The sequence below is a fragment of the Manis javanica genome, chromosome 5 (assembly GCF_040802235.1).
Source record: "Manis javanica isolate MJ-LG chromosome 5, MJ_LKY, whole genome shotgun sequence".
Taxonomy (NCBI): domain Eukaryota; kingdom Metazoa; phylum Chordata; class Mammalia; order Pholidota; family Manidae; genus Manis; species Manis javanica.
In genome coordinates this window covers 5542213-5776064 of record NC_133160.1, presented here as the reverse complement: position 1 = coordinate 5776064, position 233852 = coordinate 5542213, and the positions used below count along the sequence as shown (strand labels likewise).

At 46.4% G+C, this 233852-nt stretch overlaps 8 protein-coding genes and 2 long non-coding RNA genes across 20 annotated transcripts; 7 read left to right on the top strand and 3 right to left on the bottom strand.

Moving 5' to 3' along the window:
• Window positions 1-20004: 20004 nt before the first annotated feature.
• On the top strand, window positions 20005-28901 carry FAM210B (family with sequence similarity 210 member B). The gene is made up of 3 exons (XM_017673412.3): window positions 20005-20370; window positions 26177-26352; window positions 26535-28901. The coding sequence occupies exons 1-3, from the start codon at window positions 20185-20187 to the stop codon at window positions 26749-26751; spliced, it is 579 nt and encodes a 192-aa protein (XP_017528901.2). The 5' UTR covers window positions 20005-20184; the 3' UTR covers window positions 26752-28901.
• A 1988-nt stretch (window positions 28902-30889) lies between these two features.
• AURKA (aurora kinase A) lies at window positions 30890-47524 on the bottom strand. Of its 4 annotated transcripts, XM_017673427.3 has the most exons (10): window positions 47137-47524; window positions 45917-46088; window positions 43456-43502; window positions 41304-41583; window positions 40026-40080; window positions 38857-39048; window positions 37868-38006; window positions 34248-34396; window positions 31677-31851; window positions 30890-31550 (listed from the first exon to the last, which is right to left on the bottom strand). In XM_017673427.3, exons 3-10 carry the CDS (start codon window positions 43495-43497, stop codon window positions 31368-31370), a joined length of 1215 nt encoding a protein of 404 aa, XP_017528916.3. In that variant the 5' UTR covers window positions 43498-43502; window positions 45917-46088; window positions 47137-47524; the 3' UTR covers window positions 30890-31367. The 4 variants fall into 4 exon arrangements, with proteins under 4 accessions (XP_017528916.3, XP_017528914.3, XP_073092515.1 ...); XM_017673425.3 differs by lacking the exon at window positions 45917-46088 and having other exon boundaries at window positions 47137-47523; XM_073236414.1 differs by lacking the exons at window positions 45917-46088; window positions 47137-47524 and adding an exon at window positions 47090-47108.
• Window positions 47525-47587: 63 nt separating this feature from the next.
• Window positions 47588-58489, top strand: CSTF1 (cleavage stimulation factor subunit 1). Of its 2 annotated transcripts, none has more exons than XM_017673421.3 (6): window positions 47588-47689; window positions 49994-50194; window positions 51546-51823; window positions 51980-52177; window positions 52978-53368; window positions 56300-58489. In XM_017673421.3, the coding sequence occupies exons 1-6, from the start codon at window positions 47599-47601 to the stop codon at window positions 56557-56559; spliced, it is 1419 nt and encodes a 472-aa protein (XP_017528910.2). In that variant the 5' UTR covers window positions 47588-47598; the 3' UTR covers window positions 56560-58489. The 2 variants fall into 2 exon arrangements, with proteins under 2 accessions (XP_017528910.2, XP_017528909.1); XM_017673420.3 differs by lacking the exon at window positions 47588-47689 and adding an exon at window positions 49827-49904.
• Window positions 58490-58598: 109 nt separating this feature from the next.
• CASS4 (Cas scaffold protein family member 4) lies at window positions 58599-99326 on the top strand. 5 transcript variants are annotated; one of them, XM_017673415.3, is made up of 9 exons: window positions 58599-58814; window positions 59181-59296; window positions 63136-63289; window positions 81758-82180; window positions 87080-87181; window positions 89111-89191; window positions 90054-91352; window positions 92328-92405; window positions 94928-99325. In XM_017673415.3, the coding sequence occupies exons 3-9, from the start codon at window positions 63254-63256 to the stop codon at window positions 95336-95338; spliced, it is 2430 nt and encodes an 809-aa protein (XP_017528904.3). In that variant the 5' UTR covers window positions 58599-58814; window positions 59181-59296; window positions 63136-63253; the 3' UTR covers window positions 95339-99325. The 5 variants fall into 5 exon arrangements, with proteins under 5 accessions (XP_017528904.3, XP_036862230.2, XP_073092513.1 ...); XM_073236412.1 differs by lacking the exons at window positions 58599-58814; window positions 59181-59296 and having other exon boundaries at window positions 62321-63289; XM_017673416.3 differs by lacking the exons at window positions 58599-58814; window positions 59181-59296; window positions 63136-63289 and adding an exon at window positions 71470-71919.
• Window positions 75818-101571, bottom strand: LOC108405315 (uncharacterized). The gene is made up of 5 exons (XR_001855155.3): window positions 100498-101571; window positions 87759-88737; window positions 80884-80941; window positions 76699-80008; window positions 75818-76609 (listed from the first exon to the last, which is right to left on the bottom strand). It is a non-coding gene; the product is annotated as an uncharacterized lncRNA (long non-coding RNA).
• A 146-nt stretch (window positions 101572-101717) lies between these two features.
• RTF2 (replication termination factor 2) lies at window positions 101718-137786 on the top strand. Of its 2 annotated transcripts, XM_037006337.2 has the most exons (10): window positions 101718-101881; window positions 105425-105519; window positions 106199-106292; window positions 108000-108139; window positions 111431-111509; window positions 133325-133438; window positions 135608-135715; window positions 136194-136248; window positions 136361-136453; window positions 137410-137786. In XM_037006337.2, the coding sequence occupies exons 1-10, from the start codon at window positions 101813-101815 to the stop codon at window positions 137586-137588; spliced, it is 1026 nt and encodes a 341-aa protein (XP_036862232.2). In that variant the 5' UTR covers window positions 101718-101812; the 3' UTR covers window positions 137589-137786. The 2 variants fall into 2 exon arrangements, with proteins under 2 accessions (XP_036862232.2, XP_036862235.2); XM_037006340.2 differs by lacking the exon at window positions 135608-135715 and having other exon boundaries at window positions 101719-101881.
• On the bottom strand, window positions 120227-138308 carry LOC108405316 (beta-1,3-galactosyl-O-glycosyl-glycoprotein beta-1,6-N-acetylglucosaminyltransferase 7). 2 transcript variants are annotated; one of them, XM_073236413.1, is made up of 6 exons: window positions 138172-138308; window positions 135133-135267; window positions 129876-130056; window positions 124310-125338; window positions 123548-123643; window positions 120227-120530 (listed from the first exon to the last, which is right to left on the bottom strand). In XM_073236413.1, exons 4-6 carry the CDS (start codon window positions 125277-125279, stop codon window positions 120304-120306), a joined length of 1293 nt encoding a protein of 430 aa, XP_073092514.1. In that variant the 5' UTR covers window positions 125280-125338; window positions 129876-130056; window positions 135133-135267; window positions 138172-138308; the 3' UTR covers window positions 120227-120303. The 2 variants fall into 2 exon arrangements, with proteins under 2 accessions (XP_073092514.1, XP_017528913.3); XM_017673424.3 differs by lacking the exons at window positions 135133-135267; window positions 138172-138308 and having other exon boundaries at window positions 129825-130056.
• Window positions 138309-139324: 1016 nt separating this feature from the next.
• On the top strand, window positions 139325-142857 carry FAM209A (family with sequence similarity 209 member A). The gene is made up of 2 exons (XM_037006341.2): window positions 139325-139577; window positions 141103-142857. The coding sequence occupies exons 1-2, from the start codon at window positions 139332-139334 to the stop codon at window positions 141352-141354; spliced, it is 498 nt and encodes a 165-aa protein (XP_036862236.2). The 5' UTR covers window positions 139325-139331; the 3' UTR covers window positions 141355-142857.
• Window positions 142858-147948: 5091 nt separating this feature from the next.
• LOC140849745 (uncharacterized) lies at window positions 147949-151138 on the top strand. Its single transcript, XR_012131921.1, has 3 exons — window positions 147949-148197; window positions 148343-148432; window positions 149990-151138. It is a non-coding gene; the product is annotated as an uncharacterized lncRNA (long non-coding RNA).
• Window positions 151139-197545: 46407 nt separating this feature from the next.
• On the top strand, window positions 197546-206380 carry TFAP2C (transcription factor AP-2 gamma). Its single transcript, XM_017648638.3, has 7 exons — window positions 197546-197840; window positions 199418-199903; window positions 200019-200070; window positions 201254-201470; window positions 202015-202133; window positions 203807-203951; window positions 204852-206380. Exons 1-7 carry the CDS (start codon window positions 197793-197795, stop codon window positions 205135-205137), a joined length of 1353 nt encoding a protein of 450 aa, XP_017504127.1. The 5' UTR covers window positions 197546-197792; the 3' UTR covers window positions 205138-206380.
• Window positions 206381-233852: the final 27472 nt, after the last annotated feature.

The following is a 233852-nucleotide window of genomic DNA, read 5'->3' as shown; positions in this document are numbered from 1 at the left end:
CTGAAGGACAAAATCACCTTTCTAACTTGGTGAGAACTGCCGAGTTACATGCAGCAGCGCCTAATCCTTATAGAAACATGGTCTTAAACCCTCAGACTTTCGCTGAAACAAGGAATTAAGCTACCAGAATGATCTGTTTGCCTTCTTTTTCTGGATAAAAACTCCAGGCCTTCCTAATAAAGACTGATAAAGTCTGCTTCAGGAGAAATAAGGGGATGGAGCCAGGCAGAATCTTCAGGCCGCCACAAGGCAGTTCTGACTCCAGACACCTGCTGGGGCTGCTGAGAGGCCTCAGAGCTCAAGTCATGTTGATTCCTGAAGAACGCGTCAAGTTTAATTTTCCAAGTGTGGGACTGTGGTAACATCTGGACTGAATCTGAAATGAAGCTTCACTATATTCTGTCACCTCATAATAAAAAGAAATTTCAGCCTAAATTGACATATTTAACACTTAAAATGAGAGATTGTGGAACAGGATTAAGCCATAGCACAAACCACAAAAAGACACCACATACCACAAAAAAAACTGCACCATCAGAAATGCTGCTGAGCTACTGAAAAATAAAGATCAAGGTTTCTCTTGCTTTGCAGGTGTGATATTCTTAAAGGAAACATGCATAAATCAAAAAATTTTCTAAATGGCACAGAGAAACTTCTTTATACTTAGAATCTCATTCCTTCAAGCGAGTTTCTTATTTACATTTTTAAATACACGTCTCTGGCAGAACTGGTGCCACCTTCCTAAAGAATTACAAGGAACGGCACAGAATTCAGTGAAGGCACTGAGTCCAAAACAACATCTCTTGCCTGCCCTTCCTCCCCTATTTCAAATGTAAAGAGGCATGAACATGTTTTCCTCTAAAATGTCAGGCCTTTTCTATGAAGGATGCCTACTCTGCTCCTTGGCAGGACATCAGAGGAAAGACCAATCACAAGAGAATTTTCCATTACAGGTTGTGAAAGGAAAGTTCAGGTTGAAGGTCACGGAACATTTTGCTTGAACTTAAGCTATTACTAATAGACAAGGGAGTGTGCTGGGGTTAGAGTGCTCTTGAGAGAGTTTTTTTAAAAACAGGCTCCTAATGCCCAGAATACTTTCTTCTGACTAAATTTTCAGGAAAATCTCAATAGAAAGCATATACAAGAGGAGACTTTGTTAGAGAAACAGAAGGTCTGGAAAGCCCTCCGGGTCAACATGCGGCCAGCAGCTGCCACAAAAACTCATCGTGTTCTGCCAAAATAATTTGGAGCTCTCTGTTCTGGGGGGTTTGGTTTTTTTCCTTGGTGTTTGGTTGTTCCATGGCCTTCCAACGGCCTGTGCTTACATCTTGAGCTAGTTACTCTGTCCACCTACTCCCGGTCCCTTCTCGCGTTTCACCCTCTCGGTGCCTAGGAACTGATTCTGGGGACTGGCTTGCCCAAGTTCCCTAGTGTTTGGCCACTGGGAGGCACCAGCAGGAGATCAAAGGGCAGGCAGGAGGAGAGAGGGGGCAGGGCATTTCTGCCCCACAGGCTCCCTGGCTTAGTCAGCTTGGGCTGTGGCTGTATAACTGATTTTCTGAGTCTTTAATTTCACAGAGCCTGATTTGGATAAGGGATTGAGAAATGTGGTCTCTAATATATGTACATACGCATTAAGTTCAAGCCTTCCCTGAAGAACGTTCACATTTTTTTTTACCTGAACGTGCAATCTAGTTTGTTGGTTGCCTGAAAGCAAATGCACTGTTTTGTACCTTTTAGGTGTTAAGAGGGCTTGGAGATTTTCTACAAAAAGCCTATTTGCCCTGCACTGAGTTCCCCAGAGCACACAGTTTCACAGGTTGGAAAGCTACCTTTCATTAGAAAGTTCTCTAGAAAAAAAGGGGGATGGATTTCATCTATTTCAATTTCTTGCTGTGCTTTCTACCAAATTCCAAATTAATTCCATCCCAAGGCTCAACAGATCAAATCCACAAGGTCACCATGACTTTATATTTTATAATAAGCCTGACCACTGTTAACTGAACACCAGCTTTGTGTTTGGCATGCTCTACTCATTGTTTCTAATCTTCCCCAACCCCCAGGGTAAGCAGCATTATTCCCACTGAAGAAACTGAGGCTCAAAAAGAAGTGAAGTCACTTAGGAGAGCTAGAACTTGAACTTAAGTCTTTCGGTCCCAAAGCCTGAACTCTCCACTACAGCATGCAGCCTCCTACATTTTACCTGAACTTTCAATAAGGCAACATCCACGTTTTGAAGTGAGCATCATTTTTCTGCCCCTACAATAGACTATGAGCAAGTTTCATTTCTCCCACTCTGGGTCATCAGAGAAAAATGCCATCGTTTATTTTGCATAAGAACTGCAACTATCATTTAGGGCGGTGGGAACGAGGGGCAAGGGTCCTTCATTTGAGACAAACCAGGCACCTCTCTATCGAGTACAACACATCTCCATGTCTTAGAGCTTACCTCCCCTGGGAAGAAGGCTGTTCTCTGCAGAAAGGTCAGGGTAATTGAAGTTATTGCTTTGTGCCCACTCCAACACCAGCTCCTTTGGGGAACTCATGTAGGAATCTTGGCAACTCAGGAAAATGCAGTATGTTGACAAACAGGGGTCAAAGTAGAAAAGGGAATAAAGGGTACTCCTTTTTTTAATTGGATATAATTCAAATACCATAAATCCATCCTTAGAATATTCACTAATGTGTGCAACCATCAGCACCATCTAATACCAGAACATTCTCATCACCACAAAAAGAAACCCCAGGTCAGTTAGGAGCCACTCCTCACCCTCACCTCCCCCAGCTCCTGGCAGCCAGCACTCTACTTTCTGTTCTGCAGAGCTGCACATTCTGAACATTGCATATAAATGGAAGCATACAATATTTGGCCTTTTGTGTTTGGTTACTTTCAGTTGCCATAGTGTTTTCAAGATCCATCCATGTTATAACATGTATCAATACTTAATTCCTTTCTTATTTTGCCTGAATAATTATATATATAAACCACATTTTTTTATCCATTCATTAATTGATGGACATTTGGGTTGGTTCCATTTTTTTATTTTCCTTATTTTTTACTGCTGTCAAATATTTTACTATTCATGGACAAGTTGTTTGGACATATTTTTCAGTTATCTTGGGTGTATATCTAGAGTGTAACTGTTGGATCATGTGATAATGCGGTGCAACTTTTTGAGGAATTGCTAAACTGTTTCCCACAGTGGCTGTGCCAATTTACATTCCAGCCAGCAATGCCTGAGGTTCCAGTTTCTTCACATCCTCACTAACTCTTGTCATTGTTCATCTTTTTTACTGTAGCCATCCTGGAGGGTGTGAAATAGCAACTAATCGTGGGCTTGATTTGCACTCCCCTAAAAACTTATGATGTTTAAGCATCTTTTCATGTGTTTGTTGGTCATTAGTATATCTTCTTTGGAAAGCCATCTATTTAAATCCTTTCCCACTTTTAAAATTAGGTTACTTGTCTTTTTCTTGTTGAATTAAGAGTACTTTGTAAATATTTTCTACAATTTTGTGGGTTGTCTTTTATTTTCATGATGTTGGAAGTTTTTAGTTTTGATGAACTCTACTCAAGAACTGCATAGAATTTGCCTCAGAATTTTCCTCCTGGGGGCATTACATTCCTGGCACTTCAGGCTCACACTGGAGCTGTCTCCTGGCCTTAGAGAACGACCTGAAGCAGCAAAGCAGAGACACGCAGTGCAAGCCTTCCAGGGCGGTGAGCTGTCCGCCCCCGTGGTGCTGAAATCAGCCGGACTGAGACGTGCGGGGCACCACAGCCCCTGACACAAAGCGCGTCCAGAGGAAGACTGCAGAGGGAGTCTTGAAGGTAAAGGAAGAATCTACCAAGTCGACAACAGGTGAACAGCATTCCAGGCAATACAAACAGCATATGCAAAAATGTAGAAGCGGAGCACAGAATGGCAGGTTTGATGAACTGCAATTAGCAGAATCCAAATGAAAGCTGGTGGCGGCCTGGATCAAGGCCATAGAAGCACTGATGAAAAGAAGTGAGCAGATTGCAGATGTCTGGAGATGGAATCAACAAGACTTGAAAGCGGTGGGATGTCAGGGGTTAGGAAAGGGGAGAAATCAGAGGAACTCCAGTCTTTGACTTGAGAAACCAGGCAGTTAGGTGGTGGTTACAGAGTTAGAGGAAAGCAGAGGGGGAATAAAACTGGAACATAGATCAGAAGGTCTGCACAAAAATTGAGGGGGTAGCAAAATAAAGTGGTTAAATCTTATAAGTTTGTTTTCTTATGAGCTGACTGGTGTTGCTTTTGACCATATTGAATCTCCTCTCCCTGTGGTATATGCAAAAATGTTTTTACTAGTTATCAATAGGTTCTTATTTTGGGGGGAAATAGTAGTGGCTGAGGTCATTGCCTCTAGGGCTAATTTTTTCAATCACAAATTCTATGAAGCCTGACCTCAGTTCCTCCTCAGGAAAAGTTGGATAATTATAGTCATCACCTTAGAGAGTTGTGGTGAATATTAAATGAGTAAGCAATTTGTACATTTAGGGAATGACTGTTAATGGGTATGAGATTTCTTTTTAGGATAAAAATGTTCTGAAAGTAGATAGTGGTGATGCTTGCACAATTTTCTGAATATACTACAATCACTGAATTGCATACTTTTAAAGGATAAATTTTATGGTATATGTATTGTATCTCAAAAAATATTTTCAACAGCACTTAACCATGCTTGGCTAGGTGTTAAGGAAGCGTTAATCAAATAAATCAAAATAAATTGTAAAAACAATAAGTTATTTTAGATTTTAAAGTCTTTGCTTTTCATATACTTCAGCCACTACCAGCAGAGATTTTTCAGTCCTCTTCACTCCTAAAAAGCCTTCATCCTTCCTCCTTTTCTCATATTTTCTCCTGTCCCCTCCCTTCCAATGGCTCCATTCCAACTGCATATTTCCCTCTTTCCGCTACATAAGGAAACACCTCTGCCACAGCACTTTGCTCCAATTTGCTACACTCACTTTTGTGCATCAAAAGCAGGGATGAAAATGCCTTTCATTTAACAAGAGCCCATTTTTATTAAAAGGAAATCATGGTTTACCCAAAGAAAACAAGATCTCAGATTCAAAAAGGCATATTCACCCCTGTGTTTATCGCAGCACCATTTACAATAGCCAAGAAATGGAAGCAACCTAAGTGTCCATCAGTAGATGAATGGATAAAGAAGATGTGGTACATATACACAATGGAATATTATTCAGCCATAAGAAAAAAACAAATCCTACCATTTGCAACAACATGGATGGAGCTAGAGGGTATTATGCTCAGTGAAATAAGCCAGGCGGAGAAAGACAAGTGCCAAATGATTTCTCTCATTTGTGGAGTGTAACAATGAAGCAAAACTGAAGGAACAAAACAGCAGCAGACTCAGAGACTTCAAGAAGGGACTAGCGGTTACCAAAGGGGAGGGGTGGGGGAAGGTGGGTGGGGAGGGAGGGAGAAGGGGATTGAGAGGTATTATGATTGGTGCACATGGTGTGTGGGGGGATCGCGGGGAAGACAGTGTAGCTCAGAGAAGATAAGTAGGGACTCTGTGGCATCTTACTACACTGATGGACAATGACTGCAATGGGGGTATGGGGGGAACTTGATAATGTGGGTGAGCATAGTAACCACAATGTTTTTCATGTGAAACCTTCTTAAGAGTGTATATTAGTGATACCTTAATAAAAAATAATATATTTTTAAAAAGGAAGAGAGCCATAGTGATAGATTCAAGGCTTCCTCGTTCCCAGTTTCATTGTTCTGTCGGGGGCTTTAAAAAAAAAAGGAAATTATGGCTTATTTTCTCCTTTTTCTTACACAAGTTACTGCGATAGAGTCAATATGCCTTTTTTTTTTTCATTGAAATAATTCAGAAGATAAAGTGGAAAAGGAAAACCTGAGCTGGTGAGCCAGAGACTGAAGAAGCATAGATGGGTCTGAAGACTGCTAACTTTTTTCTTCTCATCACCTCTTTTTTTTTTTTCCAACACATTTCAGGCACATTTTGGCCTCAGACCTTTGTATTTACTGTTTCCTCTACACAGCATACTTTTCCTGCAGGAAACCACATGGCTCACTCCCATACTCCACTCAGGACTGATCACTGGTAATCAGACGGCACCCATCCATGACATTCCCCGTGCTAAACTTCACCCTCCTCCCTGACACCCACCCTTCCTGTGCCTGCTTTCTTTTCTCTCCATAGCTTGTATTTATGATCTTCCATCCGATATATTATACTATCTACTTGTCTAGAGTATCTGTCCCCACTAAAATGTCAGCATCCTCGGGCAGTATTTTGTCTTTCTTATTCACTGTGGAATCCGCAGCACCCACAACCATGCCTGGCATATAGAAGAACCCAGTAAATATCTACTGGGTGGTTGAATGAATAAACAAATAAGTGGATGGACAAGAAGCCAATTTTCAGCAGGTGTGCTAGACAAAGGGTACTATTTTGCACAGATGGTTGGTATTACTATAAAATGGGTGGTATTCTAGTTTCTGTATATTATTTCCCTCAGTATCATGTAGATCTCTAAGAAGTCATTGTTCAGAAATAAAATTACAAAAAAAAATCAGTCACTTCAAAAGTAGTCATGCTTCTGTACAATAATTCAATGTGAAAAGAAAAGGCATGGTAAGATATCAGGCCTACTGTCAACACCCTTTTTTCTTTTAAGTTTTTAAAAATTGTATCTTCTTTGTGTTTGTCTTGCCATTTTCTCCATCACGTTGAGAGTCCAGAGGAAGGGGAGACGATGGTAGGGGGCTTCAAGACACGGCTGAGAGTCTGAGAAGGGAGTGGCTGTGTTTCCCTGAGTTCTGTGTGCTGTTCCAGCATATTATCAAACCCAAGGTGGGTGTGACATAGGGAACCCAATTTATAGCCAGTTAGTCACAAGTACAGATGACAACCTGGGACTTATAATTGATTGGCGTCTGACGTGGGGTCAGTCTTATGGGGTTGAGCCCTTAACTTGTGGGATCTGACACTAACTCCAGGTAGATGATGCCAGAGTTTAATTGAATTGTAGGACACTCAGCTGGTGTCAGAGAACTGGTCAAGGTGGAGGGAAAAAACCTACACATCTGGTCATAGAAGTGTTTCATCGAGTAAATAGTACAGGTGAAAGACAAGAGTTTTTTATCTTACACCGCCCAAGGACTACTAAAGCAGAAACTGGGCATGGGGTCCAGCAGTCTGTTCTACAAGCCCAACAGGTGATTCCGGTGCAGGTTCGAGTTTGAGACCATCACTTGCTTTCACCGGGAAGTCTCTGAAGCATCTAACCATCTTCCAGCTAGTCCAACTGTAACGGAGTGAAAAACCTTGTCATCTCTGCCTTTACATTGAATCTGTCTCCTCTGCTAACTTAATCTTTGGGTCAGAAGTTTCTGTTCAGCCCTGCAGCCCTACATGAAAGCTTGCTAGTCATCAAAAGGAATTTAGCTCACAGCTTAAGGCTGATGCAACCAGCCTCTTACCCAAAACTCGCCTCCACTGAGGAGATAAAGAAGTTTGCACAAAAGTGATGACTGGATTGTCAAGGACTTATAGGAACATCATGGCCAGACTCCTGTCAACAAAATGACTGGAGTCAGCTAACCAAGGACAAGGAGTTTCACAACCCTTAAATCCAGATGTCTGAGGCCCATCGTCACCTCCTGACTTCAACCCATTTCTACTCCCCCTCATATAAAAGCTTAAAAGCAACCCTAAATTAACATGATGGTTTAGGACATAAGTTCTCCATCTTCTCGGTCTACTGGCTTTCCAAATCAAGTCACTTCTCTTGCCCCAATACCCTGTTTCTCAACTTACTGGCATGTCATGTGGCGAGTGCATGAGCTTGGACTCAATAACAGTCTCCACGTCTTCCCCCTCAGCAGAATCATTCCATCTGGACCCACAGCACCAAGTTCCAACTAACAAACACTAATGTTCACCTCCATAGCTCTAAATAGTAAGTTTATGCCATTAATCCTGGATTTAGACAACATATATTGCTTCCCCACCAAAGAAGTTATCTCATAACTTACCCCCTCCATCTCAACTTTTGATACTTACAGCTCTTTTTTAGTCCCTCTGTGACTCTTTAGGACTGAAGATGATGTGTTCAAACCTCCAACAATTTTCTTTAGGATCTCTTGCTCATTGGCTCCCATTTCTTTCTCTCCACTTCTCCCTCCCATCTACTTCATATCTGTCAAAAAACCCTTTGTTTTTACATTTCTAAACAATTCTTACTTACAATTCCTGCTGGCCTCTGAATGCATAAGCTAGCCTCTTATGGTTGACTTGGGAATTGATTCTAAATGTTGAAAATCAATAAACAACATTAGCATTATTATGAGAATGTGTGTTTTTATTATAAGGTGCCTGGTATAGCATTTAGGACATAGTAAGCCCCCCATAAATAGCAGTTACTATCATTAGCTCAAAGACAAGGTATATTGCTTGTATGGTGGCCAGCCTCCAAAGCGGTCCCCAGTGATCCCTCACCTCCTGGTAGTCACATTTTTGTGCAATCCCCCTCCCATAACGAATAGGGCTGACCTATTTGAACAGTAGCATATTGCAGAAATGATAGTTTTTGATTTCTAAAGCTAGGTTATAAAGAGCATCACAACTTCAGTTTTGTCCACTTGGGATTGCTTGGTCTGGAGAAAGTTGGCCAACATGCTGTGAGGACCCTCCAGCTGCTCTGTGGAGAGGCCACGTGCAAAGAAACTGCCAGCAGTCAGCGCCAACTGGACTGCCACGTGTGTGAGCCACGATGAAGTGGATCATGTAGCCCCAATCAAACCTGCAGGTGACAGTAGCCCTGGCCCATGTGTTGACTGCAACCTCATGAAAAATCTTGAACCACCCAGTTAAGTTGGTTCTGAATTCTTGACCCACAGAAACTATAAACAATAATAAATATTTATTGTTGTTTTAAGCCACTAACTGTTGGGGTAATTTGTTATACAGCAACATATAATTACTACAGTTCACCATGGGGTCATCCTGTTGAAGGGCCATTTTCGGAGGGGTGACTAGTTCCAAATGGCAGTATTCTAAGTCAGGTAAAAATATGGGTCTCTCTCAACCAGAGGTGGTCCTTTTATCCCATGCTCAGACATGGTCTTAATTATCTGCAAAGTTCTCTCCTGAACCTAGTGGCAAAAATCAAAGCCAATTCTCTGTATATTCTAGGCTACAGGTCAACATCTCACTGAGACCTTTAAGCTTTGACATTTTAGCAAACAGCAAGGCTTTCCAGAGCTCTCCCTTGCACCACATGGCCTGCTCCCTCCCCACCTCTAATGCAATGCAGAAAATCACCTCAGTAGCTCATTAAAATTGTAGGGCCCAGGACCCCATCCACAGGGATTCTGAATCAAAGGCTATAGTCTGGACCAGGAATCTGGTTTTTAAAGAAGCTGTCTACCAAGAAATAATAAACATTGGTGAGGCTATGGAGAAAGGGAATCCTTCTACACTACTGGTGGGAATGTAAATTGCTACAGTCATTATGGAAAATAGTCCGGTGTTTCCTCAAGAAATAAAAAATTGAACTACCATGTGGCCCAGCAATCCCACTGCTGGGTATGTATCTGAAGGAACTGAAATCAGGATCCTGAAGGTGTATTTACACTCCTGTGTTCATTGCAGCATTATTCACAAGAGCTGGAAACAAGCTAAGTATTCATGAATGGATGAATGGATAAAGATGCTGTGGTATTACCCAACAGAATATTATTCAGCCATGAGAAAGAAGGACATCCTGCCATTTGTATCAACATGGATAGACCTTGAAGACATCATACTGAGCAAGATAAATCAGAAGACAAATACTGTATGGCATTACTTATATGCAGAATCTAAAAAAATTGTATTTGTAAAAACAGAATAAAATGATGGTAAACCAGGGGGTGAGGGTATGGAAATTGGGGAGACATTGCTTAAGGGTACAAACTTACAACGAGTAGATAAATAGGTTCTGGGCACCCAATGTACAATAGAGTGACTGCAGCCAACAATGCTGTATCATAAACTTCAAAGCTGTTAAGAGACTATCAACTTCTCAACACAAAAAATAAATGATAAATATGTGAAAGGTTAAAGGTGTTAATTAACTAATGCTACTCTCATCATATGAAAATATATAAACATATCAAACCAACACACTGTACATCTTAAACTTATGCAATGTTATGTCAAATATATCAGTTTAAAAAATATATTATCTCAAAAGATGCTCCACATCGCTAGTTATCAGAGAAACGCAAATTAAAACCACAATGAGATATCACCTCACACCAGTAAGGATGGCCACCATCCAAAAGACAAACAACCACAAATGTTGGCAAGGTTGTGGAGAAAGGGGAACCCTCCTACACTGCTGGTGGGAATGTAAATTAGTTCAACCATTGTGGAAAGCAGTATGGAGGTTCCTCAAAAAGATCAAAATAGAAATACCATTTGACCCAGGAATTCCAGTCCTAGGAATTTACCTTAAGAATGCATCAGCCCAGATTCAAAAAGGCATATTCACCCCTATGTTTATCGCAGCACTATTTACAATAGCCAAAAAGTGGAAGCAACCTAAATGTCCTTCAGTAGATGAATGGATAAAGAAGATGTGGTGCATATACACAATGGAATATTATTCAGCCATAAGGAGAAAACAAATCCTACCATTTGCAACAACACGGATGGAGCTAGAGGGTATTATGCTCAGTGAAATAAGCCAGGTGAAAAAAGACAAGTATCAAATGATTTCACTCATATGTGGCAAAGAAAAACTGAAGGAACAAAACAGCAGCAGAATCACAGAACCCAAGAATGTACTAACAGTTACCAAAGGGAAAGGGACTGGGGAGTATGGGTGGGAAGGGAGGGATAAGGGCAGGGAAAAAGAAAGGGGGCATTACGATTAGCATGTATAATGTGGGGGGAGGGGGCATGGGGAGGGCTGTGCAACACAGAGAAGACAAGTGGTGATTCTACAGCATCTTACTACACTGATGGACAGTGACTGCAATGGGGTTTGTTGGGTGGGGGGGGAATTGGTGATGGGGGGAGTCTAGAAAACATAATGTTCCTCATGTAATTGTAGATTAATGATACCAAAATAAAAATTTTTTTAACTGAAAATATATATATATATTATCTCAGTTTAAAAAAATAAGAAAAGTCATCCCCTTGTGCCCCTTATGTAGGTAGCCCCAGCCACATTCAGACAGAAGCAGCTCTAAAGAACAGCGCCTGCTCTTCCCCAGTCCATTAGCTGAAGTAACCACAGATTGTGAAATGGGACTAACACTGAAAGCATCTGTGAGCACAAAGAAGCTGGGCCTTCTCTCCAAGTCAGAAGTCAAAGGACAGCCAGCTGAGCTCCACCTTGTAAAATACATACAATCACAACCCTTTCTCCACCTCATAAAAGATCCATCCGTGAGTAACTCAGAGAGAAATCCCCCTGAAAGGATCACTGGCCATTTCCACCTCCCTTAGAATTTTTATCTTCTTTGCCAGTTTTGCAAATCTGAGGGAAATACATTTGTTTCACTATGGCAGGTGTTTAGGACCAAGATTGTTTTTAATGGCTCTCTAGTCTCACAGACAATGCAGGGAAAACATCTTGGAAACCTTGAAAATCTCAAGTGTGAAAGAAGAGCCTAGCTCCTTCCTGCTACCTTGCTTAGCTCTTCTCAGGGCCACGATTCAAAACACTCATTTCCTTGACTAGTCAACGCCCTTGATGACTCACCACTGAAGTTATTAAAGAAGACTGTGTGCAGAAGCTCAGCTCTTTGGGTGCCTAGCCTCACTGCAGTAACAAGATTAGGACTTTGTACAGTACTGAAGCATAAAGATTCTATTTTTAAACAGGACTAGAGGGAACCTTGAACAAAGAAACCCACAGATAGAAAATTTGAAACTCCATGTCCTAAAAGGACAGCCCACACAGACAAGTGCCCTCTGAGGGGAGTCACAATAAATCATTCTCTGCACTAACAGTCGGTTAGTACTTATAAATTCACAAAGATTTACATGTGCCAAGATTGCTGCAAGCAGTGAAGCAATATTTCTTTCTATCCCATAGGCTTTATGGCCTTGATTGCAAAATGGTGATTCCGGGGGCCTAATTTGTAACTCAGAGATACTTGGATCATCTTACAGAGGTTTTGGTTTGTTTAATTCATTGCCAACATTTAAAAATCAGGAGCGGTTACATGCTTTAAATGTAGACAGCCAGCTAGGGTTAGTTAGCATTTTCTGTCTAACAATCAATTGTTGCCTTGTGATTCTAAGGCTCAGCAGTTTGGTGGGACTCAGTCAGTTGGCTCTGCTGGTCTGGGGGGTCTTGGCTGATAGCAGCTGGGCTTGTTCACGTGTTGATGGTCACCTGCCAGATCAGATGGAGCTGACTGGTTCTGGAGCCTCAGCTGGGATGACTTGCCCCGTTCAGCTTGGTCTCCTCCTCCAGCAAGCTAGCCCCGGCTTGTTCGCGGGTTCCAAGGGCAAGAGCTGAATGTGCAAGACCCCTTTGAGACCATCCCTTCCACTGCATTCTATTGGCCAAAGCAAGTCACAGGCCAGCCCAGATGCAAGGGGTGGAAACACGAACTCCACCTCTGCTGAGAGGGGAAGAATGTGCAACTTAGCCCGCGGCTTATCTCAAGAATGCAGCAGATACGACGACTGTGGGCGCATCATGTGCCAGGGCCTAGAGGCAGCAGGCCCTTTTAGGGGCCTCACAAGACCAGCCCTTGCTGATTCCATCACACACCGTCTGGCCCTGGGGGTCTGGTAGGGTTTGCCACCCTGATCCCAGAAAGACTTCCCACCCCCCATATCCCAACGACCCTCCCCAGCCATGAGCAGGATAGTACCTGAATCACTATCCACTGCTCAAAAGCATTTTTCTATTTACCCTGTTCCTAGCCACCAATAATCATCCCATTTTTCTGCTGGGAGAATAAAAGTGGGGTGAGGACTCGTGAAGAGGGGGAGGGATGATAATTATTCGATGGTTGGAAGACCTCGAAAAAGAGCACCTTGGGGCAGACTTGGGTCCTGCTGGCTCCACCTCTCCATTTGCTTAACCACCTGGGCCTCATTTCTCATCTGTAAGACTCCCCCTGTTTGCACAGGATATTAGTTAATCCATATGTTTTGCATAAATGTGCACCCACGTTGGTACAACAAAAAATTTCAGCCAAAACACAAAAGCAACAGCAACGCAAAAAAAACCCCAGAGTGAGTGGTGACGGTTACCTCCATGCCCAGCTCTGAACCTAATGGAGATTCCCGTGCAGAAGCGGTTCGCTGAAAGGTCCAGACGCACTGCCCACGAGACTGACAAAGCAGTTGCTTTGCAAACTGAACTCGCCGGAACTGCAGCCGCGGACTGGGGAGGGCCTGCAGCGCCACCTGCTGGGCGAGAGCCCGGAACAGGGTTGTCAGTGCCCAGCGCGGGACTGCTGGGGGCAAACCCACAAAGACCTACTCCCAGGACCCAAACAGGCTTCGTGCAGGAGCGCTCAGTCCTCAACCGCAGAGCGTGCCCGGGATGCTGCACGGCGGCTTCAATGAGGTGGCGTCTCACGGGGACAAACCGGGCTCCTGCCAGGCATGGCTCAGGAAGCCTCTCACGTCAGGAAGGCCCTAGAGACCCACATGTCCCTACCTTTGCCTCCCTTAGCTTCAATTCCCTCATCTGCAAAATGGAAATGACCACAATGCCAATCCCTTGGGGTTGTTAGTGCAAATGTGGCAATGCACAAGTACTCTGAGCCCTAGCGCGGCAGCAGAGTATGCAGTAAGTAGCATCTATTAACAAGGCCTGAGACTCCCCTGCATAAAAGCACTATAATTGCAAGAATAATAAATAGTGGTCCTTCCATCCAGCAAGACTATTAAAGCCAGTACTGAGATTTACTACCTGCCAGGCTCTACTGTAAGAGCCTTGGTGTACCCAACCTCCAGCTTTCCCAGAAAGTAAACATTATTATCCCCATTTCATAGATGAGGAAACTCCAGAGAGATTAAGTAACATGGCCAAGGTCAGCTAGCAGACAAATAGCCAGACTAAAATTCAAATGCCAGAAACCTGTCTCTAAAGTAATTTAAAAAGCTTCTTCCTGGATAGATATTGGCAGGTCAAACCTCTCTCCACCTCCCACCCTTTTCCTTGGGAATCTGAAAAAAAGGGGGAAACTAATCAAATTGAATTTGTTTTCCCCCAAAGAGCCCTCTACAATGCTTTTGCTGCCTCATGGGCATGGTGGCCCTGGGTATTTGTCCCCAACTTACAGAGAGAAAATGGAGAAGCTGTATTAGGCTAATGAGATCAAATCACTAGCTTGTCACTCCCAGAAGCCAGTCACTGGAGGGACCAGGCTAGAACCAAGTATTCTAGGCCACTCTGACCGGGGTCAGGACCCGAGGGACAGTGAATGACAACAGAGGCTGACTGGGGAAGGCTGGTGAGAAAACCATGTCCAAATTTCAGGCAGACAAATGAGAGGCTGGTGTACACACACACACACACACACACACTCACTCACTCACTCACTCACTCACTCACTCACTCACTCACTCACTCCCTGGTCATCCAGGAGTCAACATTACTTTTAAATGTTCCTGGAGGTCAAAATATGAGAATCCACCCATGTGTTGAGAGACTAGAAAGGATGTGGCTTCAGAGATTGATGGAGCTCTGATCTGCCCCTGACATGAAATGAAGACCCTGGAATATAACCTTTCCAAAGGAGAACCCCAATTAGTCCACATGTGGGCTCTTCCCTAGCTTCTCAGCTCTGTAGATGCCCAGCCCGCCACCCTCCGGTGCTCTTGCCTGCAGTATTCCCTGTGAGGTCCTGCAGTTATCCCTGCTGGGCCCAACCATGTGAAATCCTGGTGGAAAATCTGAAAATGGCTGCACTCAGAGGGCAGGGAAGACAGGGAGGGACAGAGGACAAAGGCAGGTCACTGGGACGGGCAGGTGGCAGGTTTGCCCAGCCAGGGAACCTATAAGGCCTCTCTTGGGTGGTGCAGGATGAGATCTCTGCACTTGACAGACCGTAAGAGTTTATGGAGAGGCCTCAACAGGCTCAGCCACTGCACTGTCCAGAGAGCCTCCACACCACGTGGCTCTCTCAGAGCTGTGACTTAAATGGCTGGGCCTGGGCAGGCGGGCAGAGCATATGCTCCAAGGAGAGTGGAGGGGTAAGGGGCCTCCACTACCCTGAGCAGCTCGCAGGTTGTCCAGGGTCATGTCCTCCCCATGACCTTTCACAGCAGTACCCAGGCTCCCTCTCTTTGTCCCACTCCACACTTCCATGTGTCTCTCAACTCCTCCTACATGGCCCCAATGTCACCAGTGGGCCCAAGGCACATCCTTTCTCACTCAGAATTCTGCAAAATCCTCCCAACAGAGCTCCCAGCTTCTCATCTTGCTTCCTCCAAGCCATTCCCACACACACAGCAAGCAGAGGAACCTGTTAATTTGGTCATCAGATTGTCACTGTTGATATTAAACTCTCCCAACACCTACCCACTGCAGCAAGAATAAAATCAGCCAATCTTCCCCTGGCAACCTTTTCCAAGGCCTACTCATGCCCTTCCTTCCTCGCACTCTGCCACTCAGGCCCCCTCTGATTCTCCTGTCCCCAACACACCAGGCTCTCTCCTTCCTTCAGAAATGCACCCATGCCACCTCTCTGCTTGGCAGCTTATTCCCACTGAAAGCTCTGTGTCTGCTCCTCTGCACCCTTCAGATGTCCAAGGCCTCCCTCTCAAGGAGGCCTTTCTGATCGCCCCTCTGCCTGCCACAATTCACGATGCTACTATCCTCACAGGGCTATTTGTTCACTGTCCATTAGCCCCACCTGACTCAAAGCCCCATCAGAGCAAGGACTGTGGCCAAGCCATCCACCAATACAACCCAGTGACTGGCTCTGCAGAACATAGAAGGGCCTCTGGCCAGGATCCTCTCCTGATTCTAAATTACTTGCTGATGTAACTGGCCTACTGCCAAGCTAATACCTCCACACCCATAGGCAATAAGCTATTATTGACCGAGTCACTATATAAAGAGCTCTGCCCAGTGTCTGGGTGGATGCAGAGACGAAGGAGGATTATGAATCTGTGGAGTGTTGGATGTAGACATGATTCTAGTGCTCAACCTACCACCAGGAGAATAAAGTTGGGTATAAGCCCTTTTACCCCAAGAATGTTCCATTGTCATTTCTTGATCTCACTGAATCCAGACTGAACTTCCCCGGAGCTCAAACCCTCAGGCAAGACACTGGCACAGTTCTGGCCAGATCTTAAAATGCTCTAATCCCTTACTACACTTCCAAAGGCACTGACCGCTGCCTGATGTCATAGTGATCATCTCTGTAAGGGTAGAATCAAACTGAAAAGGAAAAAAAATCAGTTTTCCTTGGTGCGAAAAGAGACAAGACCCTCTCCTTTTCTTAGAACATTTCCCTAGAAAACTTGTAAGTTCTTTCTCTGCCCCTTTGAAATGTATGTAAAGCTTTTTAAGGATGAAATAAGCTTTTGCCAGTTTTACAACCCAGGAATGAATTTGAGAGCCATCTCTTTGAAATGTGAACTTGAAGATAGAACCCCCTTCTCCTAGTCTAGGCAAGGCTTCACTTAGGTGACTAGCTCCCTATTATAATTACAAGCTTTTCGTAGAGATATGACAAGTTCACATTTCTTGGATAAAGACAATTAGTAAACACAAACAGCTGCACCTACCAGTGGATTTAGGATGAACTGTGTGTGACATGATGCCATCAAGTCCTCCCACTTGAGAACTAGTTATTTATCCTGAGAACATGGATATAATGGGTTGCATCTGCTTAGCTGCATATAAGGGTGAGATTTCTTTCTGTCTTTGTAATCTCTTTATTGATTCGCCTGTGATACGAATCACATTCTGGCTTAATGTTTATGCAACAATAAAACTGTTTTCTTTCTCTTCTCCTTCAATGGAAAAGTTGCTGGCTTGGCAGGAGATTCTGTTCTGAATTTTATTTCCCCATCCTCTCTTCCCCAGGACAGCATAAACTGTCCAGTCCAATGAGGCCATTCAGGGGGAGGTGCTACCTATCACACCATTGAGAAAAGCAGGAGCTTGTTGGAGGATGGAGGGTCTGGTGGGCCATTATTCCAAGCATCTCCTCTGCTTTTGAGGTAGAAACAGATGCCTTCTCAGTGCTTAGGAAGGATCTAGATTAGAGGGAACTATGATGTCCCAAGGGCTTTTGTGTGATGTCTGAAATGGTTGCTAACGAGAACATCTGATTCGTTACTAATAATGATTTAAAGACCACTGACTCGAAGATTGGAGACTGTTGAGAATTAGGCTTGGGGTTGATTAATGATTGTGCATTGAGTCCCCTATACAGAATTTTATTGTTGTTAACAACCACTTGATCAATAAATATGAGAGATGCCCTCAAAACAAAAAAAAAAAGACCACTGACTCCTGCCTGAGAAGCATGAGGATTAACAGGAAATTCAATCAAAATCTGTAAAGCAAACCAGCTCCTGACCATTCTATTGGCAGTTGTGGAGTTTTTTAAAGCTTGATTGATTTTTTATTATAATAAGTACTACTTGCTTATTGTAAAAAACAAAATTCAAATGACATGGCCAGTAAATTCATTTAGTCATTCAATAAACACGTGTTGATCATCTCCTCAGTGCCAGGCCCTATCCCAGGTGCTGTAGACACAGTCGTGAATGAGGAGGACAAAAAGGAAGCTGGACAGACAAAAAAGAAAGAAATACCAGCCACGGTTCCATTTCTAGAGTCCTGGCTCTGTGCCAGGCCCAGCTCTATAAATACAAGTTATCTCACTGAACCTTCAGAGTAACCTTTTGCGATGGGTATGATTACTCCCACGTGTTACAGGTGAGGAAGCAGAGACCAAGTCACCTACCAAAGGACCAAGGCAGAGCCAGGCTCTAAGCCAGGCCCCTATAGCAGCAGAGCCACGATCCTAACCGCAGTCTTGAACCAACCAGGCCTTCTGTCACTGCACCACCGACTGCCAGCATGCACCTGACACATCGCAGGTGCTCGTGATAATGAATGCAGATTGGAAATGAACAGAGAGGAGGAGGCGAGACGCAATGTATGGGTAGTGGGCTTGCCTTGGGAAAAGGGGCAGACAGAAGCAGAGGAGGCAGGGAATAGTGTGTAGGAAATGAGGTAGGCTGGGACCCTCAGGACACAAAAGGGGGCGTCAGGGTGGGAGGGAGGACTCGAGGTAGGCAAGAAATGTTTGGAACTGTCACTGCAGAATTTGACAAGAGAAAGACAATTGTAATAAAAGTGACTGCTCTCAGAATCAGGTATAGTCAGAGAATATTAGGAGAAAACAGCAATTTGTCCGAAACACTGTCCGCTTTCTATTTTAAGACAGTTCCCCTGCATGTGCTCCAGAACCTCTCTCCACATTCCTATTGAAACAAACCACAATGAGTGATCAGAGGTCTTCAACCCTCGGAGCAGATTGATCACGTGTTCCCTTGGAACCTGGGAATAGATGGTACCTCCTCAGGAAGGGAAAAGCCCTTCCTTCTTCCTTCCGCACTTTGACACCTTCGTTCTCAACCCCTCCCATACACACTCACACAGGCCATTTCCCACATGCATTCATTCACACACTCCCGTGATACTCACATGCACCACCACACATATGCACAGCCCTGTGGCACCACTGTCGTCGTCCTCCCTGCCAACAGAGCCCCAGCTGTGTTCAGAAAGACAAGTGCCTGCTCCTATCTAAGCCAAGTCTGCTTCTGTTTGACGGATTTTCAAACTCAGGGTTCCCCTGAAGCTAAGAACGATCACATGACACAATTCTAGCCAATGAGACATAAAGGGCTTATTTGGGGCAGAGGTGAGAGGATCCTGTAAGGGTTTCCTTTTGCTGAGGTACTGAATTTAGGCACATGGATTCCCACCTCTTTCCAGTGTGCCTTCCTGGCAGAAAGACTAAAATTTCCCTGATGCCCTTGCAGCCAGGCTTCTATCAATTAGTTTCTGCTAATTGGATGCACTTGCACAATATTTTGAAGGCAGAAATGGGTAGAGGCATCTTCCTGCGGTTTGGACGGTTCACTGCTGGTCAACAAGTTTGCAGAGATGCGGGGGTTTTCTGCAGCAGAATTCAGGTGTCCAGTCGCCAGCCCACAGGTGTGGACGGGCAGTTGTGGCAGCCACTGACCCCACTCTCCAGTGTCCAGTGGCCTGTTTTGTGGGAGCTGGAAGGAGCTGCAATGGCTGTCGTTCCTTGATCCCTGAAACACAGCTGTGGCAGTGCGCCCCAGAACTCATGCATTCCACCGGAGGCCTCCTGACACGCACCAGTTGCGGCTGAGGGGCCAGCTCCTCTGGCTGGCCAGTGTTGCTGTGCCCAGGGACTCTTTTCCAGGGGCCCAGCCTAGTTTTCACCCCCTCCAGCTTTCCCAGTGATTTTCTAAACACCAATTCCCTGTGCTAAATTATTTTCTGCCTAAAATAGTAAAGATATAGAAACATTTTTGGGTCGTAGTTCCCACAAGGGGTCAGACGGCATGAGAACTGTACGAGGATAGAAGGTGTCAGCGAAGGCTCCATTTCTTTGACCGTCAGTTTCTTCTGTAGACTGGAGACCAAAGATCATTATTATCGTTATCAGTCAATAGTCACTGAATACTGTACCGGATTGTATTTCCCAACACTTGTTTCTCCATGTGACCCTGCCACTTCCCATCAGGTCAGAGGAGTTCAACTCCCTCCCTCTTGAGCCTGACTGGCCCCTGACTCTTTTGTAACCTGCATAACTTAGAATTCCAAGGCAAGGTCGGAAAAGGCTCGCATCCCTAGCCCCGCCCACTCCACCCGGGGCCCGCCCACTCCGCCCGGGGCCCGCCCACCCCGCCCGGGGCCCGCCCACCCTGCGGCCGGCTCTGCGGGCGGGGCGAGAAGGGCGCACGCAACTGCGGCTCCAGCGGAGCGGGAGCGGAGCCGACGCGAGCTCACAGCCCCGACCCCGCCCCGCAGCGCCGACTCGGGCTCGGGCTCCTCCCGCCCGCCCGCGCTCGCTCCCCTGCTCCCCTCCGGTCGGCTGCGCGGGCCGCAGCGCTTTACCGCTCACCATGGCCAGGCTGTTGGCGCTGCTTGGCCCGGCGGCCAGGGTGGGCGCCCGGGTCCGGCCTTGCGCCCCCCGGCTCCTGGCCGCCACCGCCCCCGGCGCCCCGCCGCCCCTGTCCCTGCTGCTGCGCCGGCCCGGGCCAGACGTCCCGTTGCTGCGCGCGGCCCTCGGGGACAGCCGCGGCCACCAGGTAAGCCACCCCACCCCCCGCCCCGGCCTCCTGACGCCGAAGGAGAGCATTGCACGGGCAACTCCCCAAGATCGAGCACTCCAGGGTGCCCGAGGCCCCAATCCTTCTAAGCCAAGGACACGATCTTCAGCCGGAGGATCCGTTGACAGCCGGAGAAACTGAGACTCGGGGAGATTTGGTGATCTACGCAAGGTCACAGTCGCCAGCGGGGCCCCAAGTTCCCAAAGCGTCGGCCGGTACGACGGTGTAACCTGGAGAATTGTAGGTGGGGCCGGGACTTGGGGTTAACGCCGTCCCCCGGCCTGCGGAATTGTTTCCTTTTGAATTCACGCTCGAGCGGCCTCAGGGGGCCAAGGAGGAGGGCTGGGGTGGTGCTATCTTTACCCCCTGCCAGCACCTGCTGCTGCTCCCTTTTATCTAAACAAACGCGCAGGCCTCCTTGTCACACTTCAGGCAGGACTCTCGCCAGACACATAGTGTCCTTTCATTCTGATTCATTTCGATTGCCTCCTAAGTATGGTTAGTGAAAACTGGTTTCTATTCGGAATAGTAATACAGACTTCCCATTCTTAAAAAACCTATTCGTTTTGCTTTTTTTAAGTGGGGCTCCTTAAAGAAAAGCAGTCATAAGGAGTGGAGTCTGGAGGTACAGGACCAGCAGGTTGAGACACGCAGACCCCAGCTTTCTGCAGGCCTAGTGCCTCAGGCTTTGCGCTCGGCAGTTCCCTTGCCTGGGGAGGATCCCGGCCCCTCACTCCCCAGCAATGCGACCTCACTGAAGGCCTCTGAGCCTGTTTGCTGACCTTTCAGAGAGCTAAACATAGGACCTTCCACAAGAGTTTGGGGGACAATTCCATGAGCTAATAAAAGCCTGAGCACAGTGCCAACACAGCCAGAGCTCCCTGGTCGAATATTCCATGGAGACATAATTCATGCATGTACCATGCCTCCCTCACAGATGGAGAAACTTCCTTCCCTACCTACTGCCTCCGTCTGAGGCCTTAAATCTTGTCTCTAAATCCTGAGCCCAATGCAAACAGCTGGCTGCCTCCTGGTGATTCTCCATGGTCAGCCTAGCTGTCCCTTCTTCCAGGAAGTCTTCCGTGACCACCAGTGGTGCCTTGGCAGTGATGCGTTCCCTGGCCTCCAGCCAGATGTGTGTGGATCCCCTCTGCACTCATCATCTAGAGTGGTCTCCTGCTTCCTTGTCTGTCTTGTCAGCCACGTCAGCCTTGTCCCCTGCCCAGGTCCTGTTGGGGGTGGGGGGTTCATGTGAGAGAGACTGGTGATGAGTGTGGTCTCAGACTCCCTCCCTGTATTCCTGTCTTTATTTACTAGTTCTGTGGATTTGGGCAAATTCCCTCACTTCTCTGTTTCTCAGTTTCCTCATCTGTAAAATGGGATGTTAATAATTCACATTTTATAGAGTGAGTGTAAAGCGAGGTAGGCACGTCCAGGTATCTGCTACATTCTAAATTACTGTTAGCTACTATTATTATCATCACAGTAAATGTATAGAACCACATGAGCTATGAGCTAAAATCCCATGAGCTATACTTGCTTCTCCTGCTTTCTGGTAGATGAGCAGGAGATCAGAATTTAAAGGAAGTTAGTACACCAGATACTCATCTCCCTGAGAAAAATACTTCCCCAGCAGGAGAGCAGATGGAGGGAGGTCTCCCCCTGCCAGCTGCTCCTGGCTACCCGCAGGTACTTCATTGTTGATCACTGGGAGGAAGGAGTGCAGTGCCCAGCCATGGTCTCCAAATATGCCAGGCATTCAATAAAGTGCCTGAGAGACACCCCCACCTCTGCTTCAGCAGAGAGTCTCTGCTCCAACTGAGAAGGAGGTAAAGCCAAAGGAGAAACTGGCCTTTTCATTTACTGTGATTCAATGTCATGTCATGGGCAGGGCAGCCCAGCCTATACCCACTTACCACTTACAGGAGGGAAATCTTAGGCAAATGACTTGCTCTCTCTGAACCCCAGTGTCCTCATCTGCACCAGTCCTTGCTCACACGCTACCTTTGCAGGAGCCCTCTCGCTGATGACCTTTAAAGCTGTAGCATCCCTCCTAGACTTACCTGTTGGACTCCCACCCTGGGTTTCTCCATAGTGCTTGCAGCAGCCCTGAGAGTTTCTTCTTTGTTTACCGTTCCGCCTCGTCTCCTAGACCATAGGCTTCCTGAGGGTGGGTTTGTCTGTTTTGTTCATTACTCTGCACCATACACACTTAGAGCAGTGCCTTGCACAGAGCGGGATAAGTGATGGCACAGCATAGTTGTTAGGAGCAAAAACCTTGGAACCAGACTCGGCAGGTTTGGATTCCAGCTGACAAATAATCCCCAGGTGATCCTCAGAAAGTTACTCAACCTCGCCGGGCTTCTAGCATCCTCTTCTGTTAAGTGGGGATGACCACAGTCCCTTTCTCACAAGATTGTTGTGAGGATTTTATGAATGAATATTTTCAAAGTACTCAGAACAGTGCCTGGTACAAAGTAAATACAATGTAGTGCTTAGTATTAACATTACTTATTGAATGAATGAAAATAGGTGTCACTCCAGACAGTGTAACTTGTGAACAAGATCTATGGCTCATCCTCAAACTTTCCTGCTCCTCCTAATACAGCCTTTTGTACTTTCATAAATACTGGTGGCAGGGAAGGGGGCATCATAAACACATGTGTATGAAAGCAGATACAGGGGATGCACAGGTTACAGGCATTCACCGCAGAGCCTGACATGTCACAGGTGCATCTGATGATATCTATCAAAAAAATGAATGACAAGTTCCATTCCTTGCAAGTCACCCCCTCGTGATATCCTGTATTTCTAGCTGCTTTAGTCTCCCCCAGGGTTAGGAGGGACATGCCTGGCTCACAAAATTCCTTTGATCAAGATAAAAGGAAGAAAACTGTCCAAGTAAAATTCTCATTCTAGAAAGTTAAAAACTAACCATGGTGCTGGCAGACACCACGTGGTCCATTGTGTCTGAATGTTTTGTCCCTCCCATTGTCATGCTGTAGATGCTGGTTATTCTGTAGCTGGAAGTCTGGCTGCCTCTTTATTTTTCTTTTATAGCCAAAAGTCTTTTTTGCCAGAAGAGAGATTGTAAAGAACAGGGCCCTCAACAGACAGCTATGCTCAGTCCTGCTGAATGGAGATGAGGCATAATTAAGTTTGGTTGGGCCCAGTGTCAAGACTGGGAAATGAAAGGGGTTTCCGCCATCATCAGCCTCAGAGTATTGTTTGGACTTGAACTGCAGACTGCAAACTGTTCGGCCCATCAGCACCCGCCATCTGGCAGCGCTTCCTCAGAGCTAAATGGGGTGGGACCTTGTTTATCAAAAAGAAGCTGAACTCCCGGAAGCGGTTCTGGCTGGTGGGTGGCAGAGGCCAAAGGCTGTGAGGAAAGGGAAGGTTACGTGTGCTGACCGGTCTGAAGGAGACTGAATACAGCTGGCCTTCCCTCTAGAGCCTTGAGGTTCTGGAGAAGTGTCTTTAGGAATATTCAGCTCAAAATGAACATGACGGGAATCTGCTGACACTGTGCAGGCCATGTGGCCTGGCAGTGTCCGAGCAGAGATCAGTCCGGACACCGCCATCCAGTTCGTTGTTTGCCCCTGAACCTCAGTCTCTCTTCTGTCAAAGTGAAAGCAACAGAGGGGCCCACATCACAGGGTTGGGGGCTGGCTTTTATGAAATGATGCCTTTAAAGTGCAAAGCCCAGCACCTGGCTCAGTAGAAGGGCCTTTCCTGAGGACATCAGTGGTTTTCCTAAAACCTTTCAAAAATGTTATGCTTTCCTGCCTTTCAGAACTCAAGACTCTGGGGTCTCTGGGCTCTCAGCCCTGACACTGGATCTCAGCAGGCCCTTCCCTTGTTTAAGTCTGTTTTCATAAGCCTGAAATAACACGCAGAATTCAGAACTAAATGCAGCGATGTAATACTGTTCATCCCCACCCCGTGGCCTTAACCCTTAATTCCCAGGGACATGAGCAGCCTCTAATGAAACTGAGGTTAATTCCAGGACTGAAGCTTCCAGGCTGGTGTCCCCGGTCAGCTGCACAGCAGGTGCATCTGAGGACAGCCCTCCTGCAGAACGTGCCAGGGGCAGAAAGAGCAGGGACTTAACCTGGCACCCCTGGGTGATCACCTGGGCAACTGATAACTAATCCCAGTGCCCACGCCTCACCCCAGAGGCCTCTATAAAACCAGAGGCTGGGTGGCTGGACACAGGTACAAACTGACCAGCAGTGCCTGGGCCACCTGGGACTCCGGAGAAAAGCAGCATCTGGGGACTCCCCCAGGATGTGCTCAGTCCGAGCCGGTTGGGGCCAGGCTGTGAGATCCCCCGGGTCATGTGCAGCATGACTCTAGGCCCCTGTATTGTTTCATTTTTATTATGGGGGACCCTGCCCCTACCTCCTGGGTATTCTGGGCTGGCCCGCTCTTCCCTCTTGCCTTTGAAGTGTGACTCAGCTGCAGCATGCTCTAAAATACGAGGAAGAAGCCATCCTGCAGAGTCAATAACTGGAACTGGCTGACCCAGATACAACCTGCCGAAAAGAGCTCTGAGGTCTGTAGATTCAAGAAATCTTTTGATTAAAAAAAAAGCACTCGGATTGAGAAGTTTCCATTTCTAGGGTTTTTTTTAAATCCAGTGTTGTTCAGTTTTTTTGTTTCTCCCAAACATTCCTGGCCCTGTAGGTACTCAATCAATGTTAACAGACGCCACATGCAATGAATTGCTTCCGTACAGATCCCAGCCAGTGTATTCATGGCTCGGGAATCAGCCGGCCCTTCATCTGTTCAGATCTCACGTGAAATTTTGATTCTGGAAGTAAATATACCACTGCCTCTGCTCATTTTATTTTGCATCTCCTTGTCCTTGTTTTAGTCAGGCACTCAGGTTGTGGACTGAGACACCCTGGGTTCTAGAAAGTCTTGGTGACTATGATTGGCCTCCTGAAGCCCATGTTGCTTCTCTGTAAAGTGGGAAGAACAAGAGAACCTAGAGGGTGGTTGTGAGGATGGCAGCAGACAGCAGATGGAGAGAAGCATCCGAACGCTGCCTGGCTCAGAGAGAGTGCTCAGTAAAGTATCGCCGTCCCTGGGACAGGAGCCCTAGGATTTCAGTTACTGTTGCTGCTCTAACAGCTTTCCACAATCCCAGCAGCCCAAAACCACACACAGTTAATATCTTATAGTTCTGGAGGTCAGAAGTCCAAAATGGGTCTCACTGAGCTCAAGTCAAGGTGTCAGCAGGGCTGGCAACTCCTCGAGGGTCTGGGGGAGAATCCACTTCCTCTTTTCCAGCCTCCTGCACTCCTTGGCCTGTGGCCCCTTCCTCTGACTTCCGCAGTGGAGCATCTTCAAATCTCTAATTCTGCTTCTGATTCATACCTTCCTGCCTCCTTCTCTTCACTTATAAGGACCCTTGTGATTGCATTGGTCCCACTCAGAAAACCCAGGGTGATCTGCCTATTGCAAGAGCTTTAACTTAATCACAGCTGCAAAATCTTTTCAACCGTGTAGAAGAATACCTTTTGCCAAGGCAGCATATTCACAGGTGCTGGAGATTAGGACCTGAGCCATCTCTGGGGCCATCGTTCTGTTACCCGTACCCAGTACGCAGCCTTTCATTGTGCTTAGTGGCCCAGTGGGCACTGGCCTCAGCTGAGTAAGAAGGGTGATGATCTCATTGGGTAGGAGTAGAACTCTGCATGAGTATGGAAGTTGGCGATGGCCACGAGTACCCTTGCTTCTGCCCTCGAGTGTCTCCCCTTCTTTGGTTTGTACACAGGACCCCAGCAAAACCTGTGCAGCCACGGGCAGCAGTGTCAGCAGCACAGACGGGAGAAAGCAAAGCAAGTCACAGCAGCTGAAAAAGGTTTTTCAAGAATACGGTGCAATTGGTGTGTCACTGCACATTGGAATCTCACTCATCTCCTTGGGCATATTCTACATGGTTGTTTCAAGGTAAGACTTTTGACTAACAAATAATTGTTTTTGATTGTCACATAAGTTCTTTGTAAGAACTCGTTCCCTAAGACTTTTTATTCATTTAGCTACTTTCATCACATTTTAAAAAATATTGTCATTTTATATTCCCTAATTTCATCCCTTGCTGCAATAATTTTTTTTGCCTCTTTCCCCTCCAGTGGCGTGGACATGTCCGCAGTCCTGCTTAAACTCGGATTTAAAGAGTCACTGGTACAGTCAAAAATGGCAGCGGGCACAAGTACCTTCGTGGTGGCCTATGCCATCCACAAGCTGTTTGCACCTGTGAGGGTCAGCATCACCTTAGTGTCCGTGCCCTTGATTGTCAGATATTTTCGGAAAGTGGGATATTTTAAACCTCCAGCTGCAAAGCCTTAATGAACTCTCCAATCGTGGGCTGGAAACCCTATTTCTTGTAAACTACACATTTTAGACTGGTATTAGGGTTGTAGAGGGGGAGGGGGCTTGGGGCATGGGAGTGGGAGCAAGGGGCTAATAGCGCTGTTCTCGTGGATAATTTTCACCTCTGCCAGCCAAATTCAGGTTTTTGAGTAATTGTAATATTTTGCTTTATGAATTTTGGTAATGCTATTCATCATAGAGCTTGTATACATAATCGAAAATGTCAGCAATACAGCACAAAGGTGTTGTCATCTCAGATAAAACTATTAGCCCACGAAATGTTCCTTCTGGAAGATCATTGGTGAGGGTCTGTCTGCAGAAGCCCCAGGGGTTAGCCTTTGCTCAGGTTCTCACAGGGCAACAATTCATTAAGCCAGTTTTTAGAATTCCCCTTCCTCCAATATTTGTCAGGCTGCCTGTGGTTTAATATGCAATATTCTGCAAAAACAGCTGCCAGCGCTCTAATTAATGAAGCAGAATTTAAGACTTAACAATATGTAATCTGGATCTAAATTAGCATCAATGCTTTGACATTTGTTAACACTTGTCTTGGGGAAAGAAAAATATTTTTGATGTGTTTCATTGATCCCAAACACCTTCCAATCTGGACATGATGGGACCTACCTCAGGTGGTTTTTCTTAAATTTCATTAAAGTAGGTCAGGGTCATTTGTCTCTTTTGGTAAAATTTGGGAACTTTGTCCAATAGTAAAGGCATCACCTGGCTGCTGATGCCCATTATCCAGGGGAATTGATGCTGCACATGGGGAAAGCTAAGACGAGGCTACCTAATCCTCTGCATCTCAACCTTAAGACATTCCAGAACTACTGTCACAACGTTTACATTGTTTGCTATTTGTATTTTTTGATAAAAGTACGCAAAAAAGATTTAGTATCACTCCCTAAGGAAAATTAGTAGCCCTTGTAAAAATGGGAGGCAACTGTGAAATACTATAAGCCCCAGAAGGCAGGCAGGTGTAATTAACATTCTACTAAGCCAGTTGTACTTGATCAAGGATGCCTGAGGCCCTTTCATCGCTGTTAGAGGCATTAGTTAAGAATAGAAATTCAAGTACACAGACCCAAGTGGAGACCTTGTCCTTGAAGAGGTCAGGAGCGGCAGTTCAGAGGAATTCCTTCCCATGATTCAGCGTCTTGCAGTGCTGCCCTTGGGCGGTACAAGTGCCCAGCACTTGCTCCACACTCTGGGAACCCAACTGAACCATTCCTGCCCTGCCCGGGCAGTCAAAGGAGTTGCGTCTATCTTTCTGGGTCTTGGTTTTGGGGATTTTTTATTTCATTTGTGACAATCAGAAAACCAAAGCAACTACAAACTGACTATCCTGGTTTTACCGAGATTCGGCTGTTGACAGTTCTCTGGTTAGCCCAGAGTAACCCACGTCAATCAGTTAGTTCAGTTACAAGAATCTTTGTGGGATAAATTCTCCACTTGCACTATCTTTAAAATGGACCCTTATTTTTTTCCCCCATTTAAATCAATTAGCCCATTGCCAAAAGGTTTTGCCAATATACAGTTGCCTTTCTGGGATCTAATTCCAAGGACATCTATGCAGCCAAGCAACATGATCTAACCAGTGTGACGTAATGCTTCCTGTGGTCTGGTCCTTTATGAAATACTTAGCTTCGGGCTCCTAACCACCTTCTATGCCAGTCTCCCTACCACTCAGATTCCTCGTAATGCCTATGCAAAAAAAGCTGACAGTGGTTCCTACAAGCTTAAGGGCTTACATCTTAAAACTTTGATTCTAGATTTGGGATGATGGGAGTGGACAGAAAGGGCGAGCAATAAACCTAGTTATCATACCAAATAGCCACAGCGTTCTCTTCTAAGCCCCGACTGCACTCCACTCTGTGACCATGGTCAAAACAGAATAGAATAACGAGAGGATGAGGTGGCCAGCAGGTCAGGGAGCTAGAGTGCTATGTGAATTCCCCAGCAAGATGTACAAATTGCTTGTATTTACAGTTTTTATAGAACTAGGGGAATAAAACTAATGATCTATTTTGAAAACGTAAGCCATTGTTCACCTCATTTTTTTATCTGACAAAATGAGCAGCTTAAATTCTGTGAAACACAATAAATATCTTTGTAAAGTCTATGAAGAACTTTTGATTTCTCTTCCATTAAGCCGAAACTGCTGATTATGAAGCAACACTGTGTGACCAGTTTATTAATGTTGTGCTATTATAATGAGCTATTTTCTTTGCTTCTGTGGGATTCTGTTCGGGGAAATGACAATTTAGCTATTATCACTGGAAAAGTCAGTCCCATCATATTAACTATAACTTGAGTGGATGGCACATGAAAATATCACTACCTTGGGGATGTAAAAGTTCAGCTCAACTGTGGGAAGCAAAGCTCCTTTGTCCCAAGGGGCCTAACTGGACAATTTCACTCAGTTGTGTTTTGAAGTCTCCATGACTACTTCATCAACTTTGACACAGAAGCTTTTCTGCTGGCCACCTCCTTATCTTGAGACATTTCTGATATCTAGTTGCTTGCACTGAAAGTCGGCCATGAAAGCCTATTTCTCTACTCTCCTAAGTTCAACACTTCCATTTTTCCCTTCATCATTGTTAAGTTCACATCTGGCTGATGAGCAGATGTGGGCAGCTCCTACGCAGGAGGAGCCCATAGAACAAGAGACCAAGCAAGGGCTAGACCAGCTGCTCTCATGGCACCTGCTCATTTCTAGGCCAATAGAGCACAGGAGGTGAAAGGATTACTCATATACTCGATAGATTTGTGTACATTGCGTTTAAAGTTTATACACATACTGTAACTCCAATGTAAAAAACTTTTAAAGCCACCCAGGTGTCCCATGGGAGCCAGGTGACAACAGGAACAAAGGAAGCCTCTACGTGCCGTATCAAAGGCGGCAGGCTCCCACATTCATAAGCCACAAGGAACACAGGTTCCACCCAAATCCCTCATATGGCTGGAATGAGGGATTCCTGGTGAGCAAACCTTCCCCCAGCAGAGACTCAAGAAAAAGGCCACACTTGGAAAATCAGTTTGCAAAGAACTAGTTCACCCACATGGACGTCTTTGCCATCTTGTGGAGAACATGGTCAGAGCCCACAGGTGGGCAGGTGTGGATGTGGGTGACTGACCCCTTCACCCCATTTCCCATCCTGACCACCTGCAGCTCTAGGGGACTCCTAAAGGGCCCCACTCGGCTCAGCCAGGAGCACCCACTTTGGTGAACTAGTGCTGATTGGTCAGGTGATGGCCCAGATGAGAACCCACCAAGAAGCCCAGCCGAGCTAGGTTATTGTCACACACTGCACAATGCCCCTTGCTGGGTATAGGGATTAACGTTCAGGGGACAGGACACACAGGACAGGCTGTGGGATGAAGGGCACTGGCTGCCCCCACACTCAAACTCTGGTACACCCTCCACCACCCAGCGAACAGGGTGCTGCCCACATCCACGCCATGTTCCCTCCTGTTCCCCTCAGGCTACAGAGACCTATTGCCACACCTGCCTCCCACCTTTAAATCCTCCTTGTCCTTCAAGGCCAGCTCAGATGCCACTTCCTCTGGATGCCCCTCCCACCTCCTAATTACCCCCTACAATTTGCCTGCTGACTTCTGGCCTCCCCCATGGTCAGTGGTCACCGTAAGCTGTGTCCCCAATCACTGTAGGGTGGGTGAGGGAAGGGCTAGGTGTGCTCACAGGCCAGGCTAGTGCCAGAACCTCAGCCCTGGCAGCCCCACACAGGAACCCACCCTCCCACCTAATCCCAGGCTCAGCCCAGCATTTCTCAAAGCGTAGAAGGTGAAATGCATTATAATTCCCAGGTCATTCATATGAAGCTTTAATCATTTTATGTATGTCTTAATGTGTTTTATAAAAATTGTATGAATAAAACATCAAAACCAGGAGAAAAAAAAAGCCCTTAACATTCAGAAACAGCTGAGACGTTCTCATCTGTGTCCCAAGCAAGTTCCAAGATGGGAGTGGAGCTTATGTCCCTATTTTACAAAGCCTCCGACAGGAGATAGGCAGCTGAGGATTAGATGGACCATGCTTAGCAAGTATTGGACACAGAGCAGTCCTAGAGCGACGCCATGGAAGTAAATATACAAGTCTATACAGAATCTTTATTTTAACATTTAAAAGAATCACATGTTCATTCTGACAGCTTTGCCAAGTGCGGCCACCCAATAAGTTACACATACACTCAGGTACTTGGAAGGTTATTGCACAGCTCGTAAAGGATCGAGTCAGGGCAAAGTGACGACTTTGCCCACAATCGGACCATGAGTTCATCTTTCACAAGGTGATCTTACTGGAAACAGGCTGTGGGGTGGCTGAGTTGAACCTAGCCTCTGGATTATAAAACAAATGAAGTCAGCACGGTTCTCGTGGCTATTTTCACTTCAGTGTCATGTTTACTGACGTGGAACTTCTGGAGAGGGAGGTGAGGTAGTGCCTGCTCAGGAAAAACGCATTTTCTGTAGCACTCTCGCCTACAGGCAGGCACGCAGCACTAAGGTAAATGGCAGCAGCCTGTTCCTGACAGATACAGCAGCCATGGCTCCAGGATTCCTCCCCCTGCAAGATTCTAAGATTGTTTGCTAGTTGATTCTTTGTTTTGGCTATTTGATGTTTTTGATGAATTTGCCATAATCCAGGGGTGTTCAAGTACTTCTTTGAGAGTAGGCCTTTGGCTGGGATTATGCTTCAACAGTCTTGAAATGAGGTCCCTGGCTCCCTCTGGTACAAAGTCAGGGAATGTGAATTCAACCTGGAGTACAATAAGTGACAGAGTCACAAAACTTAGAATATAAATATTCAAGTGGGAGCCTATAGAAAAAGCTGATAAGGAAAGAATTCTACGAGAAGTGATGGCTCCTTTCTAGTTATGTCTTACCCGCGATATTCTCTTGTAGGTCTCTTGGTATGTGCTTGTCTCAAAAGGAGGCTTCCCAACTAAAAATTCATAGCAAAGGACCCCAAGGCTCCAGAGGTCTACCTTCTCATCGTGCATCCGGCCCTCGATCATCTCGGGGGGCAAGTAGTCCAGGGTGCCACACAAGGTAGTCCGCCTGAAAACGGAGGCAGGTTCAGGAGGGTGTGCTTCAGGTTTTATCACAACCGCTACTCGGAACCATTGACAATTACGCTAACATTGGGTACTCCTCCTAGGCCAGATCTTCTGTTAGGAAGCAGGTACAATTATAAATCCCCCATTTTAGGCAGGACACAGATTAAGAGAAATGGGCAACATCACAGAGCCAGCAACCTAGTTGAACCCCAACTTTGCCCAACTCAGAACCTCCTTAAGCAACCTAGGAAATTTAAAGTATCACTACTATGTAAAAGCAGCCATCCAAAGTTCTCTATACATACAATTTGGATTCTATTTTTGTTTTATATTACAGATATGCTAAGAAGCTTAACAGTCAGGTAACATTAATGACAAGTAACTAGAAACTGTCCCACTGAGAAAGCCCTAGGTTTGGGGTTATAGGTTCATGCTGCCTTCTCATATATCATTGGTACAAAAGAAATGCTGAAATTTGGGGAGTAGCCTATGAAGTATTCTTGCCAAAAATATTCTTTAGGCCTTTAGGCCCAACTTCCAGTTTTCAGCAAATAGAGGGGATGAAAGACCAAGTAACACCACAATCAGAAAAATGGATTTTAAATTGTGAGGCACCTAGTCTAAATTTAGACCAAAGACACAAATGCAACACGTGGACCTTGGCTGAATTCTGATTTAAAAGAACAGCTAGGAAGTTTTGTGGACAACTGGAGAAATCTGAACATGGACTAAGCATTAGACATTAACAAGGCTGTTAGTTCTCTTAGCAATAATGGCTGTATTGTAAGGACAAAGTCCTTACTCTTAGGAGACGCACACTGCCATGCTCCAAGGACAGCACGAGGTCTGCAACTTTTGAAGGTTCACCAAGGAAACAGACACAGCCAACCTGGCAAAAGGTTAACACCTGCTGAATGTAGGCACTGGAGGGATAGGTGAGTGATCAGCTACCAGTTCAATTCTCCATGTTGGGGTGAGATTTTACAACAAAGGTTGGAAATAAGCTGGGCGTGGCGAACCCTGAACCAGGAGCAAACACCACGTAGGTTTTCCCTGCTGTTCCTCTTTGCCGTCGGAGCTGGCGCTGTGCTAACTGCTGGTGCCCAGAGAGCACAGATGTTCACTCAACCGCATGGTAAGCTATGACCCGGGATTAAGGGGCTACCTCCCCAGGCATCCAGCCCTCATCGCCACTGAGATGAAAGAAATGCACCAGGTTCGGTTCTCAGACAACGGCACCCGGTAACCGGGGAGCTCCTAGTGCTGTGAAGGTTTAGGAGGTGAGGCCAAGTGATGTGCACTGGCATAGCTCACCCTTTTCTGAAACGGACATTTCTCTTTCCAATCATAATGACAACTGGACAGTGAATGGCCGGTTTGGCCCTGCGATACCACAAAGCCTACGATTCTTCACTGTGGTTTGCCCCGCCAGGTGCCAACCACTCCTACCAGTGACAACCAACTTTTTAAGAGCGACTGCATTCAGTGCATCATTGGAAATAGAAGAGGTCTGCAACAAAAAACAGAGTTTCCTCTTTCCGTGTCATCTATTTTAAGCTATACAATTTTTCTTGACTGGCTTAATTTTTCAAAGCAATAAGCCTTTCACCTTTTAAGACCTAACCCAAAGTTGACAAACTCTTATCAGTAGATGTGTACTTTTAAACCCCTACCTCACACAAGGCTTCAAAAGCATACTTGAGCCCAAATTAAAACAGTGAAGAATATTTTAGTTCTTTGAAAAGTTCACATAAAATTTAAACTGTTTTCGTTGCATTGATCTCTCTCTTTTTAGCTTTGAGAACAAAAAAGTACTATTCTGTTGACAAAAGCAGGCCCAAGGAGATCTTTAACCACTACCCTGAAAGCCCCATCCAGCCTAATTTGGGAGGTTCCCCAAAGAACTGCGCTCTCAGCTCTAGATCTCCACACGTGCTGCCCTCTGGAACCTGTCTTAGCCCAGCAAACAGCAAACAGTGCCCAGCAAACCCCACCCTCGCCCCACCCTGCCCTGCCACACACCCACACACCCACAGACTCATCTCCCACAACCATTACATCAGGCATTGCTCTCCCCTACACATCTTGCACTTCACCTGTCATCTATTTGCCATAGCTGTTACTTATTTGTCCCCTAAGGACATTAGCCTCTAAGGACATTAAGTATCTTTAGCCCCAGGACTGGGACACAATATATAAGCCAGAAGGGTTGCAAAATAAAATGTTCTTGAAGACACTTACTTTTCAGACCTAAATGACTCCAAAGCACCAAAGCATGTGTCTCAGTTGCCTGCCCCAATTCAGCACATCCCTGCTTAAAGTATTTTGTTCTTTCCTTCATGATTAGCCCCTGGGCTTTTGCTGAACCAAACACGTTCCACCTCTAAGGTGACGTACCTGGAGGATGGGGCATGTACCGACCACCCAAAATCTGCAATCTTAAGCTCTCCAGATGATCCAAGGAGCAGGTTCTCTGGCTTTATGTCTCTATGAATAACTCTCTTTGAATGACAATAAGACAGGGCATCTGCCAATTCTGTGATATACTATTTAAAAAAAAAAAGGCATTGAAATTCTGTGTTAGATTTTGTGTTTACACAATTTTAGACATCTCTTATGAAAGGAAGCCCACTTCGATTTTAACATGTTTTATAGGTTTTGTTTCAAAATAAAACCTATAAATAAGATTTGTTTATTTGAAGCTAAGAATTTACTCTAAGAACATCAGAGGGAAAATAATCCTGAGCAACAAACAGAAACTAAAAGCTGGCATACTGGCAGGTTAATAAATAGCATGTTAAATTTGGGGTTATACTAACTCATTAATCAGCTTAAAAGCACAAAAGCAAGTCAGCCCTTTTGTTAGTTTTGTTTCCATCTCAACTAAAGAAAGATCTAGTAAGCAAGTCCAGAATTTGCCTTAAATAGAGAAAAGAACTGTTGCTAGTATATCTTTAGCTCTGGCTAAAGTTTGAGAAGGGTTGTTTCTAAAGTAATTGCTAGACAGGACAGAACACTATTTTATACCAAAAGGTTTACTAAACAAATGGGTAGAAAGCAAATGCTATTGTCAGAAAGGACAATTTTCATTTTTCCAGCCAAAAGCCAGAGACCAAAATTTAGGCTATAATAAAATGAAAATGAAGCAAAGAAAGCTCCTCTACCTACACCAAATGTGAGCTGATGATGAAGAACCTGCATTAGAATTCCAGAAGGCAATGGACTTTCCCTGCTCGAACCTAAATAAGAAGATCTTAGTTAAATCAGCTCTCTAGCACCCACCTCTTCTACACCTCCAATATCAGATGCGGATACATGCAAAGTTCCCTAACATTTCTCCACAATTAGCTTTAGTTAATCAGAAAATGAAAATGAGTGTGTATGTGTTTGTGTGTGTGTGTGTGTTTTCAAATTACTAAGAAATCTAGAAAGAAACAATCTTTTATTTTAAATAACTATCTGCTTTCACTGGGTTAAAGAAACTCCATCTGGATTGAAGAAAACTGAGTTGTATAAATATTATTTGCCAATTAAATAAGAAACTAATTTGGTTAGCTAAAATTTTAAAAGAAATAAAATAGATTTCTACTTATCCAAAGGGCAAACATTTAAGTTTAAAATAGCATGTCCTCATTACAGGGACAAGACCAGAGGGCCACATGACAAAAATGCTATGATTTCAGATGGTAAAAGTAAAACCACCTGAACTTAATTCCATTTAAATCAATGCCGAAAGAAAATTAGCGTGCAAACTACGTACTACCCAGAGATCTCCACCAAGAACAACTCACTGTAACCACCACTCAACAGGCCGATCATCTGCCAATTCAACAAAAAACAGACAAATTAAGATTCTTCAACTTCTTTGAACAAATTAATTTCATTCACGTAATAAAGCAGTAGCACAATCCATTGAAAAAACAAAATCTGGTATGTTAGACTTAAGATTGAAAGCTTCTGCCCTGGATAAGAGAATGAAAAGACAAGCCACGGACTGGAACATCTGTAAAACACATGTGTGATGAAGGACTTGTAACCAAAATATATAAGAACTCTTAAAACTCAGTAAGACGACCAAAAAGGCAAAAAGTCGGTAAAAGATCTGCTTAGACACATCAAAAATGATCAACAGATGGCTAAGCACATGAAAAGATGCTCAACATGACATGTCATTAGAGAATTGCAAATTAAAACAATGAGATACCATTATACACCTATTCGAATGATTAGAAATCCGAAAGAATTGACAGCAACAATCGCTGGTGATGAGGAGCAACAGGCACTCACGCAGTGGGAAGAACCTGAAGGGCTGCATCTGCTTTGGAAGACAGTTTAACTGTTTCCTGCAAAGGTAAGGCGATCTTACCATACAAACAGCAATCACACCCCCAGGCATCTACTCAAAAGATTTTCAAGACTTATGTCCCATGAAAACCTGCGTGCACATGTTTATAGCAGCTTCATTTGTGATGAATGGTCAAAAACTGGAAGCAACCAAGATGCCCTTCAGTAGATGAAGGGTAAGCTGAGGCACACCTCCACGCGATGGAATATTACTAAAGGGTAAAATGAGCTATAAAGCCCTGAAAAGACACAGATGGATCTTCAGTGCGTACAGTTGTTCCCCACAGGCATAACTGTTTAACAATTCCGATACTACTATTCCCGCCCACCGCAACTGATGGATTGAGTGGATGGCAGAATCCAGGTGTCTCCGTGTTGGAGTGGGAGGCTACAGATGAGGAAAGACGGTTCGATGATCCATGGGGTTAGGGGCTCCAGTTTTGCTTAATATAGATACAGATGAATAAATACAGGAACATTTAGAGATATGTGTATATACACAGGTCACTAGCGCCTTACTTCCTTGCTCTGTCAGCTGAAAGCCCAGAAGTAATGACATTTCAACAGCAATGAGCAAACCTACCACCCAGATACTGGTTTCTAATAATATTTTCCAATAAAAGAAACCAGGGCTCTTTGGAGGAAAGGCTGATTCTAAGACTGGGATCAGAAATGTACACGATAAGGCGGGAGTATCCTGTAGTACCAGAAAGCAATGAAGTGCTTAAAAAAAAAAAAAAAAACCCATCCACCCACAATGCTGGGGGGTGGGGGTGTCAGAGGGCACAGGGACCAGGAGAAAGAGCTCCCAGTGAGCAAAGCTGGACTACTCTGAGCAAGAAAATATAGTACTGGATTATAACTCAAAGTATGAAATATCCATAAGTCCACATTATTAAACGATTGATTAAATAAATAAGGGAGAAGAGACCATCTCTGGTGCAGATGTCTAAATAATTTATGTAGACATTCTGCCCTACAGGACATGGGATACATCTCCTCCTGAAGTGTGGGCTGTGCATAGTGACTTCCTTTGAAAAAGCACAGTATGGAAAGACAGAAAGAGTCACTTCACAGTGGCGAAACCAGACAGACACTTCTCAGCTAGGTGATGAAGTCCCATACCCACCAGGACACGTCAGGTTAACAGTATGTGCCCTTGATATGTGATGAAAATCGTTTACCTCTGACCTTCCCTGGACCAATCATGAGAAAAACTAAGGAAATCTGAATAAAGTACGGGCTTCGGTTATTAAGTATCAATATTGGTTTATTAGTACAAATGCATCACACTAAGGTAAGATATTAATAGGAAAAATTAGATGTGCATTAATAATAGCAGAAAATAGGTCTATACTACCTTCATAATTATTCTGTAAATCTAAAACTATTATAAATTATTAAAAAGAAAAAAAAAGATGGCAACATTTATACACATTTCCACCAAAAATCAGCTATGGAAACAAACCAGCCACAATATCCCACCTGGTACTTAATTTATCTGTACATATGCTACAACTAAGCTACTTTGATTTTCCCATTTCAAATATTTGACACTATTAAGCCACCTTTCCATTAAGACAAAGCCCACTCTATTATAATGAAAGGTACACTGCTGTATAGGTCAGGTTTAGAGGAAACATAATTAGTCTGGACAATAAATGAAAACTTACGGTAGCAGTTCTCTGCTCATCAAATTTTGACAGTTTCTGAAGTTCCCTATAGACGGCGCCAAGAGGTGCATATTCTAGAATTAGGTAAACTCTGGTGGCATCATGGAAATAACCATACAGTCTGAGAATATTTGGATGCCTGCAACAAAGGACAAACATTCTAATACGTGATTTTGGAGCTGATACAATAAAATATACTAATATAAAAAAAAACAACCCTCATATGAAACCAATAGTGAAAATTGGTTCCACTCCCAGACTTCCACTCCCACCCCACTTGAGAATCTGAAACTGCTTACCTACTCTAAGAAAAATACACACATCCATCTCATCCGTCTATCAGTTTACATGCATTTCAAGGTATCAGTGAACGTCAGGTTTACTTAAGACTATTCAATTTCCTCTTTTATGCCATCTTATGGGGGGAAATTTCAGTTAAACATTAATTCTCTGAGAAGTTAAGAGACATGGCATTCCCACAGTAGTTTGATACCCAAACACTATTAGACAAACAACTTTTAGCCCATGCTCAACAATGGCAAGAAGTGTGCACCGCTGAGGACTCTGGCAGCTGATTGCACAGCCCATCTAAGACAGCAGCCCCTCAACTCCAGCCAGTTGTTGCTGAGCAGGGATACCAGCCTGATGTGCACAGGTTTTGAGGTATAAAAAAATTAATAAAAGGAAAAAAACCCATTGCCAAAGTCGAACTGCAGGCTGCCCATTTATGACCTCTGCTTAGAACTGAGTATAAGAGGTATACCCACAAAAAAAAAAATTTGCTCATATAATAAATTACCCCACTAACATAAACCTTCAAATGATTTTTCAAGACCAGAGCACTTAAGTCTAGATAAATCTTTGAAAAGTGACAACTTTAGTCACTCTTTGCAATACTGTGAAGCAGGCCTTCTTGAAAGTTTATAATTGTTTAACTCTTAATACTAAGTCTGTATACCATTTTTTTGACAACCAATCTGAAAACTTACCTAAGGTGGGATTGTATTTCTACTTCTCTTCTCAGCTGATGTTCAACTCCTGCTTTCTCCAACTGAACTTTAAATAATACTTTAAGAGCCAAGATAAACTTGCTTTGTTTTTCTCTCGCCAAATAAACATTACCAAACTTTCCTTTACCCAGCGGGCGGCCAATTTCAAAGTCTTCCAAAGCCCATTGCCTTCTAGGAAAGAATTTGAACATTTTAAAATGAAGAAAGCAAATATTTCCTAATAGTTTATTAATTAGTAGACATACCCTATAATTTTATAATCAAAGTTGTATTCAGTATACCCACCACAAGAACCGTGCCAATATCCACAATAAATGAACTGCCACAGACATTAACCCCCGTCCCCCACCTGCCACTGGCTGCACAGTGACAAGAAGCAACTGAGCTTTCAGAGCTGAAGCACACTCAGCGGAAGTGTCCCCAGGTGGTACTACGCTCTGGAATACAGACCTTCAAGCACCACCACTGAGGACACGCGCCAGGACTAGTTAAGTCATTGGAGAGGATGAACCCTTCAGAAGCTTCTGCAGGCCTCTTGCAAACTAACTACAGCCTCCTCGTCCATCCTGGAGTTGCTACCACTCTCTGGGGTGGAAAACCACTCTAGTAATGCAAGCAGGGCAGCAGGGGTGAGAACACTTGTACTCAGATTCTCAGCAAGCCTCCACTGGGCAGCAAAGGCAGAGCCCTCTGTGGCTTCATTCCTGGCTCCTCCTAGATTCCAGTCTAGACAGGTCAGAGATTGAGAAAAGCTTGTAGAAGATGTCTGAACATGACTGCATTTTGTTTTTAACAAACTTGCGCTTCTTTATAAGTGTAAGAAAAAAGTATAGAACCACACATAAACCACATGCAATGGTTACTTCTGAGGGTAGAGAGGAACTTTTACTTCATACATACTGTAAGAGATTCATACAAGCTTTTCCTAAATTTGAAAAATAGTAAGAAAAACTTAAGTACTTAGTCGACAACTGCCCCTAAAATTTCTCTTTTTTTTAAAGATTAGGAATTTGGAAACATTTATATTTTCTAAATGAAAATATGAAGACCTGTTTATTTTTTAAAGAGTTCCCATAATTAAATTTGCCATTAAATAGGGTATTCTAATAGATAATAGCACAAAACTTTGTAAATAAGATGAAGCTTACTTTTTGGATTCTTCATTTTTCTGTTTTGACACCAGTTCCTTTTCAGAATTATTTCCTGTATAGAATAAGGTGAAAACCTGTTTTCAGAATAACTATGAAGAATAAGTTAAAAACCTATGAAAAGAGATAAATCAAAGAATGGTCACCAAATATTAATGGTATTTCCAGAATGATCCATCTGGGCTCTTTTTAGTTTTTCTTTATAGATAAAGACTAACACACCCTAACCTAACTTCTACCAGGTGAAGTCTCTATAAATTTCTACAGTGAAGATGACCGCTTATACATACATAGTCAGGCCCTCTGATAACTTAAAAAACTTAAGACTATGCAGATTCTCCCTAAAGCCTCAGTCTCCAAATAAAGAGCTTCTACAGCAAAAATACCAATCTTCCCACCTCTGACAAGCTCCCCCCGCATCACCCTTTCCCCAGCAGGTGGAGCAGCCAACTGTCCATAGTTTACATACAATTATGAACAATGCAACAGACATAAAGTCAGCCACCCTTCTTCTCCACTTTATTAGTTAGCAAAGGAAAATATAAAAACATAAAAGCCAATTTAGCAAAATGTATCCAACAGGGGGCTAATGTCACTATTTCATTAGCCAGAGCTAATGTGAGACATTTCCATTCATCTATGCCCAGCACCTCAAACTCCAACAGCAGCACAGTATGCTCTGCTCAGATAGTCAAACGCAAACCTGAACTAGTTTTTCCCCTTGTGGTTCACTAGCTCGATATATACAACCTCCATCCCTGTGTCTAGTTCATTGCCCACTTCTATCCAGTCCACGTCCTAAGGAGGGACTCGACTTTGTCCGCACCTCTCCAGCCTGGCTATGTCTTCCAACAAGTTCATGCTTCTGTCTCAGCTGCCTCCTCTGGAAACTAAGTTAATAATAACCCTACTGCCTTCATAGAGTGGTTATGAGAACTGGATGAGAACACGGATGAAGAAGGCCTCAGAGCCTGCCGTTAGCCAGGAGTGGCCACCGTGACCCGACCCCAGCCAGCCTCAGTCCATCCGCATGCCGACTTCCCTCCACGCTCCACAACCTTGGAATTTCTCAGTTCCCCAATCGTACCATGTATTCTTAGCACAGGCCTGGCCCACAAGAGACACTGTTACTTCAATCTGATTATCCAATTTCTCATCCTTAATAGAAATGATATAAAAGCTAGGGTTCCAAACAATAAACACAAGTCTACAGACTTGCTTTATTTTGGCATCTAGAATGAATGACTATTCGATTTGAGTCTCAAAAAGCTGATTTACCAGGGGCTGATGGCTGGGGCTGCTCACTCTTCTGGGTATTATTCAGAGGCCTAGAGACAGGACGAGGGACACTGGTTGCCTGCAACTGCTTCTGCTTCAGATTCTGAACCGCTTTGTGGCTGGAGATAAGCTTTTGTGCTTGTGAAGGAACTCGCTGGGAGGAATTCAAAGGACACAAGACCCGCTGGGCCTGGCCACTATTTGCAGATAACGGCTTCTGAGAAGCAAATTGAGGAGTCGCCGGAACCCGTTTTGGACCATCACCTAGTAGAACTGTAGTCTAGGTTGGGAGGGAAAAATAAAAGAGACTTCATGGTCTTCATGAACAAAAGCTGAATTTGAGAACTTCACAAAGTCTGTTTTCTAATAGAACAAACAACGAATGCTGTTAACAGATGGAAGGGGAAAGCGATTTTAGTCGGCCCTTCTGGAGGTATAGTCAGTATCTGGCTGAGAGAAATACCTAGTCGCTCCCTAACACCCCAACCCTAAGAGCCATCTGTCCATAAACAAATAGTCATTACCTAAACTTCCATCTACAGAGGGAGACATTAAACACTACCTAAGAATCTCAATAACTTGGGAATTATTATGTAGCTACAAGTTATAATACAGTAACTTGATACCAAATGCCCAATTCTATTGTAACTCCTTTGGCAATACATGATTAGAAAAAAAAGACTGAAATACATCAAAATGCTCAACAGTGGTTATCTTTGAGTGAAGAAGTTTTAGAAGACAATCTGAATTTTTATATTTGCCAGATTTTCCACACATAGCTTAATTACTATGATTATTCACTGCTTTTTCATTTTCCAAGTACTTATAAAATGGATCTGAGCCAGAAGAACTTTTGCAATTAGGAAACAAACACAGGGTCTTCAAGAAGTTATTACCAAGATATATGATGTACATGTCTGTAAATAGGGTATCACAAGCTTAAAAAATGATCAACTTCATTCTAAAACTGAGAGCTCCTCAAACTGAAACTGGGAGGTGGGGAGGTGGGGAAGCAGTGAGACTTCCCCTAGCTTCATCAGAGGCAATTTCTTCATAAATAAGGAAACTGCGGGAAAGGGAAGATTCAGAGTCTGTCATCAACTCACTGGTATTATTGCATTACAAGGGCGGGCTTCCAGTTTCAAAGTAAAAAGTCAGTAAGCTCTGAAATTAGCAGCATTCACAACACAGTAGGCATTTAGGCAATGACAAACATTTTAAACCAAGAGCAATTTAAAAAATAATCTTTACCTCAGGAGCTGAAAATCAAATACAGTGACTCAAGTTAGCCTTTTTCTAATTCGTCATTTTATATTTTCAGCCAGTTTAAAAAAAAGTATCCATTTATTTGAAGGTAAAGACTTCTAAAAACATACCCACCCCAACCAAAACAAAGAAAATCAAGGCATATTTATATTCTTTTGATTTCCTAGAAGGAAACACTATGCGGATTCCTCATATTAAAGATTTGTTATATGAAAGACTCATTCATCCAGTTGCTCACAACTGTTTGTTAAATACTAACAGCCAGGGGTCTCGCCTGGGTGAAGCCTTCCCAGATTCCAACATATCCCAGTTTGAACTGAGCACCCCTTCTCGGAATTACTCGGGTCCTGTATGTATTATAAGGCATGGTACTGGCTCACACACCTCCCCAAAGGGCTCTAGTTCCTCAGAGTCAAAGTCCATATGCTTTTCACCATTGTAACCCCTGCATCTGACACAGAACCTGGCTCAAAGTGGGTTCCCAGGACATGTTCACTAACATGCAGCTTGACATTCCTCTGAGCTTTCCATTCTCTGAATGGTGATCCCAGAACAAACTTTGGAAAGCAGTTAATTTCTGGCAAGCCAGAAAATACAGGCAAGTTTTGGGCCCATACTGTGTACATGATTGTCCCACATACAGTGACAGAATACAGATACTTAAGCCGCTAACTACAAGACAAAGCAGAACCAAATAAAAGTTACGGTGAGAGAATCAACAGAATATTATTGAATGCTAAGAAAAGTGACTGATTCACACCTAGGAAGGTAGTAGAGGCATCTAAGTTATAATCCAAAGTGAAGGTGGACAGAATTACAGATATGTAAGACCAATCTCCATTTGGGTTTTATGAATGTAATAGAGATTACCGATTATTCAATTTACCTTAACAGGCCCTGAAATGCAGTTGTCTTTAGATCTGTCCATGATGCCTAAAAAGAAAGAAGAACTTTAATATTACAAATCTACCTGCTTCAAAGTGTTATGCTAGATCACAGTTACTGCTGCTGATGAAAAGCTTCAACACACAGAATTTTACACTTTTTTTTTTGTCCAAATGGGACATAATGTTCAGGTGTGGGGCCTTCCCACTACCCTGCATCCCTTTCTCAACACTCAAACTTCACTCTAGAACTCCCTCCATCACCTCTAATGGATCACTTCCATCAGTCACACTTGCTTCAACACCTGCTGCCTTGAGAACAAAAAGGTCCTCTTTACTCCATAACTGACTCAAGCTATGACCACATCTCTCGCCTCCTTTTCAACAACAAAGCTCCAGAACAGTCACCCACACTGCCCATCTCTACTTCTCACCCTCCCTGGAACCCACTCCCATCAGGTTCTGTCCTTACTACTGCTGCCAAATCCAAAGGTCAATTCTCCACCCTCACCTTACACGCGTTCCGGGCAGCATTTGACAGGATCCAGCCTTCTTTTCCACTCTTTCCTTCACTTAGCTTGCAGATGTATTTCCTTCCTCACCAGCAACCTCCTTTGCTGGATCAGCCTCATTTTTACCAACCTCAGTGTCTGGGGTGACCTGGGAGTGAGTCACTGAACACCCCCTTCTCCACCCACACCATTCTAGGGCCATTATCCAACACTGGGGCTCTAAACATCTTTATTAAGGTAACTCATATTTGCATCTTCTGCCATAACCTCTTCTCTGTCAGACTCAGATAGCTAACTACCTGCTCAGGACACCCCAAGAAAGGCCTGAGAAGTCTGGCAGACCCAACACATCCAAACATAATCTCTTCTCTCTTCCACACTTTTCTCCTCTGCTCATGGAAACACCCTGAGTTCAAGCCCAGAAACACACTGTCTTTTTCTAGCTACACTCACTCCCTAAGTAAGCTCATCCAGTCTCCTAGGTTTTCACTATCATTTGAAAGCTGAGGACCCCCAAATTTCCATCTCCAGCCCAGACCACTCCTCTGATCCCCTATAACCTACACATCACCACCTGATAATCTAGGTGGCACCTCAATTTTAAGGTCCCAGACTGAAATCCTGCTCTCTCCCCACGGGGCCATGATCTCAGACCTGTTCTCATAGAAGCCCCCATCTCAGTTGATGGCTAATCCATCCTCAGTTGCTCAAAATCAAAAGTCCTAGTATAATCTTTTACATGGTTCTCCCTCAAACGCCATATCTCATCTGTCAGCCTATCTTGTCAGCTCTACCTTCAGAATCACTGCTTGCCACCCTCAATACCACCACCTGGTCAAACCACAATTTTCTCTCCCCTCAGTTATTTGCAACAGGTTCCCAATGGTCGTGTAGCCTATTACAGTCCCTTCTCAACACTGCACCTAGTGATGCCATTAACAAGTCAGATACATCGGTCCTTGGTTCAGAAGCACCTCATGGATCCACAATTCAAATTCAAAATCCTACTCACGTAGATGGCCTACAGAGTCTCAGAACATGGACTTTGACCACGTTCTGACTTCATCTACCCCTCTCTCTATTACACACCAGCCTTACAGAGCTCCTTTCTTTCCTCAAGAAGTCCCCTGCCACAGGGCCTTTGCACTTCCTGTTCCCTCTACCTATTAGGCTCTTCCCCCAACAAAAGTGTGGCCTGCTCCTTTGTTCCATTCAGGTATCTGCTCTGATGTCAGTTTCAGACCATCTCTCCTTTATTTTTCTTCATAGCCACGAACTAAACATCTTACACAGCATTATTTGTTCTTGTTTACTGTCTATCTACCCAGACTGAGATACCCGCTACCTGCTCAGCATCTCCAAAAAAAGTAAGCTCCATGAGAGCAAGGGCTTAGTCCCACCTTGTTCACTCCTGCCTCCCCAGAACCTGCCTAGCAAATAGCATGTACATCAATGTTTTCAGAATGAATTAACCTTTCACACAGCAAATCAATAATGAAAATAATGTATTAATACTTAATAAACTCATACTGTGAGTCAGGCACACCAACTATCCAGTAAGTGGAATATAAACTCCAAGAAAGCAGACACCTTTCTGTATTCTTCTTACCCAGGTGCTCTTTGAATTCTAGATTCCAATCAGAAACCTCTCCTCCCCCCCTGCTTTCACATCCATTTTACAAACAAGCAAATATTAACTCCACCCTGAAGATGGGAACACAGTTAAAGAGCCTGCAGTCTTTATGTCAAGCAGTGCGTTAGTAGAAATAGACAAAAAGGAAAAGGAAATATACACTTGTGTTATGAAAAAGTTGGTTTCATGGGTGCCCTAATGTTTTCTTCATTTTCCCTAACAATTACAAGTAGCAGGCTGATGAGATCACATAGGCCTAGAGATGTTTATTCAGCCATCTTCACAGAAGCTATAGACATTTGTTCCAATTTAATATACCTTCCTTCTCAGAGAGATGAAATAGTAATAGTAAGCAAAATGGAGTAAGACTCTGATGCAGAAATTCTGGAGAGATTGCCGGGAACACTGCTCAGGTAGTTCTTTCTGGTCCACAGCCAGGATCAGACGCCTTCACAAGATCCCGGCAGCTCAAAGCGGACAGCCTGCCATTCTAAACAGGAAAACTGTTAGATAAATAGCACTGCGGGCTTCGACTTTTCCTTCCTTCGTCAAATCTGCTAATGTCTGCCTTAAGGAGAGTGGAAAGGAAATGAGTATGTTGCCGAGAAGCATTTAAGCCAAAGAACAAGAAAAATTAAGAGGAGACATTAAAAGTCAAGGGCAGTAGCTACATGTACATCAGGAGGGCGCTTGTTAGAAATAGAGACTTTCAGACCCAACCCCAAACCTAACAAATCAGATGCATTTTAACGTCCCCAGATGACTAGTATTTGCTGGTCCGGATCACTAGTCTCAGAAACACATGAAAATCCCTTGGAGAGCTTGAAAAAAATACAAACACTGCAGTCCTATGCCCAAGGGCTTCTGATTCGTTATATTTTTAACAAGAATGGTTCTACCTTTTTAACAAGAAGCCTCAAGTAATCCTAGTAAAGGTAACCCAAGGTCCACGGTTTGAGAAGCACTGGCCCAGGAAGACCTCGAAGTTATTTATTCACCCACTCATTCAGCCAGCCGGGACGAGGGCCCTTTCCTGGCAGTTCTATCCAAAGCAGCCCCCCGTTAACCACCTTACCGCTCTATTTCCTAACAGTCTTCACTCTCGGGAGCCACTAGTTCGTCGGGTCTCCCCACCCCACTAAAAGTGAACTCCAAGACAGCAAAAACCCTCTGTATTTTCTTCTTACCCAGGTGCTCACGGAATACGGGAATTACATCAGAATTCGCGGTATTTAGTAAACATCAGGCGGCAATTAGTAGGGCGCCCGGGTACCGGGGAGCAGACGGGAGGGCGCCGAGGAGGCGCTGAAGGGACGGAGGGAAAAGGACAGGGACAGAAGGGAAGACAAGGGACGGAGGGGACAGAGGAAACCGAGGGGCCGAGGGAGGTCCCCTTGCCCCGACTGGATCCCTCCCGGGCCCCGGGACCCCGCCGCCCGCTTCCCTCCGCCCCGGTCCAGCTGCGCTCAAGGGCCCCCGGGGCCGGCCGACCTTGCCTTGCGCGCCAACCTCACAGAGTTACCCCAGGGTCTACACACCTGCCCGCTCCAGCCGCAGACCCAGGTCACCAACTCCTCCCGAGAACCCAGCCGTTATAATTCAAAGTCTTCATTTTAAATAGGAGTTAAAACCTCTAATTTGGAAGCTGATTGGTCTGGACTGGAAAGGCGCTGCTTTTTGATTGGTTCATAGCCCTGTAGGCGGCCACAGTCGCGTTCCAAGCCGAGACGGCGCGCAGGCGTACTTGCCCCGTAAGTCCCCGGAAGTGGCAGAGCCAACGGCCCGACAGATCCTTGGCGGTTCTACCGCCCGCGGTGCTCTCCGAGATCCAGCGTTTGTCGGTGAAGCAGAGCCCGTCGGCGTCAAGGTTGTCGCGTAGGAGATAGTCTGAGGAGGTAATCGAACCTTTCAAACGCGCCAGTAAGATGGCAAGAAGGGCGGGAGGGAGTGTAGTCAATCGATAGCGCAGCGCTCGGCGCGGCGTCCTGTGCGCTTGCGCAATGAGTGTGCGCTCCGAGCGCTCGATCGAGCAGGATTCGCGCCTCCATTTTTCTAGGAGAGAGCGGGAGACCAGGACAACCGGACTTGCGGGTACTGGGGGCCGGGCCGCGAGGAGCGTGGCTGGTGCGGTCGGCTGGGGCCATTAGGGAGCACGGGAAGGACTGGGACGGGACGGGAAGGTCGATGGCGAGCGGGCGGCGTGCGCCCTGAGTTGCCAGGCAGGGCGTGCCCACCGCCTCTTCCTCAAAGGCCCCGCTCCCACCTTCACTCCGTCGTTAGTTCGCCTCTGCGCCGGGGTGGCAGCCGATCGGACAGGGAGGGGGCTTCTTTGTTCTCTCGCCCTGGTCCAGCCCCGGGTATAACCAGTACTGGGTCGGTTTCCTCCGGTCCTCGGGCCTCAGTGTCCCCACCTGCAAACGTGGTAGTAATTACCTACTAGGCCGGCGAGCGAACGTTCCTTGAGAGTTGAGAATCGGGGCTCGACCTTTCTTTCTTTCACTTTTTTTTTTTTTTACACCCCATGATGCCCTTGGCATGAATGAAGAGACAGGATTGAGTAGTGGTTATGCCCTGGGCTTTGATGTGGACGGTTCGGGCGGCCGCTTTAACCTTAGACGAGTTACTCAGTCAACATTTTATTTTCAGTGGATTTGCTGACCTCCCTGAGCCTCTCTTGTCTTGGTGTTTCTGCACAAGCATAGGTGTATGTACATTTGCTTCTACATGAATAATTTTATTCAACGAACTAATGCTTATACAGTGCCTAGCACGGTGTCTGGCATGTGATCAATAAATGTTAACGGCTGTTAACATCCGTCAGTATATTTGGGGCCAAAGAGCCCAGGTTGGGATCCAGGCTCTGCCGTTTACAAGCTGTTCGATTCTAGGTGAGTTAAGCTCTCTGGTCCTCAGGTTGCCCATCTCTAAAATGATTAGATGAGGATTGAATTGAGGTAATGCAAATTAGTGGCTTACACGGTGTGTGTTATATATTGTACTGAACGTCTTTAAGAAATTTTTTAGCTGGTTTATCATTAAGTTTTCTAAGAGCACTACAAACAGTGGTTAGAAGCGACACAGTCTCTCGAGGCACACCATCTGTGTCCTAGTCCTGGGCCATGCAGGCACTAGTTCTAAGACCTTGGGCAAGTTATTTCCCCTTCTCATCTTTAAACAAGATTATAGAACCTCCTTTGTAGTATGGTGTTGAGCACTAAAGTGCAATAAAACATGGTAAACCCTCAATGTTAGCTATTCTTATGATCAGTAGCCTCAGTAACTCCCCAGAGGGAGCTGTGTAGTTAGAAAACATGGTGTCACACCCCTTTCCTGTAACACACCCTACTTCTAGAGTCACCCCTGCAAAGTGCAGCAATACCAGGAGGTACTGGTGTTACTGCTCAGTCACTCTTATATTCTTCTTATATTCATCTATCTCCTGTGCTCTGCCATAGAATTTTTACTTCTCTGCCACAACTACCAGTCTGCCTATGACATTTATTTATTGCTGTCTCCAAGCTCCTGCAGACTTCTGATACTTCTCCAGACATACACATTCACACATGCATACAGACGTTGGTTTTTAATAATAAAATTATCTAACAGGTCCACTAATTGGAGTTGGGGTTTTGGAGGGGACAGGGGATGGGGATGGTTTTTGCATATACCAGAAACCATCATCTACAGTTCCCTGTTTCACTTTTTAAGACCACGGGAAAACTTAAGTATTTGCACATCAGTCCAACTGCACAGTCCTTCAGATTTCTGCCCTCCATGCCCTCACCCATTTTTTATAAATAATTTTAGCTATATCCTGTTTGCCAATATTGTTGTCTTTGAATATTTCCAAAGCATTCAACCTTAGTTTTCGTACCACAGTAGCTTTTTTGCCCTCATATTCTGATCTCACTGTCTAAATTATAGTAAATTCCATTGTCTTAACATATTTTAAAAATAAATGTAACTGACATTAGTAAACATACAACTCAGCTGGTGGAGACAAACGGTCTACATAGCTCTTATCTGTTAACAAACACCAGTGTTTTATTAGCAGAATAAATGGAAGATTCTGGGAAAGCAATAAATATAAAGCCTAGATGGGTAGTGTGGCAGAGGAAAAAAAGTTGAAAGCAGCTCTGTAAATATTGGCTGACATGATTTAAATAATTTGTTTGCCACTTGGTCAGTGCGTTTCATGCACCATCCTATTTAACCTTCACCAACTTATTTACAGCTGAGGACACTGAGCTCAAAGAAAGGTCGTGATGAAAGATAATGCAGCTAGCAGAGCTGGGATTCAAGCCCTGTAAGCGAATCTGACCAGATTCCTGTGTTGCTTCTGTGCTTTACGAGTGCCTCTGCCCTTCACCATCCACCTGTTTTCTCTTCCTGCAGCTGGCAGGGGAACTGTCTTCCTCTTGTCCAAGATGTACAGAACCAAAGTGGGCTTGAAGGACCGCCAGCAGCTCTACAAGCTGATCATCAGCCAGCTGCTCTATGACGGCTACATCAGCATTGCTAATGGCCTCATCAATGAAATCAAGCCTCAGTCTGTCTGTGCGCCCTCGGAGCAACTCCTGCATCTCATCAAACTAGGTAGCTTACGCCTGCAAATTCACTGATCCCATGGCAAGGTTTCAGATGTTTTCACGTATCAGAATCTTTTAAGAGTATTGCCATTTTGGTTTAGTGACTACTATGTGTCCATGCAGTGGTAGATACTGAAGGAGTAAGCAAAGCCTAGGTTACAAACATTTCATGCTGGTGCTAGCCTCAGGATCTTGATTATCTGGATCTTTGAATTACTGGCTTTCTTCAAGTGTCAGTTCAGATGGCATCTCCAAGTCCTCCTCACCTCTTCTAAAATAACCCACTATCTTCCCTACACCTCCCAGTTATTCTCAACAACAGTCCCGTTTACTTAAAACAAAAGCATTGTCTGAAATTTTCTTTATTACTTTGGGTTGTGTCCTACACAATCTGCATCTCCCCCAAAATGCTGCAAGCTTAGTAAAGATCTGGGCCTCGTCTTGTTCAACAGGATATCCTGGTGCTTGCCCGGGTCATAGAAATCACTCAGTATAGAATTATTAAGCGTTTTCACTCTTTGATTTGGCAATACCAATTATAAAATTTTGTCCTGTTAAATGAATACAACTGAAATGCCCAATAGTGTAGAATTAGTTGTAAGTGTTCTTGTGTCCATAAAATTTGATCCAGCAACATGGTATAAATCAACATTTATTATCCTGGCCAGGTCTTTATTCTATATGATTAAATGAACAAGTCACAACATGTTATGTAATGTGTTTATATTTTTGTTTTTGGAAATAAGACAGCTGTGCATAGAGTAAGGTCCTGGATTCATACCACCATGTTAACAGTAATTATCTTTGGATGATAGGATATGAGGTCACTTTTATATTTTTGTCCACCGGTATTTCTAAATTTTTCCTATACTAGTAAATGTTTTTATATGATATATTTAATTTTTAATTTAAAATGTATATTCTTGATAAACTTGAGTTCAACATTCTTTAAATATGTTTCATTGGTGTTAACACTATGTATCTAACTTACTGAGCTTCAAGAGCTGCTACAAGAAGATCTCACTAAAAATACTAAAATCTGAAATGAATAAATGGACAATTTAACTATAGAATTGCTTTTTTTGATTTTCTGTAGTTATGGTTAAAGTAGAAAATTTTGGAGGCAAAAATCAAGAGAGATGACTTTACCTATTGGAGCCTAACCTTCCACAACCCATATTGCCTTAACCTGTCGCTCTGTGTGCACCCAGGTCAATACACAATTTTGTAAGCTATTAAGTATCGTGCATGTTCAAGAAACTGTAAGCTGGCATCGGCAAACATCTTTCCCAGTTTGGATCCAGTACTTGGTCTTGGCCTTTTACATTTTTTTATGCTTTAATTTTTACTCCTTTCAGGAATGGAAAATGATGATACTGCAGTTCAGTATGCAATTGGTCGTTCAGATACAGTTGCTCCTGGCACAGGAATTGACCTGGAATTTGATGCAGATGTCCAGACTATGTCCCCAGAGGCTTCGGAGTATGAAACATGCTATGTCACATCCCATAAAGGACCATGCCGTGTAGCTACCTACAGTAGAGATGGACAGTTAATAGCTACCGGATCGGCTGACGCTTCCATAAAGATACTGGATACAGAAAGAATGCTGGCCAAGAGCGCCATGCCGATAGAGGTGAAAATCCCTGTACCACACTTGTTATTTGCCTTTTGTTGTTCGTTCATGGGAGGAGGGAATAGTTTAAACCAGCTCTAACTTAGCACAGTTGATGATTGTGTCCTTTGAGTCAGACAGATTTTACACTTTGAGCATCTCTTCTTGTTGATCTAGGTTATGATGAATGAGACTGCACAGCAGAATATGGAAAACCACCCAGTGATCAGAACTCTGTATGACCACGTGGATGAAGTCACATGTCTCGCCTTCCACCCAACAGAACAGATCCTTGCCTCTGGTTCAAGGGATTATACTCTTAAATTATTTGATTATTCCAAACCTTCTGCAAAAAGAGCCTTCAAATACATTCAGGTCAGGAATGTTTGGAAAGGAGCCTTACGTTTTTTTTCTTAAGAACAATGAGCTCTTATATGACTATTCTGTCTTTAAAAGTAGTCTCAGTGATCGTCCTATAAAAACCAATGTACAGCAACAAGGACGCATGTCGCAGATGACACGTGGACCAGATTTCATGGGCACTGAGTTCAAATGCTGCCATGTGCCCACTGCCTCTGGTCGGTCAGGAGTGCTGCTGGTCACAGTTCATGCGACAAGGGTTCAGACTCCCTATCTTTAAAGGTCGCAGGTTCCTGCTTAAAGCACATGGGAATAAGAAAATTACTCAGTTAAAACTATCAGGTGTTTGCTGGAAAAGTGACATTTGGTACCCTATTTTGAATATACAGTTCAGAAATACTGTTTTAGTAATGGCTTCCACCTTTTAATAATTTAACTTAATTTTTTTACTCAATATTCGGAGCCTTCAGGCAAATTGGAGAAGCTGTTTGTATGTACAGGTTGTGTTTATCTGCATCCATTCATTGTGTGTGAATGTATCATAGACTGATCCATTCTTAGTTTACCCAGTGTTCGTTTGCAAATAATGAAGCTCACTTCTTTGGTTTTTGGAATAATCTCACCAGGAAGTAGTTTTGGAAATCTCTGTTCAGTTGATACTTCCATGTATTCCAAAATGTCATTCCTTCTCATACCTGTGAAATACCTGATCATTGTTTTATGGATTCTTTGCATCAGCCAAAAATTTCCGCATTTCCTCTGGCTTTAACTGTTCACCACTTGGTCACTTAATGGTAATGTCTCTGTCCTAACAGGAAGCTGAGATGTTGCGGTCCATCTCTTTTCATCCTTCCGGAGACTTTATACTTGTGGGGACTCAGCATCCTACCCTTCGGCTTTATGATATCAACACGTTTCAATGTTTTGTCTCTTGCAATCCTCAAGATCAACACACCGATGCTATATGTTCCGTTAATTATAATCCTAGTGCCAATATGTATGTAACTGGTAGCAAGGACGGCTGCATCAAATTATGGGATGGTGTTTCAAATCGATGCATCACAACTTTTGAGAAAGCACATGACGGTGCTGAAGTTTGTTCTGCCATTTTTTCCAAAAATTCTAAATACATTCTCTCAAGTGGAAAAGACTCTGTAGCTAAACTTTGGGAGATATCTACGGGACGGACGCTGGTCAGATACACAGGTATGTGAGCAATTGACATTATGTAACGTTTCTGTAGTATATTTACAGAGCTCTCTTAGATTGTTGCAGTAAAGCTGTGCATTGAGCAAGGCAGATGTTATCCTTTTAGTAAGAGGAAACCAAGGCCCAGAGGTTAAGCAGTTTAGCCAGAGCCATGGTAGCAAGAGGCGGGGCTGGAAATAGAACCGGTTTCTTACTTTGTTCATCTCAATACATTACAGCTTAAACTCGATCTGATGCCATGCAGGAAACATTAGAGAACATGGTAGTCTATTTGTAGACCAGTGGCCTGTCCTTTTTCCACAAAAACATGAAAGTCCAGAGAAAAGCCTCAGTTAAGGGATCTCAGTAAGTACATGCCTGAGAGGAGTAAGGACAGAGGAGGCCTGGCCCATTCCTGAGAGCAGAGGCCCCCCAAATGAGACCATGAGTGTTCTGAACCAAGATAAAGAGGGCGCTTTTCAGACAGAAGAACAAAGTTAAGGTCATCTGAGTCATAATTCATGTTGATTTCTAATTGGCAGTCGTGCCTGGGAGCTCTGTTTATTTAAGTTTATCCTGTCTAGTCATCAGTGTTCACATCTGATTATTTTATAATGAATGTTGTTAAAGTACTGTTTCTCATTCTTCCGGTCCCTATAGTACCAAAGGTGGTTTGATAGAAACCTCTAGTTTTCTTCAGCTAGTTTCCTCTGTTTGTGTCATTTGCTAAAATGGCCATGACCATCACTAAAACTCAAAAGAAAATAAGGCTATTGTAAGGGCTCTGCTGTGCTGTTAATTATCTAACATTTTAGAGAAAAGTGGTTCAGTGGCATCTGAACCGCTAGGGTGCAGTGTAACCTGCCTTAAGATTTGTCTTAGTGTAAGCAAAGCGTGCTCCCTGCAATTCTCTGGCTTCTGGTCACAGTACAACTAGCAAATCTTGGGAAGATTCGTTTTTATCATAATTCTTGGTGACTTACTTTTGTATGTAGCTATTTTGAAAATATCTCTAATTCTTACTATTAAAGGACTATGTGCTTTTTATAAAAGAAGATAAGAAAGTGGTCAGAGTAAAATTAAGAAAGCCTCCTCCCTCTTTAGAAGTAACCCCTGTTTGAGTGTGATGTGTCTGGAAGGGTACCCACTGGAGTGTCGTCAGAAATTTTATTGTATTTGTTTTATGAATGTTTGGGATGTTTTATGGTTCTGTGCAGTTGGCTGGTTTATCTTGATGGAAAATTGGGGTTTGATTTTAAAATAAGATTGTACTAAATTTATATGCAAATCTCTTTTTTTCTAATTCATAGGTTAAGACTTCTTCAGGTCAGCACATTTAGGTCTATGTTTCCAGCTGTAATGTTTAGCTAGAATTCAAAGGGTTCTCAAAAAAATAAAGGAAAAGGAAAAACTACCATGTATATGTTAGAAATGTTGATGTTAAAAATTAGAAACAAGATTAAAATGCTGAGCTAGGGAAAAAATATTCATAGCATATATAATAGACATGTTGGACCTTGGTCAGTGTACCCAAGAAAAGATAGATGGCCGACTTCACCATAAAGCTGAGAACTGGAAACAAAAAAATCTTTTTGTGCTAGTCAGATTCCAGGAATTTAAAAGACTGATGCCATCTAATGTTGGTAAACATTTCAGAAAATCACATATTGTTAGGAGTGTCACTTTCTGAACAACAGTTTTGGTGACATGATATCAAATTTTTAAATATTTATCTTTTTGACCTGTTATATTGACTATTTATATATATATTTGACCTGTTATATTTGACTATTAGAAATTTAACCTAGAAAGATTCTTGGGCAAGCATGGAAATGCACACATGAAAAGATGTCCTTCCCAACATCTGAGCAGGAGAAAGAGAAATATAAATGTCCACCAAGAAGCATTGAGTGTCTTGTCATTACGCATCCTTTCACAGCATGCAGCCTTTGACTGTAAATAGTTACAGTAACATTTGGTGAGCACTTACCCTACAGAAGCTAGATGTGCATCATCTCTCATTTTAATCCCCACAGCACAGCAGTCCTGCACGTAGGCACTGTAATTATCTCCATGGAATATCAAAGAAAATCAACACTTAGGGATGTTTAGTAATTGGTCGAAGGTCACATCCTAACAAGTATTGAATCCAGATCTGAAACCAGACCTTGTGTTTTTATCCACTAAGCCATATTCGTTCCCTCTTTATAGATCTCCACTACATGCTATTGAATAAAAACGGCATATGATAATATACTCTGCTCTTCAAGGTTTATAGATATGCATACAACCCATGATGATATTTGGAAAAGACATTCATCAGAATACTCTGGATATAAAATTATTAGACAGTGTTTATTGTTTATACTTTATGTAGTACTTTAAAATACTTATTTTTTTCATAGTCATGAAAAAGCATAAAGCTTCCTTTTGGAGAGAAGACATGCATACCTCCCAGTAATTCTGTTCTTAGGAATTTGTCCTAAGAAAATAATATGTTCTGTACAAGGAATGTGTGTCACTTCACTTATAACTAGATATAAAGTGAATGCCTAGCAAGAAAAGAACTATTAAATAATGGATCCAAACAATGAAATACTTAGCAGCCAGTAAGAAACATGAAAAATGAACCCAGCATAAGTTGCTTTAAACCGTGCTCATTAAGGGATAATACAATGTGGCACCATTTTGTATTTTTTTTAAAAGGTGATTTTATGCCTATAATTACCTGAGAACATTAACTAAGTTGCTTTAGGTAGTAGCAGGCCCAGAGGTGATTTTCATTTTCATATCTTTTTAGAGTTTTGCATAATAAGTTCATGTTACTCCAGTGATTTTAAAATACATCGACAGGATGAATAACAGAAGTAGGACAGTCTTAGGGTCTCCAGTGTGAGCATGGAAGTTAGCGCGGGCACCCAGGCCCTCATGCTCTCCGTCTCTGCGCAGGTGCTGGCTTGAGCGGGCGGCAGGTGCACCGGACGCAGGCCGTCTTCAACCACACCGAGGACTATGTGCTGCTGCCGGACGAAAGGACCATCAGCCTCTGCTGCTGGGACTCAAGGACAGCAGAGCGCCGAAACCTGCTCTCTCTGGGCCACAACAACATCGTGCGCTGTATAGTGCACTCGCCCACCAACCCCGGCTTCATGACGTGCAGTGATGACTTCAGGGCGCGGTTTTGGTACCGGAGATCCACCACAGACTAGAGCCGTCTTCCTTGGGGTTCTCTCCTGAGGACCCTGGCCCCCTCCCCGTGGTCCCATCACCAGCATCAGCAGCAAGTCTGTGCCCTCTTTGGCAGTCGGACTGCCATCTCTACGTCCTTCTTGGATTTGTACAGAAGAACCTTTTTTTACCTTGATGTAGAATCATGGTGGAAAAAGTCGGGAGTCACAGATCTGTGCGGTTCTGCATTCGCTGATTGTTACAGTGTGATTTTCATTGGTTTTGTAGATATAGGACTTGCCATTTCTCTTGAATCTTGATCATTTGAAGAAAGATCGAGCATTAAAGTGCTTTCTAGATCTCACATGGATCTGTCATGAGGAATTTTCATTTGTTTTTTGTCAACTTTTGTGCCCTTTTTGCATCCTGTTTATTTTCTTTCAAAATACATTTTAGTGGGTAAGTAGGCATACAGCTCTGAGAACCAAGAGTTTGTGCCATGTTAAAACTATTTGAGTGAGTCTACCAATTCTATCCTAAAGACCTCATTCTGATGCTAAAGCTCAGATCTGCAACATTAGTGTTAGATATTTTTCACCTCAGTAAAATTAGTAACTAGTTTTTCCTCATGATTTATAGATCCGTCGTCAGACCTCCCACTTCCCTTCATTACCTGCAGTGCTTACCTTCAATGAGTGTATTTCTGATAAGATACCATTTGGGTAAGAATCATGATGGGAAGCATAATTGAAAACATCCAATCTAATCAAAATTAGGTGAGCCCACCACTGCTCTCAGTTAATTGCTTATCTTCAAAATGATTAATATCAATTGACTTCGTTCCTAGGTAAAGTATTTTAAATGTTTTTCATTTCCCCACAACATGAACTGAAACCATTCATCACGACTGCATATGGCAGCTATGTTCTCAGATTTTTGCAGCTAACCAACTAATACAAGTTGGTTTTTTTCTTGAAGTTTTTTAGGTGAGAATATTTCTCTAATTGAGCTCTAGATAGGTCAGAGAACCCTGAGCTCTCCTCACAAAGATAGACTTTGGCTTATATTTATCCCCAAACACAAATACGATCTGGGTAGAAGTACCTAGAAATGTAATAAGATCATTTGAAAAAGTGTTGAACAGATTAAAGTTGTTACATGTTACAGATTGTTATATGTTACAGGAGCCTTTAAGTCTTCTGCAGTTTATTACATAAAGATTCTGCCTTAGTCATAATCCTTAGGGAGTATTTTAACTCTTCGGTCTATGAAACCATTTTAAACATTCTAATGTGTTAAATCAGAGTTTTAATTCAGATTTCCAGAGAGTTATACTTACTAGTCTATAGAGAGTTTAAATTATTTTATTTTGTGGTCTGGTTTGCCAGTTTTTGAGCGTGGCCATCTGCGAGTGGTCCTTTTGCAAGATTAAAAGATACCAACTGAATGGGAACAAGGATAACCAGTTCTACCAAAACAGTTACCAACTGGAACTCCCCACATCTTCTGACTTTTCTTTTGCTTGTAACCTCTGCAACTGTAAAGCAGAGATTTGACATTTTTATATGCTTCCTCTCTGGCACATGCACTGAAATGACCACACTCTACCCTAATATGTTCCACTGTATCTTTTTAACTGTTGATGATTTTTTTTAATCCCATTTTTTCCAGTTATAGAAACAGTGTCATCAATATATCTGTAGTTTAAGGACTTCTGTTTACAAGATCAAGGTACTTTTGTGGGTTTCCAAAACAGACTTTTTGTTTCATTTCTTTTTCTTTTAAAAATCATACCGTTTTGACCTTGGTGGTATGCCAGGAATAGTTCATGGATTTGGTGCCCACACATTAACTGTACCACATAACACTCTGCAATTCAAATGGTGAATTCAAGGTGGAATAAGAACTTATACCTTCTGTGTTATTTTTGTAAGTATGTAATTGCTAAAATAAACTTTTTGTATATAATAATGTAAAGCTAAATTTTTTTTAGAGCTTTGAATATTTCCAGATTTGAACATAAATCCTCAAAGAATTATAACTTTATATTGGCACTTTTCACATTGTTCCTTCAGTGCTTTGTTCTACAAGTCAGATTTTTTGTAGCTTAACCGCCATTAGCTCTGTATCTTTAATATTACTTCTACTCTAGGAGTTTTTTTTAATTATAATTTCATTTCTTTAGATAGCCAGAAAAACCTTCCTTTTACCTTAAGCTTTGGTTTCCCTTAAGAAAGGCAGTGTTATGTGGGGGAAGTCCGGTCTCAGCCGTGCTACTGGCTCAGTGAGTAGTAAGGTAAGTCATTTCCTTTTCCGTGATTAAGAGCTTAATCAAAATACCCCACATGCCTTCAATCAGTGAAGGCCCTTTTTTTTTAATATATCATGATATAAACAGATTTGGGGAAGGGGAAAGGCATTCACTTTTGGGGGGAGAACTGTTTCTGACAATGAAGCAGACTGGATACTCAGAACCCTTTCAGTTCAAACCTAGATAGAATTTATTTTTAATCTCTATGGACAGCTGAGCTAGCAAGAAGCAGAAAGACAAAATTAACCGGAAAACAGATCAGAACCAACAATGACGGAACCCCCAGTTGCACCAAGGACATTTGACAATCCTTGATAGCCTAATGTTTTCTAAGCTCTTCTTTCTTCACAGGGTAAGAACTTAGATCAAGACCCAGAAAGAAAGCCCTAGGACCCAAAAGGTCCCCGCCTCCGTCAAAGGGTGGATGTGACAAAAACCCTCCCTCAGAGAAAGGATACCTGGCTCAGGTTTGTGGGGAGGGGTCTAGGGTGTTGCCATAGGAGGGTCTTCTCAGAATCCCATCTAAAAGCTATTCAAGCAAAGTTGGAACAGTTCACATCATGTGGCTTCGAGGAAAGCAAGCTGAGAGTTCAAAGTAGCTCCAGTTGGTAGTGGCCACGAGGGCCTGGTAATCAGCACAAGTTTCCTGTGGGAGAACAGTCTTCACCCCAGGCCTCAATTCTACGTAAAACTCTAGGAACCATGGGTTTACAGTCAGAGGTGAGCAAACAGCCACCATGATGAGACTCAACAGAAACTAGAAGTGAGCCAGACTTGACCAGACAGTGGAATTAACAGACGGACAATAAGTATGCGGAGTATGTTTGAACTAAAATGGGACCAAGGATAAGGAGACTCCAAAAGTGACCATGCAGTTTTGAATAATGACAAAGAACTTATAGAAAACAGTAAACATTTTTGTAGCTTTCGTACTTCAGGCTTTTGGCCTTTTTGGGCAGCTTTTATCGTTTACCTTCCCACTCCCTTAGTGGGTGTTTTAATCTATGAAGCGTCTTTCCCAGTCACCTTGTGGTAAATTCACTCCACTCACTGCTCACCCCACACTGACTACCTGGGGCATCATTTTCTGACCTGACTTCTCTTCTCTCCCTGTCAACATTCTGCCTTTTCCTCGAGCTTCATGTCACCCCCACCCCACCACCCGCAGCATTTCCTCTGTGTCCTTTTCTTCAGGTTTGGCTCTTAACTCCTTCTCCCTCTCAACCTTGCGATTAGTGATAACTGAGTTATCACTAATCATAGAAGCGGCAGAATCCCAGTCCCTCCACATCATCCCTACATTAGGGTGTTTAGATCAATTTGTTGGCAATTTACAAAACTCTTCTTTAACCAAAAGAGCTGTATTTGAGTTACCTTCATGAGGTGAAAGTCTGCCAGATAATCATGTTTCTAAGGCAGTACAGTCGGAAGTTTCTTGCCAGGCCTCTAATACTTCGGACATTCTGTGGTGTTCGGCTGTACGTAGGTATTGATAGCTAAAAGCCCAGTGAAAACAATAAAAGAACATACCAGAAAGCAGCTAAGTATGCAGAAGCAATCCACCTGCCTGCACATTTATCAGGAGCTCTGAAAGTGATCAGACTCACTAGGTTCTGAGAAAATTGATCCACAACACTTCTCAGTAGCATATTTGTTAAAGAGAAGGGGGGAAAAAATTACCTCACTGGGGTCTCCCCAACTTGATTCTCTTGAACACTGGCTGTTTCAACCTTCAGTCTGTGGGATATTACGAAAGCCACCCAATTTCCTGGTATAATGAACTCTTAGGCTACTTGTGCACATACGAGATGTATTTGCCTTAAGCAGTACATTATGAATGGATCGCAGCAAAATGTCTAAGGCCTTCTATTCAGAAAAATCATGGCAAATACCAGACTGAAAAACCCTTCATTCACAAAATACTTTGGTAGCTGTCTATGTAGGAGTGAGTCTATAATTCCAGGGCCAAATCCTATTACTTTGTGTCTTAGTTATGTTTTTTGGTTTAGGTTGTTTTTTCCTTAGAAATGGACATGCAAATTGTAGCACTCAAATCTGTATGGAGGGTGTCAGGGTCAGCCCTGCGGTACTGGGTTGAATCACTGTCAGGAGTTTGCTGAGGTAATGGGGAACATCCCAACTGGACAGGCTGGAGTCATTTTTCTTTTTCAACAGGCTGATTCACATTCTGTCTCGTGTCACTGTACGACCTTGAGCAAGTTTGTCCATCCTTTTTTGCATTTTTTTCAGATGTATTTTTTTCAGTAATACAACAAACAATTGTTGCAGGGTCAGGGAGGGGAATGAGGAGTGACTGCTAATGGGTGTGAAGCTTTGGTCTGGTGGGAAATGTTCTCAGATAGTGGTGATGGTTGCACAACTCTGTAAATACTCCAAAAAACACATAAGTTGTACTCTTTAAAAGGGTGAATTTTGTGGCATGTGAGTTATATCTTAATAAAGCTGCTCTTTCTATAATTCAGTGTGTCAACAGTACAGGAATCCTCATGTCCCCATCACTCAGAATCCCCAGTTTGCAACTCATGGCCAACCTTGTTTTACCTACACCTGTATCCACTTGCCCCTTTCTTGAATTATTTTGAAGTGAATCTATCTAAATATTTCAGTATACATCTATGGATGCTGAGGACTTTTTGAAACAATCATAACATCATTACATCTAAATATTTATGTGGAAGCATAGATTTGGGTTTAATAGATTACCTCCCTGGAAACATACGTCCCAGACTTAGCTCAGTAATCCTTCGTCGTCTTCCTGTGTTGCTGCGTGGCCACCCATGCGGAGGAGTGAGTAGGGCCAGAAGAAAGTCGGAGCAAGTGGGTACCCAAAAAGGGTGTCCAGGTTTGCACTTGACATTGAAATCTCTTTTGTGGAGACTTCTGCCGAACAAATATCACTAGCTGTAGGCATTGCAGTGGCACCATTTTAATGATTTCTGTATCTGTAAAGACCAATAGGGGACAATAATTCTAATCCATGCTGTCATTCATAGCCTCAGCCTTTATGACTTAACTGCTCTTGCATATGAAACTGCTTGTTTTCCTTAAATGGAACTTGCTGATTCTATCCTTTTTTTCTTTTTTTTTTTTGCATGTTCATGGTGTTGCAGCTAGGAACAAGCCCTGCCTCTATACTGATCTGCCCTTTGCTTACATTTCGCTTTCCTAGTGAAGCCTTCCCTAAGTTGCCCCCAGCTCTCCCACCTCTGTCCTCCTCTCTGTGGGTCCCCACTTTGAACTTGTTGTTAAGTCAGTTTCTGTTGATTCCCTGGGGTCGGTTTTCCCCTCCCTGTTATCTGCTCCCATCTGCAGCATGTCAATTACTTGGCCCCAGAAGTTAACTTCCAAAAATGATAACAATTTAAAACATGAATTGTCTCAGCCAGAAATCAATCAGCTATCTCCTAGTCCCCAGCCTTCATGGGGACTACACATGGGGCGACCACAGATAGGGCAGTGCTGTAACCATAGGAAGGTTCCCACGAGAGTGACAACTTATTCGAGATGGAACCTGAGCCAGGCTCAGGAGACTGGGTTCTGGTTTGTTTAAATGAAATAAAACTGCAAACGTGCCTAGCAAGCAGTCTGCTCCCCGGTAGGTCCTCTCTGGATGTTTGGTCTGAATTTAGGGAAAGCAAAAAGCCTTATCAAGTAGTGCTGGACTGTGTAAGCTAGTGTTGTGGTTTTGGTGAGATTAAGAGAGAATATAACTGTAATGCTATGTGCTCAGCATAGCCCTGGTGCAGAGTCGGCACATAAAAAATGTTCATTGTTAAGTGTAAGCAAGGACCAGGAGATGGGCACACAGGTCAGAGCAGGGAGAAGTGTGCACTGGAGTGAGAAATACACGGGACTAGGTCCTTGCAGGCATCCACTGATTGTTTTCTCCTGGCTGTTCCAGAGCAAGTTTTAGGGAGCAGGAAGGAAAAAGCCCTGACCTCTATTGGAAATTTGCCCTAGTGGCCTCTCATCAGGAAAGTAAGGTTGTTCTTCCCGTGGGAGTTATTCAAGAGATGAGAATGCTGTGTGCTCCTACACTGAGCTTTTCAAACTGGGAACTTCACCCGATAAAGCAGAAGAGTATTTTTTTCTTCTTTTGTGGTTTCACATAGCAAATGTGTGACAGTCTCTACTTACAGATGAAGGGAGGCATCAGGCACTGAGGAGTGAGGGTGGCCTGAATTTCAGGTCTCCCCTCCTGCACCCTTTACACTTTACTCTTACTGTGCTTTCCAGAAAGTTTGCCTGCTTGGATAATCGTTTTGACAATTTTCCATGTTGTCAGCTCCATAGAATCCAGTTTCTGAGAACCAGCCAGTGACGTGCAGTGACATTGCATAATCTGCGTCTGCAGCCGGGGACACTAGCCGTGGAGCTCCAGGGAGCTGCTTCACACCGCCAGCATGAAAGGAGCGAGCGCTGTGGACGGTGGGCCCGCGGTGAGTGACGGGGGCTGTCTGAGCGGGCAGGGGGTCACAGCCTGTCCCGGAGGAGGACAGCGGCTGGTTTTAGTTTGGATTTTCTGAGGAAGTCAAAAGACGTTAAGTCTGAGATGGGAAAGTTAATGTAAGTTTAAGTGTGTAAAGTACATGTGCTGTGAAGCTCCTTACCAGTTCAATTCAGAGATGGATGCCAATTACTTTCTTACAGAAACCAGTTTATGCGGCTGATAGCACAGCCCATCCCTTTGGGTCCATTCACCTAACAAACCTTTTGGGCAGGACGTGAACCTCTGCCTCAGCCCATCCTGACCTCCCCTTTCTCTGGGCCCTGAAGACACTCACTGTCACTCCCTAGTGTTCTGATCGATTCTGAGCTCCATCCTTAGAGCAGAGCCCAGGCCTTGGCTTCAGACTCTGTGTTGAATCCACAGTGGATGTTCCACCTGTGATCTGCATGTCAACTTTTGTATTGATATGTGTGAGCAGAGCTCAACTCTGTGAATTGAGAAAAGATGTGCTATTTAGAAAATTGAAAGAGCTGCTTAAAAAAAAATGCTTGAACCAATCTCTTAATTACCCCTACCTTGATTATTCTTTGGACATTGGCTGCCCTGAGAAGAGTGGACCCTTGGGCAGGAGGCTCCCTGCAGCTGAAGCAGTACCTGCAGGAGCTGACCACTGAAGTCTGTTTGCAAACAGCACTCACAACCCAGCAACAAGTCCTTCCTTAGAGGAGGAATGGATGGAGCATCTCCAAGTTCAGCACACAATTTATCCTCTTTTGTTGTATATTGCTTTTTAAAATTTTTGTTTAGTTAAATTTGGGATTTTTATTTCAGCTGCTCAGGAACAAAATCAGTGGGTTTATATAAGTTCTGCCTTCGTCAATCATAGCCCTGTTATTCATATGGGCTGTACATTTGTTCATAAGTTCTAATAAACTGTTAGTCTTTCTTAGGGCCTGGTATGGAATGAATTCTGTCCCCCTCAAGTTCATATGTTGAAGCCCTAATCCCTAATATGACTGTATTTGAAGATAGTGTCTTTAGGGGGTAATTATGGTTAAATGAGGTCTCAGGGTGGGACCCTAATCCAATAGGACTGGTAGTCTTGTAAGTAAAGAAAGAGTGAAATCTCTCTCTCTCCCTCTCTTACTCTGGGAGCATGCAAAGGAAAGTAAGGGAAGCCCATGTGAGGACAAAAGCAGCCCTCTGCAAACCAGGAAAAAAGCTCTCACCAGAAACCAAATCCCTGTAGAACCTTGGTCTTTGACCTTCCAGCCTACAGAATGATAAGAAAAATAAATTTCCCCTGTTTAAGCCAAAAAAAAAAAAAATGCTTTAACACGGGGAAGTGAAGCTCAGGGATTCCCTTGCTATACCTTTTTAAAAATTTAAGTAGAACAGGAAAAAATGAGCTTGCTTCAAGGAGCTAGGAATTAAATGTATATCATTTATTATTACAGTAATAGGCCTCACTGGTAGAATTTATGGCTGAATAACCCTTGACAAGCTGTCTTATATAGATTGTGTGTAAATAGCTGCCCTAGAATTTTTGTATCCATTGAATTAATATCATTCTGATATTCAGTCCTCATTCACATTCTCCAAAAATATCCTTCCTAGCTTTTTTAGCTATATTATTTGTGTGTATGTTTGTCTTTCCAATCCAGGATTCATTCCAGGATCACACAGTACACTCTTTGTCGTCCTTAATCTAAGACAATCCACTACTTTTTACTTGTTTCATAACACCAACTTTTTTTCTGACTATCCCAGAATTTTTTATGATTTAGACTTTTTATCTATGTGCCACTTATTCTGCCTGACTTCTTTAGCACTTTACAGTGTGTTATTAACATGGATGTGTACATATAACATTCGTTCGATGTTCCCAGCGTCCCATGCAGTCCTCTCATCAATGTCATGCAGATGCTAACAGCCGACTCCTCCTGGCCCAAGGCTGATGCTCTACTTGCATTTTCTCATTGCAGCCTCACAACATCTCCATGAAGAAGTGTCCCTCTTACCCCCTTTTTACATATGGGGAAAGTAGGCTTCATTGGCTTGCCGAGGTCATATGCCAGTAAGCAGAAGCCAGGAGTCACCCCTGAGCAGGCTTCGCCAGAGCCGAGCTCTTACCCAGCTCATTATATTCTGACCCGTAGACCCCAGGTAGGCACACTGTTCACAAAGAGCCCGATGGTGTTTTACCACTCATCTCTGTTGCCTATTCTTTTTTGTTTTTACAACCCTTTGAAAGTATAAAATCACTCTTAACTCTTGGATCAATCATCTCAATTTGATCTGGAGGCCATAGTTTGCCAGCCTGTGTCACAGATGAACAAGTCTCAACTCCTACAGGCCACCCCCACCCAATACTGGCAGTACCAGGGCCAGAACCCATCTTCACCTCCTAGTTCAGAGGCGCCCTCAGTAATGGCTTCTTGGGGATCCCTTCAGAGCTGTCCGTGTGCATACAAGATAGTATTTGTTTAAGGTTTTGGACAAATAGGATCAGCAGCTGGAAAACTATTGAGCTCTTGCCTCTTAAAATCAACAGTACATCCTAGAGTTCCATTTCCTTTAGCACCATTAATGTACCTTATTATTGCTAATGCCTATATTGCTGCATAATTGCTTTGTATTAAATAGTACTCTAAGGAGTCAGACATGTAAGCGGCTCTGAGCTTTAGTGCTGTTTGACTTTGGAACAACCCAACTTTGATGCCGAGGCACCCCAGATCACCTTTCCCACCCAAAGCTGCTTGTGTGTATTGGCTGGTGAACACTGACTGCCTTTTCTATGCTCCGTAGCATTCCAGGTCCTTGTTCTACAACAGGAGAGCTTTCCCCTTTGCACATAGCAGATTTTGTGTAGTTGGCTGACTTCTTTTTAGGTTTTCCTTTATTGTTGTATAAAACAGAGAAAACCGAAAACAAGTATGGCGATATTAGTGATAGGAAACGCTAGTTTCAAACAGTACAATTGCAACAAAGGCAGAGATCATTACGCATGGCAAAAGGAGTACACCTAACATGCCATTCATTGGTTTACTGGGTGGGAGCTGATTGACTTCCATGTTCAACTCCCTTCAAGATATGCTAGAAAATTAGGTCTAAAACACGAGGCAAGGGATTTTATTATATATAAGTCTTTGTTTTGGATTTGTGGTGGTTTCAAAAGCCTTATTTATGAAAATAGGGTCTGCACATACTTTAGTAATTCAGACCTATTGGTTACAAATTGTGCTTACTTGAGTGTGTGTGTATGTGCTGTGCATACACACACATGCACCATTAGAGGTGATAATTCAGTTAGCATCTTTGTGCACAGACATCTTTGTCTCACTGGGGTGAATGTCTAGGAACTGAAGGATTACTGAGTTAAATAAGCATAATATTTGTTTTCCATCACTATCTGAGAATATCCAAAACTTGATTCTATTTTAAGTCTACTTCCCACAATATTTTCTCTGCAGCCCATACTTTCTCTCCTTTGTAAATATGGCTATATGAGGACTTGGTTTTTCTGAAGGAAGTTTTCAAACAAGTGTTTTTATCATGTTACTGAAAAATGGATGGTCCAGAGAGCTGATTAAAGTAATATTTGTTTTAAGAACATTTAAATGTTTCCTAAGTGCTCTGAACATACCAGATTTAGCCTTGATTAAAGAGCAAATATCCATTGGTCCTCTTCTATCCCAACTCTCTCAAGGAGGGTCAAGGTAAAGACTTTGAATTTTAAAAAACAGTCACCAACATTCCCAGGGTTGGTGTAGACCCTGACGGACTGCAGTGCTGTCAGAGGCAGCTGCCACCTGCCGAGACTCACCTGGCCTCGGAGCTTGTAGGCAAGAATGCTTGGTGAGGTATCATTTGTGAATAGGGAACAACTTCAGGCTCTCCTGTACCTTTAGCAGCTCTGAGCAAGACATTTTAACTCCGTCCTTGTTGAAGATGAGCAAATGGGATCGTGGGGACCGTGTGCCGAGAATTTACCATGACCACAAGGTGCTGCCAGCTCCCCACCACATGCCCCTCTTTCCGCTGCTGGTCCTGGCCCTCGGATGCCCCTTTATCACCGTGGCTGGGTCACAGGTTCTCCACTTGAGCATCTCCTCCACCCACAGGCCTCTCTGGACCACCCTATCCAAACGCCTCTCCTTCCACACTCACCTCCGTAGTCTCATCTATCTCGCCTTCTCTTATCAGAATCTGAAACTGTCTTTCCTGGTTGTCTGTTCCCCCTTCTGGAAAATGAGCTCCGTCAAGGGCAGACCTGGGCTTTCTTGCTCAGTACTGCATGTCTAGTGCCTCCACATAGTAGGTAGGTGCCCTGTGTTGGTGAATGAATGGGAGGCTCCAGGAGGGCAGGTGGAGCCCTTGCGAGAGCCACAAGCTTCCCAGTTGTCAGGTATCTGGGAACGGAGGCCACGCTCCCTCTTAGCTCTCCTGCCCCTACCTGGCCCCAGCCTGACCCACGTAGCCTAGACTCTCTCAGGAACTGGCCCCTTCCTTCTCTCGAGGCCACATGTTACCTTAGACCTATGACAAGTTGAAATCAAGGTCACAAGGCCCTGTGGCCTCCCCTGACCTTCTCAGCAACCCCATCCCTTCACCCACTTCACAAGGCAGAACAGCCCACACACAACACCCAGCTTGAAGACACAACTCAGTGTCCATTATTTATCCAGTCACCCAACGCCTAGTTATGGGGCTCTGGGTTTGTAGTTTATGAACTCAGAGCAAACATCCCAGTGGAGTCAGAAAGTCAGTACGTGAGTAAATGGACACAGTACTTTCAGGTGGTGAATAACTGCCATGAGGAAGATAAAACAAGGTAATCTGATAGAGTTGATGGACAGAAAGGGCATCTCTGGAGACCGGAATGCTGGGAAAAGGATCCTCAGCAGAGGGAACAGCAAATGCAAAGGCCCTGCAGTGAGAGGGCATTCAGCATTTAGTAACGGGTCTGAAAAAAGGCCAGTGTTGTTGGGGCAGAGTGAACAGGGAGAGAAAGAGGGCAGAAATGGGGCCTATGGGGTGCGCAGGATCCCGTTCACACAGGGCCGTTGGTCCTGTAAGAGCTTTGAAGTGCATTCTAATTGCAGAGGAAGCCACTGGCCTATTTAAAGCAAGAGATGGCATGATCGGCTTTCTGCCTCTGAGAGATCTCTCAGGCTGCTCCGTAGCGGACGTGCCGTCGCAGGGAAGAGCACGGAGAGGAATCGTGAGACAAGTACAGGTAGCTTCACACTCCATTTTAGGTGGGGCTCTCATTTCTTAGTGGACACGAGAATAGTTTGCCCTATCTTTTGAAAAAAACAAAACCATTGATGTTTGAGGCTGTCAGGGGATGTGAGCAGAAAGAATAGTAAATAAGGGTGTGCATAGCTTTTATCGAACTGCACATGCTGTATTTCCTTTTTTTCTTCTTTTTAAAGAAACCGGTATTTGTCATCCACCAAACTTGTTTCCGTTTCCTGTTGAGACAGTACACCTTTCATTCATTCAACAAATATTGAGTGCCTACTCTGTGCCAGGCACTGTTCCGAATGCCACAGAGGACAAAACGTGTCTCATCCCCTTTCTCAATATTTAATAAATCATCATTATAGTTAATAAAAACTCCATGACATGATATCATACTTCCCCTATTTAATAACCTTTATTCTCTTACCATTTTATTTGCTATAAAGCCTACTTTTAAAAACAAAAAGCTAAGCAGAACACCACCATGACCCCAAAAGTTAAAAAAGTCTGCTACCAGACTATTCAAAGGAAAGTGGCCTACATGATAACGGAATGGGGAAGCAACCAGAGAAACTTAACGTGGTCTTTTTGGAACTGTGATGACTAAGGGAGGAAATGACAAGTGGCTAGAGGGGAAATAACTTCACAGGAGGAAGGTGGGAGGCTGGTAAAAAAGATGCCTCTTCAAATGATATTCGAATACTCCAACATGAGTTGCAAAAAGGGGAAATAAGTATTTTAGGAACCATTTCCAAATGTGCTGCTCATAAACCATTTGTCTCTTGGCATGAAGGGGGCTCCTGTGTTCACAGCCCAGAGTGGAGTTGGCACCAAGAACGCCTCCTGCCCTCCTTCCAGGCACAGCACCTCCCGGCTCTGCCTACAGGCTTTGCAGGCTCTTACAAGGCCAACGCCAGTAGGAAAAGCGTGGGAGCCACTGAGAGGTTATTCAGAGGCAAGTCTGGGCAACTTGTAGGGCCACTCACTCCAGAGGGAATTTCCCCATGAGTTTAAAAGTTAGTGAATGTAAAGTACTGTTCTTTTTCATTAAACTGGCGCTCCTCCACAGATTCAAGAGCACCTTTTGTGTTGAACATCTGTGACAGGCAGTCTGTCCTTTCGGGGGAAGAAAAGAAGTAAGAAAACAGTAGGAGATGTTTGCCATCTGGTTAACAGAAAATGTGGAATGTTCACTGCGGGTGGGTTCAGAATGTCAGCTCACTGGGAGGTTGAAAGGGCACGCCAGCGGCCGGGAACGGTGTACTCCACGTGGCCTCTCCCTGCAGGGATTCCCCGAAGTGAGGAGATCCTTAGCTGTGGTGAAATTCACAGGGTCCTTTACATGCATCCGTCTAACCTTCCTTCGGGCGTCCCAAGTAAGGCTTGTGATGGGGTCATCTGAGCCCGTCGTTGACAACAAAATGAATAACTCCAGTGAACTGGAATAAATTCACACAAACAGAATGGGAGGAAAGCTTAAATAATGGGGCAGCCCCTGCCTCACTAACACCCCTAAAGTGATCCCAGGAAATGGGGAATTCAGTCAACAAGCATGAACTCTCACCATTTCTTTGTGGTCCATTAAACAGCTTGGGCCAACTTCGAATTCCTCCTGATGCATCAAATGGAAAAATGACCTTAGGAGACCTTGACTGCAGACCTAAAAGACGATTTTAAGTGAAGTACACAGATTTAAAAAAAATTTAATGTTAATTACGTATTTTAATGTGCATTAGAAAAAAACTAGGCACAAGTGTTTGAGACTAGTTCATCAAACTTGTCATCTTGTAGGTAATATTGCTTAGAGAGATTTTTTTTTAATTGGCCGAGTTTAATATTTTACTTTAAGTTAAAAAATATACAAATGGCATGTGGACTTGACAGGAGGCATGCAGTTAATAGACACACGAAGTTGAAGAAACACAGGTTTTGACAAAGCTTTCTCCTAATTGGTAAAATTGCTTATGACCAAATAGCACAAAATACCTTCTGTCACCAGTACCGTTCCTGTCCTTTACCCCTCAAAAACACAAGGAAGGAGAGGAAAAGAAGCTACCTGACGTATTTTTAATCCCTCTCATGGTTTTCATGAAGCAAAAGACAAGAGTAAGGAAAAGAAGGCATGCACAGTGTGGGGTGTTACAGCTGCACGGGAGCCCCGCACAGCCGCCTCACCGTTGGATGCAGAGACCGAGGCCCAGGGGCTCTCGGACACTTGTTCTCCTCCCCGCAGGAATTTCTCTCCAGTGAGGGCTGAATCCTCAGCCACACACCTTGGCCCAGCCTTGCTCCCGACTCAGTTATCTTAGTAACTCAGGGATTTGGTGAGCAAGGAGTGAGCTTAGAGGTCAAGGGCAGGGGTGAAGGAGACAGCTATCATAAATATGCTGGGTCTCTAGGGAGCTCTGAGCTATAGAACACAATTTGGTATAACATGGACCCGACCGGGCCACATCTAAAAAAAGCAATTACTTGATCTTATTGTATCATTTCAATCCTGAGCTTAGGTCAAGGGAACCTAGTTTACCTCATTCCCCCCAGCATACAGTGTCAGACATACAGGAGGTGTTTAATAAATAATTTGCTCAATCAGTGAAACACTGAAAGTGCATTACAGCAAGGTTCCCATGAACAGGTCAAGTCAGTTCACACAAGCTGATCTGGTCAAGACCCAGACCTGTTGGAAAACCACAATATTCAGGCGTCAGGAAAGCAAATGTTTCCTTTCCACTGGGTGGCTTTGGAACTTTTTTCTGGCCACGGCCTCTTTCTCAAAGTCTCATTAGTAGGCAGTGCCTTCTGCAGCTACGAAAGTCCCTGTGATGAGTGGCTTTTTCATCTGAACCCTCAAGAAGAATTCAAAGCTGGAGAGATCAGAGTTCAGCGTCATGGAGAAGCCGTTTGTGCACGCCTGGTCACAGACTGTGCCATCATCCAGGGCCATTTTTAGTGGTGTTAGGAAAACAGGGAATCATTCTTCTATTTTTATTTTTCTCTCATTTCCCTCCTCATTTCCAAGTTCACCAGGTTTATTTACTTCTCTGTCCCCACTGCCTCTAGATAGACCCACCACGATGGCTATTTGTATCTAGATGGATAGGAGGGAACCAATGGGAATGTCGCGCGAACTGTTATGTAAGTGGCCCCATCCCTTCCCTGGGCTGTCGGCTGCAGCCCAGAGCTCCTGGCAAGGACAGCTGCAGGGACAGCACTGTTCAGGCCCAAGTGCTTGAGACCCCAGACCTCACACATTCCAGCACGACCTACAACAGGAGAATTTCCCTTCGAAGCGGTTTCTGCCAGTGTTTTCCATTATATGGAATAATCACCTTTAAAAAATAATTTCTTTAAAGGATCAGGATGAAGGTGAATGTAAGTATCTGAGCTTCTCTCTGGGGGGATCCATTTCTTGCAACTGTTGGGTTTCTTGGGACTCTAAGTGTAAGGGGTCCATTGTTATCTCAGAATTTTCCCCCTAGGTTAAGGGAATAGGTAATGGCATTTCCCAAATGACTCACCCAGTGGAAATAATTGAAAGTTGTTTTAAGTCCCAGGTATTGAAACAAAAAAGAGACTTTATATTTTGGTTATAAGCTATATTCTACTCGAGTTTTTTTTCTTAAGCTTAAAGGTTACTTTAAACGTTAAGGTAATTGGAAAAGAGAATTTCAGTATTTCACCTTCAGTTAAGTGACTTCTAATCCCTTTCTCCACATTCTGGAGCCTGTCATTTGAGAATTTGTCAACTTTTTCAAAAGGGGAGCTGAAGCAGAAGCCTAGTCCTTTTCCCAGCCTTTCTGGCAAACCCACCTCCCCACACAAAGACGGCAGCTTTCCCTCGGTCTTTCTCACTTAATTCCTTTGCTGAGTTTTTTTTTTAAAACAGCTCCAGGAGAAACGACATTTCTTTATGTTGTTGAAGGATGCAAGAAATTACTTAGCTGTCCCCTCGTTTTTAAAAAAAGTTTGAATATTTCTGAAACTGAAATGCCGAGGACCGAAGCAGAGCTGTGTCCAGCTCCGTAAGACCTCAGACCCATCCTCTCACCACGTTCGACAGGACAGATTAAAAGGATATACTTTAATATAGTTGCAAATCTCGACAAGTGCTGGTTGTGAAAACCATTTGACTATCTTAAGTGACTCTCAGTTCCCTCCGGTTGGTGGCATTTGACTTAACTGTTGCTGTGAAAAGCTACTGAAATTCAGGAGGGAGAGTAAACACGAAGGCAGCCGCTTCTTTCTTGGACAAGTATTTCAAAGGGAGATTCTTAAAGAGGAGGGAAGCCACAAGAAGGGACACAGGGAAGATAGGAAGATGAGGGACGGAAAGAGAAGAAAATGAATGATAAAGGAGGAGTGAAAAGAAAGAGGTGTTGGTGGTTGTCTGGTGTTCCAGTTCGAACAGCGGGGCTCAAAATGCAACTCCACGTGAAAGGAAAGTAGCAAATGGTTATTCTGGGGGCCTTCGCCCGTGTTCCCTGCATGCAGTACACAACTCTAATTCGGAGAAACAGCCACACAACTTACCACTTGAGTTAAAGTTGTTTTCATCAGCTCACCACCCCCCTCTGCGGAGGCACACTTTGTCATTCACTCATCTGTCCAAATGCACATGTTATCTGGTGATGGAGTCTGTGCTAAGCACCATGATTTGTAGGCTAAAAGGGCAGAACTCGGGGGTAAGAACTACCTGTGTTCCGATCTTGGTTCTGTTCCTTGCTTTCTGAGCAACCTTAGACTATTTGCTCACCCTCTCTGTGCCTCAGCGTTCTTACCTCTTAAGACAGGATATTAGTAAGTACTTGCTGCATGGAATTGGGAATATCAAATGAGGTCATCTACGCTAGTGATCTGTGGCAGTGCCTGTCGGCTCTCCTTGTTAAGGAGGCTAAATAGTAGACAGCAAAATGAACATGTGCCAGACTCGGTATGCACCCAAAAGATTCAAGAGGATGTTTTGTCCCCTTGATTAATTAGGAAATTGGTATTAGCGGACAGTGCGTAAGAAGCAGTCTGCGTTGTTAGGCAGCGTTTGCAAAGCGGGGATCCTTTCCAGATCATCTGGGTTGTGCTCCTCCCATCTTTCAGAGGTGAACTCAAAGAAAGCTGGTACCCACCCAAATCCCTCACAGAAGCATCAAGTAGATATTTTGTCTCTTCCCCAGAGTTGTCCCTTCCTCTGCCTTTCTTCCCTTTTTGCAGAACGTGGATGGGAAAATGGGGGTGGTGAGGGGATTTTTCTTATGCTCTTGGAAACTCCTTTCCTAACATAATGTGCTTTAAAAAAATGATGGAAAATAAACACACACAAGCCAACAGATAAGCACCCTTCTCTCAGCTTTGATCTTTCCAAGCCTATCTGCGCATTTACATAAAATGAAATACTTCCAAGTACAATCAAGGGGGGACAGCTGTCTTTACAGATGATCAAAGAGCTTCCTCCGTTCTTTGTTTACTTCTGATGTTCGGAGTCTGGGCTCCACTGCCTCATAAAGACATATAAGGGGGTCTTTCCCTGATCTCAGAGTACAGGCTCTTACATCCAGGGAACGTGTTCATGACCCTCAGGGATTCACATTTCCCATATATCAAAGGATGTGAAATAGTTTTACAGTGTACACTGTAAAAAAACTGTGGTTTATGTATGAATACTCTCTCATGGCCCTTAGAGGGGAAGTACGAACGACTCCGCCACCTTCTAAAACTAAGAATCCTTGGAAATAGGTCATGGAATCTGTGAGAAGGAAGTTGGAATGCCACACATGGGTGTTCTTCAAAGAAGGGTTGTAGTAGAAGACAAGTGCCCATCTTGTGGGGTTCCCTGACTGCACAGAGCAGGAGCCCCAGTGGTTAGGTTACTTGCCGCTCGGGGTTCCATGTTTACTATCTCTTTCTTTTGTTTGGGGCACTGATTTATTTACTACTTCCTGCTGTGAGCTGGTGACCTCGAGGTATGATTTACCTTCCCAAGGAGATGATAATATTCCAGCTGCTCTGATGGAAACCATCTCAGGATCTCTACTCTCCCATCCCCTGGCCACTTTCTAATTTTCAGAGTACAAGAATCGGGGGGATAGGGAAACATTTGTGAAGGGAGGCGAAAGCAGGATGGGGCTGTGATGCTGAGCTGACCCCTGGGAATGAGAGACAGAGAGAGCCTCAAACTATGAGCAACTTGTACCAGCCTTGGACATAACATAATGGGGGGCTTGGAGCATATTGCCCATTAGAGGGGTCCTGCATTGGGCCAAAATGCTCCAGCCCCCTGCCTATTAAATTTGTTTGCAGAGGAAACAAAGGCGGAGCCTTTCAGACCAGACCTCCGCAGTGGGCTGGACTCAGCAGCAGATACTTCACTGGGCCCAGGTAGTTGTATTTTAAAATCTGCCTGAGTGTGCCACAGTCTCAACCACTCCCAAGTGTCTCACACCTGGCCTGCCCACTTACATATACTTCTTGCCCAACTCCTATAATTCTTTGAGTTGATGCTCCTGCCTGTAGATGTCTTCAGACTGGCTCCTTCTAATGTACACACATTTGGACGTTAGCAGGTTAGAGTACGGGATTGACTTGGACTTGGGGACCCTGTGCAGTGAATTGGCAAGTTTGAATCTGCCCTGCTGTCTGCTGCTGTGTACCCTTAGTCAGGTCACTTACCCCCTCCTAGTCTCAGGCACCACAAAGCTCTAAAATGAGACAAACAGAGCAGATGATGTCCAAGGCCTTCCATCCAGCTCTAACATTCAGAGTTTCTGCATCTTTGTTCTTTCAAATTAACTGAAGAAAATTAAAATGGAAGGTAAAGCATTAAGGCAAGCTGAGCTTGCTTTTGCGGAGAGTTACTGAGTCCCTGGGGAGCTGTGCCCACCCTCCCGGTCTAGAGAGGGGACCACCATCCTGGCAATAGGAATGGTGAAGAAGGACAAAAACCAAAGCTTCAGCAGGTGGCATTCCTCCGGGTGACAGGTGGGTCTTCTCTGGTTCTGCCCAGAACTGTAGCTGTGGCTGCTGGGTCTTTACGCCACTGCTGCAGACAGGAAGCAGTCCTCTCTCTGCTTCTTACTTCACCTGGTCCGCCGTGCGTCCCTCCTCCCTTCTCCGACAGTTGCAGGCCTGCCCTCTTTCAAGACTCACCTGAAAGGTTGCCCTCAGTCCTTCACCTCCTCCCCACAGCTCTCCTAAACCCTGCCTCCGCCCTCACCTGAGGCATGGGCTTCTCCCACCCAGGCTGGGCGGCTGGCTTTCGCCTCTTTGGCCCCCACCGGCTCCCTCCCGTCCCTTTTCCACCCGGCAGCCGCACATAAACCACAGCCAATATAGAAATCAGGTCCCGATCCTGTTTACTTCTCTCTAGCCGGCCTGTTCATCTTTCAGTTCCTCCGGCTCACCGCCCACCACACACACACTCCTCCCTCCCTCCCGACTCACACATTTCTCTTCCTCTGCCTGGATGATCTCTCCCCCACTCTTGGTCTAACTAACTCCTACTCACCCCCAGATCACAACATCCACGGGCCGTTTCTCACGGGAACTTTCCCCAAGCCATCCTCCATCACTGCTTCCCAACTGTGCCCATGATTTCTCATAACTTCCTTTATTTTCCCTCATTGCACTGAAGAGATATAGAAACCGTAGATTTATTTCCATGAAAATTTTATTGGGAGTTTGTGTCCTCCGGAGTGTATCAGCATGAGGTCAGGAGCTGCTCTGTTTCCTGCTCTCTCTCCAGGACAGCACTGGGCATATGCTTGGGGCTCAGTACAGTCCAGGGGAAGGAAGGAAAGAATGGCACTCCACATCTCTCTGTTCATAGCTAATTACTCCCAAGACTCATTGCTGATTTGACACCGGTTAGCGTGTTGCAACTGGCAGTTGCATGAAGGTCTCCCCGGAGGGGAATCTTATTCTTTGCCTTTGTCTCCCTAAACTCTTTCCCCGTGCCTATTCATTTTCCTTTCCCCTCTCCCAGCTAGAGATGGGCATTTGGGGGAAATGCCCTTTTGGGAAATTGGCTTGAAAGGTTTCTTCCATTGCATGCAGAATCTCACTGCCTATGTGCCTGCAGAGACAAAAATAAAAATGTGCATCTCCTTCATCTCTTAAATACCTATGCGAGTGTTTCCATATTAACACCCTATTAAGAAGTACCTTGTGAGTAGCCTCGGTGACAATCACGCTTGTCCCTTGCAGTGGCCTGACAATCACTTCCACCTGTTATCTATAGAGAGCTTAGCACAGTGCCAGGAAGCTAGCTGCAGAATGAGTATTTGCTGCAATTATTTCTTGTTCTCCCCACAGCACCAGCCTGTCAATAAAAGCCTGGCCTGCCCTGCCTGGGTTCCTTCTTCAATATGCCTAGAGAATCAGCACCTCCAAGTCCTGCTTGCATGTGGGGGAGGAGCCTAGCCTTACGTGGGTGGTCAGGGACAAACCCCTGCAGGAGGTGACGTGAGCTGAGATCTGCAGGAGAAGCAGCCAGCCACGCAAAGCAGTCTGAGCAGGAGGAACACCCAGGGCAAAGGTCCTGGGGTGGAAGCAAGCTGAGTGCATCCCAGAAAAGTAAGACAATAACCTGGCTGGAGAGAAACAGGAGGAGTGGGCCAGGGGGCCAATCAGGCAGGGTGATCAGGTGAGGGGTGTAGGTTTTGTTCAAGTGCAGTTCTAAGCAACTGGAGATTTTTTAACAAGTTACCAACACAATCTGATTTAGGTATGTAAAATGTTCTGACTGGTGTCTGGAGAATAAATTGTAAGGGGGAGGGTGTGAAAATGGATGTGAAGAGAGCGGTTAGAGTCCAAGTGACCTTACTTGAGTCCTTGACCTCTGTGATCCTCAGTTTTCTCATCTTTAAAATGGAGATAAGAAAATCCTCCTCTGAGGCCTCTGAGAATTAAGTGACATAATGACCTCAGTGCACCCAAGGAAAACAGGCTGTCATTCAACAGAGCCCACTGTAATCTCCCTTCTTTTAGGTGAGAAAACCTCCAAGGCTTCTCACATGTGCTTGATTCTTTGTAACATAAACTTAGATGGTCTTTGTTATTAAAACTTGGACACATTACTTGATCGCATGAGATGTCCATACACACCTCTGCCCAGAGACACCCCTGCTGATTATAACCAAATACCATTCAGAAGGAAATCCACAGCAACGTGCTTGAGATTTCCTCCTGCGGGGAGTTTACATGCTTTCCCCTCTGCCAGCTGTTGCACAGTGTGAGCTGCTGTACTGCAGGCTGCGGGCTGTAAGCACAAAGAAAACTGTGTCTCCAGATTAAGACTGTCGCTCTCCATCTTGGACAGCTGTGGGTGCCAGTGGAGTGGGTGGTCATACAAGCCCATTGTTCTCTGGGAAGATACCCCTGCCTTTCACAATAGGCAAGCCCACCAGCTAAGCTGATGCCAGTCGGGACACTTCCAAGCAGCTGCCATAGTGCACCAGCTGTTCTCTCTGAACACACAGAACATATCTTATTTCCAGACAAATGCAAGCACATTTCAGATGATGCACTTTTTCTTTTAAGAATGTGTTAAGTATATTTCCTGGGAATTGTGATGATTGGCTGGAGACTGTGTTATTTTCCCTTTTCTTCCCAGTACGGACAGTTAAAGTATAATTTCTGAAAAGGTAAAATCATAACTGTTGTGCAAATATAAAATGAACTCATGTCAAAGATCTTATTAACTGGTCAGTTAGTGAGAGAACCAACCAAGTGTTAAAAACAGGTCAAAGGGCACTTGAGGATCTAGGTATTCCTAGGCAGTTTAATAAAGGAATGTTAGGATGGGATTGCAGGGCTAGTTACAGATCTGGCTAAAGTCTGGCAAGCTAACTAACCATAACCTTTCAGGTTATCTTTTTTTACTGAGCAGAAATCATGTGCCTCTTGAACTGGGGACAAGTCTGCCAAGTAGCATGTACTTCACAAAGTCTTGACCTTTAATCAATATTCTTTCTAAGATTCTAAAACTGTTCCCTCTAAATGCTTCATCTCTGCTAGATTCTCCGAGCTTAGTGCCCACATTCATGTGAAGCCCACTCCCATATATTCACGGGACGATAATGAGTGAGCAGACACCCGGCTCCGAGGTCCATCTTCGGGACACCTTGGTTGTCATTCTCACTGAAGCCCACCTAAGAAGATGGGCAGAGGGTCAAAGAAAGCTTTTTTTCTTACCCTGCTTTAGACAGAAGTAGGAGCCCTTGGGGCTGTCTGTCTCTTACCTCCCAAAGACTTGAGGCACTCCATTACTCATCCTTATCCAGCCACTCACTCCACAAGTAGTCAGGGAGCACCTACTGCGGGCTGGAGGTGCCCCGAGGAAGAAGGTGTGACCTCTCCTTCCTGGAGCTTCTGCTGTAGCTGGGAGACAGAGGCCCCACAGGTGACAGCCGCTTAGTGAATTACGTATCAGTGTCCTAAGTTACTGACATGAAGAGGTATTGAGCAAAACAATGGGGAGAACCGGTTTAGTCTGGGGAGGTCTGGGTGTCAAGGAAGCCCTTTCCAAGGAAGGGACATTAAGACCAGCCTGAAAGGATGAGCAGGATTTCACTGCTAACCGTCTTGGGTAGAGGGAACAGCATGTGCCAAGGACTCAAGCCCCCAGAGGGTGGTGCTCATGTGGGGCTGGTGAGGAAGTGATGCCATAAGGCTGGAAACACTGGCGGGAACAGAACACACGGGACCTGGAAGGTTTGGACAGAGCTGGGGCTTCGTGGCTAAGGGTACCGGGAAGCCGTCCAAGCAGCATAGGCAGGGGAGTGACCGTCAGAACTCGTGAACTCTCATCAGTGGAACAGTGCGTGCCTCATACACATTCCATAAAGGTTGGCTGCATTTGTGCGGGAACGGATGGCCGGCCCAAGGGATCACTTCATGGGACGCCTGACGCTAAGAAGGCAGTCAGTACTTATCAGCTCTAACTCAGCTCTCTGCCCTTCAATTTAAATCTCGTAAGCTCACTCAACCTCAGACAGTGAGACTTTACTATCCTTCCCAGTTGAGGATTTCTGGTTCACCATGACTGAGAGAGGAAATCCCTACAGGCAGGAACACCCTTCATAATACGGGTGCCCATAAGTCTGCAGGACCACTTTCCTTTTAAAAATTAGTTAACAGCGGAGCACAGCAGAGAAGTGGCACCCCTCCCAAGCGGCCAAAGACATCTGCTCACAGCATGAAGGCTGCAGCCAGTTCTGTAATTTGGGACAGTCTGGGTGTTTCCAAAAACATACTAAAACATTTCGAGTTTCCCCTACAAAGATTTTAATACAAAGCCACGATCCAAAAGAGAGCTGATGCCCAGGGTCCATCAGGGCGTGAAGAAACAGGCAGAAGAGGTGGGCATTCAGGTGGGCGGAAGTATAAATGAGTCGGGTCATGCTGGAAGGCAAAAGCCAGCCCAGAGGGAGAAGTCCCAAAGATTTGTAGGACTTCCCACCTAGAAGTTTATCTGTGGAAATAAAGAAGGCAAGTTGCAAATATTTAGCTGTAAAGATGAAGGTGATCATTTCAGCATTGTTTGTAATAGCTAAAAATTAGAATTAGCTGAAGTGCCCCCAAACCAGGAAGAACAAGTCTGGTTTATCCATACAATGGAAAACCATGCTATTGAAAAGGATACTGAAGATTGTGTAGTGGCATGGAAGGATGTTCTCAATCTTATTTTTAAGTGGGGAAGAAAAACAAATTGCAAAACTGTATGTACCATATGACCCCATTAAGTTTTGAAAATACAACTGTGGCTCTAGGTATATATATGTGAACAAACATGCACAGATCTGAAAAGACACAAACTGAAGGAATGAACAGTCACCTGTGGTTGGCAGCACTGTAGGCATTTTTATTTCTTCCATTTTATCATTATTTTGTATTCTCATCAATGAACTGTTACTGCTTTTGTAGTAAGAAAAAGGTTTCATGTACAAAACTTGTTCATGATCTCCTAGAATCTCAGTTGCAATAGATTTTATGGGAGATTTTCAGTGTCTATTTGCATGAAGGATCTAATTCTACTTATGCTTCTCAGACATACATGTAACAGTGTTCCCCTAAATCCACACACACCTGACCATGTGTTTAAGATGGTGTTTTCCAGCAGTTGGCCACCCAATTCCATTTTGGTAACAGAAAAACATGCAGATTAAAGCAACACTTTTCATCAAAGTATGGGAGGGTTGGTCATTTTGGCTTTATATTATTTATAAACTTTATGTACTAGGGGAAAGAGGGTATAAAAATATAATGAAAAAATATAATGAAGTAAATTTAGTTAAAGAAAGAGAAAAGCAACTGAAAGGAGAAATCCCAGATGGTATGAATAGTTACCTCTGAGTGGTGGAATTACAGGCAGCTTCACTTTCTTCTTTTTGCTTGTCTCTGTTTCCTAGTTTTTTGGTAGTAAATACACATTGATATAATAACAAGTGGTTAGATTAGCACCCACAGAAACAAATTGCCTTCATTGAATTAGAGCAGACGTTCAAACAGGCATAACCTTCGCTGCCATTGCAACAAGGTGATTTGGGGGTTTGAGAGCAGTGTGTCTGCTTCATTGCTCATGAATAAAAGACCTTTCACTGAGCATCTCCTATGCACCTGGGTCTGCTCTTGCTGCCGGCGACAGAGCAGCAGATAAGTGAGGTATGGTTCTCGCAATCACGGAACTTACAGTCCAATGTAGGAGAAAAATAGCAACAACCAGATAAAGAGCAATATAATAATTGTGACAGTGACAGCCATCCTTTACTGAGCACTTACTAAATGCCAGGCACAGGTCAATGGGCTTTATGTACATATCAACCCATTTAATTCTCACCCCAGGTGACAGATATGACCGATATTCCCATTTTACAAACAAGGAAACTGAGGCCCAGAGAGAGTGGCCAGTTTTCTCAAGGGCACGTAGCGAGCCGGGATTCCAACACGACTGTATGCTACACTGCTCTCAGCCTTGTAGCTAGGAGGGTCATAGTCACCACAAACTAAAACAGCACCACGAGAGCATATTTGGGAGAGTGGAAGCGACATTTCACCTGAGACCCCAAGAGTGGGTAGGAATAAGTCAGGCAGAGAGCAGAGCCTCTGGAGGTGACCAGACCACACAGCGGCTGCGAATGTGCCGTGACGTTTCTGGGGAGTGGTGTGGGTGCCATGTCATTGACAACAGGGATAAGAGTGAATCCTTTCTCCCCCACCCCAGGCACTCTTGGCCAGGGCGCTTTACGACAACCGCCCTGACTGCTCGGACGAGCTGGCTTTCTTCAGAGGAGACATCCTGACCATTCTGGAACAGAACGTGCCGGAAAGTGAGGGCTGGTGGAAGTGCGTGCTCCACGGGAGGCAAGGCCTGGCCCCTGCCAACCGCCTCCAGGTCCTCCCGGGCGCCCCTGTGGACAGGCCCTGTCCTCCTTTCCTGCAAGGCCTGGAGAAAGCTCTTTGCAGCTCTGGGGAGACCTACCAGGTGCCCACCCTGACCCGCTCCCCAGCTCCAGGCCCCATATATGAGCAGATGAAGAGCTGGGTGGAGGGGCCCCCACCAGCCACTGCCCAAGTCTACGAATTCCCAGACCCACCTGCCAACGCCAGAATCGTCTGTGAAAAGACTCTAAGGTTTCCGAAACAGGTAAGCATGCCTCCAAATGAAAGAGGGATCAGGCTTCTGTGACACCCAGGGGCTCGATTACCCCGAGTCACTGGGGTCCTTTGGGAGAGCAAGTGTGTAAAATGGGAATGCTGGTGTGACGGGCGAGCCGGGGCTGGTCTCTGCTGCAGCTCTCCCTACGATGCTCGTGCCCCTGCACCGCCACAGCTCTCCAGGGCGCACACACCTTGCAGGAACACTGGATGCTTAGTGGAGCTGTTCTGGAAAGTATTATGGACTTTTTTAGGAAGGACTGCTAGGACTACCAGTGATAAATGAGGCGGTTGAATTTTTGTGGGTTCAAAGGCAAGAAATTACTTATCAGCTTTAAAGTATATTTTTCCTTCAACCCAGAAACTTTACTTCCAGCATTACCATAGAAGTACACAGGAAGGCAGATGCATCTGGATGAGGAGGTCATGACCATTATAGCTGCATTTGGTTAAGTGTTTGTTGATGGGGCAATTGGTTACATACATTTTGTCATATCCCTACAACGAACTGGTATGTAGGTGTGAAAAAAAGTGAAGTCATTCTATAAGGTACTTATAAGGAGGAAGAAAGAACCATTTAAATAAAAAACAAACAAAAACTTTTTTAAAAAGTACCTCTGAGTATGTATGTGTGTGTGTGTGCTCAGACGCTGAAAAGAACACACACAAACAGTGGGTATCCTTAGGAGGCAGGACTGGCTAAAGAGAAGGTGAAGAAGGCATTAAGCAGGGACCTTTATTTTATTCACCCCTTGTCCCCAGCGCCTAGGACCGTGCCTGGCAAGGGGTGCGTACTCAGTAAATATTTGATGAACAGAGAACTCAGGAAGTTGATTTGCGTTACATAAGGCATGTCACATTACATCTGCAGATTTTAAAAATAGCAATAAAAAAATAGGAAAAGAAACACTCAGTAAATGCAGAATGAAAACATTTTTTTTTAAGAAGGAAACGAATCAAAAGAAGAAGGGAGGAAAGCAATGTCTTGTTTTTACAAGCCTGGGCCTTCATGAGGTGTTAAGAAGGCAGAACAGATTTGCGGGGTCTTCAGTCACTGCGGGCATTTCCTGCCATCACATACTTTGCATTCAGCTCAGATGACACAGCCCACCTGGCCTGAGCTCCGGGCAGAGGCCCAGGGACATCTGTGTCCAGGAAAGGCCGCGCCCCCACGCTTGGGCCGGGCCCTCCAGGAACACCCCACTTACTGCACAGGCCTCCTTCACACTGGCTTCCTACACCTTCTTCTAACGGCAGCATGTTGATTCCCTAAAAGACTGAATGCTTCAGATTTTCTAACTCCCTGTGCTGCCGGCAGAGAACTGGACAGTTGTCACACAGAACAGCTGCCTTTCAGAGGCACTGGCTATAAACACAGAAAAGGAGCTGTGGGAGCCTTCTGCAGCAGTCAGTGAGGGGCCTAAGTTGCTTTTCTGAAACAGCTGGCCCAGATCTAGGCCTGGAACCCTCAGCTGCTGTCTGAGCAGCTGACTCAGAGCAGGGCTTCGGTGGTGGGTCCTCCAAGAACAAGCAGCCTTAGCTGAAATTTGGGTTTCTTTTCAAAGCCACTAAAGAAAACAAAAAAAATCAAAAGCCATTTCCCCCTCTCTAAAAGGAAAGTATGCCATGTCCACCGTTGGCCAGGTGTCCCTAGCACCCAGCACAATCCCCTGCTCCTATAAGGTGTGCAATCAATATTTGTTGAATGAATGAAGTAACCAGATACAACGTAGGGCTTTGTACTCATGGGCTTCCACTTCTAGACTGCCATTGGTGTAAAAGGACAGATGAGTTTACTGCCCAAACTTAACTCAGAAAAGGGTCGGGGCATTGCTGTAAGGTTTGTCTTTGGCATCAAGTGTCTCGGCACAGAGCCTCCCTTGTACCGGCTGCAGCCATCACTGACACCGCAGCTGCCCGTGGGGAGTTCAGGAAAAAGAGCACCTGGCCGCAGTCCTAGGGCTCTGGAGGTGGCCACAGTGAAGCCCCTGGGGAACTTTCCTGCCTTTATTCCTGCCTGAGTTCTCTCTGTGGCTGTCCTACCTGTATTTTTGCCCCCTCCTCCCCTGTTTTGTTTTGTTTTGTTTTGTTTATTGCCTTCTCTGTGCTTGGGGGCCTCTTGAAGCAAGAGATGCTGCCTGTGGCTTAGAAATCAGGAGTCCTGGTTCACTTGGCTTCTGGGACAGCCAGGGCCATGGTAGGCTTGCTATTCATTTACCTGCCTCTGTGGCTGACGCTGTCTATTCTTTTTAATTAGCTTTCAGTTGAGGTTTAACCTCCAGGTCCTGCGGGTATAGCTCACGTCACTAGCATTCAGATCAAGAAACAGGACAAAACTAGCACCCCCGTGCCTTCTCCCAGTCACTTCCTCCAGGGCAACCACAGTCCGGAGTTTTGTTTTACTTCTTATTCCAACTTCCTTCACATAATATGCTGGTCTGACTTTTTAAAAAAAATCACCGTACAAAGAACATATTTGATTTTGTTTTAAATTGAGAGAGGGGACTTTTGTATTTAAGTAAAGAGGATCAGATTTCCTCAAGAAATTGCTCCTAGACTGGAGTTCCCCTCTGGCCCCTAAACCCTTCGAAACCATGCTCTTCAAACATGTTCCCTAATTGATGCCATCTTGAGCCTATGTTTTCCAAGAAACACTGAGCATTTTTGAACTGGTTCCTTCTACGTGGAATTTCACACACAGGAAACTCCCTTGTTCTCTGTAGGTGCTTCTGTAGGCGTGTAAATAAGACAGGCCAGGGCGTCATAGGGGAGTAAGAGGCAATGGAAGCATATTTGAAATGCTCTGTGGCAGGAAAGAGTTTGGGGCAGCAGGGAGGAAGGAAGCCCGGAGGTGATGGCCAATGGCTGGGGACACATCCCGCATCTTGCCTGGGGTTAGTCAGGTGCGGCCTGTCAGGAGCTTGGATTTAACCCAGGGACCTGTGGGCTGGAGTTTGTCCTGGACCAATCAGCGTAAGACCACCAGGCACGGAGTCAGGTTCACTAGCCGCTGCATGAGGGGATCAGAGAGCAGAGGTTAAGGCAGCATGATTAATTAGGGGCTGAGGGAAAGGTGGGCTTTGGGTGAAATGTAAATGAGGCCCTGCCTTGATAGGCTCTATGCAAAGTGGGCCAGTGCGTAAGGGGTCAGCATCAGCCCAGACTGCGGAGCGGACGCAGGCTGCTTTCTCGGGAACCACAGGGTTGAGGTGGACGTAGAATGTCGGGTCCTAGGCCCCGTATGAAGCTCTGCTTTGTGGCCGGGAATCAAGGCTGCTTCTCTGGCAAGAGTGGGATGTTTCCTTCTTCCTGACAGAATGTCAGACAGCAGTGCTTCTGAGAGCCCAGATTTCAGAGATCCGGGCTTCTCTGTGATTGAGGAGCAGTTGTCACCCAGGAATGTTGTTTTGACACTTGACAGCTGAGTGTGTCCCAGGGAGAAATGCTTGTCCTGTTGGCTTTGCAGCTGCCTTATCGTGCTGGTTATTCCAGCCTGATGAACAGGGTAGGGGGATGCAGGGGGGGTGGGACACGCTAGCTGCTACCTGCTCTCTCAGGCTGTGCACATTCTGTCACCAAAACAAACGACTGAGGCACAGAGCTGGGTCACCCTCGTGAACAAAGGGATCCTGATCTAGTCCTCACACCCTGCTCCCGGACCTGAAGGCGCTCCCTGTCTCCACATATTAAGATCCTAACCACCCCCAGGATCTGATTTGGAAAGCCCCCTTCAGTGACAGCTTCCTTGGTGCCTGATGGGACATGCAGTTTCCTTCTGCTGGACTCTCTGGACTTGACCTTCGTCTTGCCTCACAGCTCTGCCTTGCTTGCCAGCCTGTGTCCTGGGTGTTTCCACACTTTATCTTCCCCTTTAGACTTGAAGCCCCTGGCAGACAACATCCACTCCCCCCTTACATCACTGGTTCCCGGTCCCCTCAGAGACATTCTGGTTCAAGAGGCATGAGGTGGAGCCCCAGCAACTCTATTATTTTAAAGTTCACCAGGTGATTGGTTCCCTGGCAGGGTTTGGAAGCTGCTGCCTGGAGCAGCAGACATGGCACCAGGTCTAGACTCAACATCAGCGAGTTCTAGAGAACTAACCCATTCGCAGACATGAGCTTCCCAAAGCAGCGTGGCCATGGGTGACCAGGGGCTCTTACTATGACTGTTAATCTGCCCTTTGTGGGATAAAATCCTGACTCCTTACCAGGACCTCCCCTGCCTCATCTCTCTCCTCTTCGGAGCTCCTCTCCAATTGGATCACTGTTGACCGCTCCAAATCACCAAGTTCTCTGGTGCTTCCCACTCTTGCTAGCAGAAGCTGCAGGCTGCCATTCATATGGTCACTTGTGCTCCCGACCAGCAATCAACACAAGTGACACGTCCTCCGACAGGCCCCTGCTTCTCCCTGGGACCCATTAGTCCCTCCACTTCACACCCTTAGAGCCCCTCTGCATGTCATGCTCACAGCCATTTGGCATCATTAGATGAACACGTCAATAATCCAGGATGTGACGACTCCCTCAGGACATCAGAATGACCCCAGTGCGGATTCTGGGGTGCCCCGTTAGGACTCAGAGATTCAGGACAACTGCTGTGGGGCCTTGGAGTCTGCATTTCTAACCCACTTCCCAGACAAGGCTGGTGCAGGCACCCCAGGAGGTCCCACCACGGAGATATGGGTCCCCATCTGAGGAAGACTGCCCTCTGCCCCGGGCCCTCCCACCAGCATCCTGCGGTTCCCAGTCTCAGAGCGAAGCCAGTTAGGAGTGCCGGGAGAACCTGCTCACAGCGCCCGGCTGCCTCTGCTCTCTGAGGGATCGTTGGAACCCGATCCGTGAACTCAGCAGTGACATTTTCTTCCTTGGCTCTTCTTTTTCTCCCCAAGGCCCTCTTCACAATCCCCAGGCCAGCTCGGGTCTCGATGCCAGCTTTGCTTCCCCAGGTGTACGACGTGCCTGTGCAGAGCCGAGGGCCCCCAGCCCTGAAGGTGAGCTTCGACCTAGGCCTCTCTGCACTGAGCATGGGGTTCTCAGCATCACAGAGGTTGCATTTCAGCTTTACAGACAGAAGTCGTCTGCAGGTTGGGTGGCGGGACCATAAACTCCTTGGGATTCCCAAGTACAGCCAGGGTGGAGAGCCTCCAGTCTGACCGCCAACTCAGACCTGCTCTGAGACTCCTTGATCCCTCAAAGGTAGTAAGCACTCTCAGTGGAAGAATTTAAATGTACAGTCCAGCCAATAATTGAGCGTCATACTTCATTTAAAGCAAAAGCTCCTGCCCTCCTGGCTTGCTTGCGGGCCTGGGGACTAGAATGGGCTGCACTGAGCACAGCCCCACCCCAGCTTCCCACTCCTTCTGGCTCACCAGGTGGCCTCAGGCCCCTGTGAGGCTGCAGGCAGGGAGAGGGGCAGAGGCAGAAAGGCCCGGCTTGCCTGGTCCTGTTGGGGGGTGTTGGGGTGTTGCTCAGGGAAGTAGTGAGTGTTGAAAGCTTGCTTTTTCTTCTGGAGTAGCTCTTTCTTCCTGCAAGTAGCTCCTGCCTCCCACGCCTCTGAGCATCTCTTACCTGCAAGTTCCCTGGGGCGGGCCAGGCCTCTCCTCCGGCTGCTGGCTGAGGGCTCCCCCCTTAGCTCTGGGGCAGACAGTCGGCTCCAGCATCGTCCTCCTAAGATTCCCCCGCCGTTTCCGGCCTGGCCCCGCTCCAGCTCTCATACGATCTGCATCTGGCCAGTGGAAACCCACGTGCCCCCTTTGCGCAAGCTGGGCCCAGACTAGATGAGGAGAAGGAGGTGCGTGCCTTGGGTTTGAGAGTTTTCCATGCAGACACATTTCCACGGCTCACTTTGCTTCCTCTACCCTCATCCCAGCCCCACTGATACTAGTTTTATTGAAAATGTTGTTATTTTGTTCATCCTGATTTTTTCCCATTAGTTGTCATTTTTAATAATATTGCATTTGACATATTATTTACTTTGATTCCTGAGCTTTTTGGTGCTCCCTAAAATGTGCCCCAGGAGACGAGTCCGGCCCTGAGGACAGGCCACCCCATGCCACCACCCCGAGCTTTGTCATCAGGTTCTCGCCTTTAACTTTTCTTGAGCCAGAGTTAGCCCCCGTGCACTGTGACCCCAAGCTCCGATGACACAACTCAAGCCATTGATGTTCCCTTTGGAGCACTTCCCACTTGGTTTGAGGGGAGTGAAGGGCACCCCCACCCTTCCCCGAATGAGGAGGTGTCCACAGGAAACACACAGCCCAACTCAAAAGAAACACCCTCTCCAAATTCCAGCCTTTTCTCTCTTTCTTTGAGAAACCTGTTTTGGTGCTCTCACCAGGCTTTGGAACACAGAACCTATTTTTCACATCCTCACATATGTATTTTCTAATCGTTGTGCAAAAAAAAGCGAGAAATCATCTCTATAGGTGCCATGTCTTTCGCCCGTCGCTGGGTGCGTGTATGTCGCTTGGCTTACTGTCTGGTAGTTCATAGGCATTCCGGAAATAGTTGCAGAATGAATGCAGGAGTTATAAGCACAGGAAAGTCTCTACAGAGAAAAACAAACAAGAAAGACAGGAGATTAATTCCCAATCTCATTTATTCTTCTTTAATTCAATCTTAAAGCTAATTTGCAGAAGGAAATGAACTACCATTTTTAATTCAGCAGCTGCTGTTGATTCTCTCAGTAGTTTGTCCCCACCTTGTGGGGAGAAGGCACCTTTTTAAGGCACGAAGTCCACTGTTGGAAATAAAGCCCTTGCAGCACATAAACTTCCGCCATCAGAGCATCGTGACAGAAGCCCAGTCTCCAGTAATGTGTGTTTTCATTTGGAAGACACACTGGAGTGGGGAGAGTTAGTGATGTGTAGCCATCAGGAAGGAGAAAATCCAAGTTGTCACCACTGGTGGTCTTTCCCCAGGAGCCAGAGAAGCAGCAGTTATATGACACACCCACCAGCTTCCAAAAGGCAGGACTCGGCGCTCCGCGCGGCCAACCAAATGTAAGTATGATGAGTTGCTGAGATGCAATGCCAGGAAAACCTGAACACCTTCTGGGACATTTTATTAGCACAGTCAAAATTAGGATTGCACATTCTTGGGAGCAGATTTTATTTCCTTTGAAACCCCTGACCACGGGGGGACAAGATGAGCAGCCTGGTTTGGGTAAGTCCTATAATTCCTCCATGCCTCTGTTTCTTATTACAGACTTGCTGTGAGTATTGGTCGATCTCTGCAGAGGACCTAGTGCAGTGCTTGGCACAGAGCAGGAGCTCAGTAGACCTCAGATAAATGCTTCTGCCTATTATATACTCCAGAGACGTGTTGTGTGGCAATAGGCTTTTATTTGACGGTAGTGGAAATGCCTTAATTTGAGACCTGTGTGCTCCGTGTTTATTACTGGCTCTCTCAATATATGCAGTAAGTAGAGCCCTGCCCACGGTCATCAGGGAAGCCTTACCAAGAAGGTGACACCTCAGCTTTGTCATGAGAGATGCATAGGAGTTTATTAGGTGGAAAGGAAAGGAATGGAAGGTCACTTAGAGCAGAAGGGCCATTTGGGCAACATTAACTATAGCAGTATAAGTGAGGGTTCTGAGCTGAGGGCTTGGTAATCAGCCTGGGTGGCTGGACCTACAAGGAGGTTGCAGGCACGGTGGGAGGCTTAAGGGAACAGATTGCAAAGGGCCTTGGCATCCATGAGGACCCACTGAAGTTGTGTAAGCCTGGGAGTGGCAGATATTTAAAGAAGCCTAGTGCCCAGCACTTAGTAAGTCCTCAGTATAACACACATTTGTCAGGTGAGTCATTCGCACCCTCTTTTTATTGCTACTAAACTGGGTGACTTTTTGTGGTTCTTCACAGGGGCAGGGTGTGACATCAACAATCGCCATAAGGAAAGGCGGCTACAGCACGTTACCGAGCCCACAGAAATCCGAATGGATCTACGACACCCCAGTGTCTCCTGAAAAGGCTGATATTAGAAATGTATCTCTAACCAGCTTTGCAGAAGAATCGGAGTCCCAGGATCTCCCCAGGTGTATGTCCAGCTTCCATAATCCTCCCGGAGCAAGGTCTCTTACTCCACACCTGCAAAGAAACGGGCCCATGCAGAAAAAACTCAGCCTTCCAGAAATTCCTTGTCATAGCTTTCGGGTGCCCAGGGACACATTCTCTTTGGATGACAGTGTCAGCTACAAGACTCCTTCAAGCTTTCTGATTCTCCAAATGGAACAGCAGAACACAAAGCCAAATATTTACGACATCCCTAAAGCAACGCTAAGTGTCCCTCCAGCTGCAAAAGATCTGGAGAAACCCAGTGGGGTTCCAGAGAACTCCATGGATCATAATTCCTCATGGCTCTCTGGACAGGCGGCATCTCTGTCTCCCGAACCAGATCGATTATCCATTTCCAGTTCTGACAGCAGAGCCAGTGTCGTCTCCTCATGCTCCTTTACATCCACGGACTCTTCATCTAGCTCCTTCTCTGAGGAGTCAGCGAAGCAGCTCTCCTTGGACCCAGACTTGGCCAAAGAGACAGTGACAGCCCTGCAGCACAGGGTGGCCAGCTCTGTTGCAGGCCTGATGCTCTTTGTAAGTAGGAAATGGAGGTTCAGAGACCATCTAGAGGCCAACATCGATGCCATTCGCAGGGCCGCCGACCACATAGGAGAATCTTTGAGAGAATTTCTGGATTTTGCCTACAGAGTCCGTGGAACTGCCTGTAACCTCAACAATGGTAACCTTCAGAGCAGAATTAGGGATCAAGTACAGACAATCTACAACTCCTACCAAATCCTGCTTGAAACAAAGGCAAGCCTGGATAGCTGTAATTGGTCCCTGGAAATCCTGGTGACTGACCAAGTCCAAAACAGCCCAGATGACCTTGAGAGATTTGTCATGGTGGCACGGATGGTTCCAGAAGACATCAAAAGGTTTGCCTCTATTGTCATTGCCAATGGGAGGCTCCTTTTCAAGCAGAATTGTGAAAAGGGAGAGACCTTGCAATTGACCCCAAACGCACAATTTAAGCTTACAGATTGCATCCAGCCTCCCCAAAGGGAAATCGAGTCGTACCAAAGGAGTGCTCCTTTTAATAAACAAGGGGAAAATGAACACTCCCCTGAATTATTAAAGAAAAATAGAACAAATGTCTGTGAACAGGTGAGTTCAGAGTTCCAAGTGGTATAAAGGGGGCTTTACATATATAAAGCCGTATACACAGTTTTAGTTTTTGTCTGGTCATCAATAAGTGTGATGCTGAGAATCTTCCAACTGTTACAATTCAATAATTGTATATTGAAAGGCAGTCATCTTCCAGTAATTTGGGGGCGACATTGGTTCCTTTTTCCACAAAATAAAATTTATGAAAGTAAAATTCTAGAGGAAATCTCATAAGCAGTAAGATAAATGTCTTAATAGTAAGGCAGACAGGATGCCTTCTGGAAATTTGGGGGTTTAGAATTTACCTCTGATACTAGGATTAGAAAGAACTTCAAAAACCCTTTAGAATATCTGTTCTTTGAACAAATTCTTAAATCTCACCATCAAGTTTCTTTCCATTTTTGAAAGTCAGAAAGTTAGTCATTGTCAGTGTGTTTCTTAGAAACAGAAGAGAAAGTGTAAACACTCCTCCCAGCCGTGTGTGGCCTTCGCAGCCTCCAGACCCTAGTTACTCTGTGAAATACTTCGTCTCTTAAGTTCAGACACTATCAAAAGAGAACCTTTAGTTCACACATTGCAAGTCTCAAGCGGTACAGCAGGTCACCTGGGGCTGTGTCAAGGAGATAATTTGGCACTTTCAGCCCAAATCTTATTTTGCTCAACTTCCTGGTGGTTGATGTAAGAACTTTAACACATTCTAGAGAAGCTGGAAATTTGGATATTTCTCACTTCTTAATTTTAAAAATTTATATATAAATTTTAAAAAGCAACCTGTGTGTCATTATATTAGGTCGTGTCGGCAGACAAAATTCAGTTCTTGGGCTGCCAAGGTCTCCTTTGTCAAAAAAAGGTATCAGCTGGCAGACCATCAACAAAAACTAAAGAGGAATGCCCAAGTTTTAAAGTGGACTTGAACGGCTTTGTGGTAGCGTAAAAACCACTCAGGCTGGTAATCAAAGGGATTTTATGTTTCAGAGGTTGCTGAATCTAGAAGAGAAAGAAAAACCCATCTGGGAACAAAGGTTGCATGAAAACAGAGACATAGAAACACAGGTCAGTGATAATGCTGACTCTGCAGGACTTCTAATAGGCTTTATCCCTGGAGATGCTGCCCTATGTGAATAAGTCAACATTATCGCCATGACCCACTTGGGAGAAGATCTGGTTTTTGTGTTGCTTTTTCCTTTTTTTTACAGTATCACTATAACCCCAGGATGTGGAACCTGATCTTTTAACCATTAGAGAAATAATTCTGGGGGCTCTGCAGGTTTATCCTGGGTGGTACTGACATGGCACTAAATAACATGGACTCACTTTCCTTCCGATACTGTCTTCTAATGCTACTGATCACAATGAAAGCAAACATCTTGTGTATCTTTGACGCCTCTTTGTCACTGATGTTCTTCCTTTTTCTTTCTTAAAAGCAAAGATGTTATCACTGTTTATTTTTATTGGTTACCTTCCATTAATGGCAAGTGACAGTAGTTTTCCACTTACCAATTTGAGAAGTTTCCTTTAGATTAATAGAAATAAAACCAGTGGATTCATTCAAAGACAAAGATAAAGCAAGTAAAGGTTAAGAGGGAGGCAGAAAGGGCATAACTCAGTAATATTTGAATAAATGCCACTTGGGAAACAGGAACCAGATCAACTCCCTGGCTGGGGTGTAGGGTGGGGTTGGGAGAGGGAAGGCCACGAACGTCCAGTACCATGAGCAAGGTCATCTGCCTTCTCAGAGGCAAACTAGAACCAGAACCCAGGCCTCGTGATGCTCGTTTCCCCAAGCCCCAAACACAAACTTCGGGCCACCAGATTGCTCCAAGTCAGGCTTTTTATTCAACATGAAGTATGCCTTAGACTAGCGGTTCTCAAACTTGCAAATGGGTCACAATCTCCTATGGGGATTGTTAAAACCCAGAGGGCTGGGCCCCACTCCACGAGTCTCTGATTCAGTAGGTCTCGGGTGGGGCCCAAGAGTCTCTTTCCTGACAGTTCCCAGGGATGCTGACGCTGCTTGTCTAAGAACCACACCCGGGAACTGGTGCTGTAGACTGGCAGTGCCTCTCAGTGGGACGGGGGCAGCGCTGACCACTGCATGGTCCGTTCTCCATGTGCTGGGTGGGCCTCACATGGAGACTGCACATGGGTGGACTGCGCAGTGACTGCCTGCTGGGCACCGGGAATACCTCCACACACGTCCAGCTCCCCAGGACAAGGATCATAGTACAATCTTCATTTACCTACAGTTAATACTTTCACACGAAGGTGCCGGCATTCCCAAGTAGAGACTGTCTCTTTTCATTTCTAGCCTCTGCTGGTTCCTCCAGGCCCCTGAGTCCGTCTCAGCCAACACCCCGATCTGTGCTTTGCTTTGCTTGTCTCAGTCCACTCAGGGCGGCGGTAACAGTACCATAGACTGCGAGCTGTAAACACAGCAGATACGCACTTCTCACGATTCTGGGGGCTGGAGGTCGGAAAGCAGGGTGCCAGCACTGGCAGGTTCCGGGGAGGACCCTCTGCCAGCTTCAGGCTGCCTGCATCAGGTCCTCGGCGGCAGAGAGCAGAGAAAGGAAGCCAGTTCTCTTGAGTCTCTTACGAGGGCCCTGATCCCATCACAGGACCCCACCCACATGACCTTACCTGCTCCTGCCTCCCAAAGGCCCCTCCTCCTGCCACTTTCACACTGGTTTAAATTTGGAAAGGGACCCAAAAAATCAGATCATAACACTGTCTGTGTGCTTCTGGGCTGTGAATTTTGAGATCAGAGGTAGATGAGAGAGTGGACAATTTAATGGTTAAGACTGAGAGTTTTAGGCTTAGCTGATGTGGCTTAAGGCTCCAGATCTTTATTTTGCTAATTGAATGACCCTAGGCAGCGTCCGCATCTATATTCTGACCAAGAGCCTTAGCCGTGTTTCCTGGAGGGCTTGTCACTAATTAGATGCTGAGAATCTTTCAGGAGTCTACAGGCTTTGGGGAGACGTTGGTTCCATAATCTGGAAAATTCATGAAAGTAAAATCTACACGAAACCTTATTAGCAACTAGGAGAAATATTGTCATATTCAGGCAGATAGGTCAGCGTATTTGGATTTCTTCTGGAAATTTTTGGGGTTCTGGTTTACCTCTGATACTGGAATTAGAGACTGTTTTTAATTCTCTAAAATCTGTTCTTTGATTAAATGGTTTAATCTCACCATCAAGTTTACTTGCTTTTTTGAAAGTGTGGTCATTGTGTGTTTCTAGAAAGGGTTTCTTTCTAAAGAATAGCTTGTTGAGAGGATTGAATAAGATTTTATAGGCTTATCTATTATATCTACATAATATGTAAGATTGTATATACATAATATATAATTTATATATGTAATATATATAAATGCTGTAATTTATATATAACGGTGCTCTGAAAACATAAACACTAATTTGTTGGGCAAATGTTGCACTATGGGGCTTCCCACACAAAACCCTCCTTTTTCTCATAAAAAGCCTAGCAAATTGAGCAAAAACAGGAAAAGGGAAACCACCACAGCCTGTTAATTGAATCTCTCTTATCTATTGTTTTTTTCCCATTCTGTAGAATCCTAGCTCCTTTATCCCCCCACCTTTGAACCAGCAGAATCCTGAGAAGAAAATCCACCTTTCTGAACATTGCCGGCTCTATTTTGGGGCGCTCTTCAAAGCCATCCGCGTATTTAACAGCAGCCTCAGCGGCAGCCCGCCCCCAGAGGTCTTCATCACACAGGGCAAGCTGATCATCATGGTGGGACAGAAGCTGGTGGACACGCTGTGCAAGGAGACCCAGGAGAGGGATGTGCGCAACGAGGTCCTCCGCAGCAGCAGCCACCTGTGCAGCCTGCTCAAGGACTTCGCACTGGCCACGAAGGATGCAGTGCTCAGGTACCCGAGCCCTGCAGCTCTGGAGCACCTCCAGATGAAGGTTGAGAAGCTGGAGCAACACACACGGCAATTCAGAGGCACACTGGAATGAGCCTCCTTCCCCCCTCCTTTCCCCCTTAACCTCTTAGCTTCAGCTTCACCGCACAACCCGTGCAACTCTTTCCTACGGGAAGAGCCAACCTGGGGCACACCGATGGGCGGAGATAGCCATGGTGCCCAAAGCCGGTATTACCTAGTGGCTGGGCAACCCCAGGACATTGACTGAGTCAGGGAGGAGAGCTAGCTGTTAAGTAAGATCTTGCTAAGTTTTTAGCATATCGTGTAGGGTCAGTGTATGATGTTGTAGAAACCAATTTTTATATTGGTTAAATGTATGCCTGTTGTAAATTCATTCATTCAGTATTTATTTATTAGCCACCTACTATATGTCAAATTCTAGGTTCTGGGCATACAGCAGTGAATCAGACAGACATCATGTGCCCAGGGAATTTACAATCTAGCAGAACGACAACGAGTGATGAAGAAACACATACATACAATGACAGGAGCTAGGGAGAAAATAAAGTAGGAGATGAGGAGGAGACTTATTCTCAAGTGATTGACTTCTGTTGCATCTGCTAGAAAATGTAGCAAGTTTTTCAATTTCGACTGAACAAATCCTGTGAGATTTGTACAAATTATGTGTCTAAAGACGCACATTATATTTACAACATAACCTGTCTTGTGGGGTTCCCTATTAATTTATTTCGTACATTGTGGAGTCTGTGTTAATAAATTTAGTATGCTCAACCAGAAAAGGTTTATACTTCAGCAGTCTGAAATCTGTTACCATTTATAATCTTATGTAAACATAATCATGAATTGAAACATCCTTTGCAACAACCCTTTGGAAAAGTCTTTGATCGGCATCACTAGGGTTCTGGTACCAAAGCAAAGCGTCCAGTGTTTACTTCTGCTGTTTAAATGCTTTTCCCTCAAGAGTACAGGGAGGCCAAGTTCTCAAGTGCAAGATCAACAGGGAAAAGCAGAGCATCACTCGTAGCAGCGCAGCCAGGAGCTGTGGTACGAACAGGTTGCCCTGTGCTGGGCACAGATCCGAAAGTGACACAGAGCTCTCCTCCAGCCCAACCACCTCTCCTTCCTCTCCTGTCAGCTGGGTCTTTAGTTCATGTTGCTATGGTTACATCACCCTAACTTCACTTTGAGTAAAGGTCCATGTCCCTTATACAAACGTCTCAGCCACTAAACACCTCTGTAGCCTGGAAACAGCATCTCCAGACTGAGGGTCACCTGAAATGATACCAGGTCCAACTCCTGTCTGCTACTCCACACACGGTAGGTGCATTTGAATTGTTGACTGCTAAAAGTCTGGTTATTTTCACCAAGTTAGTCTCAGAGTCCCTAAAGAAGGACCCCATCTTTGTGAAGTTTGGGTCTCTACACTAGGACAGAGAGGCCCACAGTCTCTGAACAGCTAAGACTTGTATCAGTTAGGTAAGTGTCCTTCTGTTAGAAGTGATCGAAAACCACATCCAAGCTCGAGAGAGCCACACACCAGGATCCCTGTAGGGGCTAATCACGTAGGCTGCCTCTGCGTGACAGGTACCAACATTTCCAACTCTCGGGGAAAGCAGGTGTTCAGCATGAATTGCAGCTCCTGTACAGACGGCTTAGACACACTGAGTCATTTTTATCAACTCTGGGCATGGTGAGAACTGTTCACAAATCCAAGTTCCACTACAACAACCGAACATCAACCATGCAAGCCTGCAAGCCCGCCTTCCTGAGGATAGTAGTCGGGCCTTCTATGTCAGCGCTTGCACAGAGACACCACACTTTTGCAAAGGTGGGTGCTTGTGAGGCTATACACACAATGGGTATGTGTCAAAGCCAAAGAGCCCTGTGTATAGGAAACCCCAATCTTTTATAACGGGTTCTGTGCAGACTTGACCAAGCTTTGTCTCAGAGGGAGATATTATCTTTTATCATGTTGAACAGCAAAACAAACCTGCCCTTTTGCTCTGGCGGAAGACAGTATCTCTGTCTTCCAAGGATGTTTGTCACAAACATCCTTGAAAAAGACAGTCCAGAACAAACTGCCATCAGTGCCTTTACTCAGAAGTCATGCAGAAATGCAAGTGAGCCCTGTAGAACTGTGTCCAACAGGAGCCCCTGGCAAAGTCAGAAATGTTGTTGGAAGGAGGGCGGCTGCAGGGAGGCACCAGGAAATGTTTACTCCAGAGGGCAAAGTTAATTTTACATAATAGTATCAACAACAGCACATATTTAGTGACTACTACATTCCGGATGCTGTTCTAATGCTTTGAATGTTTTAACTCATTTAGTCCTTCATAAGTGACAGAGTCTAATAGGTAATGAACGGGTCCCTGTAGGTTTCAGAACACTACATATGTATATATATAAGCTGGCTAGATATCAATATATACAGAGATCTATCATCCACCCATCTATGTATATTTTTGAGAAGAGTTCAAACCAAGGACCTTTGTTGACAAAGTACAAAAATCATTGGGTTCAAAAATAATGAAAACTGCTGCTCTTAGCTAAATGTGTTTACTTCCTTTTTTTTGAAGGACAGCAGTTATGGAATGAGTTTCCACTGATTAATTCAATAGGATAATAACTTCTGAAAACTTCTAAAAGAAGAATGAAATCTTACTTTTTTTTTTTAGCCTTTAACAGCTTTTTGCTAAGTATTTTTCTTTAATGCCCAGAATTCTGTACTGTTTCCTCTCAAGGTAGGAAGAGGAAATGGTGGGTTGGTGGTGTGGTAGCAACTTGACCTCAATTAAGTTAAATTTCATCGGAAGGATGGAAGCGGTTTGGAGCCTAGTTAAGAGATCTTCCAATGTGACAAGCACTTGGGGAGTCATGCTTCTGGTTTGACGGTAACTACTTTGTTTTTTATAAAACATCTTTTAAAAAATTTATGGTCTCCCCAGAGTATGCACCCCAGGTCTCCAAAAAACTGCCCAGTTGCAAGAGTTGCCTATTTGTGTAGCTTATTTGCAACGCCCTTTCCTTCCATTCATTTACTGAACAGATACTTACTGAGTACCTCCTGTTTACGCAGGACCTCAAGATCACTCAAGGGGACAAATATTTCGATGCATTATTTAAAAAACCAACATCAGTGCAAAAAATTCATGAAGAAGACATCAAAATTTAAGTTTGTAATGGGATGCCAGTGGTGGTACATGCAATGAGGAAATTAAGTCAAGGTAGTGGGTAGAGTGATGGAAGAGAGGTGCTCTTTTGGACGGAGAGGTGGCTCTTGAGAGGGGGGACCCCGGAGCACAGTGCTAAACCGTTCAAGGGAGCCAGACTGGCAGACACTGGGAAGGGAGTGTTCTGGAGGAGGAACGGCAAGGCAAGCACACAGAGGCAGAAGTGCCCCTGGTGCCCTCAAGGGAGAGGTGGATGGCCGGTGGGACTGGAGCCATGTGAGGGAAAGACAATTAGGTGACATGAGCTGGGAGGCGTAGCCAGGGGCCAGTTCATGTAAGGCCTGTATATTCCTGGAATGTTTTTAACATTTCCCTAAAATGGCAAGTTAAAGGTAATTTTTTGTCTTGAATTAGCTCAGTAATTGTTTCAGTTTTCCACTTTGTTTTATATTCACCCTCTTTGGGACATCCTCCTAAGTGTAACCTTAAATGAAGGTTGTGAAAGTCTTCAAGAATCTTAACATAGGGTTGTTTTTCATGCTCCTAAAATACGATACTCTACATGTCAGTTTTGTCCAGACAGAATTTTAAACTGCAGGTATGGAACAGCACATGGGCAGAGCTAACAGGAAATTAAACCCTCAGCAGTTCAGAAGTCTGAAATATTTGGGAACTATTGTACATAGGCAGTAGAATCATTTGAAGTACTGGCTCTTAGCCTGGGCCTCAGGAGGCTCTGAATGAAATATACACATGTACAGGCTGTAGCAAAATTTCCTATGTACTAATGCATATTTTCAGGGGAATAAAAGTCCAAAGTTTTCATCAAATTCTCCAAGAGGTCCAATTACCCCAAAAAGGTTAATAAATAACTGATTCTTCTCAATGGTGATGGTTTTTTTGTGTTTCATAATTTCATTCCTCTCCCACCCTTCAAAAATCCACAGCTTGAGTATATATATATACCACATCTTCTTTATCCAGTCATTTACTGATGGACATTTGGGTTGCTTCCATATCTTGGCTATTGTAAATAGTGCTGCAATAAACATAGGGGTGCGCATGTCTTTTTGAATCTGAGAACTTGTTACCATTTGCAACAACATGGATAGAGTTAGAGGGTATTGTGCTCAGTGAAATAAGCCAGGTGGAGAAAGACAAGTACCAAATGATTTCCCTCATTTGTGGAGTATAACAAAGCAAAACTGAAGGAACAAAACAGCAGCAGACTCATACACCCCAAGAAGGGACTATCAGTTACCAAAGGAGAGGGGTGGGGGAGGATGGGTGGGGAGGGAGGGAGGAGATTATGATTAGTACACATGGTGTAGTGGGGGTCACGGGGAAGACAGTGTAGCACAGAGAAGACAAGTAGTGACTCCGTGGCATCTTACTACACTGATGGACAGTGACTTCAGCAGGGTATAGGGAGGGACTTGGTAAAGATGGGTGAATGTAGTATGCCAACGTTTTTCATGTGAAATCTTCATAAGAGTGTATATCAATGATACCTTAAGAAAAAAAAAATTCCACAGCTTAACAATGGCAAAGTCACTAAGGATCCTTATAAAGGATTATCCTTCATTAGTTCATTCAACAAAGGCTGTGGTAAAAAGCAGCAGACAATGACACCTGCTTGCCAGTGTGGCTGGAAAAACAAAATGGCTCAAATCAAGTAAAGCACTACTGAATACAGTGCCTGACACGCAGCAGCTGTCAACACAATTAGTTGCTAATGAGGATAATAATAAACCACAAAAGTTTTAGCCTGCAGCCCAGAGTAGTCCAGAGACCAATATTCTAAAAGAGGAAACTAAGGAGGAAGAGGAAAAAAAAAATCTAACTGCCTGAGCTTTAACGCCTGCACAGCTGGCACTGCTGTGTGCCATCAGTAGCTCCAGGAAGAGGTAAAGGAACATGGTATTTGTAGTTAGGTGGGCTTCGTCTGAGAAAGCCTCTCATGTACTCCTCTGCTCACCCACTCTGTGCCCCTGACCCAAGACACCTGGACATCTAAGTCTCAGCTATGTCGTTTGGAAAATAGAAGGCATATGCCTCCTACCTGCTTTGTTGTAATGAGGACAAAAGGAAAGAAAGCCTCCACGTCTCCCAGCACATAGTCATGGTTCAATGAAGAGCTTCTATTTTTGTTTTTTTTTTCTCCAAATGAACTTGGTGAGGGGCGGATTTGCTTGTCAGGAGCACTGGTATGACGGTCTTGTCTGAAGATCTTTGGGGTTATGCTATTCCATGTCTGATTTTCTGTTCTTTGAGGGAGAAAAGTAACCTTCGAACCCATTTCCAGCTCTCACTTATAACCCAGTTTTCTTGAAGTTTTCATATCCACGTTATTTTCTGTTCCCAAGTGGGGAATATTTTCACTTCTTTATGTCCACTTTGGTCAGCATTATAACATCCAATTACAAAAGTCCACCCTACTTGCTGTGGATAGGCTTTCCTCTAATATTTTAATAATTAAAGGAACGAATAGAGAACCAAGAGAATGAAAGCAGGCAATCACGGATTCCAGCAGGGGTTTTGTAAACGATTTGTTCTCATTATATAATACATCCTGTTTCTTGGACAAGGCATGGAAATATCAGAGTACCTTTTCTAATTATATCTGCATCTGTTAATTATACCTACTTAAAAAAATTTTTTATCCTGGGTTTTAGAAGGCTGTGAATGACATACATACATGTACAAACTGTATGCGATACTTCATATACAGACAATATACGTGGCAGTATCAGAAAATTTCAGGCTTGAGAGGAATAATCTTACTTCCCTAGAATCTCCTATAAAGGATTTATTGAGTACTTAGGACACAATCGGCGTTCAATAAAAAGATACGTTGTCTTTTGAAACACGTAAATGTTAACTGAAATAATAGGTTCCATTCATATGTATCATTCATTGCAATAATGAAACGCGGTCCTTTATCTCCAGGAGCTCGCAGTCTGGGGAGGCGCCAGGTCCAGCCAGGCTGGGGTGACACACGGCCCCGGAGCGTTGGGTGCTGAGTCAGCCCGTCCGCCGCCCCCGGGGCGAGGGTGCGCGAATACGGTGGTGGTGCTGCAGAAACCTCGTGCCCACCGGAAAGAGGAAGGAACCGGCCACCGCCCCGGAGAGGGGAACCCGCGTGCACACTACTTCGCACAAGAGGCCCCTCCAGCGCCTCGGCAGCCATAGCCCAGGGGCCACGCCCAGCGCCCAACGACGCCCTCCATGATAACCGGGACTTGGCAACGGCCCCGCCCCGCGGGATCGGACGGGACGTGTGCGTCACTGCGGCGCGCCGGAAATGGCTGCCGCAGTCGCCAGTGCCCCCGGAAGTGGTCGCTGCGGGAGATTGTTGTTGACTCTCTTGGCTGGCGATGGGTTGCGACGGGGGCACTATCCCCAAGAGGCACGAACTGGTGAAGGGGCCGAAGAAAGTTGAGAAGGTCAGCGACATGGGACGGGCGGGGGCCGGGGTGATGGGGGTTCCTTGGGAGCGAGGAGAGGTAGTGGGGACAACGAGCGGTGTACCAGACGTAGCTGCGCTTGTTTTCCAGTTTGGAGAATCCAAAATTAACAGTAGTATTAATAACGAGCCTTTATGGAATGCTTCGTATTGCCATTTACCCGGCAGTACGCTGAATAGCGTATCTCATGCAAATCTCACAACAGTCCTGTGGGTACATAGTATCATTATCCTCACTTTTCAGACATGGGAATTGAGGGTCAAGAGGATAAAATTGCAAAGCTAGGAAGTGGCAGAGCCAGTATTTGAAGCCTATTTGACAGTGGTAACAATGATACAAATGGCTGATGTTTATTGATTGAGCTTCCTATACACTGACTTCATTTTCTCGGGGAAATCTTCCCCAAACGTCCCTTTTATCCCCATACAAGGTCCTTCTCTTAAAAACTGTCTTACCACCGTGTGTACTGCATTCGTGGTTGATTGACGTCCGTCTCAGGGCTGTAAGCTCCTCGTGGCAGAGGCTGTACATGTACCCCCTCCACGACTAGCACAGTCTGGCACAATAAATATAGTGAGCAAATGAATGAGTGAATAATCATTAATTCATATAGGTAATTGAGCAAATTATATGTAACAATTTCCATGCCACTGACAGGGAAATTGAGTCAGTAACATGACCACGATCACACAACAGGCAGGTAATGAAGCCAGAATCCCCATCCATTTATTCAGGATTTCAAAGCTAGCACTTTGTAGTTAATAGTCAGTAATTACATGTTAATAACCAAAGGTACCCAAAGCACATAATATGGTGCCTGGCACATGTGTGTGCTCTACATATTCTCAGAGCCAGAAAATGACCTTTTTGAAAGGTAAATCTCAGATGTCACTACTGTATTTAAAAACTCTGGTGGCTTCCCATATTCAGGGTAAAGTCCCACAAAGCCCTGTGTGATTAGATCCCCTGCCTCTTCTTTCCACCTCATCATTCCCCAACACCCACCCACCCACCACCATCACCACCATCTTCATTCAGTTCTTCCATTCTGTTCCAGCTATTCAAGCCTTTTTCCTTAGCCTGGAGTATGATGTCCTCAACTGGATATGTTTTCCAGTGAGCTATTTATATCATTTCTTTTCTTCATTCAGTGCTTACTCAGATGCCACCAGTCTACCCAGTCCACTGTACCTGAAGTACACCTTAGTTCCAGTCACTCTGTCCTCTTCTGCTACTTTTTTCTTTATAGTACTAATCACTGCATTTATTTGTTCATTGTTTATCTCTCTCCTATGTGGACAGGGGCCTTATATGTCTTACCTCTGTAATCCCCACAATGTGTCTGCCACACAATAGAAACCCAGTAAGTATGTGTTGAGAATGAATCAACACCCAAGAAGATGAAGTGTGCCTTCTAATCATACCTATGTATCCATAGACTAATGCTGGATAATTAATACCCATGAGAGCTTTTGCCAAAAAAGTATTAACCTCAGTTTTAACTTGTGCCCAGGGCCAAAGAGTTGTAGCTTAATAAAAGGCTTGGCAAGAAACAGGTGTCAGAAGGGGATAGAAAAGAAGAAAGGGTGATCTGAAAGAACCAGCATGCTCAGGCAGGACTGATTTTTGTTATCCGCATTTATTCAACAAATACTTACCAAGTGCTCATCACTTACACCATTCTAGGTCCTCGGGATACAGCAGTAAACAGAATCCAGCCCTTGTACAGCTTACGTTTCAAATAAATATATGATAATATCTGTTAATCACTCATATGGCTTGTTTGGTCTAGTGCAAAACATTAAGACCTTGCCCTGAAAGAAGAAGAGACCTGAAAAAAATGTTTTCAGAAGTTTTTTGGGGGAACTGTTTTTAGATCCCTGGGTATGGAGTAATTTATTACTTTTCTGTCTTCCCCAAACTTTCCCAAGTGTTTTTTGAATCAGTAAAGTCTTGAGAGTGAAGCAGGTGTTGGGGGAGGGGGGCCAGAAAGTAGGTCCTGGACTTGCTGAACATGGCTTTTTGAGTCTGCAAAGGATGTAGTAGATCAACTTCACTGGTGACAGGTCTCTCTGTGGCTCTACTACAGTGTGAATTTTGATAAAAGCTATTTAAGCTGCCAAAGTGTGGCTTTTGGATCTGGGGGAAAGATAAAATACCAATTGCAATAGTGTGGGTTTTGTTTTGCTTTTTGTTTAAAATGATGGAGAGTGGTGATATAAAAAGCATGGTCCCCAGAGCCAGCCTACCTGGGTCCCTATATGCTACTCCAACTACCTGTGTCTTCAACAACAAGAATTTTTATGAGGGCTGAAAGATTGAGTCACAGAAACTGCATAACACAGTGCCTGTACATGTGAATACTTAAGCAGCTCTCACAGCAAAAATTAAATTTAAGGGAATTTGCTTATTTTTCTTTTCTTTTCTCTTTCTATGTTCTCCAAAATGGACCATCCTGTTAACATTATTTAGCTGACAGTTTAGGAGGGGGAAGAGTGGGACATAGAATATTGTGTAGGTGACTGTCATTTCAGGGTGTACAAGGTCCTATATCTGGATTGTCAGTTAGATAAGGATTTGACGTGCCCCCTACTGAACAGATTGCAAAAAATACTTACATGTGTGATTTTTATCGAGAATTATATAGTCTTTGTGATGAACTTCTAAAAAAAATGTCTATCTTCTCAGTTTTTAGTCCTTGGGTTCTGCTAAAACTTTGGAACCTTTCCCATTATTAAGAGTTAAACTATACTGCTGTTTTTTTCTGTACAGTTTCCCTAACTTACTATTAAGATGCAGACATTAACATTTACATGTAGCTTGTATAAGCAGTTTAATGACGTGATGTAAACTTGATGTTTTGCATTAGGTGTCATGTTTACAGGGGACTTTATTTAACCTTGTGTTGATTACTCTGGGTTTTTTTTTTTGTATCATTAATCTACAATTACATGAGCAACATTATGGTTACTAGACTCCCCCCGTCATCAAGTCCCCACCACAAACCCCATTATAGTCACTGTCCATCAGCATAGTAAGATGCTATAGAATCACTACTTGTCTTCTCTGTGTTGTACAGCCCTCCCCATGCCCCCCCACACATTATGTCTGCGAATCATGATGCCCCTTTTTCCCCCTTATCCCTCCCTTCCCACCCATCCTCCCCAGTCCCTTTCCCTTTGGTAACTGTTAGTCCATTCTTGGCCTCTGTGAGTCTGCTGCTGTTTTGTTCCTTCAGTTTTTCTTTGTTCTTATACTCCACATATGAGTGAAATCATTTGGTACTTGTCTTTCTCTGCCTGGCTTATTTCACTGAGCATAATACCCTCTAGCTCCATCCATGTTGTTGCAAATGACAGGTACTTTGGCTTTTTAAATCCCAATTTCGTGCATCACTATCTTTCTTTTAAAAAACAAAGTCATCACTGTGGTATTACTGAATAAGACTTTACATGTAGAACTGTGGGCCATATGTCTTTCAGAGGTGAAATTAATTGAAAGGTTTTTCTTTTATTTTCTTAGGCTGACAAAGATGCTGAATTGGTGGCCCAGTGGAACTATTGTACTCTAAGTCAAGAAATATTAAGGCGACCAATAGTGGCCTGTGAACTTGGCAGGTATGGTTCCTTTACATAATCAAGATGAGTTTTTGTTAAATGATATTAAGAAGAATTTTAATGTGTAGATGTAGTTCTTAAGTCATAAAATGTGAGTTATCTCAAGGAAATTTAAGAAACCTTGATCATTGTTCCTTGTCTCTGAATGTACTTACTCCTTTTCCTATTCAGTTTGGTTTATTTAATTCGTGGATTGAAAACTCAGAAGCCAATAGGAGCTAAGTCATGATTGTAAATGCATGAAGGAGCCGTGTTGTCCAGAAAGGAAAAGGGGACTGGGGGAGACTGGAGAGGTCATGTCCTGTCTGAAGGAGTGACTGCTACTTGGGTTCAGCCAGTTGCAGTTTAAGAATATGAGCCTAAGATTCCAGAACTTTTGATTTTTTTTTTTTTTCAGGGAAATAATGTGTGTTTTTATATTAAGATTCCCAATTTTTAAAATCCTTTTTCTGGTCACACTTAGCCCTCCAACTGCCAGATTACAATTGTTGATTTAAACTAGTTTCTTTCTTTGTATGCTCTGGAAATTGTTGAGGCATGATTAAATTTACTTTTTTAGTAATGCATGACATTTCTGTCATTACATATCTATGGCTTCGGACTGTCCTCAGTTTAGTCTTCCTACTTTGTGTGAAGTTGATTGTTGCCAGAATGTTTTGACTAGTCCTTATTGCTGCAGACTTTATAACAAAGATGCTGTCATTGAGTTTCTCCTGGACAAATCTTCCGAAAAGGCTCTTGGGAAGGCAACATCTCACATTAAAAGCATTAAGGTAAGACGGGTGAGTCTGAAGTGCTCGAAGGGTCTCAGCGGTTAAGGCTTATTTTGTAGAACTGATGTTCATTATAGACTAAACTCAAATTTGGAATGCAGTCCAACCCAACCACCTAATAAAGGTGTGATTTTGGGCAGATCACTTAAAGCTCAAGCCAGAAGTTCCCACACCTGTCTTTCCTGCGTTATAAGTCTGTTATGATTTAATATGGTGAAAGAACTGTGAAAATTCTTAATGTGCTATATAAATGTTAGGAGGCATTATTTTTGTAGTTGAAACTCAGGTACTTGAATTTTTTTATTTGGAAGACACTTTTATAGTAATAGGTGGATCACTGTTAAATCATGGTAGTTATGTCCTGCTGATTAGAAGTTCTGATTGGCAGTTCAAGTTTTTTCATGGAAGTGGAAAAGCAAGTTTTTAGGAGAGGAAGTTTTGTTGAGAGGACAAAATCTTTCAAGTCTGGTCAGTGGGAGTCAAATCAGAAAAGTAGTGAAGGACACGAGAGCCATCAAGCTTGTCAGCCCTGTGTCTCACAGGTGAGACGCCCGTTGTGAGGGCCTCCTGAGGCCCTGTGGCTAGTTAGGGAGTCCTTCAACCAGAACCAGAGCCCCTGACTCCCAGGCTAAGGTGCTTTTCTTTCCTTTTTTAGTGTTTATTATTACTTAGGCCTTTTGTTTGAATTTTGGAGGTCATTACAGGACACAGTGTGTTTTCATTTCCAGCAAATTAGTAATTTTGAAACGTAGCTTATAATAGTTTTTAGAAATGCCCATGCTGATTTTTGTAATCTTTTACTTTGGGAAGAGAATTCATTCCTAAAACACTCATGGTAGCATAATTGTCCCAGAAATGTGATTATCATTGGAATTAATTCATACAACTCTATACTTAAACATAATATTCAATGTATGTGGTTACACTTTCAGTTTTAATACAACAAAATCCAAGAAATCAGAACTGTAGAGACAAAAATATTCAAATAAAACAATGTAAATATACAGGGTATCATTACTACAAATTAATAGCCCACAGACACTCTGAGCAGTGAACTTGATGAGACACATGCCAGCTGTCAACCAGGAAGCTAAGGGTACGGGTGGTGGCTTTCCTGTCAAGGCACTCAGCTGCTCCCCCAGGTGTTGACATCAGTGGTGTGCTTCCATGTGAAGAAATGCCTCAAAGGCCAACGGGGCTAAGATACTCCTTGTGAAGTTGAATTTTTGAAGACCTGAATGGCTGGATCTTGGAAAGTGATAGTATTTTCTGGCTAGTGTTCTGCCCTGGACTCATTAGCCTCATGGATGTACTGTCTGCTCAGCTGTCACTGAACATGCTGGTCAGTACTATGGAATAGCCTCACTGAAGGAAAGATGCTTCTGTGTGCTTGAAACTGATACAGAACTTTCTCTTAGTGGAGTAATTTTTCATGTCAGAAGTTACTTTTTCTTAATAGCAAAATATTTGTAAAGTAGAAATGAATATGCTAGCCAGTGAATTTTAAAAATCTTGTTTTCTATCACAATTGATGGCTTAATTCTATATCCATGTTTAGTTCACAGACAAAGAAAAGTATCTTGGAAGAGAAGGGTTGTATGGGAAGGGACTAAAATGACAATTTCTGTGGTGATTTAGTGGGTTATTAAGGCTAAGGATGATTCGTTTTATCAAATGAATTCTTAAAATTTGGGTGGCTTTTCACAGAATGTGACAGAACTAAGGCTTTCTGATAATCCTGCCTGGGAAGGGGATAAAGGAAACACAAAAGGAGACAAGCATGATGACCTCCAGCGGGCACGTTTCATCTGCCCAGTCGTGGGCTTGGAGATGAATGGCCGACACAGGTCAGTGATGGGTGTGGGGCAGATGGTATGACAGCCTGGTTAAGTGACACCGGTACTGTTAGGATTTGTGCCGTGGCTTTATCATCACCCTTCTTTAAGGAGTCCTCTGGTTCGGATAGTACCACGGAGACAGCAGTGCTCAGCACAAGACCACATCATTCCCTACCAGCCATTTGTAATACTCTGTCCAGGTGCACTCTGTTTTCTGTGGCCTTCTGTTTAGAGAGGAGGAGAACCTAAAGCAAAGAGGGATTTGTCTTGACAGTGGGTTTCAGCTTGGGGCAAGTTCACCTGATTTAGTGAGACCGAGAAATGACAATGGAATGTTCTTGAGGTAAAAGAGTTTATTACCCGGCTTGTTCTCCCAGAGATAGGTCAAGCCCTAGAATTACATCTGCATCGAACAGTCTGGGTCTGTAATCCTCCTTGGTCTCTGCCTCCACCCAGAGCACTGGGCAGAGCTCTTTATATAGTGACTCAGTGAATAATAGCTTATTGCCCACGGGCCTGGAAGCAGTAGCCTAGCAGCAGGCCAGTTCCATCATCATGTAGTTCAGGGTCAGGTGAGGATCCTGGCCATAGGAACTTCCATTTTCCCCACAGGATTCTTAAAGTTTCTCATGTGATACTTAAAAAACTTGAGTTGGGTTATTTGATCTTTTCCTATGGGAAAGAAAGCAAAGGACAAATGTTTCCCATCAAACAAATCCCATTTCCTTACAATCGCTAGAAATTGTGTAAAACATTACAGAATGTGTGGTCCCATCAGTCAGCTACCGGCCCAGCTGATAATGATAATTTGCTTTGAATTTGTAGCTAACAAATCTGGCTAGAGCACCAGAGCTCTTAAGGTTGAGATTTATGTAACAAATGTAAGTGACCTGTATATTTCCCCCTTAAAGAATATACATGTTGAGTGGGTTGTGGGTGCCTTTTTATAGGCTGTCTCACTAAGCAAAAGCTTTAAACTCTTTCCACTGCTTAGAATCTTCCATCTAACACATTATATTTTGAAAGGTAGTAATTTTTTCTGTTTTCATTCAGGGACGTGGGAGGAAAGCATCTTAAGTAAAGGCTTTAATTGAGCTATAAACAACCACACTTAATCTGGAACATTCTGGCATATTTGTTGTATACATTCAACAGATGTGTGTTGTATATGGCAAACTCCTCCAGGAAGATTAGCCACCAGGCTCTGAAGGGGAATAACCTGGCCTTAACGGATTTGGAGAGACGACTTTAGGCCTGAGGAACTTGTACTTTTACAGATTATATTCTTTTTTAGATAGTCAGAATTTAAATCATTTAGGCCTCTCTATAAAGTTCTATTTTGTGGTAACTATGTGAGGTGGTGGATATGTTAACTTGCTTGATTGTGACAGTTATTTCACAATGGTATATATGAAATCATCAAGTTGTACACCTTAAGTTTATACAATTCATATGTCATTTATATCTACATAAGCCCAGAAAAAAGAATAAATAAAATAAAAATTTACATTCACCATTTAAGTCAAGCAGGAAATATCCTGGGGACTAGACTCGTGCACCTAACCTTGTTCCACTTTGTGTGTGTGTGTGTGTGTGTGTGTGTGTGTGTACACACATTATTTTGAGGTGGAAGTCATAACATAAAGTTAACTGTTTTAGAGTGAGTGTTTCAGTGACCTCTAGTACATTCACGGTATTGTGCAATCCCACCTCCATCTAGTTCCAGACATTTTCTTCACCCTAAAGGAAAGCTCCCAGCCATTCAAGCAGTCACTCCCCATCCTTCCCTCCCCAGCCCTCCTGTGCTTTCTCTCTCAATGGATTTACTTATTCTGGATATTTCATATAAGAGTAGAATCACATCATATGTGACCTTTTGTGTCTGGCTTCCCACTTCTTTTTAAGAAAACCGTGGTTCACCCCAGAAGAAGAACTTAGCAGAAACAGGCTCAGCTGCGGAGTCTTGTGCTGGTTGCCTGCAGCTGCTGCCCCCATTGTGGCTTCCCGAGCTTTCTCCCTGCTGGTGCCCTTTGACCTTGGCTGTTTTTTCTCTTCCCACACAATTGAGCTTTGCCCTCCTGCTGTTAATAGGGCCTCCCCACTAGAAAATTGATTTGGGGGTTAGTTTGTAAATATAGTAAACTTTGTATAATAAAGAATTAAGTAAAAATTGAAATACAGAAAAAAATTACTAGTGTAACCAAGACATTAAGTCTTTGTTTAAAGAAAAACAATTTTCTAAAATTACTAATAATTAGTAAGGGTCCATAAAATAGGTTTGGTTTTTTTTTTTTTTGTCCTAAACAACATTGAATGAATTTAATACAATGTTGTGAACTTGGTTTTTGCCAGGGCATGCTAGGGCATGCTTCCCTAGACTTCCCTAGAAATATAAACAAACGTGTATTCTTCCCACGGTTGTGGAATGATTATTATATTTTGTAACATGAATTTTTTCCTACTTCTCTAATTTGAGCATGCTTTCATGGCCATGTGTATCTTACTCTTTCTAACGGCTGTATGAGTGTCCATGATTTACTTAACCATTCTTCCACTAATGTTCACTTAGGTGGTTTCCTTTTCTGTCTTGATACAAGCGATACTGTACTACACAACTTCATAAATATTTGTGCATGTGCACACGTGTGAGCATGTTTCTGTAGGAGAAATTCTGAAAAGTGATGCTTCACCTAATACTGTCATACTGTCCTGAAATGTGCTGTGTTGTATCCATCCACCGGCAGATGTGCCTGTTTCCTCGGTTTCCAACTGGATACCTTCAGTCTCTTTCATTATTGCCTGAGAGGTGAAACATGTTATTGCTTTGAAATGCATTTCTTTAATACTTGAGGTTAAACATCTTTTATATGCTTCAGCCATTTTTATTTCCTTTGTTAACAGCACATTAATGCCCTTAGGCCTGTTTTTCTATTGTATAGTCTTACTACTCTGAATCTCATACATATTTAAAATATCCTCTCCCTGAGTTACTATTCTATCTTCTAACTTTTTATGTTTGTGGGGTTTTTTGATGTATTTATCTTTATAGGAGAGACTTTTTTCCCAGAGGATTATTGCAAGGTGACAGGAATGGGATTTTGGCCTGTGTTTACGGTTTTAATTTCGAGATATATATATTTTAGACAGACTAATTTTTTTTCTTAATAGGATTAAGTGTAACCATTTTTCTCTTTATAGTTCTTGGCGTTTGTGTAAACTAAGCAAACGCTGACTGATCATGCAGGTGGTAACTCTGTCATTCTCACTTAAGTCATGCTCCACATTGGATTCCTCCCCCAGGTTTTGCTTCCTGAGGTGCTGTGGTTGCGTGTTTTCTGAACGAGCCTTGAAGGAGATAAAAGCAGAAGTTTGTCACACGGTGAGTTGTTGACCCTCGTTCCTTCTCAGGAGCTGAGGAAATCAGGTGGTTTGGGGTCCCTTCCTCCATGTGGCATTTCAGTATCCTTCCGTTCCTCTGAAACACGCATCTGATTAGTGCTTCTCTGCCTCGAACCCCCCGTGGCTGGTCGTTGCTGGAAGCATAAGACTCCAGCCGCCTCTTGTGACATGTACCTTCCTGCTTGGCCAGCTCAAACCAAGTTTAGGCTGTTGCATCAATGAGCCACTCTCTCCTGTGTCGTTGTTCTCTGGCCTCTGACCTGACCAGCTGGAGGGGTCCTGTTCCCCATGAGACTTACTTCCAGAGCAATTGCTTCCTCTGTGAATCCTTGCTGCCAGACCTCCTTCCCCACTCCCTGGGCACCTTGTCCCACTGGCCTCATCAGGATGGAATGGGTAGTTAGGGGATGAACTGGGAAGGTTTTTTTTTTTAATGAGACTATGTTTTTTAGAGCAGTTTTAGGTTCACAGCAAATTTAGGAGGAAAGTGAGGGAATACAGGAAATTAAGGGATATCCCGTAATCCCTCTGCCCTGACACATGCACAGCCTTGCCGCCATTCCCTTAACACCCCCATCAAAGTGAGACATTGGTTATAATGATGAAGGTACATTCACACACCATAATCACCCACAGCCAGAGTATACATCAGAATTCCCTGTGGGTGTTGTACATGGCTGTGGGTCTGGACAAATGTGTAATGACATGTGTGAGCACCAGGGCATCTTACAGAGTGTTCCCACTGCCCTAAAAATCCTCTGTGCTCCACCTGTGAGGGTTTGAGATTGGGGAGTCCATCTCCTCACCTCCAGGGCTTACTCTCTGCAGGGCAGTGGCACGTCCTCAGTAGACACTCACATGAGTGAGCAAATACTCGGTGTACGAGCTCGTCTGCTCAGCTCACATGAAGGAAAATCTGGTGACTTTGCTTCTGTGGTGTTGCTGCTGCAGCCCAGAAGAGTCGTGCCTTTGGTGTTCTGCTAGCCCTTGGAAAGCCTGGCATTTAGTTTAGTGTCATGGATGTCAAAAGCTCCTGATGTATTTTTCCCCTGTATTAACTCTGCTTGGATTTAATTGATACAGTCCCTGGCTTCCTGGAACCCACTTTGCCATTGGAGAGAGAGACAGTCACATAACTGAGCAAGGCAGTGTTGGCTGTGACAAATGCTAGGAAGGGGACAGAGCGTGATGTACCAGAACGAGAGGGGCCGCCTGAGTGGTGGTCGCCAGAGCACCTCGGAGGTTTGAGCTGAGGTCTGAAGGGCGCGAAGGAGCCAGTGAGCCAAGTCTGAGCAGAAACTCGGTCAGAGGACTTCGCTGTTCAGGGAACACAGTTTGGTAGGGGTGGGGATGGGAGTGAGGTCGATGAGCTTGAAGGACCGTGCGGGGTAAGGCTGGGGGCCACGCTTGGGCTTGCGAATTTTATTCTAAGGGCAGAGGGAAGCCATGGGGCAGCTTTAAGCCAGAACGGATGTACTTTAGTTTCAGAATGATCCTCGGTAAAGGAAGTCAGGCATGGAGGAGCCCATGGGACACCCCGGCTGAGCCCAGAAAGAGGTCAGCGAGGGTATGGGGTTGTTTCCACTTTTGGGGGATTATATGAAGCCATCATACAATTTGGAATCTGTCTCACAAGCTTTTACAAAAGAAAAGAAATTCAAACAATGCATTCAGGAGTTGATTTTTGTCATTTATTCACCAATATTTATTACATCTCCCAAGTTAGGATGTTCTAGGTGTTCCAAAGGGAAATAGGATGTAGGTGACATGGTCCCTGCGTTCTGGAGACCAGTCCTGCAGGAATCATAAGTTACAGGAAACAGTCAGACTCTGCTTTGTCTTTTGAGGTTACATTCCAAGCCTAAAGATGTTGCTGGAATTCAAGGACCAACCAGAGCACATTGGGTTTTTTCCTTTACTTTTTTTATTTTGGTAACAACTTTATTTGTAATAGCTTAGAACTAGAAACAGTTTAAATACCTCTCTTGCCAGTGGGTTTCAGCCCCAGGCAAGTTCACTATGGATTCAGTGTAACCAAATAAATGACAGTAGGATGTTCTTGGAGTGAAAACGTTTATTACCCGGCTTGTTCTCCCCCAGTAGGTCGAGTACTAATGTCTCTGCCTCCACCCAGAGCGCTGGGCCGAGCTCTCTATATAGCGCAATAATAGCTTATTGCTTACGGGTGTGAAAGCAGTAGCCTAGCAACAGGCCAGTTAAATCATCAAGTGGTTTAAGTTCAGTGAGGATCCTGGCCATGGGAGCCCCAGCTTCCCCACTATGCCCATCAGCAGGTAAGTGGATAAACAAATCGTGGTAGTGTTGTGGGGCAGACCAATCTGATGGGACCTCCCTGCACCCTACGTGAGACCTAAACCTGGGAAAGGGTTCTTCACTCTGACTGAAAGAATTCATAGGCAGATACAGAAGGTACAAGCAAAGAGAAGTTTGGTAAGACAAAAGTATACACTCGAGGAGGGAGTGTGGGCATGCTGCAGAGATGAGCAGCCCAGAGCACTTTCTTCTGGCCGTGCTGGTGAGAGATGGCTGGACGACAGCGCGTTCTCATGAGTCCGACTTTCCCAGAGACGGGACACGACTGCTGGTGGTAGGAGAGGGGCAGCAGGCTGGTCCACTCAGCTCCTGAGAAAAAGACCTTGACACCCAAAGCTCTGGTAGACAGGGTCTAGCGAGATTGACTTTGTGTCCTCTGCATTTTCATGCTTTATATTTACGGCAAGGGGTACTGTTTTTTGTTTTTATTAAGATATCATTGATACACACTTTTGTGAAGGTTTCACATGAAGAACAAAGTAGTTACTACATTCACCCATATTATCAAGTCCCCCCCATACCCCATTGAAGTCACTGCTCATCAGTGTAGTGAGATGCTGTAGAGTCACTATTTGTCTTCTCTGTGCTACACTGTCTTCCCCCAGACACCCCACACCATGTGTACCAATCATAATAATAGCAGGGGGTACTATTTTTATATTTATGGTATAAGGTTAACTTTTAAAGTAAGTTTAAGTAGAAACTGGGTAAATATTTAAAGAAAAATAATAAGATGCTGACAGTATATTTGTCAGGGGAATGCCTGAAGTTTGCAAGACGTCATCATAAGTGTTGAAGGGGACAGCGTTGGGGAGGGAAAAGGGGGTGGAAGACATGGTGGGTGTTGAGAAGAGGAGGAGGAGGAAGCGGCCTGGGCAGCCTGTGGAGATGGGGCAGAGGTGTTGGCACGGCACGTGGTCAGAGGTACGAGGCAGGGTACGGGAGCCGGGAGAGTCGCCGGGGCCGGCAGTCAGGCTGGATGGCCACAGCTTGGAGTGCCAGGTGGAGGAGCAGGTCTGGGGGGATGCAGCAGAGGCGTCCATGCCTTTGCAGCAGCAAAGTGCTTTGGGAGCCCAAGTGTGTAAAGCTGTGCAGGCTGGACAGAGAAGGAGGGGGGAGACCTTGACAGTAGGTGTGAGAAAGGAGCTTGGTGAGAGGCATTGTGACGGAGAGGGAACCCAGTGGATGGGGCCCCTTTGTGCAAGAAAGGAGCTTTGCGTATGCTGTCTGTTCAAATGTGTGTGTGTTTTAACACATAGCCAGTGAGATGTTGTTTCTGTGTTAGATGCATTCACAAGTGTGCTTAGGAAGTCCGCTTGAAAGTATATAAATATGGGAAGTAGGAAACAAAGCTGAAATTTATTACAGAAACCAGATGTCCTAAATCATGGTTACCAAACCTGGCTGCACTTTGAAATCCCCCCAGTAGTTTGGTAAGTTCCCATTCCCTGTCACTGACGCACCCAGTAAATCTGCAGAGTTGGTGTGGAGCCCCACAGATTTCTGCTTTTAAGAGTTCCCAGAATGACTCCAGTGGGCAACCAGGTTTGGGGGACTCACTGATCTAAAGCAGTCAGACTTCTTTCTTCTGCCCACAGTAGTAACCATCTCTCAGACTGGTGTGCGATGGGCCTCAAACATCCATCTTAGTGACACACCGACAACTGCAGCAGAAGAGAACCGTCTGCGCAGGGCTTCCCAGTGAAGTTGTTTCAGTCCCGGCAGTGCAGCATTGCAAGGGACTCTGAAGTCACTTTGTTGATGCTTGGGAAAATTCACTGGAGGCCAGTGGACTTTTGAAAGTGTGCGCCTTGAGCCCTTCCAGGGAAGGGAAGGAAGCAGGGGGAAGGGGAACTGATGGCGTCAGCATTGCACAAGGGGAAGCAGAGGCCAGGTGAGGGCCAGAGGGCTACTGCCTCCTGTCTCTTGGTGCCTCGCTTCCAGTCACAGGACATGGGCTGTGACTCAGGAATACCTCAGAGAGAAAACTCTCTAAAAAATAAATCTGTCGCTAGAAGAGCAAGTAGCACCTTTCACCTACATAACCTATATGAAAACTGCCTTTGCGTGGCTGGACTGAATACTGTACGTATTCATTTGCTAGGGTTGCCGTCACAAGGCACAACTGAGTGACTTAATGGGAAGTGCTCTCACAGATCCCTGTGTCAGTCAGGCGGGCTCCCCCTGAGGCCGTGAGGGCGGGTCTGTCCCAGGCCTCTCCCCTTGCCTTGCAGGTGGCCGGGTTCCCGCTGTGGAGTCTTGTCTCTGTGTCCAAATTTCCCCTTTCTTTAAGGACACTAGTCATATTGGATCAGAGCCCACCCTAAGACTGCATCTTAATTAATTACATCTGCAGCGACCCAATTTCCAAAAGGCCACATTCTGACATACTGGGGTTAGGACTTCACCATTTTGGTAGGCGGAGGGACACAATTCAACTAGTCTAAGACTGTACAATTCAGAACATCATAGAGCACAGGACCGTCAGTGGCACAGTTGAGTGGGAGTCGTTCATTCATTCATGCCCGCAACCAGTATTGAGTTCATTTATTCCTTCCTGCAACTGATGTATATCAGTTTGGCTCACTTACCAGTGCTGGCTTGGGAATATCACTTCATCTCTCTGGGCTTTAGATTCTAATATGTAAGATGAAGGAACTGTAGTAAATTCTCAGACACTTCCCTTTTAGACCCAAATTCCAAACAATAACATTTTTAAATGAAGAAATAAATGGTAAATTTGTGTCCTATTATCAGGAAATGAGACTAATACTTCCAAATGAAAGTCTCCACAAACGGTAGTTAACAGTAAGTATATCAGTCAGGGTTGGCTAACTACTGTTAACAAACAGTCCACAAATTCCAGTGGCTAATCCAGTGGAAGGTCCTAGTTGGGCCACTTTCCAGGGGAGAGTTAAAGGCTCAGGCTCCTGCTGCCTTGTAGCTCTGATGGCCTTTGGTCTTTGGAGTATCCTCCATTCCGTGGACTGGTGGGAACAGAGAAAGGAGCATCTAGTGAAGGTCTTCATAGGCCAGGCCTGGATGTGATGGTCATTGCTTCTGCTTACATTCCATTGGCTAGAACTCAGTCGGTGGCCACGCCCAACTCCAAGGGAGCCTGGGAAGTGTAGTCTAGCTGGATGCCCAAAAAGCGGTGAGGAACACCAGCCATTTCTGCCAACCCTGCCAAAAGGAAGAAGGTGGTGCAATCCAGGAGCTATAGCACGTTGGGAAAGTGTGAATGGAGCGAGGGAAAACCACAGTGTCAAAGTCCAAAACAAGTATTTTCATTTTTAAGGTGATGTCTGAAATTTAAAGAAACCGGTATCATAAGAATGATGTCAAGAATCTCAGGGATGTTTAGGGAGATTTTTCTGGACTTTTCTCTCTGTTGTTCCAGCTCCTTTTGTCTTTTCAATTCACTAGAAGAGACTCGGATTTGAAATAGCTCTGGTTCTGCGTTCTAAAACACCTGGTGTGCACACTTGACTTCAGTAAACAGGGTCCGAAGAGAGGCAGTTGCTAGGTTTTTTTGTTTTCACTATAAACAAATCACTAGCCAAAAAATTAACTGTATTCCCCACTGTGTTTTTCCCTCCTTGTAATAAGAAGAAACACATTGGAGTAATTGCAGGTTGCAAAATAAATTATGTGCTTGTTACTGCAAGCATGATCCATTGTTCTACAGTATTGGCCTCACCTGGGAGGTTTTGTTTTTGTTTTCTCTTTTTAATAAATGCAGACTTCCAGGCCCCTCCCAAGGTTGCAGAATCAGAATCTGCATTTAATAAGGTCCTCAGGTAATTTGTATGCATGTAAAGTTTGGGAACTGCTCATCTAGATATCAGAGGTGTGATCAGTAGCATTTGACTTGCTAGCTTTCTGGCTTCGTTTACTTATTAGACTTTGTGATGTGGTAAGTGAGTGGGTTGTGTGGATGTTTTAAAGTCAGAAAAAAATTTACACTCATACTCGTTTTTTTGTTATTTTCATGAAGAGGGTGGAGTGGAAAGAGTGAAAATGAGTTAGGAAGGAGGTTATCTTCAAAAGGGGTATGAGAATTCTGGTTCTCAGGCTGTAGGTTCCTTCAAGTTATTTTAGCTTTCTTCCATCTTTATGGTCTGTGAATATTAAGCCTCAGGGAATCACATAATGTACAGCACAAGCCATAAACTTTTACATGTAAGAAAAATATAATAGGAAAATTGAACAGTAGATGCTACATGTTAGCAAGAAGGTTCTAGTACCAAGATAAATTATCTCAAGAGCCCTGTTAATAGGTTGCCTTTAAGATACAGTCCACAGCACTGTATTTCAGACATTATTCACATTAATTTTGTTCTTTTACCTTGTAAATCAACAGTGAGAGCCTGGCTCAAGGCAGCGTGAGCAGCGGCTCCTTGTCGGCTCTGAGCGGGCGGAGGCTGCTGCTTCTGGTGGGCTTCCCTGCTCTGGCTTGGTCCTGGGGGCTGCCTGCGCTCAGCCTCCCCTCCACTGCTTCCCTAACCTCCTTTGTACTTCCCTGAACGTCATGCTGCCTTGTGCCACCATGCCTTTAGGTTACTTTTACTAGTTTTACTTACGTTGCTGTTACTGAAGTGATTTGAGGCAGCTTCTTCCATTGAGATGTTTGAGCCCTTTGAGGGCAGATGTGTGGTTGAATTCATACATCTTTGTAAGAAGTAAGCTGATGGACTGCCTGCCTGGCTCCAAATCCCAGTTCCAGCTGCTTAGCTGTGTTGTCCTGGGAAAGTCTCATGTCGCCCAGTGCCTCAGTTTCCTCATCTGTGAAAAGTGTCAGACGTTATTCTAAGGGCTTCATCCTCACAGCAAATCTGTTAGGTAGCCACTCTTACTAGGCCCTTTTTCACAGTAATAGGGCTGCATGTGAATTGCCATTGAAATGGAATGAGGCCAGGCTTATGTTTCAAGCTACTTGAAAAGTATTTTTTTTAATGGAGTTACTTGTCACTGAGTTGTTCTAAAATGCAGGGGATGTAATTGTGGTGAATTGGTGCTTTCTGAATAACCGGTCAGAGTGCAGCCAGTCAGTAGCATCTGTGAGCTGTGAGCCCTGGGCTTGCCTATAAAACATGTTAACACGTGGTGCTGTGCCGTCAAGAGATTCTGGCAGTCTTCTCTTTGACAGTCTTAACATTTTCCATGTGTGCTTCCCTTGAAATTAAATATCTGTGGGGAAGAAATGTTTGTTTAAACAAAGATTTTAATATTCTGTGGTTAGCTCAAGTTTGGTGGGATCTGCTTTCAAAGCCTCTTTTCCTTCTGTTTACCTTCATGCTTTTCAAGGGCTATTCTCATTGGCTCTGAGTGGATTTGACTTCATTTCTGTGCACGGAAGCTGCAGTTTAACGGCAGCATTCTGCTTTGCCTCTGAATTACGCATTTATTTCTTCAGTGTCCTCTTCTGTGGTTCCTGCTTCCCTTTGTTTTAGTTTTATGTTTTGCTACTTAATAGTTGTACATTTTTGGTCTTGTATGGTGACATAAATACTTGTAAGGAAGAAAAATGTATAGAATGCCCTCAACCAAACAACAAAAAGTCAGACTTTTTATGGACCTCAATCTGAGTAAAAAAAAAATTAATTACCATTCATGCCTTTAACTTAGACTGTTCAGTGTGGTAACCACCAGTCATATGTACATATTTAAATTTCAGTTAATTAAAATTATAAAAATTAAGATTCACTTAATAAGTCACACTAGCCATATTTCAAAATGCCCAAAAGCCCCTGTGGCTATTACTGTTGGACAACTTCAGAGGTAGAACGTACATATCACTACAGAAGGTGCTGTTGGCACCACAAGACTGCAGAAACCTATGGCAGCCTCTTTAAGAATTGTGTTTCAGCTCCAGATTCATTTCATTTTACCCAAGGGAAGTGGACTCTTCTGTACTTTGCTAAGATAACCAGAAAGAACAGTTACATTGTTCCCAGCCAAAGAGGATTGTTTTAGATAAGCGTATTTTCATTTTCAGTGGGACTGTGTTCTTTTTCAGAAACCACATTAGTATCTCTAAAGAAGATGTATTCTTACTCTAACTTGAGCCTGGATCCAGATGTTGGAAGGATTTTGATTTTCAGCCAAGTATTTGCTGAGGTGGTGGTCCTCCAGGTGGCCTCTCCATGTGTCCCTAGCAGTACCTTGAGTTATTTTTCCTTCTGTGATTTCTTTCTCAAAGCTAGAAAAGCGGCCTATAATCAACAGCAAAGTCTTGTCAAAACATGTTTCTTCTAAATTTAGAACTAATTTGTGTCAAGGAGTCATTTTCCCATTCTTTCTTCTTCAGTTGAATGTTCTCTTATTTCAAGTCAGTGAAACAGTGAAGCCAATAAGCGAGCAAACGTTATTTTTTATTGATTTATTTTCTCCCACATCTGACTCCGTCCCCTGAGAGCAAACACCTTAAAACTTCCTGCTCAGCAGTTCAGTTTCATGTTAAAGTGACTCTCCTGTTGAAAATGCCAGTGTGGTTCCAGAGGAACCTCGGCCTGCTGTAGCACTTTGAGTCTATGCCGCCTCTCCAAGCACGTAACCACAAGAGGGTCTGTCAAGGAGTCGAATTTGTGGGCAAACAAAGCAGGCGATTCAATGATCCATGGCAGGTCTCCTGGTCCGTATACACAGCTGTCCTGGACGTAGTGACCTGCAAAGGGAAATGCAGACACTTAGCTGCCTTTGTTTCAGTTTACATTCATGCAAAAAAGTGACTCCCTTCCTCTAAGTCATCTGTAAGACCACTTCACTTTACAGGTGTTCCAATTAAACATGCTTCCCATGATTGCTTTGACAGGGTTTTTTGTTTGGAATTTATGATGGAGGAGTTTTCATTCTTTTTGTTAGTGACCTTTAAAATATTTCATGTCTACTTTTGGTGAATACCGGGGACTTGCAGCCAGTCATGAGCTTGGGGGAGATGTAACAATGCTCATTTGCCTGGTGAAATCTAATTTCTGATAGTTCGGTTTTAAGTTCCATGAACTGTTAAGTGTTCTCCTTGGTTGTGGGTAGTTCATGAGAATTGCGTTGTTTTTAGTGTCATTGCTTCAATCCTTTATTGGTTTTGCAGAGTAGTTGATACAAGTAGAAGTAATTAAAACTGGAATTATTAGAACGTTGCTGAGTGCATTTCTCCGAGATGAGCTCAGCAGCACGGCCACGTCCCCGACACTGTGGGCGGCCCTCTCTGCTCTCTTTAGTCCCCCCACCAACAGCGTTTGCAGAGGTGCGCTCTCAGCTTGTACGTGGAGAAAGTTCTATCCATTTGGAGACCTTGCCCTTTTCTCCTCTAGCTCTGCCCTCCTCTCTCCATATCAGTCCAGCCATCCTACTTTATCTGAAAGAAATACTCAAAAAACAGGGGTGGAACTACGTGCACAAAAACGTCCAGTTTTGTTCATAAGACTGAAAATTCAGGGGAAGCCTTTCCCTTGCTAAGAAGCTGGTCATCTAGCGGAGGGCCTGGGATGGCGCACAGTAAGCACTGTGTAAGGAAGGGGCAGCTATTCACACAACTGAAATCTTTTTAACTGACAGTCTCAGTACAGTATCATAGATTCTCATTAGAGTTACATTTAGCCAGTTGAAAAGTATAACTATGAAGACAAGCAGTATGAAAATGTGGGATATGGGGAAAAAAGAACCAGTTGCTCCTAGATAATGACTGGATAACCATATACCTTATATACGTAAGGACTCCCCCTGGAAAGGAGCACACACGCAGAGCCATTTCAGGGCTGTGTCGGTGCCATTGTGGTGATTAGAAGTGAACGTACTCCTGGCTGCTGCTGAAAACCAGGTGGTTGTCACCGTACATCATGCAGAGCTGGGCTGTAAGCTGGCCCAGTGGAGTGGTGCCAGGCAGCTGCATGTGGTTTAAGACCAGCCCTGCCACTTCCTGTGGCTTTGTGAGTGACCTCACTTCTCTGAGCCTGGGGCTCCTCATCTGTAAAGTGTGAATATTAAGTTTCTGCGTGAGAGTCACTGGGAGGAAGTCCCAGAGCCGGGCTCCGGAGGGTGCTTGGCCTGAGCCGGGCGCTAAGCACTGGCCCCGGATGCCTGTGTTAGTGCTTTACCAGCAGGACAGTTTGCCCGCTGAACTGATGATGAAAAGAACTTTCTGAAGTGTTTACTTTTAAGGAGTGTTGATTTTTGTTAAGATTTACAGTAACTGGGTTTTTTTTTTCTTTTTACAAACATTACTGAAATACTAAGGTTGCCACTGTAAAAATTTTGAATAATTATTTTATTGGAGTAACAGCCCTTCATGCTTCTCATGGTATTTGTGAATTTTGTTTTCAGGAGGAATCTGAGCCCCTCCTTTATTGACAAATCCTGGCAACCCCAGGGCATCCTGACAGTGAGCGCCAGTTTTCTGAAGGAAGGCCTGTTTTCTTTTGTTCATTAGCCTGGTTACCGTCACCTTTTTACAGCCTTTCCCTAATGGAACCGTAGCTGCCTTTTTAGAAGTACTAAAAAATTATTCCAGCACTTTTGACCTGGTACCTGTCAGGAGGATGGCTATTGCTCATCTTTGAGCCATTCTGTGATTAGATTTCATGCTTTCTATTTATCTGCAGCCTCTTTCTTTGAGGTCAGTTTTAAATAGCTTGAACTGCCTTATTCAGTCGTCTGCTCTGAGACCAAGTAGGTTCACTACTTTATCTTATATATCTATCTGATCCACTGTATTCAAACCCGAGGACCATACGTAAAGGCACTGTTAAAATAGGCTCTTGTAGCTCTTGGCGGTTATATGTATCTCTGCAGAGGTTCCTACCTGCTTGTAGGTGGAAAAGGCAGGGAGGGCCCAGGCACCCCTGGAGGAAGGGTGCTCTGCCGAGGCCGCCCTCACACACGATGTGCTCTGCAGCCTGCACCCTCCCTGCTGCAGGCTGTTGCTCTCCGTGGGTGCCCCCCTCCCAGGGCTGGGGTCTGCTGCCCATCCATCTCCCCCGAGACTGCCTGCTCCTCCCAAGCAGCCGTCTTCAAACAGGGGGTTTGGGTGGCGGGCGGAACAGCATGACTAGGCCCACAGAAGGGCAATCCAGCTCCCATCTCTGGAAGTGTTTTCCCCCAAATGGACACCTGAGAACTGCTCCACCAGCTGGTTCTCTTCTGAATTTTCACAAAGGGGGCACTGCTGCCCACCGAAGCTTCTGTGTGTTGCTCCACTAACTAAGACCTCTGGGACACCAGACAACAGGGCGAAAGAAGTCACCGTTGTCAAGGAGAATCTCCTGAAGACAAAGCCAGAAGACCTTCCTTCAGCAAGGACCCCACCCCGGGACACACCCGCCTTACTCGGTCGTCTGCTCTGAGGCCAAGAGGCACGGAGCACATGCGTCATTGGTGCGTGAGTGTGAACTGAGTTCTAGGAGTGGGGGAGAGGCCAGGTAGCTCGTGTACTCTTACCCCACAACTTTAGAAGTTGCAGCCCTGCTGTGTTTCACTTGTGAAAATTTATCAACCGAAATTCTTAGAACTTGTACACTTTTCTGTCTGGATACTCTAATTTAATGAAAGATTTTTTAAAAAACTGACACTAAGTAATTGGATCCTCACTAATTCCAGATTACTTTTAAACATGACCACCAGCCGCCTTCTCCTTCTGTTAGCGAGGCAGCACTGTTTAGGCTCTTTATGGTTCTGTTCCGGTCTTACCTTTACACCCCTTGTGAACACCTCCCTCCTGGTGTCTCCATTTAGTGGCGCGAATGTTTCCTTTCCAGCCAGCAGTTGGTGTAGCGCCTGGAGCATCTAAGGGGAAGCAGAATGGGCATCAGTGCGGAGCCCAGCTTCTCAGACTGTTAGGTACAAGTTCTGCCCTGTCCTCGGATTTCCTCTAGATCTGGGATTCATCGAGAAAGGTGGAGGCAAAGGCCGCCCTTGCTTAAAGTGTTTAGTGACCGTCTGATGAACGCCAGCGCTGTTAGGAGCTTTATACAAAGGGAAACCAAGTCCACTTAAAGGAGGACATCAGACTTCCCTCCGCCTCTCAGGGAACCCATCTGAATTATCATATTTGCCCCAGCAAAAATGACTAATTTTACTATTTTCTATTCTTAATGAGCCTCGAGCACAATAGTAGGTATCCAGTAGCATTTAATAAATGAAGAACTTTTCCAAAGATTTGTGCTCAGAATTTTCAAAAGGCTCTAACCTGAGAAGATGCAAAGCGCCAGTACTTGATCCCGGAGGGAGGACGCGAGCAGCCAGGTTGTTTTGAGAACATGGTGCTCTCAGCAAACTTCAGAGCCTAAAATCCAAGACCCTCCTGTACTGCCCAAGTGGAAGTTCCTAGAAAATGTAGAGCTGTTGACCAACCCATAGTAAAATAGCTGAAATAGAGACTCTTCTGTTAAGGATAAACTTCTCCTGTTGTTCCCTCTGATCCAAACAGACAGTACATTGCTGGATTCTTACCTTTGAGGCGGTTCAGGGTCACCCAGTAGTGCCGCTCTGGGCTGTGGATGCCTTTGGACCACTGAAGCATGGCTTGCGCACGGGTGTCAGTCAGTGCAAACTCCACAAACTTCCTCGTTAGTACATAGTAGGGGCTTCCGAAATAAATTGTTAAGTTATGGGGTGGTTCATGTTTAAATCTCTTATTTGGAGACACATAGATACTTCCTTCAGCAGTGAATTCTGGATGACTTTGCCTTGTCTGGGCTTTAGCGTTTGGTGGTTGGATCACTCCAGGGGTGATATTTTTATCATTCCATTTGCTTCTGAGGTAGAATATTATTTCTTTGTTGCTTTTGATTGGAAAATCCTGTCCACAAAGATTAATGACATAGTTCCACTGAAATTTGGAATGGATTAGATCTTTCATACAATTAATATCTGCTTGCAGTCTTGTAAAGCCAGTGTAAGCCACTTTCCCTCTCTTCGATGAAATAAAAATATTTTCAAAACAATTAACCAGGGTTTGCACAGCAGTCTTGTACTTCTTTGGGGCCTTGTCATCTACATGAATACAGTAAACATTTTGAGGTACATAGATAGCTCTGAGAAGCTGAACAAACATAGCCAGCTCCTTGTGAATAGTTATAATATATGCCAAGGAGAAATTGCCCTCTTCTGCAGACAGGGGTCTGGTTATGAAATGCAATGCCTGGGAAATCCTGGAGCAGTTCCCTGGTGTGCGTAAATGAGCAAGGATTTCAGGCCCATGAGGTTGCTTACAAAATTTTGCAATTTGGGGGGCTGCCCCCTTCCCTTCAAATAAAGCTGAACACAATTCGTCTGGATAAAAGCCACATTCCGCTACTGCTGGATAGGTGAGCTGCTCCTCTGGTTCCTCGGGAGCTGGATTCCTTATATAAAGAAAAATGAAAATGCAGATGACCGTGCACACAAAAAGTCCGGGCTTTGTGGCTCGCAACTGGCTCATGTTTTGAGCTCCAGGCGCCTTCTTATCACCATGGTTTGAAGTTTTTCCCTGTACGTTTCCTAAGAGAACAACAGATAGTATTTAGGGTGTAACGACTCTCCCCACCACCCTACAGCTCCACTGAAGTGCACACACGTAAAGTGTATAATTTGATCAGCATGTATATATGAATGTGCCTGTGAAACCATTACCACAGTCACAGTCACAAGCATTTCTCTTACCCTGAAAGGTCCCCTTTCACTCCATGCTCCTTCCACCCCTGTGTCTGGGCAGTCACTAATACGCTGTCTCTGTAGATTAGTGGGCATACTCTGTAGTTTTATATAAATGGTATTATATACTATGTACTTTTCTGCCTGAATTTTTTTCACTTAGGATAAGGATTTTGAGATTTCATCCATGTCATTGCAATTACCACTATTTTTTCCTTTTTATTTGCTGAGCAGCGTTCCATCATACGGACAGGCCAGTGTCTGTGTTTGTGTGTTGAGGGGCATTGAAGTTGTTCCCAGCTAAGAGTGTGACAGTAGTGTAAGCATGTGTGTGGAGGTCTCTGGGTAGACCAGTGTTTTTGTTTCTCTGGAGGGTGAACACCTGAGGAATGGCTGCCTCAGGTACAGGCGTGTGTTTAACTTCTTGAGAAAACTGCCAAAACCGGTTCCCGAAGCGGTGGTACCATTTAACACTCCCACTGGCAGCATGTGTGAGTTTCATTTAATCTCCGTCCTCTGCAGCACTTGGCATGATCAGAGGTTTACATTTTCACCGATCATAGGTGTGCAGTGGGATGTCCTTGTGGTTTCACTTCGCATTTCTTTCCCTGGTGGCTAATGAAGTTGAGCATATTTTCACGTGTTACTGCCCTAATCTTGGCAGATAAAAAAAATCTCAAATATTTATTTTGGACATAGATACCATCCTGCATTACTCAGCATTCATTTTATGCCATTATTCTCTATAATATTATGAGGATTACTTTTCTAAAGGAAAAAAGAGAGCAACAAATCAAGAGAGATTTTGCAATCACATGATTCAACTTGTTCAAATGAATTTATGAGTTGTTTTTAGAGAAGCCTTCAGTAATTAAAAACATATCTAATAAAATTATTGGATAATTTAGTTGTCTGCCTTGAGCTCTACAGAGATGCATGAATAAGCGTAGCAGTAGCGAAAGTGACCAAAGGTGTTATAACTAATTAATTATTGCATCCGGGGATCATCCTTTGGAACTTAGGGAAGAAAACTGATCAGGTGAAATGTCTATATTAGTAAGTTTTTTTCCTTTTTTTATGAATCCTGACTCTTGGTTTCCATAAAAAGTCATGTTATTGCCTATTCCTTCTTCGTACTTTTTAAAAAGCCCGTTTACTTTCAACCAGTGTTTTATCTCAGATTTGACATCAGGCCCTTGCTTTTCCACTATTACAAATGCTTTTGGGTGAAGCCTGACTAGGCAGCATTTTGAGTTATCCTTGTGCTTAAACCGTGAGCCAATAAAAACTATCAGTGCTGATGGTGAGTTTTTTAAATGTATTAAATTTGATTGTATGGTTTGTTTTACGCATCACACTTCAAAAGTAAAATGCAGCCACTGGTCAAATACACCAGGTTTCAGTCTTTTACACTGTTGCAGTATCTGTGGTTTGTCCCAAACATAAAACGTCATGGCATAATTTTAAAGACATTTTTATAAATTACATAATACTTTTTCTAAACACAAAATCATCTTTCCAATTAACATGTCTTATGTCTGCTCTCTAAAATAAATACAACCTATGTCGTAAAAATTCATTAGGAAGGTAATACCTTATTGACGTGAAAATAAAGCTCTCAACTACTTCTAAGAATTTTGGTTAAAGATCACTGTGAACCATGGTTTATTATGTTTTCTCCTGTATTGTAGCTTTAGTGTGACAAGGAGGTTTTGGAAGTTTTTGACTTGTTGTCTTGGTTTGGTTCTTGAGCTTATGGTCAGAGTAAAACATTCTGGTCTCATCAGAGAAATATGAGCCCCCCTTCACTGACAAATCTCACCCCTTGCAAACAGCCCTGTGGCAGAGCCCACGGGATTGGATATTTTCAGTAGTTTACAATAATTAAATGAAGAAAAGTCCCGGGTGTAATCTGTTGTCCTTCAGGGCACTGCAAGGGCTAAGTGTTTTTCCCTCCCGTACGTGGAGACAGCGTGAGCCTGGTTAGGTGTTCATCTGCCCCCTTTCTGCCTCGGGTTCTTCTAGTCACTGGTCACAGACACCCAGGTAAGTCTTCCTTCCGGCTCGGCTTCACTCTGAGATGTAGAAGTGGGTGGGCTGTTTGTCATGCCCTAGGTGGCCTGTTGAGTGGGGACCAGGATCATCCGCACTTTATTGTCATTGTCTCAGTGCAGGCTTTTCAGGGTGGCTGCCGTGTAAATGAAGCCTTCGGAGACCCCGCCGCTGACTGTGAGGAGCTGCTGGTGTAGTGGAGAAGGCGAAATTCCCCAGGAAACAGCTCCTCAGGGCCTGGCGGTTTTTCCTTTTTAAATAGTGATGAGCACCATTTTCAGCTTTGCAGACATTTCCCAGCTTCCATTCTTGATACTTTGCTGCTATTTTGTTTCTATGATGTGAGGTCAACTTCTGTCGCCATAATGTAATTACTAAACATGTGGCCTCCTATCACTGAACTGATAATTTACAAGAAATGTCAGGTGTTTTCCAAGCGCAGAGCATGTACAGCTCATTAAAAAGTGCAGTCTTACTGATTTTTGACCCTTTTTTCCTTCTACAAAAGTTATATTTAAAATACTTGTTTATTTTAAAGGCTTTAGAAAGAGTGGTAGTTATTGTCACGTATCATGGAGCAGAGATGAAAGTTCTTTGTCCAGACCAGACCCACTTTCACATTCCAGTATCCCGTTTCCTCCTGTATTACTGAAATCACAACTGGTTTCTAAAATTATGATTTTGTGTGTGTGTGAGAGCATTTTAAGGTGTTTTTCGTGAACTGTTATTTCTTAAATTATCTTTCCTGGACCTTATGTACTTTAGCACTCTTTAGTTCTCCATATCTGCAGCCTTTGATAAATAGCATCATTAAAATACATATAGTGTACAGTAGAACTAAAAAGCTTCCCTACAGTGTGTTGATGATCACATGTTCAGTTGACTGAAGACATAAGCATCCAAGAGATACTGCGTATTATCTTTTAGTAGAAATAGTTACCAAAGTTATGGTCAAGGATGGTGTTTAAATTTTCTTCCTTATCATAGTCTTAGAATCTCTACAATAACAGAAATGATTTCTAATTATAGTTTTCAGAATGAAATTGTTTTACATTTTGTTTCTATCCAAGCATAAAATACTTCCAAAGGAGTGGTTTCAAAACACATTACTATTGTAATTATTAGAACAAGTGAGTGTGTTTTCTTTCTTTTTTTCTTACTTTTTTATTCTTCCACAGCCCCCCTCCCAACAAGTCTTAACAGCCAAAACCAGAAGCCAGCACTGTGGGTTTGGGGTCCTCTAACTCCACCAGAACATTTCATTTAAGGGCAGTCATTTTGAATTGGTTATGAAGGGATTTAATTTGTTAGAAGACTTTTCAGGGGGAGTTGGTAATATCGCATATGAAACTAATAACTTTTCTACTAAATCTTCGTATACCTTTTTTTAAGTAATTCCTGTGAATACAAAGATAATGGGCATCCTTAAAGAGGAACTTAAAATATTCTGCCACATATTCTAGAATATTACTGTTTTAGAGCATTAACAGTAGCTTAACCAGATTAAACGATTTATTCTCTGTTTTCTGGACTGCACATGGGGGGGGGTCTGACAGTTCGTCCCTCAGAGAGACACTGGGAAGGAGTGTGGGCACTGCGCCTGGCCCGGGGCAGTACTCGGGGTTTGAGTGGGATTGGGGCGCTCAGCCAGCCCCCCGGAATAGCACGAACCGACCCTGAGTGTCGTGCTCTCTCCACTCACTGTAAGTTTGTCCTAAAAAAGTCACTGTAACCACAGCAATGAAAGTTGTTATTTTTGTTGTTTCTGGACTGAATGATGTCCAAGTACCCTACAAGTTAACAGTTTTTCTTGAACTATTTGAGCTTAATATATTAGTCTGATTTTGAATTCAAAGATTGTCCAGCTGCCCAGTACAACAGATGTCCTGATTACAGCGTGCTTATTCCTAAAATGTAATTCTTTTAGCCACTTTGATAAGAAGAAAACTTCGTTTTATGATATCTACTCAGAACAGCAACAAAAGTAACATTTTTTTTCATTGAAAATGGAAAGAGAACTGAGAACTTAGACATGATCTTGATGCTGACTTAGTTATTATCTCCCATGTGAGGAATGAACCGATGGTAGAATTTTACATTTAAAAACCTGCTTGATCTCATACTTGAAAATACTCCACTTTTCCTTGTCTTAAACCAAAAATGAGGACTATTTTAGACAGAAAGAGATGCCTGTTACGTCTGTGTTTAAAAATACTGCTGATACTCCAGTTTATTTTAAAACGATAAAGGAGGCAAAGAAAACATTTTATTTTAATAATACCTGCTCAGCTTGCACCAGTCATGATCTCTGCAGATTTAATGAAGCGCTTACCAAAAGGTGTCCCTCCTGTTCCGCGGGGTGGGAATCCGGCAGTGTCCCCGCCCAGCCTGGGTTTGTCTTCTACCCGTTGCCTCACTCGCAGCAGCTCCAGCTTAAATCACATGAACAGAGTTGCTTGGCAGGTTTTGTTACCCTTTCATCCCTGGAGGATTTTACTCGTGTTGATTCTGGCCTGTAGATTGACAAATAGTTGCTGCTTGGCTTCTCGGGGTATTTCTTTTTTTTCTTCCTTTTTTCTTTTTGTGCCCTTTTATCCCCCTCTCTCTCTCGCCACCCACCCGCCCTAACCTCTCCTCCCTGGTAACCACTAGTCGCTCCTGGGCTGCTGTTTTGTTCATTCTGTTTTGCTTTGTTTTTATGTTCCACAAATAAGTGGAATCGTACGGTGTTCGTCTTTGTGTGCTTTTGTTTCTCGGAATACTGACTGCACCACCGCCTTACAAAACAGCAGGGGACAACGGAGAACACCTGGTGCACAGGAAGGGCCCTGCAGAGAATTCTCATATTCCGAAAGCTGGGTGAGAGCCTGGAAGTCCTGGGTCAGATTCTGGAAATGCTTTTAAAAAAATCAGTTAAATTTCGTAATCTGACCCTTTTTCACTGAAGGGATGAATAAAAATAATTTTAAAATCTTGTTAGCTTTCTAAAATCCTTCAGACCAATCCGAGTGTCTCAGCGTGGCTCTCCTGAGGACCTGACTGGAGGGAGCGCGGAAAGCCTGGCCCCGCTTTGTCCTCTGTCTCTGCCGTAGCCCGGTGCGCGGGCGGCCTCTCCCTTTGGTTCTAACCACCGCTCCACTTAGGTTTGACATCCTTCTGTTTTCTGCTTTCAAAGGCTCCCTCCCCTGCTGGTACTCTCTTCAGGGCCACAGGCAGATTTATTGTGAATAGTGAAGCCAAGACACATGACTCACACCCCATAGACACCTGCCACCCTCTCATACATACCCGGACACCTGAGCTTGATACGCAGTGAAATGAGCGCAGCTTTTCTCCCCCCACTCGTGGGTGACTCACAGTACCTGTTGCTCTTTTGCGGAACAGTTGCTATTGCCATAGAAAGATTTCTTAACTGGGCAGATAGAATCTAGTTCCTTTAAGCTTAAAGGGTCACACACAGCATTGCTGCGTGTGTTGTGGCTTGTGTGTTTTATATAGAAACATGCACACAGCTTTCAGTAGCGAGACCCTGGCTGTATTTGTATGGAGACTTTCAGATGCCATGGGTTGAGGGGGTACCCAGCAAGGACCAAGGGAGGAAAGGCCCTTTTATGTGTGGCAAGGCTGCCCCGCCAGCTTGTGAAGTCTTCCTGCAGCTGTGTGCCCAGCACAGCACAGCCCTAGGCAGAGCGGGATCCACGGGCCTGTCTAGACAACTCAGAGGTCACCTCCAGAGGCAGCTGACACAAGGGGGAAGGGCACAGCAAGGACTGGTGGGAAGTGGCAGCAGAGATGCGGGAGTAGGGCTTAGGGGGGGGCGGGTACTGGGATGAAACAATGGGGACAAATGCGTGACTCCTTCCTGCCTTTTAGTGCTACTCAGGAGGGTTATTTACGCCATAAACCAGCCCCAAGCCCCACTGGGCCTTATCTACCACCTGATTCTGTTCCTGCAGATTCTCTTTTGTTCTCTCTCCAAGGAGGAGACCCACTTGCCCAGGGAAATGCTCTACTTGAGTCCCCCACAGTGCAGGGCTTCCCAGGGGACATCCTCTCACGGGCCTCCCCACAGGGGTGGCGGAAAACAAGCTCCTGTCCTGCAGAGGCAGCCCCAGCTAGGGGCATACTGGGCGCCCCCTGCATTATTCAGATAACTTTTTGTGGCATTGACCTCAGATTTATGGGTCAAAGGAAGGCCTCTTCAGTCGTGAAATATACCAGGCCCATTCTAGAAAAGTAGCTGACTTTGACCTGAAACAAGAGTTTTGGCAGTGAGGACAATAATAACCCAAGTAAGGCGGTGGTTGTGGAGGTCAGCATTCTTGACTGGCTCTTCCGTGTTGGGAGGTGTGGGAAAGCTTTGGCTTCATGTCAGAAGACAAGCACTCCTGTCTTTCCTAGGCTGAGATGTTTTCAGTTAAGAGACTCCAGACACAGCAGGTCTGTCGGTGCTGCTGTTCTGGGCATAGCAGGCTGCAGGGACGCAGGCGATGTGGCTTGTAGTTGTGCTCACAGCTCAGACTTAGTCCGACCATCAAGGGGGCTGTAGCCAGATGGCACGGGACAAAGACCCAGGCAGGTTCTGGGGGAATCATGTGGGGCTTGCCTGTGCTTTCTCCCTTCCATTATGGGGCACAGAGCGCATCCTCCCCCAGCAGGGAAAGTCAGTGTTTCTGTCCAGGGAAGCTAGTTAGAGACACGGGGCTGGGAGGTATGTCTTGGAGATCCGTCTGTGCAGACCCAGGGCTCTACCACAGGGAAACGCAAAACTGCAGTCCCGGCCGAGGGTATTCGGTGCCCAGTCCTGTGCGGAGTTCTCTGCAGGGTCACCCGTATTTCCTGCCCCAGCCCGACCGTGTTGGGAGTTCAGCTTACTCCCCACTTAGCGGGCGTGGGAACCCACGCCCAGGCCAGTCCGCCTGCTCTCCAGGCACGGGGACTCTGGGGAGCCTGAGGAAGGGGAGGAAGCCGGGGCTGGCCGAGCTCCTGTCCTCAGCAGACGGGCTCCCCGGGGTGCTGGAAAAGCAGGCCCTGTGGGCATAACAGTGGGCAGCACCAGCCCCACTGAGGCTCCAGAAAGGGCCTGACCCTGTGCTGCTGGGAAAAAGCCATTTCCCCAGACTGGCCATCTCCCCAAACTCCAGAGCGCTGGATCCCCGAGCTCGGTTCCCCCGGGCACCATCTGCATCAGCTGAGAAGACGTTAAAGTGTATGAGTTGGTGGGTGCCAGCCTGGAACTGCTGGATCAGGGCGCGGCATGGGTCCCAGTGACCCCCCTGGGTGCGAGCTCAAGCTCGCAGGCCTGTGCTCTGTCTGGCATGGCAGGGCTGCAGGCGCTTCCCTCTGAGCCTGGGCTCAGCAGCGTGCAGCCCGCCGCAGGCTCTTGTTCAATCACTCAGTCCGTCGTCGTGAGCTGAAGCAGCCGTGAGCACTGCAGCTAATTCCTTAACCGATTCCTAAATGCCCATCTCGTCCTGGGGTCCGCTTAGGGTCCTTCTCCTGCAAAGGGTCCAGTGGGGGGCCTGTACAGGAGAAGCCCAACCCAGGAAATGCTGGAAACGCTCCAGAAATCCAAGTGCCCAGACGCCAGCCAGGGCCAGCCAGCCTTGGAAGCGGCCCTTCTGTGGTAGCCCTGGGGTCCGCCCCACTGACCCTGGCCTCAGTGACAGCCCAGCGCAGGGACCAGACTCAGAAGCTGGCTAAGCCAAGAGACAGGGGCAGTGACAACAGGGATTTCCCAGGGGCTGAGGGACTCTCTCTCCTCTTTTTCGCCCTCTCCAGTGTGGGGCCGCCTTCCGGGAGGACGACGTCACTGTGCTCAACGGCTCCAAGGAGGATGTGGAAATGCTGAGGAAAAGGATGGAGGACAGAAGGCTGAGGGCAAAGCCGGGGAAGGTAACCGGTGGTCCAGCGTCTGTCCCTCACCTTCCAGAGTCTGGGGCCCAAGAAGAGCCTTTGGGTTCTGCCTGGCCACCGCCTCTGCTACAGAGCCGTCACACGCTTGTGGCTGCTTCGGGGCTCGCCAGGACCAGAGTGGTTTCGACACGCTAGCAGGGCCTGGGCTCTGGAAGGACGGGAGTCATGGCTGGGCTGCACTGTCGCGGGGGTGGGGGCTCAGCTTCTCAGTGAAGTGGGGATGGTGACAGCACCTGCATAGGATGGGTGAGCCGGGAGGGTCACGATCCTGACCATAAATGCTGCCCTGAGCCCAGCCAGGGCACCCGAGGTGGAGGCAGTCCCTGTGCTGCTGCGGGCAGTGGTGCTTAGAGAGCACATCCTCTGCTCATTACCATGACATAAAGGAAAGGGGGCAGGCCACCAGCATCTCTGAGAGCCTGTGCTGCCCGGATGTGAATGTCCTGGGAGCGCCCTGGAGGTGTGGGTGGGCCCCAGGAGCCTGCAGTCCCCACCCACCCCTCTAACAGCGCTGTACTGAGGAGGAGCTGAGCAGCCCTCACACAGGCTGAAGCCCCTCCTGGCCTGTCTGAGGTCCCCAGCTGGCTGTGAGTGGTGTGTTGGCTCTGGAGAAGCGCGGCCAGGGATACGGCGCTGGTGGTCTGGGTGGGTGCGGGGTGAGGGCTGTGTCCCATGGCCCTAGGTTAGAGTCACATTCTGTAAGCTCTGGAATCATTGCTTAGTGATCCAGCCCAAAAAACCCCCAAAATGTGCTGAAATCATTCCATGTCCAGTGATTCTGTATTTACAGATGATAGCTGTGGTCTTTTGTGAAGGACAGATTTTTCATTCTTTAAAAAAAACGTTAGGTTCAGAATAAATGTGAAACTTTATGTGATCAGAAGTAAGGCAAAAAAAAAAAAAGCTCCGAGTATTAGAAAATCAGTGTCCTAAGGACATAAAATTAAAGGAAAAGTATCCTGCCTCAAGGAGCGTGCATTTATTGTGATGTTATGATTCAAGATTTTTCAGAGGTTTTTCTCTCTTTTTTTTAAATCACCCTAGAGGAAAGGACAGGATTTTATCACCCTGGAACAATATATAACTCATAGTCATTAGGCTTAAAAAAGCTTGAGAATATGGTAGCATATGCTGTATGCATATACACATATACATATATTATTATGTATGGGTCTAGAATTCTCAGAGCCAAATTCATTTGCATTTCCTCCTTTTATCATTTTACTTAAGTAGAAAATAATGTTTGTAAATTAATGTTTCTGTAAATTGTGCCCAAACTTTGTAATCAAATGCCAGTAGAAGTATTTTATGAAGCACTTTTATAAGATGTTAATACAACATTCATGAGAAATATTTGAAGAGCCGGGTTTAAAAGCAAATATATGTAAGTGCATTCATTCTAAGTTGGTTTCTAAATTACTATGATTTTTGATGAAGGACAAATACCCAAAGGCATCTCTACTTGTCCTTCATTGTATGTAGGTCAAGCTAAGTTTTAAAAAGCTTTGGGAAAAATATGAAAGGGAGAGATTTATTCTAAAGGAGGCTCCTGAAGGTGTTTGTATGGTTATGAACCATTTTACTTTAGTGAGTTGTCTCCTCTGTCCCCGGTTTCTTGCCAAGTTGTTCAAAGCCCAGTGGAACTAACATGCCCCTCTTTGCAAAGTACTCACCTGAGCTTCTGGGAATGCCTCTTAGATACTGCTACCAGGATACCAAAATATTTCCCAAATATACTTGCAGCTGAAAACAGGACACAGCATATCCTCTCTGACTCTTTATATCTTTGGCCTTTCAGATAACCTCAGCTGTGAACAGAGGGTTTAGAAATCAAGTCTGTTTTTTTGAAGGACTGTGTATTAAAATAGCTCAAATAGATTTGAATGCGTACCTTGTATGTGTGAAATGAAAAGGAAGATATGTATGTTTTGTGCAAGCATTACAGATCACATAGCATGTATGTACATTATAAATTCAAGGCCACTGCCTAAAAAAGGTCTTTTTTCCTTGTTTTCTGTGGTGGGAGTCTTCTGAAATAATTAGGCTGTCTTCAGCGCCACCTTTTGGATACTTAGGAAAATGGCATATATTTAAAGTAAATTCTCTGAATAAACATAAAGCTATTTGTCCTTTCTGTTTCTGAATCAGTTTTACATCAGTGTGATTTCAGAATGGTTCGTTTCAGTGCTTAAATTTTTGCTGACCAACATAAATATCATGAGTGACAGAATTCTGGTGCCTACAAATCTAACAAAGGTTAGTTATTTTTCTCCAGAGTTTAAGAGAATTGGCTAAAAGTCTTTACAGTTCAGTGAATGTCAAAGAAATTTGACACCTTTGAAAGAGAGGTACTAGAATGATTAAGAATCAGTATATGTTCATGCTGGCTGAACTTTATGTGCCCACAAATACTTGATGCTATTATCATTTAAGTGTGTATGATAGTCACCATGAACAGTGACTGTGATCGCTGAAATCTGTGATCTTCATTTCAGATTTTTTGAGAATGTGATTTTTGGCATACAAATATAAACTAAGCAGATCACTATAGATGTATCCTTGTGTGAAACAGACATGCATAACTGGAAGCACATGCGGAGCATCAAGGTTTAGAATGGACGGGGTACCCAGGTCTTCAGGGCAAGCGCCTGCTTCATACGGAGCACATGGGCCTGTCGGCCGCTGCAGTGGGGTGCTCTCCAGCTCACCCCCGACTTCCCCTTTTTCCCCACAGAAGGCAAAGAAGGCCAAGGCGGCAGAATCTGCCTCGAAACCAGATGCCAGTGAAGGTAAGACCCTAGAGGAGGTCCTCATTCCGGCAGAAGAAGGCTGTGGGCTGTCTCCTGAGCAAGCCCGTGCTGCCCTTTGGTTTTTCTTTTGCTTAGTTTGTCTCTTTTACAGAATCCCCTGGACCATCAAAAATGAAGACAGGGAAGCCTGAAGAAACCCTTGATTCTGGAGAGAAGAAAAGCAGCTCAGCTCCAAAAAGCGCAGGTGGGTCCTGTTGAGGTACCAGTGAGCTGTTGGGGGAGCCGGGACTGCAGGCGGCCCTGTCATGGTTTTATCAGAGTGGATTTGAGAACTGCGGCTCATCTGGAGTCATGTCTCTATAAACAGTTCACTGGGCCGTCCTGGGGGCCCTAAGTAACAGTTAATACACCCAAAGCAGGAGCCCTGTCAGGACTGAAGGCGTTTGGGTGCAGACGGTATTCGTTCCGTTTCCTGTTGCGTCTGCACTGGTGCCAAGCCAACAAGGCTGTGGGGCCCTGGACTCAGGCCTACCCCTGAGACTGCGTGGTGGAGTCAGGCTTGGGTCCCGGGCAGGGATGTTCCTGACCCCTCAAGGTGAGATTTCACGTGCATCACGTGTGGCACCGAGGGCCAGCCTGCTCTCCACCTGCCTTGAAGCCACGTGTCAAAGAGCCGTTTGGTATATACTCCAGAATCCAGTGTTTTTCTCCTGAAACACTCTACCTTTAACTCAAAGTAAATAGTACTTACTTCACACAGACACAGCCCCACAGATTCAAGCTTGTGCGCTCTTGTGTTGTGAAAAGATCCACAGAGGCTCATGGGTTCCAGTGCCCACCCTGCACACAGCAGCACCTGCCTTGGGGGCAGGTCACTTGGCCTCCTGGCTTCTGTTCCTGTGAAACAGGCCAGTAGTAGCCCCCTTGTGAGGAGGGTCTGACTTGCACCATTCATGGGGTTGGGACCAGTGCTGAGACTATAGGAAGTCATTAGTGCAATTTTAAATAATAGACTTAAATCTAGTAACATTGTCTGTTCTTAGGAATGGGCTGTGGAGGTGGTATGGCTCAGCATTCATCCCGAGAGAGGAAGAAGAGAATCCCTGGGATTAAAGGGTTTACCTTCTTTCCCCTTTGAGAGTGTGATGTTTGGAGTGATCTGGTCCCAACCTTACAGCTTTTGGCTTTTCATTTTTGCAGCACCAAGTGGGGGCTCGTCTGGGAAAGCTGGGGAGCCCCCGTGTGGGGCCTCAAAGAGGTCCATCGCCGACAGCGAAGAATCTGAGGCCTACAAGTCCCTTTTCACAACCCACAGCTCCGCCAAGCGCTCCAAGGAGGAGTCGGCCCACTGGGTCACCCACACATCCTACTGCTTCTGACGCCCAGGCAGGCTTGGCTTCTGTTTGGGCAGGGGGCGTGGGCTTGGGCGCGGGCTGTCCTGTGCGTCCTCTGCGTCTCCGCTGGCTCTGTGTTACAGTTGTCTCCCAAACCTGGGAGCCTGTGCAGTATGTGTATTCCCGGAGAGGGTGTGGGTGGTTTGTATGGTTAAATATACATAAACATTTCCAAATTCTGTTGTTTGGAGTCATGTGTGTAAATCAAGTCTGTTTGCCCTCTACTGCATCACACCATAACTGCCAGATTTTACAGCACTCTGTGGGGCAGTTGACTTAAAATACAGGGTACATGCAGATGTGCTGCAACTCAGTGTACTCTGCATTCACAGCTCAGATGAACAGGAACAACTCGGCTATCCGGCATGAGCCTCTGATGGTCACAGGGCACGCCGTCCTGCCCATGGCCATAGGCGTTAGGCCAGCTGCTTCCCATATGGGCAACTTAAGTAGCCCCTCATGATGAATGGATTTATTTAGCTGCTATTTTCTAATCAACCCTTTGGACTTGAATCTCCACAAGCCCCACCTGACCAGCTCCTGCAGGAAGCCCCCGTGCCCTCCTCACCGGCAGCACAGAGCATCAGCAGCCTGACACCACACTGTCTTCCCTGGGTGGTTTCCATCTTAACAGAACATCTTTGCTGCTGCCCAGAGCTCAGCATGGTTGGCGGCCCAGAGAGGTGAAGCTCCACAGAACACTTTATTCCTAGGGAGAGAGTCTGAATCAGATGACCCAAGGGAACAGGTACAAGCCTGTGTTCCATTAACCTGGATTTTACTATTTCATGTCATTTTTAAAACTGAAGATTTCAAGTCCAGTGAGCCCTAGTTTTACTCCTGGCATCAGCCTCAGTGTCATACAAACTGGGTCCTTCTCACCTTGGGGTCTTCACCCAGGCCTTGGTGCCACCGCCTCCTCCCCATGTTATCCAGCCAACTCCTGACCAGGCCTCAGACAATACCTGAGTGACCTTTTGGGGAAAACCCTCCTGCATTGTCTAACCTAGCACCGTCCCCTTGTGCTATTCTCTTTAAGTCCTCTGTTCTTACCACAACTTTAATGAAATTATACTGTTAATTAATGCAGGGATACACACTCAGGTATAGTCAGAGCATGCGAGTGCGAGGCGATAGGGAGTGGTAGGGACTGGAGAGAGTGTGGCTGTCAGGAGACCCTGCTTCTGTTTGGCTCCAGCTGAGGGTGGCCCAGTGTTAGCAGATCTTCCATATTTGAAAAAGAAGCCAGAACTCTTGGTTTTAAAAGTGAAGTCCCTCCCAACATTTAAATATTGGCAAATAATTATTTTAGAAACAAGGCGGACTAAACAAAACACATCAGTGGCTCCTAGTTCGTAGCCTATGGTTCAATATCCTTCTTCCCCACTCGCTTTCAGTTCCACAGGGACACATGCCACGTCTGCCCGCGCACTACATTGTCTGGATTCAACAAACAAAAAACAGACACAGGTGATGGCCTCTCCCAGGAGAGCACCAGTCAGACAGAACCTGGCAAGGAGGTGGCATTCCATCATTCCCATCCTCTTACTGCCTGCTGGAAATTTCTCCTCTCCTTCTAAGCCCCGCTCCCAGGCAGCCCCTTGTCCTGAACACTGAGGTCATCACTATGGCCAGAGCTGCACTGTGACATCACAGGGCCTCTGTGACATCACCAAGGGCGCTGCCCGAGGGAGGCGGTCTCCAGGTGCGAGGGCAAACACCCCAACCATGTGGACACGGAAATGGTTCTTGTTCTTGCCTCTGTGCTTTTCCTGCACCTACACCTTCATGTTTTCCTTTCTGAGCAGCAAAGCCAAAGAACCCCAGGGGAAGGTACCCCACGGAGGGCACTTTCGGATCAGGCAGGGACTACCGGAGCACACCCAAGGCTGGCTTGGGAGCATATGGCTCTGGCTTTTCTTTGTTATGCTGTGCGTGATACTGAAATTTCTAGGAAAGAGTGAGAACAGTAAGGTAAGGGGGGCTCCATTTTTTATACCACTTGATTCCATCTCAGACATCTGACTCAGAGAAACAGATGTTCTGTCGTTAGAGCAGGGCCATTAGGTATAAGGAGTCAGGATGCAAAGTGCCTGTCGCAGTCTTGGGGAAACATTGCAGAGTCATTCCCTGACGTATCCTTAGGGAAGACACTTTTCCCCAAACTCACAGAGGTTGAGACTAACAGTTGAAGAAAATCTTTTCTTTATTGGGTGAATAAACCTTGGCTCAATATTTGTTCTGTTAAATGAATTTTTTTTCAAATTGAGGATAGATTCAAAGCCTAGCGTGTTTCAGGTCAAAATTATTTGCAGATGGATAAAGAAGATGTGGTACATATACACAATGGAATATTATTCAGCCATAAGAAGGACACAAATCCTACCATTTGCAATGACATGGATGGAGCTAGAGGGTATTATGCTCAGTGAAATAAGCCAGGCGCAGAAAGACAAATACCGAATGATTTCACTCATGTGGAGTATAAGAACAAAGAAAAACTGAAGGAACAAAACAGCAGCAGAATCACAGAACCCAAGAATGGACTAACAGTTACCAAAGGGAAAGGGACTGGGGAGGATGGGAGGGAAGGGAGGGATAAGGGGGATAAAGAAAGGGGGCCTTACGATTAGCATGTATAATATGGGGGGTGGGGGCACGGGGAGGGCTGTGCAACACAGAGAAGACAAGTAGTGATTCTACCGCATCTCACTACGCTGATGGACAGTGACTGTAATGGGGTTTGTGGGGGGGACTTGGTGAAGGGGGGAGTCTAGTAAACATAATGTTCTTCATGGAATTGTAGACTAATGATAACAAAATAAAAAGAAATACATGATAAATCATTTAATAACTGATAGCAACTAGCAGACATGTAATAAAAGAATAAAGTAACTAAAAAAAAAAAAAAATTATTCGCAAAGCCAGATTCACTACCCCTGATTTTTCGTTTCCCCAGCATTTGACTTACTGCAAGTTGCTGAACGAAATAGAAGTGGTGTCATTTATCCCCAGTAAAGGAAAAGACCTGTTGGACAGGGATAAAGATGTGAAGAAGTGACAAGCTGACCCCTAATGTGGCACAAGAACTCTCAGAAGGGGAAGGAAGAGAGAGAACCACACGTTCTCTCCCAGACAGACCCACCACTTCATGATGGTGTGTCCAGACCAACTAGAGCAGGGTCGGCCACACTTTTCTCTGCAGGGCCTGGTATTTTCAGCGTTGCAACTCATAAGTCCTCTGTTCGACTACTCAACCCTGTCGTCTTAGCATGAAAGCAGCTGTAGACCACATGCAAATGAATGAGAATGACTCTGTTCTGATAAAATTTTATTTACAGAAACAGACGGCAGGCCAGATTTGGCCATAGCTTGCCGATCCGTGGACTGGAGCGCAGTGCTAGAATCTTATCTTTCCTTGGGTGAGGCCAACTCTGGGAACTGTGGCAAAAGCAGCAACGTCAATGATGTCACTCACCCTGCATGTCTTTCTTGACAGGAGCCAAATCCTCGTGACCTTGGAGGCTGTTCATTACACTCTCCACTAAAGAAAGATCAAAACGCTTCCCCCAGTCAAAGCCATGCATTCAACACCCTAACCGAGCTCGAGATGGACCTTATCAAATTAGTGTCCAAAGTGCGGAATCTGAGAGTCGCCATGGCAGCTGGCAGTGACCCCGAGCTGCAGAACTTGGAGATGCCTGAAAACCCACACAATGTTACCATTTATGACATATGGTGTGAAGACTGATTGAATGGATTCAGGCATCCCAAGTAGGAGAGAAAAGGTTGAGTGTTGACAGACTAATAAAAGTATTCTGAAGAAAAAGAATTCTGGAATTTGAGACCTTTTTCCCCTTTTTCCTCTTTTTCCAAACTTGAAGAAAAAAATAAATGTGGGACCAGCAGCCATGGCAGTTGTTTTCTTTATTCTGCCTTTCTTACTTGCTGTAAGCTGAGCTGTGACATGGCATCAGCAGCGACATAGCAGATAGGGGGATGAAGGGGCAGTTCTGGGCTCTGGGGGACGAAGGGACGGTTCTGGGCTCCAGCGCTGCAGCCTCTGTGGGATGATAAGGTTTGGGAAATGTGAGATAAGATGCTGATACTGTTTTCATGGTAGCTATCTTTACAGTAGCTATTTGTGTAAAAGATGGGACCAGGTCTTATCTCTAATTTATTACATTACAAAGGACAACCTTAATTATAGGTTTAAAAATGATAAAATGATTGAATTAGGAGGGTGTGTGTGTCAAGGGGACGGGAATCCTAGAGTCATTTGATTTTCTTAACCACCAGAAAAGTAGTCCTAATCATTGAATCTCATGGATTACGTGTGTTCACTCTTTCTTCTACCAAACTGGCAGTTACATGTCTAACTGGACTAAGAAAAACAGAGAAACAGCCCATATTCTCAATGTAATTTGGATACAGATGAGCTAATCAGGGATTCCCAAATCAGTTGATATGAATGTTCTTTATAATATTTAAAAAATGAAAATACTTAAAAAATTTTTAAATATGGGTATTTTGGCATGTTTGTATGGCCAATGGAAACTATACTTACTCAAGGCTGTTAGCTTACCGACCCCTGGCCGAAGCCCACTTGATAATGTCATGGATGTGCAGATGCGGACCTAGAGAGCAGTTTCTGGGGGAAACCACGGAAATTCCCTTATTTCTACTTCAGTCCAAATGAAGGTGTCCTTAATCTCCATTCCCTTCCGTTCCAGCCGCAAAGAGCGAATTTCCATGACTTGAGCCGAGTCTTCAGGACCTGCCCTCCCACCGGGTTTAGGCCTCAGATGAGAGCTGCCCACCTCCCCCTTGTCATTGTCTGTCTTTGAGGAGTGGTCCCTGGACCCTTCACTCTGGTCTTGACCAGTTTACAGGGTGGGAGTAATGGGAGGGGCCGAGATGACTCCTCCCTGCCTTCTGTATTCTGAGGGTTAGCAACAAACAGGCCATGGGAGTTATTTTCCCAGCACGCTCTGAAGAAGTTCAGATAAGCAAATCTTTTCCTTTTAACCTGTGATCTGCATATGGGACAGATTTTAGATCAGAATGGAGACAATCTAAAAGGCCAGGGGTCAGCAAACCATGGTTCATGGGACAAATCCAGTCTTCATGTGGCCCATGAGCTTGTAAAAACGCTTTGTATGTTTTCAAATGGTTGGAGGAAATAAAGATGAATAATATGACATGCAAATTACATGAAATTCGAATTTCAGTGTCAATAATTTTATTGGAACAAAGCCACGCTTGTTCATTTACATATTGCCTCCGGCTGCTTTTGTGCTCAATGGCAGAGTTGAATAATTGCACCAGAAACCATATGGCCCACAACACTGAAAATATTTACTAACCAGCCCTTTATAGGAAAAGTTTGCCAATCCCTAGTTTATGCTAATCTTAGTTATATATTAGCACCCAGGAAGAGTGTTAATTAGGAGCAGATACATTCACCTGTAATGTTCACAAACATCCCATATTTGTCTGATAGGCAAAAATGTAATTTTATAAATTATATTTGTAGTTCTGCCCAGGACACGGACAACTAAAGATGGAGATCCGAAGCAGGAGCAAAAATCACAATTCCTTAGAGCAAGTTGACTGAGGATATAAATTAGAACAAAATCTGCTGTGCATTTGGATTTAGCCGTTCCCGTAAAATAGCGTCCCTGAGTCTGCCTTGCCTGATACAGAACTCTGCAGACCGCGGTTTTGCCTAGACGGTAGTGTTTCCTCAACCCAGTGAATGTCATGCAATATTTTCATGCAAAAATGTACTGGATGTAGATTTAGGAAGTAGAGCTTAACAGATTCAATTCTGCTATTGTAGCATAACTCACATTCTAATGAAGCAGTTTCTGAGAAGCAGTTGGCAGGCCAGTGGTAAGAACTGGACGACTGTCGAATCTGTACCTGACCTCCTTCGGGGCTCACTGGGTGGTTAGCAGAGCTCCTTTCCCAGAGGTGCAGCACTCAGGGCCACTTAGAAGATTAAGAGCGCCAGGCTCTCAGTCTTACACAGTGTGAGGAAATCACAGGAGTGATACCCCACCACCTGCCATGTTCTGCTGATGAGAAACGTCACTCCAGGGAAGAGCTTACACCTGTGTGTGAGCACGAGGATTAGCCCCAAGGCAGCCCCACTGCAGAGAGGGGGCTGCTCCAGTGTGAGGTGACAGGGGACTCATGGCAGTGCCCACCAAGCAGCACGAGAGGGCAGTGGACACATGGCTCGGCATGATCGCCCACAAGGCCTTTTCACATCCTGGGCGTGGGCCTGAGCAGAGCTCCAAGATGACCCCAGTGGCACCCGGCCTTGTGTGACCTCTCTGCTAAGTGTGGTCAGGAGCGGGGACTAGAGATCACCGGCGGCGTATGATCTCCATCAGAGCTGAATCTGTCTACTGGTGGCTCTGAGGAAGCCAGCCGCCATCCTGTGAGGCGGTGGGTCATGCGGCGAGGACATAAGGGCAGCCTCTGGGGTCAGAGCACGGTCTCCAGTCAACAGCTGGGAAAATCCCAGGGGCCTCAGTCCTACAACTGCAGCGGGATGGATCCCGCAACCTCCCGAGGCCTGGAAGAGGCCCCTGAGTCAGACGGGGCCCAGCCCCAGCTGACCCCCTCGCAGCCTGGTGAGACCCTGAGCAGAGGAGCCAGCCCTGCGCACATACTCCTGACCCACTTTTCATGAAACTGCAAGGCCATACACATGGGTTGTTTTAAGCCACTGCGTCTGTGGTACTAGAAAATCATGACAGCATGTGTATACACACAAACACACCAAATCTCTCCATCTGCTGTTCCTGAAAGCTAGGACACTTGGGCCTTCCCCCTGACCTAGTCACCTGGCTTCCGAACCAGAGGAACATGAGCCGAGGATCACGAATGGGAATGTCCTGTTCCTCAAAACCAGGGTCACCCACTGTTGGCCCAGGCACCACACCTCTCCCTGCCCCTGTCAGGTTTGACCCACAGCCATTTTTCAGACTTTTTTTTTAAATTGATTTGTTTTTATTTTTATTTTTATTTTTCAAACGTTTTATTTTGAAATAATTATAGGCTCACAGGAGGCTGCAAAGGTAGTACAGAGAGTCTCCTTGTACCCTTCAACCCCCTTTTCCCAGTGGTTACGGGAGCGCCAGGCACTCCGGCACAAGGGCAAAGCCAGGGATGTGGCACTGCGGCAATGTGCAAGGGCTTCTCTACCAATACCCTCTCTGGAGGTTCTAGATTCCTGCGACCAGCTTCCTATAACTGCCATCAAGATACAGGACTGTTCGATGGCTGCACAGACCTGCTGCCCTGTGTAAACTCACCAGAACTGCCTCTGCCACCCTGAAGCCCTGGCAACTACCGATTTGTTTCCATTTCTATGATTTTGTCATTTAGAAAATGTTGTGTGAATGGAATCATACCATTTGCGCCCTTTGAGATTGGTGTTGTCACTCAGCAAAATCCTTCAATATCCATGCCAGTGGTTGCAGGCACTGAGGCCTGGGGCCTGTCTCTTGCTGAGGACCTTTAACCTTCCATGTGTTGAGGGGCATTTCGGCTCTTACAGGTAGAGCTGCTTCAAAGAGTCACATACAGGTGTTTGTGTGCAGATACATTTCCATTTCTCTGGATAAATGCCGAGGTGTCCAATTGCTGGTCATACGGGAAAGGTATGTTTTGGCCTCTAGTAATATTTTTTAAATCTTAGATTAGCAGCTGACACTTCACATTGAGATTTCACATTATATTCTAGTGCGGGAGACACAGTAAATCAAGAAGTCCCTATAAAATGCAAATAAACATAATGCAAGCTGCCTGTTTCCTAGATGTACAGCCTCTGTGCCTTCCCACGGTCCTTATGGCAGCACCCAATCATGCCTCCCTGGCCCACCAGCCTGGCGGGTTCCCATGCCCTCCTAGCTCTCTGACCTGTCTCCTCCCAGCTACCCTAGGCCAAACCCATTTCTGCCTCAGGACCTTTGCACATGACTGGGTAAGCTTCTCCTCCAGTTGTCATACTGCTGGCTGCTATCCTTGTCATCTGATCTTTGCAAAGAGGCCCCTCCTCAGGCCTCGTGACCCTCAGCTAATGGGGATCCTGCCCTACCACTGTCCCCACATCACTCTGCCCTAGTTTGTCTTCTCTGTAGCACCATCACTATGGGACGTGATTGCTTTCTATCGACCCATTTCCTGTGTGTCCCTGTACTCCTGAGGACAGAGATGGTGTCTTGTGGTTCCTGCCACGTCCTCAGTATCTGGAACAGAGCTTACCGCATAAAGGGTACTCGATATAGATTTTTTTTGAACCTTCGATTTGGAACTTAACAGAAAACTCTTGACAACAGCACAGACTCCCACATGGCCCCATCCGGCTTCCTCTAATGTTGGCCTCTATGTAACCATGGTAGAATCATGAAAACCAAAAAGGGTAATACTGGTTCAATACTGTTAATTAACTAATATGAGCTTCATTTCCCATCACACCCTGTTTCTGTTCCAGGATCCAAGCCAGAATTCCACGCTGCGGTAGGTCAGCCACCTCAGTCTCCTCCGTGCGGCACAGGCCTCAGCCTTGTCTTTTCAAGACCTTCACCCTTGTGACGAATGGTGATCAGCCACTTGCTAGAATGTCCCTCCGTGTGGGCTGAATGATGTTTTCTCACGGTAGGAGAAAGGTTATGCATCTTGGGCAAGAATGCCAGAGAAGCAGTATGTCTTCTCAGCGCACCACACCCAGGTCCGGGTTGTGTACGTGCCCCATCATTGATAATAGTGGCCTTAAATCACTTCAGGTGGTGTCCGCTGGGCTTCTGCACTGGGAGGTGGGGATTCTTGGAGGACCCTCTGAGGCTGTCCAGGGCTGCCTCCTCCAGCTCTGACCCGCTTGAGCATCTGTGAGCAGGTCAGTGGAGTTGGTACATGCCTGATGGTGGTTTTGACTTTCCTCTTTCTACACTTAAGTATAGGACAGCTTTGCCCCCCCCACACACACAGTTATTTTATTCGTTTATTTTATAGTTACTTATTTTATCATATAAAAATTCAATATTGTTATTTTCTTGCTCAGACTTCCCCAACTCTTTCAGGTTGGCTCCTGTGTGCTTTGAACACACCCCCATCCTCTTTTGAGCTATTCTTACTTTCTGGCCACCCAAGATGTTCCAGGATCACCTGGTCTGTTCCTGCCTCTGCCCTTGAATCAAACATTTCTCCAAAGAACCCGTGCTCCTTGTATCGAGGGATGGTGCTTAGCACCTGGTTTCCGTAGCCGGGTGTGCTCGTCCGTCCTGGGCTGTCATTGCTCCTGGGCCCTCTCGGCAGACAGAGCTAGGAAACGTGTGTGTGTCTCACCCCACCGGCCCCCCATGTCTGTGCTTCTGTACCTGTATCTGTATGTATGTCAAATGCTGTGACTTTATCTTGGTCTCTCTGACTCCAGTCCAACACCTCAGGGTCATTCTAGCCATCCTCCTGTCCCCTATTGATAGCTTCTTCCTCCAAGAGTGAGAAACCCACTTTCATGATCTGTATTTACTGATTTCTTCAATTCTAGAACACACATAAAGTAGAGTCAGAGTTTCGAACCCAGCCCCCACACATTTATGTGCAAAATCCCATCCGAAGGCTCTCGTCCAGAGCTCCCCAGGCAGTTCTTTTTCTTGCCCACCCCACTGCTGGGGTTGGTAATTCCTTGGTCGTGTGTGAGGCCTGTTTGTTAAAGTGTATGTGTTCCAGTTCAGGTTCCACCACATCATGGTTGGTTTTCATTGTTGGTTTACCTTTTGAGCATGTGAAGGAATGTGAAATATAATGATGGCTCTGAGAGTCAAAGATTTAGAAAGAGATATGCCAGCGGGCGGCTGCTCTTTCCTTGCCCAGCAGATGCCAGGCCCCCTCCTCTCCACCCCTTGCCCAAGAAGCCCTGTAGGTAATCTTCTTCCTCGGTTTCTGTCTTATCCATCCTGTATTTCTTTTGCACACATGAACAGATACATGTATGTTTTCTTACACTACCTCTTTTTCACATGAATGTAACGTGCTGTCGATATTCTTTAGGGCTTTACTTAACAGAAAGCCCTGGATATTGTGTCATTTCGCTGCACAGACATCATCCCTACTTATCCCTATCTTTCTTACGCTGCGTTGTGCTCCATTGTGTGGAGTACCAAAACAGAGAGTAGTTTGCTCAGTTAACACTCCTGTATGTGGACATCCGGGTAGTTTTCCAACAGTTGAAAAGACAAATAATGGTGCAATGAATAACATTGTGCATGTTTTTGTGTTACTGGAGATGTATCCTCAGGGTAGGTTCCTAGAAGTGGGATTGCTAAGTAGGAAAGTAAATGCACGTGTCCTTTTGTTAGGAATTACCAGTATTTCTCTCCAGAAGGTTTGTGCCATTTGCGTTCTCACTAGGGATGCCAAAACAGATTTTTAAAGGAATGCGTGGCTGGCTGGCTGGATAGAAGGCACTGTGTGGCTGCAGTTACCATCTACGGCCACGAGGAGGCACACGAGACCCATCTCGGAGCTCAGCGTGTGCACTTTCCACAGAGGTCTTGCCTTGGGCCCTTGAGGATGACGGGTAAGTTGAGGTAGTTAACAGTCGGCATGCTTTTCTGCTAGCACTCAGAGTGTTAGTAGTAATAATGACATTTCGTAAACAATTGGCGTTTGTCATCTGATTACTTACTCTCTGACGTGTTCATCTGCTCCATGCACTGCCCTAGCGCTGAGGGTGACTTCCTGCGGGCACAGAGCTGCGTCCTACCCGGGAGAGACAGTCGGCAAACACCCAAGTCCAGCAAACGGTCTGACGGGTGTGCACGGTGTGGGGAAAGACCCACTGAGGAAGCGGCGAGGGGTGTGGGGGTGGGGAGAGAGTGTGCCGTGTGGGGCTTGGGGGTGTGTGGGGTGGGGGAGAGTGGGGGGTTTGGGGGTGTGTGGGGGCATGTGAGGGTGGGAGGGTTTTGGGGGGGCATGTGGGGGTGTAGGGGGTGTGGTGTGTGAGGGGGTCGGGAGGGGGCGGTGGATTTGCAGTCGTACACAGCGCCGTCTGCAGGGCTCGCTGAGAAGTCAGTGGAGGGAGTAAGCGGGGAGGACAACCCCAGAGAAGGGGGTGCACCACAGAGGGAATGGAATGTGCAAAGGCCCCAAGGCAGGGGCGTGCGTGGCCTGGCAGGCCAGCGCCCTGGGGTGATGGGCCATGCGGGTGAGGAGGCGAGGAGGTAAATGACAGGGAGCCGTCGTGGAGGCCTGTCAGGACGGGGCTTTTCCTCTGGGAGGTGAGAGCCACGGGGACGCGATAGAATCCGCAGAAGCCCGGAAGGAGGCTTCCCACTCCCCAAGCCAGCGACCCGCCCACCCACCAGCTGCACAGATGGCCTGCCACGGACTAGGCCCGACCTGCGGGGCCTGCAGTGGGTGCACCTGCTCTCCTTTCCCCGGGTGGCGGGTGGGGATGGCAGGGTTAACCCGGGCAGCCCCCGGAGGCCCTGGAGGGCGCTGCACCCGGGACTGCCAGGGAAACCTGTGAGCCCTACTGGGTGACCTCTGCCTCCATGGTCTGTGAGCTACTTAACAGTTCTAGAAACCAGAAAACCTCATCTGCCTGTGATGTTGGCATCCCGACCTCCCTGGCGCGCACGGTTCTTTGCTGTCTCCTTCGAACCCGCTAGAATGTGCTAGTGGTCCGTCCCTCAGCTAATGAGTCAAGCAGAATATGTGACACATGACCATTTGATGTAGGAGAGGCATGATTTTGCCTGTGCTTTGAGCCTTTCTCGGACCAGCAGTGGTCAGAGACGCCAGCAGCACGCTGCCCTGGGAGGCCAAGAAACCGGAGTCCCACCCATGCTGAGACCCATAAAAAGGGTATCTGATGAGCAGGAAGGGGCAGAGGCAGGTGGGGGCAGGCACCGGGGCCCGGGCCCTCCTGTCCGTTCTCCCCGCCGTCGCGGCGCCCAGGGGACGCCGGCAGTGACGGAGAGGGATGGCAGTGGCCGCTGGGGGCAGATGGAGACCCTGGACTCCTTGAGAGCAGAGCCGTGCCTTCCCCACTGCCAACCCGCTGTGCTGAGCCCCTGCCTTCCTCTCTCACCCCCTCTCCTTCCTCGGCTTACCACCGAGACCCTTTCTCACCTCCAGGGATGGTGAGAGGGAGACTTGCACTCCTGCCTTTGTGGGAAAACTTCTGAACTTCAAGAGCCCCTGGGCCTGCTCAATGCCTTCCCCAGTATGTTCGTATTTAGACGTCAGGCACGTACTTTAGAAGTTTTTGCCCCCCGTTTGGACCAGTGCCCTCAGCAGCCACCTCGTCTGCCTCTGTTTTTCCAGAAAACACTCTCTCTTCACTCTTCCATTCTTCCTTCCTGCAGGTCATCCCTCAGCTGCCGCTCAATGAGCATCCCTCCGCATGGACATGGTGGCAGGTGCCAAGGACACTGATGAGCAGACGCAAACACAGGCCACGCTGAGATGCCACCTCCTGCCCATTAGAGGCTTCTGCCAAAAAACAGAAAATAACAAGTGCTGACGAGGACGTGGAGAAATTGGAGCCCTTGGGTACTGTCGGTGGGAATATGCAGTGGTGTAGCCACTATGAAGAACAATATGGAAGTTCCTTCAAAACTTAAAAATACAACTACCATATGGTGCAGCAACTCCACTTGTGATTCACCCCCAGAGAGTGGAAAGCAGGACCTCCAAGCGGTGTTTGCACACCCGTGTTCACAGCAGCATTATTCACAACAGCCAAGAAGCAGAAGCCACCCGGTGTCCATAGATGGATACATGGATGGACAGAATGTAGGGTTTACCTGCAGTGGAATGTCCGGCCTGAGGAAGGCCAGGCACCCTGGGGCCGTGGGAAGGCAGAGGTAATCAAACCCTGGCATTTGCTTAGGGGACTGTCAGACAGTGAGGGCCCGGAAAAGGGCAGTAAGCAGAAATCATGACAGCACGTCAGGAGGGCACATGCTGTGCAGAAAGGTATAGACTGGGGAGCTCCCGGGCCAGCAGGTGAGCGCAGACCTTCCGAGGTGGAGCTGGGACAGATGTGGGGGGTGAGGGCAGAGCTGTGGGGAGGCTCCCGAGAACCTGCGCCTCCAACCAGAGGGCAGAGCTCGGGCCTTCACCATGCCTTCCTGGGCTGTCGTCAGCTCCCTGGGAAAAGGAGGCTCTGCCACCCCGACAGGCTGCTGTGGCATGGGGCTCATGTTGAGCTGCTGCAGGCAAGTGAGGCGGAAGTCCTAAAAGCAGGACATACATTTGCCATTCAGGAAGGTCTCCCCTCTGCCCCCACATACCAGGCAGCGAATTGCGACTCTTATCTTCAAAGCCTGGAGTTGACACCAGGATGGGTCTGCATAGACAGATCTTACTAGGAGTCCTCATTTTCCATTAGTTTCTGGCCTCTATTTCTAGTCACCTCCCCACAATGTATCCCTACAACCTCTTTCCTTCAGTAAAATGGTGTGTGAGTCCCCAAGTGTAACTGCTGCTTCGACTTGCACTTCTTTTCTGTAAACTCCAGTGCACATAAATATGAATAAAAATTGTGTCAGTTCTATTCATCAGTTTTCCATTCGTTTAATTAACCTACCCCCACTTTCTTAGCCTGAGGGAGTAGAGAAAAAGCCTTTCCTCCTCAATACTTTCAACTCTCCGCCCTCCATACATTTCCGATCTGATTTTTCTGGAGTCTGGGTGTGCCGTAACTGAACCAGTTCCCCTGCTGGATATCTGGAATCTGCGCAGTGCTGTGTTATTACAAACACACATGATACGGGTTTCCCCAGACTGAGCGGGGTTTGTTTGATGAATCAGCACATCCGCCGTCTGCCAGCGTTTGGGTTCATTAGGCAGTCGGAGAGCAAGGCTGGCAGAGCTGGGCAAGGCTCACACTTGACTGATTTTAGAATTCCTAAGTACAGTTAAGTGGTGACTCACCCCACTTCTTCAAAGCTGTTTAATGGGCCATCTGGTTCATCAGAATATGAAAGACTTTGCCCCCCAACCTGGAGACCCAGGGAGAAGATAAAAAGCCTGTTTAGGACCCTCCACTGAGTGTTAGCACCTTGAGGACAGGAATGTTGCATAAACTGCTTAATGTCTGGTCCTATTTTTCTGTAAAATACTTCCTTTTTTTTTCTCATCATAAAAGCAATACAACCAAAAGGACAACTAACCAAAGAAAAATAGATAAATTAGACATCATGAAAATTTAAGACGTTCGCCCTTCAAAGGAAACTGTAAGTGAAAAGACAATTCTTTGGGGAGAAAATATTTGTAAGTGATACATCCAAAAGGGTCTAGTATTGAGCCTGTATAAAGAACTTAGAACCCAACAATAAAAAGACAAACAACCCAATTAAAAATGGACAAAGGACGCAATTTCTTTCAAAGCAGTGGGTAATGGGCCAACTAGCACATGGAAAATTGCTCCACATCATTAGCTATCGGGGAAATGCAAGTCAAAACCACAATGAGATACCACTTATCCTTGCTAGGATGGCTCTAATCAGAAGGACAGACAATAGCAAGTGTTGATGAGAATAGAGAGAAATTGGAACCTTCACACACTGCTAGCAGAAATGTAAAACTATGCAGTTATTTTTTTTTTAATACCTGGCATTTCCTCAAAATGTTAAACATATAGTCACCATATGACCCAACACCTCCATTCCTAGGTGTTTACTCAAGAAACATGAAAACATACATCACACAAAAACTTGCACACAAACGTTTATAGCACCATTATTTATAGTAGCCAAAAAGTGGGCACAACTCAAATGTCTATAAGCTGATATGGATTAATAAAGTGTAGTATATCCATACAGTGGGTTATTATTCAGCCATAAAAAGAAATGAAGACTGACCCACGCTATGAAATGAACTTTGAAATCATTGGGCTAACTAAAAGAAGCCAGGCACCAAAGACCACATAGTGTATGATCCCTATCGTGGAGGAAAAACTTCTCTACCCTCTTCGGTTCAATCATGGGGCCTGTGAATTAAACCAACAAATCTAGAATAACAGGAGGAAAGGCATACCGTTTTTATTAATATTTATATGCTAAGGAGTTCACAGAAAAAAGTGAAATGTAAAGAAGTGGTTAGACTCGGGGTTAAATACCATTTCAACAAAGGAAAGGGTTTGAACTCTGAAGGATGATAAATCATGGGATTTGACCAGCAAATGTGCAGGGAGGAAGCTGATGGAAGGTACGCGCTGTGTTGCTAAGGTGTGTGTTTGTAGACTCTCATCTCAGTGACTCTGGTGATGAGTTGCTCTATTCTTGGGATGGAAGAAGGGAAACGTATGCCCCCTATGTTACCTTAAGCAGGCTCCTTAACCTCTCCAATCTTGCTTGCCAAAGGAGTTTGCGGTAGGGTGATAAAACGGGATCACTGCAAAGATCCAGTGAAATATCACAAAGCCCTTAGCATGACGCCCAGTGCACATTAGGTGCTTAGTAATAACATTTCATTATTACACCAAAAAATGTGCTTTGAATGCCCAAGGAAACAAAACCCCTTGAATAAAGGGTTAAAAAAATCAAGCTTGTGAGCTATATTCCCCTGCCTACAGACAGAGTGGACTGAACATCTTTCAACCTTTTTTGATGCAGGTCATTACTTCTAACAGAATTCCCTCCTAGTCCAAAGCCTGCCTGTATTCAGAAATCAAACATTGGTCTTTACTCAGCAATCGAAGTCACCTGTCTGTCCTAACACTCAACACCCCAGGCTGCTGGGTTTCTTGAGATGCTCTGTGTAAGGCCATCAGAATAATGATTTGAAGCTTGGCCAGAAGTCACTCCTCATAGAAACAGGAAGGACATGTAGAGGCCAACAACACACAAGGGTTGTTAGCAAGCCTAGGCCCCACACCTGGAGCTTGTTTGCACAAGGCTTTGAATCAAGATCTGATTCTAGATTTGAATCAAGATTCTAGGATAGCTTTCCACGTAGGGGTGCTAAATTTAGCAAATAAGAATACAGGATGCCCTTATAATTGGCACACACAATATAGGTAGGTCATGAGGAAGGCAGTATAACATGGAGAAGAGAAGTAATGAATCTACGGCATCTTACTACACATGGACAGTGACTGCAGTGGGGTCAGGGGGACTTGATAATATGGGTAAATGTTGAAACCACAATGTTGCTCATGTGAAACCTTCATAAGATTGTTTATCAATGATACCTTAATTTAAAAAAAGAATACAGGATGCCCCCTTCAATCTGCATTTCAGATACACAATGAATCATTTTTAGTATATGTATACCCCATGCAATCTTTGAGACATCATAAAAATGTATTCCTTGTTGAACCAAAATTTCAAATTTATCTGGATACCTCATATGTTCTCTGGCAACCCATGCTGCCTCTGTCCAGTGGCTGGTGGCAAAGGAGACACAGATGATCCTGAAGTAATGCTTGCCTACCGCGGCAGTTTGAATCGGTCACCCGACAGCGGCCTCGTCTGAACACTGGTAAATTCCCACTCATTCCTTTTAATGGCTTTTTTGAGGTGTAATTCACATGCCATACAATCCACTCACTCAGTGCACAAATGGTATGTTTTGTTTATTCACAGATGTGTGCAACCTCCCCACAGTCCAATCTTAAATGATGAAATCTTAAATGTTTCCATCACCTAAAAAGAAGCCCCACACGCCCACTGGCACTCAGTCCTCACCCAGCCTCCTGCCCTCCCACAGCCACTAACCTATTTTCTGTCTGCGCCTCTTGTGGACAGTTCCTATAACTGGAGTCACACAGTGGGCGGCCTTTTGTGTCTGCAGCGTGTACCGGTACATCATGCTTCTTGCGCTGAGTAACATTCCTCGTATGCCTGCACGGCATCTGTGTATCTGTTTGTCCGTGGATGGACATTTGTTTCCCCCTTTCAGCTACTTTCCCACTCATGCTTAATGACACACGTGTCACCTTTGTCACAGCCCGCTATCATCCTATTTGTCTACAGGGTGTCTGTCGCTCTCTCCTTCCTCACTGGGCAGGAAGCTCCCAGCTGATGGAGCTTTGTCTGAACCGCCGCGGTGTGCCTGGCCCACAACCGATGGAGGAGTGGTTGGAAATGGACCTGCTCTCTGCGGCTCAGGCCTCTGGGCAATAAGGACATCATGAGTCAAGGGAGAAGAAAGTTCTCCTGATTTCCAGGTAGGAAAAACCCTTCGGAATGGCCGTGAAACACCGTGTTCCTCTTGGCCACAGCTCTGCTTTGAGAGTCTGCCATCAGCTTTATCTTCCTCCGAGTCTTTCATGGAAGAGGGAGGTGTTGGGACAAGTGGTGGATATGGGTGTGTTGGGGTGGCAGGTGGAGTTCCAGGGGTGCCTCCAGCTTCTGGGAACCTATCTGGAAACTTGCAAGATGCAAATGTCGCAGCAGTTCTAACGGTTGTTTCCCCAGAGGAGAAAGCTTCCCATCCATTATGCCCTCCCCTCGCCCACACTGAAAATGCTGATAATCCCTCTCCCGGCTTTTTATTTTATTTTTTGCACTTTGGGGGATTTTCCAAGTATACCCTCTTTCCTGGTGAAGGAAATGTTTATGTGCCCATCTGCATCAGGACTTTAACTTTATTCATCCATTCAACGTGTATTAATTCCACCTGCACTTACAGGGCACACAGCTGGGCGGCATAAAATAGCAGGGGAGGCGGGGAAATCCTTTGGTGCCTCTCTCCTAGCCCCTGGAGGTTGCCCCGAATCCTCAGCGTCCCTCGGTTTGTAGACACACCCCTCCAATCTGTGCCTCTGCTGTCCTGGCTGTTGTGTCTCTTCCCTTTTCCTATAAAGAGTAAGAAGTTGCTATGGAGGGAAGAGGGGAGAAGAAATGAAAGCAGTCAGGCAAAGGGGGAAAAAAAGCCTCTACAAAAGGTCTCAAATCCCTATGACACAGCAGGGCCGGGCTCAGAGGCAGGTGGGCCGGAGCAGGGAGAGCCCTCAGGGGAGGCAGGCTCGCAGCTAGAGGCGGCCAGGCCATGGGCCGCATCCCAGAGAGCAAGTCACACCTGTGGTCGCCCGTGGCCCCAGCTCTCGGCCCCGCCCTCTGCAAGGTCACCTGCCGAGGCTCCTGGCCCAGGAGGTGGCTGCTGTCTGCTGGTTCTCATCTTCGAGTCCATTCTCTCATCTTGATAATGATGGAAGAGTGGGGATTCTTCTGAAAGACTGCTTCTCCTGAGTTCCTTCCATCAGTTGGCTTGTAATCCACCCAGAATGCTCAGAGGTCCACACACTTCCCACAGTTGGCTGGAAATAGTAAATATTTAGGGCTCTGTGAGCCATATGGTCTCCATCACAGCTACGCGGCTCTGCTGTTGTAGTGACAGCACACATGTTACCGACATATTGCCTATGTCTGAAATGACAGTCCGGCCCTTTCCAGAATGAGTTTGCAAGTCCTGCCGTGCACCATGAATACCAACCGAGTCGGTAAATCGTTCCTTACCACCGTTTTTAAGGACTGCCATTTGCTTCCTTTCCACCAACTTTTCAAAAGCTGCCCTACTGAGGGCATTCACATCCCTGGCAAAGGTCCCTGAAACTGAGTTTGCCATGGAAGACACCTTCTGACTTTGGGAAGCAGTGGGGAGAGTGTCCCCAAAGCCCTGCCTGACTTCTCTCCTAGGCCAGCCCTGGTCTCTGAGCTCAGAGGGGCTGAAGAAAGGGCATTTTCTAAGTCATTCCTCCTGACGCAAGATCTTGCAACTTTGCAAACCCATAAATTAGGCAACCTGCCGAGGAATCCTGTTGTCCTGCTAGTCCAGGACAGTCCCCTTTGTCCCCTGCATTGGGTCCCATTCGCATCAAGCTATTTTTCGGCTGTTTACAAGGAGCTTGTCAAAATGTTTTCCTCCTTTAATTACAATTTAAGCTTTTTCTTCTTGAAAGCAAAGGATTCCTTGCTTGCTGGGGGCCAGAATACATCAAGCTGGGCTGGGGGTCTTCCTGCTGAATCAAGGGAGAATGATTTCAGACACAGGCTTGAGCCAGTTTTTCTAGTTCTGGGCACTCTCCAGATTCTTCTATGGGTTTACTTTTCTTGGGTAGAAACCCTACCTGGATTTGCAAATGACATGGGGCTCTTTGTCACCCTAGATCCCTCGGGGGCCCACAGGGAAGGCAGTTGTTTAGAAAGCGTTCCTCTGTCTTCTCTTGTCCTAATGAAAGAGGAATTATGGTGTTTGCTCCCTACAACCTTGGACTTCTGCCAAATTTCCTTGGTAGTACTTTCACTTAATATGAGCCATTTGCCTCCCAAGCCCAGACAGTGTTTCTTATACCAATAGCAGAGCTCAAAAAGCCAAAAATCTCAGTCTTGGTCATACCCCTGCATTTATGGTGTCAAATACCCGAAATGCGGATGTCCCCTCCTAACCAGCTTTTAGTGGAATTAGAAAAGTCAGAAAAAAAAAAGAGGCCATCCTTCTTCTTGTTTTTCAAATTTACCGCACTGCCTTAAAAAAAAGAAAGAAAGAAAGGACTTTAGAGTTTATTTGAAATTCCATTTTTTTTGTCATTGTAAAATGATAGTGGTCGTTAGAGCCCTGAGATATCTTTGACGGGCAAACAAACCCTAGCCCACATTTAAGAAGGGGAGCACGAATAACACTCCAGGACAAAGTTTTCCAATCCTTATTAGTAAAATAACAGGCATATATACTCAGCATCCACTTCTTCTGATCCCCTGTCCTAAGAAGCCCGGACTGTGCTCTGGCATCTGCTTTGAGCAAGAGCTTTGAGGGGATGGATCGTGATCAACTAAGACTAATTTGTCATGGTCGCTGTTTCCCTCCCAGAAGGCGGCTTGGACCTGAGCATGGGACGCAGTTATGGGCAATGAGATAAGGAGGCAGAGGCCTGCTGAGGCTTCTGGGGAAGGTTTCCTTCCTCCTAAAGGAGACACGCAGAGATGCCCTCCTGCTGTTCTTTCAGTGACTAGATAGGATGCCTGGGACTGAGATGGCTGTGCTGCCCTCAACCCAAGAATGAAGCAGATGTGGGGGAGGGGGAGCCCAGAAGATCAGAAATAGAGCAGGAGAGCCCCGTGCCTCGTGCCTGCTGTACCTCTGCACTTCTTATGTGACACAAAACATTGCCCATATTTAAGACAGTTTGAGTTGTGTTCTGGTCTAACCGGCTAGCATGTGCGTGCGTGCGTGTGTGTGTGATGTTGTGGAACCCACCAACCAGATCCCATTAGGAACCTACTTGCCAGTTGAATGACGATGGGTGTGTTTAGCTGCTGCAGCGAAAGCATAGGCATAGGGAGCCACGGGGAGATTCTTGGAAAGGGGGGGATGGAGGCGTCTGAGCTTGTGGGGGTTAATTCTGAGAAGGGCTTTGGGTAGAAGAGAGTGCGGGCTGTTGATAAATTGGGCTGCATCTCTTAGCTCTGAGGGGAAGATGGAGGGAAAAGGTAGCCTTTCATCCCCTGCCAGCTGCCAGCCAACCTTCACCTGGCCGCCGGGGGGTGAATGGTGCTGAGAGGAGAGCAAGGGGCTGCAGAACCGCCTGCCGCAGCTGCCGGGCTCAGGAGCCCCCACTGCGAGGGGCAGTGACCCGGCCCACTGGCAAATCACACTCAGTGTCTGAGCATCTGACCCAATCAGATTTGTAAGCTTTCTTCCCCGAGGGCTAGAAGAGAGTATCTCCCAAGATTGCAAGTTGAAAAATCCCAGGGATGGGCTCTGTTTGGCTCAGCGTGGGTCATATGCAGGGGACAAGCAGAGAGCCCCAATATGCCCCCTCTGCCCGGAGAGTTCTGGGTACCCAGACGGTCCTGCCAAATGCCTCCTTACTCATTTCAAGATGCTGTGACATAAGAAATCTATATATTTGGTCTCTGTCCCCATTTCCACATACACGGCTAGTTAGTAAATCCCTCCTGATCTCAGAAGTGACAAGGGTCTTTTCAGTAGGTTAATGAGGTGACTTAGGGCTGGGGGGCTTGGAGAGCCTGGCAGTGGGGGCTGGCTGCCAGGGGAACCAGTCCTGGTGCTCAGAGTGCTGAACCTTTTGCACCCTCCCCACCAGCCTCCAGGGGCGGGAGGGGAGAGGCGGGCTGGAGACTGCGTGAATCACCAGTGCCCAGTGAGGCGCTTGACCGTGCCTACTGAACGGAGCCTCTATAAATACCCTTGATGCTAGGATTCAGGGGGCTTCCAGGCAGTGCGGCCGCAAGCCCGACCCCGTCCCCACCCTTCCCTACGCATCTCTTCCATTTGGCCGTTCTGAGTCGTATCCTTTGTAATAAACTGATAACCTAAGTACACTGTTTTCCTGAGTTCTGTGAGCCTTCTGGCAAACTATCAAACCTGAAAGGGGCTGATGGGAACCCCCAATTCATGACCAGTTGGTCAGCAGTGCTGGAGGCCCGGGCTCATGATCGGCACCTGAAGGGAGACAGCCTGATAGGGTTGAGGCCTTACTCGTAGGGGCTGCACCAACTCTGGGAATTAGTGTCAGAACTGAGTTGAACTGTGGGAGGGACACCCAGCTAGAGGGGCAGGACTGGTTGGCATGGGAAACCCCCAAACATCTGGTGTGCACAGGAATAAAAGGCCGTAGTTTTTTCCTTTTAGATGATCTTCATTTTTCCTCTCTTAAATCTAAGCCTTTATTTTATATATAGACGCTCTTTCAAAGGGCCTGGCAGTGAGGACTGGAAGGAGGCAGGGAGGCCAGCAGAGCAGAGGGAGCCCGCTTAGGTGGACTGAGGCCGGCAGAGGCCAACGCCCAGCTCTGTTCTCCCTCCTCCCTCCGTGGGCAGATCACACAGCAGGGTCAGTTATTCGGGGGACCTGCCGGAGTGGTCACCTAGACACGGGACTAAGACCTTTTTAATTTATTTACTTTTCCCTTTGTGGGAAATTAAGATTTCTTCAAAGAGCATCTTCAAATAGCTCTTGCTTTGGCTTTTGTTTTTTTTTTTGCTTCTTTTTAAACTTTGGTATCATTAATATACAATTACATGAGCAACACTGTGGTAACTAGATTCCCCCATTATCAAGTCCCCCCGCCACACCCCATTACAGTCACTGTCCATCAGCATAGTGAGATGCTATAGAGTCACTACTTGTCTTCTCTGTGTTGCACAGCCCTGCCCATGTCCCCCTGCCCTACATTATGTGGGCTAATCGTAATGCCCCTTTTTCCCCCTTATCCCTCCCTTCCCACCCATCCTCCCCAGTCCCTTTCCCTTTGGTAACTATTAGTCCATTCTTGGGTTCTGTGAGTCTGCTGCTGTTTTGTTCCTTCAGTTTTTCCTTTGTTCTTATACTCCACAGATGAGTGAAATCATTTGGTATTTGTCTTTCTCCACCTGGCTTATTTCCCTGATCATAATACCCTCCAGCTCCATCCATGTTGTTGCAAATGGTAGGATTTGTTTTCTTCTTATGGCTGAATAATATTCCATTGTGTATATGTACCACATCTTTTTTATCCGTTCACTTAGGTTGCTTCCATTTCTTGGTTATTGTAAATAGTGCTGCGATAAACATAGGGGTGCGTATGTCTCTTTCAGACTGGGCTCTTGCATTCTTAGGGTAAATTCCTAGGAGTGTAATTCCTGGGTCAAATGGTATTTCTATTTTTAGTTTTTTGAAGAACCTCCATACTGCTTTCCACAATGGTTGAACTAATTTACATTCCCACCAGCAATGTAGGAGGGTTCCCCTTTCTCCACAGCCTCACCAACATTTGTTGTTTGTCTTTTGGACGTTGGCCAACCTAACTGGTGTGAGGTGGTATCTCATTGCGGTTTTAATTGCATTTCCCTGATGATTAGTGATGTGGAGCATCTTTTCATGTGCCTGTTGGCCGTCTGAATTTCTTCTTTGGAGAAGTGTCTGTTCAGATCCTGTGTCCATTTTTTAATTGGGTTATTTGCTTTTTGTTTGTTGAGGTGCATGAGCTCTTTGTACATTTTGGATGTCAACCCCTTATCGGATCTGTCATTTATGAATAGATTCTCCCATACTGTAGGATGCCTTTTTGTGCTACTGATGGTGTCCTTTGCCGTACAGAAGCTTTTTAGTTTGATATAGTCCCACTTGTTCATTTTTGCTTTTGTTTCCCTTGCCCAGGAAGATAAGTTCATGAAGAAGTTGCTCATGTTTATATTCAAGAGATTTTTGCCTATGTTTTTTTCTAAGAGTTTTATGGTTTCATGACTTACATTCAGGTCTTTGATTCTTTTTGAGTTTACTTTTGTGTATGGGGTTAGACAGTGATCCAGTTTCATTCTCTTACATGTAGCTGTCCAGTTTTGCCAACACCAACTGTTGAAGAGGCTGTCATTTCTCCATTGTATATCCATGGCTCCTTCATCACAATGATTTTAATTAAAATAATGATAAGGAAAAAAACAAACAAACAGACTGACAGTTCCCACAATTCTATGCATAACAGAAAGAGGGTTAGGAAGTGGCAATCTGCTTAGAATTTAGGGGCTTTGCCTTGAAGCAGACTCTTCTTAGAATGCACATATTTTAATTTAGATTGTATGCTTATTTGCATTGCCTTGATGTGGAGGTGCTAATGGAAATAACCCCCAAATAATAGCCAGACAGAATATAGCACCTGTGACCCTTTCTTTGTGCTCAGGAGCTCATTTAACCCTCACTGCCCCTGTGAGGCAGGATCAAGCAACTAGCAAGTTTCTTACAACCGCGATGCTCTCCTACGTCCTGGTGTTCAGGATCTCTGATCCTGGATTCGCTGCGCACTGGCTGGCCAAGCTTGGGCATTTAACTTCTTTGACCCTTGGCTTGCCACCTGCAGAACAAGGGCAATTCTAGAATTTGGGGAAGCGTTTAAACACCTGACTCTGGTGCTCAACAGAGGGAAGATGGGTGGTTATGCCGATGTGGGGCCTGGGCGCGCACTGTGCCAGGAGTTGGTTACTGGTGCTCCGTCCTGAGCCGTATTGAAGCTGTGGCTGCACGCAGGCAGCAGCTGTCAGGGCAGCACAGAGCGTGTGGAAGGATGCAGTAGGTTTCTCTCGAAGCTTGTCCGCCTAGCACACCTTGACATGAAGGGATCTTCCTCTTTTGCTCCTCTTTCTTCCCTCCCCACGTGCCTTCCTCCCTCCGTCTCTTTTCCTTCGCACGCCCGCTGTCCGTGGGTGCCTTACAGCAGCGTGGCGGCGTGAGCCCGGGCACCAGGCCCCTTGTCCATTTCTCCGGTCCTGTCTGCAGAGACAAGGCCTTAAGTATCGCGAGAGATCGCTTTGCTCACACCTTCATCCGGGGCCTGGTTCGGCCTCTCCCTGGCTGGGCGGGGCTCCCGTGCGCGGCCTTTGCCGGAAGTGAGCCGAGGGCGCCGGCTGCGTGCGCGGGAGCCAGGGCACCCGCACTGGGTTGGGTCTCCATGCCGGGGCCGGCCGCCTCACCCCTTACGCCGGTCACTTCAGACTCGGAGACAAGCCACGTCTTGCCAGGACACCGGCTCCCTGGATCCAGGGCCCCCGGGGTGGCCGTGCGCCCCCTCTTCCCGGCCTGCCCCTCCCTCTGCGTTGCCTTCTCCCCCATGTCTCCCGTTTAGGGAGGAAACGCACAGCCCGCTGGGACCCCAGGACAGCACCCCCCACCCCGCCCCAGTCCCGCCGACCCACCTGCTCAGGCCTGATGAACCCCTCCGTCTCCAGAATCCCCACTTCCTCCCCTGCCTCCCGTCAGCCCCCAGACCTGCCCCCGTCTGGGCACAGGAGCAGAAGCCCTCGGACCTCGGTGTGCCCGCCAGCAACCCCCGTCGTGCCCCCGCTTCCTCCAGACAAGCTTCTCCTTGCCCACCGGTTCCCTTTCCACGCTCTCGTCTCCAGCCCAGTTCCGCCCAGCTCGGGGACCCCCCAGAATTCGCTTTTCCAGCACCCATGCCCCCCCCCGGGCCTCATGCTGTGGGGCTCCTTGGCGCGCTGCCCACAGCTGCCCCCTTTCTCTGCCAGCCGCGCTCCTTGTGCCCTCTGTGCCCCGCGCATGCCCTCCGCGCCGCACAGCGCCCGTCTCAGCCGTGGCCGTCGGCCCCCCGCCCTGCGTGGCCTGCCGTGGCCCACCTCACAGCTGGGCTCTCGCAGGACGATCTCATGGTTTTACCCATGACCGAGGGGCTGAGGGCTCCACATTCACACCCCGTGCCCACCTGTCTCCTCTCAAGCCTGCTGCCTGCCTGACACCCTCATGTGGACATTCCACACGTGGTGTGACCCGCTCCTCCCACATCCGGGCTCTCCGGTCGGCCCCAGCCCCAGCGAAAGGCACGCTCCAGCCGGGTGGGCCCCTTGCATCCTCCCACTGCCCTCAGCTGCCCTCAGCGTTCTGCTCCTGGGGTGTCCCTCCGATCCTCCTTCTTTCCTTCACTCTGCTACCCTAGTCCAGGCCACTGTCAACTCCACCCAGAAGCAGTTATCTTCTAAATAACTGCAGCCCTCATGTCCCAGACTGCTGCCGCTGAGATCCTTCTAGAACGCAAACCGAATCAGATCAGTCCCTTAAAACCATTTCATGCTCCCTACTGCTCTTAGGGTTGGTTTGCACAACGTGGCCCTTCCCTGCCTCTCCCACCTCCGGTGCCACCCCAGGTGTACCCTAGGTCCTAGAGACACCAGAGGCTGGAAGATTCCAGAAAGTACCTCCCCTCCCCGTCTGGGCCTTTGTACTTGCTGTTCCTTTCTTGGGGTGCCCTTTTCCCTTCCCTACCGTACTCTTCACTTCTGGTTAGCCCCTATTTGTATTTCTTGCCTTGGATTAGATCTCACTTCCTCCAGGAAGCCTTCTCTGACTTATCCTCCCAAAACAAAACAAAACCAAATCAGACCAAAAAAACCGGGTCATAAACTCATTTCTTCCATGAGGCGGGATCAGGACAGATGTGTTTGCATAACAAGCACACCATTTTTATGAGCCTTGTTTGTTACAGATTGTAGAACTGGAGCAATGTTGGCATCTAACTAGAAATGATTACATAGCACCAGAAAGACACAGATCTTTACCTGATATCAGCTGATTGGGACAGACCATCCGAAAATGAAATAAAAGCAGAGACTTGATTAATAAGATGTATAATTTGCTCACACAAAAATATATTTAACTGGGTTTTGTAGAACCTGAGGTGTTTTTTTTTCCTAGTAGGTGGTCCATTATTCCAATGACAGATTGCAGAATGGGCTTCTGCTTTTCACATATTAAATTACAACAGCACCATCTTCTGGAATTTTAAACACATCCTTGGCTAATTTTGTTTCATTTATATTTTAATTATTGCTACTTGGGATGTCTTATGGGCTCTAATGGAGCAGAAAGCATCTTTTTAACATCTAGGGGCACCACTATTAGTTGTATTCCACATGTTTGGCCCACAGAAGGGACTGGATCAATATTGGTGAATAAATGAATGAATGAATGAATGAATGAATGAATGAATGAATGAATGAATGAATGAATGAAGCCACTCCCAGACTAGATTCCAGGTTCCATGGCTGCCTCGAGGAAGAGGACAGCGGGGTGGGGTGAGGGTGCAGGGCCGGACCCGTCAGATGTTTGTGATCTCAGATGAGCCTCCCACCCGCCCCGAATGGCAATGCCTAGGGTCAGCTCGCCACCTTGTGGCCAAAGCTGGGGGACTACATGCTTCCCAGCCTCGTTTCCAGGGCTCCGAGCGGGGCTGGAGCCTGCATTTGGACCCCAGTTTGTTGTCTTACGATTGTGTGGGGTCTGCGTCAGGTCCTGGTTTGAACGACTCCCAGCCATTGGACCCAAGGGGACTCAAGTTTCTCCTCTGAGACCGCAACGCTCTCATCTCTCCAGGAAAGCCCCGGTGAGAAATGAGACTCCCACAGGCTTCTGTATCCCCTGCTGTGTGTGGCTGATGGGTGCTGTTCTGGAGGTGAAAGAGAAACTTCTTTCTTCGGTGTTCCCTTGAGACAAGAATGTAAGAGGCCCGGGTGGTTTGGAAGTTTAGCACTGGGTGGGATTTGAAGGTCTCATTATTTCAAAGAGGAAGAAACTAAGGTGCAGAGAGAAGAAGGTAGAAGACTTCAAAGCTCCCATCGAAGGATACAGATTTGCTTCTCCGTTCAGCGTGAGCCCAAAGCTCTGGCAGCAGGAGAGGTCACTGGAGGACAGAGGACCTGGGTGGGCACAAGGCCTTGACAACAAAAGTCACTGGAAGCCGAGTCCTTCTTGGTGCCGATGCCCAGGCACCCGGAGGACCTGTGCGCAGGGCTCCCTGCCCGGCAGCCCCCAGGTGTGCAGAATTTCCAGTGCACAGCAAAGATCTTGCCCAACTGCCCATCACAGTACAGCCGAGGGCATGGAGACCAGGAGGGAGGAGGGGCCCTGCCCCAGCCACTGGGCATTTGCAGGAACGGTTCTGTGCCCACAAACGGCACAGCTGTGGGGGCACCTTCACCTAATTCTGACCACATACCTATTTTCATAGAGGGATCATGGAACTGTGCCATTTATAATCTTTTTTTATTCCAATTAGTCTTCCCAGAAGCCTTACAAATAGGTTTATTCCCATTTTACAGATGAGGAAACTGAGGCTCAGGGAGATGATGTGACATGAACACAGCTGCTGAGTGGTGTGGTCCGACAGAACGCATCTCCACTGAGCTCTAGACACTGGGTTCACACAGGGTGCGGCAAGCACCTTTGAACCCTTCAGAGGCTTTACAAAGAGGAGGTGAGGAGAGGTGTGTTCTTAGGAGGGCTGTCCGCAGAGTTTACTGAGATGTCTCTGACCTGGTGCAAACCCAACACCCTCACCCTTCACCTTTGAGAAATGAAATTAAGGAAACAAAACGGTGGGCTTAATGCCCCTGCCTCAGCCCCCGACACACAGTCCTGCCCAAACAGGCATTTTCCACCAGTGGTCCAACCCACCCCAGGCAGTGCCCCCGCTACTTTGGGAACCAGATGAATGACACCTCCAGAGTTGGGAAGGAATGAAGCGTGAGTGCCTCCAGGGACCCCTTCCTAGCCCCTAGCAGTATGCCCACCCGTGGAAAGGGGGACAGGGGCATCCCATCCTGGAAATACCCCTGAGGGATGATGGCAACTCCATCATTACACGGAGAACAAAATCCTGCCCCAGAAGTCCAGGGGTCGGGGTGGGTTGGGGGTCATAGCTGAGGTTCCTTGCGCCTGAACCCCCAACAAGGCAGGTCCCAAGTGACACCCTGGCCGTCCTTGAGTGTCCTGCCCTGGGCTGCCTGGAGTCCACTCACGGCTGTGCCTTGGGGCATCCTTGCCCCACGTCCCGGGCCCTGTGGACAGGAAAGTCCCTGTTGGACTCTGTCCCCGTTTATTTGCATGCTCAAAAGTATTCCAAGCCCAGGAGTCGGAAATAGCAGGAGACCTTTCGCAGAAAGCAGACAGGACCTGGGAGGAAGGTTCTCACTGGATGAGTAAAAGAGGGACAGAGGGTAGCTTGCTTTCTGACCCCACTGTCTCTAGTTCCTGGGAACCAGGGGTTTACTTTTTCTCTGCCACAGTGCCTGTCTCTGGCTTAGACTGCACGCCAGTCTCTGGGTGCAGGTGAAGGTGTTTGTAGTGCCCAGGCAGTTTCTCTGGGTTTACCCCCCATTCTTTCTCTAGTTTGTTGAGGTGGACATTTAACTTATTAATTACAGTCCTTTTTCCTTACTGTATATGTGCATTTAAGGCCATACATTTCCCCATTTCCCTATAGTTACTAGAGGCTACATGGGAGTATTTTATACCACTCTTGATAGTTTTTGCTAAGTTTCAATTTCTTTCAAAGTAAGAAGATGTATATATATTTTTTTTACATGCATATATATAAAATTCATATGCAGATATGAATTTGGCTTTATCCCAGAAATTCACAGTAGTTTAACATTAAAAGATCTATTACTGTAATTAACTACATTAACAAGGAGATAAACTACAAAAAATGCAGAAAATCCATTGATAGAATTCCATGCTCTTCAGGATTAAAATAACAATAAAACCTTTTCACAAGCATCTTGATATAAGCATTATTCTTGTATTTTATGGAAATTTTTGTAGACACGTAGCAGGAGAGAAAACTATAATAACTTCCATGTACCTATCACCTAGCTTAACAATTATCAAATGGCCAGTTTTGCTTTAGCTTCCTTACCATATTCTAGTTCTGAGGTACTTCAAAGGAATCCTAGATACATTGTTTTAACAGTAGCTACTTCAGTGTACATCTCTAACTCATAAAGCCATCTATATTTTGCATAATCGCCATATGCCATGATCACACATAGCAAAATTTACAACTTCAAAATCATATATTACTTAATACATGTTCAGACTTTGCTAATTTATCTCAAGATTTTTTTTAATAGTCACTTTGTCCAAATAAGTGCCCAAACCCGGGACACACGTAGTATTTGGTTGTTACATTTCTTGTACCTTATTTTTTAATAACTGTTCCTTCCCCAATTCAACTTTCACCTTTTTCATTCATGCTATTGCTGTTTTTAAGGGAAATTGGGCCATTTGTCTCATAGAGTGCCCCGCGTTCTGCCCCCTTCCTTCTGCAACCTTCATTTCAAATAATAAAATGATAGTAACATTCCTGTGCAATCAGGATGGCGTGCTCTGCATCACCGCTGCTATCCACCGTGACGTCAGAGGGCCTGGCGAGCACAGTAAGAAAAAGGAAGGCAGATCCACAAAGGACCCTGAATAGCCAAAGCAATCCTGAGAAGGAAGAATAAAGCTGGGGTTTTATGCTCCCTAACTTCAAGCTCTACTACAAAGCCACAGTAATCAAGACAATTTGGTACTGGCATAAGACCAGGCCCAAAGATCAATGCAACAAAATTGAGAGCCCAGATATAAACCCAAGCATATGTGGTCAATTAATATACGGTAAAGGAGCCATGGACATACAATGGGGAAATGACAGCATCTTCAACACCTGGTGTTGGCAAAACTGGACAGCTACATGCAAATGAATGAAACTGGATTACTATCTAACCCCACACACAAAAGTGAACTCAAAATGGATCAAAGACATGAATGTAAGTCATGAAACCATAAACTCTTGGAAGAAAACATACGCAAAAATCTCTTGAATATAACCATGAGCAACTTTTTCCTGAACGCATCTCCTCGGGCAAGGGAAACAAAAGCAAAAATGAACAAATGGGACTACATCAAACTAAAAAGCTTCTGTACAGCAAAGGACACCATCAATAGAACAAAAAGGCATTCTACAGTATAGGAGAATGTATTTGTCAAAGTCATATCCAACAAGGGGTTAACATCTAAAATATATAAAGAATTTACACATCTCATCACCCAAAAAGCAAATAACCTGATTTAAAAAAGGGCAAAGGATCTGAACAGACACTTCTCCAAAGAAGGGATTCAGATGTCCAACAAGCCCATGAAAAGATGCTCCACATCACTAATTATCAGTGAAATGCAAATTAAAACCACAAGGAGATATCACCTCACACCAGTTAGGATGGCCAACACCCAAAAGACAAGGAACAAGTGCTGGCAAGGATGTGGAGAAAGAGGAACCCTCCTACACTGTTTGTGGAAATGTAAACTAGTTCAACCATTGTGGAAAGCAGTATGGAGGTTACTCAAAACACTAAAAACAGAAATACCATTTGACCCAGGAATTACACTCCTAGGAATTTACCCTAAGAAAATAAGATCCCAGATTCAAAAAGATATATGCACCCCTGGGTTTAACGCAGCACTATTTACAATAGCCAAGAAATGGAAGCAACCTAAGTGTCCATCAGTAGATGAATGGATAAAGAAGATGTGGTACATATACACAATGGAATATTACTCAGCCATAAGAAGGAAACAAATCCTACCATTTGCAACAACATGGATGGAGCTAGAGGGTATTATGCCCAGTGAAATAAGCCAAGCGGAGAAAGACAAGTACCAGATGATTTCCCTCATTTATACAGTATAACTTTACTTCTGACTGAAGCAAAACTGAAGGAACAAAACAGCAGCAGACTCACAGACTCCAAAAAGAGACCAGTGGTTACCAAAGGGGAGGGGTGGGGGAGGATGGGTGGGGAGGGAGGGAGAAGGGGATTGAGGGGCATTATGATTGGCACACATGGTGAGGCGGGTGTCATGAGGAAGATAGTGTAGCACAGAGAAGACAAGTAGTGACTCTGTGGCATCTCACTATGCTGATGGGCAGTGACTGCAGTAGGGTGTGGAGGGAACTTGATAATATGGGTGAATGTAGTAACCACATGGTTTTCATGTGAAACCTTCATAAGAGTGTATATCAATGATACTTAATAAAAAAAAGAAAAAGGAAGACATAAAGACTATTAAGGAGGAAACAACACATTTTTGTTCTTGGACAATATGCCTTTCTAAGTAGAAAATTCAAGAGACTCTACAGATAAACTAATAGAACCAATAAGAAAATTCATCCATATTGCTGGGTCAGTAGGAAAAAAATTAATAGTTCTAATAACCAAATGAAAAGAATTAGAAACTGTAATTAAAATTAAGATACAATATCCACAAACAACAGCAAGGTACTTGGACTAAATCTAGCAAAAGTTGTCTAAAACCCTTGTAAAATATAAAAGTTTCCCATAGGGTATAAAATCAGACTTAACTGAAGGGATAAAATAATGATTGTGGTGTCTTTTAATGAGTAAATTTGGCTAGATTGGACTTGGTTTCCCACAGTTCCTGTTCCTGGAAGTTTGTGGCTAGGATGGCCCAAGAGATTCTGGTCCCAGACGTGGGCGTCAGAAGTAAAGTAGTAGCCTTAGAGTTTTTTATGCTGGTAAGGCTGGGTCAGAGGCTCTAGGTGGTTCTACAGCTCACACACCTTGTCCCCTACATGCTAACATACCTGTGCAGCCAAGGACCACCTCCCACTGTCTACACTGGGCTTGGGTCTGGGCTGCTTAGCATACAGGTCCCTACTGGACTCTGACTTGCCAGAGCACAGAGACTTTCTCCTTGGTTTTTCTCCAGGTGTTCAGCAGCAGAGCGCTGCGGGTTGGGCAAAGGCCCTAGCACACAGTGGGCATTTTGAATTACCAGTTCACTAATTCCATGCCCAGTGTTGGCTGCATTTATGATGACAGTGTCAGGGGCTGAGTTCTGGCTCACAGAGAAAAAAAAAAAAGCCAAAGCTTCAGTTCTAGACTGGTGCTTCTCAAAGTGGGGGCCTAGGAGCAGCGTCACCCAATTCCAGAGCCCCCTGCAGACCTATGGAATCAGAAACTGTGCAGCTGCCCCTGGCAATCTACCCTTAACAATCTCCCAGTGATTCTTACGCATGTTAACAATTGAGAATCACTGTTCTAGAACTTTGGAATGCTGGGGCCAAAGGGTTAATTCCTAGCAGGAAGAGGGACGAAGCTCTTCTGAGGCCCAGACAGAATCTCAGCACCTTCCCGGGCTGACGCCATCCATTGTTATGCACACAGGGCCCTTCATTTCCCCGTCGCCCTCCTGGGAGGGCCCCCCTGCTGCTGGTGTGCTTAAGGCACAAGTCAGATGTTCCCGTTTGAAATCTCTGCTTTACTGATTTTATTTTTCCAAATGGGACTTTATGTGATTTATTGGGTAACCATTTCTCCTCTCCCTGATAGGAAAATGGTGCCTTTAACCATACATCAAATCTGCGTGTACATTTAGGTGTTCACGTCCCTCGTCCAAGCTTTTGTTTGTCTTTGAACTAGAACCATATTTAGTTGTTTTCAGAAAAATCTCATTTTCAGAATAATGTTAAAAATAAGTATCATCATTTCCAAAATGTCTGGCAACACTGAAACAGCCAGTCGCCCTCCCCCAAACCCCGGGTCACAGGTGCCTGGGCAGAGCTCTGGGTTAGGCAGCCAGTGTCCAAGGAGGTGCCAGCATTTCCAGGGTGGCCGTGCCCAGCCTGAGGGACCAGGAATGCGGACATTTGCAGCTTCCCCTCGGTTTCGCCCTTTCCTTGTGAGGGTGGAACCTCGGATGGAGCCCCTGCTTCGTCCACCGGGCCCATAGGCTCCCGGTGCCAGGTCCCCACTGGGTGTTGCACACGTCGTGGGGGTGCCTGCCCCCGTGAAAGGTTACTGACCCCCTTTTAGAAAGCAGCTCAGAGAGCCAGACTGGGGAGCCTTGTCCGGAGCCGGAGTCGGAGGGGGCAGCTCCCTAGGAGCCTCTCAGATCAGAGGCTCATGTGTGCACGCGGTAAGTCTTCGGAACTTTGTTGCACACCCTTGCATTATTATCCTAGGTATTTCGTGCAGTCTGTGGAACAAGGTAATAAGGAGGGACGGGGGACAACAGGGGGCTGGGAGCCGCGAGGGCATGGGGAACGGGCCCCTCTGCCTTCTCCCCGTCAGCCTGCCACGTGTCCTTCCGCACCTAGGTTCACGTTCACCACAGCATATACCATGTGTAGAGCTACTTGGAGAAGCATGCAGTATGTCCACGGAAATAATTTTTGCAGGATGTACAAGTGGTTGTGTAAATTAACAGACATAATTAAGATATTACGTACAGTGACATACGGCGGGCAAGAGCCCGCTTATCCCAAACCTCAGGCTCTCTGCTCCCTCCTGAGCAAGTGGGCGAGGAGCAACCCCAGCTCCTCTACCTCCACCCTCCATGCAGCGATGCCTGAAGAGCCTGCTGAGTGCCCGGCCCGCCCCTGGTTCATCACACATCAGCTTTTGTTTTATCACAGCAGTAACTTTACAAGACTGGTATCCTCATGTTATAAATGGGAAGACTTAAGCTCAGAGGGTTACTTAGTAACTCAACCCATACAGGACGGCCTGGAAGCGGCAGGGCAGGGATCTGAGCGCCAGAGGTCTATCTCCAGGCTGTGGCCTTCACTGCTCTTCTCTTCTGAAAACTGTACCAACGTTTCTCTCTCTTGAACATGGTGTATTGGTTCCCTAGGGCCGCTGTAACACATGACCCCAAACTCGGTGACTTAAAGCAACACAGACTTCCCCTCCCACAGTTCTGGACGACAGAGTCTGAAATGGGACCAGGGGCCGGGTTCCCTCTGGCCACAATAGGGGAAAAGTCATTTCCTTGCCATTTCCGCCCCCAGGTGCTGCCTGCACTCCTGGGCTCAGAGTCCGTCAGTTTGTCGCTGCAGTGGCCCCTCCGCCTTGTAGACCACATCTCCTACGGCCGACTCTGAGCTCCTCCCCTAAATCCCTTTTGATGGCACTGGGCCCACCCAGATAATCCAGGATCATCTCCCATCTCAAGATGTTTGACTTGGCCGCATCTGCAAAATCCCTTTTGCCATTTCAGGGGGCATAGTCACAGGTCCCAGGAATTTGGATGTGGACGTCTTTGGGGGACCATTATTGTGCCCCCAGATTAATAGCAGAAAAAGAATTTTTGAATGCCTTCCTAGACCTTAATTCCACCAGAAAACCCTGTTGATCCAGAAAAGCTGGATTGATTAGACCTCCTGCAGGAAAGGACAACATCGCTCTGACAGAGTCTGAAATTAGGGAAATTAGGGAATGGTATTTATGGGGTGGATGATTTTAAAGCGTCTTGCAAGGCAGAGTGGGTTGGAATGGGGCTGCTTCTGACCTAATCTCTTTGGAATGGTAGGCCCGGGGAGGTGGGGTTTTGCAGAGAGAGTTGATGAATAATCTTATCTTCCAGGAGCAGGTATTTCCTGGAACAAGTGGAGAAGTGACTTTCTCCTATCCCCACATTCCTTAATTCAGGGACTATGCTGGTTTTACTTCTCACTAGTTACAATAATAATAGTATCCATTTTTTGTAGCGCCTCCTACAGGCCAGACAACTTGAATACATTTTGGCAATTACACAAGCCTAAAGGCAAGCGTGCCTAAAGGCGTACCAATCTCAGTGTGGCATCAACATTCCCCTCTTGGATCTGGGAGTCAGAGGGGCTGGCATAAGGATCCTGGCTCCTCCACCTACTCCCTGGGTGAACGTGGGCATGTGAATTTTCTGGGGGACGCTCTGTTTCTGTAAAAGCAGGATAATACTTAGGCTGAGGGTGCAAGCATGTTCACAACGGCTCTGGCATGTACACACAGTGTGGCCGCATGAGTGGGGACCATGCATCCCCGTTTGCCTGCAGTAGACCTGGTTCATGCCTGCCCTGCCCGCATCATTATCAACAGCACCTTTTATTATTCTCAAGTGTCCTGTAGGTGATAAATTATAGGGGTACAGTTCAGTGCAATAAAGCTATGGTTATTATTTCTGCTCTGTAGGTGAAGGGGGAGGTTCAGAGAGGTTAGGTGACCTGCTCAAGTCAAGGCTGAGTGACTGCAATTGGCCATGTTAAGGTACAGAGCAGCCAAGTACCACTCCTGCCTGTCCAGGACCTGTCCCCACCCACCCCAGTACAGTGTCACACTTTATATATTTGTGTGATTTTCTTATTTATTCACCTCCCCTATTAAATCAGGAGCCGCACAAGAGCCCAAACAGGTCTGTCACATGACTGTACGGTGACAGAGGGGAGGTCACAGTTTGTGCTCCACAGATGTTTGTCATTTACATGCAAATGCTTAGCTTGCCGCCTCCTACTTGCACAAGAAAGGGTGTGACAGTATGCAAGGGGGCTCTTCGCCTGCTGAGACCCATCCTTCAAGGTGCTGCCCCAAAGCTCGGGGGCAGGCCCACCACCCCAGTGCACTCAGTATCGTGGACAGGACCCGCTCCCACCGGTCCTCCGTTCTCAGGGGCCTCTCGGTAACTACAGGAATCGGTGACTGAGGATTCCTTGTGGTCTCTGTGCTTCCACCTAAAAGGGCTTTGATAACCTGCTACCTTGCACAGCGCTGTAGGCACAGGAAGTGGGAGACGCTGCCCACGCACCAGGCTCTCTAGGGTATGGCTGATATGCCGGGCTGGGCCTGATCCCAGATGTCCCCAGCACACAAGATTTTCTCCAGTTACCATACTTTTAATTACCATACCTGGGGCTTGGCCCTCACAGAGTTATCACCATCCAGTCCGATGGGATTTCTTGGCTCTGATAAAAGTGTCTCTTAATAGTAAGAGATAAGGAATGCTTTATGCCTTGGCCTTCCCTATAGGATCTCCTACATCTAAGTGAAACTTAACCCATCTCTATGTATGGATTTAGACCAAGGTAATATATGGTCCTGGTATTAAAACTTCAACCATGATGGGAGAGTTTTGAATAAGACTTAAAATCTGAGCAGACCCCGTGACTCAGCAGTTTCAACTCCTGGAACCTCATCTTCAGAAACCGATAGAGGTGAGCCCAAGGCTCCTTTTATCTCCCTTTGTAATAACAGGAAAAACTGGAATAACCTAAGGGTCCATTAGGAGAGGAAGGGGCTAACAACGTCCACATCAGGGTATATCCATACAATGGAATGCCTCCCTGGTGCTAAAAATAAGGAGGCGAAGCTAAAGATGACGTGAGGGACTGAGTGTAGAGAACAAAGCCCCATTGAGGTTACATAAGGTTGCGCATTGATATTCATATAAGTGCCTAGGTGAGGGGCCTAGAATTGCAAATGATTTAAGTCCGCTACCTCTTAGGTATTAAAAAAAAAAAAAGGATTGTATTCAGGTATTATTCCAGCCACTTTAAGAACACACACGCATTAAAGCATTGAAACAAATGTGAAGGTAACCATCGTAAACAGTGGGTTTTGGCTCTGGACCCTTCCCCTGCAGCCACATGCTGGTGTTAAGAGCTCGAATGCTCCCTTGGTAAAGTTACCTGGCTTTTGCAGAGCTGGGTAGTAAGAGAAAGAAGTTAACGTGGAAATTTTCACTCTCCCAAAATGCCTGAAAATCAGTCCCACCCCATTCTGAGACAGAAAGGTGGGGGAGCTTCCCTGTCCAGGCACTCCTGACATTGGGGCCCTGATGACTAGGGTGGTGGGGGGTCATCCTGTGCACTCTGATATGTCTGGCACACGCTAGATGCCCGTAGCACCCGCCTGCCAAGTTGTGACAACCAAATTTGTCTCCAGACATTGTCCAGTGTCCCCTGGAGGCAAAATCACCCCACCCCCAGCTCCTGGCTGAGGACCCCTGGGCTGGGGGGACCTATGGCCAGGCTTAGGGTCCTCTGGTTCCCATCTCATGAGGTGGGGAGATGAGCACCATCTTCCTTTACTGTCAAAAATGTCCTGTCTGCTAAATTATATGGTCACCTTCTGACCCTTTTCTCCAAAAAAAATGTACCTGTTCTGCGGCATCATCGTCCTGGTGAGTAGCATGGAGGTCCTAGGGGTAATTAGGATGTTAATACCAGTAGTCACGGACACCAGGAGCCCGGACAGACGCATCCACGCATCCTCAGCTCGGTCGGTTGCCACCTTTCCTGAAATCTGGGCACCCATCGTTCTTATTTCCATGGCCCACTTGAATTTATCAACTTTTCTTTAAGGCCAAAGTAAAACCAGGAAGCTGCAGGCAATGGGCAGAGCTCTGTGAGGCCTAGGGATGAACTCTGTCCGAGAGGCTGTCGACCAGTTCTAGGTTTTTCCACCTTAACAAAAATTTGTTTGGAGAGTTGAGCACTGCTAGCGAGTTGGGGCTTGACCCGGCAGATCTGTGGAGAGACGTGTCACTGGGGGCCTCCACCTCTGGGGCTCTGGGAGGTCCCCCTGCCACCACCCTGTTGAGATGGGCCAGCCAGCGGCTCTCCTGGCCCCTCTCACATGCCTCATCTTCCTCCTTGGCTCTTGGCCTCTCCGACGCTCTCTACGCTTGACTCATTAATTCATTCGGTCCTTGTGATGGAACGGAAGGTCCAGGAGGAAGGGATTTTTCATCTGTCTGCGGTCCGCTGCTGTATCCCTAACGTGTGGGATAGCACCGGGCACATAATACACACTCCATAAATATCTGTGGAGTGGGTGAGGCAAGGGAGACGACTTGGAGCAGAGACAGGGAATCACAGGGTGGAGGGGCCTTGTGGTCCCAGGTGGCTGGGGAAGGCCAGTTAGAAGGCGACACGTGTGACCCACACCCAGGCCGAGAGGGGACCAGGTCATCAGGCCTTCTCAGGAGCTGCTGTCACAGAAACGTGTGCAGAGCGCGCACCACAGAGCGAGTCTGTCAGGGCTCTTAAGCTCAAGGCTCCCACTTGGACGCTCACCAACGGCTTTGCTGACACTGCTTCTCAACTTCTTCCCTCCCCCAAACCCCAAGAGGTTGAGCGTGTCGTTTCCATTTCCAATGTGTGGACACTGAGGCATGGAGCAGTCAGGTGACTTGCTAGTGAGGAACGAAGAAGGGATGTGAACCAGGGTTGTGGGACCCCACACTCCCTGCACGTTTGAACAGCCCTGGGCTCGTTCCTTGCCTCAGTCCAGGACTCACCCAGACTCCCGCTGGCTCTGCATTGACCAAGCGCCCTGGCCTGGCAAAGCAGAGGGTGCCCTGAGCACACTAGGTGGAATGGAGGGGGTGTGGCATCTGGACACGCACCCAGAGATCTGGGAAGTTCTCATCCCCAGCAGAGGAGACAGGACCACCCAGAGGCTCCAGAAATCGCTGGCACCCCAGCCTGGGCATGGCTGCCTTTGAAATGCCAGCCTTCCCGCCAGGCTCTTGGTCCCTAAACTGCTGCGAACCCTACCCCAGACCAATGGGAGGTGGGATGGAGTAAGTAGGAAGGGGCACCCTTTATGTGTTGTTTCAAGTTTGGTTAATGGAAACATGCATCCTTTTTGTAATAATATGGATTCATGCAATTTTTGGTCAAAAAGTCAAATGATATGGTGCTAATAACAGGAAAAGCAGACAACTCCATAGGCATGTGAAAGACAAAGGGTGTAATTTCACATCCATGGAGAAAGAATGGATTGTTCAGAACTAATATTAATCAAAGACATAAAATGCCACCTCATTTGTTAGTCCCAAAGGAAGGAGATTATATAGCAAAGAAGTCAACATTTGGACTTATCCCATGAGGTGGGCCAGCCAGCGGCTCTCCTGGCCTCTCTCCCATTCTGGAACATTCTCCCATCTGGTGTTCCCCAGACCTGGCCAGTGACCTTTAAATTGTGCCACACAGTGCTTGTCTCATTGTTTGGAATGACAAACCTGGAATCTCAGTGGGAAAACAGAAGAAAGAAGGGGTGACCCAAACACGGGGACTGTGAAGAGAATGGCTGGAACATTCATGCTGTGAGAACTTCAAATGTGAAATAGTTCCAGCAGGAAGCAGGAAGAGGGACTGATAAATACCAGCCCCCCTGGGTGCCCAGTGCCCACTCAGCTCAGAAGAGAGCACATTCTGAGACCTGTGGTGCCTCCTCCCAACCTGACGTCATCATAACATCATAACCCCCCACAGGGAAGCTCTCTTGCATTTAGAGTTTCTTCCCCTTCATGCTTTCATTCTTTTATTTCCTATGAGATATTAATACCCCTTCTGCAGGTTTTTAAATTGAAAGAAATGCTCTCATATCGATCCACCATTTTTTACACCGAGGTACAAGTCATAACATGAAATTCACCATTTTAACCATTTATTGATTGATTTATACTGGGGTGCATACAATGAAATGCACACATCTTAGTGTACAGCTCGATGGATTTTGCTGTGTATATATTTTCATGTAACCATCATCCAGATCGAGACACCGAACATTCTGATTTTTTTTCCCTCTGATCTTACCCATCTTCCCACCCCTTTTTAACTATTTTAAAGCGTACAATGCAGTGGCATTTCATAGATTCACAGTGTGGTGAGACCACCCCTGAAGGAAACCCTGTACCCAGTAAGCAGTCACTCTATGGATTTTCCTCTTCTGGATATTTCATATAAATGGAATCACATAATTTGTGCTGTTTTGTGACTCCTTCTTTCACTTAATATGTTTTCCAGGTCCATGCATAGTCTAGCAGGTGTCAGCAATTCATCCCTTTTTTTGGCTGAATAATATTCCATTATATGGCTGGTCCATGTTTTGTTTATCCACCTATTGGTGGGCAGCTGAGCTGTTCCCACCATTTGGCTATTGTGCATTCTTATACAAGTTTTTGTTTGATTGCCTGTTTTCATTCTTTTGGGTGTGCTTGCTGGGTCATGCAGCAATTCTGCGTTTAACTTCTGAAGACGCCAAACCGTTCTTTACAATGCTGTACAATTATACTTTCCCACCAGTGACGTACAAGAAGGTAGCTCACACTTGTCCCTGTACCCGTGACGCGTCATCCAGCTTTGAAGCAAAATTAGTGCATTTGCATTTACTAAGTTATGTCTCCTTGATCTTTCTAACCTAAACCTGGAACATTCTCCCATCCGGTGTCCCCCAGACCTGGCCAGTGACCTTTAAATTGTGTCACACGGTGCTTGTCTCATTGTTTGGAGGTGGTGTCTTGAATTCACTTTCTCTATGTCCTGTAAACTGAGAGTTGGCTTAAGGAGATGCAGGTTAAACTATTTGTCAAGAATTCTTCGTAGGTTGGTTGACAGAGATCGTGAATAAAAATACAGGATGCCCTAAAATGGAACTTCAAATAAACAATAGATTTTATTTTATTTTTTTAGTTTTTAGTTTTCAATGGATACTTTTTTAGTGTAAGGTATGCCCCATTCATTATTTGTACAGCCTACTTGAACCAAAAAAAAATATTCGCTTTCTATCTGCAACTCAGATTTAACTGGGTGTCCTATATTTTATCTGGCAACCTTGTTTCAATCACAATGTATGCTTCACAGGGCATCTCTGTACACAGTTATTGATGGTAGGTGCAACCAACCGGGTTATGGTGGCCACTTCCAGATCTCTCAACTGCCAATTTTAGAATCAACCACATCAGGCACTGGAAATGCAAAATCATGAAATGACTTTTGTCCCCAGAAGCCAGACACCTGGGGTGTCTCTGACCCCTTTTAATTCTCCTTTCTCCACCCACCCTCATATTTGGGGCTTAATCAATGTCCAGGTTTTTGTTTTTTCTTTGTTGCTACTTAAACATGGTTGAAAATGGAAAAAGCCATATTAACACAGCTCTGAAGAAAGCTTTCCAGCCTGGGGGCTGCTAGACAGAGTGGGCCATTTGTTTTGCAAATTAATCAAATACTACACAATTTTAATATAAACATTAGGAGGTGAAGGCTTGGGGGATGGAGAAGTCAACTCTGTATTTTCTGCACTTCTGTTCTTGTTTTCTGGGCCATGCAGATATCTTGATTTATCATTAAGAATTGATTATTTTGCAAAAGTATAGATGTATTTTTATAAAACATGTATTTAAAAGCATAGGCATTTCAGACCAGCAGAGATTGCAAACCTAAGTCTTTTACTGTTCACTTTCAGATCTTCCCACGACCCTCCCGACCTATGCTCCCTACACTGCAGCTATACCCAGCCAGGGTCAAGGTCCCACTGTCAGAGCTTGGCTCCAGGGTGGGCTTCTTCCTGTACAGGCCCCCCACTGGACCCTTTGCAGGAGAAGGACCCTAAGCGGACCCCAGGACGAGATGGGCATTTAGGAATCGGTTAAGGAATTAGCTGCAGTGCTCACGGCTGCTTCAGCTCACGACGACGGACTGAGTGATTGAACAAGAGCCTGCGGCGGGCTGCACGCTGCTGAGCCCAGGCTCAGAGGGAAGCGCCTGCAGCCCTGCCATGCCAGACAGAGCACAGGCCTGCGAGCTTGAGCTCGCACCCAGGGGGGTCACTGGGACCCGTGCCGGGCCCTGATCCAGCAGTTCCAGGCTGGCGCCCACCAACTCGCACACTTTAACGTCTTCTCAGCTGATGCAGATGGTGCCCGGGGGAACCGAGCTCGGGGATCCAGCGCTCTGGAGTTTGGGGAGATGGCCAGTCTGGGGAAATGGGCTTTTTCCCAGCAGCACAGGGTCAGGCCCCTTTTGGAAGCTCAGCGGGGCTGGTGCTGCCCACTGTTATGCCCGCAGGGGCCTGCTTTTCCAACCCCCCAGGGAGCCCGCCTGCTGAGGACGGGAGCTCGGCCAGCGCCGGCTTCCTCCCCTTCCTGCAGGCTCCCCAGAGTCCCCGTGCCTGGAGAGCGGGCGGACTGGCCTGGGCGTGGGTTCCCACGTCTGCTAAGTGGGGAGTAAGCTGAACTCCCAACACGGTCGGGCCGGGACAGGAAAGACGGGTGACCCTGCAGGGAACTCCGCACAGGGCTGGGCACCGAATACCCTCGGCCCTCGGCCGGGGTTGTAGTTTTGGGTTTCCCTGTGGTAGAGCCCTGGGTCTGCACGGATGGATCTCCAAGACATGCCCTGGAGAGACAGAACGCAGGCTGCAGAAAGACACAAACTGTGCTCGCACTTAGATAGAATTTCTTACCTGCATATGATTCCTGGGTTCAACATGGGAAATAAAAGAATAAAAAAAATCATTCCCAATAGGGACTGCTCTGACATCTATCTGCCTGGGTGACCTCTTGCTATAATGTTCTCCTTCCTGCACGGTGGGGGGGGGGGCATGGAGGGCATAAGTGGTTATATTATTATTATTATTATTCCTTCCATTTCTTAATATCAAGAAATAGCTCATATTTGAAATTTTTACATAGTAAATTTTGTCAACATTCTTCTTCATGTCTTGGTATTGAAGTCATATCCACTACTAACCTTTTTTTATTCCCTCATCACTTCATACCTTTAAGTCTGCTATAATAGTACTCTTTTTTGGGTTAAGGAGTTAAGTTTTTCACCAAAGTGCTTCTCTGTAATGTCACTTATGAATTACCTCTTCTTTCTCCATTGATGTGCAATGATACATACTACCCTTTACCAAACCCCCATATATATGTGAATAGGGCAGTAAATGCCTTACTCGGTTCCGTTAAGTTTTCTAATTGCTTTTGTATGGATATCAGGTCTTTTAATAAAAAATTAAATTGGACTTACTATTGGTAAAAGGGACACATTTATGGCAAATGATGCTGAAACAACCCTAAAGAGTCTTAAGTCCTGACCACCACCAATCACACCTCCCAGAGGTAAGATTCTGGGTCAGGGTTCACAGCAGGATTAGGGACGAGTGCCCAGCTGGGGTGCCCGCATTTCAAAGGCAGCCATGCCCAGCCATTCACCAGCGGTGCGGGTCATCTGCCATCTCGCCCCTATCGGTGGCTGGGAATGCTGTACCTTTCGGGGTCATAGTAAGATGAGCTGTGACTGGTACTTACTGAGGACAAAAATGAAACCCTGAGCAGTTAGTTGCCATACTGCTTGTTGGTAGGTGAGATTCTTCAAGTCAGAGCTGCACAGCAGGACATGTGCTGCTGTTTCTTTCGCCTGAAACATCTTCCCTCCACCACCGCGCTGTCACACTTGGAAGCTCTGTAGGTAGTTGGTGGAGGCCGTCTCCCGAGCAGACCAGAAACTCTGTGGGGGCAGAATGGATGTGTTCTGTTTGCTGCTCTATGCCCAGAGCCTGTAATCGTGGGAGGGGCATATTAGGTGGTCAGTGGATGTTTGCAGACTGACAGGGCATGCTTCTCTTACTGCCTGGTGCCTAGGAAAGGCTTAAGATAGGCCCATAATTACAGGCGAGAGGGTTTTCATCCACTGGCAGGCAGTCTCCAGGTGGCTAGTACAGAAGCTTTTAGGGGTGTTCAAAATGCCAGCAACGTGGGGTACAATTTTGTAACAGGCAAGTGTGTTTCCCATCTGTGTAGCTGCAATAACCCTGTTCCTATGAGTTACACTGACCCCACGAGTAACAGAGCATTCATCATTTTGGCTGCTTTTCTCTAAACTTGGATAGTAAGCCACCTTTCAGTTAACTAGACCCGGGAAGCAGAGGGAAATCATGCCCACTCCCTGGGCTTTCTCGGGCATGGTTTGTAAGTGTCAGAGCTGCTTTGATAGAGGCTAGGCCATCCAGGCTCACCGGGTTTTCCCTTAATCATCACATTTATGGGGTTGAGGACCTTGTCTTATAGATTAACTGCCCTCTGCTAAAATGAGAGTTCTAGATTCTTCTGGAATATTTTCTCCGTTACTAGAATAACAAACCCTTTAAGTCTTGGTTACCCTCCAGGGCTCCTCTATCCCCAGAAAAAATTTATTGTTAATATTTGTTGATTAGTATAAATTCTGTAAAGTGGACAATTCTGCAGCTATAAAAAATTGAGTTATAGCTCTAGATAGTAAGGCAGAAAAATGGCCAAGAATATCGCTAGATGATAGACTTATGTAAAATAGCAAAGAATAAAATAAGCATTTATAAAAAGCTTTCTGCAGAATATACTTAAATACATAGAAAAAGGACTCCAACCATCTGTCAGGTGTCTGCATGTGGTTAGTTCTGGGGAGAAGCTCGGTAGTTTCTACTCATCAGGATGAGAGAGAGGAAAGAGTCTGATAGAACTAACCGGTTAACTTCAGGAATAATGTTTACTTCTGGGAAGATGCTGTGGACAGAGACAGACACATGTTCTGTAGATGTAAATTTATACATATTTCAAGAATATTTTCTAACCAAAATGTATTTACGTGCTACTAATTTTTTTTAAGTACACTGAAACAAAATGCCAGCAGAAAGTTTTAAAGTAGGAAAAATGCAAATCCTTTCGCAACCCATTGACCTACCCTCCTCCCTTCCAGGTAGCCACCACAGACAGTGGTTCCTTACATCTATAATTATTCCTTTGAAAGTAAGACATTTGCGTTGAGAGAAAATGTTAATAGCCGTTTTCTGCAGGAAATTTGGTTGGTTATGCATTGGGTGCGGCCACAGGAAGGGAAAGGAATTAAACCACAGCCCCCATGAAAAAAAAAAAAAAGAGAAGAGAAAGGCAGAAAAGACTTACAAAATGAACACCTCTTTTTGAACCTGATCTCCTGTGCAGGCTGCTTAGACACAACTGATGACCACCATCTTTTAAATAATAATGATGTTAATTAGAATAATACTAGCAGCTATTATGTGCTTGACCATCCTTCAACTCTAGCTAAAAAGCCTTCTCTCTCTTGAAAATTAGGCTCACATCTTATTTCCATTTTGTTTGTTATTATTATAGCAAGTTTCAAACACATCCAGAAGGAGAGAGAACTGTACAGGGGACCCACGGGACCCACCCTGTACCCGGGACCTTCACTGTTTCAACAACCACCACTTCCTGCTTCTTGTTCCATCCCTGTCTTCTAGTTCCATCCCCCCAACATTTCAAAACCCCAGACTTTGTATCATTTCACCCGCAAATGCTTCAGTGTGTCTCTAACAGATAAAAACTTTCTTGCTTACTATTCTAACCCCCCAACACGATCTCCCTCGTAACAGAAGTTAATAATAATTTCCTATCAAATAACCAGTCTCTTTTCAATTTTGTGTTTTTAAATCAGACCGGAAGAAGACCTGAAAATCTTTGACAATTTGGCAAATGCCTTGAGGTCTATTAAGAATAGTAAACAGGGAGGCCACCCTCCACCTGGGAGCTTGTCAGAAAATGCCAATCCTGGCCCCAGACCCACAGAAATAAAACCACCAGTTTAAGAAAAACCACCGCTGGTTAAAGTTTGAAGCTCTCTAGCTACACTGCCTTGTATGCAGTGGCCAGCCCACTCTGGATTAATCCACTTTTTCCCTGAGATCTGGATCTTGCTGGTTAGGGGAGGCGTCTCCTTCAGGTCTTTCCACCAACCGTGAGAGCCCCCCCCCCACCCCCGGGCTGCAGGCGTCAGCCAGGCTCTTGGTGAAAGGTGAGGTCCCTGTCATTCTGAGGCTCTCACTCTTGTGGAAGAGACTGACAGTAAATTTGTAAAGAAATAAATCATTGCAAATTGTGATTTCTCATTATCAGCTGATTTAACCCTGTTTAAATCACACGAGTCCTAAGGCCTTGTCCCTGCTTCCTACCACCCTGAGGCCCTCATCCCAGGCACTGGACGTGTCTCTTCCTGTGGTTCAGTCCATCGCTCTTCTGCGTGGCTGGGATGGGAGGTGAGGCCTGTATATTTGCTAAACGAAAGTCGACTAAAGCTTTTTGAACTATGGAAGCGCCTAATAGTGATCAATATGTGAATCAGCTACATGTTTGTGTGTGTGTGTATGTGTATATATTTAAAATCTACTGGATTCCTACCCACAGGAGGAGTTCCTATGAGGAGAGGGACTGATAGAGACAACTCCGGGAAGGAAAACAAATTGCACCTGCCCCTGGAGTGGGCGCTTCCCCTGCGGGGCTGGGAGCTGGCGCTGCCGCACCCCTGCCCCGAGCTGTGTGGAAGGGCGAAGCCCTCGACCAGAGCGGGAGGTGAGTCACTGAGGACCCTATGCCCTTGTGGCCGTCCTTCAGGTCACCCTGCTGGATTTTTATTTTTGTAGCCTGAGGCTGGCTCTTCACTGTCCCTTTGAGACATAAAAGTGTCCTAATCTCAGCCTCATTGGTATAAAGATCTCAGTAATTCTACTCAGAATTAAAGCAAGGTTTTTGGGGAGGAGTGGGTAGTGTAGGACTGGGGGCTGGAGAAGAACAAATGGGCTTACAGCCCCCCCCAGAGCATAAAGGCCGCCCTGAGGCAGACGCCCCATGTCCCATCTCAGTGCTGTCCCATCTCAGTGGGACAGGCTTCTTCACCAGCTCTGGGACAGAGCCATGCCTACAGGGGAAACCCGGGGGGCCATCAAGGCACCCTTTCAGTGGGAGGGATTTTAAGGTAAATACAATCAGCTGGATTCCACCCACTTGGAAACTATAACAGGGATCTTTTCCCTCAAAGCTTAAACACACACAAATGCACTTCCAAGGTTCCACGTGGGTTTAAGACCCAAACCCAGAAACCTGGGCAGACAGCATGAACAGGCAGCTCCCAGAAGAAATACAAGTGGCCAAGGAATAGGAGATAAGGCGCCGGCCACCAGAACACCTCCACCATCGGTGTGCAGATGTTGAAAGAGACACAGACCAGAAGGTGCTGCGGAAGGACAGGCGTGCCGATGGCCATGTGGGGAATTCACATGAAAGAATGAAGAATGACCTTATAAAAGATGGACTTAAATATCTAGAAGAAAGACTGCGCAGACACTGACCACACCTCGTGATGGTTATTTCTGGGGAGAAGCTACAGAACTCTTGCTCAACATGAGGTAGTAATGTGGCCGTGGGTTGTAGGTGATGGCAGGGACTGTCTCTCCACTGTTGGGGTGTCGGATTTAAATTAGAAGCTCGAGGTGGCATTGGCTCCAAAGTCTTTAAAACACCTTCTTTTTGCATTTACTCAACAGAATGTACCTGTAGGATTCTGCTAGTCCCCCAGGCTCTGTGTAGTGGTGGCGGTGAGGGGGCGACCCATTAAGTTCCATAGTATAGCATGTCCCAAATCCTCATGCTACTCAGGACTTAGCCTGCAGGTGGCTTTTGCCTGGGCCACTGGCTATTTTAAAAGGGGACTCAATCAGGCACAGTAATGGTTTAGTCTTAAAGCAAGTGGTCTGGCACCTGGTGTCAGATTCTCACACCGCCTGCCTGACCCTAAAGGGCAAGTCTTAACCCTCTGTGGGCATGGGATCCTCATGTATGGGGGGGGGAGGATCCCACCCCCCTAAGACACCTTGTCCCTTGGCATCCTGCCCACCCTGCCCTTTCATTCGCTACAATCCCTGACCTGTCTTAGGCTGTAGTTGAGATTGTTCGCTGTACCCACCCCCAGGGTGAGCTCTGAGCAGGGGTCTGCAGCTTTTCTCACCACCATCCCCCAGCCAGAACTGGACCCCAAAGGCACTCAGAGTGCATCTGCTGCCTGAGTGAAGTACCACCTCACCCACCACCTGCATAGCTAAAACCATTTATTTACCAAACACCACTGCTGGCTCTGTGCTTTGTTAAGCTCTGTAGATAACAGGTGACTGTGGACTATGTGAGTGAGGACCTGACCCCACCTTCGGTTCCAACTCAGGGCCTGTGTTCTCTCCCTTCTCTCAGAGATTCTGCACTTTAGAGAAAACGTCATCCATAAAAAAACAAGTATTTATTGTCACCGATATGCCTGACACTGGGTCACACACTGTAAAGCCCCAGCATTCATGTTCTGAAATGCTGGGCAGCAATTTTAAAGATGAGCTATTAGAACATGGTTAGAGCTTCAAGATATATTATTAAGTGAAAAAAACAAGTTGCACAGTGATTCAGGAATACACAATACCATTTATTTATATGCACAGAAGCACATGTATTTTTTTCTCAACTATCTAGTGTTGAGATATTAATTACAAATCTAATTTCCCTTATATGATTTAAAGCAATTTGTTTTTATCTTATATACCTAAACATCAATTACAAAGACAAGTAATATAAAGGCCACAAGGAATTTAAAATACACATACAAAATATGTTATTTAGAATACATTATTAAAAAAAAAAATCACTATCCTTACCATGTAAACCTTTCTAAAACACCAGTCTCGTAAAGCCAATGCATTTCCTCATGATTTTCACTCTCAGTTATTCTCTTTCTAGGGGTCAGTTACATTATAGTTTTCACGTTATGAAGTCGAGATAGGATGTACATACAGGAATGTGCTGCATTTTAAATGTACAGCTTCCTCGCTGTTCAGAGTGAAAGCCCTCTTGTAACCAATACCTAGAACATTCCATTACTCCCAGAGATCCCCCCCTTGCCCTTCTAGTCCATTCGCCTGCACTCCCAGAACTTCATTAGCCACTATTCTGACTTTGACCACCATTGACTGGGTTTCACCTGTTCTTGAACTCTACACCCCACCGACCCCCAAGGCATGTACTTCTGTGTCTGCCTACTTTTGCTTGAAGCTTATTTCTGTGAGATGTGTACTAGGGCGCAAAGAGCTTGAATGTGTACATATGCCACGGTGTGTTTATTCCCCGTGTGCCTCGACATAGGGTTGTTTTCAGCTTGGCGTTTTGATGGCTAAAGTGGCTCAGAGCATTCTCGTACATCCCTCTTTATGAACATGGGTCTTCATTGCCTCTTTGGCAAATCCCCAGGTGTAGAATCACAGCGCCCGCCTAATAATTCTGCATTTCTTATGGGTTTGCAGACATGCAAGCAGGTGCTGAGAAAGGGTCCGGATCCCGGTTATGCTCCAAGCTGATACACTTCTTGAGAGGCAGAGGGGAGGGAAACAAGACACCTGGCGTTGGGAATGGTGATCGAATGGGACTATAGTCTAACCTGTAATATCTGGAACTTTTTTAGAAGACAGATTGACTCACATAGTACTGTGAAATGTAATTTTGAAAATACTGTAATTCCCACAGAGTGATGAAGAATATACAAAAAGCTGACTCTCACCTGTAGGTTTCATGGAGCAGAGCTAGCCCTGGGCTGGCCCTTCCTGCTGTAAACAACTACCGAACTGGGCAAAATAGATGGAACAGCTGTTCTCAGACTTGGGACTGTGGTTCTTGAGAGCAAGGCAGTGACATGTGCTCCATGACCGCCCCGCTGTCCGCCTGGAGGCCCGCTCTGGCCTGCAGCGCCGGAGGCTGAGGCCGAACCAGGCGGTTCTGATGAGCTGAGGAGGCAGCCAGTCTGGCTTTTTGGGTGAGTGGCCTGCACGGTTGCATCACAGCCCTGCTGTTACTCTCTTGAAATTCTTAACATTTGAATGAGGGCCTGGAATTTCATTTTGCACTTGGCCTGACAAATTCTGTAGGCTGTCCTGAGAGGCAGAGAATGGAGCTCAAGGAGGCTGACTTGGTTAGAATTCAAAGAACTGGACAGATGGGAACAGCTCAGGTAAAGAGCTCTAGACATCTCAAGGATCCCCCTAAGTTTTTGCTTGGATGTTGTGATGGTTAATTTTTATGTGTCAACTTGACTAGACATTTCATCAGACATTTTTCTGGGTGTGTCCCGGGTGCATTTCTGGATGAGATTAGCATTTGAATTGGTTGACTGAGATGATAGTAAACTGCCTCTCCCCAATGGGGGGCCTCTCCTGGTCAACCAAAGACTCAATAGAACAAAGAGGCTGAGTGAGAGGGGCCGCTCCCAGCCCGCCATGCTGGACCCTGGGCTCCTCCAGCCTGTAGACAAGGACTGAAATGGAGGCTCTCTTCCGTCCCCAGCTTGCCCAACACGGATCTTGGGACTTGTCAGCCTCATTAATTACATGCGCCTATTCCTAATAAATAAATACATATGTATACCCCGCCCCCCCCACCCACATAAAGTTGATTCAAAACCTTAAGAAAGAGAAGAAAAAAACAGATATGGTAAGAGCTAATTTTATAGAAGCCACTGTGAATCCCGCCCTTATGAATGTACCTAAGAGGAAAGGGAGTTGGTTTAGGCAGCTTGCTGCGACCGTGGGTGCTGTTTCGGCCTCAGCCCAGGCTGGGAGACTTGGCACTGCATCACCCCGGCCACCCCGGCCACCGGCTGCCTCCTGCAGGAGCCAAAGAGCCCCAGGACAGAGCTGCAGATGGGTCATTGACACTCTGTGCCACTGTAGCCATCCTCCAGGTCACCAGTCTGGATGGTTAGTAATGAATCAAAATAATGTAGGGTTTCTCAACCTTGAGGCTGATGACATTTTGGACAGAGAACTGTCCGAGAGGGCTATGCTGTGCCCTGTGAGATGTTTAGCAGCATCCCTGGCCTCTACCCATGAGATGCCAGGAGCACCCTCCTTGCTGTGACACCAGAAATATCTCCAAACATCCCCAAATGTCCCTTGGGGAACAAAATCACCCTGTTGAGAGCCACCGCTTTAATCAAGAACTTTGCCTCGGGCCACACTTCTTCCTGTGTCTTCCAGACCTAAATGACCTAATCTCAGCCTTGTTAGTATGAAGATGTCAGATCTTTATACATTCTGAGTAAGTCTCAAAACTGAAGCAAGATTTGTGTGTGTGTGTGTCAAGAGTAGCAAAAAACATGACACATGAATTCTAAGTCTTTTCTGGAAGTCTTGAATCAGGGAGATGGGGCAGTATGGGAAACAAGGCGGAAAGCAGCAATAATCAAAACAGAGTTTTGCATTTGCATAGCAATAGACTATTCAAAGAGACAGATAAGAGGGGTGGAATTTGCATGTGACACATGTCTATGAGGTCAGCTGATACAATGACAACTTGTGTTTCAGTGGGCCTCATTGGCACCACAAAGTTAATTGGCTATTCTCCCACCTTTTGGAAAAAATAAAAATTAGGTCTACCTTAGGCCATAAATAGTCTCTCACTCAGCTTATTTCCCCTCCCTACCAAATGCATCCAAGATCTAACCATGAACAAAAGTTTATGGAAGTGGCTGAAAAAATACCAGATAAAAGATACCTTACTAGAGAAATGGGAAAGGAATGCGAATGGTCTACTTCTAGAAGTAACACAAATGACCAACGAATGTTTGAAAAGAGGCAAATAGAATATACCCCTCTCTTTTGGGCCATCCAACTGGCCAAAAATTAAGGATGGGTAAAATGATGGCTCCCAACATTGTGTCAGGAAATTGGCACTTTTTCGACACTGCTGGTGGGAGTGTAAATGAGTGTAGGTGGGCTTCCACCCTAGGCTCTGATCCCCAAGTTCCACTTCCACACATCTCATGTGGCAAAGGTGCCTCTGCATGTCTGCAGGCTCCATGAAGTCGCAGCACCTGCCCTGGCAGCCCCTGGGCCCTAACCATCTGAAGGCTGCATTTTGTTTGTGCCACAGGCTATTTTAAAAGACAACTTAACTCCTTAGGGTGCACTTAGTCTCCAACAGACAGATTAGCACCTCCTGTGTTATTTACCCATCTCTGCCACCTGTCTGGCCCTGACTGGCAAGTTACTAAACCACTATGTTCCTGGGTTCCCACAAAAGCAAAATGGAAGCAGTAATAGTTACCCTCTCATGGGGTTCCTATGAGGATTAAATGAGATAATACATGCAAAGGGCTTATTTAGCCCAGGGACACACATGGTGTGTCAATATATATTAGCTAGTATGCATATGAAAAAATAAAAGCCAAACCCCCCCACCCCCACCCTAATGTGGCAGCTATTGTACACTTATATTTGCCAGGCATTGTTTTAAACACTTTGCATGATGCATTATCTTATTTAATCATCAACTGTATGAGTTAGGTAGGCGCATTATCTCTATTTTAGATGCAAACACTTGAGTACTTTGCTTAAGGTATGCAGAGTCAGGATTTGGAGAAGACAGGGCTCCCAAGACTGTGGACTAAACTACAGGAGTACACGGTGAGGGTGTGGCACATTCCCAGAAAGGCAGGCACCACCAGCCTTCCAGCTTCGTGGGCAAGTCTAAATGCAGTAGGGTAGTTAAGCCATTTGTGCCCATTTTCTAGTGTTCAGAACTGTGGGGCACTGTCTTCCCCGGTGCCCTGCCAGGCAAGGCAACACAGTGCTTGCAGCCTGAGGCAGATATACATGCTTATACATTATCCCCACAATTGGAAAAAATTAATGAAATCTCTACAATAATAAATAAGGCCCTATACAAAGCCCTTCCTTGCCCAATCTGTCTACTCACCACTGTCATCTCACCAACCCACCTGGTAGACGACACAGTGGGGGTTGGGACTGGGGGCTGATTGCAATTGTTTCCACTGCATAAGAACAAAGGATCATAAAACAAACAACCCCTCAGGTAAAACTTTGGTTTTTGGTCCTCAAGGATTTTTGTTTTTATGTATTCATTTTAATTTTTTTAAAGTTTTGCATTGAAGTATTGTCTTGATTACTGAGTTTTTTTGGTGCCTTCTTAAATTTTGCTCCCTCTAATTCCAGCCCTGGTCATTACCATCCTATTACTGATTATGCAAGCAGTCGACTTGCCCTTCTTTCAGGGGTCATGGAGACTCACAGGGCAGACAGGTGGTCGAGGTGAGGGGACCCTGTGGTTTCTGACTTGTCCTAAGGATGGGGGTCCAAAAGAAGGAAGACTTGACTTGTTTGTGTGGTATGGGCTGGGGAAGCCTTGGTTTCTTATAATCACCTCTTTTGGGGCCTAGGCATTTTCCTGAATATATTTGAAAATTGGATTTATAATCTAACCATTTGGGTGCAGGAAGGGACACAGACAGGAAGAAGCAAATTCTTTTTTTTTTTTAAATCATGTTTGACTTAAGATAAATACCTGTGCCTCCCCTTTGTTTTTCCCTAAATCCATGTGAGTGATAGAATTCATACAACATATTGTATACATGAATGAACACCTGTTTCTTTAAAACAAAACAAAATCTAAATCTAAATGAGTGGTAAATTGGTTATTTAAAGGCCAACTTGTGATAAGATTAAAGAACATCCTTTCAGCACAAAAATCCATAAAGAGAGGTGAACAAATCCTGACATCACGGAGTTATGGTTTGGGAACAATGCAAATGTGATTCATTACACACAGTATCAGAGCCTCGCTGATGTCACACTTGTTTTTGGAGGAATCATTTATGCCTGTGAGTCTCAAACTTCAGCTGCCGAATCACCAGGAGGGTCTGGCAAAGCGCAGGTTGTCGGTCCCCCCGTGGAGTGAAGCCTGAGGACTGAGAGTTTCAACACATTTCCTGGTGGTGCCGATGCCCCTGGTCCTGGACTTCGCTCTGATAGTCTAATGGATAACAACTTTTTCACTGGCAAATAAATGAAACTGGACTTGGTTGGAACAGGTCTGCTTATTCTGCAGTAGAACATCTTTCAGCAAAATGAAAGCTGATTATTGCTTAATAGGATAAATCAGGGCAGGTACTGTTCTGAGCATATCTAAGCTTCTTATGAAAAGGAAATGTTGGTACAAGACATTTCCAATTCTTAGTCTTGGAGGTTAGAGATGTTATTCAGGTGAGGAAAAGAAAAATACGTGTATTAGACTTTAACATTTTTTTGGTTGGTGTGCCCACTGTTTGAAAGGGTTTGGAAACTGATATTTATTTTATATTATATAGTGGATCTAAAGAATAGTATCTTTTCTTTCTTTTAGGTTCTGGTTTTAATTTGGTGTTGATTTTTGCTGGCTAGGGTTTCCCGCTGGATCCCTGGGTTGCCATGGTGCCATTTTGGCATTTTTTAATGTTGTTGTTTTTGGACTGAGGGCCCCACTGAAATGAGTTCTTACATGCAGAATTCAGGAGCTTGGCACCAGGTCCAGGGAAGCCAACGTTTGTATGCCACGTGAGCAAGATGCAAGGGGTAAACTGAAGAGACTGCAGCCTGGTGTTTAGGACTTAAGAGAGTAGACACACGAGAAAGGATGCATATGGGTGTGGGGTAGCTGAGAGCTCTCCAAAGAGGGTCTTGCTCAAGCCCACCTGTGGACCCCGCTGGTGGAAGCTGTCCAGAGTAAAGGGACCCTGGGGAGGGTGAAATCTTGCCCAAGTGCCAATTCTTCATGATTATGTATTGTGAGAGTACAAGGTGCTCCGCTTTCTGAAGTCAAGTAATACATTTGGGCATTAACAATGGCTATGGTATCTTTTTTTTTTTCCAATTATAAAAGTAAGATACAATCACAGCAATAACAAGACCAGAAGCATATAACAAAGAAGTCCCCCTTTGGGGATTAAATTTTGAAATAAAATCAGGATGTTAACAGTGATCAGCATGTTCATTTAAAAAACACAATTAAAACAAGACATATTAATTGCAACCCCCTTCTCCTCAGTGAAAACAAAACCTCAACTGTAAGGAAGGAAAAGTCAGCCTTCTCTCCACATTGCCTGCCATTCCCCGAGCCCATGCCACTGTCTAGGTGAGGCTACCCCCAAAATGTGGCCTGTGTCCTTTCACCTCTTCCTATGGTGGCACCAAAAAGCTTAGCATTTGTTGCTCTTAGACGCACATTAATGATCAAATTCTACCTACACCTCTACTAAGCTTATTTTTCCTGTAGTTTTGTGTTTTGCCTATTTTTGCCCAAAGCGGTGGCTAAACTAATTGTGGCTTTGCTTACATCAACTTTTTGTTTGAGAAATGAAGAACTGTGCATTTCTCTTCATGAAAAGTTGTATCATAAAAATCCCTTGGTGCATCTTAAAAACTGTGCTTTTGAAGACTATTGGGAAACTGGAAGGTGTGGGAAAGTTTACCAGTAGGTGGGGTTGAAACCTGCTCTTTTTTTCCCCCTAAGGCGTATGTGGGGGAATCTTGTATAAGTTTTCAACTCAGCTCCCTGGGAAAAGTTTTTTGGGTTGCCTGTGCAGGCTTTACACAGTGTGAAAATAGGACCCAGGTAATGCGGATCAGCTTCTGTACACATCTAATTCACCCTCCTGCAGGCCTGGCTCATCACAATAGGTCCCCTGATTAAATGATTGCAGTCAACATGCTTTCTGTATTCAGTCTTCCTTAAGGAAATTGTCTTTTACCGGGGGCTCTCAGCTATTTTTTTTTTTATTTTTGTAACCAGTGCCCTTTGCCTCTTAAGGCAAATAGCATGGAAAACCAAGGGGGCAAACACCTCTCTCTGGCACTTAAGAAAGAACCCCCAAACCCACCCACCTCCTTTTGGCCCAGGGGATTCACGGTCCCTGGTTCAGTTTCAACTGCCCCGGAAACCTGCCAGATGCCTGAAGTCAGATCAAAGCTAGAAATGACGGCTGGGAATTCACGGAAATGTTAATAGATCTGGCTTTGGAGGCTCAATAAATAAAAAATGTCCTTTGCCAGCAAGCTGTAGACAACACGTAAAATAATTTCGTGACGAAAGGAGCCCTATGCACTGCCGGTCATATACAAACGTAAAGATCAGTAAAAACGCCGGGAAGACCCTTTTCAAACGGCGGGTTTACAGTCCCCGACCTGGAGGAGGGCAGGGGAGGAGTAACCGGGACCTTCCAGGTGTGTCTTCCAATCGCGATAGCCTGTTTTGGCTGTGAATCGCCCCCCACCCTCCCCTCTCTTCCCCAGGCCATTAATTAAATGAACACTCGGAGCAGTTTACAGCACACGACTCGGCCCCTGGGGATCTCTGCCTACGCTGCTCCCATTCTTCACGTCGTCCGCTCACAGAGGTTGAAGAGCTGGCAATATGAATTTCCAGTTCCTGAGGGTGAGGAGGGGTGTTGTGTGGAGAGCAGATGAGACTCCAGGGACAGCAGGGCGGAGCGGGAAGATTGGCTGCAAAGGGCGGGGATGTCCGCTCGTGTACTGGGCGCCGGTGGGGGAGCAGGTGGTTCCTGGCGCCCCAGTTTCTGGCGCAGAGAGCCGAGTCCGCGCCGCCGGCGCCTGGCCACTGTGGGCCTCCTCCTTGCCCGGCGGCGTCCTGATAAATGTGTTAGGGCCGCCGGGCATAGCTGGCTGGCCTGGGGGTGCACGGTGTTCCAGGACGCCGAGCCGAGAAGGCCTCCGGGGACAGTGGGCTCGCGCCTCAGTCCTGTCTGCGCTCGGAGCGATTAGGATGCACAAGGATGGGCCCCGGGATGTTAGTGGGGAGGTGACAGGCACTCTGCAGCCTAGCGTGGCCTCTGGAGGGCTGGGGCTCCCCGGAGCAGCGGAGGCGAGAGCCAGGCATGTCTCTAAACAGGTCCCCGAAAGCCGGGAGGGAGGTGGCCTTGAATAGTGGGCAAGTTTGTGTCTTTGAGGTTTGATGACTAAGAACTTAACCTTCGCCTGCTGAGAAATGGGGCGATGGTTGTCAGGTTAGAGAGACTATACCCGAGACCTCTGAGCTGGGCGAACTCTGCAAACGAGCTCCTGGACTAAGACCCCCTGGCAGAGTCAGTCGCACACGGACGCTCCCTGGAAGCGTGGGTCCTGCAGGCCCTATTGGCTCCGCGCCGGCCTCAACTGTTTGTGAAAAGCAGCTGTTCGGGTGGAAAAGCCACAGGCTGCGAAGCCCCTTCAAGCCCCGGGCCTTGTGCGGCGCGCCTAGAAGGCAGCAGTGAATGGAGAATGGTTGGACCCTGCGCGAAGGCGAGAAATGTCGTCTGTGTGCAGCGGACGCTTTGCACACCATTAAAACAATCTGGCATTTTATATTAGTGTTATTATTTGGAATGGTTGCGAACTTACGCAGGTGGCACCCCAGAACGTGCCCCTTGGTGAGCTTAGACAGTTCGGGTGCTCAGACGCCAAGCGTCTGTCAGGTGGGCGCCAGAGCCGCGAAGTGAGGATGTGGGATAGAGGACCGGGCGCCCTCCTCCCTGATTGCTGGAGGCCCCGGCTTTTCGACTCTGCTTAACCTGGCGAGCCTCTTGGACTGCGGTTTCCGTCGGAGCCCGAGCCATTCCCAGAGGCAGGGCAGACAGCCTGCACGCGGCGCTGCGCCCGGGGGCCTCCACCTGCCGCTCGTGCGCCCCCTCCCTGGGGCGGGAAGAGGAGTCGCAGGCCTGCCCTAATCCAGCTGTACCCGCCCCGCCGCCTCCCCGCGTTTGCGAGGGTGGAGGTGGGGACGCAGAGGAGTCCCACCTGCGGCCGGGAGCCCTGCTTCCAGAGGCCCCCGCCCGCGCTTTGTTGGAGGTGGCGCACAGGCGGGCCGCTGCTGTCCTTGCAGGCGCTTCGTTGCCTTGTTGCCCCCCGTCTCGGGTTTCTTGGGCCATCGGAGCGGGCTGGGGCCTGGTTCAGGGCTTCCCGCGTGTTTGAGTGCAGGCTTCCTAGGGGGCGACAGAGGGGAGTCTTTGACAACTCTCCACCCCCTGATTGCGCGAGGCTTGCCCCGGGGTCCTCAACTTATGTTCAAAGGCGGATGCGAATCCGTGGGGAGTCTCGAGGGCACCCTTTCCGGGGCGGTGGCCGCCTAAGGGCGCCGCAACACAGTCTCGCGTCTTAAGACGGCGAGCTGCAGCGACTTTGGAGCGATGTCTGTCTGTGCAGAAGCTGTCTGCTCCCTACTTTCGGCTGAGAAAAAAAAAAGTTGTGTTCAAGGAAGGGCTGAGGCTTCCCGTGCCCGGCCAGCAGGACTTGTTTGAGACTCCTTTCCTTTGGAGGGCGCGGAAGTAGGATCTAGCTTGAGCTCGTGCCTCCTGGAGGGGCAGCGCCAGGGTCCAGGGCGTTGCTTTGAGAACGAATGGCTTTTGCCTAGTTCCGAAGCCTCTGGGCCCTTGGGGTTCCGGAACGGAGGCATGCAGATCCTCAGGCCCCATCGGCTCCCTATGCCTCCATTCCAGGGCTGGAAGGAATCTCTGTCCCTCCGGGGGGCTTTGGCGAAAGCTGCTGCAGGAAGGAAGGACAGCCAAGGCCTCGAGTGGAGGCTTGGTCCCTTTTCTGCCCACCTCTGGCCCCAACCTGCCCGGGGGTAAAGTTGTCGGCGTAGACACGAGAATTTGTTCAGGATGCACCCTCAGCTGGGTGTTGGGAGTCAAACCCGGGTCTAGAAGAGGCCCAGAGTGAAGGAGAGCCCTTGCATCACCGATCTGGAAGTCGGGGGCGCTCGAAAGAGGCGCTGCAGCCTCCTTCTCAGGAGTGCTTGATACTCAAAACTTCCCCGCCCTGCGCGCCAGCGTGCCGTCCGCGCTCGGTCTGATTCCTGCACTGCGCAGGTGCCCCAGGCCCCCAGCCCCGAATACCAGAAGCGCTGCTAATGCGGGTTTTTCTTTTACCCCCAGGCCCCGATGTTTTCTTAGGGAGGTGTCAGGGTCGCGTGTGCACCATCTTCGTACTTAGTGCAAAGCCCCGCAGACAGGCCTGCAAAGTCCCCGGTGGTTTCACTTCTAGGGTTTGTTCTCACATCTGATCAGAATATCACCTCGGATCTGTCTACTCCAAGGCGAGGGAGACCGTTTCACTTGGAGGACGACTATTTTTATTTCAGTTATTTTATTTTAGGCCCATCTGGGTCTAAAGAAGCTGAGAAAAAAGCAGGAAGGTGGTGGACGCAGTTATTCCGTGGGGAGGAGAGTCCACTCCAGGCTGGGCACTGTACTGATAAATGTATTGATTATTGCAAAATCGGATTCGGGATCAAATCGAAATAGTTTCCTTCTCCGATTCCCTCAGAATATTTTAGTTCACCTCCCGGAGCCAGTTGGGACGTACCAACAAAATTCGCCCTTGAGAGTTGGCAACTTTACTTTTGTAGTGAAAAAGGTCATTCAGAGTAACTGGACCAATTGATTTCGTTTCTTTAAAATTGCACCTTGCTTTCAAGTTTGGGTGGCAAATACATTTTGGGGGGAGAGGCGGCATTTATGTGGAAGTTTCGTTTTCTGCCTCCATCTGCAAAACGGGGTATGCCCCTCTCCAGCGGGGACCCCTCCCCAGCCCCTCCTCTTCCACCTTCTTCCTTCCCCAAACCGTGGTGCTTGGGTTGTATTTGGCCCCTCACGTCTTCCCGGGTGAGTTGAGGCTTCTGACTGGCCCATCAGAGGCAGCTGCCGAGCCAGGAATGGGGAGGGCCGGGCAGATCTGGTCGAGGGTGCGCGGGTGCCCCCCAAACGCGGCCGGCCGCGGAGATGCAGCTTCGGGCGGTGGCGGCGAGAGGCCGTTGGTCGAGGCTCAGGGACTGGCGGAGGCCTGCCCGCCCTGTGGAGCCTGGGGCAGCCTCCCCAGGAGCCTTCCCTCCGCCACCCTCGGCGGAATGGGATGGCGCTGAGCGCACGCGGGGCGGGGCGGGGCGGGAGGGCGTCTTTCCAAGGGATTGGGGTTTCAGCGTAAGTCTCCGTGGAGCGGGTGGGGTGGGACTTATAGGAGACGGGGGACCCCAGCTGTTGATATACCCCGGAACGCGGGGGTCTCTAACTCCACGTGACTATGTCTTTTGGCGGTGGGGGAGGCGCTCTAGGCGAAAGAGGGGCCTCTTAGGTATTTGGATTCCGCAGCCAACTTTGCCAGTCTCAGGTGTGCATGGTGGGGGTGGTTGATGGAAGGGAGGCAAGACAGGAAATCCCGGCCTCGCGGGTCCGCGGCTGTCAGGGAAGTGCCGCCCACGCGGCTTGGCTGCTGGCCCCCCGAAGCGTGGGACTCAGCGCGGCGCCCGGCCGGGGCGCGGGGCGGAGCTAGGCTGGGACTGGCTGGGGGCCGCCCCGCCCGGCGCCTGGGCCTTCGCGCCGGCCCCCAGGGAGGAGTTATGATAATTTCCTCATTAAGGCGCTCGGGTCCCCCGGCTATCGCTGGGACTCACGGCGCGGGCGCGGCTACCCAGGTTTCCGGCAGTGGCTTCAACACTCGCCGCAGCAGCATCTACGCTCGCAGAGCCGCTGATGCGCGTCCAGTGATCCGGACAGCGAGGCCCGCGCCCGGCGGCTGCAGTCTCCTGGCCACCGTGACCCCGATTTTGGATTTACCGCTCGGGGGGTGGGGGGAACCTGGATTTAACTGGCGATTGTTTTGGGGGACGTCCGACGCCATGTTGTGGAAAATAACCGATAATGTCAAGTATGAAGAGGACTGCGAGGTGAGCTGGGCGCAGGGGCACAGCCCGGCCCCGCCCGAATACAGTCCGGGAGGCGGGGGCCACTGCACCGAGGTCGGGGGTGAGGGCGCAGGAGCAGCCAGCAGGCACCCGCCGCTGCCCCTCGATGGGACGGGGTCCACTTTTCCGGACACCTTCAGGTCCGTTTTTCCGGGGGCCCCCCTTCCTGAATCGGGCCTTTTCCTAAATGTCTAGCCTCGGGAAGAGGGCCTGGAAAGAGAATGGCAGATCCCACCCACAAAGCTTACCGGTCGGTTTCATGTGAAGGAAAACCAGACGTTCTTCCCGTTTTCTCGGAAGAGCGCCCCGTCTACAATACTTAGACGCGGCTCTTACGCACGAAGTCTCCGTCCAAAGGGGTCAGAGGAGGCGACCTGCCGGCGACACCTTTTCGGAGTGTCTCCTCCGGCAGGCTTGTCACCTGCCCCGCTGCCTCCTCGGGGAGACAAGAAAACAGCATAAGTTTGGCTTTCAAGAGAAGTGGGGGCTGGGGAGTGTTGTGGGGGGGCCCTGAGGCCAGATGGGGCCGTAAGCGCTCGGGAGTGCTCCAGCCTGTTGGACAGGTTGGGCTAGAGTTCCGGAGAGTGGGAGGGAGGGAGGCAGCGAGCGGGAAGAGGAAGACGCGGGCGGCGAGAGGCGCGCGCCAGGGCGCTGGGAGAGGGGCGCCTGGGCTGGGGGCGGGGGACGCGGGAGCGCCCGGCGCCCGTGGGACCTCAAGGGGCTACCCTTGTTTGTAGTCTCGGACATTTCCACTAGGGGGCGACGGTGGCATGTTTCTTCTGTTTCGCCGCTACCTGTGACCTCGGGAACACATGGAGACACGTCCTTTAAGGACCGCCGTGGGGCGAGGGGACGTGCGCAGCCAAGGTTGCCCAGTTTTGGGGCTCCGTCCTTTTGTGCCCCGATTTGTGAGGACACTGACTGTGGCCGGGCATGTATCACTTTTTATCCGCACTTGGTCGAAACCCCCCAGTAAGGGTAGCCCCGGCTGCGGGGCTTGCTTTCTGGAGTCCTGCGGGCAGTCCTGGGTGGCAGGCCCTGTTCGGGAGTGCCGCCCGGAGGTCTTTGTCCCGAGGGCGTGGAAGGGCGAGCCCTGGGGCGGGGGAGTCCCGCGCCTTGCGGTTTATCAGCGCGGGCCGCTTCCCCCACCTTCCCTTGTCTCGGACGCCGACATGTGCGGGCTGATGAGCCAGCGCGCGCTGCACCGTGCGCACCGCGTGCCCGTTTCCTCTTCGGGCCCGGGTCTCGGCTCCGGCCTCCCCTGGCACGAGGACTGGGGCTCGGACTTGGCGCCTCATAGCGCCTTGGGCGTCGGGGCGCCCAGACCTTCGCCGCCGGGCTTTGCGGTCGCCTCCCCCCAGGTTTCTGCTCCGCTCCGATTTATAACGAACCCCCCGGGGCCCATTGCTTCTGGGCGTCCTCCGGCCCGAAGGCGGGCCTCGCGGGTCGGTCCGGACGGGTGCGGCGGGTCCCCGGAGGCGGTCGGCTCTCTCCGCGGCTGCGGCGAGTTCGCGGGAGTAGGGTTTCGTATTAACCGGGTCTGCGTCTCTCCCTCCCAGGACCGTCACGACGCGAGCAGCAATGGGAACCCACGCCTCCCCCACCTGTCCTCGGCGGGGCAGCACCTCTACAGCCCCGCGCCGCCGCTCTCGCACACTGGAGTCGCCGAATACCAGCCACCCCCCTACTTCCCGCCTCCCTACCAGCAGCTGGCTTACTCGCAGTCCGCCGACCCCTACTCGCATCTGGGAGAAGCGTACGCCGCTGCCATCAACCCCCTGCACCAGCCGGCGCCCGCCGTCGGCCAGCAGCAGGCCTGGCCGGGCCGCCAAGGCCAGGAGGGGGCCGGCCTCCCCGCACACCACGGGCGCCCGACCGGCCTGCTACCCCATCTCTCTGGGCTGGACGGTGGCTCCGTGAGCGCCCGCAGGGATGCCTACCGTCGCTCCGACCTGCTTCTGCCCCACGCGCACGCCCTGGACGCCGCGGGCCTGGCCGAAAACCTGGGGCTCCACGATATGGCGCACCAGATGGAGGAGGTGCAGGTGAGCGGCGCCTGGGCTCTGGCCGCCCCCTGATGGACCACTTCGCCCCACAGCCTCTCAGCTGCCCTAGCCTAGCTCCCTCAACTTAAAGCACATTTTGTCGTTTCTCCTCCAGAACGTCGACGAACAGCACTTGCTTCTGCACGATCAGACTGTCATTCGCAAAGGTAGGTAGTGAGTAAAGACCTTTCCCCCCTCTACGACCACACATTGTACCGTTTCTTAGCGGGCTGGGAAGGTGATAGGGGACCTAAGGGCAACGTAAATAGTAACTTCGGTGGGGACATTCGGTGACAGACTTGGGACTTTGGTGTCGGAAGCCACCGTCGGGGACTTGAGGAGGGTAGGTTTTAGGAGTGAAGAAGGAGGGGATTTCTTTCCATCCTAAATGAAAAAGGATGCTGATAGGAATCTTAGGAGTTAGCACTTAGTCTCCAAGTTTTACTCCATAGATTTCTCTTGGAGAACGTTAGTCCTTAGCTCTGTGGCTTAATTTGGGGGAAAAAACACCAGACGCCTTAGTTGGGTGGGTGGTTCTGTGACGATTTTAGTTGTTGAATGGGTTGATGAGATTTTATTTCTGACTTCAAATACTAATGTGGTAAGGCTCCTTAATTCTGACCTGAAAGAAGGTTTTGGAACAGTTTGGCCTACCAGATACAGAGAGCCTTTAAGATCAGGCTGGGGTGAACTGTCAGAGGCTGGGATTAAATAGGATAAGAAGGAGGGGATTGAGGAAATTGGATTATTTGGTGAGTGAGTGGCTCATGAAATTAAACTGGGTAGTGATGGGATTACCAGCCTGGTTTTTTGGGAAATGGACTCAACCTAAGTTAAAGGTAGTTACTGTGTCGAAATTAAACTGCCTAAAATCAACTGGGTTTTGAACCAAATCTCAGGAAACAAACCATCTCCCAGTATATTTGTAACAAAGCAATTTTCCTGTAGTTTTAAGTTCACTGTGAATAGTTGGCCTGAAAAGTTTTCTGCAAAGGGTCTGAATGTGTCCTGTGATTGTGGCCATTCGTTGAGTGAGGGGAAAAAAAATCACCGATTATTTAGTATTGAAGCAGTCTTCTGAAAACAAATGTTCTAATTAAACAGAGTTTAACAGTGGCCAGGAAATGAAAATCCTCCATGCTTGGGATCTTGACTAATTAACTTCCTGAGGTGTTGACTTGTGAATTTCATATTTGATTATCTTTGAAGACTATAGCTTAAAAAAAAAAATCTGTTTGCCATTGATAGTTTAACATAAGAGCTCTTTAACTTTTGTTAGTGGTTTGGAAAGGACTCTGCCTAGGCGCAGTTCCTCTGGACTGACTGCCGACGTCTGATCTTCATTCACAGGTCCGATTTCAATGACCAAGAACCCCTTGAGTCTCCCTTGTCAGAAGGAGCTGGTGGGTGCCGTGATGAACCCCAGTGAAGTCTTCTGCTCTGTCCCTGGAAGATTGTCTCTCCTCAGCTCCACGTCTAAATATAAAGTGACAGTTGCTGAAGTCCAGAGGCGACTGTCCCCGCCTGAATGCTTAAATGCTTCCTTACTGGGAGGTGTTCTCAGAAGGTACATGGTGGGGGGACACATTCTGAGCACCATGGTTGGGTGGTTGAAGGCGAATAATAAAGGATCAAGGAGGTATTTTTAACATTTCTGTAAGTTTTATACTTAACACTGAATTCTAATCGGCTCCGAGTTTTAGTATGTTCTCTTGTAGAAAGTGCCAGATGTAGAACGAAGTGCTAAAACAGTGCTAACAAATTATCATTTTATTCCACGTATGAAGTGGTGTTACCTGCATTAAGGAAAGAAGAGCTCCATGGGTATTGTTTCCCCAGGGTGTATTTTGGGGGCTGCAGCAGTTATTAAAAGTATTTATGTGTTCCAGTACAATTTGAAATGCTTTGTGATTAAAAAAAAAATGTTGGCAACGCTAAGAAAGATTTTTGAATTTTACAGGGATTACTTAAGCCAGGAGTCCCTGTGTTTATGGCTCGATCCACATAATGTAAATAGGCTTTGACAATTTCCAGTTTTGATTGTAGCCCTGTAGGAATTTAGAATTGTAAAGTTTCTTGAGAATAGACACAGTTAACTTTCTTTTACGCAGAGCCAAATCTAAAAATGGAGGCCGGTCCTTGCGGGAGAAGTTGGACAAGATTGGGTTGAATCTTCCAGCCGGGAGACGGAAAGCTGCTCATGTGACCCTCCTGACTTCCCTGGTAGAAGGTCAGTGAAGCTTTGTGTTTTTAGTATGGGGTATGTTGTGTTCTGAATGGTTTTCTAAAGAAAAGCATAAGAATAGCTCTTAACTTGGTCACAAGTACAGACCAAGGTGGTTTTACCATAAGTTATTTACAAGGAATCATGCTAATTTTGTCCAGTAAGTTAATACTTAAATATGTGACAGCCTAAGTATCCTGTTCTGGGTTCCCCAGAAAATCGTTAAAAAGAAATTGGATTTCCTAACTTAAGACATCACACTACATGGCATTGCCATTTCCTGTCATAAATGAACCAGTTTTTGAAAGATGCAATTCATTAATTGAGCACTGGTTCACCTTTATAAAGCTGCTTATTTATTGGTGAGTAGAAGCACTGTTTCTGGTTTATGTAGCTGTGGAATATTCGGATTGTGATCCAAAAAAGGGAGGAGTTGGGTAAACCCAGATTCCCAGTCCTAAGAGAATAGACTGAATTTCAGTATCCTGAGTGGCCCTGCACCCCCAACTTGGAAAGTAGCCAAGAACACAGTATAGACAGTTTCAAAATAAAAGGGGACCAGGGAAAAGTTGATAGCTTTTAAAAAGCAAAGACAAACTCATTTTTGCTGCACACACTTGAGACTCATCCTGAAGGCTGGAGAAGCTCTGCTGCTCAGCCTAATCAGCAGGGTGCTGGGCTCTGGCTGAGGGCTGGGGGAGCCCATGAGGGGTGGTCTGCTGTAGCCAGGCAATCTTTTGAACACTTTCTTTCCCTGGCCTGATGGCGCTTCTGCGGTGCTGAAAGAGACTTGGCAGAGCCCTGCCCTACCTTTTTATGAGTGTCGTGGAGGTCAGGGCAAGGAGAAAGGAGCTGCCTGTTAGCTGCCTGTAGGGGAGCAGCTGTCCTGCATGGAGAAGAGTGGGTTCTGTGTGCGTGGCCCATCAGTGTGGCTCTGCTAGGTTAACTTACTAGCTAGGCAGGGGTGCTTGGATAAAAATGTGTGCCAGAACAGTGGTTCTGAGATTCTGAGTTAAGGGCTGGTGGGCAGGTTGGGGGTACCACCATCTAGGTTTTGGGAAAAAAAAACTACCAGCTCTGCACCAAGGAGCCAGGACTGCCACCTCTAGGGGAGGGGACTCCTGTAGGTTTTTCCCTCTGTTCCCCAATAACGTGGACAAAGTGGGTGGGTAGTCCAAGTTGGTAGTTGGTGCTCTTAACATTCCTAATAGGAGACACACTCCTGCCTTTCCTTCTTAAAGAAACATCCAGAGACTTGCCCCTTTCAGGAACAGGGCGTCCTAGCTTAGAAAGTTCAGAGTCAGACTTCCATACTTCCATAAAAAGAAACGGCCTCTTTGCCAAACATGCTCACCTCCTTTAAATCTACCTAGTGTAGCCATTTTATTAAGAGAAAGCATGGGTGTGGCTCAAAATAATCTGTTAAAGTACAGTCACCAATTTCAGGGTCATCTTTGTTCTCACACCATCTGATTTCAGCCTCAGTTTCTGGGGGAGTACGTACTGAAAGTACCCTGGAAGTTTACCTCTCCACTGTGCTGTGTGCCCTGTATAGGATTTCATTTTAGAGTGCAGAGTGGACTGGCAGGCAATTAGGGCTTGGGAAATAGGAAGAGGATGGTTTGCTAATGGTGGACACAGCCATCCTAAAGCCTGTTGCCATTTACTGATTATCTTAGGTGAGGCTGTTCATCTGGCGAGGGACTTTGCCTATGTCTGCGAAGCAGAATTTCCTAGTAAACCCGTGGCTGAATATTTAACCAGACCTCACCTGGGAGGACGGAATGAGATAGCAACTAGGAAGAACATGCTGCTGGCTGCACAGTGAGTACCCAGACTTGAATCTGGTGATTAATGGATGCACTGACCTTGATGATGGGCCAGTCTAGGCCCTGATGCTCAATAAGTGCCCCTTTAGTGCAGAGCAAAAGAAATCAGCCAGGGGGCTTCTGCTTGAATAGCAAATGCACTAACTTCGGGTATGATTTAGAAGAGGTAGGTTAAAACGAATGTATTAGTGCTCGGTAATTCAGCTCAGTAGTTACACCACCCTTTCATTACTGTGTTTGCATATCTTACATAAATGTGTTGAAAATAATGTTGTGTCGAGTCCAGTGAAGATTGTGTGCCTTCTTTATTTAATAACAAGAACTCACTGTTACTGTTTTGTGATGTGATCACATGAGATTTGTAGGAGACGAGCAAATTACATGTCCTGAAAATGACTTAAGGCCACTGCACTGTTTCTCATAGAAACCAGCAATAAATTGACTTTAAAATTGTGGTAAATGAAGCGGAACTAGTCAGATCGGGAAATGGGGCAAATGGGAGTACAGTGAGCTGTGTAAAAGGAGTGAGTTTCAGGGAAAGGCATGATTCTCTGGGATCTGGACAGAATTGGTTTGTTGGACCCCACTTGCACCACTGGGGCTGGAATCCTGACCCCACCTCTTTCACCAGTCCTGGTGACCTTGACCAGTAGACGGGATTAAGCCTCTTATCTAATTGTAGTGGGGATTAAGTAAGATGGTGCTTGAAGAGAGTCTGTGCAGGGCCTAGCACCTGATAATAGGTGCTAAGTGCAGCGATCGGCTATTCCTTTAAGGCTAACGTGGCTTCTGCCAAAAGCTGTGATTGCCATACAGGTGTCGGGGTAGTTTGTCTTCTACTCTTCCCCCGTCCAGCAAGATGAAGCTCACAGGTGTGTGTTGACTCTCTTCATAGGCAAGTTTGTAAAGAATTCACAGACCTTCTCAATCAAGACCGAACCCCCAACGGGAACAACCGGCCCACCCCAGTCTTGGAGACGAACATACAGAACTGCCTGTCCCATTTCAGCCTGATTACACACGGCTTTGGCAGCCAGGCCATCTGTGCCGCCGTGTCTGCTGTGCAGAACTACATAAAAGAAGCCCTGATAGCCATAGACAAATCCTATATGAATCCTGGAGACCAAAGTCCGGCTGATTCTAGCAAAACCCTGGAGAAAATGGAGAAGCACAGGAAATAAAACCAGGGGCGGATAAGGGCTGAAGAAGTCTTGAAGGAAAAGTCTCCAAAATCGCGCTCAACCCGGACAGATAGGAAACCCCTCTTGCCTGAGGGACAGAGTTTGATACCCACCTTCCCATTAAAAAGGCCTCGGTTAATATCCGGATGTTTATGTGCCCTTCTGGACTCCTAGTATTATTTCTCTAGCGCTGAAGTGTCTCCCTTAACTCTGGACAAGTTATCAGAAGGTGACAAGTACTGGTTCTTTATTAAGCATATATATTTTTTTAATCCCATTCTTCGTTCTCTGAAAGTGGTGCTACAAGTTTTAGAATATTTTAAATAAATTCCCTGGGCTAACAAAAAACCCAATACGTAGTTGTTGAAATATCAAATTGATGTGATTCAGATCAACAATCAGTGTTAAGGCAGTGGCTGGCTTTTATGTTCACTAAATATTTAAAGTATTTATCTAGCTTCTTCAGATACCAAATGTGTGGTAGGAGGCAGAGATTCTGCTTAGCAACTAGTTAATAGGTGGTATTTGACACCCTTTAAACCCCTTGTTCAAAGGGGGCCTTTGGGTTTTATGAAACTTGTAGAAACAAAGCCTGCTGACGATTTTAAGGTTTTTTTCCTTCCTCTTTTTTTTTTTTTGGTAAGAAAACCTATGAGCGTTAACTCTTCAAATGGGAGACTTTTTGAAATGACACCTTCCTTTAAGGTACTGAAGCTTTATATGTGTATTTATTTCACATCTTGGTTTTGAGTAAACTTGAAGAGGACAGGCATGGAGTGTTTCCTTGCTGCCTGTCATCCCCAAGTCACCTAGGAGGCTCTGTGTTTTGAGAAACTGCGTTGAGTGTACAGATTTTATTTATGCATAATTTAATGGGGTCTGTAAATACGGGTGCGCTTCTTAAGACCTTTTGAGAAATGGGATTTGATTTTAATAATAACTTTCAAAGGTGATGGGGTAATCTAAAACACATCTTTAGGTTTTTATTTGTGTGTACACAGGGTATTAAGAATTAGGAGGTTGCTGGGCTCTGTTCCTGATGTGGAAGATTCTATTTCACTGAAGCTCTGTTCACAAAGCAATAACTTTGTGTTGTTCCTGTGGGGTGAATCCAAAGCTGAGTGTGTGGTACGGTGTGTGTGAGTGAAACGGAGGTTTGGAATTGAGCTCCATGCCTGTAAACTGTTTGCAAACAATGGTCGTGTATATGATACCTGTATAATAAAACATACTCTCCGTAGAAGCCGTGAAAGTTGGGTTATAACATGATTTTTTTGTCTCAAAGATGAGCGGAGTTGTGGCAGAACTGATTTATGGTTTGACTGTGGTGTTTAGCTAGCAAGGCTGGATTAGGAAGGTTGTGTCTGGGGGGATCTGAAGTTTCATTCTGTCCTTTTTTGCATGACTGCCTGACTGCTTCAGGTTGTTAATGGTGGCCCTCAGCTTGGTGTGGTGCCCCTCCCTGCCACCCAGGGGCATTGGGAAGCATGTGAGGGATGGTTTGTTGACTGTAAGCAAGAAAGTCAACAAGTTTTGGATTAATGCCTCTTGTGTAAGGCTACCCTGTTGAGAAGCTACGCAGCAGTAGTTGTCTGATTACACATGGCTTAAACATTTTGAGAAATTAATCCATCTCTGGAAACACACTACTACACAGCTATCTAGGCGTTCTAATTCTTGTCTGCCAGGTAAATCAGAGGTTGGGTCTCTGGGTTCTACCCGGGGAGCAGAGGGCTCTGGCAGGGCTGTGTGCTGGATGTTCCTGAGGCTCTTGGATCCCCAGCGCAGGTTCTGGGTTTCGAGTTGAAGTGGCCTGGCTTATCCTCCAGGAAGTGATATGTTTATAGCTTGGCACAAGTGCCTGGGCTTCAAAGGGAGTGGGTGCAAAAGGGTTTTCCACGTTGGATAAGGCCGTTGCTTCAACTTCAGTCTCATAATCCTTAATTCATAACTCTACCAAATGCTCAGCGATTCCTGACTTAATGTTGGCATTGGATGCTATTAAGTAATTTAAACTCTGCCAACCTAATACTTTGCGCTTGGCAGCTTGTCCTTGGCCACTGAACGCTCACATTAAGTTGGATTTATCTGGTTGACATGTCAAGATTACAATTGGTTTGCTTTAGAGCAGTGAAAAGAGGTCTTAGGCTGGCAGTTATTTCTCAATCAAGATGAGAGACAGTGGGTGTTAAAAGGAAGTTGCAGGGGCAGGGGGCCGAAGGAAAAGGACTATCTCTTATCAGCATCCTAACTTGCTGTTGGACTAGAGTCTGGCTTTTAGGAGCTGTGCCCAATTGCAGTGCAGACAATGTTCTGGAAACGCCCCAAAGTCAACCAAGGATTGAAGTGAGTCACAGGCAAGGTTTATGCCTGGCTCCCTTCTCAATTCTCCTTTATCCTCATTCCCACTGAAGTCCCCGGATTGGCCGCTGGGCTCCCTAGGTCCAGTGCATACAATACCTGGTTTTTCTTAAGAAAGTCTCTGAGCTGACACCTTGCAGAACAGCCAAGTCCTCTTGAGAAGTCAGAGGTCCCTGTGGAAACGCTGGCGGCCTCAGCTTTCCATCACACTCTTGATTGGTGAGAAGGGTGCACTGCCCTTTGAACTCTCCCAATTCCAGGGCCCCAGCCTGCTCCGCATGGGCCAAGGTGACTTTGTGTGCAGGCCCCCCTCCCCCCAAACCCAGTTGTGAGGATTGTACTTCTCTTCCTTCTCCCTCCACCCTGGCTCTTGACAGGCACACGCCGCTCAAGTCTTTGCCCTCTGGAAGAAGAAACAGATGCCCCCCCCCTCCCCCCCCACCGTGGTTACACTGAAGGACAACCCATCGTCTGGAGGCCTCTACTGTTCCATTCCTGAAAGGGACTCCTCAGGGCTGCCCAGCCAGGCGCCTGGCACCTTGGTGATGCCCTCCTGCGTCCAGAAGGCATGCTTGGGGGTCTATGGAAGGTCAGGCGGTGTTTATAATCACACTTCCTGGTTGAGTTCTCATCCATGTGTGCACAATTTAAGTTGTGGGTTAGGAGAGGGAAGGGTGAGTCTGTTTCTCATTTGAAACGTTCTATAACAATGGCCACGGTTCTTTTGTCTTTAGGGGTCTAGTGTGAGGGTAAGCTCTGAGACCTAAATTTTCTGTATTTGAATGTTAAACAGAACAAGATAAAGGTCATGGATGGGTGAGGATAGAAAACTCAGGGCTTGGCAGTGGTGGGGATTCTGGGGCCCTTTTTGTCTGTTTCCTGAGGGGGAGACATTGATCACCAGTGGCCGTGAATTCCTGGAGAGGTTATTGTTATCCATGTAGACGTCTTGAGTATTTCTTCAGCCCTCTTGCTCTGGGGATTGTTATGGGGTGGAAATTTGCCTTCTTTGAGACAAGGTGGAGACTTTTAGAAGTAGCTTCCTTTGGTCACAAAGCGAAGGGCAGTCTGAGGTGCCTTTTAATGTTTCCCAGGAGAGGGAGCTTTCTGTTGTCCCTGGCATGGCTGTGACCATTAGTAAATGTCTTCTCTAGCCACCTGACTAGCCACCTGAGCTCCTTGGGCAGTGAGGGTTTCCCCCTTAGTCAGAGATAGGGAGAGTTTGCTTTCGAATTTCAGTGCTGCGATGCTAGGATGGTTCTTCAGGAATAGCTGTTGCTCCTTGATGAGGTAATTGTTGACCGACTTTTCTCAGATCTCAGCTATCCTGGATTTATTTTCCATTGAGTTCGTCCCTCTTGCTTCTCTAAAATCCACAGGCTACACTGTTGGGAGGCTTGGTGACACTGGCAGCCATCAGCCTCTGACCTTTTCCTGCTTTGGGCATCCCAGGCTGCTGTCCTGCCCAGGTCCACTGACACAAGGTGGATCACACCTTGAGAGTCTTTGTCCATTATTAACATGGGACAGTCTTTGGTAGAAACAAAACTGAACCCTATGATTTGAAATAATTTACTATTACATTGGAGTCCACTGTTCTGTGGAATGCTCAGTTATTTCTGGAAACTTCATGTACACGAATTTCCCTTTCTCTTTCAGGTGACATCTTGATGGGGAAGGTGGGTAGAAGTGTTGAGTAATTCCAGGGCCCTGTTCAAGGATGAAGAGGGTTTACAAGGTCAAGTCTTGGTGTGTGGCTTCTTATTTTTTCGTGACACATGGAGTATTCATTATGGCTTCTTATCATATTCCAGGGAAAGATCTTAGTCTTTGGGACTGGCAGTAGCCGATGAGAGTGAGCTGGGTGGGTTAAACGAGGTGTCTTGGCACCTGGTCCTTGCTGAGGTTCTGTGACTTCACAGGTGTTGGGGTTGAAAGGTCTCCCCTGGAAAGGTATGTGTGAGTCCTAACAGAGGCCTTATTAAGATGCTCTCATGAAGTAGAGTGGGCCTTAAGCCAGTATGAGTTGTGAAGGAAGGGCGACAGACAGGAGGGGAGATGGCTGTGCAGCCACCAGCCAAGGAACACCAGGACTGGACCACCACCAGACGCTGGAAGAGGAAGGAAGGATTCTCCCCTGCAGAGGGCGGAGGGCACGCAGCCCTGCCGACACCTTGATTTTGGATTTCTAGCCTCCAGAACTGTAAGACAATAAATCTGTTGTTCGAAGTTGCCTGTCTGTGGCGCTTTGTTATGGCAGCTCTGGGAGCCTAGTGCAGTAAGGACTCTTTCCTGTGTGATCTCCCCCGTTGATTTTCTTGTGGGTTCCTTCCTAAACATGGGGTGTCCATCTCCACACAAAGGATAAGAAAGCCGCCTCTGTGGTCTTCCCACCGTGTTAGCTTCGTCCCACAGCGTGGAGGTGCTTCACTGTTAAGTGAAATAAGATTTCCCTGCTTGTTTCTTAATTATTAAGCTGATGTGCGGAAAACAGTTGCACATCGGCTGTCTGATAGCAGTGACCTGGTCCTTCAGGTTCTTTGGGAGAAGTTGCCCCAGCATCTCTGTCCAGAGAAAATCCTAAACTCCCAGATGCCTTTGCCTTCTCCCTTCTACTTGTTCTAGTTGACTGGGCACCTCAGGGTATCCCCACACTGACCCCCAAGAGCTGTGGTTCTTGCTCATCAGAAGCATTTGGAAGGATTAAACACCAATGCCCTTCTACTACCTTTGAATCAGAAACTCTGGGTCTAAGATTCAGGAATCTACTCTATTAAAAACAGACTTGTCTTGGTGATTTTGATGGTGAGCTGAGTTTAGGAACCACAGCCTTCCAGTGTCCTCTAGCTCCAAAATTTTATTGTCACATCCCTCTAGAGAAGGGGCTGTGACTTGCTCTGTCCCCAGCATCTCCAGGTGGCCAGCTCCTGCTCTTGGGCTCCTGCACCAGTGATCAGAAAGCACTTGGGACACCAGTAGAGCCTGCGCCCAGGAAGGGAAGGCAGTGCCTTGTGGATCTCACCGTGCACTAACTAGCTTGATGCCCAGCACAGGGCATTTGCTCAGCACCTGTGTTGAGTCCTAGGGCCGAGCTGGGCTAGAGTGGGGTCTCTGAGGTGATCCCTTCACTGGAGCCACTCCATTGCTCTGGACCACATGGTCATGCAGAGCCAACCCTCTGGAAGGAATTTTTACCCCCTTTTTGAGCTGAGCTGCACACGTGGAAGGAACCTTCTCTAAGGCAAGATGTGTTGATGGGACCAAGACAGTAGTGCCTCCTACCCACTGACCTTTCTCAGGGTTTGCAATCCATCTTGTTATGTTGGGGTTTTGACATTTTGGATACCAGGGATCAGTCCCTGTGGCCCTTACTCCCAGCTGAGTTGGAGTTGCTGTGAACCAACTTTCCTTTTGGAATCGGCAATGTGATCTGAGTTTAGGATGGCTGAGAGCAGCTCCTGGGCAGGTAGGTCTCTGGGAGTCAGACTAAGCCACTTCCTAGCTGTGTGGCCTTAGGCAAGTTTCTTCACTTCTCTGAACCTCCTCTGCATTATGTCCAAGCTGGGGATCTTAGCTGCCCTCCTGTGAGGATGTGGGGAAGACCAGTGAGCTGATGGACCCGGCACAGCATCCTACCTGGTGCCTCGTGAGGCTCAGTGAAGAGTAGCTGCGGGCATTGTGAACTCCGTTGGCAGGAGGATTTGAAGGGTGTCAGGATTGCTGTGAGTCCCAAATGGCCCGGAGAAACTGCAACTGATATTGGTCTGGGAGCCTGCCTAGCTTACACCCAGCTGCCAACACTGCATATCACTGCTGGTCTCTGCCCTAGGTCAGGGGGTGGCACCAGCATTCCTTCTACCAGTAGCTGCAGTTGCCGATGCACCAGGGTCAGCATTTGCCTGCAGAACACCCCCCCACCCCACAAGATGACATGTTGGAACCCGTCATCTTACAGAAAACTCGGAGAGCTTGCATCAACAAGACCAAATTGATGCAGTTTGGGGATACTATAGGAGATAAGGGTTTCAAATCTGGGACTTAGCTCCTAAGCATTCACTGATTTATTTCATCAAAAACACCCAGTAAGGGCCTGTTTGAAGTCAGCCAGTTTTCTAAGCTGGGCACTTCAGTAGTAGACAAGTGTCCCAAGACAGATGAAGCCCCTCAAAGCTTACTGCTCAGTAGGGAGGACAAACAGGGATCCCACACATACGTAAGGGGAGAAGCTCCCAGATGCCAAGTGATGCAGTGCAAATAAAACACAGACCAGGATAGACAGGGTGTGCTGGAGCAGCTGGCAGGCGGTCCCTTAGGTATCGTGCTCAGGGAAGGCTTCTCGGAAGGGGGCATTTCAGCCGAGCCTTGAACGATGGGAATGAGCCAGCTACATCTCAGAGATGCAAGGGCCAGAGTGGTAGCGTAGAGTGAGAGCTGGGGCATGGGGGAGCCCCAGGAGATGCAGTGGGGAAGCTGGAGTCGCTCCTGGGGTTTGCTGGTCAGAGGGAGGAGTTTGGGTTTTATTCCAATTGCAATTTGATTTAAAGCAAGGAAGAGATGAAATCTAACTTAGCTTTGAAATAGGTGATTCCTGGTGCTGCCAAGTTGGTGGGGCATGGAGCGAGGTGGCTATGGAGGATCTGAGTCATTCAAGGAGAGGAGAGAGGAGGAGACAGGCGGTGGGCAGGCGGGGCAGTGGAGGGAAGGGAGGGAGCTTGGGTTCCCACATGTTTTACTGGTTGGAAGAGGGCGCCTTTGGTACTTTCGTAGCAGCTGTAAATGACACAGAGTGGCTTCTGGAATTTGGCGGTTCCGGGTCCTGCTGACGGCAGAGGGAGGGTCTTTGGATTTATGTCAGTTGAATGGCAGCCAGCCTCTTAGACCAAACACTGCAGGAAGCTGGGGTGGGGGTTGATGAACCTCTTTCAGGATGGTGGGGATGACAAGCTGCCATCTCATTATTGTGGTCCCCATCCCCAGTCCTCCTCCATCTCCATGTCCCCTCAGGAGGGAGCTGGTGATGGCCTGGTGGGTGGGGGACTCAGTTTCAGCAAACTTGCCCCAGTTGTTTTAATGAACCGGTAGGAAATCCTGTTGGGGCCTGAGGCTTGGGAAGGGGTGCGATTTTCCCCCAGATGACATTTGTGATGTCTGGAGCAATTGGTTGTCACAACTGGGGGAAGAGAAAGTGCTACTGGAATCTAGTGTCGTGATGGAAAACACGTTACAGTGTACAGGACAGCCCCCTGCAACAGAATGATTTGGCCCCAAATAGCAGACGTCCAGAGGCCGATAAACACGGCGATAAACACAGAAAACAATCTGGAAGCATTACTCAAACCCTTAAGAGAATTTACTTGGGCATGGTGGATTATAGTCTCATTTTTCACCTGATAGGATTCTATGTAGTCTACAAATTTTTAAAATCAAACGTGCATCACTTTCATAAATGAAAAGAGAACTGGCATGTTCCTATAAGTGAATACATGTTAAGTGAATGAACATTAACTAAGTGAATAAAGAAAACCTGTGCAAGGGTCCCGAGAGAGGAAAATCTCCACCAGCCCTGTGCCATTTCCTAACCTTGGATTCAGGCTTCTCACCTGGAGGCGGTCCATAAAGGGGAGGGGGTCCGGGGACTTGCCCGGCCCAGCCCCCTCCCCAGGCTCCATTCCCTCCTGTTTCCAGGGAACTCTGATTTTTCTGCCAGCAGAGACATTGTTCCATTGCTGATGCTGTTAATATTCTTTTCCCACAAGACAGAAAAGATTCAGTGGTGGGAGGTACCGACCATTTAAGAAAATTTTTAGAAAGAGAATTTTCTCAACTGCTCCCTCTTACTTGTGCTCCCTATCCACCGTCGCTAAACTAGGTCTAGCCGATGACAGAGTGGATTAAAGTGTCACAGTTTCTTTTTTATTCTTGACAAAAGTAATACACGTTACCCACCTATACACATCTTTGGGAGGCAGATGAGACCCCCCCCCTAAGAGTTACTCTGGGCAGGGGGCTGGGAGACTGAGACAGGGCCAGACTCTGGGGTGGCAGGGAGGCAGGTTGATCTTCCTCTCTGTCATGTTGTCCAGTTGGAGGATTTTAACCTGAGTGTGGTCAAAACAAATGAAACCTGCTCCCAAACCTTAGAAAAATGCTTGGCTTAGTAAAAACACCAGAGACACACAAAAAATGCTTGCTATAGAACAAAGAACCTACAGAAGAAGAGAGACACACTTGCATTATGTTATTTAATTCCCAGTAATGCCAATTCAGCCCATTTTACAGAGACCCCGGAGGCTCAGACAGACTGGGCCGCTGCTGAAGCTCCCCCAGGGAGGAAGTGTGGAGCCCGCTGCCACAGCTGGTCTGGCTGCCTCCAGGGACTCTGCTTCTGACCCAGGGCTACCATTTCCCTAAGCAGTAAGAACTTAAATTATTGAGCACTCAGTATGTGCCAGCTACTGTTTTAGATACTTCCCACATTAAGTTTACTCTTCCCAACAACTGTATGCAGCAGGTATTAAAGCACCCATTTTACAGGTGGGGAAACCGAGACAGTGCTGCACTGTCAGCTCGAAGTCCCTCACTTGGTAAACGGGATAGCCCAGACTGGAGCTTGGCTCGTGGAAGCAGCTGCCAGTCCTGCAGGCGTGCGGGCCAGGGAAGCTTACTGCAAAGGACTGTGCCTCGGTTTCCTGGTCTGTGAGGGAGAGACTCGAGGTAGAACTACTCGGAGGGGTCAGTGCCCTGCCTCATGCAGAGGGCTTGGCTAGCGCCCTGTGTTAGTAGTGGGTGCTCAATACGAGTTAGTGTTTTACTCTTTTGTCCTAGTTGGAATGGCAAGCCCTGGTCAAAGAGCAGAATGGATGGAAGGAAGTGCAGGAAGGGAAAGAGAGGAGAAGGAAGCAGGAAGCCCCTCTCATGTCCTGCACCGGAGCAGGGGTGGTGGGGTCCTGCCAGCAGCCCCAGGGGCCCTGCCCGCCTCCCGGGGACCCTGACTCAGCCCGCAGATCTCCTTTGCCACTGTGGCTGCCTTTCCCTGACCCCTGCGGCCTCGCCTGCTCACCTCCTTCTCAGCCCTAGGCTCGCCTCCTCCTGGGGCCTTCCCCAGCCCAGGCTGGCTGAGCGTTCTGCTCAGTACCCACCACACGCCTCCTCAGACTAGAGCAACCAGCTGTACAGTGTTGTATATATCCCCTCCCAGGTCCTGCTGTTGAGGAAGTCACTGTGGTCTGTTCATAGCTGTATGCAGCTGGGCATCTGGCTCTTGGTAGATGTTCAGTAAATATCCAATAATGAACGAATAAATCGGTTTATACTGAAAGGTCAGGAATTGCTGAAGTAGTGAATCTCTGTGAAGGCAATTAAGACATTCTCCCACCATTCAGCCATCCATCCATCCATCCACCTACCCACCTACCTACCTACCTATCTGTCCATCCATGTATGTATCCATCCATCCATCCATCCATGTATTCATCTATCCGTTGATCCATCTATCCACTTATCCATTTACCCATCCATCCACCCACCTATCCACCTATCTGCCTATTCACCCATCCATCCATCCATTCTTCTGTCCATCTATCCATCCACCATGCTAGTCTCTGGATATACATCAGTGAGCTAAAGCTGTCCTAGACCCTGCCTGGTGGAGCCCACAGCCTAGAGGGAAAGCAGCCGTCAGTTCATCAGCTGCACTATGCATATTTAATGACCCACCTTGGTGTGCTCTGCACAGGGCAAGGGTGGGGAGTCAATGAAAATATTGTGCCAATAGTTTGCACAACAGAAAAGCTATGAAGGATGATATTCCCAGCATTCAGCAGCAATGGGCAGTTTTTCATTTTTGTTTTTGGCCTGGGGCAGTGTTTCTGGCACCCATGAAATTGTGGCTACTCAGCTTGAAGTTACATCCTTCAGAGACAAGCTCCTTGCTCTCAGGAGGCACTGGAAGGAGGAGACCCGCAAATAAACATGTCAGGGTGGTGGGCATCTATTATTATTAATATTAATTATTTTGTGTAAACTGGGCTCACAGGAGGACATGCAAAGGGCACAAGTGGTGTATGGAGATATCTCGGGTGTGTTTCATTTCCATTCCTGTCTCCAAGCCACCCACTTCCCTGGCTAGAGAAAAGTCTCATTACCAATTAGGTGTGCATGGAAAGCTATTTTAGGCACATACACACAATTACATGTATTTCTTTTTTAACCCAATTTTGCACACACAGTCTGGCACCTTGCTCTTTTCACCTGATGTATCACGTTGATGGTAACTTGCCAGTTCATATATAGAGCTGCTCGTTTTTGCAAGGTGTCCTTTGGCGTGTGACGTATGGAAAATCATCCTTTCCTGATAGGGCTTAGGATGTTTCCAGGCGTCTGCTGTTGTAAACAAGGCTCCAGTATGCACGCTGGCCCACAGGCTGTTCCACACCCATGTGTACAGGTACATTCCTGGCAGCAGAATTGCACTTTCAGTTTGGGTAGGTCCTGCCATGTTGTCCCCATCAGGGCACCCATCCACCCTGGGATCTGCAGGAATGGGGCCACTGGGGGCTGTGGGACAGGGCTTTATGTGGTGTGTTCAGGGAGTTCCACTGAGGAGGTGACATCTGGGCTGATGGGAGAGAAGGAATCAGCTGTGCAGAGCCAGGAGCTCTCTGGGCAGAAGGACCAGCGTGGGCGGCTGGGGGAGATGAGGCAGGAGAGAGGGCTGGAGCCAGACCCTTGGGCCTTCCAGACCTTGGGTCCTGTTGCCACGGGAAGCTGCCGAGGGTTACAAGCAGGGAGGGATGTGATTGGGTTTACAGTTAAAAATCACTTTATGTGGAAAATGGACCACAGTGGGTCTGGGTGAAAGCCAGGAGCCCACATAGGAGACCACACAGGCTCCAAGGGAAAAGGTGCTGGTGGCCCCGCAGCTGGCAGAGCCGTGATGGGAAGCGCTGGACCGACCTGGGGAGCATTTTGAAGGAAGGGCTGACAGCATCTCCCGATGAGTTGGATGGAGCTTGGGTGTAGGATTTGGGGAATTGGGAGGGATCATGTAAAATTCTCAGTTGGTCAGCAAAATTAATCAGGTTGAGAAAGACTCAATATATCAGCTTTGTGAGCGTAAGACCTGTAAAGTCAGTCACAGGGAAGGAAAACCATGGAAGCTGCCCTCAGCTTCCATGACGTCACGCAGGCCCCTGTGGCCGGCCCTTTCCTGGAGGTGGCCCGTGTTGGGGCTCCGAGGCAGATGGGCTAGGGTGGCCTCTGTATTGGTTCTGAAGCCTGGTACATGAGGACCAGGAGCCGGAGGGATGGGCACACAGGCTGGGGCTAGGGTTGTCTGGCTCAGAATTTCAAATTCCTCAAGCTTACTTGACCAGAGATGTTGGGGTGAGGTGAGCCTAAGTGCGGGGCCCATTCGAACTTCACTGACTGTCAATATTGAATTTTATTAAGTGTCAATACTGACTGGAAGGAACTTCAGAGATCATTGACTAAACTACTGACTAGGGAAAAAATTGCTTAAATCGTTAAGTTGCTCTCATGCCCTTTAAACTGTTGTTTAAAAGAATTAAAATAACAACAGATATTGTTTATTGGGCACTTGCTGTGCAGCAGGACTTTATGTCCATGATTTCATTCCAGCCTTTCAAATAAACTTCCAGGGACACACCCTCATTCTCTGTCCAGCCACTGCGGCTGAGGGCGGTGGCCCCAAGTCCCTTGGCTCAGAGGGGCTCCCTAATGCTTCCCTGTGACTCCAGGAAATGAGTTGGAGCCTCCAAAGGCACTTGTGTCCCCAGCCTCTTGTTTACAGCTGGCGAAGGCCAGCCCTGACCATCAGAGTGTCTGTGTGGCCAAGAGACAAAGTGAAGGGACGTTGAAGATCTTGGAAGTGCAGTTCCAGGGCGCAGGAGGTGTCCGTGTCTCCACGGCTTTGATGACCCCACCTGCCGTTCTTAGAGCCTCTTCTTGTCCTGTTCTGACTCTCAAGGTTTTTCTCCGTTTTGTGTTTGAAGACGGTAACAAGAGTGTCCATTTGATCACGGCTCACTGTCTTGCCGGGAACTCGCAGACATCACCCCATGAGGCACTGGGGTGCAGTATGCAAATTAATAGCACCCAGTGTGCAAATTAAGTAGCACCCTGCCCGAGTAGCCCCCTCCCATGGGCGGAAAACAGAACCTAAATTGGGTCCCTCCGGACAACATTCTCACACTGGGGCCTTCCCGGACTGACCTTCAGGGGTCACAGTGTGAAAGCTCATGGTTTTAAAAGCTTATACACGTGAGGAAACTTTCTGGGTGATGGACGTGTTTTAAAATTGGACCGTGGTAGTGATCACGCACAGCCAAAGTTACCGAAAATCACAGAATTGTGTGCTTGTAACGGACGAATTTTGTGGTTCCGTGAGTCGAACCTTAATAAAATTGTTTGAAAAACAGAAGACAAGGGAGGAAGACCAGCAATCCTGCGCCAGGTTCACGGAGGGTCTTGTTTTCCTCTGCAAATCACACTCAGGATGGAGTGCGCCGTCCACCGTAGGTGGGCCGCAGGGGCCGCTGGGGGTCCTCCCTCCGACTGATGACCTCACGGTTTAGGGAGGTTCAGGCCGCGGGAGGCCCCGCCCACGTCCAGCCCCGCCCACTTCGAGCCCCCGCCCACGTCATCCCGCAGCCGCGGCCCGGTCCGCCCGGCCCTGTGGGACTGGTGGGCGGTGGTGGTGGTGGTTTCTGAAGCAGGACAATTACATTAATTGAACCTTTCAAGAAACGGTCCCTGAAGAAAGGTAAGGAGACCTTAATTATGGGCCTGCCTGCCAATTAGGGTGAGATCCTGTCCATGAATCCAAATGTGTCTCATCAGACGGCTGCTGCCCCTGGGCTTTTAGCTTCCAGAACATTCACAAGGTGAAGTGGGTTCCCGAATTTGTGGTAGAGGTGCCCCACTGCATCTAAATCTCTTTGGAAACCATTTGGCTGCTTTTCCTTTAAAAATGTCTGACTGATGTCAGAACAAGTTTCCAGCTCCTCGCCTCCTGAAGAGACCCAGCTCCCTTCTAATTGTGAACACATTCAACAGGTTTCTAGGGGCGCCTACTATATGCAAGCCCAGTGAGGCAAAGGGCTGCTTCCTGGAGCCAGAGGGGCTCTCGGCCGCCTCGGTGGGGTTTAGAGCCCACAGCAGCCCCACCCTCCCGCTGCCCCTCCGTGGTGTGCTCTGTGGCCAGACTGCACCCTGCCCCACTCGTGGCAACAGGCCAGCCTGATGGGCCCTGGAATTTTGAAATCAGCGTTTAGTACGGCTCTGTGGCCCTGTGTAATTGCTCCCTCACAAGGCATTTACAGAGAGCACCTGTGATGTGCCAGCCCACTTACAGCGTATGCTGAAGAATCAAATAGGCCTGGTCTCTGCCGCAGAGGGTTACTGCCTGCCAGCTGCCCAGTGCCCTTTGCTCCTGCAGTGACTCCAACTCCACTCTGAGTGGACTCCACTTGTTTCCATTTTGCAGATGCAATCATCAAACCGTGGGTGGATGAGACCAGCCACCTGTGGCTTCCACTTAGCTGCTGACTCCAAGCAGCCCGCGCATTGTTTGCAGCTGCGGCCCGAGGGTGAAAATGTGGACCCCACCCTTCAGCCTCCGTTCGGGAAAAGCTGGGAATCTTCCTGCCTTTGGGGAAAGAAACAGGTATATTTGCATAAGAAATGAAAATCTGACCTGAGCTCCTGCCCCTCCTAGCGATTTGCAATTCCCAAACAGGGAGGTCCCGGAGCTAATCCTAGACTCTGCTCATCCTCCCCGCCCTCAGCCCCTTATATTGATTTTGATGAGCTTTCCAACTCATTAAAAGCAGAGCAACTCAAGAAACAGAAATGTGGAAAAGGAAAGGTAAGGAAAATTATGATAGTTCCTAAAAGTTCATATTGAACCAATCTTCCTCTTAAATAATCAAGACACACAATACAGTATAGTTGTATTGTTCAAAAAATAATCATGGATTAACTAAATAGAGCAGAACTGTTGAGAGAAAGGGTCTGGAGCCAGGGTCAGCCTGGACGCCAGTCCTGCTTCTGTCACTTCAGAGCTCTGTGACTTCCGGTAAATGAATGAACTGCTGGTAGCTTCAGTTTCCCCTTTGGTCCCATGGAGACTTGGTGAAGATTCTAGAGGAATTCAATTGCATGCCCATCCCTGTGAGCAGTGCCTGCCTGGGCCGGAGGCCCCATGGGACCGAGTACGCAGCTGTGGGGCTCTCGGACCCCGTGGCTTGTGGAATGAACCATCGGAGGTAGAAAATGTTCTGTCTCTCTTGGTCCCCCTGGGCCTAGCATACGTACAAGGCAGCTACTGTGCTTCAGGTGCCATTAAATGCTTGGCACTTCATTCATTTTCATTCTTTCAGTAGATTTTTGGCTGGTTTAGGATCATCCCTAGAGCCGTCAGAGGGAGCAGGGCCCAGCCAACAATTTGATTTCAGACTGCTGGCCTCCAGGACTGTCAGAGAAAAAATGTGGTCAGCACCCAGTGTGTGGGAATTTGTTAGGCAGCCTCAGGAAACTGTTGGAGTGGGTGGGGAATTTAAAGAGTCACAGGGGAGTGGTTACATTGCTGCAAAGACCTTCCCACGAGGGGAACAGTACCTTCACACTGGAGATGCCCGCCAACAGCACCTTGCCTAAGTGACCCTTAGGCTTACCAGTAAGGGACTAAGGGACAGCATCCCCATGCATAGGATAGGACCAGACAGGCCCATGGCCCCTGCCCCTGGACGCAGCAAGTCCCAGGTGAGCTGCTCCCTCTGAGTAGCCAGTGGGAGCCTGCACCTTTGTCTGCATCCTGACTGGGGGTGGGGTGGGGGGTGGCTGGGAAGTCAGGCCAGTCCCAGACATTTGGAGCCACCTGGGGGAAGGACAACACAAAAAGTTCCCTGTGAATAATGGGTCTGCTGAGGCCCACTCTGCAGTTTGCCTGTCTTTCCCTAGCAGGATGGGGTAGGAGGGGAGGGAGCCGGGCAGAAGCTCCCCTAGAGCCCCATGATGGCTGGGGGAGCAGCGCAGCTGGTGCCAGCACTCAGGGTTATAAGGGTTTACATTTCCGCCCTGGCTTAAATTCTTGGGACATGCAGAGACCTAAGCCTGGAGGAAGCGTGGGTGTCAGAAGAGGCCCTTTGGCTTGGCCAGGGGTCATTTGCTTGAAGAGTCTAAGTCCTCTTATAACTGTAGGCAGAGTGAGCCTTACAGGCCCAGAGGTGAGTCGGAATGTGCTTCCGCCTTTAAGGGGTTTATTAATTGGCAATGGGGGGATACCAGACTGGATTGTTTTGTTTAATGTTTAAAACTTCTAGATTAAAAAAGATTAAATTGTAAAAAAATTCCAATAGAAAAAGGGATATATATGCTGAAAAGTAAGATTTGTTGTCCTTCCTGAACCCCATCCCTCTCCCTAGAGGCTTCCCCTGTTAACCTGTTAACACTTTCCTTCCAGAAAGCCTGCATATGTAAGTGTGTGGTCTGTACCCTTCACACCTTCACTGTTACACACTCCTCTGCACCATGTATTTTTTCTTTTTTTCTAATAATAACACTTAAAGAGAGAGAGCATTGTTTTTCATGGCTGCGTACTGTTCCACTTAGCACATGTACCATGAACTGTGGAACATTTAACATTGGTGTTGTGTTCTTTCCTTTGCAGAGAACTTACCTGAATACTCATCTTTCTGAACATGTGGAAGAATATATATATATATATATACAGTCTATTGTGTATCTATGTGTATTACATAGAATTTATGAAAGAAAGCACATGATCTTTTTTTTTTAATTAAGGTATCATTGACGTACATTCTTATGAAGGTTTCACATGAGCAACATTGTGGTTTCAACATTCACCCGTATTTTCAAGTCCCTTCCACACCCACCATTGCAGTCACTGTCCGTCAGCATAGTAAGATGCTATAGAGTCATCACTTGTCTTTTCAGTGCAGTACTGCCTTCCCCATGACCTACCTATGTTTTGATTGCTAATTACAATGCCCCTTAATCCCCTTCATCCTCCCTGCCTCCCTATCTTCCCCAACCCATTCCCTTTGGTAACCACTAGTCCCTTCTTGGAGTCTGTAAGTCTGTTGCTGTTTTGTTCCTTCAGTTTTGCTTTGTTGTTTTATTCCACAAATGAGTGAAATCATTTAATATTTGTCTTTCTCTGCCTGGCTTATTTCATACCCTCTAACTCCATCCATACTGTTCCAAATGGTAGGATTTCTTTTTTTATGGCTGAATAATATTCAATTGACTACATGTACCACTTCTTTATCCATTCATCTACTGATGGGCACTTAGGCTGCTTCCATATCTTGGCTATTGTAAAGAGTGCTGCGATAAACATAGGGGTGCATATGTCTGTTTGAATCTGGGATCTTGTTTTCTTTGGGTAAATTCCTAGGAGTGGAATTCCTGGGTCAAATGGTATTTCTATTTTTAGTTTTCTGAGGAACCTCTATATTGCTTTCCACAATGGTTGAACTAATTTACATTCCCACCAGCAGTGTAGGAGGGCTCCCCTTTCTCTGCATTTTCACCAGCACTTGTTGTTGCTTGTCTTTTGGATGTTGGCCATCCTAACTGGTGTGAGGTGATATCTCATTGTGGTTTTAATTTGCATTTCCTTGATGATTAGTGATCTGGAGCATCTTTTCATGTGCTGCCTGTTGGCCATCTGAATTTCTTCTTTGGACAAGTATCTGCTCAGATCCTCCACCCATTTTTAAATCAGGTTATTTGTTTTTTTTGTGTGTTGAGGCATGTGAGCTCTTTATACATTTTGGATGTAACCCCTTATTGGGTATGTCATTTAAAAATATATTCTCCCATACTGTAGGATGCCTTTTTGTTCTACTGATCGTGTCCTTTGCTGTACAGAAGCTTTTTAGTTTGATGTAGTCTCATTTATTCATTTTCGCTTTTGTTTCTCTTGAAGGGCATGATCATTTAAATTATTATAGTTACATTGCCAAGCTAACCTTCTAAGAGATCATCAGTGTTTATTGTCACAAATCTTATGATTCTCTGTATCCTTATAGATACTGCGCATTATCAAGCTTTTCAGTATTTGTAAATCTGATAGATAAAAATGACACCTCATTGTTTATACTGACATTTCTTTAATTATGACATTGAGAATTTTTTCACAGATCTAGTTTTGGTTTTTATATCAGCTACCTGTTCATGTTCTTTGCTTTTTTTTCTGTCAGATTGTCTTCTTAATATTGACTTGTAAGAGCTTTTTACATATTAAAGAGCTGAATGCTTTGTCATAACATGTAAGTATGTTTCAGGTCTTAGTGTAGTGATAGCAAAGTCCAGAGTAATATGGGAACAAAGACAAGGGTTCCGTGATGCTGTGTGAGTTTGCACGGTCAGGAGAGACTTGTGGGGAGTGACACAGAGATGAGTCTTTAAGGATGAAATGAAAGAAGAGGATGTTTCAGTAGAGTGGATTGCATGAGCAGAGTGTCTCGGCAGGAAATGGGGTATGTGTTTTTAAGATTGGGGGGATTACAAAGAATTCTGTCTTCTGAAGGTAGAGCCTTAGGAAGAGCTAGTGTGTTGGTGAGAGATGACATGGAGAAGCCAGTGATGGAGTTGATATACTTTCCTGTAGGCAGCAGGAAGACATAGCAGGGGTTTTAAGTAAATGATCAGATTATCAGATTTGTGTTTGGGGAACAGGACTCTGGCTGCTTTGTAGCGTGGATTGTAGGAGAACAAGGTTAGAGCAGGAAAACCACTCAGGGGATGAGGGGACAGTAGTCCCAGCCAGGGGACTGGGCGTGGAATGGGGAGGTGTGGACACTCTTGAAACCCATTCTCCTTCGGGAGGTAGGATGAGCAGAACTGTTAACTGAATAGCTGTAGGAAATAGTGCTTCAGTTACACTCCTCCGCGTGTCCTGGAGGTTAGAGGAGGTGACATTGGTGGGGACGGGCAAAGCTGAGAATGGGGGCAGGTGGGGAGAGCTGGGTGGAGGGTGCTCTCGGGGTCTGTTCATAGTCAGCAGATGGTCCCGTGGGGCCCAACCCTGGGTTAGACGTGGTTTGGGGTGTCTGTCCCACCCACCCCTCCTTCTTTGAGACCCGCCCACCTCTCCATGTCTCGGTTCTTACTTCTGGGTGACCCTGCCTCTCCATGGCTACCGTGTAGACATGTGAGCCAGAAGATACCAATCAAAGCCTTTTTCCCTGGAATTTGGGATTTGAACTGGGACAGATGCTGGGTCACTTAGTTGTGGGATCAGGACTCCCTTGACTTGAGCCTTGGGAGCTAGGTGGCCGTGTCTGGGCCGTGCACGACTGTGGTGGGGAAGTGGGTGCTCAGAGAGGGGTAAAGGGAAGTTCTTGGACAGGAGAGAAGCAGGGACCTCTGGCTCAAGAAGGCACATTGTATTCCCATGGCCATCTCCACCCTCTCCCCAGAGCAGGCCGACGGGTCAGTACAGGAACGGAGAGGCGTGCATTCACGTGACGGAGACCAGAACAGAGAAGCACATGAGCAATGGCAAAACAATTGGCAGCAGGAAAGTGGGTGGAGAAAGATAACTGGCTTAGCATTCCAGAGAGTTCCATGAAGTTCTAAGTCTGTGGGGGTGGGGAGAGTAAACACATTCATTAGCCCCAGAACTGGTCAAAAAGTGTTGCTATCAGGATTTCCCCGGGGTGAGAAGGGAAAGAACAGTTTACAAGACCTGAGACCTCTGCCACTTCACGCTGCTAGGCAGGTGCACCTTGACAACCAGGAAAAGATGAGAGGTTTTCTCTGAAGGCCAGAACCTGAGGAATCTGGCTTTCAAGGGCCCAGCCTAACCAGGGCTGCAGATAATGTACTGAAAACGGGGAGTTTGCAGGAAAGTGTATTTACTGAGCAGCAAAATGCTCGGCATCTTCCCCACTCAGCTTCCCAAATGCTAGCTGCTGGGGGCCAAAGTCCGGAGCATTCTTCTTGGGTAGGGTTGCTAGATAAAGTGCAGGATGCCCAGTTCACTGAATTGCAGATAAGAAAAAAAAAAAATGCTTCCTTAGTGTAAGCTTGCCCCAAACATTGTTAAGTTTTTATTGGTAAAATCTGGCCCTTCAATTCAGGAGAAACTAAGAGCCCAAGAGACAAGTCCTAATGGTGTCATCCCCAGGGAGGTGACTTGGGACCTCAAAGCCCTGCTGGGATACCTGGGGTAGATAAACCCCATCCCTGCCCCCAGCAATATTGGGGGGTCACTTTTAAATGTGAATTAACAGCCAAGACTGCCTGGCATTGCAGGGAAAGTTCCCAAGTGAAAGACCAATAGCAAAAGGAACTCTGAGGATCTGGATGATGCAGGGAGCAGAGGAGAGCTTCAGAGAAACAGACGGGACATCAGCTCCCCGGGGTGACTGGCGCTGGCTCGCTGTGGGGCCGCTGCTCCTACCATCCCTGGTTTCTGTGAGATAGTGCGCCCTCTGCTCAGGAACGCCTTGGATGCTGAAGCTGCTGTGCATGTGTTTCCTCCCTTTCTGACCAAAGGCTTCTTCTGTCCCAGGAAAAAATAAGTCTTATCCAGGATGTGTCTGTGCAGGGCAGCTTGGAGGAAGGGGCCTCCCCTCGGCCAGCAAGGGACCCAGGGTCTCTGCTAAGTGGCCGTGGCAGCTGCAGCCTCCCTGTTCCCCCAGGGCCCGGCCCAGAAGTCTCCATCAGAGGCTGGCCCCGATTCTGAGCGCCCTCTCAGCTGGCAGGGGAAGGAGCCAGTTGGCTGCTTCTGCAGTGGGAGCCGTGAGCCCGCACAGGCTGTGCGCCCCTCACCAATGCCCTGTCCTTCACTTTGTGGAACCAGGCAGGGTTCGGGCGTCTGTACGTCCTCTGCTTTCCTCCCCTGCCCAGTCCAGAGCTCTGGAGGGGCAAGGGTCTGGCTTAACATAACCGTATAAATACCTGAAAAGGACTCATGAACCTTCATTCATCTCAGTTGCCCCATGTTGAAGCATTTCTTCTCTGCCTGTAGAATTTAGTCATTTTCTGTATAATTCGCATCGATTTATTTTCTTGGTTCTAATTGCTAATATTGGCAATTTCATTAATCAAAAAGAATGAGGTTCCTTGGATAAGATACACATTTGGAATTGGGGTGTGAAGACCGGGTGGCCACCTAACCATTGACATGTTGATGGTGTTTGTTGACAACACTGGGGTGTTTTCTGAGGATGAAACCGGGCACTTCTACTATTGCTGCTGGGACAATAGGTCTCAACAGGGACTGTCCCATGCAAACTGAGATATACAGTCACCCTGTTGATAGATGACTTGCTTAAGCCTTGGCAGCCCATTTATTTCTGAATTTGTTTGCATGGAAAGAACCGAGGAGCAAATCTGATTCACACAGCCAATGACAGGCCTTTTGTTTTGTTTTTGTTTTTAGCTTGCTTTACAATAGTACTTTCGATCTTGGCTCACCTAGGGTAGGGGCTGGCAAACTCTAAAATCCAGCCACAGCCTGCTTTTGTGAATAAAGTTTTATTGGAACACAGCCATGCCCACGTTGTGTCTGTGGCTGCCTCTGTGCTGCCTGGACATCCTGAGTAGCTGCGTAGTGACAGAATGGCTTCACACCTGACGTCTCTAGTTGTCTGGCCCTTTATAGAAAAAGTTTGTTGATCCCTGACCTGGAACTTACATCCTACTGTCGCTCTCCTAGGAGACTCTGATTTCATTGTTCTGGGGGCAACCTGATCACGAGGGTCTTCAAAGTGCCTGAGGAGAATCCCACCAGGCAGCCAGCGCTGGGAAGGGCGGGGAGAGCTGAGCTGAGCTGAGGCCCCAGCGATGAGGGAGGGGCAGCCTGCCTCACGGGGATGGAAGAGAATCCCAGGGAGAGGGACTGGCATGTGAGGACCCCGCTGGGAGACCACACAGGGGAGGGGGTCACGAAGGAACGCAGGTGCTGGGGAGGGGTGAGCTCAGGGAGCTTGAGGGGGAGATAGAGGGAGGAGGAAGGTAGGTTCTGGGCAGCTCCCGGGGTTTCCGCTGGACTGGTGAGTCAAGATTCCAGGAAAACAAATGGCTCTTCTGCCAGAGTTTTAGGCAGCTTCACATTCCGAGACAACCCACTGTTTCCTCTGCAGCCAGGCTGTTCCCATCCCTGGTGGCAGAGACAGACACTGGCCACTTGCTGGGATATGGGAGGTGAGAGGTCAGGCCCAGGTGGGCATCTGGGTCAGATGACAGGATGGCAGGTGGGAAGTCTTGGACACTGGAGCCCAGCAGCCTCCGTTCCAGGTCCAGCCCTGTCCTCATTTGGTTCCTTGGAAAACAAACAAACAGATTTGTGTGCAGGAAGTTTAATGGGTGTGTTTTCACGAGTCACCTGTGAGGAAGGGCCGGCAGCAGGACTGGACAGAAGGGGCCTCAGCTCATCCCCTGGCGGGGAGCTCTGAGCTGGGTGTGCCCTTCAGAGAAATCTCCAACCAACCGAAGGACTTTGTCTCTGTCACTGGATACAAGGGGCTCCCTGCCTCTGCCCTGGGGAAGGGGCCACAGGCTCTGATGAAGTAGTTCTCTGAGGCCAAGGGCGGCTGGAAGGAGTTGGGCTGTGAGCTGCCAGCACCCTCACTCCCAGCCTGGGTCTTGGAGTCTCAGATCTGAAACTCCAGCATCTCCTACAGCAGCTGTGTGACCTTGAGCATGCTGACTAACCTCTCTTGAGTTTCCACTGTACAAAATGGAGTTGATGGGCTACTGGGAAGACAGGAGATATTGTATCTAAAGTACCTGGGAAGGGTGAGCATTTTGCTTTGTCATCTAAACAGTCCGAGTACCCCCTTTCTGGTGGAGAGATAATGGACAGGTAAGTCAGGAGACAGTAGTCTGTTCTGCCTTAACAGGTGCTGTGATCATAGGCTGCTGCTCGGTTAAGCTCTGTGGACTTTTGTTTTTTATCTTGCAAATCAGATAATAACACCCATGTAATCTCCTCCTCAGAGGGAAGATCACGAGTTGGTGGGTGAAAGCTCTGCAAAGGGAATGTCATGTCTCCACAGGGGTGGGCGTGGCAGCAAGTGGCTGAGGGGAGGGTCCATGGGAGCTGGAACCCTAGGCAGGCCTTGAGTGCACCCCAGTGCCTACATGTGCACATACATGCAGACACATACATATGCACCCATTTCCTTTCATACGCATCTGTATGTACACACTCCCCATGAACCCATAGATATAGGCGCAAATATGTGTAAACGTGTTCCTGCAGATGCACACACTTTTGCATAAGCTTGTGGCCCCATATCCCCACCCATGCAAAACTGCCAGCTTTAGACAGACCAGGAGCGCAGGCATCTGAGGGCCCTCTTCCCCCTGCCGCCGATGACCCCATTGTGGAGGAATGGGGTTGTCATGGAGCAGCTCAGACTGGGGGCCATGTGTATGGAGGTCAGGCTGGCAAAGCCATCTGTCTGTCTCTTGTTGCAGGCTGCCAGGCTGGGCAAAGGCCACGTGCGGCTGAGGAGTCCAAGCCAATCTAAACAGGCTCCTCTGGGAACACGGCTGCTCTGCAAAACACGTGAGCGAGCGAGCAAACCCAGCTTTGCTTTTTGTTTAGAGATTCGTCACAGAAAACTCTGAAATGCACCAAAGAAAGAGTTAACGGAGCTCAGCAGGTCAGTGGCATTGAGGGTGATTTCTATCATCATCCTTTAGTTTTCCCGCACTTGTCAATGATCAGCATTCTTCTGCTTTGAATACTATTCAGGATCATAGGTCCCGTTGGTTGAAGACATTTGCTGGGTTGTTTGTGCAGCATCCCTTCCTTAGCCCCTGCCCCTCACTTGCCCTCCGGTGCTCCTTGCAGCTCTGGCAGGGCTGACCATTGTGGCAGCTAGGACGCAGGGCATGGCCGTCATAGCAAGTCCACGGGGATTGCCACAAGCTCCAGGCTCCAGGTCAGCATCCTTCCTCGCCATTTTGCACAGACGTGGAGATCAGCCCTCTCTTTCCTCTGGGATGTTGGAGCAGTCCGGCCATGCTCCCTGTCCCTCCACAGCGGGACAGCGTGGTACCTGGAGAAGCTAGCCATGGGGAAGAAATCCCTTTGATTCTAAGGCATGCAATTCATTATTCCATGTGCAACTAAGAAAGAAAAAAGCCTGTCAGTTAAACTGTGACATGCCTTTCGCAATAAGTCACATTCTGATTTCAGAGATATTAACATGTGAGAAAGTGTACACTTGAGAATCAATGAAGTGGGTATGTGGATGGATGGATGGATAGGGAGAGAAAGAGACAGCAAGAGGGTGTGAGCGAGAGAGTGAGAGTCCATGTGAGAGCGAGTGTGTGTATGTGTGCAAGAGGGAGGGGAGATTTGGGCACCCGATTCAGCCATTCCTGAATTTGACCTCACTGTTACATGAGCCAAAAGATCCATTGTTTCATAAACACATATGGTCAGATTTCTGCGATTCACGATGTAAAGAGACTGGACTGATTCTTCTGCTTCTGATCCCATTTATTGTCTAGGTACAGGTACAAAAAGATTTTACTTTCCTGTCATCTCATGGCTCCAAACCTGTAGCCTACTTCATTTTAAGGACTCCTAGTGGCTGGTGTGGACGGAGCCTGATCAGGCATGCAACAGATGCCTGCAGAATTGAGTTGGGATCACTGTTGAAACTTCTTGGCTTAAGGTGTCAGAAACCTCAGTTCAAAGTAGCTTAAGAGAGAAAAAAAAAAAAAAGCTTGGCTAGTGTACATCTGGGAGCACGCAGGCTTCAGGCACAGTTAGATCTAGGGGCTCACAGGACTGTTCCTGGGTGTGGTCTTGACCTTTCTGGGCTTTATATTCTTTTCTCTCACTCTACCTTCATCCTCAGATTGGCTGTCCTTGTGAGGTGACCCTTGGTCAGATGCAGACCTTCCAAGTTAGCAGTCCTAGTGGAAAGGGATTCTCTTTATCCAAAAAACTTCGAATGCTTAGGATCGAGCATCAGTAGGAAGACTGGACTGGAGCCAGTGGGGATTTACTGGATTGGGTGGGGGACATGCTGATTGGCCACAGGAGGTCATGTGACCTAGAGAGGGCAGGGATGGTACGGACTGAAGGTGATGGAGAGGCGGCTCCCTGAAGGAAATCTGGGATTCTGTTCCAGAGGAAGGGAGGTTGGGGGCCGAGTAGGTGGCCCCAACAATCGCACTTCTGTCTTCTGGGTGAAACCACCCCAGGGAAGGCTCCCAGATCCAGGCCTCCTGGACCTCAGGGTCTGTCCCCAGAGAAGCTCTTCCTGCAGGGCTGCCATCTGGGACCTCCTGGCATCTGGTAGGTGCCAGGCCTGTCTTTCCCACAGCAGACATGAAACAAAGGAGGCTGGGAAGGGGCGTCCCTTGGGGGGCTGGAAACTGGCCTGTCCCAAGGAACCAGGAGCCCTTTCTAGGCATCATTACATGATTTCCCTCTTTTGTGCCTGCAAAAAATATGGTCTTAATACAGCATGTTTGACAATGTGGGCAGGATTAAAGGGCGGCCCTAATTGACCAGGGGGTGGATTTCCACCTGCTTCCTCTCCAGAGTAATTCCATGTGGCAGGCATGATTAGTCATGTCATTCTCATGTCATTTGCGGGGGAGAAGTACTACGTCCAAACAGTTTGTGGCTGGGAGGTATGATGCTTAACAGGAACCAGCCCCTTAGGTCCACAGGAAGGATGGCGCAAGTGTATCTAAGCTGTGGCTCAACCAGATGGAAGCCTGTCCCAGGCAGAAGCAGCTGCCAGTCTACAGGAGCATCACGGGGTTCCAGCTCCAGAGGGGTGCTCTCAGGGGAACAAATTGCCCTCCCTGACTCTCATTTCATTCATCTGCAAAATGGGGCTCTTGTATGATCAATTGAGATGATGCTTATAAGGTTCTTGGCATGGCGTCTGGCACAGAGTAGGTGCTCACTAAAGAGGCAGCTGTTCCTGCAGTTATTATTATTATTGTTGTTATCATCAGATTCTTTCATTTTCCATGTGCTACCAGAGGAAATTTTTGAACTGCAACTCTGTTCACATCACCCTCCACTCCCTGCTTATAATCCCCAAAAGCCTTCTTCTCTTAGAGCTGAACCTCAGCACTATTGACATGTTGGGCCTGGTCATCCTCTGTTTTGGGTGGGGGCACCCTGTGCACTGTACTATATTTAGCAAGCTGGGTGCACTAGGTGCCAGTAGCACCCTACCCACCTCACCAAATTGGGGCAACCAAAAATATTTGCAGACATTGCCAAATGGCTCCTGGAAGGGTTGCCCCTCCTCCATACCACCCCTTTCCCAGTGGAAAACCACTGCCTTAAACAGACCCAGCTCATCAGGGCCTCCCAGGCCAATGTGGTCTGATGGTCTGGCTCCCACAGCCCCCTCTGGTTTCACCCAGCACTGGGCTTCCTTTGTTCTCTTTGCTTCAGCCACTCTGGTCTCTCTGCCACAGGGACTTTGTACCTGCCATTCTCTTTGTGAGGAGCCTCTCCTGGCTCCCTTGCCTTCTCACCTCAAAGTTCAGCTCAGTTGTGACTTTCTGAAGAAATCCTCCTGGTTCACCCAAATATGTCAGCTCCTCAGTCATGGTCCCCGCCGCACAGCTCCTTCTGCAGCATTTGTATTGGTTATAAGTATACACTTACGTGTGATTCTTTAATTAAAATGCCACTCCCCCACCCCTCCACAGTGCAGCGTGAGTTCCCTAAGAGCGGGGACTGGGTCTTCCATGTCCCAGCGGTTAGCACCCCGCAGGGGCTTGCTGCCTGTTTGTTGGGTGAATGAGTGAGTTCTGAGTTCTGCAGTTCATCCCCAGGCTAGTGGCTGGTTGTGTCCAGCCGATGCCTTGTACTGCATTGTGGAGAAGGATCCCAGGGTTGGATGGAGTGTGGGGGGATGATAATATTCTTGTCTTGTATTGTTTTTACACTTTGTATTGGGGTACATTATAGATAAAATGCATGGATTTTTAAATATACAGCTTAATGAATTTTTGCAAAGACAGTCTGTTGCACAGCCAACGCACAGATCAAGATACAGAATATTGCCAACACCCGTAAGGCTCCTTCACCTCCCTCCTACTCAGCATCCCTTCAGGGTGACCACTGATCTTATTTCTATCATCATAGGTGAACTTTGCTGGTTGCTGATGTTGTGTCAGTCAGAATCCTCCAGAGAAATAGAACCAATAGGATGTTTAAGTACATTTAGAAGGGTTTATTTAAGGAATTGGCTTGTGGTTACAGAGGTGGGCAGGTCCAAAACCTGCAAGATGGGCTGGCAGGCTGGAGACCCAGAAAGAGCTGACGATATAGTTCAGGTCAGAAGGTCATAGTCCTTCTTGCTCTGGAGGTCAGTCTTTTGTTCTATGTAGGTCTTCAACTGATTAGGTAAGACCCACCCATGCTAATAAAGGACAATCTGCTGAATTCAAAATCAACTGATTTAAATGTTAGTATCATCCAAAAATGTTACAGTCACAGTAACATCCAGAATAATGTCTGACCACGTATCTGCGCACTACGGCTCAATCAAGGTGGCACATAAGATTAACCGCCACAGACATCACGTAAATGGAATCATATAGCATGTCCTTTTTTGTATCTGGCTTCTTTTGTCCAACATTCTGTCTGTGAGAAGCATCCATATGGTTCAGTAGCTGTAGCTCATTCTGTTTCTTTGCCATGTAAAATGACATTGTATTAGTTTACTACCATTTATTTTTATTGTTGATGGGCATTTGGGTTGTTTCCAGTTTGGGGCTGTTATGAATAAAACTGCCACGGATATTTTTGTGTAGAGTGTCTGGCGGACGTAAATGCTCATTTCTGGAATTTGGGGTTGGGTGGGTTACAGGGTATACATATATTTTACTTGGTGGACACTGACAAAGGAATTTCCATGGTGGATATATTGGTTTCCAGGCCCGCCAGTGGTGTATGAGCATTCCGGCTCCTTTACATCCTCATGTGTGCTGTGTGTTGTCAGTCTTTTTGAGTTCAGCCATTCCAGAAGGTGTGGATTGATATCTCATTGTGTTTTTAATTAATCCTTTATTTTTAGAAAATGCTCTGTTGGATGAGACCAATAACAGACTCCTACACAACTTGGGAAGTTTCTTTTATTAAGATTATCTTGTGCATCAGTTTTCGGAGAGAAGGAAACTAGCATTCACTTTGCACCTGTTCTTTGTCAGGCACTGTGCTAGGGGCTTTTCAGATTTCAGTTCGTGCTTCCTCGAGACAACTCTTCAAAGATGTGGACAGCCCTGGGGATCAAATAGAATGGGCAGCACTCCCAAGCCCCAGAGACCCAAGCATGCAAATGAGATGTCAGGTTCTCACTCCCTGGGGAACTGATTCAGCAATTGCTTCTGTGACAGGCGCTGTGTGAAGGTGACAGCTGTTCCCACAGAGAGAAAGCTGCTTCTGATGGGAGCCCCTCAGGAATCAGCTGGGTCTTGAGCACACACGTTTTATTTCCCATTAGTCTGCATCCGGACTACAGGTCAAAGGTAAGAGGAGCAGAAGCAATTCCTAGAGCTTCCGTGAAGACCTGTGTCCCAGCAGATTGATGCTACGTCAGTCCCATGGACTTGGCTTCCTGCAGTTTTGGATTTCATAGGCCAGTGACTTGCTCTCACCAAGTTTTGACAAAGGTTGTAGGTGGCAGTTAGTTTGCTGTGTGAAGGCATTTTTAGGGGAGTCCTTGTTTCTTCAAGAAGGGACATTTGAACACTAGAACTCTGGTGGACAATCAGCATGAAAGTGAGTCCTCAAGTTTTAATACATTTTATCTATTGATAAAGAGTCAACATCTCATCTGAACTGGAGGGTGAATAATTCACCATGACTGGGTTTTGCGAACTGCGGGCTTGCCAGAGAAGCACAGATTTTAGGGGCAAACCTGGGTTTAGATCCCGAGCCTGGTACAGAGGGTGGTGTGACCTTGGCAAAGTCACTGTCTTCCTACAATCCAGTTTCGAGATAAAGGCTCAGAGGGTTATCTGCGGAAAGCACCTGGCACAGTGGCCAGCCTGTGGTAGGGGTTCAGTAAGCATTGGTTGAATGAATTTCAGATTTGCAATCCCTTAGCCACAAATGCAAAACCTGAAACACCGTGAAGACAGAAAACACTCATTTATGTTGAATACAACCCATTCGGCAGGAGAATCCAACGTGATGCTATTTTGTAGTCTTCACTGATCCCAATTGGGGTGAATATACTTATGTGTTCTAGATATTAACGTATTTGATACCCCAAATCTCACAAAATGTCAGATATCGTATAGTATATGCAGTGTATCATCTTTCTAAAATCTGGAACACCTGGAATTCT

Bases quoted from the DNA above. Each gene is read 5' to 3' on its own strand.
- CASS4 (XM_017673415.3), top strand. From the start codon at position 63,254: ATGAAAGGAGCGAGCGCTGTGGACGGTGGGCCCGCG. The intron at 87,182-89,110 runs GTGAGCTTCGAC...GTCTTTCCCCAG, and splicing joins GAGGGCCCCCAGCCCTGAAG to GAGCCAGAGAAGCAGCAGTT. The intron at 91,353-92,327 runs GTGAGTTCAGAG...TTTATGTTTCAG, and splicing joins GAACAAATGTCTGTGAACAG to AGGTTGCTGAATCTAGAAGA.
- TFAP2C (XM_017648638.3), top strand. From the start codon at position 197,793: ATGTTGTGGAAAATAACCGATAATGTCAAGTATGAAGAGGACTGCGAG. The intron at 197,841-199,417 runs GTGAGCTGGGCG...TCTCCCTCCCAG, and splicing joins AGTATGAAGAGGACTGCGAG to GACCGTCACGACGCGAGCAG. The intron at 201,471-202,014 runs GTACATGGTGGG...TCTTTTACGCAG, and splicing joins CTGGGAGGTGTTCTCAGAAG to AGCCAAATCTAAAAATGGAG.
- AURKA (XM_017673427.3), bottom strand. From the start codon at position 43,497: ATGGACAGATCTAAAGACAACTGCATTTCAGGGCCTGTTAAG. The intron at 40,081-41,303 runs GTAAATCAGCTT...TATTCTATACAG, and splicing joins GCCCCAGCCATCAGCCCCTG to GAAATAATTCTGAAAAGGAA. The intron at 38,007-38,856 runs GTAAGTTTTCAG...CCTTTGTTGCAG, and splicing joins GAAATACAATCCCACCTTAG to GCATCCAAATATTCTCAGAC.
- CSTF1 (XM_017673421.3), top strand. From the start codon at position 47,599: ATGAGTGTGCGCTCCGAGCGCTCGATCGAGCAGGATTCGCGCCTCCAT. The intron at 47,690-49,993 runs GTACTGGGGGCC...CTCTTCCTGCAG, and splicing joins CAGGACAACCGGACTTGCGG to CTGGCAGGGGAACTGTCTTC. The intron at 52,178-52,977 runs GTCAGGAATGTT...CTGTCCTAACAG, and splicing joins GAGCCTTCAAATACATTCAG to GAAGCTGAGATGTTGCGGTC.
- RTF2 (XM_037006337.2), top strand. From the start codon at position 101,813: ATGGGTTGCGACGGGGGCACTATCCCCAAGAGGCACGAACTGGTGAAG. The intron at 106,293-107,999 runs GTAAGACGGGTG...GGCTTTTCACAG, and splicing joins CTCACATTAAAAGCATTAAG to AATGTGACAGAACTAAGGCT. The intron at 133,439-135,607 runs GTAACCGGTGGT...TTTCTGAATCAG, and splicing joins TGAGGGCAAAGCCGGGGAAG to TTTTACATCAGTGTGATTTC.
- FAM209A (XM_037006341.2), top strand. From the start codon at position 139,332: ATGTGGACACGGAAATGGTTCTTGTTCTTGCCTCTGTGCTTTTCCTGC. The intron at 139,578-141,102 runs GTAAGGGGGGCT...CTTTCTTGACAG, and splicing joins GAAAGAGTGAGAACAGTAAG to GAGCCAAATCCTCGTGACCT.
- LOC108405316 (XM_073236413.1), bottom strand. From the start codon at position 125,279: ATGAGCCAGTTGCGAGCCACAAAGCCCGGACTTTTTGTGTGCACGGTC. The intron at 123,644-124,309 runs GTAAGAATCCAG...GCTTCCCCTTAG, and splicing joins GACCCTGAACCGCCTCAAAG to ATGCTCCAGGCGCTACACCA. The intron at 120,531-123,547 runs GTAAGACCGGAA...TTCCCTTTGCAG, and splicing joins TGTTCACAAGGGGTGTAAAG to GTCACTACGTCCAGGACAGC.
- FAM210B (XM_017673412.3), top strand. From the start codon at position 20,185: ATGGCCAGGCTGTTGGCGCTGCTTGGCCCGGCGGCCAGGGTGGGCGCC. The intron at 20,371-26,176 runs GTAAGCCACCCC...GTTTGTACACAG, and splicing joins GGGACAGCCGCGGCCACCAG to GACCCCAGCAAAACCTGTGC. The intron at 26,353-26,534 runs GTAAGACTTTTG...TTTCCCCTCCAG, and splicing joins TTCTACATGGTTGTTTCAAG to TGGCGTGGACATGTCCGCAG.